The 288358-nt window shown below is 31.1% G+C and overlaps 26 protein-coding genes, 2 long non-coding RNA genes, 1 other non-coding gene and 1 pseudogene across 69 annotated transcripts; 14 read left to right on the top strand and 16 right to left on the bottom strand.

Moving 5' to 3' along the window:
* Positions 1–2004: 2004 nt before the first annotated feature.
* Positions 2005–4357, bottom strand: LOC114374151 (NAC transcription factor 56-like). The gene is made up of 3 exons (XM_028331760.1): positions 4001–4357; positions 3548–3858; positions 2005–3182 (listed from the first exon to the last, which is right to left on the bottom strand). The coding sequence occupies exons 1-3, from the start codon at positions 4182–4184 to the stop codon at positions 2550–2552; spliced, it is 1128 nt and encodes a 375-aa protein (XP_028187561.1). The 5' UTR covers positions 4185–4357; the 3' UTR covers positions 2005–2549.
* A 21931-nt stretch (positions 4358–26288) lies between these two features.
* Positions 26289–27958, bottom strand: LOC114377068 (NAC domain-containing protein 72-like). Its single transcript, XM_028335453.1, has 3 exons — positions 27671–27958; positions 27313–27581; positions 26289–27228 (listed from the first exon to the last, which is right to left on the bottom strand). The coding sequence occupies exons 1-3, from the start codon at positions 27849–27851 to the stop codon at positions 26647–26649; spliced, it is 1032 nt and encodes a 343-aa protein (XP_028191254.1). The 5' UTR covers positions 27852–27958; the 3' UTR covers positions 26289–26646.
* A 6126-nt stretch (positions 27959–34084) lies between these two features.
* LOC114375210 (ABC transporter G family member 9) lies at positions 34085–38127 on the bottom strand. The gene is made up of 4 exons (XM_028332980.1): positions 37778–38127; positions 36313–37102; positions 35472–35800; positions 34085–34992 (listed from the first exon to the last, which is right to left on the bottom strand). The coding sequence occupies exons 1-4, from the start codon at positions 37874–37876 to the stop codon at positions 34327–34329; spliced, it is 1884 nt and encodes a 627-aa protein (XP_028188781.1). The 5' UTR covers positions 37877–38127; the 3' UTR covers positions 34085–34326.
* Positions 38128–49730: 11603 nt separating this feature from the next.
* On the bottom strand, positions 49731–51298 carry LOC114374053 (probable disease resistance protein At4g19530). Its single transcript, XM_028331646.1, has 2 exons — positions 50686–51298; positions 49731–50166 (listed from the first exon to the last, which is right to left on the bottom strand). Exons 1-2 carry the CDS (start codon positions 51177–51179, stop codon positions 50058–50060), a joined length of 603 nt encoding a protein of 200 aa, XP_028187447.1. The 5' UTR covers positions 51180–51298; the 3' UTR covers positions 49731–50057.
* Positions 51299–59312: 8014 nt separating this feature from the next.
* Positions 59313–66858, top strand: LOC114374996 (COP1-interacting protein 7-like). The gene is made up of 9 exons (XM_028332727.1): positions 59313–59829; positions 59950–60126; positions 60350–60474; positions 61007–61059; positions 61137–61189; positions 61297–61449; positions 62285–62514; positions 62923–64652; positions 65353–66858. The coding sequence occupies exons 1-9, from the start codon at positions 59771–59773 to the stop codon at positions 66340–66342; spliced, it is 3570 nt and encodes a 1189-aa protein (XP_028188528.1). The 5' UTR covers positions 59313–59770; the 3' UTR covers positions 66343–66858.
* Positions 66859–70695: 3837 nt separating this feature from the next.
* On the top strand, positions 70696–73005 carry LOC114377395. Its single transcript, XM_028335879.1, has 3 exons — positions 70696–70917; positions 72066–72271; positions 72469–73005. The coding sequence occupies exons 1-3, from the start codon at positions 70828–70830 to the stop codon at positions 72728–72730; spliced, it is 558 nt and encodes a 185-aa protein (XP_028191680.1). The 5' UTR covers positions 70696–70827; the 3' UTR covers positions 72731–73005.
* Positions 73006–101317: 28312 nt separating this feature from the next.
* Positions 101318–106978, top strand: LOC114373441 (WD repeat-containing protein 44-like). Its single transcript, XM_028330905.1, has 7 exons — positions 101318–102990; positions 104365–104455; positions 104889–105046; positions 105130–105181; positions 105284–105366; positions 105556–105649; positions 105951–106978. Exons 1-7 carry the CDS (start codon positions 101695–101697, stop codon positions 106547–106549), a joined length of 2373 nt encoding a protein of 790 aa, XP_028186706.1. The 5' UTR covers positions 101318–101694; the 3' UTR covers positions 106550–106978.
* A 370-nt stretch (positions 106979–107348) lies between these two features.
* Positions 107349–110338, bottom strand: LOC114373442. Of its 2 annotated transcripts, XR_003658402.1 has the most exons (3): positions 110065–110334; positions 109694–109871; positions 107349–109032 (listed from the first exon to the last, which is right to left on the bottom strand). It is a non-coding gene; the product is annotated as an uncharacterized LOC114373442 (long non-coding RNA). The 2 variants fall into 2 exon arrangements; XR_003658401.1 differs by having other exon boundaries at positions 107392–109871; positions 110065–110338.
* A 1801-nt stretch (positions 110339–112139) lies between these two features.
* Positions 112140–114233, bottom strand: LOC114376885 (stem-specific protein TSJT1-like). The gene is made up of 4 exons (XM_028335196.1): positions 113852–114233; positions 113376–113616; positions 113168–113288; positions 112140–112679 (listed from the first exon to the last, which is right to left on the bottom strand). The coding sequence occupies exons 1-4, from the start codon at positions 114061–114063 to the stop codon at positions 112489–112491; spliced, it is 765 nt and encodes a 254-aa protein (XP_028190997.1). The 5' UTR covers positions 114064–114233; the 3' UTR covers positions 112140–112488.
* Positions 114234–135292: 21059 nt separating this feature from the next.
* LOC114377204 (CBS domain-containing protein CBSX5-like) lies at positions 135293–137608 on the top strand. Its single transcript, XM_028335622.1, has 2 exons — positions 135293–135727; positions 136383–137608. Exons 1-2 carry the CDS (start codon positions 135405–135407, stop codon positions 137227–137229), a joined length of 1170 nt encoding a protein of 389 aa, XP_028191423.1. The 5' UTR covers positions 135293–135404; the 3' UTR covers positions 137230–137608.
* Positions 137609–139154: 1546 nt separating this feature from the next.
* LOC114375955 (PH, RCC1 and FYVE domains-containing protein 1-like) lies at positions 139155–144441 on the bottom strand. The gene is made up of 6 exons (XM_028333832.1): positions 143166–144441; positions 142241–142450; positions 141015–141125; positions 140089–140448; positions 139871–139978; positions 139155–139687 (listed from the first exon to the last, which is right to left on the bottom strand). Exons 1-6 carry the CDS (start codon positions 143502–143504, stop codon positions 139358–139360), a joined length of 1458 nt encoding a protein of 485 aa, XP_028189633.1. The 5' UTR covers positions 143505–144441; the 3' UTR covers positions 139155–139357.
* Positions 144442–149832: 5391 nt separating this feature from the next.
* On the bottom strand, positions 149833–153400 carry LOC114377497 (general transcription factor 3C polypeptide 6-like). Of its 7 annotated transcripts, none has more exons than XM_028336038.1 (6): positions 152603–153398; positions 152408–152503; positions 151824–151944; positions 151372–151422; positions 150960–151011; positions 149833–150284 (listed from the first exon to the last, which is right to left on the bottom strand). In XM_028336038.1, the coding sequence occupies exons 3-6, from the start codon at positions 151938–151940 to the stop codon at positions 150100–150102; spliced, it is 405 nt and encodes a 134-aa protein (XP_028191839.1). In that variant the 5' UTR covers positions 151941–151944; positions 152408–152503; positions 152603–153398; the 3' UTR covers positions 149833–150099. The 7 variants fall into 7 exon arrangements, with proteins under 7 accessions (XP_028191839.1, XP_028191835.1, XP_028191837.1 ...); XM_028336034.1 differs by having other exon boundaries at positions 149833–150287; positions 152603–153388; XM_028336036.1 differs by having other exon boundaries at positions 149833–150287; positions 152653–153388.
* A 694-nt stretch (positions 153401–154094) lies between these two features.
* LOC114377317 (plant intracellular Ras-group-related LRR protein 6-like) lies at positions 154095–161871 on the bottom strand. Of its 3 annotated transcripts, none has more exons than XM_028335769.1 (21): positions 161556–161871; positions 161380–161443; positions 161087–161223; positions 160899–160985; positions 160701–160776; positions 159809–159883; positions 159620–159689; positions 159430–159507; positions 159273–159333; positions 159065–159143; positions 158686–158776; positions 158309–158369; positions 158161–158228; positions 158003–158070; positions 157729–157866; positions 157125–157229; positions 156320–156444; positions 156094–156190; positions 155389–155463; positions 154832–154887; positions 154095–154394 (listed from the first exon to the last, which is right to left on the bottom strand). In XM_028335769.1, exons 1-21 carry the CDS (start codon positions 161618–161620, stop codon positions 154319–154321), a joined length of 1752 nt encoding a protein of 583 aa, XP_028191570.1. In that variant the 5' UTR covers positions 161621–161871; the 3' UTR covers positions 154095–154318. The 3 variants fall into 3 exon arrangements, with proteins under 3 accessions (XP_028191570.1, XP_028191571.1, XP_028191572.1); XM_028335770.1 differs by having other exon boundaries at positions 155389–155436; XM_028335771.1 differs by lacking the exon at positions 155389–155463.
* A 2062-nt stretch (positions 161872–163933) lies between these two features.
* Positions 163934–169777, top strand: LOC114374944 (beta-glucosidase 18-like). Of its 5 annotated transcripts, none has more exons than XR_003658655.1 (14): positions 163935–164252; positions 164441–164507; positions 164626–164684; positions 164780–164855; positions 164936–165010; positions 165416–165503; positions 165686–165938; positions 166052–166167; positions 166418–166670; positions 166788–166890; positions 167352–167460; positions 167624–167843; positions 169512–169593; positions 169738–169777. XR_003658655.1 is itself a non-coding variant. In XM_028332672.1 (13 exons), exons 1-13 carry the CDS (start codon positions 164070–164072, stop codon positions 167957–167959), a joined length of 1614 nt encoding a protein of 537 aa, XP_028188473.1. In that variant the 5' UTR covers positions 163936–164069; the 3' UTR covers positions 167960–168396. The 5 variants fall into 5 exon arrangements, 3 of the variants coding, with proteins under 3 accessions (XP_028188474.1, XP_028188472.1, XP_028188473.1); XR_003658654.1 differs by having other exon boundaries at positions 167624–168093; XM_028332672.1 differs by lacking the exons at positions 169512–169593; positions 169738–169777 and adding an exon at positions 167948–168396 and having other exon boundaries at positions 163936–164252.
* On the top strand, positions 169744–172969 carry LOC114374947 (annotated as a pseudogene).
* Positions 172970–175665: 2696 nt separating this feature from the next.
* LOC114374945 (beta-glucosidase 18-like) lies at positions 175666–180628 on the top strand. Of its 3 annotated transcripts, none has more exons than XM_028332676.1 (12): positions 175666–175912; positions 176060–176126; positions 176245–176303; positions 177463–177538; positions 177621–177695; positions 178251–178338; positions 178520–178772; positions 178886–179001; positions 179164–179416; positions 179531–179636; positions 180028–180136; positions 180238–180628. In XM_028332676.1, exons 1-12 carry the CDS (start codon positions 175838–175840, stop codon positions 180482–180484), a joined length of 1524 nt encoding a protein of 507 aa, XP_028188477.1. In that variant the 5' UTR covers positions 175666–175837; the 3' UTR covers positions 180485–180628. The 3 variants fall into 3 exon arrangements, with proteins under 3 accessions (XP_028188477.1, XP_028188475.1, XP_028188476.1); XM_028332674.1 differs by having other exon boundaries at positions 175666–175929; XM_028332675.1 differs by having other exon boundaries at positions 175668–175929; positions 179534–179636.
* Positions 180629–182475: 1847 nt separating this feature from the next.
* TRNAN-GUU lies at positions 182476–182549 on the top strand. Its single transcript has one exon. It is a non-coding gene; the product is annotated as a tRNA-Asn (tRNA).
* Positions 182550–183471: 922 nt separating this feature from the next.
* Positions 183472–189052, top strand: LOC114376236 (nuclear/nucleolar GTPase 2-like). Its single transcript, XM_028334237.1, has 11 exons — positions 183472–183815; positions 183943–184076; positions 184180–184309; positions 185001–185161; positions 185473–185574; positions 185684–185788; positions 185961–186089; positions 186280–186420; positions 187141–187241; positions 187695–187752; positions 188216–189052. Exons 1-11 carry the CDS (start codon positions 183584–183586, stop codon positions 188570–188572), a joined length of 1650 nt encoding a protein of 549 aa, XP_028190038.1. The 5' UTR covers positions 183472–183583; the 3' UTR covers positions 188573–189052.
* Positions 189053–192644: 3592 nt separating this feature from the next.
* Positions 192645–200763, top strand: LOC114374245 (MLO-like protein 11). Its single transcript, XM_028331867.1, has 15 exons — positions 192645–193729; positions 194255–194312; positions 194462–194697; positions 194798–194914; positions 196093–196153; positions 196850–196944; positions 197588–197662; positions 197813–197898; positions 198273–198322; positions 198562–198602; positions 198838–199008; positions 199102–199137; positions 199395–199462; positions 199681–199741; positions 200017–200763. Exons 1-15 carry the CDS (start codon positions 193604–193606, stop codon positions 200371–200373), a joined length of 1638 nt encoding a protein of 545 aa, XP_028187668.1. The 5' UTR covers positions 192645–193603; the 3' UTR covers positions 200374–200763.
* Positions 200764–204850: 4087 nt separating this feature from the next.
* On the bottom strand, positions 204851–211508 carry LOC114374290 (choline transporter protein 1-like). The gene is made up of 10 exons (XM_028331916.1): positions 211151–211508; positions 210281–210639; positions 209864–210009; positions 208885–209068; positions 208154–208227; positions 207941–208054; positions 207069–207425; positions 206711–206971; positions 205748–205975; positions 204851–205369 (listed from the first exon to the last, which is right to left on the bottom strand). Exons 1-10 carry the CDS (start codon positions 211333–211335, stop codon positions 205178–205180), a joined length of 2100 nt encoding a protein of 699 aa, XP_028187717.1. The 5' UTR covers positions 211336–211508; the 3' UTR covers positions 204851–205177.
* A 3496-nt stretch (positions 211509–215004) lies between these two features.
* LOC114375553 (FBD-associated F-box protein At5g60610-like) lies at positions 215005–222110 on the top strand. 24 transcript variants are annotated; one of them, XM_028333372.1, is made up of 10 exons: positions 215006–215131; positions 215408–215648; positions 216133–216213; positions 216364–216425; positions 216570–216646; positions 217220–217261; positions 217348–220738; positions 220879–221022; positions 221399–221713; positions 221879–222110. In XM_028333372.1, the coding sequence occupies exons 7-9, from the start codon at positions 219782–219784 to the stop codon at positions 221693–221695; spliced, it is 1398 nt and encodes a 465-aa protein (XP_028189173.1). In that variant the 5' UTR covers positions 215006–215131; positions 215408–215648; positions 216133–216213; positions 216364–216425; positions 216570–216646; positions 217220–217261; positions 217348–219781; the 3' UTR covers positions 221696–221713; positions 221879–222110. The 24 variants fall into 24 exon arrangements, with proteins under 24 accessions (XP_028189177.1, XP_028189173.1, XP_028189163.1 ...); XM_028333362.1 differs by having other exon boundaries at positions 216359–216425; XM_028333367.1 differs by having other exon boundaries at positions 216133–216249; positions 216359–216425.
* Positions 222111–225136: 3026 nt separating this feature from the next.
* Positions 225137–230288, top strand: LOC114375927. The gene is made up of 2 exons (XR_003658870.1): positions 225137–225246; positions 230000–230288. It is a non-coding gene; the product is annotated as an uncharacterized LOC114375927 (long non-coding RNA).
* A 4009-nt stretch (positions 230289–234297) lies between these two features.
* Positions 234298–240584, bottom strand: LOC114377144 (DEAD-box ATP-dependent RNA helicase 42). Its single transcript, XM_028335550.1, has 8 exons — positions 239654–240584; positions 236575–236620; positions 236121–236170; positions 235764–235805; positions 235397–235510; positions 234977–235055; positions 234807–234878; positions 234298–234718 (listed from the first exon to the last, which is right to left on the bottom strand). Exons 1-8 carry the CDS (start codon positions 240343–240345, stop codon positions 234671–234673), a joined length of 1143 nt encoding a protein of 380 aa, XP_028191351.1. The 5' UTR covers positions 240346–240584; the 3' UTR covers positions 234298–234670.
* Positions 240585–244193: 3609 nt separating this feature from the next.
* Positions 244194–245263, bottom strand: LOC114374864 (defensin-like protein). The gene is made up of 2 exons (XM_028332580.1): positions 245128–245263; positions 244194–244633 (listed from the first exon to the last, which is right to left on the bottom strand). The coding sequence occupies exons 1-2, from the start codon at positions 245183–245185 to the stop codon at positions 244464–244466; spliced, it is 228 nt and encodes a 75-aa protein (XP_028188381.1). The 5' UTR covers positions 245186–245263; the 3' UTR covers positions 244194–244463.
* An 8588-nt stretch (positions 245264–253851) lies between these two features.
* Positions 253852–256575, bottom strand: LOC114377535 (thioredoxin-like). The gene is made up of 2 exons (XM_028336086.1): positions 256251–256575; positions 253852–254399 (listed from the first exon to the last, which is right to left on the bottom strand). The coding sequence occupies exons 1-2, from the start codon at positions 256483–256485 to the stop codon at positions 254086–254088; spliced, it is 549 nt and encodes a 182-aa protein (XP_028191887.1). The 5' UTR covers positions 256486–256575; the 3' UTR covers positions 253852–254085.
* A 1972-nt stretch (positions 256576–258547) lies between these two features.
* On the top strand, positions 258548–260429 carry LOC114375361 (dynein light chain, cytoplasmic-like). Its single transcript, XM_028333136.1, has 2 exons — positions 258548–258907; positions 259711–260429. The coding sequence occupies exons 1-2, from the start codon at positions 258596–258598 to the stop codon at positions 259876–259878; spliced, it is 480 nt and encodes a 159-aa protein (XP_028188937.1). The 5' UTR covers positions 258548–258595; the 3' UTR covers positions 259879–260429.
* Positions 260430–261556: 1127 nt separating this feature from the next.
* Positions 261557–267870, bottom strand: LOC114377026 (terminal nucleotidyltransferase 4A). 2 transcript variants are annotated; one of them, XR_003659032.1, is made up of 14 exons: positions 267406–267870; positions 266883–266995; positions 266739–266795; positions 266551–266646; positions 266373–266443; positions 265450–265492; positions 264557–264637; positions 264415–264474; positions 264136–264186; positions 263798–263895; positions 263647–263695; positions 263418–263462; positions 261841–262438; positions 261557–261703 (listed from the first exon to the last, which is right to left on the bottom strand). XR_003659032.1 is itself a non-coding variant. In XM_028335397.1 (13 exons), the coding sequence occupies exons 1-13, from the start codon at positions 267758–267760 to the stop codon at positions 261983–261985; spliced, it is 1575 nt and encodes a 524-aa protein (XP_028191198.1). In that variant the 5' UTR covers positions 267761–267870; the 3' UTR covers positions 261558–261982. The 2 variants fall into 2 exon arrangements, 1 of the variants encoding a protein (XP_028191198.1); XM_028335397.1 differs by having other exon boundaries at positions 261558–262438.
* Positions 267871–269280: 1410 nt separating this feature from the next.
* On the top strand, positions 269281–269841 carry LOC114373344 (putative RING-H2 finger protein ATL19). The gene has a single exon (XM_028330825.1). The coding sequence runs from the start codon at positions 269281–269283 to the stop codon at positions 269839–269841; it is 561 nt and encodes a 186-aa protein (XP_028186626.1).
* A 2794-nt stretch (positions 269842–272635) lies between these two features.
* LOC114373343 lies at positions 272636–275422 on the bottom strand. Its single transcript, XM_028330824.1, has one exon. The coding sequence runs from the start codon at positions 275420–275422 to the stop codon at positions 272636–272638; it is 2787 nt and encodes a 928-aa protein (XP_028186625.1).
* A 5004-nt stretch (positions 275423–280426) lies between these two features.
* On the bottom strand, positions 280427–286993 carry LOC114376343. Of its 2 annotated transcripts, none has more exons than XM_028334429.1 (8): positions 286850–286993; positions 286607–286697; positions 284096–284215; positions 282876–283991; positions 282727–282790; positions 282255–282394; positions 281842–282153; positions 280427–280943 (listed from the first exon to the last, which is right to left on the bottom strand). In XM_028334429.1, exons 1-8 carry the CDS (start codon positions 286879–286881, stop codon positions 280653–280655), a joined length of 2166 nt encoding a protein of 721 aa, XP_028190230.1. In that variant the 5' UTR covers positions 286882–286993; the 3' UTR covers positions 280427–280652. The 2 variants fall into 2 exon arrangements, with proteins under 2 accessions (XP_028190230.1, XP_028190229.1); XM_028334428.1 differs by having other exon boundaries at positions 284090–284215; positions 286850–286992.
* Positions 286994–288358: the final 1365 nt, after the last annotated feature.

Below are 288358 nucleotides of genomic sequence, written 5' to 3'. Positions count from 1 at the left end.
GTGTCTGTCATGAAAGAGATGTATCCAAGCAAGTGTTTAGTGATTGGTTTGCATGATGTGAAATTATTTGTTTTGCAGCTTGAATCTATCGTTATATAAAGTGATGATATTAGCCCGTGTATGTCGCAAAAAATTATCAGGTAATCTTAAAATATCAAATATTTAAATCTCAGCAGTTAATTTCGATAATATATATATATATGTATATGTATGTGTGTGTGTATTTTAAAAAATTACTTTTAAAAAATAATTAATAATATTTAGTTATGTGTTATATAAAAATTATTTGAATGATAATATTCTTTTACCACATAATAATTTCTCGTGTATATCCTATGATTTCTTCTTCTTGACGTGTATTACCATATATATCATTTTTCTCTTTTACAAGATCAATGGTAATTAATTATAGTTTAAACCTTTTATTATTCTCTTAATTTTTACCATCTGGTTGTTACTCTTGAATTAATCCTCGCAATTTATGTGTTATATAAAATATAAAAATTATTTAAATGATAATACTTTTTTATCACATAATAATTTCTCGCGTATATCCTATGACCTCTTTCTTCTTGACGTGTCCTATCATAGATATCACTTTTCTCTTATAGAGGATCAATCGTAATTACAGTTTAAAACTTTGATTATTTTCTTAATTTTTACGCTCTAGTTGTTACTCTTGAATTAATCTTCACAATTTATGTGTTATATAAAAAATAAAAATTATTTGAATGATAATACTCTTTTATCACATAATAATTTTTTGCGTATATCTTATAATCTCTTCTTCTTGAAGTGTATTATCATAGATATCACTTTTCTCTTCTACAAGATAAATCGTAATTACAATTTAAAACTTTCATTATTTTTTTAATTTTTACCCTCTGGTCGTTACTCTTGAATTAATCCTCGCAAATTAATTTGATATTTTCATACTATACACGTCATCTAGAACTTTGATGTGCGCATGTCGAATTGACCATGATTAGGTAGGGTGAAGTGTCAGAGTTTCTGCAGATGAGGGATACTTGAATTATCTGTGTGAATTTATTTGTACTGGATTTGTAGAAAGAAAAAAGAAAAAGAGTAACTTATCCTAAGATATGGGCTGTACGAGTCAATGACATTTTTAGAAGGGAGAAATTAGGGAAACAAAAATTGACAGCATGAAAAAATAGCCCCGGATAATCATGGAATCATGGCATCACAAGCCACAAATTCTTTAATAACATCAAGATTTAAGATAACGTGATAAGCTTAATTAATTAACTCGATCTTCTATAGGCAGTACATCAACATCCACTAGGACTTGTTAAGATCATAGCTCCTAAGATAGCATTTGCTCCAGTAATAACATCTTATATATTAAATAATATGTGAAGGGATATGATTAGCATGTTTATTGTCTTTATGTGTCAAAACATGAAAACAATGAATTATAATAATTAACTTATTGACAATTGATTTTTTTTGTTTATAATTACTATTTTTAATTAATAGTATAAAATAAGACAAATATCATCATATGTTATGGGAAAATTTTCGTTTTCAAATGTTGAGCACGAGAGATCAGTAGGAACAAAATTCATAAACTGAATTGGTGCGTATAAATCAGAAAAGTCCCTAGCTAATAATTAAGTTGCACATGTAGATCTTCCTACATCGCATAGGACGTACGTGGTGAAAATTATTTCATAACAAACAAATTACTATGGCATACCTTCTATGTGTTTATTTACTGATACAAATGTTCCAAACTCAATTAGATTCGTCAGGAATAATTCTGGGCAAGAGGATATAAACATGTGAGTGAGACTAATAACCTTCTGGTTAGGTTACATGCAGAGACGTGATCGAGAATTCGTTACCATATAGTATTATACTTAAACAAAAGAAAATCCGATCTCGTTACTTTTGTGCTAACTTATAACCTTCATAGCACAACAGATAAAACCAATGAAAATTATTCAATCATTATATCAAGCTCTTGAGAGAAGAAAATACACAGTACAGTGACAAACCATAGTCACCATTTGTCTTTAATTAAAATATATTAAATAGATCGTTGTTCTACAGTATATGATCTACACAAAGCTCATTTGTATCCTAATTGATCAAGGTATACATATAACAGCTGAGTTGAAATCTCTTTTCTCATTTGAATATTTGTATACATTAATTAAGAGCACACCACCATTTTTTTATTTACATACCAATAAAAAAAGCAAATATCTATATATACGTATAAAGCTATATTAAAGTTTAACTAAAAGTATCCCATGGCCTGACCTTTGGTGTTGTTATTGCTTGCAGCTAACTCCAATGGTTGAAGAACTTCATTGGATGATAATGAGGCCCATCTAAATGATCAAACTCTAACAACTGCTTCCAAATTCCTAACAACCAAAATCTCAATATCCCATTAAAATCATTACAATCTAATAGTGTAGGGTTTCCACCAGCTGATCGAGGATCATATCATATATCCTTCTTTATAGTAATTCAATATCTCCCTGTTCATCAATAATTAAAACAAACCTGAAATTGTTCTAAGCATACCAATTCATTCCTGGTATTTGGTATGTTGTTCTAAGAAGTCCATCACCTATTGACCCCAATATTGATTGTTGGTGCAATGAAGGGGTTTGAGGGAGTTGATTAAGCAGAGTGGCAATAGAGGAAGCAGTGCCATTCTCTTGATCATCCCTCACAACACTTCCATGGTTATTATTGTCCCCACTTAATTCCAAATTGAACCTTTTGTTCGAAGATGATGTACCCGCCACATCCTCATCGTTCCAATACAGTGATGAAAGTGTTCTCTTAGAAGTGTTTGAAGAGTGAGTCATGGTTGGAACAAAAGAAAGCTCTTCCTTGGATCCCCCTAAGTGAGATGACATGGGACCAGGTGTAGTAGTAGTAGTTGTGTTCATCCCTCCGTTGCTGTTACCTATCATCATCCCTTCCAACAAGTTGTGGTGATCATTTTCCAACAATGCACCGTTGTTGTAGGCTGTCGTCATCTTTGAAAGATGATGAAACCTCGCACTCATGTGGCCCACGTTGATGGATGGAGGAATCCCTCCAATCATGTCATCCATTGAATCTTCCCTGTCATGCTCCATGGGTGACCTATGCGTGTTGCTCTTCTTGTAGATTCGGCACAGCACCCAATCATCAAGCTATAGACACACAAAATCCAAAGCACCAAATTCAGAAATCACCCAAAGGGATATATAAAGCACAATATTTAATTCATGAACAAAACTTAGATAATAGAATTGGAGTTTCACATCGATAAATTTATACATTCTTCAATAAAAAAAATCTTTATTATCCAGATTATCAAATTAAAATTCCAATTCTAATAATCAGATAACAACAGAGACAACACATCTGAATCGTTACACAAACATTCAAAAGAAATTATTCATCATATCACCACATCGTATTATCATATATATTAACGAATAAGATGATGTGATAAAATGATCAAATTTCTAATGAACATTTGGCATGTATACAAAATAAAATTGTAATGAATTACCCTTAGAGTGTTTTTCTTGTTGCCCAAGTCACAACCAGGAGGAGGCCTATTGTTAGGCTTGTTATCAGTTAGCCTATACTCATGCATGATCCAATTGGTTTTGATCCCTCTTGGGGGCTTCCCTCCATAGAAAACCAAAGCCTTCTTCACCCCAACCTTTTGGGTCCCACCAGAGGTCAACACAGGCTTATCAGTCCCAGTAGCCTTCCAATACCCAGATGTCGCCGCCCTGTTTGGCCTCGCGCCGTTCGGATACTTCCTGTCCCTCGGAGTAAAGAAATACCACTCCTGCTCCCCAAACGCGGCCTTAGCTGCCAACCACACAAAAATAAAGAAAAATCATAATAAATACAAAAAGTAAATAATACAAAATAAAAAGTAAAACAAACCCATTTGAGTTTTGAACGTAAAGTTTGAATCTTTTGATTCGTTGGATGAAATTGAAGAACATACCGGGTAGCTCCCATGGATCGAACTTGTAGAGATCAACCTCGGCGATGATGGCTACCGGAAGAGGAGCAGAAGCTGCTTTTTTCTTGAGGTAGTGAACTACAAGCTCTTCATCAGTGGGGTGGAACCGAAACCCAGGTGGCAGGTTCGGTTGTTGTGAACCGCTTGATGAGTCGGTGCTTTCCATGGTCACCACCGAACAAAGCTTAATTTTTATCTAACCTTTTTTTTTTTTTAACTAAGGTGGTGGTGGGTTTTGTTTTCAAGTGGTAGTTATGTTATGGCTATGGCTTCTTCCACGGAAGAACATGTTATATTAGTTCAGACGAAATGTTTTGTTTTTGTTACCCCACAATATAAGAGTGACGCCCATGTTTTATACCGGTACGGGAGTGGGGAATGATCCTGTGTGGGTAGGGTTTATTTTGACATCCAATGGTCTCGCGACGTGTTAGAGAGTCAGGGGTATTTGGTCTTTTCGGATGGGAGGGATTTATCCTGTGGAGTGAGGTGGCGGCGGGTGTATGGAAGAAGGGGTGGGTATGTGATGATGACGTGAACTGGAATTCTGGCCGTTGAGAGGTTGACACGTGGGATTCCAAATTGGTGAGAGGGTGACACGTGGGTGGGAGCCAAGGGGGACTGTGCTAGTTTTCTTTATTTCATTATGAGGGTTTTTTTTCACTGATAGTGATTTTTAATTGTAGTATGTGTTGTGGAAGAAAAAGGATACAAAGGAATGATAAGTGTGAGGTGAAGATAAGATTTTAGTCTCCTGCTTTTGTTGGCTGGAGGATGGAGCCATCAATCCATGTGTAACAAGAAAATTACCATGCTAATCATGTGGGGTCCATGCCATAATCCCACTTTGGAGTTTCAACCATGGGAATGGTAAGTATACATCATTGTTAGTCATGGCATGGCTTATCATAAAGATACTGTCTTGTGTTCGTTGGAAAAATATATTTTTAAGCTTAAATTATAATATTCATAATATTATTCTTTAAAATGTAATAATATACCTTCAAATTAACGCCACTTAAATTTTTAAGCTCAAAATATAGTCAAATATGAGACTCCTTGTGGATATCTAAATCCATGAGCTGATCTGAAATATATACTTCTTTCTGAGATGGAACAACTAAATTAGAGCTATCCTACATATATTTTTTATTGTTAGAAACAAATTAAAATGTTTAGTGAGATTCAATTAATACATACCATCTTGGTTTCGACACAAAATTATTTGTTTTCTGTGATTTTCCTCTCTAATAGGTTATACTTTATATATTACTCTAAAAAGTATATATTCCACTTATACTAATTAAACACTCCTTACTATTAACACTAAAGTGGCTTTAACTAAAAAAGGAAATACTAATTTAATTTAGAGTTGAATGTTTATTTAGTGATGATATAAAATAATTTTTATATCGTCATCTAATTATAAAATATTATTTGAATTATTTGAAGATAATTATTTTAAAAATTAAAAAATTTATCATACATGATAAATTATAATTAAATGATTATGTAAAATTTTTTATAGTATCAATATATAATCTTGTTTTTCTTTAATTTATTATATTTAGTACTTTTCAATTTTTTTTTCATTTAAGATTGGAATTCTAATCATGTTGATCAATTGCACCAAAAAAAATCATATTGATCAAACTCCAGCACATTCTAAAAAAATGGGAAAAGTATGTATATTTACATAATAAAAAATGGGTGTTCTCTATTATTACTCAATAATTAATTTTCAAGAGGTTAGAGATGAACCATTTTACTTTGACTACAACATTTAATAAGGTGATACTGATTAATTGTAATCAAAAGAGATCACGGGTCTGAAATTCAATGTATGTAATTAGAAATACCATTTGCTTAATTAATTATTGGGGTTGTAAAAATTGAAAAAAATGTTTGGTAAAGAAGGATTCAAGAAAATCTTATTCACAAATATGTTTGAAGTTTTTTTTTTTTTCAATAAAAAAACTACTAACATTATGTTGGTTTAGGTGTATCAGAGTTGGAATCACATGAATAATATCTTGAATTCAACTCATAATAATAATAATAATAATAATAATAATAATAATAATAATTATTATTATTATTATTATTATTATTAATTATTATTATTATTATTATTATTATAATTTAAGGTGATTAAGAGAATCTATTAAAGTCTAGAAATGATCAACCAAATTTTTTTTTAGTAAAAATTAGTTATGAGCAAAAATTGATTGGTACTTTATAATATAACATGTAAAAAAATATACTTTCAAGTTAATAATACTATTATTAATTAAGGCTTAATTTTGTTTAAGATGTATAAATTATTGAGGATTTGAAGTAAATTGTACGTACTTATATTACTTTTGTTAAAATAATTTTCAAGTTCTGTCTCATTGTAATGATTTTACAATTATGTTGTCAAAATATGAGAGAAACACTACTTTAATATGTTAGAATTCGCAACAATTTGATATTAACACTTTTTTGGGGGGAGGGGGCACATTCTTGATATATTAACATTTGGATTTGAGATCCTATTATGCTTTTGACTAAGGCGGGTGAAGTTGATGATGTAGATAGCAAAAGATAGCATGAAGACAAAAAAAATGACCAAATGATCCAATCGACACCGATGGAGTCTTCTATGACGGGTGGGGTCCAAATGCTAATTCCATGACCGACCAGAGGGTCCCACTGAGAAGTAACTTGCTAAAGCCCATCACCTGACACCAGGTGCAGGTGAAAATACCCTAGCTAGCTACTTGTCCCCCAAATCACATGTCTCATAATTAACCTAAGCCACATACATGTTAGCGCGTTAACATTTTAACATGATGGGTGAGTTCATTACCATTACCATGATATATACCTCAACCCTTTTATTTCTAGACTATATAGTGTGTATGGGGATTGTTGTGGTAATTGTGTAACATGATCAACTCACCCATTGGTGTTTGTCTAATTAATATTATCCCATAGAATCCATGCCTATTCATCACAACAACCCTGATTAGACTATGATGTGAATCGAAAAAACAACCATGCATGCTGCACTCCTCTTTTCTCTTTAATATTGTTTTTTCTCTTTCAATTTTCAGGATTTAATTTTTTGGGAAAAAAATATAAATAAGAATATAGAAACTATATATTTCATGGACTGACATACTTTATGAAACACAATTAAACAAGACATGACATAAATCACTTCATTTCATTTTATAATAAGCTGAACAATGTTTTTAATATTTTCCAAGTTCCACCCCCGCAACTATTTTTATAAAAGACAATTTTACTCGAAATATGATTAAGGAATAAATATAGTTGTTTCTCCGATAAGAAATATTGAAAAACAGTGTTGTTTAATTTTTTTCACAAGAAAAAACAAGTAAATATTTTACTTAATTCTTCTTACTGGTAGATGAAAAATAGATATACACAGTATTCAAAAACCATCATAGTAATCATTTGTTTGGAGTAAAATTGAAGTAAAATATTTAATGTTTCATTAAAAACCTAAATCGATACTTAATATGATTTTTTTTGTGTGATTAAAATGTCATTTTGAAATGAAAGGATTATAATAGTTATCATTTTGTAAGAAATTAAGGTCTTATTTGATTACAGTTTTATAAATTTATTTTTAACTTATAAAACCAAAGCACCAGGAAAAAATATTTGGGTAATTTATTTATAAATGTGTTTTAAATATTATTGCAAAAATTATAATTACAGAAACAAGAAAACAAAAATAACTTTCATATTTTCTTTTTAAGCTTGATGGTATTCTCTCATAATGATAAAAACATTTTTTTATATAAAAAATGTAACTACAAATATAGATGTCTCATATACATTTTTTAAAAACAAAAACTGTTTTTGAAAACTTTTCAAGAAAAAAAGTTTTATTCCATTTTATTTTAAAAAAACATATATATATATATATATATATATATATATATATATATATATATATAAACTAAATAATTGTGTTGAAAACAAATTTGAAACCTAAAAAGCGATAGCCATTTCAAACAAATCCTAATTCTTTCTATTAGACTCAATCTTCATTGGTATACTCTTGAATCTAATTAATGTATATTTTATGCAAAAAGTATATTTTTTTTTGGGAAATTTTCTATAATTGTTGGAAAAGGAGAGCTTTTAATTTTTCAAAAGAAACATGTACATGCATGTGCGTTTGCTTGACAGATCCTTGTAACCGTAAGCCATCTAACCATTTTTTTTTCTGTTGTAAGCAGCATTCACATCTCAGTCTCAAAACAATAAGTTCAAGATCAGCAGGGACAGGCTCAACATGTATGAGTAAGAGTACTTTGAACTCTGTTTTTTCTCGGACCAAAAAGAAAAGAATCCTTATTTTTAATATAATTAATAATTAACTTTAAGAAACATAATTTATAGATTTTTCCAAAAGTAAAAGAAGCAAGTACTTTATTAATTCCACAATAAAAAGTTCCAAAAGGATGACGATGATTGACTTGATACCATTTTAAAGATGTACCTCACTAATATCTTCATCTATCCCAGATTCTCCAGCATGTATCAGATCTTATTTGTCACTTATTTGTTAATCCATGTAGGATATTTTCTACAGCCACAAAGCTTCCACTCTTTATTATGAAATAGGGTATCATATAAGTATATATTCTTACGAAAAAAGATGTTTACTTTTTCGCTTTTGTTTTTTGAAATATCCTCAGCCACTATAAAGCGGTATAAATAGTTAGCTACCATGCATAATCGCATAAAGATTAAAACAATGTTAGTCTGTAAACTAATTTTCAGATTTGTGTACAATTATTCGTAATCGTATATGTGATGATTATACCAATGTTTAATTGAGAAATGTCTAGAATATAATCTACTGCGCTTCCATAGAAGTTATGTGCGTAGTTAGACTTAAATTTGGATACGTGTAAACATTTTATTCTTAACTTTGAGTGCAAGATTAAAGACAATATTATATGCTCGTTAATTATATGCATTAATTTCCACTACTCGTTGCCTTCCATTGGGGTTAATTGACAATTCAAACACACACAGGCCACGTTCCTTGAATAATACACTATATAAGTTTTCTTTCACTTTTACAAATTGGTGAAAAGAATAGTAACGAAGAAAATAATTTGCCTTGTGATTTTGGAGGATTATCGATGTTTAGCCTTTATTGTCTCTTGGACCACATCTATGTCCATGTTATCCTGAAATGCAACTCCAAGTAGAAAGAAACCTTGACAGTACCCAAAACATAACACACAAGAATCCAGTTTTGCTGCCCTAGAGAGGTCCCATATATATATGATACATTGATACTTATCCATAGTACTTACATCATCATTTTATATTGATAGTTTCATAATTCTGTTCGAGTATTCAATTAGAAATGACCCTCTAACCTAATGACTCTCCTTCCCTCCCCTTTAACTTCTGAAAACATTAACTTCCGTAAATGTTATATATATCATAAATAAATTCATATACACTCACAAAAAAAAAATCAAATACTAAAAAAAAGTTAGGGTAATAGTAGTGTTTCTGGAAATTAAAATATAACTTACATTCAATAAAAAAAATTGCTACTATAGATATTATAAATTTATGTTACTGGTATGATGTATATTGATAGCACTTATATGTATATCAATTTTCTTTACCAGCAAAACTACTTTTTTTTTCAAAACAAAAGGAATTATTATTATATGCAGTTTGTAATTTGTCACAAGCTGTGAACAAATTAGCAAAGTAGACGATTAATTTACATCATAAACCCAACGTTAATTCCTTCACAAATACCAGCTGACTAAACATGAAAAGCACCCCAAGCTGCATACCTGCAAAACGAAGCAGGGATACATATATAAACACCACCAGAAAGCCACATACTACGGCGTCCCAGCAAGAACAAACAAAGTACCCCTCCCTGAATCCTAATTATATACATAAATTATCAATCCACAAACTTAATGTTTATATTGATATATAGTTTAACTTTTGTAAGTATAATACTATCTTACTGTTGGTATAAATTCAATGTTTATATTGATAGTTTAATTTTTATATATTAGACAAACTCTAAACCAATAGAGATAAACTCAATAACAAAAATGTTAGTACATAACCGATATTGGGAATGTGAACTTCGGGTGGGATAATTTGATGTTATAGTACTATGCTTTGGTAGATGAATGTTATGTACTAAACACTTGTAATACTCGTGTGGTGGCTGGCATTTCTTGTGGCATCATCGTGCTATCTATCTAATAAAATATTTTGTTGGCTGTTTCAAAAAAAAAAGTTAGTATATGTTTTGTTTATTTTATAATTAATAATTGAATTTCATTTGTTTAGAATATAGCTAGCTAGCATCATATATTAATCTAATTAAAAAAGAAGAAGAAATAGCTAGCTAGCATTTTAGAAGTAACCGTTTGAATTCAAAACCTAGCTGTTTGTGTCAAAAAATGATGCACCCTTATCACTATATATAGGTACTAAGATACATAATTAATTAATACACCAAAACAGTAAAGGAGAAAAATAATTTCAAATTAATTAAGACTTAAGAGTTGTTGAGGAATTTGACATGCAGATACATATCGTGGTAATTATGTAGTTGTTATGCGTGTGAATTACATAAGCATGCACCTAGGTCCATAGCGAGATATAAGCGAGATACCATGTTATTTTATCGCTTCGGAAAACAGAAAAAGGTTAACATAGTGCGTGTCAACCCTAGACGGGAACTGGGTTTTCTTCTTCTCATTTTATTTCCCACAATATTTATTTTATGTCCTAACTTTACTTGATTTTTCTCCTAGTTCACTTAGGTATTTAGGGTGCGCTTCATGGACTGAATAATAACAAGTATTAAATTCACCTAACACGTAGGAATTTATTAGAATAGATAGTATATTTAAGTCACTATGTACCATCCCATTTTTTCATAAATGTTGTGTTGACCATTTGGTAAGGGTACTAAGTGTCCAAGTAGTAAAAATTTGAAAGTTTGAGTGTCGATTTTTATAAGGACTTTATTCTGTACTTGTGTTGGATAAAATGTCTTTGTAAAGTTAAGAGAACTTTGTAAAGTATTGACCATTTTAATGCTTTTGTAAAGCGTTCTCATAGTGACAAGCTTATCTTACATATCTATCTCTTAAATGTCTTTGTAAAGACTCAATAGATAAAATGTATGAAGTTCTAATGCTAGATGTTTGCTTTGATGTATGGGCATAATGTAATCACTCTATGTCTAGCAATGATTTTATTAAGATACTCATTCCTTTTAATTCTATTAGAAATTATTCTTTACCGAGCGACTAATCCCTAAAACTGATGCATGTAAGACCTTCCTTATATTTCTATTAAGGATTATCCTCTGTCGAGTACCTAACCCCTAAAGATGATGCAATGATGAATAATATATGAAATTAAAATAAGAAAGGATAATAGGAAAAAAAACACCTTCTTGCATTAATAAATATGAAGCATACAATACATCTTTTGACTTTTTAAGTCTGCCAGGTCCTAATTAAGGGTTTAGCCTCTCATAGCTATAAGAGTTCTTACATTTGAAAAGGGGTATAAAAATTGATAGAGGAGAAGGGATGGAAAACATGAATAGAAAATAATGGAAGAGAAGAAAGAATTCCTTAAGGGAAAGTTCTCAGGCTTTAGGTGTGTATGAGAGTGCTCTCAGACTCGGTGTGTTTTTTTTTTCTTGACTTGACTCCCTTTTATAGTTGCTAGAGTGGACTTGGGTCTGCGTACTCGAGCTAAGTTTGTGTTGCTCGCTTAGCACGGGTGTCTGTTTTCACGCTTAGCGCGACCCTTCTCGCTTAGCGCCAATGCGTGTTTTTGCGGTTAGCGTGTCTCTTCTCGCTTAATGAGGGTGCTTGTATTTGCCCCTGAGTATGTGTTGTGCGCTGAGCGCGTCTTGGGCTGAGCCTTTTTCATATTTTTGTTATTTTCTGTATCTTTTTGGCTTTTAATTTCTCATTTCAATATCTGCAAGCCATAAATGAGAAAAATAACATTTCTTAACAATTAAACATAAATGATTGCTAAATAAACATTTTTAAAGATATTTTTATTATATTTTTATTATAAAAAATAACTCATATTTAGTTGTTATCATGTTGCATTAACATGATTAAATATTGGACTAAAGTATAATTTTGGTCTTTTTAATTTTTTAAATTTATGGTTTTGTTTTTCTTAGATTTTAATTATAACATTTAATTATTTTAGTTTTATAAATTGATGATTTTGATCCTTCTGATAGATTATTAACAAATAATTTCAATTAATTAAGTTATTATGTTAATTATAAATTAATTATTAAAAAATTATTAATAATCTTAATTCTTCACAAACATTGTGTTTCTCTTCTTCTCCGTAAACATCTCTTCCATTTTCGTTGTCGCATGGAATTTCACCAACAACAACACCACATTAGGGTTAATAGTTTTTTATTAAATTTTTTAATAATTAATAACTTTTATTTAATTTATAATTAATTTAATATCTCTAATAATCATAATTTTAATTAATAATCTATCAGGGGCCTAAAATCATCAATTAAAAAAATCAAATATTATAATTAAAAATTAAAAGAATCAAAAACATAAATTTAAAAATTAAAAAGTTCAAAATTACAATTTAACCTAAATTAAGAGATAACACATGGAAGTTTTCAATCATGTAGGGAGGAGCTAGGTAGTGCAGAAATTGTTGGGCAAATGCAACAACATGCATTAACAGGAAAAAAAAATAAAGTACAAAATAAAAATGTAATATTTAATTAGTAAATATAATTAAAAGGTGGGGTTGCCAATTTACATGTGGGAATGGAGGAGTTAATAGGACTTGCACAACCTTCTTGCGTTTTTTTCATGACCTTTTCCTCTCTTGCACAGAAAAATCTTAATAAGGTCACCCCTTAATTGCGAGGTACCTTCAGCACGTTACTTTACTATTTCTAATGACTTATTTACTGACTTTCGCTTACAAGACCTTTTTCTTTACGCCTTCTGTTTCCCCTTTTATCCGTGGACTGTTTTTTTTGTGTCAATAAGGAGTATAAGACGAGCCTCCTTGGAGAATGCCACCAAATAATGCCTAATTCCCTCCTTCGTTGTAACCGATTTCAAGAGAACCTCTATTGCATGACCCTTTCACACGTGATTGGGACCTTTTCATTCTGTTGGCTTGCGGTACTATCCATCCTTCTTAGGTAACCAATAAGTTTGGCATCTTACACATGATTCTATGGCATGCCTAAGTCCTTTCACAAACCCTCTATTTTCTTATAAAAAATTTACCTTTAACAAAAGGGAAATTAATGAAAAGATCTCTTAATTTATCAAATCCTATTTTATTTCGTAAACATAGTTACTTACTTTCACATAATAAGTTTTTTAGATTTGAGGTTACTTACTTAGAATAAGAGTATGTAATCTCTCTGTTTTCTAGTTTTGTCTAGTATAATTTATATAATAATATTATATTTGGGTCGGATCGTTCAACATTTGAGTCAAAAAAATTTAGGTAAGTCAATCCAATAGAATCGATGTTATTCTATTCTAACTTTGAGTAATGTGTCACGAAGAAATTAAATATGTACATATCTTAGCTTAAAGACTACCAAAGCATGTTGAAAGGTATCGTTATCAAGATGAATAAAATAATGATGAAATTTTACTGATTTTACATTTTGCTAGAGTAAAAATATTTAAAAACTAATAAATATAAATCACTATAATATTTTGTTCACCTAGGTTCCTATATACATATCTCAATCATATTCCAATGGCCTAAAACATGAGACTTGTGATGTTAATTCTAATAACCTAAATGACTTGATTGTTTTCATTTTTACCATGCAACTATTAGTTACATGTCCATTCGTGATGTGACCCATAATTATTAGAAATATGGTGTGTAAATGTATCATTCGTCTTTTTTTTTTATCATTATTAGAGAAGTGATATTAACATTCTTTCTAACATTCTCTTTTTTATACTCTTAAAATATTTTTACATAAGGAAAATATTAAAGTTTTTACAAAATACAAAGTGCATGACAAAAAAAAATCTAAAATACCTAAATATTTACAAATTACAATTATCTTTTATGGATTTTCATTCTTTGAAAATGTTGTTTGATTTTTTCATTGTTAGTACTAAAAAAAATATCTCTATTTATGTGACCAAAAAATCATTCAACATTCATTCAATACTGTGGTGCATTCCATTTTTTGAGATTTTGAGGAGTGAGAATGGTAAAAATTAAATAGAAGAATGAAGTCACAAAAATTAGTACCAATTTATTATCTCTCATACATTTTTAGTACAAAAGATTACTTTGTGGGAGAAATTGTCCCCACACTTCTCTATATGCATGTGTCCCTTAATGCTTATGATTAAGTGTGTGTTTAGTTAAGTATTGATGTTCAACGGAAAAAACATGTTTTCAAGACATAAAAGCAAAAGCAATGCGAGGGATTTTTTTTTAATGCCAGTTGCGTTCAATCAACACTACTGATTCGCAAAAATACACCCTAATTTATATTTAAAAGTATTCAATGACAAAAAACATAATGCTCTGATTTGCTTAAAAAAATAATAGTGAATGAAGAAATAAGAAAGAAAAGTAAGATCGAGCGAAATAAAGAAAAAATATATATTATTTTTGGATAACTATATTATTAGTGTGAAATATTCATTGATTTATTATGACTAATCTTTATTGGAGAAATTTTACTTAAAAAATATGAGTCTAATTTTACTCAAATTAATAATTTATTGGTAAAAGATAAATTATTTGAATATATATAATAAGATAATAAGTGAAAAATTAATTCTCACTACTTCTTTAGTTTGATAAAAAAAAAGTAGAAAAAAAATACGTATATAAGTACAAAGATCCTACATGCTTTATGAGAAATTTGTTGAAGAGGTATACAATAATTTATATTCACAATATTTTGTTTCTTTTATATTCATTATATATTTGATGCAGAGAAAAATCATATTATTAAATGAAAATTATCATTAATTTTTTTTATTTTAATGTCTTAAGAAATTACCTAAGAATATCTTTTTAACAATTTTTTAAAATTATAATAAATTCTTGTGCGTGTCACACGACATATTGTGAATTTATACTGAACTCTTGGTTGCCAAATAAAATAAGAGCATATAATTTCCAGTCCTTAGGCATGGTATATCTTTCTGCCAAATTGATCCCGTTTTGACTAAAAAAAAGAGGAACGAGAAAAGAAAAAAAAAAAAAAAGATAAATTGTACAAAAAGTCTCTAGTTAGGTGAAAGAAGAAATATTCTTTGTTTTTATGGATCTTTTCACTCCTTTTCTTTACTTTAATTTACTAAACAAATTTTTTTTCTATGAAATCAAACGTAGTAGTAGTGTCTGGACAAACAAAAAAACATCAAATCAAAGGCAATTCATCTTAAATATCAGATTTATCTCTAATAAAAAGTTGAGTTGAGTTTTCTTCTGCACGTGGATTTTAAGATAAAAAGGGCGCAAAGTGATGCTTAAGAGGGTAAAAGGATGTCCAAATATAAAATTTATAGAATGTAATCTAATTCCAAAATACGCTTACGAACAAAAACGCATGCTTATCCTCAGTGATATTTCCACATTTTCCTATTAGCTTTGTCAACTTTACCATCTCTCTACTAGTTCCACATATTTTTCTTTTCGTAATAAATGCGCTCGTGTACACTCTCCTTTCATGCATTATAGATTACCACTTCAAAAAGAGATCAAATTAGGAATTTACAAGCATCGCCTCACTTTTTTTTCTTTTCTTTTCTTGTGTATGATGATCAGTTCCTGATTTGGCCTAGTAGTAGTGATCGAGCTTGTATTGGTGACCAAGTAAAAGCCACACGTGGCCAAACCAAGTACCATGAAATAATTACCATACAATATTAGAAGGAATCTAATTTAAATACATTCTTTATTCATCTATCATATCTTTAATTTTTTGCTAATCCTTTTGACTCCACTTTAGTACGGTGTGATTTAGATAATTACATTTTTTCCTCTAGAAATTAAATATGGAATTACACTATTATTAATTTGCTACCGCATAATTAAATCCTTCTGGATCAAATTCCATCGAATTAATGTAATTTGTAAATTGCATTTCGCTTTCATATCCGAAACATACACTTGAACAGAACAAAGGGGTGATTTGGTGACTCATCAAGTAGAGCTTATGAAAGGCAATCTAGGTTGAATTAGAGCATGGTTCTGCCTAGCCTTATATGGAACGTGAGAGAAAATGCAAGTTTAAGGGTTGCTTTCACTAATAGCTGTTTTTAATTCAAATTTTGCTGACATTGTTTGCAAATGCCGATCAAATTTCCATTTGTTGGAACAAGACAAATTTATAAACAGGACACAAAAGCAAACACCACCGCAATTTAAGCCACCGTGTCTTAGACTCTTAGCCGTGAAAAAGATCCTATGAACTGCGGACAATGTCATCTTTTGTATATTCAAAGTTTTCCTTTTCTTCATCTATGTTTAGCATGATTAGGGTTTGTAGCTCCTTAAATATATTTAATATTATAATAATAATACGCCCTGGCTGGTTTTAAATCACCATGCACCATTATTGGGATATAGCTAGCCCTAGCTAGTGATTAGTCACACACTAGGTTAAGTTCCAGGTCATGCTTGCATCCATTTTTTTTGCTAAGTAAAGTCGTCATTTCTTCATGTATATGGCTATATATTTGGTGCTTTTTGACCAAATAATGTTCTGCGATATCTAATAATATATATGGCATGACGTAAGTTGCACTAACACATGCGTGCATGCTTTTACACATACTTTAGTACTAGGTTTTACAAAAGCTTTGTTTTACTAATTAATTAATATTATATTGTTAAATATTCGTCTGATCAGATCGATATTATTGGGAGTACATATTTTTCTTTTATAAATCTATCACCAAATAATAGAGATGTACATTTACCATGCTATTACACGAAGACCAAATTGGTGACCAATTCAAGATACGTATCACCAAATTAATAAGCAAATCTGCTATATATCACCAAAAACTAATAATTAAAAACAACATTTATTATTTTTTTAAGCAAATTTTATTCAAAAAGTGTATGTATTCAAATTAATTAACTCTTATATATATACAATATGGCATAAGGTCTTCGAGTGGAAAAACAACTTTTACAAGTGTTTAATTAAATACACTCCAAAGGACACCCAGTTTGCAAGGTAATTTTAGTAGTGTTTGCAATTAATGAACTATACATTCAACTTGAAGTTCTCATCTTAAATGCATCAAGTACACCTAAGAAATCTCTATCTCATTCAAAATCTGCCTCCTTCATGTAAGAGTCCATTATATACCCCACCAGCCTATATATATTAGACACGTTACTCCTAACTTTTCTCTACTGCTATCTGATGTAAAGGTTCTTTAATTTAACCTCAACCACAGAATCGACATTGAAGATCCTTTGCTGTGCGTGGATTCTTTAATTTTGCACCCGAATTTGAAGATCCTTAATTGGCTCTACATTGATGATGCCTCCTTCTAGAATTCTATCGTTGTTGTCTCAACGTACAAGAAATTAAAGAAAGAAGGCATTATTCTAATAATAATTTTAAAAAATATATCACTAAGTTCTTAGAAAGTAGTGCAGTGGATTTTAGAAATTCACTCTAAGGAGTTAGGAGGAGGAGTTTCAAATTACGTTTATAGTTAAAATATATATGCTTTGATGCCATACATTCAAAGATCAGATCAGTGCAGAGGTAGTTACTTTGTCTTGTGCATTTTATGATGGACTTCTTTTATCTATCTTGATGGCCTTGGATAAAGTAAACTTTTGGTTTGTACACATGCAGTAGATTTTTGTGTAGTGATTGTTTCTTTTTAAAAAATAGATTGGGATACTGTTTGATTTGTATTGACTGGGATACGTTTTGGTTACTTAATTTAGTGACGAGCATTCTCATGCGAGGATACATTTGGAGTCACAAGTATAAATATAAAGTGAATTGAATGCATGGTTAAAATAAATTATAGATTTAATTTTTTTATTAATAAAAATTATTGTTCTAATAAATTAATATTTATCAATAAAAAATAGGATATATTACATACCTCTAGTGTAGACATTTTGATTGCTTTTTATTTATTATTTTATATGTGATAAATATTGGGTAATTTTTTTTGAAAAAAAAGTTAAGCACTTTTGTAGGCAGGCTTAAGCTTCGATAAAAATAGTATAGATATTTTTCTATATGAGATTATATATTTAATGTAAAATTGTGTAAGTTGACCGTGGAGGCTTGATAAATAAATAAATAAATATATATATATATATATATATATATATATAGAAAATTTGTGGAAAATGTGTAGGAGGATAAAATTGCGAGGAATTGTTGATAAATTTTCTCTTGAATAAATTTAATTTCAAACGTGTTACAGTAAAAATCTCAAGAGTTGTAGTAACTTTTTGGAGGCTACTTTAAGAAGCAAATATACTATGTGTGACTCAGGCCATTTTTTTTAGATCTAAAATTACAGGTGTTTGGTGTATTTCAAACCATTGAATCAAAAATTAATTTCGCTCAAAATGTGTTGGTGTTGTTGGTTTAAAAAAGATTTATACGTAAATAAAATTAAATACAGATTCTCACATCAAATAAATCATCTTCATCATCCTCATAAGTGAAGATAATAATACCTTACACCACTACTCAATAGGTTTTAGGTCACTTCCTTTGTTATGCTTTTCAAGCTGTATTGCATATTTATTTTAATTTTATAAAATAAAAGCAATAACATTATAATAATTTTATTTTTGCTGTCTATATCAGATCCCTGCTATTTCAAAAGATCGGCCCATCTAATCAAAGTTTTGGAGCAGGACTGGGAAGCTATATAATGGGCTTTATAAGGGCCGAAATTCAAACTGTTGTGGGCTATCTCTAAGAATTGGATTTAACAGTGTTGGATTATTTTGAGGCTGAGATAATTAGTTCTATAGTAAAACTAAGGGGATTTCATTCGTATAGTTATTTTCTCTTCGCAACTCTATTTCATTTTCTTTTATTCTTCTTACAAAAATATCCTCCACAAAAGTTATTTTCGGAACGTATATTTTATTATATTTTAGAAATTAAATTCAGGAAGTTTTAATTTTAACTCTTAGAAATTAATGTTTGAAATTATTAAGATTTTAATATTTGTAAAGAGGAATGATAAACATCATATTTATAACTCATCCCTAAAAAACTTACAATAGTTACGGGATCTGAATAAATTTAACTAAAATGTTCACACATAATTAAACGCAAGAAAGGTTCAAATTTAATTAATTCATTTTAAATAGGATTGCTCAAAGGTGAATATGCCTTTTGAGCAACCAATGACCACAATATAAATTCTGTGAGTTGTGTGCCAATTGGAGAGAGTGGGGGATGACAGTGGAGGCAATTCTGACTCGTCTCATGCGTGAGAATCAAAAGCAAACTCTTTATTTTGGCACTCTGATTCAAAGATAAGTTCTGCCCGATCATGCTACTACGCTGTTTTCACAATTAGGTACACAAGAAATGCAACAAACACACAAGCAAATGATGCCAAAAGCTTAGTAACTCATTAAATATTGCCATCAGAATATGTTATTCTCCCAATCCAAAACACACGACACACGTTTTCTTTGTCACATACATATTGATACAAAGCATTCATTAGTTTTGTTAATAAATCATTTTTATCAAAAAATTTCATCAATAAACTTTTTTTAGTAGTCTTATTTTTTAATCATATTTTTTATGACATAACTCAAATATAATCAAAGTCAAAATTATTCAACTGACTTCTTGGTACACATTTAAAAGAATTACATATTTTATAGCTATTTGAATGATTTGCTTGTTTTCATCATTTACCATACCATTAAGCATTCAATAATTTGCATAATCAATCAACGGCAAACTGGGAAAGAAAAGTAAGTAAAGTCTCTCTTTATCTTCCTTTAATCCAAGATACAAGTAGAAGAATATAAAGAATATGAACGGCAATGAATATCATTTGCATGCTTCCTCTTGTCCGTCTTTGTTACACTTAATTAAAGATTATAAAAAATGCATGTCTTCTTTATTTTGCTAGTGATTAAAAAACAGAATGGAGGTTCTTTTAAGCTTTATCATGTACTTGCTACCTTCTAGAATGTCTTCCAGTGAGTATTTGAATAAAGCTTTTGCTAACCATCATAATATTTAATTACTTGTGAGTATCTAACAATACAATATTTAAATGACTTAGAGGATTACGTAGATTTCAGAAAATTATCATAGATAACTGCAGACATATTAAATACACGCATATAAAAAGAAGAGGGGGGCGAGGGGATCGGATTAATTATACACAAAAAAGTATATATGTACAAATACTGAACACATCTTAAATTCTTCCATTTTCCGATCCTTAGTAGAGAGAGAAGAAAATAACTTACACAGTAGCATTTATTATTTATAAATTAAATTAATTAAATATATTTTGGTAAAAAAATTAATGTAATGTACAAGTTGAAAAGAATCTTATAGAAAATGACAAAAATTTAAATTCATCTTATAAAAATAAACGGAATGAGTATTCTTTTATTAATTAATAACATTTTTTTAATGATAAATATAAATTGAGAAGTGTAAACAATACATTCTCAAAAACACTTTTAACACATTTTATTTTCTTGTTAAATTTTTTTGAAAACTAAAAAATTATGAACGGAGCTTATTAAATATATGAAGCTAGGCCGCCAAAAGAATGTACTTAAACCATGAGTTTGTCTCATTTAATAGACTAATCTTTTGGGTTAATTAATCTAATATCTGTTACGCTTAAGTCGCAACAATTTGTATTTTCTGAGAATTTAGTTAAGATATATATGTGAATATTCATAGGTAAGTGAAGTTGTCGATCAATATAAGAAAAAGGATTATCATCGGGTTAGTATTAATTGATGGACGTTAACTTTACAATAATGAATAGTAAGAAACTTAACCTGGTATTGAAGTTATAAGTCTCTCTTACCTAATTATAGTCTTTATATTTGACTTTCCTTTTGTACTTAAATTATAACTATAAATCATTCAGAAAAAAAATTACAACTCTAAATCTCAAAGAATACTGATTTACAAATCAACAAACATAATTGTTTTTTTTATAATTAAAAATCACATCGGTTCTTTGAAAATTATAACAAAAATATATTAATATGAATTTTTTAATAAAACTTTACACTTTTTTAATTTCTTAATTAACGCTTTTTTTAAAGCTAATTTATGCTTTATAAATTATTCGTTCGACGAATTCTCTTCAAATTTATATGACGACTCGTGGCTGGTTTCTTAACATGGAATTAAAATATGCTTAAAACGTGAACATTATTACAAATTAAAGCAATACAATTAAATAAAAAGATAAATTTGAGTTTTTCAGCATGAGACTGCATGACAGCATTCATGAACCAATATCAAATTGATGATTTTATTTTAATAATAGCTGAAAAGGATGCAAACTCACATATACGTGGTGCATGTTTCCACGAATTCAATGCTTCTAACGCATATAACTTGCACGTTTCAAATTTGTTTAGAATGGGCGGAAGCAAAAAGCAACCTCGAATGGGCATAGAAAAGTGAGAATAAAAGCAAGCTTTTGAGGACCGAGGAGGTTCTTAATTTTTAGTTTTTAAATATAATTTTTAATCAAAATGTGTTTAGCAAAACTAAAAGTGAAATAATTTTTAAACCAATTCCAAAAAGTAAATTACATTCATAAAAAAAAATCAATAAAAAATTGTAAATTCATTTTTTGTTTTTAAAAAAACACATTCTCCGTTACTTTAATGATAATTGTTGACATTATAATCTCCCACCCCAAAAACCACAACCAGCATTACTAATGTCTCCACCATAGTCACTCAGACAATCTATCAAAAAAAAAAATTAAAACTAAAATTAAGATAATAGGTTCAAATACGTAAAATTAGAAGTACAAAACATAAAATTTCAAAATAAATACATGTGATCACCTTATTAAAATGAAAGAATACATTTGTTCACCTTTGTATAAAAATGAGTCCAAAATTATCTCTACCCGATAGCTTTATTGTGGCAATCACCACTAATCATGGTTATTGTTATCATGTTGCCAGTTATTGTCACCACTAATATTGTTATTATCTTAATTAATACTAATATTGTGAGTATCTCACCTTCCACATCACTAGTATGGACGTTATCACTGCATTTATCGTTATCATCACTATTGTTGTTACTTTCAATGTCGTTACTACCAATATTATTATTATCTTCACTTACATTATTATCACCAAATAAATACCTTTAAATTGATTTTATTAGGATATAAAAATTTTAAATTAATTTATTTTGAAACTATAAATCACCCGAAACTAAAAACTAAAAACTAAATTTAAAAAATTAAAAACTAACAGTAATTTTTAAAATTTTAAACTGACAATTAATAATCACCCCAAACAATTCATCTTATCCTTAGAGCTACAAAATTTTATTTTAGTATCTATATTTTAAAATATATCATTTTAATCTTATACATTCGTGTTATTTTTAATCTTTTTTAGTCAATATTATACAAACTAAAAAGATTAAAACAATATATATATATATATATATATATATATAATGGTTAAAAAGGATTAAAATAGTATGCCTAAGAATTAAAAAGTGATGTTTTTAAATACAAAAAGTAAAAGAAAAGTTTGCGTAGATATAAAAATCATATAAATTGTTAAATCTTAAATCTAAAAGGAATAACAGGAAAAAACAAAATAACTTTTGGTAAAAGAAAAAAAACTATCACGCTTAAATCACGTGAAAGAAACGAGGGGAAGAATCAGAATTACCACCTAATTTCCCTCGGAAGTGATTGACAGCTTCACAGAAAGAAAAAGCAATTTCCAGTTCCACCAGCTTCTAAGATCCTATCATAGCTCTGTTAACTTTCGAAATAATAATTTTATAAATTATATAAAAAAATTCAATGACATCAACAACAAAAAAAACCACGATTCAAAATTTATGGAGAAACCTTCTTTAACGTCAAACTATTCTTCAAACAGAATTATCTTTCTTTTTTTTTAGGAAAGAAACATATGAGAGCATTACAAGAAAGAAGATGCCCACAAAAAAAATACAAGAAAAAAGATAACTCTAAACTTTGACCAGAAAGTAATTCAAAAGTAAATTTTGATTTCAAATCATTTTTTTTAAATAAGACATTAATTTTTTAAAATTTTATAATTATCTCTTAATATCTTCACTGATAAAATAAGAAAATACAGTAAAGAAATTGAAAACTTTTATAAATATGTGAAATATTTAATAATATTTTAAATTTACATATATATATATATATATATATATCAGTAAATTGATAATAACTTTGTAAAAAAAATACTAACGATAATCCCTGACAAAATAAAAAGAAACCAAAGAATGATCCTGTCTAATTCTATAGATCTGACTAGCAATGATGATCATGATAAAATCCATCACCAATTTGAAAGATTGATTTGAAACGTAGTCAAATTTCAAACATGGGTTTACTCACTGCCTAGAAACCCGAAACCTGGTACAATAATAGCAACGTCATACTTATCTTGTGCTGTTGTGTTAGTGGTTCTACGTTTGGTCATGGTGCTGCTGGCTGCTGTCAGTGAGATTCTACCTTACTATGGTAAAAAAATTGCAGACAGAAATAATCTATGCATTTTTTATTACATTTTTTTTTCTCTTTCTTTATAGAGAAAGAAGGTGGATTTTATCTCTGTTTTCCCCCTTTTTCTTTATAAAATATTTCCAGAAGAAAAATAAACAAATTTAAGTGTGAAAATAATGTTATTAGTAAATTACATATAACTGTTGTATATATTTATGGTTAGAAGGATAAGATGCTTATCTGTCCTCTTTTGTCGTATATGACAGTTGCACTTGGTTTTATCCCTTTCTAACCCGTGGGATGGGAGAACACTTGTTAATCATTAATTTTTCTTTAGTTTCCTTTTTTAATATTCTAGATTCTAGTTCTAGATAAAGAGTCGACACATCTTATGCTGTGACGTCTAAAAATTAATGTTTTATCTAAAGTGTGTATTTCTTCTAACTTATTTTAAAAAAGAGTTATTTTTAATTATTTTAAAAATTAAACTAAAAAAAAAGATATTTGAGAGTATAAAAGTTAACAAATTAACATGTATTAAGAGTATATCCGAGTAAATAATTTTACGAATTTAATGATCAGCACTTAATTTTAATCGTGTAAAAAAAATTATATTATCACCTAACCATAAATTAATATTAAAAAATTTAAAATAATTATTATAAAAATCAATAATTTTATGATAAAATATGATTGGATAATGGTATATTTTTTTAATTTTTATTAAATACTCCTCTAACAAGTGTTTATTAAATAAAAAATTATTTATAATTTTTAATTAGATATAAAGTTCGTTAAATTAAATTTATAATATTTTCATAACATTCTCTATCAAAAATATTTTATAAAAAAAGTTTTATCCCACTTTTATTAGTCTAATTAAACTATTTAAACGCTACCTAGTACCTGTATATATCAATATGCAAGTAGTTTATTCCATTGTCATGCTCATTTAAAAATATTTTTTTTATTGTTTTTTCCAAAAAAAAATTAGTGTATCTTTAATTTAGCATACTTAATTTTATTTTTTTCTAGAGAAGCTTTGAAAATGTTATCATATATTTTCTGAAAATATTTTGATATTAAACAGAAACTTTCGCCTATTTTATAACATATAAATGTATTTCTACCTATGTTGTTAGTTATTTCAACTTTGGATTGATTTAATTTTTTAGAGATTGTAATTTTTTAGAGCATCTTTTATGAAAGGCTCCTCAAAATTGATAGGAATCCTACGAGCAATAAAACTCTTTATTCGAAGAAAACTCAGGTTGTTGGCTTGGAGCTATAATCTGATTGTTGTAATAATTATGGTCGAGTATCACTTGTACTCTTCTTTTTAATCAATATAATCTGATAAAAAAATCTCTATTTGATTATTTAATCTAACCAATAACTAAATATCTAGACAAACAGTTTCAATATTAGATTCCTTTCAAAATTTGCTCTTTTTTATGTCAATAGAGAGAAAGTGAACCTTTAAAATGCTATCCCATTTCACTGTTGCTCGCCATACTTCCAGGCTAATCTTTTTCACTTTTATGCGAATTGATATTTGAAGATAATGTGTTTGCTCTTCCAAGTCCATCCATGCACTTCTAAAATATGTATTTTTCCAAGGTGCACCTGTCATTCAATTTATCAATTTGTTGTTGGTCCATCTCATTGTTGCATAAGTGGAATAAAATAAGAAAAATATTTGATGATACTATCTTATACCTAGAGAAAAAATTATAAATATAATAAATTTTATAATGTGATTATAGGAGATATAAAAAAAAAACGTTGTTTAAAATAGATAGGTATATGTGTATCATTATTCATAAAATAATGAGATGGCGAGTTCTATGTTGTATAGTTAAAACAAAGACTTTCTTTTACCCTTTTTATTTGAAAAAAGAAAACACCAGAACGAAAATTAACGCTGTTTAATTTCCACCTGTGAAAAAAACCTCGATTACATAACATTTTTAACTTACTATTAGAACAATACAACAACGTTCAACAATTTGGCTGTCAAATGTTCTTTTTGTTTTTCTTTCCAAAACGTCAATCTCCTGGTCCATGAACTTTTCTACAGTTAGATTGGTCTCTATTTGTTTCGTGGAGTACTTTTCCCTCTCTAAAAACCATTTTCTCTATTCCTCTGCTTGAAATCGTCAAAATACCGATAAGAAAAAAGAAAACGGCCACTTGACTTTCGAATTTTATTTGCGCACACAAGTTTAATATACGATCCTTATCACTTTCTTTCTCATATTGGCAATGTGCCTACCTTCTCAAATTGTGATCACACTATCAACGGTGATTCATTTTTACACGTGCAAAAAACACGTAACATATTAATAAAAATACCCTGTAGGTTTTTTCATTATAGCCATACATACTAGTGTTAATTGATATTGTATTAATGGGGTTGTGGGCTTGTGAATGGTGTGGTACGTTAGTTAGTTATAACAACATAATAACAAGATTGGAATTAATTAATTAACGAAACCTAGCATATAGCAAACAATTTTCTAGTTCTTCATTTTAAGTACAAATGTGATTCATGTGGCTAAGTAAGGGCTTGTATGGCCGAAAACTACGTCCTAACAAATTAAATGGTTCCATCATTGCTTTATCTCGTGGATTGATTCATTGAACGTTTGTAGTATACCCTCCATCTTTAGCCGAAAATGAGGACCAAAATTTGCACCTTCTTCTTCCCTTTTCTAAAAAGGAATCTAAAACCCCCACGAGTTAAGCCCAAAGAATCCCCACCTATTTACACCAAATAAACCCGATTTAAACATTACTATTATTAATCCATCAACCGGTTCAATTTCTGAACCCGAACCCGACCGGCTGAACCGGGTATTTAAACCCACACGTGTCAACCGAATTCTGAAACCCCTGTGTGAAATCATTCTGAAGAAACCACGAATTATTATTCCCGACCCGTTGGTTTCTCACGCCGCTTTGCACCTCTTCCTCCATCTTTAACGGAACCGATGAGTCCAAGTGGCATAACGTAGGGACATAAAGGTCATTGCAGTTGTAGTTCACCATCCCCTGAGTCTGGTCCTGCACCACTTGATTATTCCCCGAGGCGAAATCGGCGACCGAATTCAGAACCGAAGGGTTGGTCCAATCCATTAAACCCCCTGCACCCAAGTTCTGAACATTGACCTTCTCCTCGTGGTGCTGTTGTTGTTGCAGCGTGTTGACGCGTGGCATCGCGAAACACCTTTCATCAATCGATGGCAGAGATTCCAGAACGTCCTCCAGCTGGGACGAAGAAGAAGAAGAGGAACCGTTGCTGTATTGAGTGTGCTCGTTGCTCGGAACGACGCCGTTTTGCGCCGTCTTCTGTGCACTCGAGTTCTTCTTGTATATACGACACAGAACCCAATCATCAAGCTGCAATTAGACATTCTAATTAATTGAAGGTGTAAAACAATTAAGAAACAGAGTATGTGGATGTGTGTATGTGTAGCTGTATACCTTGGTGCCAGTGTTCTTTCGGGAAGAGTCGAGGAGGCGATACTCGTGCATGATCCAATTGGTTTTGGTGCCTTTGGGGGCTTTGCCAACGTAGAAAACGAGGGCTTTTTTTATGCCAACTTTTCTACCTTCGGTGGTGATGATCTTGTCGGTTCCGGTGGCTTTCCAATAACCCGACCCAGCTACTCTGTTGGGTCGAGACCCGTTCGGGTATTTCCTGTCTCTGGGGCTGAAAAAGTACCACTCTTTTTCACCGAAAATCGCTTTACCTGCAAAATTAATCAATCAAATCTATTCAATTTAGAACAAAGTAATTAACTTAAAAAAAATGGAGATGGGTGAGCGATTTGATAATTACTTGGAAGAACCCATGGGTCGAACTTGTACAAGTCAATTTCGGCAATGATTGGAAGAGAGAAATGGTGGCCAGCGACCTTGCGGCACAGATACTGAACGAGAAGCTCCTCGTCGGTGGGGTAAAACCGAAAACCAGGAGGCAAACTCAATTGGGAAAGAGGGTCTTTCTCTGGAACTCCCATTTTTGCAAAACACAATTCGATCTTCTCAGAAGGAAAAGAACCACTGGTGATGATTGATGAAAAAGAAGAAGAAGATGATGAAAATGTTTTTTTTTTTCTTCAGAAAACGGTAGACATGGGTGGTTATTTATAGCAACACAAGGGGTGAGATAAGTACGGTTATCTTTGTCTTACTGTTGGAGGGCGGGTCCCACTTGAGTTACTCGCCTCTTGGACTTCACCACGTGTCCTCAACGAAAAAAGCATCCAGACACTCGACCTTATCTGGTTCCGATACGGTCGTCGCGTTCGGTAGGTGCATTGCACTTAGCCGTAAACATAAAAGTAAAAGTAAAATGTAAATAAAACCACTTCGTACATCAAGCGTTAAAAGAAAAAGACAAAAAAAAGTCCAACTGAGTTGAGTGAGTCAGACGCCTGAAAGTTAAAAACCCAAACTAATTTTATGCTATCAAAATATTGTTTTATTGCATGTGTTTAACCGTTGCTAGTATATTGCCAATATATTTTTTGAATTAAAAATATTTGATGCATATTGTTTTGGAAAATACTAGTAGTAAAAGTATGATTAGATAAGAAGAAGATGATGAATTTAATTCTATTGATTAGAATGGACAAATTGGGATCAGTGATCTCAACATAAAACATTACTACTATTTAGAGGTAATTGTTTCTTCAATGTCAGAAATTTACTTTTAAAAAAACTCACTAAGCAATACTTTTTAAAGTAATTCCTATCCGTACGCATGAAACACGTGTGCTTTGCCACAAATCGACATTGGATCATTTGTGCAACTCACTTCAGCTATAAAATATATTTAGAAATTGTTATGAACAATTAAAATATGTTAAATATATCATGATGAAATAATCTTTAAATTAATTTAATAATAAATTAATAATCTTCATTAATGTTTAAATTAATGAATAAAAATATAAATTATCAAAGACTGTTATTATTATTATTATTATGTTTATATTATGCTTCAATGCATCTATAATAATAATAGTAAAAAGTAATATTTACCGCAGTCTCAATTATTTCTTACTGTTTATTCTTTTTATTATTTAAAAATAAAAAAAGAGAAGCCATCGAGTCATTTTTGACATGTGTTAATCATCGTGCATGTTCATTGTTCTAGAAGCCGATTGCTATCCAGTATGGCAGTATCCACTGTTACCCAGTTTCTGTCACACACACTTGTGTTTTGTGGATCACTTTTTTTTAAAAAAGAAAAAGTGGTATGTTGGGGGCGAAATCATTTTTCACGCGCGAGTTTAAACCACGTCGGCACAAGGGCCAAGCAGAGGTTGCGGGAAGGGTGTACACGTGCGGGCACGTGTCCACGTGAGAGATTAAGAGTTAGGCTGGAATTTTATCACAACCGGTAACATCGAAAAGGAAAGAAGCATAAAGAAAAGCTCGTGCGCTGGTTGCTTCCACCGTTCGACACGTGCCCCACCTTTCTATTTTCGTGCCTTCCTTTTTTCTCTTTTTAATCTGCTTATTATTTAGGTGTTTCTTTCACTCATCAACCTCCATCGTCACGCTTACAAGTATGAAATGTAATGTAATATGGGTATCTATAGGTGTGGCTTTCGAGGTTTTTGGTCGTTTTCCTAGAAAAGATAGGATGGTGACGTGGCTGGTCAAGGTCAAAATATTATCATGGAGTGGTGTGGATTATACCAACGAAATTAGATCTATCAGAAGCATCAGACTAGCCTTGTATAAGGTGATGAATGAATATTTAAATTTTTGAAGAGAAAGCTGTTGATATTTAATATTTAAATGTATCTCAAACATGATTGATTTCGAACAAGACATGAGAAAGAAAAAAAGTGGTGTGAATTGTAGATTTGTAATGCACTTGTGATTCTAGCTTCTTCCTTGATTGGTGACGTATTAGTGTTTTATGAACGTGGATTAGAGATAGGGAAGGGAACAAATTAGCGATCGGCATGTTTTGGTTGTGTTGTGTATTAATTTAGTCAAGACACAAATATAAAAGAAAAAGGTAAGAAGTAGAACACGGAGGGGTTCGGTGTAATGTCAATGGTGATGTATGATTGTGTTTGTGAACGACGGTGGCGGTATTTTGACAAGTATACTATAGCCTGAGAGATTAATTGTGTGGTTCACAAATGTTGAAAATTGCACCAGAGAGACACTACTTTTGTGCTGTGGTGGGAATTGACCTTGTGCCACGTTTTCATTCCAAGTAAGAGGTGGCTTCAGTTCAATGGTTAATGATGCTAAAGAGTGGGAAAATGGACCGCCAAGATGAAGAGGAAACAACTATTCTAGCACCTACCACTCTTTGTTGAGTAATTTCGTTTCTACGTACTACTAGCTAGGCATAAAGTATTTAATTAATGCCATTTTGTCTTAATTGCTTAAAAGTGTTAAAATTCAATTTTTGCTTCTCTTACAAGATATTTTGCTAATTAATCATCTTTTTCCCCTGCCCCCCCTTCTTGCATGCTTCCTTTATATAACTTGATATTAACTTGACTTGTATATGGAAGAAAAATTCCTACGGCCAATGATTTTGACGACTTTATTCAATTTCTACTTTTTACCAGAAGCTTATTCAATTATTCAATCGCATTTTCCCCTTTTTCTCGCATAAATTAAGTTTGTTTGTTTCTCTTCAGAAAAATAGTCTTTGGTATATACAATATTTATAGTCGCTCTGTTTATTATAAAGTAGACTTTTTAATTATTATTTTTTGTTTTATGATATACTTTACATATATAATTTAAAAAGACAATTTATATGGAAGACTACTAAGATTGGTTTGTGATAACACGGAAGTCGATTTTCTTTTTTCTTTTCTTCTTAGCCGTGACTTGAATCCATTCAGAATTCTAAAATGGGGTGATCATGTCAAACTTTACATTCATTAACATCACGTGCATAATGAAGGTCTTGGCCAAAGGCCAGAAAAGAGAAAGGAAAAACACGAGTGATAGATGTACTACTTCATTATCGTCAAATTTGTCTCGTTGATAAAAATAAAAAGTTAGACTTTTCTATCTTAATTGTCAAGAATAATATTCATAACTATCCAGCGATAAGCGATATTAAGTTAATTTTTTTTATAAGCATAGAATATAATTAAATGAGTACAAGGATGCTTCTTAATCCATAAACGAATACAGTCAAGAAGATTAAATATATCAATCGCAGAGAAGTCAAGTCCTTTTGCTGCATTGCCTACTCTTCTAGTCAAGGAAATTTTCTAGAGTTCATGAGTATGAAGATTAATGTCTACGACCAAATTCATTAAGTGTTTTCTGTGAGTCCCTTTGATCTAATTGAGAGGTATGTTTTCAAGCCGACAAATGATTACTTCATCATGCTTATAAGGTAGAGGTGTTTATGAATCGGATTAGGTTGAATTAAATTGGATTTATATAATTCTTTTAAATTCTTGACTAAATTCAAATTGATCATAAAATGGGTCAAGTCAGTTTGAGTTAATCAAATCTTAATATTTTAAAATTAATTTTATTTTATAAAAAATTAAATTTATTTAAAATAATAATTTATTTTTATTTAAAATTTTGTAAATATATAACGAATAAATGAACTAAAAAGAAATCAAATTATGATAATATTTTACTAATAAAATTAATGATTTAAATGTTAATATGATATTTTTATTTTAAATAGAAATAAATTATTCTATTAACATGAGAAAACATAAATAAATTAAATTAAGATAAGAATAAAAATAAAAACTTAAAAAAGAAAAAAATCATTGATAATTTAATTTAATAAAATATGTAAGTTAAAAGTTAATGTGTTTTGTATTTAAGAATTAATTTATTATATATATAATAAATTTAATTATATAATATGAGTTGGGTCAGATTAAAAAAATAAATTTATTACACAATTAGTATATGACCAAACCTTAATTGCGTTCAGTCAAATTCAATCTGAACACTTAAAAACTTAATATATTTGAGTTAAATTAAATTGAATCATGGATTGACCTGAATCTATAAACACTCCTAACATAAGTTCACTCTAAAGATCATTTATACCTATACATACTTCATTCTAATGCGTTTTATATCTGTCCCTCTTGCCTAATTGGGAGTTAAGTCTTCAATCTAAGGAGTGATTAATTACTTAATCATAATTTTGAGGTTGGGTCTAGTGTGATCGTGTCCTTTCCCTCGAGCCTAACTATTAAGTGGCATATTGTTTGATTTATAATTATTCCGTCATTAACCAATCTTGATATATAATTGAAGTTTGTATTTATTCAATAAACAAATTCAATATTAAACCGGAAGGATACACAACTCCCAATATATAACCTCCACCCTAGAAGGTAAACAAGACTAAAGTTAATTCATCAATTTCTAACATCAACCAAACTGGGAGTGCACACCTACTAAGAATAAAAAACCAAGATCAAGTGGTTGAATCGGACATGCGTGGAGAATTATATTGGAAAGTAATGAAGTTGCTATGACAAGTTATGGAAGGAAATAATCAAATATCGTCAGAATATATTTTTTTTAATCAATCAGTGGCTTCTAGGGATTATTTATTTATTATTAAAGGCTGAAAGTTGAAACTAACAGCAGCAGACCTTATAGAATATTACTATTGCAACGATCTATTATTTAAATCAACAAGAAAAGAAAAGAAAAAAACTACTCAAAAAGGAATAATGAACGAAAATATCTTGGTACCTTGAAAAATGAAACACTTAAAATTGATTTAAAAAATTCGAGAAGCGAAATAGAGTAACAGCAAAATCAACATATGTAACATGATGTTTCTTTTTTCTTTTCAGGCATGGAGGCTAAGAACAACAAACGAATACATGCAGAGTTGATGTCTGAATGCAGCTAGCATGCATGCAACAAGTAGCAGATTTGGTCAGGCTTGTTAGCGTAAAGCGTTGCATGACACGCATTGATTAACTGTACCCTATCTTGTGTTCTGTAGGCGCCAAACTAGCTAGATAAACGTCAACATGGTGGCTCGCCAAACCTCAGAGTTCAAGCATAAGTTTTTTGACTAAGGCCTAACCTAAAACTAAAACTAGTAATCAATCGGTTTCTTCACTTGCAACTTCGTGCAAATGGAAAGGCAAAGCCCGAAAGCTAGCACACAAACTATACTCTTTTTTAATACAACAACGTGCTTTGATAAGAATTGGGCGGCCAATACTCAGTGCATCAATTTGAAGAATATAGTGCTCAAAGAGCATAAAATCTCAACTGAAATCATGGCCAAATACAGAAAAAATAAGAAAATAAATGTGGGTATTTATAAAAATGATTAAGTATGATCAAGTGTATACTTTAAGTATTATGCTGACCAATATGCTATTTACTATACCAAATATTACGGATTTGAACTCCTGAATTTGATTCCGATAAAAAAAAAACATAAAAAAATAATAATCAATATTTAATACTCTTAATGGACTAATATATAAACAAAAAAATTATTTTATATATTAGATTTAAATATAAACAAATGTAACTGATTTTATATTATTTAATTCTAATTTTATTTAATTCTATATTAGATTTTATATATTGGATTTTATTCAATAAACAAATTCATGATATGACATTCAGTCTAACTTAGTGGTAACAAAGAAGTGACTATTGACGGCAAGTTCGACAGTGATGACCTAACGTAATTGTCACTAATTAGATTTTATGATATGACATTCAGTCTCTCATCTCATCACTTAACACAATAAAATTAACACCAAATATTAAATTAGAACAAAATTTTCTCAAATAATTATTTGAAATAAAATAAATATTAAGTAATAATCTAAAAATGACTTATTTTTTAAATATGAAAAATTTAATTAATCCAAAAAATTATAAACAACACAATTTTACACATTTCAATAAAAAAATCTTTCTACTTTAAATTTCTTAACTATTAACAATTGCCCCCAAAACAAAAAGCATTACGCGTGACCCACCAACCCACCAGCCTATTGTCCTTACTGTAATAGAAATGCTCTTAGCATTTAGTAATCATATTTCAACCCATTATCCTTACCGAAATTAAGTCTAAGAGCATTTAGTAATCTATTACAAGAATTTAATTTGATTGTAAGAATTTAATCTGGGTCACATATCGGACACATATGTAATAATAGAGAACCCACAAAAAAAGACTTAAACCCAAATTAAATTCTAGTAATAGAAATGCTCTTAGCATTTAGTAATCAAATTTCAATCAACAGATTCAATATATGAAATTGCTTAAATCAAACACACACTATTCTGCACCAGAAGTTTCACATTAACTAGCTAGTTCCCTTGCGCGTGAAGCAATGTTCCACACCACAGAATTAGAATAAAACATTTTCTATTGAAGAACATCAAAATCTTACTTAAGTACTATAAGTCTGTAACCTACTATTGAATAAAATCAAAATCTTATTTCCTTCTAATTTAAGAACACTAGTCTATCTATTTCTTTGTCACTCCAATCCTCATGAGAGCAACATAGGCTATAAGTCTGTAACCTATCATCATTATCACAAGAGCTGATGCAGCCATGACTTGCTCTTGCAGATTGAAATGAAACCCTGTTTGCTTTATAGAAGGAAATTCGGCAACTTGACACTGGCCAGTAGAACAAGGGTATGCCTCGCCATCGCTATATTGAGACGCGATAAAGAGCTGGTAGTTGTAGTAGTTGATGGAAATGTACTTCACCCATGAAATAAACACTGGAACATGCTGAACATAAAAACCACCAGCAAGCAAGAAACACAGCATGAGCACTGAGGCAAGTGTGGTTGCAGCTTTTTGGTCCATCACAGTAGCGCCGAGGGCGAGGCCAAGGCCTTGTGAGACTAAGACGTGGAGTAAGAGGGTGAGCAATGTGTATAAGAAGTTGAGCAGTTTGCCTTTCAACCCTGCCATCCAATAGGTTATGAGAATAAATATGGTGGGAAGACTAAGTTCCATGGGAAGGTCAGCTACCACCCTTGACATAAAGTATGATGAAAGCCGGTACATTCCAGAAGATCTTTCTTTCTCTAGCATCAATAGCTCTTGGGGAAAGGTGAAAATTGCTTGAAAGAGAGGGAAGAAACCCCAAAAGCCGGATATGAAGAATAGAAGCCCAATCTGCATGTGCAACATAGTTTACTTATGATTATCAGAGCTTACAGTCGATCAAAATAGTATATAAGTCATTCTTATTATACCTATAAATTCAGACAGAACAAAACTTAGATTCAGTTCTTCAGGTGTTTTATTTTATGTTATTTTATAATTAGAATTGAAATTACATTTCAGTAACTTATACTAACCTTCACTTCAAATTTTTATTACACATGTTACTTTGGTAAAACTCTAATCCTAATAGGTGAACAATATAAAAACACCTAAGAAACCACATCTGAGTTTTGTCCATTCAAAAAGTAATTTTGTAAATTTATAATTATATGGTTTCAGATTTGTTATTATTAACAAAAAAATCAAGTGCAATGAATGAGTACATGGTAAGTCCAATTTCTTACTAAAGATTGAGATAAATTTTAAATCTTAGAGGCACATTGTTTTTGTCAATCTGACATGAAAACCAGATATTTTGAAATGTTTACCTGATCCTGTAAGTGTGAGATATCAGACTTATACCACAGTAGTCCTGAAATAAGAGCAACCACAAAGACCTGAGCAACCCGCAAAGCAGAGAATGATTCATGCCTTCTCTCTTTGATGTCTCTTCTTAACAACACAGTGAATTGCTGAGACCAGCTGGTAGGCCATTTTTCGGAGCCCTTTTCTTGAAATCTATTCTGGCTTTTACTAGAGTCATTGATTCCTTCAAGTGCTGCTGGCTTCAATTGAGCAGCACAGTTTATCTTACACATCGAAACCAATTTTTGTTTATCTATGGCATGATCCGTATTAGATTCATCAGTGTAGATACCTGCAGTTATTCCACACTCGGAAAAGTGATTAGGTACAATACAAGATCAAGTGTTTACTTTTATGATAAAAATCAAAAACTTGTAGCCAAAACTCACTTTTAGCATACTGCTAGTAGCAATAGAATCTATTTCACTCTAACAGAATATTTATATATCAAACTTTGAATTGTATAAATGTTGAAAGATAGAATTGTAAATTCTTAGCAAATCTCATTTATAAAGTAAGAATCAATTGAAAGTCAAAATGCCTTTCCCTGCCTAAACATAAATATGATTATAATGGTCATACATTTGGGAGCAATTGAGCAAATGTACTAATCAAGGGTCAATTTTAAGAGTGAGTAGTATTTTACATTGTTAAAGATTCCAAATATATAAAACTGCAAACACAATATTTAATTCAGAATATAAAAGAAACTTCTATACAGCAATAATGTACACCCAATTTCAATAAAATATCACAGAATATCTCATATGTGCTAAAATATATAGGGAAATAAAAAAAGCATACCGTTTGCAAGATCCAAAAGGAAGTCTGCAGGGTTCATGGCCAAGGCTGGGGCATATCCAATGTTAGAGAAGTATTCAATGGCTTCAGATCCCTTTCCAAAATACAATGAGTTCCCTTCTGATAGCAACAACACCTTATGAAACAAGTAGTAAAGTCTACTTGAAGGTTGGTGTATAGTCATCACAATAGTTCTTCCTCCACATGCAAGCTCCCACAAAGTTGAGACAATTCTTTGTGCTGTGGTTGAGTCTAGGCCAGAGGTAGGTTCATCAAGAAACAACAAGCTTGGGTTTATGAGCATTTCTTGTCCAATGCTAACCCTCTTTCTCTCACCCCCAGAAACCCCCCTCAAGAAAGGGCTTCCAACTATGCTATCCTTGCACTTGGTTAAACCAAGTTGATCAATAACATCTTTTGCTTTCTTAACTTTCTCTTCTTTGGAGATAGTGTTGGGCAACCTGAGAAGTGCAGTGAAGACTAGGGTCTCAGTCACAGTCAAGTGAGGGTAGAGAACATCATCTTGTGTGACAAAGCCAGTGTTCCTCTTCATGGAATTTGAGAAGGCTTCACCATTGTAAGTTATGCTTCCATAAAGCTTCCCTCTAAGCCTTCCTCCCAATGCTGTGAGTAGAGTTGTTTTGCCACTCCCAGATGGACCTAACATGGCTAGCATTTCACCAGGCTCAACAACACCTTTCACTCCCTTCAGTATCTCTTTCTCTTCTGTCTCTTTGTTCTTCACAAATACTCCACCTTTCTTGGTCTTAATTTTATACACAACGTTATCAAACTGCACAGTGATTCTTGTTAGCATGTTCACTATAAAAAAAATACAGGGAAAAAAATTGGAAACATCCTAGAATGAGACCAAAATAATTATTTGTACAATCATTTTGACTTATTTTTCCATAAGAATAAAAGGAAACCCTGAAGAAAAAAGTGTGAATGTAGCTATTTAACTTTAATTATGGGAAACAAATATTTCTTTTTTTAGAAAGTACAATCAAGAACGAGAAGTTGTAAAAAAGAATAATTATCTACATACAGGATTGAACACATGCAAGAGGGTCTGACTCAGTTGGTTATATTCCAGGGTTCGATTTTTCCCTTTAAATCAGTTGGTTATATTCTAGAGTTCGACTTTCCCCTTTAAATAAAAAAATCTACAGGATTGTGAATGTATATGGGAGACTTTTGGTTTCCCAGACCTTTTTTCGGAAACAATTATGTTCGAGACAATCGAATACTAAATATGAACATTTTTTCCAATGAAAATTTGAATCTTGATTCACCATGTTGTGAAAACTAGCCCCTTCCTATTGGATCCAGCCCCCTTGATAATGTGTATGGGAGACTACTAAACAGAGTGAAAGAATTATATAGCTACTTAAAAGGTATACCTAGCTACCTTGCTAGAATTTTATTATAGGGGAAAATAGAGAAACATTTTAAAATGCATGCATACCTTAAGAATCACTTGACGTTTTCCTTTGTGGAGTATGTCAGGGATTTCCACGGTTTGTGACTCAATGTCTACCATCTCTTGATGTTGTAGATGATCCATGTCTACCTACCTTCAACTTTCAGAGACACAGCTTTGAAACCCTCTTTGATCTACGATTTCTCTGTGTCCCTTATAATCTCACGAGACACCAATGAAAACTTTTATAATGATCTCACCGAGTATTGTTGTTCGTGATTACAACTGTGAAATCCACCACCAACACTATTCTTTACTTTAAATCACAAAACCGTGAAGCGGTGCATCAATGCATATATGTGACTTCTATTAGTAAAAATGTGTGACCTACACTGAAAAGTTTGTTAATGCTGACAAAAGAAAAGAATGAGTGTCATGTTCATGCTAGGGATAGGAAGAGGCGTTTCTGTTTAATTTGAAGAAAGGTGATTTAATTGCAAACTTTGGTTTTGTTTTTTTTTTTTACGAGATTGATTTAAGTTCTGTTTCTGAACCGATTCATTTCTGCTACAAATACAAATACAGGTGGCTGAATAAGCACATTTTATGCCAACTTTAACTATATGGCGGACTTTCATTACACCTTTATATAGGTAGCTTTCGTACGTAGTTTAATTTACAATGCACCATGGCGTGCACAAATATAATAAGCTTGTAGACTTTATGCATACATCAATTAAAACATGTTAGGAAATACTACTATTCTATAAGAATTGCACTATATGGATTTACATTCTCTGCAGTTATTTTTTAAATGTATAGTTCTTTACCCTTAAATTATTAAGTTTGTATAATAAAAAAATGTAAATAATAACGGTAGGTTATTAATGCAAACCACCGAATCCAAACTGCACCGGATCGGATGCAGTTTATATTGGAAATCATATCCGAACTGTATGCATGAATTTTGAAAAAAGAGATAATAATATATCTCAAAAAATTAGAGATTATAAAATTTGAAAAAAAAATAATATTATATAGCAAATAAAAATAAATTTGAAAAAGAAGATAATCTATCCCCCAAGAAATATTAGAGACTATAAAATTAAAATTAAATATAAGAAAAGATGAATTAGCTATACAGAAAATAAAGGAGGACGAAGATAAAAGAAGAATGGCAAAAAAAAAATATATAATTAGTTTATGATATTTAGTTACATTTAAATCGTTCCGTCAATATTAAACATGTCATAAGAGATATTCAGTTACACGTTGTTAGCAGTCGTGGTGCTCATCGGATAATCACCATTCTAAGAGTTTTTTTTTTTTTTTCTTATGATCAAGGATTGATAGAGGGAGAAGATAATTTTATAATCTAACACAAGAAAAGTTAGGATGTGTTTATATAAACATTTTTTTTAAATAAGATAAACAATTTAATTAAGAACTTATTAAATAGGTGTTTATTTACAAATATTTATAAACAGTAAATATAGGTTGTCTCTTTAATTGAAGAAGAACTTATTAGTAAACTTGAGTACTACTAATAAATGTTTCTATTAAAATGCAAATAAAAATATATTTTAAATAAATGTTTGCATCCGGTTAGATTAAATCAAATTCATTGGCTCTAAAATTTTAAGATTTGAGATGAGAACCAACTCATAGCGTATGTGAATTAGATTTATGCCAAAAAATAATGAATTAAATTTTTGTGGTGAAGACAAAACAACAAATAGTTACTTTTACCTTTTAGGGTGGTACTGTGATTTTGTGGATTAAAATTGATTCTTGTGTGTTCCATCACTTAGAATTCTTAAAAATATAATATTTTGTGAACTCAATTTAATTAGGCTTTTTGTGTTTGTTTTTGGTTGATCCAAACTCTTAATCACCTCTTTTCAAACACTTTTTTTTTTTAAAAAAAAAAAAGTCTCGCTAACAAATGTCCTAATTAAAGGAACAGGATAGCATTTGCCTTTTAAAAATCATTTATAATAACAACTTATATTTATCTTATGAATTCTAATTTATATGTACGGTTTGTGGAGTATAATCTTTTTGACAGAAACATTTAAATAAAAATTGACCTTCTTGTTAGTGCATAATTACGACCCAGATTTCAGCTCAAAAAAAAAAAAAAAAAAACTGCGACCTAGATTAAACACCATGGAAAATTGCAAGCGACGCGCGGATGCACTGAAAACAAAATCATGATTTTCTCGAAGACTCAACACATGGTAATTCACATACGACTAAATATTATTTATGGGTTTGACTCCTTTTTGAAATGTCTCTAGTGCTGAGGTTATAAATGATATTGTTAGAGAAAAATCAGTGTTGTAATTGGATTCAAATTCATGCTCCCCACTACTTTAATAATCTTTATTTATTTAATTATTTGACAGAATAATCTTTATTAAACTACTACTACTAGACTATCGTCATTCTCATTAATTAATAGATATATGAAAGTTATCTTATATATTTTTTCCGGAATGAAAGTTATATTATACATAACTTAAAAATTGAACCAAAATTTATTATCATACTACCTTTTGATAAATTGAAATCAAAATTTACAATATTAATAACAAATAATAATAGTACATTTATTACACGTATATTTAATAGTACTATAGATTATAGTAATTATTAAATATATGTGTAATAAATGTAATATTATTTTGCGTGTGTAATAAATTTAATATTAATTTTTAAATTTTTAAAATATTAATAGACATAAAAAATATAGTAAATGTATTATTAAATCAACATAAATTATAAGTAATACACATAATAAAAAAATATTGCATATAATAATAGCAATATATTTAATAATACATGTATTTAGATCTTATATATTTATATTATTCCTAATTTATTAATAACTAAAAATAAAATACAACCCAATGATTTCAGGGGCGAACACAAACTCAAATGTCAGGAGCCAACAAAAGAAAATAATATTTATATATACCATAAATTTTCAAACAAAATATTTATAATTTGTCCCTATATTATTAATCTATTACGAATAGTATTACAAATACTATTACACACATATGAATAAAAAATTATATATTTAGTCAATTATATTTATAATATATAAATGTAAAAATACTAAAATATAGAAAATTGGACATACCTTTTTTTATGCGGTGTTGTGTCTTATAGTTTTTGTCTCCTGTTAATGTCATGGCTCTCTCTTGATTATAGCAAGTGTTGTTGTGTGTTTTTGAATTTGTGAATTATAAATATCTCTAGTGAGTCCAATAACACTTATTTATATGATATTTGAAAAAAATAAGAATTCTTTGAAAAATAAAAATAAAAATTTAACAAAGTCCCAAAAAATGATTGTAGAATAATTAAAATTTGATAAGATATTTAGATAAGATTTCTATAAAAAATAAATTACTATCAATTTTATAATTTAAAAAAGTCAAGAGATAAAGACTGATAGTATAATATTTAAAATTTGATGAATTATAAGATTACTATTGTTTTATAATTTAAAAAGAAAAATTAAGAAATAAAAACTAATTATATAATGGAAAATACTGTTTGTAGAGAAAGTGGATTTTATAATAGCCGCACGACGTTTAATTTTCGTAAATATCCTTTTACATGTTTTGTAATCTTTTAATCAATAACTAGTTTATAAAATCACAGCCGTCCATTTTATGTTTGGTACAGTTTATATGATTGTTTTTTTCGTAACAAATAGCGTCACTCTTATATAATAGCAAAAATTTAGTAAAGGATATAATATTCAAATCAAATTTCTTCAAAATAAATAAATAATAATCTTTAATTTAAAAAGAAAGTCAATATAATTGCGGGCCTTGCTTCAGGAGCGAAGTACGAAACTCAATCTCATCATTTAGTTGAATATTCCACCTGATGTTTGTTCTTTCCGAGAGTTGTACGTGGATATAAATAAGGCTTTTAGTTCAATCAATCTGTATCTAAATTTTACTTTGTAAATTTCAATCTAAACCTGCACTTTCAAACCAAGCCAAAACAACTAAAAACACACAACAAAAAAGAGACGCTAAGGAATTCTATATTGATACTTGTGAAGACGACCATCAGGACTCATGTGGGCAAAGAAGAAAATACAATACATTATTTTGTTATTTTTCCATTGTCTGGTAGCGAGTCCAAAGGTTTTTTTTAATTTATTTTTTCATTGTCTACTTTTTTTTCTTTCTTTTTTTAGATGAATCCATGTTAACTCGTTCTCAAGTGTATAATTTATCTTACAAGTAATAAAATATTGGAAGTCCGAGCGTCGAATCCACGTAGATTTCGTTTGAACTTAGATTAATGCAAAAGCCTTATTTGTTTAGGATGCATGAGTTTACGATTTTTCTTTATAAATTTAGGTGATTTTATTATACTCACATCTGTTGATTTACTTACTCATGATTCCTCACCATGACAAACTTATTTTATTTATTTATCTTCCAAATTCATTTGTAAAGACTCAACAAATAAAATGCATGAAGTATGAATTTCATATATTTGCAAGAATGCATGGACATAAAATAATCATTCTATGTCTAACAATGACTTTCTTATGAAATTCTTTTTTTTTGTTCTATTAGAAGTTATCTTATTCTAAGTGTCTAACTCCTAAAACTAATGCATACGTATTTTCTCTAAATCTTATTTAGAAGTTAGCCTCTTCCGAACGTCTAACCCCTAAAAGAATATAAAGACGAATAATGCAAGATAAAAGCAGAAAAGATAATAGAATAGAAAAATCTGAAAAATAATCTTGTTGCATTGATAAATATGAAGTACATCATACATCACTTTGGTTTTTTAGGCCTGCTAGGCCCTAACTAGGGGTTTAGCCCCTATATGTGGATTGTGTGTCTCCTTATTGGCTTGACTCCCTTCTTACCATTGTTGGAGTCGACTTGGCTTGATGCTGAAAATTTTTCTTATTCATATCTTTTATATTTTCTCGATTTTTCTCTCTTTTTATCCATCATTTTAATATCTGTAACCCATAAATAACAAAAATATCAATTCTTATCATTTAAGCCAAAGATAACTGCTAAATAAATATTTTTAAAAATATTTTTAATATATTTTTATTATCAAAATAACTCATATTTAACATTTATCAATCCATGATATAATTTTTATTAAATTAAAGTCTAATATCTTAAAATACTAAAATCTATTTAAGAAATAAATATTTATAATAAATGTTTTTCTACATACAGGAACCTGCAATTAAATCTCTGATCATACGCATACCTATTGTTTTTGGTTTGTGTGACAGCGTTAGAGATAAACTTCCAGACAATACCCTTGATCACACTCTGAATTTTTCTTTCTGATCTTATTAAGATTTCTTATATATCGTGAATATGAAATTGTCTTTTCTTCATTTTTTAGAATATTGATATCAGCTTTTCTAGCAAGTAATGTTTTGCCAAACTAAACTAAGTTCACATGTTCACCAAAACAAAAAACTCTTCACATTATAAAATATCTCCAACTACTACATTCAAATTTACTCATAATTTAGAACAAACCTTATAATTCCCTGGGCTTTAGTGTGCTAATTTCAAAAGTCAAGTTTTTGTTCTTGGTCCGTATCTTTTTGTGTCCCAGTTGAAAGTGAACTTGATTACAGAAAAAAAAAAAGATGTATGTCTGGGCCATTCACAGGTATGTATAGGACCCTTTTTTTCTTCTTCTTGTTTTCAATTTATAATTGGGCCCAGTTGTACCTGACGTCTAGGGTTCCACTTCATGTACAGTCATTTTTTGCCTTTTTACTAAAATGTTATATTTTACTTTTAAAATTACTATAGTAATATACTTTTTAAAAAAAATTAAATTCATGGCAATAATAAATTTTTTGAAAATCCACTTTGATTTTGTAAAAACAAATTTGGACGGTTTTCACCGAAAAAAATTGTGACGTTTTTTAATTGCCGAAATTGGTTTCACAAAACTAAAATTAACTCATACAAGAACTTTTTTTATTATATTATACTACATTTTTGGATTACCATATTATAGTTGCGAAATATTTATTGATTTTTTTATGATTAATCTCTACTTAAAAACTTACCTAATCATATTAATTTTTTATAAGATATATTCACTTTGTTTTATTCACAAAGTTTAAACTCAAGATTTAATTTAACAAATATAAATTCAATATCATTCAAACCAATAAAACCTTAGGTTAAAAGTATAGCAGTATACTACTCTGGTAATTTTAAAAAGCAAAATATACATTCTTAATAATAATAATAATAAACCAACATTTTCGAACCTACTTAATTTTGTCCTCTTTATCAATACCAATATTGGATATATGATTATATGTGACATAAAGCCAGTCCACCCAAATTTTCAGATTTGAGATATTGACAAAAGGACAAAGACTCACCCTCCTTTCATAGTTGAAGAGTGAAGACTGTTAGTTGTGTAGGCAGAGAGGAAAGCAACAGTGTCCTAAATCCACAAAAAAAAAAAAAAAAAACTGACTAGGCCTTCTTAATTACGTAAACCCACTTGCATATACATTAGGTAGAACAAATGATCATAGATTTCTCAGAAGCAAGGCAAAATCAACACAAAAGAAAAAGGCACATATTTTGATATTAGCCAGAGATCAAGCATGTGTTTAGTGGCAGAGATGGTGATGGTGGTGATAGGTTTGTGGGGAGTGTTTCTAAGGCCAATGATGTTCCAACATGCTGCAGAGATGGGAGTGGTGATTGGATGCACCATCTACGGGCTCATAAGAGAAAGGCCTTCTTGGATTCTCTCAAACTATTATTTTCCATCATAGGGCATTCTAGTCTCATGGAAAAAAGAGTGGAATCGGCTTTGAAATTTGATGTATGTGTTCATTAGCCTTTGGAAACTACTCTATAGTTTCTTCTTTTGAAATGTCTTGCCATGATACGTTTACATCTAAATTGCAGTTAATCAAATGTTTCTAATGTTTAATTTACATGCTAGTTGTAGCTTGAATTTCTAGGAACAAAAGCCTCATTGACATCAAATTTGATTAGAATAACTAGGAGTAATTTCGCTCAGGAGAGACTGATTTAAGCATATTTCTTTTTCATCATCGTGTTATGTTATTCAAATAACCAATAAAGACAATGAACCTTCATTTGTTTTTATGAAATTAGGTTCTGTTTCGTAAGTTGTTGTTGTTGTTTTTAAGAAAATAAACAAATGAATAAGTCAAGAATAGGGTCCAATTTCAAAGGATTATTTTTAAATAAATTCTTATTAAATTGATTTAACACTATTTTAATATTCACATAATTTGATTAAGTACAAATTTTATTCTGAATACAACAGGAGCATACATATTTTAAAATATATTAATTTAAATAAATATTCTAATATATGTAGATACAACTTATGATATTATATTCTATTAATTAATTATTAATTTTTTAGAAGTTATAAAAAGTAACTGCATAAAAAATTTATTTTAATATTTATATATATTAAATAAAAATTGAATTACTTTTAAGTACCCTTAAAATAAAGATCCTATGCAACTTATGTTTAGATTTTTGGTGGAAGGATTCAAAAATATATTTGAGAGTAAAATCAGTTTAAAATCAAAATTTGTTATCCCTCAAAGTATGCCTAAAAGGAACATTTTATTTATTATTCAATTTTGCAGAAACAAGACTTGTCATTCTTTTACAAACTTAAGTTTGACTCAAACTAAAGTTTGTAATATTTACTTCAAACATACACACAGTTGAATCTCAAACATACAGAAAATTAGTGCTGTCATTATTTGAGGTGTAAATCGTTTGATTTTTTATGTAGAATATTGAGGGTAGATAATTTTATTTAAGTTGAATATAATTATTATAAATCATAAAATTCTTTTGATTTTAATTCTTCGTGTAATTTTCCCATTTAACTTGTGCATTTAAACTCTATTGAGTGTTAGGATTTAGGTTATAAGATATGTTTTATTTTTCACAACGGTTATAATGGAGTTTGAAGCTAAACATTCCATACAAATTATCCAAACCTCCTATTATTTAGGCTTGATGTTCTTGATGCATGGGTTTATGGATCAACTCATTTACCTTATAAAAAATTGAAATTAAAATATTTAAGCTATTTTTAAAGTAAAAAAATAGCCATTTTGTTCTTGCTCTCAAACCATTTTGACAAAATAAAAATCCAAGTATTAAAAAATAAAAACTAGGCATATTGCAGCCAAACGGCCGAACCAATTAGCTCAATTGCAGGCTGTTAGGATAGAAATTCTGCGCGTAGTCCAACTAAATGCATGGCTATACAAGTTAGCCCACTTAAACGGCAAGCTATTTAGCATACCATTTGTTTTGCATGTTAACTATTGCATCAAATTATTTCAAGTAGTAAAATAATTAAAAGTTCAAGTATCGGATCCACATGAATTTTAATTATACTTAAGTATTACAATTCCAATAATTCCAATTATTAAGCGATCAGAAGAAAAAGAGAAGATACAAAATGCTAAGTGTAAAAATTGGAGTAAAGGAAAAAGGAAGAGATAACAAAAAAAATAAACAATGATTAAAATGCATAAAGATGAAATCAGGATGTGATAATGTTAGAGTCTAGCATGCTAAAACTACTTGTAATATAATGTTAATAATTTTCTCTATCTAATGGAATTTTTGTTTCCATCCACATCTATTAAAATATTTCATCTTTGATTTCCCGTATGAAGAACTTAATTTATTTATTCTTTTTTCTCAATTTTTTTTGCAAAGATACAAATAATAAACCACATTAGGGTTAGAGATGCAAAAATTGAGCAAAACAAATATCAATCTATTTTTAACAATAAATTTATTTAGATACCCCTACTCAGTTCTTTTAGAAAATAATCATTTTTAATACATTACTCTAGAAGAATAATAGAAACAAGATTACATTAGATAGATAATGAAAAAGAATTGCATTACAAGAGTTTGGCCTGCCAGGCTCCCAACAGAGGAGGGTTTATCCTCTCATAATCATGAGAGACTTTACACTTCAGGGGCTAAAATGGATGAAAGAAGGTGCTAGATAACTAGAAGAAAGAAAGGGGGGAATAACTAAGAAGGAGGATTTCTCCTAAGGGATAGACTCATGCTTAGGGTTTATCCTCTCGTAGTCATGAGAGACTTTACACTTCAGGGACTAAAATGGATGAAAGAAGGTGCTAGATAACTAGAAGAAAGAAAGGGGGAAATAGCTAAGAAGGAGGATTTCTCCTAAGGGATAGACTCAGGCTTTGAATTTTTTCATTAGAGAGCTTTGAGACTCGGTGTCTTTTACTTTTGCTTCCTACTCCTCTTATAGGTCGGTAGTTTATCTTTCACGTTGACTTCGCGCTTAGCGCGGGTTTTCAAGCTAAGCGCGTCTTTAGGCTTCCTCATGGATCTTCTTCGTGCTAAGCATGGATTGCATGCTGAGCGAGACTACGCGCTAAGCCTGAACTTGCATGCCAAAAAAAGGTGCGCGCTAAGCCTGAATTGCACGCTGAGTGAGCTGTTCAATTCTTCCAACTCCTTTTTCAATGTTTTTTCTTCAGTTTTTGCATCAATTTTCATCTAAAACACTTGAAATCTTCTTTTTTTGACTTCTGCTAATAAAAAATTACAAAGATATTAATTTCTTCGTTATTTCATTGAAAATAATAGCAAAGTGAAGAAATTATAATCATTATTAGCCAAAATTGACTATCAAATTAGCTTAGATTTTGTAGTTATTACATATCTAGATCAAAATCGATTTCATTTATTGAAATGAACGTTTTCAATTTTCAATTAAAGTAATGTTCTATCATTTTATAATGTGTTTTTATTTTAATACTTTAGGATAAATTATAATTTTGGTATTCAATTTTTTTTCAGGACTTGTACTCCTCACATCTTAAAAAATTCACAGTTTTAATTCAATATTTAATTTTGTATTTATTTTTTATATTTTAGCTTATCAAATTATTTCTTGATGGTATCATAAATGAATATGTTAAGTTTAGGATTCAATTGAATCAAAATTAAAAAAAATTAAAGATATGAAAAACTAAAGATTAAATTAAAATTACAACTTTTTTAAAATTTAGGGACTAAATTACAAAAAATAAGAACAACTAGAATCGTGGATTGAGAATTAAAAGGAGATCAAAATTATAATTTAGTTAGTATTTCATAAAAGGATTATTATATATAAAATAAATACATTTAATATCTTAAAAATAAAAAAATTACTTTACAAATTTTAATCATGACTTAATTGCATATTTTAATACAACTATTATTATTTCAGGGACAAAACAATCTCATTTTATTTTTTTATTTAATATTTTTAGTGACAAGTCAACATAGGTAAAATGAATAAAAATTTAAAATTTAGATGATAAAAATCATGGAAAAAAATTGGATGGTTAAAATTATGATAGGTAGATAGTAAAATATGCAATTAAGTTTTTATTCATTTAATGATAAAAAAATATATGTACAAAAAAATAGAGAATTCTTTGAATTGACAATTCTTAGAAATGTGGGTTATGGGCCAATAAAAACATAAAAAAAAAATGGATGTTTTCTTTATAATTTTTTTAAAATTCTTTCTCTTTTCTTGGGTTTGAATTTTTGTCTTTGCCAATTTCATAGCCTTTGTATTTGAGAATTTTTTATTGTATCTTGTGAGACTTATATGAGATATCACAGATAAATCTTTCAAAATGGTATACACATTTCAAGAAGCAATTGTTCATTATCTTAAGCGTTGTTTCTAACACAATAGAGTTTGAAAATTTTAATTGAGGAAGATATCGTTAAAAAATCAATCAAAATTTCTAAACATTATACTAATGTAAGAGATGAACGATCAAGAGATGCATTCAAAGGCGATGGATACAAGTGCTATATATTTTGATTCTTGACTCTGTCCGTCCAATAACAAGATGTCAAGAAATTATATATATTGGTTTACTTCCTCTTATTTAAACGACTAGTTTAATTTGGTTAATTTAATCAATTTAATATTCAGTAATCAACGCCAAAAAAATACTCCTTGTTTAATTAAAATGCATTCACCACCTCTTAGAATATACAGTACTCTTGATTTTTCATTTGATTACATTAATATTTGGAAATTTAGATTGATTATCCCAACATTAAGCTCTTGTTATGCTTAACTACCTTGTATATATCTCTATCCTAAGCTGACATATTATAAACAATATTAATGCGTAACAGCCAAACGAAGCCTTAATTATTACACAATACTTCCTCCCCCTTTATTAACAAAAGTAATCATGTGGAGAAAACATAAACATTTTGTATCCCCTACTATTAAATAAAATAAATTCCCCTAGTGTCTCTGGAGGGTTGACCTATTTCTGGTATATATAAAATAAACCTTAGTTTCATTCTGTTGGTATTGCATAACAGTTTAATTCATCATCACAACAGTACTATGAAATATGTACATATGTTATGGTTCCTTAGATTGAAATAACTTTTGCTAAAATGAAAGGTTCAAGCAAAACGTTTTTTATAAAGAGGTCATTAATTATCCTTTAAAGGGTTCATTAATTAATTATCTTTTCTAAAGGTTGTGACAAACTTTCTTTAAAGAAGAGAAATAATTGCAATCCCAAAAAGAGAGAGAAGTAAGAGAAAGATATATCTCAAACGATATGATTGAAAGATAACTTTATAATGTTATCCTATTGTAGAGTAAAAAGATTATGTTTATGCAGTATATATGTCTCGACTTTTCCTTTGATATTATGGAGTTTTCACGTTAAAATTATGCTGTATTAATTATGTTTTATTTTTTTATGTTTCATCTTTATTTATTACTGATTTTAGGTTACACAGATCTTCTGCCAAAAAAAAAGAAAGTTACACATACCGACTTCGGTTGTATTAACCTCAGATAATAGTAATACTCCCTTTTTTTTTGTACATATATATATACACCTGGGTTTTCCAACAAGCGAGATACACCTTTTTATTTACTTTTAACTAAAAGAATACAACAGCAGCAGTATAATTGCAAAAACAGAGGCACTTTACATTGCTTTTGCTGAATCATACATGGTACAAAAATGTTATTTATTATGAATTTATTGAAATAAGAATTAAATCAATGAAGTGAACAAACAATTATTAGGTATTTATGACCTTATTAACAGATAATTAATAGAAGGATATGGTGTAAAACATATTATACTGATGACAAGGAAAGGATTATTTCCAGATCAAGTATATATATGGTTAGAAATCTTCAACACTCTGAAGTCGTCGTGGTTCTAAAGAGGAATTGGCAAGTTTTTACGCTGCATCCGCTCTTCATTCTGGAGCTCTATCATGCTGCCAATGATGATGTCACAACTATTATTCACAATTTCGGAAAAGTTCCTGCATTTCACCACAAACAAATTGAATATGAGAATTTCTTCAACTTACAATCGAACAAGTTATGTGCAACTTAATTAACATATGTGGAAACTTTCAAATGCATCTGATTTGAGAATTCTCACTTTAATATACATATGTAATACTTTATTGCTAATAAATCATACTTATTTATTCCATTACCCTTATACAAAAGCAATGTCAGCATAGATCACATGTATATTTATAAAGATGAAAAGCCAAATAGATATATAATTAAATTAGTAAATACTACCAATAGGATAAAGAGCTTTTACAATATTATTCAATCATAAAATTATTATGTATGACAAATTTATTGATTTTTATAAGTAAATTTAGTGATTATATATTGTTAGTATAAAATTCTAAAACTGCTTTTTAATGTTAGTTCATACCTTCTTCTTCTTTTTTTATAATAACAAAGTTAAAAATTACATTAACAATGTTTTCCTGATTGACTAATCCATGTGTAAAATTTAGACTTGCATAAGAAAAAGTTACCCTTTTGAGGAGTTGAACGTGAGTCCAACGGTGAACTTAACCTCCTCAAGAGCCAATCTGAATCGTCGAACTTCATCTTCAGACCACTTAGGGTTGCTGAGAACGCGCAACTGCGAAGGCTTAACGTCGCAGAAGATGGGAATGACCTTCTTGTTGCAGCCCAGAAGAAGTGCAAGCTCATGTAGGCAAAAATAGGACTCGGTGTAGCGTGGCGAGAGAACCGCCACTCCAATCTTGCACTCCATAACAGCCCTATTGATTTTCTCAAACAGTTTGTCCCCTGGCTTCATGTTCTTGTTGTCCAAGAAAGGGTTGAAGCCGTGTCTCTTCAAATGGTCATAGAGCAAAGTAGCCACTGTTTTCTTTGTGTCCATGCACCTGTGGTTCAGGAACACATCACACGGCTCCACCACTCGCCTTGCCACCATTTGTGTTCGCCTTTGCTGGCTGAAAAACCTGCGTTGGAAGAAGCTCATTGCCATGTTACGTTGCATGGTGGATGCTTAAGAAAATATATAGCTAGGGATTTGTGTGTGTGTATTCTTGATGATTAAGCTGTTGTTTTTTTATTGCTTCTTTTGTGGGCTATGGCTTTTTATGACGATAATGAAATGGGTATCTATTGAATTGATGGGGGGGTCCCTTTTATAGGGGTGCATCGTGATTTTTTTAATAATAATTTAGATATGTAAAAAATATATAATTTTCTCTTTCATCGATCTATTTTGGTCTTGCTTGTTTAAAGTTCTTTGGGTGGGATATTCAATCTAGTTTTACGTTGGCTTGGCCACATTTGATTTTGAAAACATGGAAAAAGTTAAAGGATGAAACCTAAGTGAATTTGTTGTTTTTTTTTTAATTATGTAAGCTGGATTATGAGAGTTTTCTCAAATCAGAATAAATTTCAAGATTTATATATTTATCCACCAATAAAATTTTCACACCAATAATAAGAATCAAATTGACATCTTTGTAAGATATGAATTCATTAATTATCAACTAGAACAATTTTTGTTGATATGTGAGTTTATTATTCTCCAATTAAAATTAGAATTTCATTTTGATAATTTACATATTAAAAGTTTATATTAAATGTAAGCAGATATTACCAATATGTAAATCTAATTTTAATTAAAGAACAATACTAAAAATATGAAAGAATTCAATCAAAGTTTTGTTCAAAATTAAATTATTGAGATTCAAAAGTTTCTTAACGGTTTTGTAGATTTTGACTGATGAGAGAAGCAATAAATTAGACCCCCAACTCTAGGTTCTATACTGAAGAGAGTCTACCGGTTCAAACACGTTGGTCCTTTAGTTTGTGTTTCACTCACATGTGAACATTGACGTGATCCATATGAGACACGAATTAATCTATTGAACGATGGAACAAACGTACTTTCTCCGTATTTTGGGTGGACCATTGGAACAATATGAAAAAAATAAAAGGGCATTTAAACTACTGTGTGCCTTGTCCCCTAATTTTCTGTACATGTTCAAAGTAATTTCGTCTTGGCTGCGCCAAGAATTTCTTTTATTTGCTTTCTAGCTTTTGACCAACTTGTCTATCTGTGCATACAAAGCACACAACATATATTGAATGGCTTTCTTGAGTTCTTGATTAGTCAACCATATATTTGTGTCGATGGCTCAGCCTCAATAGATTAATTGCAAATTAAAAGAAGCAAACTCCAGGGTGCTTCTTCCTTTGACTGTTTGAATTAGACAATTTCAAGTCATGACTGATCACGACTTTTCTCATACCTAGTTGATTAAAAAATTCCATATCGAAATAAACCTAGAAACAAACCAATACTGTTTGAATTAACGAGAATTTTGGCATGATCACTAATTCTTATGTGTGTTCTACAAGTTGTTTGATAGGCAATTTCATCTGAATTATAGAGCATGTCACACAGTGCTATTCAAAACAGCATCTTATACTTGGATACTTGAATATTCTTTCGAAAAACTTGACTTCGTGAATTTAAAAATATAGTACATAAATTAGCATTTGTCTGTTTCTACATAATTATGTGAATTATGTAAAAAATACATATACTGATCTAAACATGCAAATAAATTTAAATAACATATTTAGATAAATAGCAGAAATTAAAAAGAATTACAAGCGTATCTCCAGCCATTGCAACTTGAACGGGAAGCGGCGCACTCTTCCAGACCCTTACTCACTCTGAATAGATGGTGTATTTTTTTCTGAATAGAGAAGTGGATTTGGTGATACAAAACTGAGAGCACCCCATCCGAGATAAATGATGGGTACGAGATAAAAATGATGGATACGCGATTTGTTTCTGACGGTGGTTGCAAATATATTTGGATGAATGTAGATAGAAAATGGACCAGATTCAAAATAACTAATTTTTTAAAAAATAATAAAATTAATTAATTAAAAGAACGTGGAGGTGAACGTGCGCTTCCAACAAATTAGACTTGTCAAACTTGTTAGACTGCATAATGGTTTTTTTCCTGTAATGTTACCTTCTCACTTCCTTGGTTTCCTAGCACAATTTGGTACTCAAATCAATCTCCATTTCTCACTAACTTAAAACGTATCTAATCATGAAATAAAAGATTAAGTTAAATATAATCTTAGTTTTTACCTGCCTAATATGTAATTATAGAATTAATTTATTGAAATCAAAGTATATTTCCCGGCAGTCATGACAGAAGTGTCTCTCGATCAGAGCAGAAAAATTTGGCCAAGCTGGGATAAGAAAAGTTGGAATTGGGTGTCGCATAATTAACTAACTACAGTAAAAAAAAAACTACAGTATTTTCTATTAAATTATCTAAATTAATGTTTCTAACCGATTCATATTTCTTTATTTATACAAAGAAGATCAACATGTTAGTTGACTAGTATACGTAAGTTGATACAAATTCTTGATATATATTTTTTTCTTTACTTAATATTTAGAATAGGTTCAAATATTCATATTTAGTATATAACTAATAAGATTGTCTTCAAAAAAGGAGAGATGAAAGATATTCTACAATAAATGGTAAAGGAGGTTAGAATAGAAAAGGAGAAGGAGGTTGAAGTATATCACAGACAATGTAAGATGGCATGGAGTACAAAGATGAAAGATCACGTGAAAGAAGGGTAAGGTCGAAGTTGATCTCTTGAAAAAGGGTTTTCTTCTATTTTGTACTGAATCTTGTACAGCTGCAATATTGCGTAGCGGCCGTAGCGGGTTTCTATTGAATTCTTGTTCCACCGCTAGAAAAAATCCCTTAAAATTTTGGCAAAATTTAATTCAATTTAAGAGTCATTGTTAATTGTTAAATAAAATAAAGTAACAGAAATAATTCATTCAGCAATCGTTTATTCAAATATGTAAACAAATAGTTTAGTCTATTTATTCAACATCGTTTTTTCTTATTGTTACTACTATCTATTTATTAAACCCCTGAAGTTCAAGTAGCACGTGCAGGGCATATTTTTCGAGGTTCTCCTGTAGATTATTAGCCCAAGTTGGAATTATCACTCAATATTTTAAGAGGTGTTTGATTTAGTTATTTTTTATTTTTATTTTCACTTAAACAGAAAAAAAATGGTAATAAAAATGTGTTTAGTCGGATTTTTATTTTCATCTTTAGTGGAAATATTTTTCTCAAACTAACCAAAAATTAAAAACAATAAAATCTTGTTTTCAGTTGAAATCATGAATCTCATTTTGAGTAAAATAAAAAAGCGATGACAAATAATGTAATTTTAAACAAATCTAAAAATACATTTTCTTTTGAAAATACATTTTCAGTATTTTTATTTCTTGAAAACAGAAAACAAAAAGTCAAACCAAATATGTTTTCAGAATTCTAATCTTTTGAAAATGAAAATAGTTTTCAGAAAATAAAACAGAAAATAAAAATGTAAACAAAACACACACTTAATTTAGCCGTAAAATTTCGGCTTTTCTTTAAATATGGATAAAGTAAATAATAAGAAAACTCATAAGACCAATTAAGACAACTTTTCTGGAGAAAAAAGTGATACATTTTTACATATGTGTGTTGTCTGCTCATGGACTTTATTGGAGTGTCGTGTGAGGCCAGTTAGTTCTTGGGCCCATGCTATTCTTTGTTAGTTTCCTACTACTTTGGACTTAATGTGATTACATTTAATTTTACAATGAAAATAACCTGTGCTTGCATTTTGGAATTGAAGATGGGATTCTCCATTTATTATTGTACTATGTTTTATAGTCAAGACTCAAGACACTTGCACTTTGGGTGATCCCTGATGGTGAGTTTCTTTTTTTTAATTCAATTTAATTTTCTTTCTGTGTTTCTTTGATAAAGTGAAAATAATCACGCAAATGTCTGTTCGTGGTTTTGTTTATTAACTTAACTTTAGTTGGGTCAATGGTAAAGATTATGGTTAGATACACTTTGCCTAGTTCCAGTGGGTGTGCCTGGTCGAACTTGACCCCAAGCATGGCCATCACACAGCTAATTGCATCATCACCGTTGTGTACTGGATAAGAACAGGTAGATGTTGGAGAGATGACACATCATTTAGAGGTGCCAACTATGCAAAGTATGGTATCTATAAGGATCTTGAGCTACAGTGAGAAGACGAAGGAAAGAATGGGGCTGCGAAGAAGATGAGTTAAAGGGGATGTAAAAAAGAGAAGAAGCAGAATAAGGAGGGGTGCTCAATGAGGAAAAGATGAAAGTGGGGGTGGGAAGAAAGAAGAAAGACTTCAAATTGAAGGGGAAAAGGGTGTGAAGGAGGGGTAAAATATGAGTGGGTGGTGTGAAGAGGAAAGTGGTGGTGTGTGGGGGTGGGGGTTGAGAATAATTGGGTCCTTGGCACCAAGTGAAGAAGTGAAGGCCCAACTCATCGTAAACTCACACACATAAGTATGGTTATTTAAGTAATATTTTAAAAATATTAGGAAGTAGTGGAATATAAATCTTTTTATTAAACATATTTGTTTTGGGCAAACAGACATATAAATTAGTTAAAACGGCTAAACAAGTACAATTAATAACTCTAGAATAAAGTGATTTTTTTTATGTATAAATGATTGAATCTTATTTATCTTTATTCCTAAGTTTTATTTTAGTTTCAACTTTTTGTACTTTCATGCTGTTTAAGTAATTAGGCTAGAATGTTTTCCTGCTGAAGTGGCATATGCCCCATCCTATAGCTATCTATACCAATTCAGCAGGGTCCTCCCAGAGTATGAAAGTATTAATGGGACATGTTATGTAAATATAAATACAAGAAATATAGTCAAATTCTACTCATGTTTATTAGCATACTGCAGAGAGATTATGGGGGCACATGCAGTAGCAGGTGTGATGAGAGTGTTTGGCCAGATTGTTTGTATTGTGGTGTTGGTTAAAACTTTGTGTCATGTGCCAATGTCAAACAAATCAAAAATAGCTTACATGGACCCAACCCTATGTTCAGTAAGACTGTGTATTGGCTATCTTCATCATGGACATTGGACATCATGTCACAATGTACACAGCTACTACTATATGTGGTAAATATTCATTGTTTCTTGGCAGACCTATGAGACCAAACAACATTTTCTTTTAATTTTCACTATTTATTAATTTTTATAAACAAAGTATATATGCAAACAAAAATAATATCGACCCAAAACAAAAGGGCATAAACACCATGTTGTGTATCATTTAAAACTTACTTTAGTGGGTCTAACTAACTATTGAAGTGAACAAATAGATAATATAAAATGCTTGGCCCCATTATAAGCAGGTGATGTTCTACACTTTATCTTAAATGATTGCTTTTGATTTAATCACAAGGAAACAAACATATCTTGAAGCAAGGCCAGCCAACGGTTGCAATGGCCAATGGTCATAGTTGGAAGAAAACACGATTTACACAATTTCACCCTGAAAGACATACAAAGAAAAAGGATAATGATCTCTAAATTTGTGTATTTAATATGAGATGCACCATATTAATAGCCATGTGTATTTAATATATAATATATTTTAAATAAATAAATGACATCAATAATATTGAACAAAGACAATGAGACAACTTTTTTATTCTCTGAGTGAAAGCCACACTGAAAAAAGAGGAAAAAATTATATATAGTTAACTAAGTGATAGAGTAAAAAGTGGGAGTTTTCCCTGTAACTTTTTTTTTTAAGATGAGTTTCCCTATAACTAATAACTAATTTATACTATTTGAGAGTAAAATTCCTTAACAAATTGAGACTTCATCTTGAAAGACTTTTAAATAATTAATGATTGCACCATCTACTAGTAGCTACCAATGGTGGTAGCTAAATTGGATGGCTCCTCTTATCCCCCTACATTAAAATACATTAAGTTAGAAGTTGGAACAATGTTTAGTCAATAATTGATAGTGCTAATAGCAATATCAATTATCAAATCAGGGGAAAGTCCAAAAACAATACTATTATATCAATCAAATAACAATAATTATGGCCTACTTACTGTTAACACATGGTGAAGCAATTAATCCGATAAGCATTTGATTTCTGTATTGGAAAGCTACATATAAACCGACATTAAGCTGAAAAGTCATGGATTATTAGCAAGGCTATGATCGCAAATTTATCTACCTTTTTTGCTTATATCAACGATCCAACCACCATTACATAGTCCCACGAGTGCTAATGTCCCTGTCCTTAACTAACTACAAAGTAGGTGGATTAATTCAATTATCCATGCATTCCCTAATATCATTTGCAAAATTTAGTCCTAGAGTGACTCTTCTATTCGGTGTTTTGAAAGATAGAAACGTAAAAATGTTCCTATCTATAACAATGATCTTATTCACACTTTCTTATAGAAAGAAAAATATAAATCTGTTATATAAAGAAAAACGTTTAGTGGTGAATTGTTCTTCCTCTAAAGTTTATAGATTGTCTTTTTGAAACATTTTTCTCCTGTCATCCTCTAATGGTAAGTTTGGATGAAAAAAAAAGTAATAAAGCATTTTTTATTTAGTTAAAAATAAAAAAAAATGATTTCTTAGAATAAAAATTCATTTTTTTTTCTATTTTTCTTCTTTTCAAGTTTAAAAATGTTTCCAGTTCTTGTTTTTATTCCTTTAAATCAAAGAAAGCATAGAGGACCAGTGAAACAAAGGAACAAGAGTTTTTTTTTAATCAGACAATATTGTTTATTTTTCATGAGAAATAGAAAAAAGCACAACTATTTATCCTCAGCTGAAAGTCCTTTTCTAAAAGTGCGAGAACACAACATTCTTTCCCATAACTTGTTTTGTCATAGCTATAGGTGAGCTTTGGTTATTATTTTACTCCTATTTGTCGGTTTCCTTTGTTTTGGAGATGTACATTTGTTTGTACCAAAAGCACAATATTAATCATAGACAGCTAGCTCCTTCCAATTTATTGACTCTAATCATAGTGGCAAACAACAGATAGCTACTCTTTACTTCCTAACATTAAGAATGACTAATTTCTATTAATTTCTTCATTTTTAATGTAATTTTAGATCGGTTTATTCAATGTAGTTCATACGTATTCAAACATTTGGGCATGAGTAGAGTAGTTTGTTTGTGGATAACCCTGCTGCTTAATAAAAAAGTTGTGTAGGCTCGTATTTCATAAGTACGTAACTAATTATAATAAGATATAATTATTTGTAAGCTTTATATTGAATGTGATTATATACTATTTTTTATGATATAACCCCGCATGTCATGGTAAGTAATCCCTTTATGAAATTTCCATTTTTCATAAAATAAAGATGGTTTAGCGATAGAGAAATACCAGTAACATAATCTCTATTATATATTCTTTTTAACACATATTTTATTGTTGGTTTAATTTTATTAATAACTATAAAATAATAAGAGAAAATCATTAAATTAGATGAGAGATTCACAACAATTTTTTTTTAATTTTTATTAAATTTTAACCAATAAAAACCTGTAAAAAAACCCAATAAAAAACAATTTATTCAAAAAAAGTGTGTTATTAATATTTTTTTTATTAATAATTTGATGAAATTGTTTTTCGTCCATCGAAAATAATTCTGTTTGAACCACACCTAACATATTTTGACTTCAATATGAACCTAACAAAAGAGCAATTAATTCAGTTACTACATTCCAAACTATAATAGCTCCAAAATAGGATAAGACTAAAAAAAATACAGGATTTTTTGTTTCGTTACACACAGTATTTGTAAATAATAACTAATTAAAAACTTAAAATAACATTAAAGTAATTTTAGTAGAAATTTTATTAATATTTTGAGACATCTCAAAATTGTAATTGATTAAAGTTCAGTTTGAATTAATTTTAAGCATACGAGAGTTTTTTAATCATAAAATTGTACTATTAAGATTATAAACAAGAATATTGATACTCAACAGTGAATTCATGAAGATACTCCAAGAAAAGGTAAAAAGGTTCGTCCACAGAAGAAGAAGAAGCTGAATTAATTATGACTGTTTGTTGGAGCATGGGATGCAGACAGATGGGGTTCATGCGATGCTGATGCCAAGAACAAGATACTTTTTTTATAATAATTATTTTTGTGGTTGGGCCTTGGCATTGACGAGCATGAAGTGATTACAACAACTGTAATTATTCTTTGCTGCTCGCTCACTCACTCTTCCTGTGAATGACACCGACAACATCTTAAAGCAAGACTGAGACTCTCTCTCTGCTCTCTGCTCTCTTGGATGACAAGTTAACACAGAAAGGAAAATGGACCTCTTAACCTCTCTCAAATCTATCTACTACTTTCATCATCTCCATTGCACTTGCAAGTTCTAACACTTGACCATTCTTTTACATAATTCTCTTTCTGAACAAAAATAAAAAACAAAACAAAACACAACGTGCGAGTGTGTGTGCACACGACAGCATAAGCATGTTCTGTTGGTCCCACGTTCCAAACTCAACAAAACCGAGCCTCTTGCATTCCCTCATTCTTCTCACTCACCCCATGTGCCACTGCTAGCCTTCCATCTTCTGCATTTCCATGTAAGAGGAGGGACTTAATAATTAAGGATCCAAAGCTTTCAACTTTGAACTTTGAACTCTGAATCTCGCTCTTTTTGGACCATCCATGGATCCATACTCTCGTCTTGATCATGCCCTCTTTCAGCTCACTCCAACCAGAACCAGGTTCTAATGATGATTCGCAATTCACACGCGCACACACACATGAAAATTGTGGCACCAAATGGTTTGTTTTGACTTTGTGTGTGTGTGTGTTTCTTTTCTTGGTTTTTTTGCATGTTGAAGGTGTGACCTTGTTGTTGTTGGTGGAGGTGTGAGTGAAAGACTTGCTTCTGGGCTGTTAGAACCGTTTCTTTCTCACCTCAAGAGTGCCAAGGATCAGATTTCTAAAGGTGGCTATTCCATCACTCTGCGTCCACCTGGTGAACATGCTCACTGGTTCACCAAAGCCACCCTCCAAAGGTTCTTTTATTTTGTTCTTGTGCTTTGGTTTGAAAAAAATTTGGGGTTTTGAATTTTTGATAAATTGGATTTGAATGTTCTGAATGCAGAAAAAATGTGAATTTTGGATCAGATCAAAGGAATAAGGATTAGCCTCCTTTAATTACTTGTGTGTAGGTTATCATCGTGTAAAATGATTTTGTAAGACCAATGTTGATTGTCTGTTTTGGTTCATTTTCTATAGGTTTGTTAGATTTATAAGCACTCCAGAAGTTCTAGAGAGGTTTGTGACAATAGAAAAGGAGATTGTGCAGATTGAAGGATCGATTCAATCAAGTGAGAGGAACAATTTGTTGGCAGAAGCAGAAGGTATGGATGGGAAATCTTAATCACGTTATTGATTTATTATTTTGTTGATTGTAATTGGATCCCTATTATTATTCTAAATTAAACTTTCTTGTGGTAAAAATTCTTATTTTTATTTTCGTTCTTCTACCCAAGTGCAACTATTCAAAATTATAGGGGGTCAATACGTTTTTTTCTTTGAGAGTTGTGAATTGAATAGTGAGAGATACTAATCTAACATGTATATATGCCTTTATCTATGGCTAATTTGATTGCAAGGGTGCCGAATTACTTGGATGTTTGGTATGACTTTTCAATAATTTGATGGTCCAATTTAGCTAATCATGTCAGCATGTTAATTGTGCAATAGATATCACTAAATGTTCCATTTGAGGGTAAAATTATCAAATAGTGTTTCCACAGGTTACGTTGGCTGGAATTTTGCACTGTTTCTAGTATTGTTATAATGAAAGTAAATAGCAAAAAAAAAAACAAAAACAAAATAAAATAAAATAACTTGTAGCTCCAACTTCATATTTTGACATGGGATTGACAGGAAGCATTTCATCTACTGATGGGCGTGTCAAAAGGTCAACAACTTCCTCTAAGGTATGTAAACATGACTCTTGCTAATGTTGCCTTGGTTTTAGTAAGATATTGAGCTCTTATCACCTGGTGTTTTTTAGATGAAAGATGAATCAGCTGGAATCAATGAAGATGGACATGAAGAAAACTCCAGGTATTGAATTTTTGGTGTTTTCCTTTTTGTCTTGTATGACATCTTTTTGTTCTTCAGGATGTATCTACATACCTTACAATAATATTTCATCAATTTTCAATGAACAGGGTTCGCCTTCAACGTGTTCTAGATAATCGTAAAGCTATGCTTTGCAAAGAACAAGCAATGGCCTATGCCCGTGCTTTAGTAGCAGGATATTACCCAGAATCTGTGGATGATCTTATATGTTTTGCTGATGCATTTGGAGCTTCACGTTTGAGGTCAGCAAGCATACCACAAAATGACATGGATCTATTGAAACAGTTCGCTTTGAATTGCAAAATAATAATGATAAATAAAACCTTTACCTCACTCGAGCGAAAGTTCATTTCTACTTTTACATTTGTGTTTGGTCATAGTGGTTCGCACCTTATTAACTATTCACTGCTTGTTTTTCATTTTACTCTTGTTTTATCACTGACATTATTTAGACAATGTTCCATTTGAGATATGACATGATCACATGAGCATCGTATATTGACATGAATGGCTCCTACCTCAAGCAATTGCATATACATATTACCTCCTTCGTGTTTGTCTGAAAGTCCTTTTCAAAAGTTTAATGAATTTTTAAAATAAAATAAAAAATCCATAATAACTTGTTTGTCTGTTACGCCAAAATTTATGAGAAACATTTGTTAAATAATTTGCAGATTTGTGTTTCTTGTTATGACCCTTGTTAGGCAGGAACGAAGAGTGGTACAACAAGGAAAAAAGGAAACAAAATTTAATATTTCCAAAAGGAGAATCCTCTCAGTTTCCATTTACAGTTTAGACTTTAGAAGTAATAAGGACTAGTTAAACTATAGATGCACCATCACCAGAACAAACAGTATTCTGTTGATATTTGAATACTTGTCTCAACACCTCCCCCTCTCTCTCAACTTTATTTGATTGATATTATTAATCTTTCTGTCCTTCAACATAATTTCTGAGTAGACTCATTCAATACAATAATATATTCACATGATTCCTTGATATAGGATTATGATATGAAAGATTAGCCACTGAAAACTTTCTCTGTTTTGTTATTTAATGTAATTTTGTCTCATGTAGGGAAGCATGCATTAATTTCTTAGAGCTGTGCAAACAAAAGAATGAAGACAAGCTATGGATAGATGAGATAGCAGCCATGCAGGCGGCTGCTCAGCCTGAACTGCCATACTTGAGGACATCTGGAATCATACTTGCTGGAGAAGATGATACAAGCAGTAAATTAAATGGCATAGTTGATGCCTCAATTTCTGAGTCAACACCAAGTCATGCAAGTTTGGACATAGGCCATGGTATCCTCCTTTACTGCTAAGTTGATTCAGTATCTCGGTCTTTGCCCCCTCCTTGTTACAAGGTTTCCAAAAACTAAGCAGAACAAATGGTTTTTTAGAAACCATTTGCCTTTTCCATAGTCGTCTTTGATAAATAAAAAAAATATTACTATGGTAGTCTCACCACTGTTTGTCTATTTTCTTCATTGTTAAACAAAAAGAATATATAGTTCTTTCTTTTGAGAAAATTTAGAATTAATACATGAATTGTGCTAGCCTCACGCTTGATTAGACTTGTACAAATTACGACTAGGAATTTCCAGCAAAATGTATGTGCGACTAATTTTTTGAAACAAAGTCTATCTAGCAACTTAAATCTTGTATAGGTAGATCCAAATTTTTTTATTTGTTGATTTTGAAAATTTGCAGATTATAGCTTGCCAACATCGGGTCAAACACCATCAACAGATGGAAGAGCTCAAATACCAATGTCCTGGCCAAACCATCTTCCACAGTACATGCACAACTTTCAGGGTCACCACCCATTTCAACAAATGTCCCCATACCAAGGGTACCTTTATCCTGGTATGCAGGTTCCTTCTTCATATTATCCGGGGAATATGCAATGGCCTTCAAATATGGAAGACCCTCATATTGTTCATGACCGAGACAAGGATTATCATAAATCATCGTATAAGAAGAAGAAAAAGAAACATTCTCAAACACTGCAGCAATCTGAAGAAGATAGCTCTACAGCATCCTCTGACTCTAGTTATGAGAGTGATTCAGATAACCATTCAAGGCAAGGTAAAAAGCACTCTTCAACAGAACATCACCACAAAAAGAAGCATGGAAAGAAGTCCTCAAGGAAAGTGGTTATACGCAATATAAACTACATAACTTCTAACGGAGATGGCGAAAAGGGTAGTGTCACTGAGGGAAGTTTGTCCAATGAGGAAGAATTTATCAATGGAGATTCCCTGAAACAGCAGGTAGAGGAAGTTGTAGGATCATTTGAAAGAAGAAACAAGTCAAGCTCCCGTCACCGTAAGAAACAGCATATTGCAAAGCACTCTGGCAAGCTAAATGGTTCAAATGATGCTGATTCCAATGGCATGAAAGGCAATAACAACTGGGATGCTTTCCAGAATCTTCTTTTGAGAGATGATGATTCTACTCCTGATACTGAAGAACAGCCTATGAAGTTCCAGGAGGAATATATTGGCAGTCAGAATTTTGAGAATGGAAGGTCAAATGAATTTAACCACGAACCAGACTTTAGTAAAACTCGAGCAGTTTCAAATGATTCCTTTGTTGTGACTGAGAGGGGATTCGATGGTGAGGTTCAAAACCGTGTTGATAACTTTAAGGATGGAAAGGATGCTCCTTCATTAATGAAGAAAAACATTAACACAGATGAGGCGATGTTGTTTTCTCAGAGAAATGACAAATCAGGTAGCTATTCTATGTCAAATCTGTCGGGCAATGGCCCAGAATCTTCCCTCACTAAATGCCAGACAGAAGAGGATTGGTTCATTATCAACCAGTCTGGTAAACCAGGAAATGTGGATCAAAACCGAGATTTCAGCATGTTTGATGGCATTTCCGTTTCATCATCAGCTACTGATTCGTTTCATGTAGAGAAAAACAGAAAAGACATTGTGACTGATGACTCTTTCATGATTCAAGCTCGATCATCAGAAGATCAATTCAATTCTCAGTCAGCAGCTGATCTTAGTTTGGTTTCAGACATTGTTGGGGCTACTGAATTCATGAATAGCACACAAGAAGGTTCACACAATAAGAATGAAACCTTAAATTCCCATGAGCCTGATGATCTCTTCATGGTTCTTGACCGTGATTCTACTTTAGAGCAAAGTCTGGCACCCTGGAGCATGGAAATGGATTATGATAATAACATTTCTTCAAATGAAGCTAATAGAAAGCTATCTGAAGTTGAAACAGATAAAAATCATTCATCTAATCTTGAGGGTACCGATACAAAAACTCCTGGAGTGAAAAATGGGAAAGTTTCCAGTAAAGAGGCAAAGCCTAAGGCTCTAAATGCATCTCTTGGGAAAAGCAAATCTAATATCACGTCAAGAAGCAAAGCATCCCCTGGAAGCAAAACTAGAGTTACTAAGAGCAAATCTGAGAAGGTAAACTGTCTTGGCTCTAGCAATTTCCTTGAAAGGTTAAGTGAAAGAAAAAGGAATATATTAAACATTGCTTCTTTTTTGGGATCCATAATAGCTTTTTTTAGATCCAGAACCAACCATATATGATAGGATTCTTTTTTGAGATGCATAATTGTCACCTTAAGTGAATTCATTTGGGCTCCCCCACATTCATAAATCAAACTGCAAGGGATTTTAATAACTGTAGATGTTTCATTTTGAATCAAACTGTAAGTTTTCAATCATTTTGAAGTTTAGTTTGGATTGGAATGTGTGCCCCCACTTACTAGAGGGCCATCAGTTGATAAATCCAACTGCAAGTGAGTTTTCAATTGTTGTGAAATTTCATTGAACATAACTGCTGCCTGTTTATTTTCACAAAGTAGAAATTTCTTGTTCAATTCTTTGATTATATCATTATATGGCTCAGAAAACAACACTTTAGGTTGCGCCAAATACACATGGATAGTTCTTTCATTGTATGGTTTAGAAAAAAGTATCAATTTCTATTGTTAATATATATTGGATGGGATGTCCAAAAATAAAATAAATGTGGGATGGGGATTTTACTTCTCTTAATATTTTCTAAAGATCTTAGTTGTAACATCATGAGTTATTGGAGTAGCTCATTCTTTTACTAATTTTTTATTTGTTCACTTTTATTGCCCTCTTTTATTTATAGGAAGAGGAAAATAGAAAGAAAAAGGAGGAATTGATGATTCAGCGGCAGAAAAGAATTGCTGAAAGAAGTGCCTCTAAGAAGACTGGAACTGGAACTAAGACTTCCTTGACTTCTGCAAAGAAAGAGAATCCTAAGATACATCCATCCAATGAGGAGACCAAGAAATTGCAAAAACCAGTCATCAGGAATTCCACCATTGAACGTCTTGCAACTGCCCGAGTAAGTCAGTCGAAGGTTTCACCAAGTCCAGCAAAATCAGGTCCAACCAAGAAACCAACCTTGAAGGCAAATGGTGTACCTTTGCAGAAGACTGCAAGCACAGAAAAGAAACAGGACCCAAAAGAAGTCAAATCTTCAAGTCTTAAAGAAGACGCGAAGAAAACAAATGGGGAGGTTCTAGGAGCCACTAATGGCCAGGCTAAGAATGAAATAGAAATCTCAGTAGCATTGCCAAGGAACTCTGGCGCCACACAGTCTGTTGAAACAAATAACAGTAATCTTGGTTTGAAAGACAATGGAGAGCTATCCAAGACGTCATCAGAGAAAGATGCGACATCTTTGATTTCAGAAAGAGAGCATGTGCACGCAAATGTTGGCCAGCTTCATGCCGATCCATCTTTGCCGAATCACAATCTTGCGTTGGGAGGAAATCAGCCCAGAGGTGAAGAAGTGTCAAACAAGTTATCTTCACTTCCTGGTGATAGCAAACCTCAACATATTACTGATGTGATCACAAATCCTACAGCTGCATTACCTAGCAAACCCCTCACAGTTTCTGCTGTGAACTCAAATGTTAATCAAGAAATACATGAGAATAATGCTATCTTGCCTCAAGTCACTGAGAAACAAATTTCTACTACCCCTCCACCCAATAACCAAGTGATGATGCCAGAATCAGTCCACTCCAGGAAGAAATGGAACACTGATGAGGACAATTCAAAACCAGCAAAAGGATTTCGTAAGCTTCTATTCTTTGGAAGAAAGAGCTGAAGCAAAGCACCCTGGTGGATTGATTTTGTGCAAATTGGTTCATAATAATCTTCTGAAGTGTTTTGATAAGCTATCAGTTCTCTTTTCCATGCTTTTGGTTTTTCAACATTTCAAAGAGTTTACTTCGTCCATTCTTTTGCTCAACAGAAAGTGTTTGGCACATTGAATTATTTCTTGTTTTGAACACACATATGGAAGTCATGTGGAAGATTGTAGATATTTTCCTGCTTGACACACGAAATAACAAAGCCATGAGATGGGGAGTTGCTTGTTATGTTAGAGATCCATGATGTAAATTATCTGAATATGGTGTATCCTAAGGAAGGCTTTCACAGGTAATAAATTTTCCATGTTGGAACTTTTTATACGAGGCTTAACTTGTTTAATGTCATATGATGCCAAAAAAAAAAACCTGTTTCCTTGTATTCATGAAAGTTGTAATGTTTGGTTGTGTATGACTTTCATATTATTTCATGCTGATATTCTATTGCAAATATTCGTTATACCAATGAGTTATTTTTTGTTCATTTTACCCCTTGGTGGCATCCAATGAATGTTAAATTGCTAATTGCTTTAGCATTGTTCTGAATTGATGAGAAAGAGAAATGTTTGTGACATGCAAAGGGATGACAGAACCAAAAAGGAGAAAAATAATCACTGTCCATACTATTACAACGACATAAATAGGGATGGAAGAACCAAAAGGTGAAAAATGGATGCTCCACCGACATAAATAAATAGCAATAAAAATATGACGATGATGTGCAAGTGTGAGACAAGATCACGAAAACGTTAGCTGAAAACCGAACAGTGCTTAGCTGTGCCTGGAGTGGGATAATTTTGTCACTATACACTATATCTTAAACACGAGTGCCTATCAAAAAGAAAAAAAAAACACCATACACGAGCACGTGTATGCATTACATTACATCTACATTAAAGAAATACGCATGATAAAACTAGCACCTTCACTTACCCCAGATTTATTATGCTTAAGGTAATAAGTAAAACAGGACGATCAAGCATTCATGCATACTTGGCTATGTGGTTCCTATATGTGTGTATGTGTGAGAGAGAAGCCTCCTAAGGACTCAGGAACACTAACACACTCGTTTTCTCTATACTCTCGTATCATTGGAATCTCTACAAATATAATTATGAGAGTCATCCATCGAGGATCACCTCAAATTGAAGAACATCTATAAGATTTTCTAATTTAGATGATCTTATTCATACAAATACATATTGATGTTATATAGGTGGAGCTAATTGATAAAAGGAATTGTTACTGAAACTAGATTGTATCTAGGGTTTAGCAGATATAGTTCAGAAGCATTCAGTTGAGACAAGCGTAATCTATCTTTTTAATCCTAGGGTATCCCTTCCTGCTTTGTAACAGTCGTCCCAGCCTTTAACTCTCCATTAATTGCTATTATGGGTATCTTGTAATGGCATTTCTTGGGTGATTATTACAACTCCATAGGAGCTGCGTGGGAGAAGTCATGAGATTGTCTGTATATAATCAGTGCTATATATACACAGTCTTCTAACTTGGAGTGTGTGTAAACACACAAGGTAAATGATAGAGGGATGAGCCATGCATTTCAATTGGACCTCAATTGTTACTTCTCTATACTATGTTATTTGATACTTCTCTGAAATTAATGCTCCAATTATGTTATATTTAAATAGTTATTGTTGCACTGAATCATTATCAATGAAAAATATGAATGTTCAATTTATCTCCTTTTAGTCATTTATGGTAGTTTTCTAGGTAATTACTTTGGATAATTGTTTTCTTCCTAACAGCAAATGACCGGAGAAAGGAAGCTAAATCTCTACTCTTGATTATATTTTCAAACCCTGTAAAATTAATAAAATATATAAGAAGCAAAACTAAAAGCATAATCTACCTTTAATTATGAGTGTAGAATCAATTGTTTGAATCTTGACTTTGCGAAAGATCCATTAGAGGGGAAGAGGCCGGGACAATCTAAAACAAATTTTCCAAAAAATGATATAAAAGTCTTCGTTTTCGAGAAAGGTTGTAATGGGGAGCACTATTATATTCACTTCGTAAACTTAAAAATTAACAAAAGTTCATCACAACTCCTAGCCATGTGTCTATGCAGCTTGTTTTTATAATGAGTTAAAAAATTGGATCATCATTTTAATTTTTGGTCTAGATAACACAATTTCTTTGTGAGATTCATGGCTGAATCAGGTAGATTAATATAAATAATAAAACTTTCTTTCTAAATATTTAAGGTAATTACATAAATCAGACTTAAATTTAAGATTTTTAATTAAATTAAAATAATCATATATTAGTTGATTTACGCATTTGGTTGGTTTTATTTTAACCATAAACTGATTTCGTTATCAGGTACAATTAATTAAAAAATAGTGGCGACGCTACAAATGCTCATAATTTTATTGTGCTTAAAATATAAAAAATATAAGAATTCAAGTATTTAACCAACAACAAAGGAAAAGACTGAAAATGCAAGAAAGGTTCTGCCATCTAATTCTAAGCTGTGTGGTCTGATAGCATCTATATAGAAATGGTTATTTTTAGGAAATAATGGCTTGTCAAGACATTGATAAAAATGAATAGTTATTTTTCTAAAATAAATTGAACAATGGTGATTTGTTTCTTTTTTTTTTTTTCTTTTCATCGATGGAATACAGACAGATTTTTTTTTTTTAAAAAAAAGCTGATTAAGTTTGTTTTGTGTCGTAGAATAGAATCATCTATTTCTGATCAATTGTCCTTCCATCCTTTCCTTTGTTCCTTTACTGTTACGTAATTTTCTTCCGATTATGCCCTCACCGACAACAATTCCATCACCCTCACGTGTCCGCTAAATTACCATACTACCCCTTCTTCAATTCTTCAACAACCGTCGGTTTCTCACCGACTCTCCCACCAAACCTGATTCAAGGGTACCAACATACAAATAGGCCATTCTGATGTTATTTATTACACTTTAATTATTCAATGACAATTAACAATTATAACAAGAACAACTTTGAAATATTTCTTAATAAATTTATTTTACTTTGACAATTCATTAATCGAAAATTCATTTGTCCTTGAAATGGGATCATCAAATTTATCATGTTCCTAAGATTTTTTATATATAATAAGTGAGGATAGAATTTAAATCCTTATACATATTATAAAAAAAATTCATCATTAGACCACCTGCTGAGTTTACATGTTTTCAAGTTTTACTTCCATATATAAATTAAAATAATAATAATAACATAAATTTTAATTTTATATATTATTATATAAATTTATATTGTCAATTAATTAAGGCATACTTTTGTAATTTATCATTATAAAAGTCAACATACCATATAATATGTTAATGTGACCGAATAAAAATATGAAAAAAAACATTTTAATTCATTATAATTATATATATATATATATATATATATATATATATTATATACTATCATTCTAAAAAGTTATATACATTCAACTAATTAAAAACCACATTTGTTATAAATTTTAATATAATTATTATAAAGATGAACAATTATATCATACGTTCTCAACGCTATGTTGGGAATGAGGAAAACAAAATCAAAAGAAAAAAAATTAAAATTTGAATTGGAAAAAGAAATATTTTTTTTCTTTTTATAATTCGATTTTTTCTTTGTTTCTCTTGATGCAAATAAAAAAATTATCATGATCTGTATTCTTTTTTCTTTATTTTCTTTAGTTCCTATCAAATATAAAAAAACTTCGTACCCCATTGCCTGGAGTCTCTTCGCTATGTGAAGGTATGGGGGAGGGATGTCGTACGCAGCCTTACCCTTGCATATGCAAAGAGGCTGTTTCCGGATTCGAACCCATGACCAACAAGTCACCAAGGCACAACTTTACCGCTGCACCAGGGTTCGCCCTCTTAACTTCGTATCCCATTGCCTTCGCTATGCGAAGGTATGAGGGAGGGATATTATACGCAGCCTTATAATAATTTATAATTAGATGATGATAGAAGAAATATATATTTACACTTTTAATATATTCTAATTAAATTTGGATTAGGTACGCATCAATTCATTCATTCTATTTTATCTTTTTAATTATGTAACACATTGTGATTATAACTACACATAAACAACTAGCTTATGTTACCACCTTACACTATCATTCTAGTTTGGTAAGTAATCTTTGTATTAGCAGGTAAAATACCAATTTTCATATATTAGTCAACCGATGCCACGTCCTTTTCTATTCCTATTCTATTATTTTCAACGCAATTCTTTAAAGTTTAAGCATCTTTCCTTTTTACATTTTTTTTTTTGGTGATTTATTGCTGCTTAACTTGCACAGTCAGGAATCCAGCTTGCTTTTATAGTTGCAAAGAGCAGTGAAGACACTACAGAACACAACACAAACACAGAGAAAGAGAGTGAATAAATCCAGCATTGTTCTGTTCTCTGCAACATTCTCCACTCTCAACCATGGCTTCAAAGCTTTTACTCATCACTGTCTTCGTTTTTGATTTGATTGCTTTTGGACTTGCCGTGGCTGCTGAGCAGAGAAGAAGCACCGTGAGTTTTCTCATTTCAATTCGCTCTTTCTTTCTCTCTAAATCCAAAAGAAAAATCTGGGTTTGACAAGAATCGTGTGATCAGTTGACCATTGCTGGATAAAAAATCTTCTTTTTTCTCTTTCTTGATTGTTGATGAAATGAGAAAATATGGGCAAAGCTTGAATCTTTAATCTTTTACGTTTCTTTTTATGAATTAAAGTTTGAAAATTTGATGTTGGGTGCCTTTTTTTTTTTTTGTTCATTTTATTGAGTTCCCAGTTTGTTCTGATGTGGGCATACCCAGATCTGTTTACTGTTGAAAATGTAGTCTTTCTTCAAACTCGTTGTGAATGTGATATTGGATGAAGTTTACAAAATTAAAATATCTGCAATCTTTTTGTGTTTCTGTGACTTTTTTCCTTGGTTGTTTGCATTCCAAGACATGACAGATCTTGAACTTTTTCTCACTTGGGTGAAGAAGTTCGGCATTGATGTCATAGGTTTGTGATTTCTTTGGTTATGTCTGTTAATATAACTCCAGATCTGTATATACATTTTACAGTCCTGTTTGTATACAAGAAGAAATGTTCTATTATGTGAAGCCTCAGATCTCTCCTTTTTCTCCTTCTTTTTAACCTTCTCATGTATCAAATTTATGCTAATAATTCTTTCATTGAAGTTCAACAACGAAAAATTGTCAATCTGGTTAATGTTTTCTTCAAAGGTGTCATGTGTGCCTCACCTGAGCTTTAGATTTTGTAGTTGCCGCTTGTGAATTTATGAGTTATGACTACTTAGCCAACGCAGGTGTTTCCCTAATGGATAGGCAACTTATGAGTTCTTATAGAACTAAGCAGTCAAGGTTCTTTTTCAAAAACAATCACCAAGTGCTTGTGAAAATGTAATGGTAATCCAGTTTTTAGAGTTAGGAAATGTATAATCATAATTCAAGGTCGAAGGAATAAAATGGTTTTTTACTCCTTGCTGCATTTTTGGCATTGAGGTTTGAACCTATAATCTCTTCTAAATTTTCAAAGCCCCTCACCAGTAGTTCACTCCTAATGACTTATAAGTAACCATTATATAAATATTATGCAATCAAATTTTTATGTTTTACCTTTTTACCTCCTCCTTAACAGAATATTTATCTTTGTTTAATTTTGGCAGGCTAGTGTTGTGACGGACAATGAAAAGAATTATAATTACTGTGTCTATAACTCTGATATAGCAACTGGCTATGGTGTTGGAGCATTTTTGTTTCTCTTGGTTAGTCAAGTCCTGATAATGGTGGCAAGCCGATGCTTCTGTTGCGGGAAGCCTCTTAACCCTGGAGGCTCAAGGGCCTGTGCAGTTGTTCTTTTCATAATCTGCTGGTATATTATCATTCTTCGCAGAATTACCTATAGTGATATCAAGTCTTAACACTTAACTAACTGTAGAATATTCAGACATTTTTATATCTTGCAAAGCTGATTAACTTCATTTAATTTCCATACATGATACACCATGATAAACTTTTGGTATCGAACATTTTAACTGATAAAATTTGTTTTGCAACTTTCTCCTTCAGGGTGTTTTTCATCATAGCTGAGGTGTGCTTGTTGGCTGGATCAGTGGAAAATGCCTATCACACCAAGTACAGGACCATCTTCGGGGAGAATCCTCCATCTTGCGAAACAGTTAGGAAGGGAGTCTTTGCTGCCGGTGCTGCTTTTGTTTTCTTCACTGCCATAATCTCTGAATTCTACTATATCAACTACTCAAGGGCAAGGGAAAGCTTCCAACCTTATGCCGGCGGCGAGACCGGTGTCGGTATGGGAACCTACAAATGAGCTTCTAGTTAAGAATTTTACAGCAAACATTTAGGTGTGACTATATCTGGAGTCTGGATTCTGCAGCACATTTCCTTGATTTTAGTGCATTTATTGTATTTACTGTCTAGCTACTTTACAAGAATGGTATACGTTGTATTTTAGTAATTTTTTGTTGTTGTTACCTATTGTCGTATGTTATGGGTGACTGATTCATTGCCTCTTTACATTTTTGAAGTTCTTTGTCATGTATACATTTATCAACAAGAGAAATAATTTCTTGCATTCTCTGAACACACTTGATTTTCTGCATACTTAAACTGTAGTCCTTTCATTTAGAATGTTGGTAACTTCACTGTAGGGTCAATTTCCTTAATATTTTTGGTCGTTTATGATAGGAGGAATTTCACTCATACCTTTGGTGCTTCAAAAGAACTTTGTCCATTTGCATTCCCATGTAATACATAAAGGTATACGGCAGCTGCAAATTTTAGTTTATATTAAGTGCTATTATTGCCCCGTATGAATTTGACATCTAAAATTTTGGTCTTATTTGTAGATTAATATAAAAAATGATTTTATACTTATTAAGAAATTAGTTAATTTCATTAAATTATGTTAATCTCAAAATTAAAATAAGCTTTTTTTTTAAATTATTCTTCATTGAAATTTGATATAATTTGATATTAACATAAGTTATAGTCCTGTTAAATGAAAGATATTTTATAGATAATCCTATTAAATAAAATAAAATTAGTTAACTTTTGTTTATAATAGAAACCAAAGGAAGTATACTCATATTTGTTTAAAACTTTCAAATGAGTAAAAGTCATGGGTTTGAGTTTTGAATTGTTCTTTTCGGCTACAACAGCTACAAAAATAACTTTTCCTCTCGATTGATAGAACTCTCAAAAGAACTTATTGACAAACAATCTTCAATTGAGTAAGAGCGTATTTATTTTATGTGGTGACACGAAGTCCAATATATTTTCATGGCAGAAGCAAACAAGATGATGCTTCTTGAAAACGGAGATTGAAACTGGAAATTCAAACACATACTAAATAGTTTAATTTTTTATTTTTAAAATTTTTACTAGCATTTAGTTTGTTTTTTTTTCAAAGTGTTGTAAAAAGAGTCATAATCACTCAAGTTGGCCTAGTGTGTATGAAGACATAGGTTTTAACCTCAATAGGATCATTTTACGACAAAAAATATCGTGCACCAAATTTGGAATTGTCTCCACCTTAATTTGAGGTTAAATAAAGGCCACTGTATTAAACTTGGGTTGGATTACAAATTCTTCTAGTTGTGGAAATATAGTCCCAGTCCTGGTGGAGCTAGTCACAATATAGTAAACGGGTCTTCAGCTCAAATGGAGCTTTTTGCTAGGGTTGTCAAATTCAAGCTAGCATGGGCCATTCGGCTTAGTTCCATGCGGGTGAATACATTTTTGGATCAGGCTGGATTAAGTTGATTGAATGGATTAGTCCACTTTTTTTAGGTTATATATTTACTTATGCAATCTTTTTAATGACCTCTATTGGACAAATTCAATTAATTTAATTCTTCATTATTATTTCTGACAACAACATCATTTCATTTTCTTCTATGGAGAAGGGAAGCCTACCATGGACATACTCGTTTCTTAAGATTTTATTACCAGTAAGAAATTTGCTGAATCAACCTAACCATATATTCAAGCTGGAGGCCAATCCATGGACCTACTCCTTTTTAAAGAAATGAATTTTTAAACTTTATAAAAACCATGTAACTTTTAAGTTTTCACATCCAAAAACTTTTGAAGTTTAAAGTATGTGCATTTAACAATATAAAATAATTTTACGTTATCATTCAATCACAGATCAATTATTAATATAATTTTAAATATAATTATTGTATAAACTTATCATATATTATAATTTGTAATTACACCAAAGTACAAAATTATTCAATACTTTTAGTGCATGGTTTTTTTCTTAAACTTATGTGTACTTGTCTATTCTGTTTTGTACTACTCTTTGTTTAGGTTTTTCGAGCTATTTCTTTTCCTTCATGATTTATTTGGACTTGGTGTAACTTTGTAGCCTTTTGTTTGACTCCATGAATTTTCTTTTGACCTTTGAATTTTATTCAGTTGTCAAACATGCGAACAACATTTCCTCCCCGAAGTCCAAGAAAAAAAAAAGATTAACAATTTCTATTCCGGTATAAACGGAGATAGTGGGGCACAAAGCATAGTTTTTTGTGTGTTTCATGTATGTTAGTAATTTTTTTTAACAAAAGCTCTTAACTTTCAATTTATTATCCATTATCATCAAAGCACTAGTTGGCTGATTTTTAAAACGAATGCACTAATTAGCTATGTGCACAGATACACACACATACATCGACCAAGTGCAGTAAAAAATAATGCAATGACTAAGTGGGTCCGTATTCTATTTTATAACTCAATAATAAAAAACAAGCCGCGAGGATAAATAAATAAATAATAAGCTCTCGTTTATTAATTCTACTATTCAAGTATGACCAAGGATGTAGACTTGCAGAGAACAAATCAGATTGAAGAAAACCCATTTCAAAACTCAGAAAAGTCATCTACACATTGATTACGTTCTTTTATTCTCTTCTCTTATTATTTTGACAAGGCATCACATTTTAACCACTTCTTTTTTCTCATATAGATTAGTTAGCATTGATACTTCAAAGGATCTTGCACCAGAATTAATGCAATTTTTTTATCAAAGAATTAATGCAAGTTTGGTAACCATCATTTTTGGAGGAAATTATTGTTATATTGTGTATTGAATTTAAAAAAAAAATTAATGATATTTTTAACAAAATAAATAAACTAACTAACTTCACACATAGGCCCATGGGATACGCCTGATTAATCTTGTTGGGTCAACGATACTTTCTGGACCTGGACATCGTTTTTGGGACTTGCTATATCCACTCCCCTTTCTTTCTTATCCACTCTCATTTTCAAAGTAAATAGGAGAGTGTATTTTTTGGAAAACAAATTGAAAAGGGATGTTCACCAAGTTTCTAAATTATTCCTAAACGCAATTTGTATTACTCTTGTTTGCTTTGGCCTTTGAAAATTAATTCTTATACTTTTCAATAAAAATACACATATTAATATAAATTATAGCTGAGATAATCTAAACATATATTTAATTACATCTAATGGTTCAAAATTAATTTTATCAAAATCAAATTTAGTTATTTTTAAAACATACAGACCCTTGTAACAAAAAAAAAAACAAGGATAAAATTCGTCTTAGTAATAATGCTATCTTCAAATTTGAAGTGCTCATAATTAATTTTCATATCCTTTCTTATGATCGGTTCATACGATAGAAGTATGTAAGAATTTTCTTTGCTGTAGTAGGGTTTCAAGTAGTTGGTCTTGTAACAAAAAAATACAGAATTCCATATAAGAAACTGATCATGAAAGTATAGAAGAAAACAAAAATAAAGGGGTAGTATTTTTAAAAAAGTTTTTGAGTCGTGACAAATATTTTATGGCGATTTTCCAAAACAAAACGAAAAGAGTTTTTTAGACAAATGCACCGACAAAAAAAATAGGTTTCTTGTGAACAAAAGCAGCCGAAAAGGTTAAAGATATGTATCGACATCAGCAATACTACTATAGTGCCGAAAAATAGTTTTTTTTTTTCGGTTCTGAAAAGATTCAAAAGAATAATTTTGATTGAACTGAAAAAAGAAAAATAGAAAATGTTTGGTTTATGTCCTTTGAGAAGACAACGAAATGTTTGGCCTAAGTAAATTTCGTACACCCACAGATACACATGATTTTTGTCAATGTTTTTCTTTAACGAGAAAATGGGCATAACGCTTAAAAGCACAACACAAAAATGTTTAACCCATAACCTGAAGGGTGGCAAAATGGGAGACAAGGAATGAATGACAGATGAGATATTTCCCTTTAAATAATTAAAGGAGACTAGCATGAATTACTTTTCATATAGTTTTAGGAACCTTTTTTATTTTTTCAAATCTTGTTACAATTTAATTTTTTAATTAAGATTTATTTGAAAAAAAAAGGTATTGATATACGTTGTCATTTCGTACATTTTGTGCTACTTTCTTTTGTAAAGTATAATACCGCTGAATAATTAAATGGGATTTATCTATTATACTTTTTTTACTAGTAAGACCTGGACGATTGAATTTGAATTTGAATTTAAAATTTTTAATAAAAAAGAGCCATTTATTTATCTACACTTAAAATTTAAAAATAATCTTTTTTACTTTAATTTATTTTATAATAACAAAAGAATTTTCATAGCACATAAGATTAATTTGACACAATATTATAAGATTTTGTTGTATTCACATATGATAAAATGATTTATTTAATAAAAAAATTCATGTTTAATTTTTTTGGTATGTAAAAAATTATTTTAGACCAACAAATGCAAAAATAATTAATCTCTAACTTGATGAGTATGGAGACACTTATGATATATGACAAGGAAAGGAAAAAAATAAAATATTTTTCATTATTTATGCTCAAAATTAAAGAGCTTAATTTCTATGTAATCCAATCTAAAAAAAAATACATTGTAATTAAAAAAGATAAATATGATTTTTAATATAATTATTATAAAAAAACAAATTTAATGTACATATTCAAAATTCTTTTGTTTTATGGTTGATTAGCCTGTAAAATTTTATTTATAAGGTGAATACATAAAATATTTTCTCTACTAAAACATGATATTTAGGAAAAATATACTTGTACATTCAAAATGTTCTTTAACTGCTAAAATTTATGCATACATAATTTTTGCAAATAATAATACCAAAAATGATATTTTGATATTTCAACATTTTATACATTTCACTAACATCCATCATTTATCTCACATCTCATCTTATTACGTCATATAAGTTATTATACAAGAAATTATTATGTGATCATAGATTATATGTTTAAAATTAGTCTCCACATGACACACATGTAAACAAGTGGTGATAATTTTTTTTCACAAATTAAAAAACCTAAATGCATGTCATAGAAGAGTTCTAAATTACCTAATAATATTTTTTATCATACCTATATTTTCCTTTTTTTTCTATGTCTTGCTCATAGGTGTCTAATTGATTCTAGTTGGGTATCCAACAATTATACGCGCACTTCAACAAATAAAATGAATTTTGTAGATAGTAATAAGAGAGGGGGGCTACCATTCTTCCCTTCTTTTTCCGAAGCTGTCAGGCCTTGGTTCACTCATAACTTCACATGTTCAAATTAAACAGTGAGGAGTTATTAAAAAAACTATCAAATGGGATCGGGTCCATTTTAGGACCTATGTAGTTAATAACTTAATATATAGTTACTAGGATCGAATCCCATAGGGTCAAATCCCTGACCCCCAAAAAAGAAAAGTGCCACATGCTAGGGCCAGTGCTTGGCATCTCAGAAACATAAGATACTATTTCAAGGGAACAATTCCTAACACAAACCCCAACAGAACACTCGAAGTAATCGTTTCATATGAATGAATGAATACTAAGAAAGTTTTTAGTTGCCAAATTCAAAGCATGCATGCAGCAGTAACTCAATTCTCTTATTGGACATATCATAATTTTAGTACTACTATTTCACATTTCAATGCCCAACATTGCGATAAAATTATCCATGATATTTTTAATTAATGATGTAATTTTTTTTATAGCACTTGCATTATTATAAACAATGCAATATCTCCAATATCCAAACTAACGTTGTCAATGTGATTTTAAGTCGTATAGGCCAAAATATCTTATCTAAGTAAGAAGCCAAAGTATACAAAGGATACTTCATTCAACTTGTTACATTATTATTGTCGATTTCAATAGCCCTTTACATCAATGGAATGCACCTAGATAAGGTTGATGACAGCTGGGGCAATTTAAGTCGTTTGAAATGTTTTCAACATTTGCAGGATTGATAAGATACAACAATAATTAGATGATTAAAAAGTTATAATCTCTCGTACGTATAATTTATTTTGTTTTTTTCCCTCAATAGTTGCATCAAAGTGACAGCAACGTGACTTGTACTTTATATGAAATGATTTTTTTGGCGTTACAAACAAAGTTTTCTCCTGTTTCAAATGAAAGGGGAGGTTCAATCTTATGCATCCCTTCAACCATGATTGCAAGAGATACCCCTAATACAAACCATCAATAGTCTTATTTTTTGGCCTCATACACAAACCATTGGCTATGAATCTAGTTTCGCATCGCCATCAATCGTTGTAGGAAACAACGGCCACAACTAATTTCGTTGACAAACTTTAATCCGGATTAAGCTTAAGTTTCTAATCACAACTTGCTCTTTGTCCTAACCCATATTACACATATCATCATCATCATAATGTACAATTTCAATCAAAATTCAATTCCGTATGTAAAAATCATAATATAAAAAAGAAAAATCCAAATGATCTAAATTGTAGCCATCCCTCTATCATGTGCGGAAACCAAACAGAGGTAGGTTAGTACCTTAGGGCGTGAAACTACCCTACTCGCTAAAAATCGTTAGATAATGGTCCATAATTGTACTATGCACATAAATTTAATTGGCTCAGTTTGTGAAAGTTTTGGAGCATCGCATGAAGTGATATCATATAATATAAAGCGGCACATTTCAGGGATGGGATAGGGGCCAAAATATCCTATTAGCTCTGGACTTATCAACACATTATCATGTCACAAAGATAACACTTTTTATCAATACAATCTAATATGATTAATAAATAATTTTATTTTTTTAAGTATATAATTAGAATTTTAATTTATAAATCATGGTCAATGTACATTTAAAAAATATTTGTTTAGAGAGATTAATTTTTTAAAACAAATATTAATATGTTAAAGAATTAGTACTTAATTCTCTGGCCGATGGTAACTTTTTTTTCGCTCATGCTGTGGTGATATTGACAGTTACAAGGGTTGTTACTGTTGAGAACAATGGTTGCAATGCAGTGAGGATCAAGGAGGAACAGGTTACCTCTTACGGAGAGACTGTTCAAAGAAAATCGTATGTAGGAATTAATAGAGTTAAAAGACAAAAGAAAAAACATTAAGTAACAAGCCAATTGTACGGAGCCATGACTAGAATAGGAGAATTAGGGAATTTAATTTGTGAAAACAAAGATGTCTCGAGAAGATCCAACAACGTGCGGCTAATTGGCCGAAAGTGGATACATAGTAAAAGTTGGGTAATTAATGAAAATTAGAATAGATCTAATCAAAATTGAGTCTAACGACAGATATTAGTCTTTATTACATAATTAATGAACAATTTTTTGTTGAAAAAAATAGTCATATTTAATATCCATTAATACATCAAATAAAATTAATTTTCTTTTAGAAAGAATGCATGTGAGAAAAAAAAATACAAGTGAACTCAAAATTTAAATTCTGCGAGTGGTTATTGAAAGGTTTTTCTTGACTTTTGACAGTTTAATTATTAGTTTGTGGATTTGTAAAAGTTGTTATTCGTATATAAGAATTATTGATCACTGTATTATTTTATTTTTAGTACAAATTAGTCTAAAGGAACGGAAGAATACTTCATTCCAAGTACACATGAATGGTTTGGACTTTTATTAACTAAATCATCTCCCGTCAATAATCCTTATATTATACTGTAATACACGAGAAGAGTGTAGCAATTATTCAAGTTGTGGAAACTTCTGGTTTACTGAATTATTTAATTTATTTTAGCATTTCATTAAAAAAAAATTAGGTCTACTATTAGTTCATTCTTGTCAGCAGAGACATTACAAGTCTCATCTTAAAGATTAGTTTTATGAAATTGATTTAAGCTTAAATTCAAATTTTAAAATGATATTATATTCTATAGTAATGTAAGTTCAACGGAGCTTTGGGATATTACATAAGTTTTCAAGTTGGCTAAGAAGATGAATCAACACAATCATGTTCTACTAGGTAGATAATTGAATTTCTTAATTGTGTCGATCATTTTTTAGTTGTATGTATAGATAAGATTTTATTAAAAGATAAATTATAAAATTAATTCAAGAGATGTTGATATTGAAAGAAGAAGGATGAGGAAGAAATATAGATTCACATCTCTCACTAATATTTTAATAAAACTAATTGCTAATATTTATTGATAAAAAAGACTTTATTAAAAAATATAAGATTTATTTTGATAATTTTTACAACTAATAGAAGTCAATAATTAAATTAAAACTCTTAAATGTTGTGAAAATTCCAACCAATGAGGTAGGTGGCTAGGCAGGTATATATATCTATATGGGGGCAACAAGGAATATTTATAGTACATGGAGTGCTCTCTAATAAAAAACTGTTTCTTGATTCATATGCCGAAAACCCTCTTCCTAACCACCTTCATATATCATGCCTTTTAAGAGTTTATCTTCACGTTTTGATAGAATATGTCCCTTTAATTAGTTAAAGACGGGAAGGACGTATAACTAATTAAATAATAAAAGCATAAAAAACTAGCTAGGGTGCATCGGTGGAGCTGTGGAGCAAAATTAGTTACAAGTTAGACCAAAATTGCACTAACCATATCCAACTCAATTTATAATGTACAAGTTTATTATCCCTCCCAGATTTAGTGTAATTAATACAACCAAGAAATCATGAAGATTGAATGGTTTAAATTTTATGTCGTATAAAACTAACTTAAAAAGCTAAATGTTTGTAAACTAGTTGATTTACATAATAAACTAACTTATAAATATTAAATGACTTATAAGAATATATTTAGTTATTTGATTATATATATGACAATGATACGTGCACAGTCATGTATCATAAATAACCTTTTTTACCTCTGTTAATTTATCAAATCATGGTCTATCATAATTTATATGTACATTTTTCTTTCTTTCTAATAATTTATCATCTTTAAAAGTAAAACATTTTTTATTTTGTAATATAAAAAACGTAAGGATTTAATTATTTTAATAATCTAATTAATTATCATAATTTTCCTTTATCATCATCTTCATTATTATTGTTATTTGCATGAAGAAAAACATAGAGGAAAAATTGGGCTTTTATTTATTAAAATGGAGCATTTTCTTTTAAATTTACTAAATAATAGAGCTATAAAAAAATATTTGTATAATTAAATCAATTTTGTGAAAGTAAATTTTGCTTTAATTTTATATTTTACAATTGTTAAAAAGGTTAGAAAATTTGTTAATGGTGAAAAATTATCAGAATTAATTTCACAAAATCAAAGTTGACTTTCTTATACAAAATGTATTTTGTATGTAAAATTTAATGTGTATAAATTATTGTAAAATAATTTTATATTATCATTCAATTATAAATTATAGTTTAAATTATTTTAAAATTTAATAAACTTATTATATATAATAAATATATAATCAATTATGATTATGTAAAAAATGAATCATATTATTTTAATATTTTAAAAAGTAAAATATACATTTCGGTAAAAGAAAGGAGCGAAATAATTGTCATGTGTTCATTTAAAAGTTTGATTTGATTTGACAGCAAGCTTCTGTCAAGTTAAGCTGTTGATGGACTGACGTGAACTGAAATTTATTGTACAAAGGATCTTATTTGATGTGATAAATAGAGACGCAAAAACTAGGGGTATGAATTCCGTGCAGAATAATCAAGAAAACTACGTGCATGAACCAGTAAATTATGAATTATATGATTGGTAAACTGAAAAGGAAATAAGAATAAAAAATTAAATTTATTATTTTGAAAATAATTTTGTTCTTTGTTTTGTACTATTTCATTAGTTGTATAAATAGTATTTTTATTTTTTTTCTCATATAAACATACCAGTAATTTATGGATAGCATCCCAAATTTTTTATTAAAGAGCTTCGTTTTTCTTGCCTTTTTCCAAGCGAACTTATGAGTTCAATGCGTATAGTTTTCATCTGGCTAGCTATTAAAATTAATTTTGCATACTGAGATACTGAGATATTTGCCACACTGAGTTCAATATTAATAAAAAAATAGATATTGGAATAAATGTTTTAAAATAAATTTACAATTTAAATTAATTTATATATAAATTAATTAATTTTTATAATTTAAAATAAATTATATCAAAATTATTCCTATAATTATCTAAAAACAAAACAATACTAAATAATTCAAATTTTACACATTCATTTTTAGAACTCAGAATATTTTAGTGAAAGCAGGTATTAATCCAGTGGCAGATGCAATTCATTTTTTATCTTCTTGAAAAAGTGTGTGTTGTTGGGGGCGGAGGGGGAGCATAAAATAAAAGAAAGTTAACAAAAATTAGATATTACAATCCAAAACAAAAACTAAAATAATTTGTATTCGTATTGGTGCAGTGTGATAGTATATTTTTAATTTATTTGATAAATATGTGAGATTTTTTTAAAAAAATTATTTATAAAGTTGTAATTTTTTAATTCCTCGTATATATAGGTAATTATCGTAATTAAGACTCTTAATTCTCGGATCCTATAATATTCTTACAAGTTTCAGGTTTTTATTAGTTGAAACAAATTCTCAATGCATATTAATCACACTTAAATTTTTTTTACTCCTCCCCAATATTCTATTTGTTGGAATCTAAATTACACTTATTCTATACTACACTCAGCTTGTTTTCGGGGATGAAAATACATTTATGGATATGAAAATATGTGTTGTGTGTTTGTTTTAATAGATATAGGAGAGAGTTGATTTTAAAAATGGGATGCTTACTTCTATTGTTTCTCATTTTTTTCTTCAATCACCTACCTTAATTTTTAATTTTTTTGTTTCCATCTATTCTACTCTATTTCTCTAATCTCTACAATACAGAGTATTAAGTAGTAATATACTACAATCTATCAATTATAAGAACAAATCTATAACTAAAAAGTTAAAAAAAATCTGAACCTAGCTAGGCGCCGTCAGAGTAGGTGCAACCTATGACTTAAAATTGTTGTTACCTGCACCTCTTTTCTCGTTGCGCTGTGTATATTCTAATTTTAGTAACTACATTTTGCACATAATTAACTTTAGTACCTGCAAATCCAACCTCTATAGAGACCTAATACTAACTTACCTGCTATAATTCCTACATACTATTTTTTATACTAATTAAATATTTCTTTTCAATTTATTTTCACTAATGTCTAATTGTATTGTTCCACCATATTTGCTCAAAAGAATAGGGTTTAGTATGCTAACACTGTTTAAAATTAAAGTCTCAGCATACTTAACACTGTTTTAGTAATTTTTTAAGAAAAATATTTTTTATTTTAACATATAATGTATTCTTTTAATGTAAATAAACATTGACTGTAAAATTAATTACATATAAATTCTTATTTGATCTAAAAATTGATGCTCATGATTATCAAAATATAATATTACATTGTTTAACCATTAAATTTGTTAAATTTCTATTCTATACATTATTAAAATATAAATGTGTTCAAAATCTAAAAAATAGAGTATATTATATTTTCTTTCTTTTAGAGATGCTTAAATTATAATTCCCTCACTTTCTTTTGTCTCAAGCAAGTGTATCACTTTTCTTTCTTTTGAATATTTAATATAATTGTATACTCTTGAACTCAAACTTAAAATCCCTTATTAAATTAGAATAATCTTGTGCTTTAGAGGATAAGGAGAAAATGTATCATTTTATTTTAATTAAAATTTGTGCTTTTCTTTCTTGAAAGATGAATATATATTGTACGAAATTTCCTCTTAATTAATGTAAATGGACATTTTAGATATTTTTTCCCCATGTAGTGTCTATGTGGTGGCATCACTATAGACACTGGATGCACATCATATTTAATAGCTAGGTAGTTTTAACTTTTAAACAGCTATCATCAATTTGGTAACATTGGAAGATGAAATAAAAAATTTAGATGAAAAAATATTACAACAAACAATAAAGATATTTAAAACTTTATCTCACCTTTTATAATATTAAAAATAGCAATAAATGTTTAAAAATAATTATTGGTGGCATTGAGAATTGTAAAAAAGATAAAATATTATCAGGAGACACTTTCATATTTATCCACTATTGTTAAGAAATATATTTATATTGAAATTCATTAAATTAAGTATAAATTGTTATTTTTAAGAGGAGGAGGAGGAGAGTGTAATTAATTAATTTTGTAGAATTGTGAAGAGGCCAGCCATGCATTTATGTTTATGCCTGGCTGTTTCTTCTCTTATCTTTTGAATTTAATGGGGAAATAGTACAAGGCACATGCATGCTTTAAAGAAGCTAGAAAAATAAGAGATCCTCACGATGATTTATCTAGCCAGCTTAGACAATAGCTGCCACTCACATGCCCTCAGCTTTCCACAGTAGTAATGACATCTTACTTTATTGCAACATTGCCACACATATATGCATCTATCTTTCTAGTTTCGTTTGTTAGGTCTCTTTCCTTTGCCAGCCCCATTCACTTTCTTGCGGCTATATCAACCCAGAATTCAATCTTGCCATATCCAATTTCTAACTATTTAATTCAACTGCATACCTACATCCCAAAAGGAAGAGCTAGGGCGCGGGAAAAGGTTAAGTGGAGTCAATTAAAATTTGTTTGCTATGCTGGAATCAATTACCAAGTTTATAACTAATTTTATACACTTCCTATTATTTTTTACAAATTACATATTTTTCTAATTTATATACCTTTTGGTTCCTCCTCTAGTCCTTCTCAGTTCTTCCAGGTTCTGGTAGTCACATCACTCACATGGTTCCTCCTTTTCGATCGTTTCCTTAATACCCATTTCGTTTTTTACATTCACCAACAATTTTTCAATTCAAAATTTTGATTTTTCACATCTGGTTAGCAGTTTCTTTTTTGCTTACACCAAGTCGAAGATGCTGCATAGTGTATAGCCTAACCTGGAATCGCCGAAAATAAAAGTGGAAAGTAGAAAGGGGGAGAATTTCTTGCCGGCATGGGTTTGGTAATAGGGAAATGGAAACAAAATTAAAATTGAGGGTTTAGTGAGTTAAATGAAAGTGTGTGTTTTGATGAATGGATAATTTGATACAATTGCAGGGAAAAAAAACTCAAATCTAAAAAGTGGACAAAAATTAAAATTAATAAAAAATAATAGAAAGAACATATAATTTTTCAAAATTGTGTATAAAAAAATTTAAACAAACATGTTTAACTTTTCATATAATTGTTTTAATTTTATTGAACTACTTAAGATAATAACAATGATGATGATCGATCATAACAGCAAAAGTGATAGTGATAGTTGATGATAGCGATGATTATAATAGTGATCATATTAGTGATAATTAAAATTTTTATAAATTTATTATTGTGTTTGGTTAATCTTTTAGAGATATAATAATTATTACTAGACATTCTCATATTCTCATGTGAGATAATGTTCTCATATGAGTTGTGCTCTTCTATTATTTATCTTTATTTTAATATTTCAAATATTAGATTTATCTCTCTTTTTAATTCTTTCATGTGATATTTTTTTAAATAATTAAATTAATAAAATAAATTTAAAAGACCAGAAACATGAAAAATTCAAAGAATCATATTCTTCATATAAATGAAAAATAATAATAAAATTAAATTAAAAAAATTTAAAAATATTTTTAAGGGTGATAGTTTTAATAGAAACCTTTATAGTAAATAAATAAATATCAATTAATATATTATAGTTGAAATTATAAAATAAAATTATAATTTATTTATACATCTCAGAGACACAAACCCATGACTATTAAACACAAATTATAAAGTAATGATGTTTTTAGGGGAATAGTAATGGTTTTAGATGCTCGATCTCTTCCTAAAGGGAAAATTAGACAAATACATATATACCCACCCACACAAGCTGAATTTTTTTATCACCCGTAAAAGGTCCATGCATGTCTGGTAATTAATTTTCTGGACAACTGGAACTCCCTTTATCTGTCGATAATTGCTGATAGTTTGGTGCCACTTCGAGCTCTTTTACAAATATACCTTCAAAGAGACAATAATATATATTGAACAACGAAGTTTTTTTAAAACAAAAAATAGTCTGGCTAACATTCTTTTTATTGAAAAAATATATTACTTTTGTTACAAATAAAATAGTATGTTTCCAAAAATAATGGATAGTTGGATACAATTGCTGGAAAAAAGAAGAAGAAAAAAACTCAAATCTAAAAAGTGGACAAAAATTAAAATTAGTAAAACTAATAGAAAGAGTATATAGTTACTAAAAAAAATTGTATAATTATTTTTTAAACAAGTGGATCTAATAGTATAATTGTTTCAATTTTACTTGACCACATAGGATGAGGTTGTTTAACCCCACTTTTAGTTAGGATTAGTTAGAGAAGACCTTATAATTTCGTTAACTATCCTGGGTTACAATTTATTTATGGGGTATTTTCATAAATAGTGTATTTTTTTTGGTCGGCAACAACATTCATAAATAGTGTAAAACCGTTGGTTGTTAGGATTCTTATACATTAATGTAATTTGGCATTTCTTATGCCTTTCATATACTATATATTCGTTTTTGCTGGAAAAAAAAAATTGTACCTCATTCTGAGCTGAGACACATTTATTTCACTTTAAAAGAATGAGAAATCAGATAAACAACTTTTCATTCTTAGCTAAAATAAATAAAAATGAACTTGATTGAATTTGAAACAAAATATTGTGAGATTAACATTAGTGGTGTCCGCGTTTACCACCATGAAACTCATGCTGAATATTTGAGTTGCACGAAAATAAAAATATCAACTAAGCAACATATTCTAATGTAAATGATGTAATTCTCGGTGTCATATTTTAATGAACCAGTTGCTTAAGCTTATATTTTAATAAAATAAACAGTTTTTATTTGTTTGTTTAAATTATTTTTCATTAAAAAATAATATTTTTCTATGAAACAAATTCTATCTATTTTTTAAAAATGTATTTTTAAAAAATTAGTTTTTAAAATCTTTTTTCAAATTTAAATAAACTGGTTCAATATCACTCACAAGTGCTTTTGTACAAAAGAGGAACAAGTTTATATTCGTTAAAGAATAAACTAAGAGTAAATTACATTCTACTAGCTTGAGGTTTATTTACTTGACACTATACTCCAAACTTATTAAAATACTACACTTCAGTACCTTAAAGATTACCTATATGATCACTAAACTCCAAATTATTTAAATAATACATTCCACCCTAGCTCCTTATAAACTTGGTAACAAATTTTTATATGCTAACAAAATATTTTAATTAACAAATTTAACAAATTAGTTAGTATTAAAAAAATAAATTAAATACTTTACACTATTTTCTTTTTTTACCTGATTTAATTTGTCAAAGAAGTGATCGAGGGTGTTTTCCCTATTAATAACATGTTAAAACCTCAAATTATGTAAAGAAATTATACAATAACGTCATTCATACATTTGTTTCTAATAGGCTAAAACAAAATCATGCATTGAGTTTTCCAACTCATTTCGAGGAAATAAAAATATATATATAAACATGCACATAGTATAAGATTATTTTCATATACCAATTATCACCTTAATTAACTATAAATTTAAGATGATTTGTGACATGTAGAAAGTTGTTTTTTGGTAGGACTTTGAGATATTCTGACAAAATGATAACTTATGAGACTAATCATGGATCTATAACTTAATCATACTTAAGTTAAAGATGCTCACCCCTACTAAGGATGTATTATACAATAATACTATAAAATTTAACTAAATCGATGGCAATGTACTTAATGACATATTGGTGTCCACTGGTGTTAAGTCAACTGCATGAGATTTTGTAGGATGCATTAATGTACCTCCTCAACTGAACACATTGAATTCTCCTTAGCCAAAAAATTGAAACACTGAAAAATGAGAGGAACTCTGTTTGAATATTGCATGCAGTCCGGGCCATGAATGGATTTGGTTATGCGAGGTTTGATGCTCTCTTGTCCATATGCTTTGAAAATGATGTTTCTGAATTAAGTGAATGGAAGATGGCCCCCCATAGCTCTGGCTAGTTAACAATGAAATTTAAGTAGGGTTGCTGCAAATGACTTGTCCATCAAAATCATTCTTCCTCCCATATTATTATCCTTATTATCTCTGATCTTCATGCCACGCCCTCACCTCTCTCTAACCAACCTATCAACCCAAAACAGGACTATAGCTAGCCTTTTATACTATGAATTGATTTCATATTATTCAAAACCAATTAATGTCTATTCATCTGTTTTTAGTACATATGACACTCTTTGGGCAATGTATAGTAGTGTAATTCGACTTTTTATTTCTTTAAAAGTTAAAAAAAAAACATTTCATGGAATTTTTATTTTGATCAGTTTCCTAATATTTGTGACATATCACTGTAACAAACTCATTGTAATAATTTTAAAAAAAAGTAATAATATACTTTTAAGATAATTATTATAAAAATTAATAAATTTATTATACACAATAATTTATGATTAATTAACAACATATTAAATTAATTTACACTATATATCAATGTACATATTATTAATTCTTTATATAACTCTTAAAGAATTCAATCACTATGCACTCAAAGTCTAAAAACTCACATAATCAAATCAACAAGAAATCATTATTAATGTGATTTTTAATATATATAATTATTATAAAAATTAATAATTTTTCCATTTTTATTGTCAAATAGCCGTGTCATGACAAGATGACATGCGGGTTTTTTTCCAATCATGATCATAGGCAATTGTTACATGACATGAGGTTGTGAATGGAGGCCCGCTATGGCGGCGCCATAAGCTGCAAGCCTGCAATATTATGTTTATGTAACAAAATTTTAGTCTCATGTGATATTCTGTCATTTGTCATTATTAATATTTTTTTATATATGATGATTTTGCATTACTACTATCAATGGATCATTTATTTTCTCATTCTTAAAATTTGCTTAAACTATTTACAATTAAAAAATTATTTGGAAAACATACTAACAAGTACGTAAACTAAGTTATTAATTCAGTGAATGAAACTAGAGAATTTGTATACAAAAATAAATATTTCATTTGGAAGGAAAAAATAATAACATGTTGACACGTGACAATTAGCTGACTACTTTATTTTTTAATAAATTAGCTTAACAAATTTATTATATATAAACTAAACTTCACGAATTTGCCCAGCAGGTTTGGGGCTATGTACAGAATTACAAACTCAAAATAAAACTGCAAGGCATGGTCTTACTTTACTTGACAAAATGCAAACACCTTTGGTCCTTTGTTCTTTTGGGGCATTTGTGTCGTTTGACAAATGTTGTTTTGTAATATTTAGTACTGTTATTCTTTGACACGTAAAAAACGGTACAAAACTGCATTATTTTTTTCCTTAAAATTCGCCATGCATCACCAGGTTCAACATCTTCAATAATTGTAGCTAGTTTAGGTTTTGGGGCTTAGGTGTGCAATAATGCAACTTCGATGTAATGGAGAAAAATGCTCACATTGTTATATTTTCCACTAAATAGTCATATTTGAGTTAAATAAAATTATTATAAATAATTTTTTTAAAAAAATTATTTAATACAATTACATATTAAAACTCAAATTCCAAATCACTTATTAAAAAATTAGAAAGATCACACAAAAATTAATTCACATATTTAGTGGTATGTAAATTAATTAATTTATGAGTACATCAAATTAAAAGTAAAAAACGATGAAGTTATCCAACTTTATGGGAAAAAGTATAAGTAAAGGTTATTCTTTTCATTTTTTTTATAATTATAAACTTGTAAATAATGATGATTTTTTAATTAATGTTCACAAAATAGTTTAGTTTGACATACAATACGAAAGTATACAAGTTGAACGATTTAACTCCACCAAAGTAAGGAATGCACTTATAGCCATTAATTTTTGTTATAAATATCTTGAAGTATAAGTTGGAATGATATATAAAATAAATATTATAAATAGTATAATAGTTGAGATAAATAATGTAATATGAAAATGATCAAATAATATTAATAATAGTAAAATAAAATAAAATTATTACCTATCATTATCAATATCTTATATAATAAAACAATAAAAATGAGAAACTCGGTCATATGTAAAAAAAGAAAATAAAAAAGAGGTAAAAAGAAGTAAACCAATCCTACCTTATGAATTGAAGAAGAGAAAAAATAATAATAAAATCTTAATCTGTTTAAAAAGATTAAAAAGAAAATTTAATAAACAATGAATGAGAAAAATAAAATAAAATTAGAAACTAACGTTTAAAAAAAATATTACTTGAAGTCATTTTCAAAAAACTCAAAAATTATTAAGAAAAATTTGTTCACCAAACAACTAAACAAATTTTCTAACTAGTAAATAAAAAAATTAGATGAAATATCTTATTAAACATAATCATCATTTATGTATTAATATATTCTCAAATAGATTGAATAATACTTCAGGAAAGGAAAGAATAAAGGGCAAACCACCAATTTAGTTATGGAAGTGTAAAATACTAGTATTACATCAGTACTTAAAAGTAAAAAAATTTAAAATAAGTTTCTATATTGTTATTTTAATTTTTAAACTTAACTACTTAATTAGTGTTATTTTAGTCTTTGAAAGTGTTAATATTATCATTTAAGTTATATAACTTTTTGAATTTTAATTTGGATTAAAATGAGTGACAAATTACACTTTTATGATTTTTTTATTAATTTTATTACGTTTAGAAATTAAAATGACAACGTTTCAAACTTTTGAGGAGAAAATTGATTATCTATCCAAAAATACATCCAGTAAATTTTTAGAAAATAGAAAACATAAAATAAAATTATAATAGGACACAATCAAATTGAGTTCTTCAAAATCCTAAAGGAAACTTAATCTAAGTCCATTTTTTTACTGCTAATCTAAGTCTAATTAAACCCTAGCTTTTAAAAGAACTTAGATCCAATATCTTTGAAATTTTAAATAAAAATTATTCACTATTTCATAAATATGTTAACAGAGCAGTAAGTAGCATATATACTTTTAAAGTGTACCATGCTTTAAATAATTTCATTGTCCTCCTCAATACATCCAAAGGAACTATTAATTTGTACCTTTTCCCCCTTATTCAAGATATGTTTTTCTCTTGTCACACTGAAGAATCAAATGATGCCCATGACTTCCATACCATTACTATTTTAAATCGTTACATAAGTGCCCACAAAATCTTTTTCAAAAGGACAGATATCCAACATTTGCAATAAAAAAAAAGTCCTTAGCTATATAATAATTATCAAAAGGTAAGATTATAGCTTATAAAATTTCTCACTCTACTAAATGACCTATTTATTTACCATGATGGACCAAAGGAAAATTGGAGCCTCCTCTCCCCCCCTCCCCCTTCCCCGATAAAAGAAGACCTAACACGGTGCTTTCGATTTCGTGCTTTTAAAAAAAATGGTTTAGAAAAATTGTGCTTTCAATTGTGTTTTAAATTCATGACCAACTTCGTGTACGACAATAATTATTTTTCCTCCCTTAGGCTATCTATGTTGGCACCTAGGAACTACTCCAAACTAGTTCAAAAATTCCAAATCCATGCTACATACTCTACTCAACACTCAACACGAACATATGGCCAATTGCTACGCACATGAGCAACTCTCTATATATAACTCAATACCCCCGTGCCATGTGCTTCAACCAAATGATGTCTAAATTAATAGCCAAGCCAAAAAAAACATGATTAATTCACCTGACAATCTGACTAAAACTGCCAAGCATCTTATAATTGCTTTAAATTTCATTATTCCAGCGCTACTTAGTGACTTTAAATTATAATAAAATATGTAATTTTGCCTATCTTAGTCTCTCATCATAAGCATAACATCCTTTTCCCCTTGTGATTGTAATGTGAATTGGTACATCTTTTGACCCCTCATGCTATGTATCTCACCGTCACCACCGTCCCTCTTCTTTCTTTGCTTCTTCGTAGCTCGATCTTCTCAAAGAACTATAAATTAATGTGCATGATGTTCGCAAAACTTCAATTGCAAGAATGAGTTGTAATGCTCCTTTTAGGCCAAAAATGTCATTTTGAGCCGGACAATGCATTTAACTATTCAGCCACTTTTACACAGTTCTATATGACCAAAAGGATAAGAGAAAATATATTGATAAATGACATGTTTGGATATAGGGCTCGCCCTTCAAGATATATATTTTAATGGCGGATATATAATTCTATATACCCTTTGGATGAGACTTTTGCGTATTTGATATATTCTTTTGGTGTTTTCCATCATTTGGTTGCGGTGAATATTTTCCTTAAATATACAAAAAGCTTTCAATTTCTATAATTAACATAAACTAGTTATTTCTTCATGTGGGTAAGGGTAAACCAATAGCACTGGCATGCAACTTGTGAATGTTTGACGAGTGAGTGGTATTGGTGTATAGTATTTATAAGCAATAACTGAAAATGGGAGTTGTGTCTCTGTTTGACTTTCTTCCCTTTAAATGCAAGTTGAAATTTTTGGTCTACACCCTAGTCACTACGCTCGGACAAGAGCAATTTAATTTCACCCCAAAATTTGACTCCATACCCCTAAGGTCTAAATGCTACCAAAACATAGGTTTTTTGTTCAGCAGCATTTGTTCATCTCTCTCTGATCACTTGTAAGTTGAAAAAAAAGAATGTCCTTTCAATGTAATTTTTTTATAAAAGATAATTATTGTGATACTAAAGTAAGTATATATGATTCGATATTGTATATTTTGATACATCATAAAACAGGTAGGCCAAAATTAGGATAGTAAAAAAAATCGAGATTGAATATTATAGTTCATTTCACGGGTTATGTATTCAAATTTAACTCTTATGATTAGATATATATAGTTCATAATAGTTAAAATTAACTAATTGAGTTTTTTTAATATTTTTTCCCTGATTTATGTGTGTTAACAAGCCATTAAAAAAGGATTTTGAAATTCATCCTGTTGTTCAGTGCCAGTACTCCGACGATTATAGTCTCTCGTATCTTCAAATAATCGTTTGTTGTATATTTGGTGTTTTTCTATTTTTGGCGAGGGTATGATCATCTATATATAAAATCTTTCACACTCAAAAAAATATTATTTGTTAGATTGAGTTGAGGGGTGATTTCAAATTAAAAGGAAATGCAAACTCACCCTAGCTATGCTCTCCTATCCCCATGGTTTTTTATCTTCATGGTAGTAATGTAGTATCATCCTCATGTGCGCCCGTGCATGAGTGATATGCATGTGCACCTAACTTTCACAATTCTCACATGTTCGTTGAGAGATATTTCTAGATTAATCTTTGATGCATGTTTTGTGCTTACATATATATGCTTCGGTGTATTGTTGGTTTATTTATTTTTATTTGTTTGTGCCATTGGGTTATTATCTTTTAGGTTGTTTTGTGATTTGAGTCTTAGCCATAATCCCTCCAAATCTATTAGTTATAAAATATTGAATAGAAAAATTAAAGAAAAAATAATTTTTACACCCATATCATCTTAGTGAGTTTAGATCTAACTCAACCCCAAAAGTTAATTCAAGAGATGAGAATTATCCCTCAGTTATATATTCTAACTTGATTTTATTTTTAGCTGATGTGAAACTTCAAATTTTTTTAAAAATGTTTACATGAGCATACATTAAATATATCAATGTTCTTCTAATGGGTTTTATTATAATTTTTACATAGTTTTATAAAATTGACATGATTTTTTTATAAAGACGTAATCTCTAGATGATAAATAAAGCGTAAATTTTTTTACTTTTATAATAATTACTTTAAAGATATACTTGTTATTATCTTTAGTGCATGGTTTATATCCATAGAAATATAACTAGCAATTAAATTAGGATTCGATCGAGTTGGTAAGAAATGTGTAATAGGACTAGTAGATGTTGGCCACTTATGCTTGTTGGGACCACAAGTCCACCAACCTATAAAATATATGCGCAGGGGAATTTTGTGATTTTAAGGGGAGAGAGAGATAAAAAGGAAAACTGGTGGGAGTGGGAGACATTAATAAGACGGTCCTGAAACTGAAAGGCACACACACAACCATTTTGAAAGAAGCAATTGAATTGGTGTCACCTTCATTAAACACAATGGGCTGGGTGATGGACACCATGTGGAAATGGGAGAAGAACAGTAACTTAAGTTGTAGGCCACACACACACCACTCTGCACCCTCTAGCTTTTTAATCTCTTCTTCTGCCACCTCTTTAATCTCTTACTTCTTTTAGAAAGGCTCAATTAATTCGGTTAGAAAATGAATAATGAACAAAACAGAAAGTCATTGTTGCGGCAAACGGGACATAAATGATTTTGTGTGCTTGGATTGGTTTTGTAGTTTAATAGCATGTTTGTTTAGCGTCCCATTCAACAGGATCCACTTAGAAGTTTATACATGTGGCTTTAGTGTAAATGTGATTAGGCTGGGATGGATCTAGAAGTGTATTAAAGGGATTATTTTTTTACACAATTATTTCAATATTTAGATTTTAATAACTAATAAATATTTTTTTTTATTCTTGATTTTATGTGAAAATTAGATATATAGTTTACTGTTAGAAAAAAATTAAGTATATATCAACTCAAAAATGTATTTTTCTCATAGATTTTTTTTATTAGTATTTTTAATTTTTGATTTTATCTTCTTATATACACAAAAGATTCCAATTGGTTACACCTGGAAAGAGACTATCGGATCGATGTTATTATTTTTTCTTTCAAACACACTGAAGTTCTTCAATTATGTTTGGATTAACTTTTAATTCTAGCAAGATCAATTCTAAAATCACAATAAATACTGAAACAATAAATAGTTGCTTTAATATTTTCAATTTTTCATCATGGTTTTGAGGTTAGAATTGATTTTAGGAGGTATCCAAATACACTAAAAACTACCCCTAATTAAAATAATTATGGTGATTTGAAACCCTCAACCTTTGTCCTCTAAACTCTCAACCCCCTTTGGCCCCCCCTTGACCCTTCCCCAGGAACCAGGAATGAGAGATTTCGTGTGCAACTTTTTCGTTTTTGGTCCCCTCAGTCAGATTAAGAGCTACTTTATATATATATATACATATATCATATAAGTTAATGTTGTTCAAACATTAATGTAAACATGCCAACCGCACATAATACAACACAATGGGTCTAACAGTCTCTTACAAAGAACCCAGGTTTGAATCTAATTCCCCTTGGAGTTCTAGAGGATAAAAATGTTAATGAGCTACTGACATAGTGATAGTTTAAAAAAAAAAGTACTATAATTTTAATATGGGTCTTCTTACTAACTTTTCATTTTTCAAGAATCCTAAGTTGTTTTGTTTTTTTAATATAGAATCCTAAGTTATGATATTATAATTCGAAGTCTTTTTTTTTCCTCCCTATTTCCACAACCAAATACGCTATGAAATTTATGGAAACATAAAGTTCCGGGTGGGTAAAAAGTGGAAGAGGCCGGCCGGCAAAGAGGTAAAAACTGTGATTTCCACTGCCAAACACAAAATGTAAAGTGTGATTTTGAAGATTTAAAGCCATATTTCTAGCTAGCTAATCATGCTCTGGATTTCATCCAAGTTGGACTTATTTTTACTTTTAACAAAAAAAGGAGCTACCTTCCCCTGCTGATGAAAAGGGAAAAAATAGATAAGAGATAAAATTAAATGATACAAATATGTACATAGCGTGTGAGTTATGCAAGGTTTAGTTTGACCGCAACCTACAAGATCAAGTCAATCATTGCGTAACACATGCAAGGAATGTTGCACGTAGTTTAACAGTTATATTATAATTTATATACTATGTTTTTTACAATACTTTTATAATATTATTTTTTTAAAATAATTTTTTATTGTATTGCTTATTTTATCTTAACTTTAATTTTGATATATTATTAGTGCAAATATTTTTAACTATCAATCAATTAAAATTCATTTTAAAAATAATTTTTAAAATAATTACTATATTAAAAAATAAACAATTTTATGATATATAAAAATTTATAACTGAATCACAACATAAAAAATATTTATACTATCAATGTATTTTTAAAAAAAATTTCTTTAACTTTTTTCCTCTTTCTCTTGACTTGTCAAAAAGAAAATGCACTACAATCATAATTTTCATACGATAATAATATTATATATCTTTCTTTTTCCCTTCTAACCATTTACCATAGACAAGGTGCTTTTTGGACAGCGCCTTCAATTCATATGCAAAGTGGAAACAAATAAAAACAAGACATGCTTTTCTCTCTCTTCAACATGTTTCCATCTGTTTTTGAGTTGTAATTTACTGTTATTATTACGTTTAATTAAAGGATTACGTGAAGTTTATCAACTCTTAGTACATTTTTCTATTGGTCATAATTTTCTATCCTTAATGATATGCTTCGCATTTTTCTCTTAAATTGATTTTTTATTCTTATAAACAACTAAAAATTGTTTACAAATTATATTTACTATGAAATATTAAATTGTTAAATTGTTAAAAACTGCCTATCCAATATAACATCTCTTGTATCCTGTGGGTATTTAAACATTTAGTTGAGTTCGATTTTATTCTGTTCTTTTTTCAGTTTTTGAACAAAGGAAGATTCTTCTTGACCAGTGAATTGCAAACTTATAAGAAACAAAAGAATCATTCATAGGGGGTGAAATAAAAGTATAGAATGTGACAAAGGGAAAAAGAAAAAAAGGAATGGAAGAAAGAAGAGAATAAATGTGAAGTCACCCCCGACCCTAAGAATATATCCCACATGTGTAGAAGTATTTTGCACTTGTTACGCCTTGATTGCTCATTATATGTTTCCATGTTATGATGATCTGTAAAGTATTTAATTGATAAATATTTTTGCAGTTTTTGTACTAGCCCAAGTCTTCACTTTGGGACAAATTAACTTGTAAGCGATATAATTGACCTTTAATATCTCAGAATTGTATATAGACCTGTTGTCTATGAAACGCGTCAGTTTATTAATTGGCTTAAAAACAAAAAATAATAATAGGTTGATGTTAACATTTAGCTATCATAATACTAAAAATCATGCTTGCCATAATATTGTATCATATGGCATTATGTCTTGATACGGATACTCCTATCATATTATTTACTACTTAGTAGAGAAAGAGCCTATTTGCTCTTATCATGTTAGAGTAAATACTGATATGCGTTAGTAAACAATAAAAAATAAAATAAAAATCAAATTTAAGACATCTCACATCTCTGTGAAAATCAAGCTTATTGATTGTGGGTGTGCTTTCTTGTGTACCAAGAAGAATATTTTTTATATTTATTTTTTTCTATATAATAAGAGGTGATTTTTAAAAATTAAAAGTTGAATCAAGATGTATAGTAAACTGCATGTAAAAAAAGGTTAAAGAAAGGAATGGCTAAGTTTTTAAGCTTAAAAACCATTTAGTACAATCTATATTTATTTAGTTCTTGAAAACTTGTGTATATACAATCTAATCTAAATTCATTTCACTTCTTTTGAAAATGGAATAACAATAACATAAATTTGAAATTAAACATCACCATCATTATGTACCAAAAGCTGAAAGCAAGAGTAAAGTTTATAGCTAGGAAAATAATCGATTATAAATCGCCAAGAGAATACCAATGTATATATGTATGTCATGAAATTCATGTTTGCAAATTTAATTGAAATACACTGAAGTAAAGATGTTTTACATTGTTATTAACTCCTGTAATGATATTTTAAATTTAATATTTAAGATGTTTTTGTAAATTTTTTGGCAATATAAAGATTTATAAGCCCTGATAAAAAAAATAAAAAATTATAAGTCGACAATGCATGCAAATTAATTATATTATATCTTTATTAGATAAAAAATGGAATGGCAGTTCTTGTTTTATAGTTTGTATTATGAATGGAATTTATTTAGTGCCATAGAATTATATCTTCATTTATTTGTTGTCAGCAATATTGGTTTATTTTCGATCGCACACATATATCAAATGCTTGACTAAAGTTTAGACTTAGGAAACCTCTATTAATTAATATCTAGGATATTAGTAATTTATCATGATATTAGAGTAAGAAGAATCTCCTTACTTCACCTTAAATTTCTGTAAAAAACAATTCACCTTAATTTTTTATTCATGAAATTAGAGAAAGCTACAAAAATTTCAATTAGTTAATATAAAGCTTACACGTACAAGTTTTTTAAAACAATTTCCTCACATGTTCTCGTTTAAGTCATTGAAAAAAAACCAGACTTGATCTTTTATTATGCCTCTAATAATTCTCACTTCTCAATGTTCTCGTGCAGCTGTCATTATATAAAAAAAAAAAAAACAAATCTATGCGGGAAAGAAACTTCACATAAGTGTAAAGCTAATTAGCAGACCTATTTTTTTATCCTCTTTGTTTGTTTTTGGGTACAAATCCCTTCCATGACCAATGCCTATTTGTCAAAGTGATAAAAACTTAATTTTTTCAAGTAATATATCTCAGGGTCAAATTATGTATATGAGAAAGAAAATGAGAGTTTGGGAGGGCTTTATACCCTTATTAATGGATCCCCTTAAAATCATGTGAATGAGAAAATGGACATATGGGAGGACTTTATCTCTTTAATTGGATCTCCCTTGCATAATTCAAATTAGTCATAATTAAGTTCAATGATCAGATTAACTAGAGACTCATGTAATTAACTTTGGATATTGAGTGTCTAAGAAAAAACAATTATTACTTTCCTTCCATTAGCCATTTCAAAAGCAACTAAAATAATCATAAGTGATCAGCAATTATAAATTGGGTTATTGCTCAAAGAAAAAAGATAACATGGGTTTGAGTTATAATCATATTCAACATACATGAATAATCAAAAAAGTTAAAAGGAAAAGATGGCATATATATTAATTAAAATAAACAATATAATACATCATCCTTAAATCTTAATTATACAAAAGAGGTTTAGTGATCCCTACCTATACATGATTCAGGTGAGCCTTGTAAGGAGGGTGGAAGTCATCACTTTTCAAAGTTACAGTGTTTATATCGCATAATGACACACCTTTACCTTTTAATTTGTCCCCAGTAAGCATAATCAAATGTCCCTAAAATTCCTCTCGTAAATGTCTTTGTTGTGATGGCAGCGTTGAAATGCCAAAAATAAAACAAATATGTTGTTGAGTGCTAATCCAAGACACAATTATAATGCCTCACTAAACTGCAACACGCTTTTTGAGAAACACAAACTATTTGAGGAACACAAAAACTTTTATTGGTTGGAGATCTACTACTATCTACAGCGCTGTTGCTTTGAACTTAATCGTGGAAAATCGTGCTTATATGTTCTTAAGGATATACTATATATAATATTCACATGACACCAAACAAATAAATCTGAGTCATAAGTGTATTATTTTTTTTTTCAAAGAAGCTGGAAAAGAAAAAAAGAAGCTTTTTCCCCCCATAGTTATTATATATAGAAAAGAGAAAGAAAATCTGACATTGAAATTAATAATTTGGAAAAGATGATGCAAATGGGATTGTTGGTGGGAATCAACATATATGCATGGAACATGTCTATGACAAAAATATAATAGAGGGCTTTTTTGTCTTTGCCGTCAGATTATACACTAACAGATTATGTATTAAAAGATTGATTTTTCCTTACTGAATGACAAAACATTTTAAGCAACAAAATAAAAATGTTTGTATTATTTCCCCTTTTGAAAGTACTTACAAATAACAATGATATCAGATCTATATTATATGACTTTTGTTTAGAGACCATGCATGTATTTTATTTTGGAGTCAATTTTATTCTAACAATGTAGAATTATTATTGATGGTAATTTTTTTCCTCTAAGTTATTTAACGCAGTTACGACTTAAACTTGAGATTGTTTATTAAGTTAAAATAATTCTATAATAATTACTCCATTAATTAGGTGGTGTTAGAAATATATTAAAATATTTCTCATAAGATTATATTATTTCCTTTTTATTATTTTTTTTAAAATGAGTTACGCATATACTTGATTTGTTTCTAACATCAATGCATAAAAAATACTAACAAAAATTTAAGTAAAAAACAATAATAATTAGTTCAAGTGAGACCTAGACTCCTTAAGCGTATAGTCATGTGTTTGATTCCTAAAAAAGTAAAAAAAAACATCCTTTATTTATTTTGGACAAAAAATTCCCAACGCCCAGAAAATAATAACATAATCTCATTTCTTTTTTACTGAAAAAATCATAATTTTGCAAGTCCCATTGAATTTCAACGAATAATAAATAACATATTTGAATTAATATAATTTATTAATTTTTACAACAACTATTATCATATAAAATAATTTCTAGTTAATTGAGAGAGTGAACTTTTTAAAAAAATTCTTAAACAATAATACTACTACTATACTAGCCAGAGTCACGTTACGTGCATAATATATAACACTCCACTTTAAATCCACTACTGGCATGACTCAATAATTAATTTTGTTTAAAGAATTGCGATTTTATATTAAAGAAAACGCGGTACATTGATTAATTTAGTATTAGAAATAAATAAGTAAAAAACAGCGTTGATTAAGTGACTGAGTCACCGATTCAGAAATTGTTATTTGTTAGCAGTTAGAAAAGCCCAAGGGAAGAAAGAGCCGCAGAAAACAGAGACACAAAGCAAACCAAAACGGAGAGAGGTAGATGGAGATTAGATTATATGATACATAGGCCCATAAAAAGAAAAAGATCGGATTCTGAGTTGTGACTTTGCATCTGTAAAACTCAAAAGAAATTTGTTTTCCATTTTTCTGTTAGCAAGCTCTCATTCGGGTCGAGTCGGGTAATCGGATCCGATCGGCGCTGTGATCGGATCATCGATTTGACGCTTGTTTGGGAGAGAGGCATTTTCATTGCCAATGGGAATGCCCAATCCCAACAACATTCTTCCCAGTCCTCCTCGTCACCTCGCACCATGAGCAAAGCCCTGGGAGGAACAACAGAAGACGAAGACGAAGAAGAACAACAACTACTAGAACAAGACCAAGATTGTTTCTACGACTCACACGACCGTTTACTCTCTCTCTCTTCTTCATGCTCCTGCTCCAACTCCAACTCCGACAACGAAAACGACGCCGAAGAACACCAAAACGACACCCTCCCCAATTTCACCAACTACGACATATGGATCTCCCAACCCTCCTCCGTTTCAGAACGCCGCACGCGCCTTTTACTTTCTCTTGGACTCTCTTCCCTCACGCGCCCAATCCCTCGCGATCGCGCGTCCCCTCTCCGTTTCATATCCGACACCACCACCACAAACCCTAACAAGCCACCAAATCCTAAACCCCCCCCACCGCCTCCGCCGCCGCCACCACCACCACCACCACCACCACCATCACCACCAATAGAAGAGCTCTGCACGATTCGAGATCTCGATAACGGGAAAGAGTTCGTCGTGAACGAATTGGAGAATCTGCGCGAGGTTGCTACGGGGCGGCAATTGACGATGGAAGAATTCGAAATGACGGTGGGGCATTCCCCCATCGTTCAGGAACTGATGCGGCGGCAGAATGTTGAAGAGGCGAACGTTGATTCCAATGCGGGTGGTTCCAAAGCGAAGAAGAAGGGGACCGGGTGGTTGAAGAGTATCAAGAGTGTAGCGAGTTCGGTGGCGGGGTATAGGGATCGCCGGAGTAGCGACGAGAGGGACACGTCGTCGGAGAAGGGCGGGAGGCGGTCGAGCTCCGCCACCGACGACAGCCAGGAGGGCAGTGGTGGCGCGTTTCACGGGTCGGAGAGGGTGAGAGTGAAGCAATATGGGAAGAGTTGTAAGGAGGTGACTGCTTTGTATAAGAGTCAGGAGATTCGGGGGCATAGTGGGAGCATTTGGAGCATTAAGTTTAGTTTGGATGGGAAGTATTTGGCGAGTGCCGGGGAGGATTGTGTGATTCATGTGTGGCAGGTGGTGGAGGGGGAGAGGAAGGGGGAGTTGTTGTTGTTGGATAGGGAGAAGGGTGAAGATGGGAATGTGAATATGTTTTTGGTGGTGAATGGGTCGCCGGAGCCAATGGCGGGGGCGGCGGGGTTGCTGTCGCCGCTGGGGGATGGGGAGAGGAAAAGGAAGGGGAGGTCGAGTGTGAGTAGGAAGTCCTTGAGCTTGGACCAGTTTGTGGTGCCACAGACCGTGTTTGCGCTTACTGACAAACCAGTTTGCTCCTTCCTGGGACATCTCCATGATGTGCTTGACCTCTCATGGTCTAAAACTCAGGTTAGCTTTCAATTTCAATGTGTCACTGTAATTTTAAAGGTTATTTTCTGCACTCTTATTTTGGACTTGCCTGATTTTTCGCTTAACTGAACAATTCGCTTTTACTTGACAGTTTTAGTTAGTTTTCTACTTTTTATCTGTATATCAGAAAGATTTGATTTTTTTGTATGATTGATTGGAGTAGGACGGTTTTCAAGTGGCTGAAAAGGTGGCAAGGGACAAATATGGATTTCAAATTGTGTTTTCTGTTATGTTTAATATATGCAGTTGAGGCAACAATGGCTTTCTTATTTAAGGGAGCTGCTGTTAGTGTTTTCTGATTTTTACATCATGGGAGATATTAACGTGCAGTGCACAAAAGCTACTAGACTATTTCTAGTTTGGGTTGAGTCATTGTAATATGAATTGTAGGATATCAAGTATATAAAGTTATGTCCCAGTGAAAAGATTTCTGGATCTTTTTCTTTTTTTCATACCCCCTTGCAGATTGAAATTTTTGGTTTATAAACTTTTGATTTTAATGTTTGTAAATCGGTTTCTTTTTCCTACGAAATTGCATTGTTGTTCTAGGCATTCCTTCAAAGGGAATTTAAAAACGATTTAGGGAGAGTTAACTTGTAAACTACAGGATGGCAGTTCGTGTTTAAGATGCCATATGATCTTAGGAGTGATTTTTATATGGGTTATTGATGCTATATGATCTTGTTTTAATCTTATCTACAGGTCAATTAATCATTATTACCAATGTAAGTTTTTAAGTCAAAACTCAAACTGGCCCTGAAGCATTTCTAAACTAAGTTGCTGTAATCATGCTTGTTTCTCCCTAATAAGAAATCTTTGTTTATCTCCCCTTCTTTCCTTATATTTTGTTTGAAAATTTAAAATTGATCTGCTTACACGTACCGAATAATATTTGTTTTTGGACTTAGTCAGTCCCACTGTTTAGACAAATTAATGGCATTTGAAACTGGTTCTAATTAATATTGTTTAATGAAACCATATTTAACTTTGAAACTTTTTATCAAAATTTTTATTTTGTATTTTTCATTTTAAATCTTAGCATCCCTGTTTGAGTCATATCTTATTGATAGAGTAACACTAGTGGGACTAGGATGAGCACCTTTTGGAGTGACTGAAATTGGAAGAATCAATTGAAACGATTGATATTTATTGCAGGCTCAAATGTGGTCTTTGAAAAGCTTACTTGTGGGGGGGGTATTTATTTTTGTTAAGAGATTTTTTTATTAATGTCTGTTGAAATGTTTAAAATTTGAATATTTGTCAAAAAGCAGTGCAATGTGTTCTAGAAATCTTAATCAAGATGCATTTATTTTTAGATCATCCTTTTAATATATTTTCCCCCATTTTGCTCAGCACTTGCTCTCATCTTCAATGGACAAAACTGTGCGGCTGTGGCATCTATCCAGCAAGTCTTGTTTGAAAATATTTTCACACAGTGACTATGGTGAGTAAATTCAGTGATTACATGTTGCAGTGCTCTTGTCCTTGCTCTCCCATAATCTGAGTAGAAGTCATATGGGATACTTATGATAAAATGGCAGAACACTCTTACACTTTTATTTGTTTTACTTTTTATCCATATTTCTTCTGCTTCTTCCCTACCAAAAATTGAATTAGATTCCGAGTTCATCCTATCCCTACTCAATATACTTCAATATACACCCCGTCTTTGAGGATTGGATAACCACATAGTGGCGCACAGGCATTTTATTTAAATATCATCTTTATCCTAGATAGGACTAATTGTACAAGAGTTGTTTAATGTTCACTTGGGTGGGTTAGATTTATTAGCAATGAAAACAGTTTCATTCCCTTCCTCCCCTGTCTTGTTCTTTGCTAATTAAGCCTTTTGCCTCAATCTTCTCTCTCTGGCACAGTAACTTGCATCCAGTTTAATCCTGTTGATGATAGATACTTCATTAGTGGATCTCTGGATGCTAAGGTTCGCATATGGAGCATTCCTGATCGACAAGTTGTTGATTGGACCGATCTACATGAGATGGTCACTGCTGCTTGTTATACACCTGATGGTCAGGTTGGTCCAAGGTTAATATGCACCTATTTGAACACTCTAAAATTCAACTTTTATGTTCAACTTGGTTAAATTTTCTGGTGCAGGGTGCACTGGTTGGTTCATACAAGGGTAGCTGCCATTTATATAATACATCTGGTACTGTCAGAGACTTTTTTATTTTTCAAGCTTTGTCTATTCATCTATTTTCTGTTGATTGTGGGGCCACTGATTATCTTCTTGTTTTTATTTTTCATTCAGAAAATAAGTTGCAACAGAAAAGTAAGATCAATCTGCAGAACAAGAAAAAGAAATCACATCACAAGAAAATTACTGGTTTCCAGGTAATGTTATGATCTACTGCTGTGCTTTATGAGAGAAGCTACTTTTTTGTGTAACCATCCAAAACTTTGAACAGGGAAAAAATAAAGTAAAATAAAACAGGAGGGTGTACAGCGATAGTTTGATTTGCTTTGACTAAGTCACAATGTTTATGCTCGTCTTCCCAAGTCCTAACTGAATTTTATGAACAGTTTGCCCCAGGAAGTTCATCAGAAGTACTTATCACATCTGCTGACTCACGAATTCGGGTGGTTGATGGGGTTGATCTAGTTCATAAGTTTAAAGGTATGTAATTAAATCAAGTGAAAATTTATTTGAAATATAATATAACTAGTGAAAAAAACCATTTGGTACACCGCTTTCATCTGCATCAAAATTTGTTTTTTTAATTCTAAACTTTTAACTTTTTTTAATATTGTCTGGAGTGGGCTGATATTTATCTCTTTCTTATCAGACGTGTATGGTATATTTATTTGGACAGATGAAGAAAGTAGCAGTCTTACTAACTTTTCAACTTTGTCAAAATGGCAACAAGTCTTCAGTATATTTGTTTCCTTGCTGATCAACTGATGCAAGTTTTGTGCAGGCTTTCGGAATGCCACTAGCCCAATTTCAGCATCCCTCACGGCAAATGGTAAATATGTTGTCGCGGCTAGTGAGGACTCCCATGTATACATCTGGAAAAACGAAGCTGATTGCAGGCCTAACAGAACTAAAGGTGTCACTGTCACACGATCATATGAACATTTTCACTGTAAAGATGTGTCAGTGGCCATTCCCTGGCCTGGTGTGGGTGATGCATGGGACATGCATGATACGCTATCCGGAGAACAACCCGAGCTTGATAACCATGCTGATGAAGTCGCATCAGCCAACCATCCTCCTACCCCTGTAGAGGAGAACTTTGTTACTGAGGGTTCAAGATCTGCATCAGGTTACAGCAACAGTCCACGCCATGCAACCATTGCAAGTGCAACAAATACTTACTTTTTTGATAGAATTTCTGCAACATGGCCAGAGGAAAAACTTCTTCTGGCTACTAGAAACCAAAGCCCTCGTGTCAGCATGGATTTCTCTAACGGGGTAAGTCAAAAAATGTCAGCCTGGGGTATGGTGATCGTAACTGCCGGCCTCCGAGGGGAAATAAGAACTTTCCAAAATTTTGGATTACCACTTCGGATATAGAGGTGTGATAGAATATGCATGCTTGTGAGCATGGCGGAGAATGAGTTGATGATATATCAGCTCAGAAGGCAGAGTTCACCTTCTCTATTAGTTTGGTGAAAACCTGTACAGAAAAGTGGGGTGAGATTTGTAATATTAGCGGGGTTCCATTTATTTTCTTGTTCTTGTGCGTTGGATGAAGATAAGTTGCCTTTCCATCCAGGCACTGGGGGGATAAAGGGGTAAACATTGTCAAACAAAAACCAAAAAAAGAAAAAAAAATTTACACCAGGAATTTAGAAACCGATGGATGTAATCAGCAATTGTAGAGTAACGCGAGCATGGGAAAATCTTATTGAAATTAGAAATGATGATTCTTTTACACTTATTTGTCTTTGAGATTTGTCATGGAATACAATTTATTGTCCAAAGTGAATCAAATTCAATAAACAGCATGGCTGCAAGTGTTTATAGTGGCATTGTTCAGTCTAGAAATTTATTTACACAAGAAAAATAAACTTGAAAAAAATTCATAAGAATTTTTTTTTCCTAATTGAAAGCAGCCAACTTGTTATTTGTCGGGATGATGATAATTGAATATTATGCTCAAGTGTGGGGTATGTCGATTATAAATTCCAAATTACTCAATGAAAACTCTGCAAGAGTTGATAGGGCAATGCTCCTGGAAACCTGATCTGATTACCTCACTTAGCCAAAGAATCAAAATGTTAGATTCATGCGTTCATTGGTGCAACAATTAAACTCATTTCAGTGAACGAATGTTAAATTCCTTTAAATAAAAAATTACTAGAAATGTAAAGAACTCCCGAAACATTGCTGTGCTGAGACAGGCATCTTACGGATTTGGCATACATGGTATGGTAGCATACCAAATCTTCTGTTAAAAGTTAAAACTATTGTATAAGGTTTGGGCCTTCTTTGTATTTTTATCTAGGATTCATCAACGCATCATTGTTTTTCTCCGATCAATATTTCATGATGATTTTTTTTTCTTCGAATATTTCCTAATGATTATATCATATCACTCTTTCCTAAAAGAAATGATCATATACACTCTTGAACAGTAGTACCACAGTTCTCGACTTCTAGCCTTCTAGGCTAGTTATTCGTAGTTTGATAGTGGTACCGCTACAGCTCGCTGGGCTTAGCCCACATTTAATTTTTTCTTCCTGCACACACAAAAAGATCTAAACGGACAAAGCATCTGGGGCATTTCCTCCTTGCGCGCCTGTTGCTTGAGGACTAGGAAAAATCTGATTACCCTTTAAAGCGCTTGATCATTGTTTTTTATTCCTCCATGCATCTTTCCTTCCTTCTGATATTAGTTTTTGTGCCCTATCAAGTAGGAAACAAGCAAATGCTTTGGCCCTATGCAAGTACCTCCTCATTTCCTGTCATTCTTTAAAGAGAAAGAAAGACATAGGTGTTCCCACCAATGTCATGACAGATCCCGACTCGCTTAAGCAGACCCCTCTTCCATACTACTTCCCCTGCATCAACAGTTGCTTGCAAAAATTCCTTCTCCCCAAAAACCTAATGGTTATGGCAAAGAATATAGTCATGAGATGTGAACATGTGTTTCATAATTAGGCTAAAAAATTATTGCATAATTTCTGGAATTTAAAACACAAGAAAACCAGAAGTAAAACTCAGTTTCATGTTTGTGCCCAGGCGTAAAAGGAATATATGACTTCTGCGGGAAATAAAGTTGTTTCAAAAACGAATTACTCAAGTACCAACTGAATTGCCTATAATATAACTTTTCCGTTGCCTTAACAAGGGTAAGAGTGAGTCCAGGAGCACCATGACAACAATGCACAAGACGGTCATTTTCACTTCCTTCACTGGAGGGATAATTGCCCCAAGGGAAACGATTGTTAATCACGTATCGTAGCATACCCTTGACATCCTCCACCTCATCTGGCTTGAGTTCCATGTCCTTCAAAACATGCATAATTCCTGCAAGTCCATGAGCAGCACCCCAGTATTTCTTCCCATGCCATTCATACATCAGAGGACATCTTCCTTTGCGACCTAATTGTCTGCCAGCCATAGTAACTTCATCCGCAACTGATCTCTATGGAACTTAAAAACTCATCTTGTCAAAATGAATTGCACAGTAAAAATGCCATGAGACACATCATGAAGCACATAGGCCTTATTACCATGTGGGTAGTATGTATTTTGTTGTTACCAATATGCTAGTTTAAGAATGAACAAGCCCATAAGTAACCTGCTCTGCCATACAATAGCTCATAGGGCAAATCATGAGGTATCCCAATCTGTTCTAAGCAAAGGCACAAATATGAAACGCGGTTAAACAACTGGATTTGATGTGTAAATTGGAATTATCACAAGGATACAAAATGAATAAAACAAGATGCCTCTGGTAATAGTCAAGTAGTCTTTCATCACCACTATGCCTAGCTATGACAGCACCAAGAGCACAAACACCAGCACGCCCACAGATAAATGTCACTTTGCTGCAACTCAATTAAACCAAAATAGTTTCATTTTCAAGTTTCAACACTGGGCCGGAACCAGTGTTATTAAACGGCAGATGGCAGATCATGTCAACAAGCCAAAGATCTTCCTTAAAAAAATATGGCTGAGGGTCTTGCAGATTATAGCAGAAACATGGTGGCTATAAAAAATTATACATAGAGACACACACCCAAAATGTATACTAGAAAACTGCAACTGTTTAGTTTAGGTTTTTCCAAATACTATTTTGTAGTTCTGATTCAATTAAACCCAAGACATAAACACTAGTGAAAATACCACCGAGTGCATAGATCAACTTGAATTTGAGGATGCAATTGCATTAAATATTTAAAAGGGGAGATTCGTCACCTACAGTAGCCTTACCCAACTCGAGCATAATTATCGTACCAAGAGAATACAAATGGTCTCATGCAAAAAATGAAAAACACGGGTGGAAATTTCCCGATTGCATGACCAGACAACATAAGATTTTAACTAATAAGTAAGCTGACATCCAAGCAACGCACACCATTGTGCTTCAATCCAACCATTTAACAACTAAAATCAAAATCCTATATTTTAAAGTTTAAACCAACCCTTTATAATGGCTAAGTCATAGTAACTTATAATAGCCTCTGATGCATGAAAGAGAGAGAGTACCGGGAATCCATTGAAGCAGAATCACAAGCCTTAACAATCTCTGAGCACAAATTATGATCATTCCCGTCCTTGGTTACTTGGTAGGCCTTGAAAAGCAGCTATGCGGTCCCAAGAGCTCCCGTGTAAAGGGAATAATCATTGCACGCTTCCCACGTGACCCCAATGTCTCCCTTACCACCTGAATAACAATTACAAAACACAAACACTTACACACCGACCCACCATAGCAAAATGGCGAAAGTTACAAACTTGAGTCTACCCAAAAGCGAAGAACGACAATTTAAAGAAATCCAGAAACTCGAAGACCCAAAAAACGAAGGGAAAGGAAAGAAAAAAAAAAGCGATTTTTTGTGAAGGTAGCTTATGTGTACCGATTGTTTGAGGTGAAAAGCAGATGCTTGGAACTTTGCAGAGAGAGTTTGGAAAGGGAGAGAGAGAAGGGTAGTGAGAGAGTCTGTTGGTGGAGTTTGGTCAGTGGTCTCTGCCACGAAGCGTAAAGTGCAGGGTAGAATTTGCTGGAAAATGGAATACTGTGTATCACAGTATGTTGGTTAAAAGTACCTCAAAAGGCTGAGTAAAAATTCAGAAAATGATAGGTTTAAGTGAAACATTAAAGGAGGCAAACTTGGGTTAGCCGGTTAAGTGAAACATTCTCGCTCCGATTAATACACGCATTATTGAGAATAATAGCTTTAAAAGGTTTTTTTTTTACTAAATAGCTTTAAAAAAAAGTTAAATTACTTATTTTATGTATAGTTTCATGATTTTTATTTTTTTTAGTTATATAATTTGAAAGTGATATTTTTAGTACTTATAATTTATATTTTAATTTTCTTTTAGTCTTTTGTAATTTTTTAAGTAGTCTTTTTATAATTTCAAGATTCTTACTTTTTTAATTTATATAATTTTTAAGATTACAGGAGTAATAAAAGAGAATTAAAATATAAATTATAGAGATTAAAAATAATACTTTTAAACTTCAAGAATTAAAAGAGAATTAAAATATAAATCACAGAAACTAAAAAGAATACTTTTAAATTATAAGAATTAAAAAGATAAAAATCATAAAATTATAACCAACAAATAATTTAATCTAAAAAGAATAAGGTTAACTATTTAACTTTGAAGTATAGATTCTCACACTAGGCGTCTTATCTGAAGTCATAGAAAAGTTTTCTATAATATTAACAAAATTAAATTAAATTATCATTCTATTAAATAAGTTAATCTAAATATATATATATACTTTATTTTAGTTAACCACCAAACAATTAATTAATATATATTAACATGAAATTTTCTTAATCTCTTTGAGTCTGTAAAAAAAATGCTTAGTTAATTTATCAACTCATTTAAGTTTTTTTATGAGTGAGAAATGAACTTATTTAAGTTAAAAGTATGTTTAATAATATATTTTTTTAACTGATTATTATTTTGTTAGTTGAAAAGTTTGTATTATGAAAGTTAATTTCGTTGAAAGTAAAAGGCTATTATACTAGGTTACTAAATTAAAAGTACTTAAAAGACATAAAAGATATACTTCTATACTTTTATATATATTTATTTTATATAAAAAAAATAAATTTATTTTTTAAATCAAATATTTTAATAAAATTAATATAAATAGTAGAAATAAAAAATAATTAGTATAATATTATGGGAGGTGGATTGTGGGGTTCTGCGGTTTCTTTGGGCTTTACTTCCATCTTACATGCAGAATTCTAGCTATATATCATGGGTTGGACTTGGACCTGGCTTGGAGCTATGGTTGTGATTCTGACGCATTTCAGACTCTCAGAATGCAACTCAACTGGTTTAATCCAGTCGATTAAAGATAAGTTACAGTTTCTTTGGCAGGTGTCCTTCCTTCACTCTTACAGGGAAGTTAATTTAGATAAACTATTTCGTAGAAGCTCTCATATTCTTCAAAATCTATTTTTTATCTTGTACATAAATTAATTTTAGTAAAATTTATTTTATTTTTCTCCTATTTTTGTGTCCTATAAATATTTATGGAGAAAATTGTCTTATATTCTGCCTTTCATTGCTGTCAGAATTTTTGAGTTAGTTTAGTATTGTACCTAAAGATTATGTTGTAATGTCTTAATAAAAAGGAAATAAGAGGAAATATTTGTTGTATGTACTGCTTCCATATTCTTGCTAGGATTCCAGTGCACCGGTGACAGTTTCCTTCTCATATAATATAACGACTTATGTTTCTTTTTTCTTTTTTCTTTCTCATGTACCCAATATTTCTGGGCAGACTGTAATTAATTATTTCAGTTCACGTGGGAATTTAGAATTAAGACAAATCCAGCTATCATAATATTTTTTTTTATTGAATGTTAATATTGCATTAAGCTAGCTAAAGCACTTCCAATTCAGAAAAAAAAAAAAAAAAAAAAAAAAAAAAAAAAGCTAAAGCACTTCCGTTTGACACATTGAATGCAGTAACTCAAGTTTGCCCTTGTTCATCCATTTATTTCCATTTTGTAGATTATGTCATCCATGTTACATTAAAATTCCTATGACCCACTCAGTGCATCGATCTTAACACTGTGATACAGAAGTTCCTGACTTGAACCGTGTTAATCTCTCTCACTCACAAGTACCATGATCAACAATTAACATGTATGAAAAAGTAATTCAATATGTACAATGCCGGAAAGGGAAACGGGAAAACAATTAACACAAGCAAGCAGAAAACAAAACAAATTCAGAATGGTAAGTTAGGAAAGGAACATACATAGATGGCACTTTTTTATTTTACATTATCCTAAGGTTTTATTTCTAAGCTAATGTTGGTCCCATTCCATCCAATTGGATTGACTTCCCACTCGAGGAATGCTGTTGACTCTGGCGAACTTATCAACTTTGAAGTTGGCCCCACACATGGCCCCTTCACTGTCCACCCTTGGCATTGCCTTCAACTTGTTCATTGGATGCTCAAAACTCATCAGACCTCCTTCACTGTGAAACATACACCCTGCATCATTCCACCACCAACATGTCATGGATCTCATAAGTAATACTATTAGTCCACTACCTTTCCTTCAATATGTATCAAAGGATTGTGCTTCTATCTTTATTGAAATTTCATACTAGCCTCTTAATTAAAGTAATGAAACTTCAAACAGTTGGCTGAATTTGGTCTGTCATTTATTTATTTTTTTTGGCAAATTTGATTTTTCAATATTTTAATTGTACAACTTTGATCAATCTTTTAATATTTTAATTGTCACGTCAACATTCATGTCACATTAACATTTTTGTTAAATATTGAATGTCAAATCAACGAATATACCAAAATTATATAATTAATATAGTGAGGGGAGCAAATTTGAAAAGAGAAGAAAAAAGTAGATAAACCAAATTCACAAAATGACGCTAATAAGAGACAAAAACTGGAATTAAGCCAAAATTATTTTTCAAGATAAGAAACCAATGAGTGGTGGTTGATGGTTCAAAAGGTACCTGTTGGAAAGGGAGCAAAGGATTTGGCACAACCCTCTTTTATGACTTCTAGATCATCAGAGATCACCACAGATCCATCAGCTGCAATACCCCAATACAACTTCACTCCTCCATCAGAACCCTGCAAAGCATGATCAACAATCTTTGTTAAATGCCCCTGAATAACTAAAATATGGTCAAAACAAACATGGTAGATTAGCATATATACCAGTGCTGCAAAGACACTGCCAACCTTGCTGTCATAGACAACAAAAGCAAAACTGCCATCAAGTTCCTTGACCACTTGATCTGCAGGGTATGGACCCCGGTCACGGAGAGTCTTATAAGCTTCAATCACAAACATGGCCTCGTCAGTACTCTTTGACAATCCATATTGCTTGTTGAGTAGGGACAAATTGTTCAAGCTCCCCAAGAAGAGACAGTATATGTTATCAATCCCACAAAACAACCTGCAATTATAAGAAAACCAAAATGAGTTTTCTTTCTATAATCTATACCTACCATGATTTAACACTTATCATACTTGCACCTTATTTATTTGTAAAATTACACTTACACCTAACTTTACTTGACCATATGCCAAAGTACCCTTAATAATAAAGCAAAAAAAAAAAAAATAGGTGTAGGTAACATTAAAATTAAGAGTAGAAATCATCGATCTATAGCAAGAGAATGTAACATAACCTTTGATGACGAGAGAAGGATTGATCAGGACGAACATAAGCTAGCACAGCAGCTTCACCAAAGCTCATGGAGCAAGTGTTGTGAGGATGGTGGGAAAGGAAATCTTTGAGAGTTTCCTCAGGAACCTTAGGCTTCTTGGAACCTTTGTAAGATGCAGGACTGTTCAGCTCTTCAGGTGGATGAGCAAAAGCTTTGTGGAATATGGCCAACATTTTGATTAATTATGCACCAACTCTTAGCCTCACTATAGTTGCATAAGAAGTATCTAAGTCAAAAAAGGAAAGCAGGGATTCTGAAGAAGGGATCATCTTCATTATTTATCTATAGTCTTATGTGCTACCTAGTATAGTTCCTACCCCAATGTTGGGAATGGTTAAAGTGTCCTTGTTCCAAGTTGTGGACGTGGGTCCTAGTTTGATGGATAAGTACCAAATTCCAAGATGTAGTCTCTTAATCTTATCCGGGAAGTATTTTTCTTTTAATTAATATATATCTATCACCTTAATAATTATAATACTAGCTACATAATTAAAACTAACCAAGCGAGCATGCAGATCACCTGATGTAAAATTATTTTAATTTAACCAAAAATCATGAGTTTAAATATGCAATATTAAGTACTGGATGATGAATTTTATTATAATTTTATTCAACTTGAATAGAATTGTGTCTAATAAAAAATACTTATATGTATGTATGACATAGTATTTAGTAAAAAATATCAATCTATTAAATAGAATTCAGTATAACGAGAAATTAATTTTTAACTTTTTCAAAAAAACATATTTCAAAAAGAAATATTATGTGAGAATATATGATAATGAAAAATAATTTTCTCTGAACACGTATAAGAATTTAACTCTTTTTTCTGTTTGTTTCTTAGGACAGTTTTGGCCCCATGTGGTCAGTCATCCATCCTTCCAAAAAGTCCACGTTATTTGCTATTACCATGGGAAATTGGAAGCAGTTTCCCTTGTTTGGACAGCAAAGTCACTTGTTGTAAGCGATATGACCAAGGTAATTATTCTTTAAGCCTTCAACTTGGAATTTTCTAGATTTTTTTTCCTGTTTCTTTTTGCCTTTCTGCTTTTACTTTAAAAGCAAAATGCAATTGCGTGTGGCAACTGGCTAATACGACCTTTCAAAATAGGATAAGATAGTTAGCGATATACGTGACAGGCTATTTAATAATTAAAAGGGTGTTAAGTTATCAGTTTGAACTAGTAAATTATGTTTTTTTTTAATCAGGTGCCCTCAGTTCAAAATTTAAAGAATTAAATTCTTTTAATAATTTTTTTTCATATTTATAAATCAGAATAAGATTATCTATCATGTCAATTCAATTAGTGAAAATGAAAAGCAAATGAATGATACACTTTGCAAGGTGACATAAATAAAAATATATTGGGATATATCTAGGCCATCACGAAGAGAGACAATTGTGACACAAAAGTCAGCAAAGCCACAGTATTTTTTATAACCTGTGGAGTTGTAAACTATATGTTACGTTCTTATCTTTTTCTTTATCTTCTGTGAGCTTTAAATTGTCACAGGGAAAATAGCTCAGCGGTACCTTTTTCTTTTCTCATCCGTGGACACCACACCTGATGATTAACTCTGGGTAAGGCCTAGCTAGCCTCCATTCAATGGTTCAATTGAATTAGATTTCCAGGCTTTCCCAAGGTTTTCTGATTGAAAAAGAGGAAAGGTTTTGAATTCATCCAATAATTTTCAGTTTCACCTAAATATAATATTTTATTCACTAAAATAATCACATAAGTATTCGTTATGTATTCATTTTATCCTTATATATTAAATTGTTTAAGATCACATTGAGGAATTAAATATAATATTGTGATTGATTATATTTTTATATAATTTTTATCCACAAGAATTTTTGTTATATTTGTGTAATCAATAAGGATAAAATATCAAATTATATTTTTTAATCTATTCACAAAAATTAAGAAAAGGAAAATAATTTGATACTTTTGTTATAAGATTAGTTTATGAATCTAATTGAGTAAGACTTTGGTCTACATGCAAGTTTTATGTTACTAGATTAGTAAATTAGGGACATGTTTTACATTGGTAAACATGACATTTGCTTTACATATTATGAAAACTTATATGGATTACCTGTTTAGGAGTAGTCATAGCATCCTATATAATATTATAAATGAACTATTACTTGGTCCCATAGAGAAGTAATAGTTTATCAAGTTATGGACTAAATGTCATGATAGAATATTTCTTTATTCATAGGCATGATCTATTTTATTATGATGTTTATCTTTCATATATAAAGTTTGTAAATTCTATACACATCTTGTACCAAAAGGTTTAAATTTACAAGTTAAGAATTATCATAGCATTGATATTATATTATCACGAAAGAGTTTATATTTTATTATCCTATACTCACATTCCAAAAGTTAGTGGGAGTGGAAATTCTTAATAATTGTAAGTGAATTTTGAGAAAATAAGTGAGAGTATGTGATACTCTTAAAGTTGTCAATTTCATTGAAGGTCAATAAATAATTTTACGCTAAATATTTTTTAAAGAATAATAAACGTGAAAGTCAAGACAAGTATATTGACATAAAGTAGACATCAAAGAAAAGTTAATCTCTATTGAGTATATAGACACATAATCAATGATCCAATAAAAGTTTGCTAGCTGTAGTATTTTATATGGTTCATATGGGACTCAAGGGTTTGCATTAAAGTTTATATCTTTTTCATTCTATGAAAGTGTGCACATTAAGTCAGTCGTGAAAGGATTAAAGTTTGTAAATTCTATACACATCTTGTACCAAAAGGTTTAAATTTACAAGTTAAGAATTATCATAGCATTGATATTATATTATCACGAAAGAGTTTATATTTTATTACCCTATACTCACATTCCAAAAGTTAGTGGGAGTGGAAATTCTTAATAAGTGGAAGTGAATTTTGAGAAAATAAGTGAGAGTATGTGATACTCTTAAGAACTATTTTAAGGAAAGAAATTATTGAATGCTATAAAATTATTGATAGGCATAAAGGTTTTTGTCTTAAAGTTGTGAATTTCATTGAAGGTCAATAAATAATTTTACACTAATTTTTTTTAAAGAATAATAAACGTGAAAGTCAAGACAAGTATATTGACATAAAGTAGATATCAAAGAAAAGTTAATCTCTATTGAGTATATAGGCACATAATCCATGTGGGACCCAAGTGTTTGCATTAAAGTTTACATCTTTTTCATTCTATGAGAGTGAGCACATTAAGTTAGTCGTGAAAGGATTAAAATTAAATCAATAAATTTAGGCCTCTATATTTCACTAGGAAAGGGTTACATATTGTTATTCATGAAAGGAAATGTTTAATCTAAAATATAATCGCCATGATTTATATGTAATTAATTTAGTGATGATATCAAGTTTAAGTTAACAAGTTATAGTCATCTTTGTTTGTCAAAATAAAGATTATATTAGTAGTACATGAGTTAAGTGGAAGAATGTTAGCATATATTTGTTATGTGACTCATAAACAAAATTTAAGTAGTTGTAGAAAGATTTTTATTTTTTATTTTTGGCTTTTGATGGAGAACCCAAATAATAAAGCAACAATTATATTTTAGATTTTAAGAAGGGGTCCTTTCCTTGCCTATAAAAAGTTTGTGATACTTCGTTGGTTCATACACAATCAAAAAAGGAAGATGTTAGAAGATCTCTTTCTATTTATAAACATTGATATATTTAGTATTTTTACTTGTAAGTAAACATATGATATAGGGTTTGATAGCAATAGCTACAAGAGATATGATTTTGTGTATGGTTTCGCTTACTGAATGATCTATTTATGTTTATGTCATGAACTGAGATTTTAAATTTGTTACAGAGTTTTAATAAAAATGATATACATTCTCTTAAGTTAAGATTATAAATTTGACATACTTTTTATTTGGAAACTTATGAATTTACAGGTATTTGAATGATGTGCTTAACTAATGCAAAAGGAGTTAACAGGAAAAAAGTAAAAACAAAAATATAAAAACAGAAATCGAACAGAGAATGTATAAATATATTTTTGGACCAGTGTCATAGTGCATTAATATTTTTGAAAATGGAAATGAAGTATTTTTTTTAAAAATATAATAAGGACATGGACTTCAGCATTTAAACAATAAGGACACACTTGGGCCTTCATACCGGCTTAGTGGCAATTGTTTCCAGCACCCTAATTATTTCCTGCACTTCCCATATGATCGATCATTCCAGATGCAATATGAAAAGTGCATGAAGCAATTCACCCCCACTTAGTTCCCCAAAGCTCATAGCCTTGTACTGGATTTTTCATTTGTTGTTTTAAGCTATAAAACGTAGATCCAAATGGTACACAGGCCGAGGCCTCATAAGTCCTAGTGAACATATTACAATCTAATACTCTAAAATAAAGCTGCACGAAATGGACCACAGATGTGTGGAAGGAAAAGATAAGGACTAAAACTACAAGGCTCGTGTTATTGACACCCTCTTTCGCTCTTCATACTTTTCTAATTTTTTTTTGGTTTTTTATATTCGTAAAATACCCCTTTCTCCCTATCACCTTCACATCCCTTAATTTAACTCCAACTATACAGTAACTAGTTTTTATAATATATATATATATATATATATATATATATATATATATATATATATAATAATGTTTTAATATATTATAGAAACTAGTTTTCATTTTATAGTATGGAAACTAGTTTTTGTAACGTATTTTTTTATTAAAAAAATTACAAAAAAAAGTGGGTGACATGAAGAGTAAAAAGTGACTGTGCGATTAGCATCACCCAAACTATAAAGGTTAACATATTATGAATGAGCCCAACGTAATACATAGAAGGCCTACAATCAATCACTCTATATGTGTGTTACTATCTTACTATGCTAACTTAATCCATTATGGCCAACCTAGCGCTGGAAGGGTTAGATAGCTTACACGGGTTCCAGATTCGAACTTCATTGTCATTACGCTAAAAGAAAAAAAACTATACTACCTTTGAAAATTAAAAAAAAATGGTTATCATGCAATGTAGAAGGCTCTAAAATTGTGAATTTTATAAAATTGGATGACTAAATATTTCTATTTTAAAATAGGAAGAACTAAAATTATGAAATTTAAAAATAGGAGGATCAAATATCTCTACTTTAACATAAAAAACTAAAATTTCATATTTTTGAAAATAGAGAAAACAAAATTTCATTTAAACAAAAAAATAATTATACATTATGCAATAAAATAGAAGACTCTCTCTATTGAATCCAGTTTAGATCTAACAAACTAGGCAGGCCGTATTTATTAGCCTTGTCGATCTCTATGTTTGGGCCTAATATTTATTAGCCTATCCAGTTTAATATGAGAATTTAGAAAAATATTTTTCAGAAAAATACTAAAATTAAATCTTTAATTTAAAACATTCACATTGATGAGAATTTATAAATTTAATCAACTTATGTAATAACGAAGTAGAGAAACTAGCCTATTAGTCACTTTGAGTTCAATTCTTCAATAAAAATGAATAAAATACTTTTGGACCATAGATTATATATATAAAAAAGCGCATATAGTATTATTAACCCAACCTATATACATTTCATGAGTGCGTGTGCGTATTATTAACCCAACTATATTTCACGGGTGTGTGTGAGTATATTATTAACCTAATCTATGCATTTTATGTGTGTGTATTATTAACCCAACCTACGTACACATTTCATGTGTTTGTGTGTGTTAGTAATCCATTATAGTATAGTATACTGATACAAAATCGCGTGTTAGATTAGAATAATGAGTCCAAATACTGATACGAATTATAAAATTGTCACAAGTCATCTCTTAAATGCATGGCATTTAAAAAAAGTTAAGTGAAGTCGTAGATGACACCTATGTTGAAACTGAAAAGTCACAGTGGACCCATTGCTCGTTGAGAAAACTGCCCCTAAAGTTGCTTCAGCCATCAGCTTCGATCCGTTAAAGAGGACCATAAATGTTATTATAGACTGATAAAAATGTCTGAAAAGATGGCAAGAGGAAAAGAGTTATGTGCATTGTGGCACCGTGATCTTGTGTTGATGTAAGTTCTTTTTTAGTAAAAACGAATAGTTAGATAATGACTGACATCAAAATAATTAAGATAAGAAGTATTAAGAGGAAGAAAAATACTATGATTAGAGTAAATATTTGAATATAAGAAGAATTAAGATAGCAAAAATTCTCATTGGTGGATGAGTGATGACTGTTGCGTGCAGATGATTAAGAGTAATTATTACAGTTGACTTATTAACAGAGAATAAAAGAATTACTTATTAATAGTTAAGGTCCTTTGTTTATAAACATGAACAGTAGGAAAATAAGTTCTTGATACATGATAAAAAGAAAAACTTAGTCCTTGAGTTTCACAATTGGTAATTAATTTATATACTTGAGGAAATTAATATTATTACCAATCAATTTAGCTTTAGATTTGACAATCATTAGTCAATTTAATCTCTAGTACTAGCCTAGTGTACTAAATTAAATGATGAACAACAAATGTTTCTACACCAAGCAGTGTCTTGGTTCACGTCTACAGAAAGTGCAGAGGTAGTAGGTATATGTAGGATTGCTTGTAACTGGATAAAATAATAGATAGTATTTGTGTTCCAACGAAGCATTTGTATGAATTTTTCAATCAATGTTGGCAAAAGTGCGAGATCGAAATGGTGGGTCTTGGATCGTGAGTTAACAATTGATGTGTGTGTTTCTAGAACTAATATTATTGACCAGTACACATAGAGATGTATATTGCTTTATAAATTTAATATGTCAATATCACGATATTACTTAAAATTGTAAATTAAGAGTGGATATATTTCATTTATTTGTTCATCTATTAAATAAAAATCAATTTAAAGGACTCCTACAGGCTACAGACTTTGCAATGATTTCAGTAATGCATGTAATAATTCTCATACAAGTCTCGTATAATAAGGCCACATATATACTCATTATTAAAAAAGAAATTGTACGTACAGTTGCAGTACATTTTTATATGATAAAGAAAGAAATACACGGATAGAAAAGGAAATATGAAATAAGATATTAATAGAAATAAATAAAATAATATTATAAAATATTAAATAAAGAATATAATTGTTATTAAATATATGGACAGAGTGTACCTACCAAGGACAGCTAGCCCTCTGGGACAAGTATAACTAAATTAATTATTGGATGAGTACATCGGAACCAACCATTTTAAGTGAATAAACAGAGAATAACTCACTCACAATTCACTCTACCTTGGTGTTAGATTATGAAGCCATATTCTTATGTACAATCTTTAGGTAAACATAAAGTTTAAACTTCAATTATTTTATCCTTTAAGTCAGTATGATAGTCTCTCTACAAAATAAATCTATCCAAGTATATATGAATCACGTGGCATTGGTTGAAGACGGGTTTTTCTTCTAAATGAAAGTAATGTGTTTTAATAAGCATCAGAGGTTGCAGATTATTTAGATTCACATTTCTTTATAAAAAAAAGAGTGAAAAGTCATCAATTAATTTGTGAAAAAGATTGCAAATGAATATAATATGTAAAACGTGTGTAGTTGAGGACATTTACGAAAGGTTATTTTAATGTCGATAGTTTTGGTGGTTATTCTTTTGAGTTTCATTTTCAAAACAACTGTCGGAAGAAATTCCCACTGATCACAGTTGGAAAATAGGAGTTTTTAATTTGAATAAAGTTACACCTAACTTTACCTATCATTGGTAAGGTGGGAAGTAAACAAGGGCGAGAGAAATTAATAATTTAAATTGAACAAATAAAAAAAACTGTTATGTGTATAAATAAACTATTCAATTTTGTTCTCATTTTTTTATATTTATTTTTTGAATCAAATAAAAAATATAGTTATTTATATTTTTCCATTATTTTATTTTCTCTCATGAATAAGATGTTTGGGTGGGTGTCTAATGACTTCAACACAAGTCACCTTGAAGTAAATATATTTTTTGTTTCTATGTCAATTTAAACATTTAGACGTGAATGTAGGTTGATGCAGATTCAAAAAAACAATAAAATATTCCTGTGATAGTAATTTTTATATATACAAACATAGAATTATTCTTCTACTTTTCCTACCCATATATACCAAGCAATTATTAAAGCATGTAACATAAAATTTAACTAGCGTATTTTGGTAACAAATTATGTTTAAGATGTAAAAACCCTAATTACTAACATTTTTTAAAGGACTAATTATTAATTAACTTCTTAATATACATGAAAAATCACATTTGGAATGTCAAATGAAATCAAACTATCTCTTTATATTTTGAGGGTTAATCTCAAGAGTTTTATCTCTTTATATTTTGAGGGTTAATCTCAAGACTTTTAACTATGAAGAAATTTTGTTTTCAGTAAAAAAAAAAAAAAATTAAAGTGAACATATTTGAATTAATTAATATAATTAATAAAAGTTCTTTCTCTTTCCTATTTTTTTTCCATGGGAAGATTATGTATGGATGTATCAGCATCAGAATACAGGCAGTTCAATGTACATACGTATCCTATGCGTGGTTGATTGCTGAGCATGTGAGAGATTCCACAGGATCAATGAGGACAACAAAATAATAGATATAGATAAGATAAGCCAAGTGTCCTTTCAGCATGCTTTCCAATTTCGTGCATTTTTCTTTCAAAAAATATAGCGGCAAATTAACCAAACCTTTAATTTTTTTTATTAAAACAATAAACATAAGTTATATTAAATTTTAAATACTAAAAAAAAGAATTATTTTCAAAATCAAGGTACCATATATTTATAATTGTGTTGAAAATTTATAATTTTAAAAATTAATTTACCTATCATCACTAAACTTTTTACAAAATTTTTACAAATTCTTGAAATTTGCTCTCTCTTGTTTCTTTCGTAGTCTGAGCATGCATTCATTTCAAACGAGTCTCTATCAAGCCGTGTCTGTGCCCATCAACATTAAACCAATATGCGGATCTGGTTTTATTTAATTGACTTATTTACACTATATGATTTATGTGTCGGTATAATAGCATATAACAGCAAGAACCAAGGTATATATCAAGGGACAAGGAAGGATCAGTGGAACTTTTTCCTCATTTGAGCCATAAGAGTTTATAAAATTATTTATATATCGTTGACCGATGATATTTCACATCAATTTTCATATTTCTAACAAGATTCGTAATGTGGGTCTCAATTTAACTAAGTTAACGTATATTATATCTTGATTTTATTTTTAATTAATATAAAATTTAAAATTTTCTTAATATATTTTCTCAAGTCCGACTTTCAGATTTAATACATGAATAATATGAGAATAATTCAAAGTCACATTTTTATATCATGAGGACAATTGTTCTCACAAAATAAATTTTTTATTTGAATGTATTGAATAAATATTTTTTTGTCTCCCATAAAAAAATAAATCTTGTTTTCACAAGATAATTTTTTAAATAAGATAAATATAAAAATAGAGAATAAGTTGATACTAATTTTATCTATTTAAATTTGACAATTTTTAATAAAATTTATACAGTTTTTTGTTTGAAAAAATAGTTTCCAAAAAGAAAAATTATGGATCCAGCAATGGAGTAACATTTTGGTAAGGAGCATTGTAGCAAAAGTAGCATTTAAGGGCCTGAGAGACGTGTTTGGATGAAAGACCTAGGCAGGGCACAGCAACAACATTATTAATAAATATATAAGTAGAAAATGTGGCAGTAATTTACAAAATTTGTTGCATGTGAAACGTACGGATAATGAATGACAGGTCATGTGGTATGCAGCAGCCAATGCATGTGCGCCTCAATAAGAACACCAAAGATTTGATGTCTCTGAATATCCATCCCTTAAATATTGAAACAAGTTTTGAGAGGTCCACGCGTTCGGTCTGTGTTTGTGCCAGCTTGTGATTGTACAGAATTCAATCATATCCATGCTGCCCTTGCCCCAACCACTGCTTATACTTTTATGTTTGCTTCAACACCACATTATTGATTTATAAGTAGCTGTAGATTTCACTTTATCTGAAAATTAGAAACATTCAAGTGTTTTATTTTTAAGCACCATAATTAGTATTTGCTTCTTTTATGTAATTCTAAAGTCTTCACATAAATTTTGATCTTTTTGGGATCAAATATGAAATAATCTTCCATCCAAAATTTAATTACTTACACTTTAAATTATTTATTTTTTCTCATAAATGTATTTCATGAGAATCAAATTTAAATTTTCTTTCACAAATTTAATGTATTTTTTATAAATTGAACTATTCTCATTAAGGACGTAAAAGTGTTTTTAATATATAATAATATATTATATCATCCTTATTTTACATAATTCATTAATTTATTTCTACTCTCTTTTCATTTTTCTAAACAAATGAAAAGAAACTCTCCAATTTTTTTTCTTCTTATTTATATTCATCCAAACAACATAGCTTTTATATTTTATTAATTTCTCTTCTATTTTGTCATTCCTATTTATTTTCTTTCTATTCACTTCTAATTCAAACAAAATATTAAAGAATAAAAAAATCATTTGTCAATAATATGTATTATATTTAACTCTTTATTTATCCTAATTTGAGTGAAACTGGATTTAGATTTCTTAAACAATATCTCTATAAGTTCAAGTATTATAGCAAAAAAACATGATTAAGATAATACATCTCATTAAGGTAATCAGTTGGAATATCGATAAAGCTATTAGATACTTTATATCTATAACATAGTTAAAAAAATTATTTTATTTGATAAATATAAACTTAATCTTAAATATGCAGTGTATTGTTAGGTATTTTAAAATATTATATATATATATATATATATATATATATATATATATAAATTAAGAGATACGATGTTTTAAAGTATGAAAATTATATTGGTAAAATATATTTTATATCCCTATAAAAAGTTTCAAATTCAGTTTTAGATTTTTCAAAAACTTTGTTTTCTTATTTTTGTCTCTTTAATTTGAAAATACTTTATTTTAGTCTTTAAATTAGTTATAATTAACATTTAATGTTAGTTATAAGTTGTCAGAAGCCAATATTTTACTTTGAGGATTAAAAGTGAAATATTTCAAAATTAGAGGAAATAATAGTATAACTTTTTTAGGACTAAATTTTGAAGAAAAAAATAGAAGGACAAAAGCATATTTTATGCAAGGTTAATTACAAGTAAAAAAATTAAAAATGCATAACATATAATTAATTTATAGAATTTGAATATAAAGTTAAAAATAAAATACATTTTTTCATATTTTAAAGTTAAATTATTTATAAAAAAAAACCTTTAATTTAATGTATAAAAACATATCAAACTTAACTATTTGTCGCGTACTAGCACTCATAAAAGAAAAAGTGGTCCACCCTTGCAGTCTTACTGGCACATGTAAGAAGAAATATTGCATTCCTCCAACGTTAAATCGAGGATCCCGAGTCACGACAAAGCATGCCATAGAAAAGGTGCGAAGAAAATTCAACACCTCGTTAATAGTTGTCATTTTTGTCAAACTTTTCGCTCAACAAATATAGACGTAAAATATTCAATTTTCTAAACCTCATTACAACAGAGAATCATGCATGGGTTCTAGCTAGCTGGTTAGCCATCAATGTCATCTAGATTGGGTCTATCTATTTTCCAACTTGTAGGTAAGATGTACCTTTATTTAAATTGCAATGAATTATATCTACACTTGCCTTTGGTTTTCCACACTATGAATATTTATTATAAGCAACTGTTCTTTTTAACTAAAATATAAACATCAAGATAAATATGTTGATTTTTAAATAATAATTAATATATATCATAAGGATCTTAATATGCTCTATTTTAAATTTTTAGAATCATAAAGTTTATAATTGAACATGTTTTTTGCCTATAACATGCTTGTCATCATGACCAGTAGCCACACATAACATATAAAACAGATTATTATAAATTAGGATTGAAAATTAACCAGAAACGTGGATCTTAGCTGGGATGTCGCTTAATTATTAACGCAACATAGCTTGGAATAATATTCCTCCTTGAACTATCTCGTTAATTCTTGAGATTTTTTTTACTAACTACAATCTAAACATTGTGCTATATCTTATTAATGACCGACGCACCCAATTGTGGAAAGATTTAAAATTTAAGTATAAGTATGACTGGCTGCAAACTCATAATTTTACTTGATTTGTACTAGTTAATTAGGGCACGTGAGAATATTCTTGATGAAAACATTATACAAATAGATGCTTTTGCATCGATCCTATATATGCGATCGATCAGCAGTTAAACAACGTAACGTCTTATCAAACAAAAAGTCAGATAAGTGCAACAAGAAAAACAAAACAAACAAATTTGGTAAATTAAGCAAAAAGTACTTTCGATTCTTTTTGTCTTTTCTATTTATTTATTTATTATTCCCCTTATATATATTTTTTGCCTTAGCCGCATAAAAATAATATTATTTTGACACAATTACTGTACGGTTGACTAAACAGTGATTTCAGTTATTAATAATTAGTGTTTCAAAGTTGTAAAATGATTTTTTAATCGAGAATCTTTTATAAGACTAACAACATTATACATTATTTTTTGTTAATTAACAACAACATTAAAAAAAATGTAACATTGTTAATTAGTTGTTTGTTATGGAATGGAAGCAGGTTTCCGACGTTGTTCCTACCAGTTGAGATTTGCAGCAGGGTATTCGTTATCACCTTGTTTGGTTTGTGCGAAGAGAAGCTAGTGTTGCTTATTATTGAAAAATCAAGGATAAAACTTAGAGCATGGCAATCAAAATCAGTGTTTCGTCTTTTTAATTGTATTGGTTTTGAAAAAGCTATACTGATTATTAATAAATAGTTCGGACAAGCTATATATAGTCAGAAAGTGTTTTTATTTAATGAAAAAGTATACTTATATTTGGTCTTTGAAATTTTCAAAAATTATTTTTTTTAAGTCTTTTATTTATTTCCTATGAAATGTAAGTTATTACCTGCTATTGTTGTAGACAGTTAATGTGGCTGAGACTCAAGCAGTTAGAGTCAATGCACTTGCTGATGTTTTATTCTCAGAATCAAGTTCCAGCAATAATATGAGTTTAATTGCATATACTTGTTTGGAAACAATAGATTTGTAATCTATTTTTTTTTCTATTCTTGTATAGGACACACAAGATGTTAATGTTAGAAATGAAAATATTAATGTTGGAATAGCTATTGCAATGAACTTTTGGAGGAACTAAATGCAACGAACTCTTATTTTGGAGGATTAAAATCAATAATGGTTAATATTTGGAGGATTAAAATCATATTTAAACGTACATTAATCATTATTTGATATAAAATACAAATAATTAAATTAATTTCATATATTTATAATATACTATAAAATATAATATTTTAGTTAACGTATATCACTTCTTAATTTATCTTCATAGAAATGTTAAATCCATAATATTTGTATATGTACTTTATTGTGCAAATTGAAAGAAAGTGCAGTGAGTGGAAATTAACTAGTTTTTATGGAGGATTGCAAATATACTTAATTTATAACAACTTGCAATGTTGTCGTTCAACTTGTACTTTGTTAAGCAAATCCGTAATATTTATATTTACTTTATTGTGCAAATTGCAAGAAAGTGTAGTAAGTGACAATCAATCAATTTTCGTATAGAAACCTTTAAAACAACTTGTTGATATAGCTAACCATTAAAAAAATGTTGCAGATCTTTTATTTTATTTACTGCAACATAATTGCCTTTGCAGATCTTGACTTAGTTAGGTATTGCTAGTATCCTTGTAGCAAAATAAGATTACTTAAATTGTATAAAAAAAAATAAGATTACTTAATCTGCATTATAATTGATCAAACTCTTAAACTTTAAGATTAAGTATGTGATTACTATTTACTAGCCGATTAAAGCTTATAGCCTGTCATCTTCTGATAAGTTGTAGTGTACTCATTCCCTAATAATACAAGTATATAACATAATAATTAAATTTACATTATATATCCAATCATAAGACATATAAATATATTTCCTTTATGTTTCATATGATCAAATAAATCTAAAAAATAAGATAAAATTATCAGGAACCTGAGAATGTCGTTGTATATGGATAAACAATAATAAATAAAATAAATAAATTACCCGTACCTGGCTTAACTTTTTTTTATAAAAAAGAGTACGTATTCAAATAGGTGGAGCCATCAATACAGGGCTTGACACCTTTTTTCTTCCCCTAGCCTGAAGTATATGTATGCAAACAACAAAAAATGTTCTGTGAACATAACATTATTTTTGCATCAGTAAATTTGATCAATATGATTTATTATATGTTTGGATCGAACTCTATTAATTTCCATATTTTCATCTCATTTTTTAAAAAAGATGCATAAAAAATTAACAAAAGTGGTAGTATTATAGTAGTAATCTAAAATTTGGTTTTGCCCTAAGACGAATTCAAGCGTATGAAAGGCCAGCACATTATCACCCTCGCGAGTCGCGAAGGGTCAGTTTCCAACAAATGGCCTCCAATTAAACAAGCATGACGACGGTGATGGGAACTGAAAAGCTGGAATATTCACCTAACACTGTAGTGATATTAATTAGCTGACAAAATTAACAAATTATTTAGCTGGAGTAATTTGTTTGTATCTTTTATTTTTCGTAGACATTTTTACGGAATTTAATTTTCATAAGTTTTTATATTAAAATGTTTTAAATATGAATTTTAAAATAATTATTACAATTAATAATATTTATTATATATGGTAATTTATAACTAATAACAATATAAAATTTACCCTATTAGTATTAGTATGCTTAAATTAAATTCTTTTTATATTTTCTTTATTTTTATCAAGTCATTTATTATATTATTTTTTTATTCAAATAATCTTTTGATCCTTATAAAATATATTGTTTTTTATTTTTAGTCATTTAATTTTTTTTTAGTTCTTTATAGATTTTTTTATAATAACACTAACGGATAATATAATAAAAATATTGATCATCCATTGACTTGTTACACTAAAACGTGTGACAAGATAATCACATAATTATTTTTTATAAATTATATTTTTAAATTTCTCATTAATTAGTCTAATTTCATCAACTATTTTAAATAAATAAAAATTTAAAACATAGTTTATAAAAAAAATATGAAATTTTATTTTTCATTTCTTACTTATCTAATCACTCTAATTTAAATATTTCATTTTTTACACTTTCTTTCATCTTTATATTAAAACACTTACATTTTCATTTTTTTTTCATTTCTCACACGTTTTTTTCCACACCTTTTTACCAAAACACAGTACTAGAATTGCAATCTCTCGTCTAGTTGTGTTATCTTTCATGATCAGTATCTTCATATTTCGTAATTTCTATCGCTTCAATAATCGGTTCACATCCAAGCAAACACACTTGTCTCCTTATTTACTGATGAATGAATGATATGATATAAACTTTTATTCTGTTAATAAAAATCTTATTTACGTAGAAAAAGAAAAGATCTTGATCATGTATGTGTTTGTTTGAAGAGAAAAAAAAAACAGAAAAGACTTTAAATAAATAACAAAATAATATGAAATTCATATTTTTACATTAATTATTTTAATTTAAAATTTTCATTTATTTTTTTATTTTCTTTCTATTCTATCGAACAAAGACTTAAGGTAATTTTTTTTTTTTTTGAGATTTTTTTTTCTACAACCATTAACTCGGAATATGAAGTACAATGTTTGGGGCTACGAATGAATGATTAAGGCTTAGACATAGTTGAAGACAAAGATAAACGTGTTGTTAAATAGGGTCAATTGAAATATATGAGCACATCAACTTACATTAATATCTTTGTTAAATATTCAATAACAAATTAAAAATTCATTATATGAATAGACCTTTCTTAAGACAATCACAGATTTTTCTTTAATATGTGATTCTTATTTCATTGTTGTTAACACTGGAAGAAAACGTAACTTTTGATTGAGATATTATATCAAATATCTAGCCATAAAAAATAAATATTTTAAAGAAAGAAGTTAAAAATATAAATGCAGGAACAAAATACTAAAATTTGAAGCAAAAGACTACATTTAATCAATAGGTATTGCTAGGAATACATCCAACAAAAATGGAGCAACCAAACAATCCAACATACAAAAAAATTGAACTAAAAAAAGAAGAAGAAGAAGAAGAAGGAAGGGTGTTAACACATGCGTATCAACAAAGTGAGTTCACGTCCAACAAAAAGTTGAATTCATATCCAATAAAAAAAAAAGAGTGTTAAAATATTTTCAAGTTAAAAATAATGTAAGTTTTTTATGGAGTTAAGAGAAAAGAAAATGATATTTTAAACATAAATTTTTATTAATAGTCATGTGATCATGTGTATATTTTCTGTTAAGTTACTAAATGATGTTTAAGAGGAAAGAGAGTTGGAAGTAATGTAAACTAAATAATTAAGATATTTTTTGTAGGATAAAAAAAATAATATCAAATGTAATTTGAAAAAAAACACAGATGCAAATTTAATTTACTCTTTTATCTAACATATGAAATAAAAATGAATAAAGTCATAAAAATAAATAATTAAATAAATATATCGTTTAAACGTTGTAAAAAAATATTATATAACTAATATTAATTATTTAATTTAACCTTAAAAAATATTAATTATTTAAATATTTGACATTGATATATATTTAATTTTAATCTTTATTGTTGACATTATTTGATAGTTTTTTTTTACTTAGGACGACTTTATTTTTTATTTTAATAAAATAATTTTTAAATTATTAAATGTAATATATATATATATATATATTAATAAAACCTTATAATTTTAAATTATAAGGTTTATTACGATAAGAGAAGTTGTTTTTAATAGTATTTTTTGAAATTGATAATACCAATTTAATAGACGACAAGTTCATCAATTCATAACCATAAAAAAAGGTTCATCAATTCATATATTTATTTTAAATTTAAGAGATATAAACATTGTTATATTGATAAATAATTTATTAACAATAATATTACAAAAATATTATAAGCGGGACTTATCAGTATATTATCTTGTGAAGAATGATAGGACGGAAACCCCATTTACTTTCAAATCATCAGAGTGATTATAACTCATTAGGTTGATTTAGTGGTGGTGAAAATTTTAAATAATTTGTATGTGACTTTAAATTCATACTTCATCGGGAAAAATGGGAGACATTGATCTTGACATCAATGCTCCGTGCCTAATCCTAATGTAGATGTCGTGCGACACAAATTGACTTCGTGTAATTTGGAATTATTAGTTCATTATAGGATTCATTGTGAAGAAGAATTTTGGCAAAACTTAATGCTTTCAGTGATAATCCGCATTTGTAACGTACTATTATATCACTGAATTTGATATAAATTAAAAGAAAAGTATATCACTGAATTAAATTCATAAAAGCAAATTGCACTGCAGAGATGCAATTGTTTAGCACTACTAAGAACTAAGAAGGTTTTTTTTTTTTTTACATTTTACACACCAATTTTCGAATGAATGATGTGCCTGCCACTGATCTCTGCGTTTCATCCAAGTTCCAATAACGTTAGAATTTGAGTGCAATGAGTAAAGCAAAAAGAGAAACCGAAAATAATAAATAAGTGAAAGTAAAATCAACAAGCACTTAGACAAGATCGAAATGGATTGGATTTATCTATTAGGATGTCTGAAGATAAGGTTAATTTTCCTAGCGGAAGATAAAATTAATATTCTATGTGCTTTATTTTTATTTTCCTTGTCAAAGTATGTCCCACTAAAAAAATGATGAGATTTGAAGGATGAAAGATGGATCTAGATAACCAAAAGTTGTCATAATAAGTGCAAATAAATACGTAACAGGAAATAAGAGCTCAACAACACATACCCGAAATTGATTTTGAATTAGCTACCACTGAGCTAATTAATTAGTATATGTACATAAAGACAGGAAAATTATGTGTCAAAAGTGAAAGGTAAAATAGACTGGTTGTTTTAATATGTTAAGCATACTCATGAGCCATGATAGCTTCTGCAAATTAAGGAAGTCTAAAATACCAGTGTATCAATCAACTCACGGAATTATTCCATAGCTAAATTAGAAATTTAAAATTTGAATCTTAATATGCCACTAAATTAAATATTCAAAAAGGAAGAGTGCTATCACTTACGATAATTTTATCGGATTCGAATAAAATTACATTTGATGGAAAATATATACATATGTGCTGTGTAAAATAAAATAAAAGTTAAATATTTCTTTCTATACAACTCTGCACAAGACATATTTAGATAAATAATTCAATTAAATATTTTGTTTAAGAATAAATTGTATTTTTGTTCCTAATTTGTTTGACATTTATGATTTTTTGTCCCTAAATTTTTTTGGATCGGTTAACGTCATCCTTTTTTCCATCTAGGTTTTAGACCCTCTGATTGTTAATAGAAAGAAAAAAAAGAGAGGGAAAAATCATAAATTCAAATCCTTTCTGCAAACAAAATTAACAATTAATATTTATCTTAAAAGAATTAAAGAAAAAAACATATTTTTTATCTTAATCCTCCCGTTCAGAGAAAAGAGATATTAACTAATTTGAAATTTATTTGAAAAATAAATAAAATCAGACCAAAATTCAAATTCATATTAGAATAATTTAATATTAATTTTAATCCATTAATCATGTCCAATCAGTTGCTAAAAAAATACATTATGTTAAAGTTAAACTAATAAATACAACCGTAAAACTTAAAGACCGGACTTTGAATGTTGATGGGCAACTTATCACACACAAATGTATGCCAAATTACACCTTATTATTTTTGTAATATCATGAAGCCAAATTCCATTAGAATTTTATATCTATAGTAAACGGTTAAAAAAAAAATAGATCTAAGGCACATTCCCTAGTCATATATTTTGTCTGTGCACCGAAAAAAAAAGTATATAATAATTTTATATTATTATTAATATAAATTTTAAGATAATTTTTTTATTTTTTTTTAACAAACGGCGTACATAACGATTTGTGATTAAAGTGTAAAATGCTCATATTATTAGTGAAATAATCAATTTCTCTTTACTTAAAAGTTCTCAAACTCATTTTACATATAGCAAAAAACTATGAATTGAACTTTTTTTTTTTTGTGTAGGTAGGAAAATGAATTAAACCAAATAAACTATTTAAAACCCTTTTTATTTAAAACTCACTAATTACTTTAAAATGTCATTTTTAATAGATGAAAAAATATTAAGTATTAGGGTTACTTCTATTAGTGTTATTTTTGTCTAACCAAAATCAAGCCGCTAATATAAACATTGTGGTTTTAATAGTGTACTTGATCAAACAATAGTGGGTCCTCTTGAAATAGAGTAACAATAATTGTAAATGAGTTATTTTTATCATATTCTTCATGTTCTAATTAATTATAAATGCTATTAGATTTTTAAAAATGTACTATATGTTAAAAAATTATTTTTTCTTCTAAATCTATACAATACTTGTAAAAGATTAATAATTATTTGGTCACTGTATCAATTATCTGTTCAAAGTTAAAATGATTTAAATCCCATTTAAAATAACTGCATTCATAATTGGTAGGAAGAAAAAGGAAAATTCTCAAGTTCCTTCTTGCAAGTGTGCTGTGAATAACACGTGGACAATTTTGGCATGTAGCCCCCAGCAGGTAAAGTAGTACCAAGCTCCATTTTCTGGGTCTTGGTCATACTCATACACTAAACTTCGATCAGGTTATCATAAACTTCAATCAGGTTCCACTTTCCAACAAAGAAAATACAAAAAGTCGTAGTGTAAGAAAAGAAAAAACACAGTCATATAAAATGTTCCTACAAGTGTTGATGGTTAAATTTTGCGTATATTAATCTTGTCAATAAACATAATCGTATAATTATTTTTAGAAGCATTTTATCCTTCTTAGTTTGAACCTTTGATGGGTTTATGGTTAAATTTTTTTATCAGCCTGGAAGATTTATTTTGAGAACAAATTAAAAATAAAAGAGTGCAGTAAAAAAATAAAGTGTGCAAATATAAATAATTAAAAAATTAAAAGCATAATGAGTTTCAAGAAGAAATGAGGATTAAAAGAAAATTAAGGGGTTAGAGAAAAGTACAATCAATGTAAAAAAAATGATAAATTTATTTTATGAATATGATAAAATATTAAAATTAAAATATTGAAAACATTATGATAACTTATTGATCGTTATAGTCCTCAGAACATAAAAAGATATGTAAATATTTATAAGTTTTAATCATTATTATATATTATAAGTTGGATAAGATTATTATGAATAATAAAATTTTTACTTCAAATATGTAACAATTGCGTATTGAAAACTTTAACAATCCCACGCCAATCAATTGATGTTCTTAATGATAAAATAATATGGATATTAACAACAAGAGAATTGGATTTCCAATTATGTATCATTTTCAATTGAGTCCCACAACTTGTATTTTTTTTTTCATTAGGCCCCTATTGGATCTCCATTGGATATTGAATCTAATTAAAAAATAAATACAAGTTTAGGGAGCCAATTAAAAGAGTTTTTTTTTTCCTTCAAAAACTTAATTAAAAATTTAGTAAAAGTTGAAGACTCACTGAATAATTAAAAAATAAACCAATTAAATACATTTTATTTCACATTAAAGCTCTTATTCTAAATTTGATTTCATTTTAATTTTTTTCCTTTCTTGAGTCCTTCTTTGACATAAAAAAGAATTTAAGCACCTTTTATTCCACTTTAAAACTCTCATTTTAAATTTGATTATCAATGAGACAATGATGCTACTCATTGTATCTATCAGCTTATTGAAATGGAAATGGAAAGGATCCGATTTTATTGATGTAAAAAAAATCATTTTAATTTTTTCTTTTAAATAATTTTAAAAAAATCAAACCCATTCTCAGCATTTTTTATTGTTAAGTATTAATAGCATGTTAAATGCTAACCCATCACTTATAACACTCATATGGAAAAGAATTTTATAAAGAGAAACCATTTACTCTTTTTGGTCATCAAATACTTTTTAATAAAATAATAACAATAAAAAATAGAAGAAAACAAGTATGAGTTCAAAATAAATTATTGTAAATGATTATCTTTAATTTTTACATATGAAAAAAGTTCAAAATAAATTAAACACGCTATGAGTCCAATGTGGAAAAAGTACATTAATTATGTCCATTTATTTGTTTTTTCTTTTTCTGAAAAGAAAACGACAAAGATGAAAGAACCCCACTTGTACTTTATTACCGTACCCCTCTGTTACACACTGTTCACACTTCTTAATCCAACATCCTTGTTTTCCTTTATAAATACCCACCCCTTCTTCTCTCTCATTTCCCCACAACAAACCACCACCCACCACCCACCGCCGCCACATTCACACCACGCGCCGCCGCTTCCAATTTCCCCGGAGACCCACCCTTTGCATGGCAGTGAGCTTTCTGGCGCGCGATGTATCGGACCTCTGCCTTGGGAAGCCGCCGCTGAGGTCGCTCTCCGCCGCCGCCACCGTCGCCGACGCCTTGGCCGCGCTCAAGAGCTCCGACCACGAGACCCACGTCAGCTTGTGGAGCTTCTGCGAGAACAAGAACGAGGTTCGTTGCGTTGGGAAACTGTGCATGGTCGATGTTATTTGCTACCTTTGCAGAGAGGACAATCTCTTGTCTCCTTCTAAAGCTCTCAAAGAACCACTTTCTTCAATTCTCCCTAAGGATCAATCTCTCGTTGTGCATCTTCAACCTTCTTCTAGGTGACCCCATGTTCTTCCTTTTAAAAGTCATATAATTTTCTTTTTATGAAACTGAGGTTTAAAATAATGAATGATTATGATATTTGATCATGTGGGTATTTTTACTGTTTTCCCCCCCAATCAAAAATAGAGTTTCATCTTCGTGATCAGCGCTGATTTTAAATATGTTTTTTTTATTGTGTGAGCCATCAAGGTGAAATTTTAAATTTTAATTTAGAAGCACGGAGATTACTTAATTGAGTAGTATTATATTTGAGAAATATGTAAGGTTAATTCATAAGGCGTGTTGGATTAAGTCAAAGTCAGAGTGAATGGGTTTTGGATCATGTGGTCTTAATTTGATGCTGACACTTATGTGTGTATAAAAATATCTAGATTTAGATTCTGAACATATCTCGAGAGATTAGTTGAAGTGAGAAGAAAAGAAACCTTGGAAAAACCAAAACAGAGAAAAAAAATAAGGCAAGGTGGAGTGATTCTTTTTTGCTTTAATTAATTTATTAATTATAATAATCTGTCTTCAATTTGTTGAATCCGATTTTTTTAGGGGGTGGAGTTAAATTTTGTTTCTTTCTGGTGTTTTAGTATGTAGTGCAGATGAAGAGTTAGGTGAATTAACCCTACTTCCTCTTTGTTATTTTGATGTTTTTTTCAGCTTGTTTGAAGCTATTGATCTTATCCTCCAAGGTGCACAGAATCTTGTGGTGCCAATATTGCCAACAAAGAGGAGTGGAGTTTCAAGAAGGAAACAGCAGCAGCATCAGAAGGCATCATCAACAATCAACAGCCATAGTAGTTGTGAATTCTGTTGGTTGACTCAAGAGGATGTGATTAGGTTCCTTCTTGGTTCCATTGGGGTCTTCACTCCACTCCCTGCTTTGTCTATCGACTCTCTTGGAATCATTAGCTCTGATGTGCTTGCCATTGACTACTACTCCCCTGCATCTTCTGCAGTTGGAGCCATCTCAAAGTCCCTCACCCAGCAAACTTCTGTTGCCATTGTGGACAGTGATGGCACTTTCATTGGGGAGATATCACCCTTCACCCTCGCTTGCTGCGATGAGACGGTCGCGGCCGCCATTGCCACCTTGTCCGCGGGGGACCTGATGGCCTACATTGATTGCGGAGGCCCTCCCGAGGATCTTGTGAGACTGGTCAAGGCGAGGCTGAAGGAGAAGAATTTGGAGAAGATGCTGCAGGAGTTTACAATTTTGTCCTCTTGCGAGAGTTCGCAATCAACATCCTCCGATGAGGAGTTGCCAACAAGGACACCGGCTAGGTCTGGAAGGTTGGCAAGGTCATCTAGCTACTCGGCTCGGATGGTGAGGAAGGCTGAGGCTATAGTGTGTCATCCCAAGAGCTCCCTTGTTGCTGTGATGATCCAGGCCATTGCTCATAGAGTGAACTACTTGTGGGTCATTGAGGATGATTGTAGCTTAGTTGGCATTGTCACTTTTTCTAATATGTTGAAGGTGTTCAGAGAACATTTAGAGACTATTTAGATTATTGGCTTTGGATGCTGCTGGTGAGAAGCAAGAACACCAAGGTCTATGAACATGGCCCTTCTTTTGTTATGAGTATTGCAATGTGGCCCGGGAGGTTTGGTTTTTGTTGTTCTTTATTTCTGTGTGCTTCCCTTCTAATAAGAGAACTCCCTTCAACGCAATTCTTTGTAGAGGACCAATTTTTCCTGCCTCAGTTTGTTTGAAAGAACTTAAAATGTTCCCATGTCCAATGAGACTGTTTTGTATTGCAACGAGATTTGTGCAACCATTTTGGCTTCAGATTTTTGTGGTTAAGGTTGAAACTTGAAAGAACTTAGTTTGTTTCAGCAGTTTATTTTGTAGCTATTGACTTCTATTAACAATGTTTTTTTCTAAAGATGCATAAATATCATGTACATTTTTAAGGTCCTTCAACAACGATTTGTTCATAAAATGCTATTTATTTTTAATTCTTCGTAAGTGTGACAACTCACAAAACATGAATGGATCACCGTTTTTCTTCCACACTTTCTTTAAGGAAGTACATTGGGAAAAGTGAGCATAAAAGACCTTCCAACTCAAATAAGTCTAATTTTAATTGAATGAAACTATTGAAGAACAAAGTTTGTACTAGAGGAGTAGAGGAGGCCCTAAAACAGATTATGAAAGTCTTTGTTCTCATGCTAACTTGTTGACAATATTAGATTCGGATAGTTGGACACCATCCGAATATCAGTGAAGTACTTGATTAAAGTGTCTGGCTAGGGGAAATTTCAAATCATTGCTATCATTTTAGTAACAATAAATGTGGTGGTTAACAGAGAACACAGGAGACACATATTCCTTGTACGATTTTAATTTTAGAAAATGTTGGACTGGTAGATATTTTTTGTTGTAACACTTTAAGATATTAGACAAGTTTACATTATATGATGCAAGAGTGTTCACGAGTCAGGCACGTGTCTAACACATCCCTTGCTTGCACATTTATCTGGCACGCATATGTATGGATCTTATCTTTTTTTGTTTTTATGAGCTCTGACATATTGGTGAGAAATGACGATAGTAAATCTAAACTATAATAATTTTTAATAATAAAAGAGAAATAAAGTCGGGTATTTGTATTTTTGTCATCCATGTTGATTTTTGGATAAATTACTAGTTTGGTTTGTCTATTTAATTAATTTATTTTGGTCTCTATTATTAAAAAGTCCAATTTATTTCCTTAATTTTCTAAATTGATTTAATAATTTATTTTCTGTTTAATTGTGAGAAATAACGTTAACTACTTGTATAGCAGCACAATAAATAAAAAAGGTAGTCGTCATATAAGACACATTCGTTGGGAATTTAAAGGATGCTAACAAGAAGGACATTCCATGAATTTTAAAAAATTAAAAAATCAAATTAAACATTTTAATAGAAGAATCAAATTCAACTAATTAAATAAATAAATAGACTAAACTAATAATTTAATCTTTGATTTTTTCAGGACTGTACAATACTTTTATATATAGCGAATTCTGCAAAGACAAGTTCGTTTAGGATATTATGCAAAGACAATACGTGTCCATTTGAAGGACTAATAACACAGTTCGTCATTCATTAATAAAATTAAAAGAATTTAATTATTTATTTAGTAGTTGTAGTTTTCAAATTTATCTCTTTTAATCTTTATAATTAATAAGTGAATTTTTTAGTCCTAAAATTTAATAAGTTAATTTTTTAATCCTAAAATTTATGTTTTAATTTTCAAAAGGTTATTACTGTTAAATTTTTTTTAATTCCGTTGGTTAAAAAAAAAATTTAACAGCTGGGACCTTTTGTAAACAGAAATGTAAGGACTAAAAAATCCGCCTATTAATTATATGGAGTAAAATAGATAAATTTGAAATATATAGGAACTAAATAGATAATTAAATCAAATTAAAAACTAACAAACCAGAAAAGGAGTTCCAAATCTTCTCAACAAAATAAAATCATACCCTATTGAAAAATGGTGACAATGTTGCATGTTATATTTATTATTCTTAATAACTATAATATGATTATAACGTACTATAAAATAGAACAGTAAACTTTAACAGTAGTGATCAATGCGGTATAGCAGAACCACAAATAAAAAGAGGTGATTGCTTTTGGAGCCTCAGATGCTTTCTACATCTTCAGATACATCTTTAATGAAAATTTCAGTGGGCTCAAGGCAGCTTCTTAATGTGTCATGACCAAGTTGTGCTCTTTCATTGTCTCCAAAGCCAAATATCTGTCCCCTGCTAGTGATCACCACAGTGTGGTACAAGCCAGTGCTAATTTGAGAAACATGATGAGTTCTCAAGGTATCTAAGATTCTAGGTTTCAATACTTTATCAGATACCCTTCTATCGAGGAATCCGAGGCTGCCGAATCCCATGGAGCCAAAGCCATAGACTGAACCAGAATCAACTAGAACAAATGTTTTCCTCTTCCTTGCACAGACCTACAAGTAACAAACGATAAGCGCTTACTTACACTATGAATATGATAGGACTATGCATGCAAGCTCATCACAACAAAGACTTGATCTAGAAAACCAAATTGCAATTAGTACATTTTCTTATTGTAAACTATTTCTTCTCAACACAGATTAACCAAGCTTATGGATATAAATATATAATAATACCTGAACAACCAATTGATTCTTGAGACTAGTCAACAACTCTGGAGTTGTCTTCTCAATCTCATCCCCATGGCCTAAAGCACCACAGTATCCCTTGCCCCATGTATATACCTGGATCATCAATAACAAAATCGTAATAGTAATTCCCACAATCCCTTAAATAATTCAAACCAATGATAGCAAATAAAATTGGAAATATATCTTATTCAATGAAAACTCACATATCCATTTGAATCAAGTGCCACTGCATGCTCATCCCCAGCAGATACACGGACAATATGAATACCTTTCCTTCTGAATTTCTGTATAGCACGTGGCTGCAACTCATCATGCTGCTCACCATGGCCAAGACAGAAATTAGCACCTGATCCAAAGGAATATACTGTCCCGTTTTCTGTTACGGATAAGATATAGCTTGGTCCCGCAGCAATCTGAACAACAGAGCTAAGGACTTCAATCATTTTGGGGGTTGGTCTGTCCTGAGTGTCGCCATGACCAAGTTGGCCATGTGTGTTGGTTCCACATGTATAAACATGACCTTTTCTGGTGAGGAAGACTGTGAAGTTAAGCCCCGCTGCAACCTGAGACACTTATGTACTTCAATATCTTTTAAAGGGGATCTTACTGAAACAAACTTCATGGAACAATAAAAAAATTGAGAATTGAAGAGTTAGCATTTCATGTTCATCCAATGAAATTGGAATAGTGTGACTAGAAAACAGCACATCTCAGCAAACTGGTCGAACATCTTATGCCTATATATCAGCATGGACAGTTGTTGGGACTCGACAAAAGATTTGCTGTTGTGTAACTTGATACAACTCATAATGTCTCAAATGTATTCAAATCATTTTTGTCAAAGAAATAAGAACCCTGATAAACTAGGTATGAAATTAAAATATAAAAAAATGCTTTACTGCAGACTTCAGGGAAAAACTAGATCATGTATCTTGAAATACATCAGACTAAGGTCAAATCATATTGCAAGGCAAAAAAGCTTATAGATAACAGAAGCAAAGTGAGTTTAGGATGAAGTATTCATTCTTTAGACAAGAGAGACACTAGTCATCCAATGAGATTAACATATAAAAGGTCAACTCAGCCAATAATTATCATCTGTAAATAATATTATTGATGATTTGCATACTTGTTTGCAGGGAATTCCCTTCAGGGATTCAACAAGGCGTGGCCTGAAAATTGGTCGGGTTGTATCTCTATGTCCACAGCAAGAAGATGAATTATCTCCACATGTGAATACCTGCATCAGTCAAAAGTGAATTATTAATTATTTTACAATCTCCAACCATAATTTTTTGTTCCAGTAAAACAAAGCAACAATGGATTCGAATTATCAGTCTGGAACATGCAGAAAAATCTATGGATTATATTTAGAGTTTTTATAAATCATAAAAAATTTGGGGTTAAGTTTTACTATTTAAGCAACAAAACTATACATGAACATTAATGAGTGTAAGTATTGCATACATCATTTCCAAATATTTGAATTATCTCTCCAGAAACTGAAAACCAGATGAACATCATTATTTGCTCTGAGAGATATTAGAAATAGTTAAACTACTTGTTGATACCCTTCTTTTAACAATTTTAATAACATTACAAAGTTCAATCTATTCCAGTTATAGGAACAAGATCCAAATGCATGTGATTTAGATTTTAGAGAGTAAAGTGGACAAACAGTTGTATGAAAAAAGGTCTACACCCTGAACTTTAGAGAGTGAAGTGGTTAACATTTAAATGAAAAAATCAACAGTGTAGAATTTTGAATAGTACAAGTAGTCTGACTTTCATGAATGTTACCCACTTATACTTTACTCTGTAAAGTTTTAGACAAGCCAAATCCCGGTTACATAGCTTATTCTTTGCATTATTAAAATAAATAGATGTGGCATATTGTTGGAACATATGATCTTAACAAAGATTCAACCTGCAGCCCAATCACTGTTTATTAGTAATAGAAGAAGCATTGCAGTTTATTTCAATTACTAACATTTTTTCCAGAAAAGTAACATTCAAGCATTTAACCATTACAGCGAAAAGGAAGTTCGGAAGCAAGCTTGATAGTCGTAATTAAATTATAATCTATTAAACCCAATTAACATAATGACCAAAATATCTTCCTGGCATTCCCTAAGCAAGTATAAGCAGTAACCTATGATGGTTCATCTCATTTGATTAGTAAAGTAGAAGAGAGTACACAGACTAGGAAATTCAATGAGCCTCTTCACACTTCTACCCAGGCTTAATCTAACTTCATCCGCTAATAATGTTTATCAATCAGTATAACGAAATTCAAAGGCCTAAGAAATTGCTCATATTCATAACTAACTGAATAAAAGTTTAGCTGCTACTAACCTCTCCAGATTGCATAACAAAAGCTGCATGGTTAAAGGAGGCTGAAACGTGAACCACTCGTGCCAAAGGTGGGAAATCAATCCGGGTAAACGCTACACACTGTGTTGTTTCAGACCCTTGACCAAGTACACCACACAAACCAGAACCACAAGAATAGACAGAAGAATTGCTGATCAACAAGGTGTGATACTTTCCAGTTGTTATTTGCATCTGCCAATAACATGTTTTTCATCATTATTTACAACTCCACAACTTTTCCTTCAAAAAGACAGTAAGAAGACTAAAAAAATGCAAGTAAAAAAAATAAAAAATATCCAAATTATAATATATGTTTTTTAAAAATCGTTATAATGTTTTTAATAAAAAGCTTCCACTTGTCAAAAAGCATTATAATGTTTGTCAGTGCAATGAAATTAAATTTATTTTCGTAACATTTAAAACTCCAACTTCATTCCCTTTTCTGTTTTTCTGTTCTAATTATTTACAAATGCATTATTACATTTTGTTAAAATAGTGACCATGACAGAAAAAGGGGGCCAAAGCATGCAATATATGATTCTGTTTAAACAACTTGGGATTCAAAAGCAAAATGAAAATATCCCCACCCTTGAGAAACATACTTCTTGTAAGATCAAAATAAAAATAAATAAATAATCCATGCACCGATAGTATAAAATTTTTTATACTGTATCCAATCATAAATCGTGGTGTACAGTACATTTGCTGAATTTTATAATAATAGCTATCTTAAAAATCATACAAAAAATTATTTCTTACTGATTGATAATGTAAAAACTTTTAGACGCTAACATTGCATGCCTAATGAACTCAATAAAAGAGGCAACTCATAATTCACGCAGGAAAATACTTTTTCTTTTTGACCAAAAGCAAACAAAAGTAATAATTTGATATAATGAAATAGTACATTGCCTGATGATGTCTCGACCATCTGAGAGGATTGTTCCACAGACTGCAAGAACCTCAAAACTCGCTTCCAATTTCCTCCACATCTATCATACAACTCCCTCTGAGAATTCAAACCCATTCTTGCATAGGTAACATGGGAGGCACACAATTGAAATGCAGCAAAGGCAACCAAGGACTTGAACTTGAAAGGGTGCAAACCATGACTACCACCAAATGTTTTGGAAGTCAATTCTAAACAAACAAGGTCCATTGCGCTGAGCCTGCCCGAGCACAGAATTTCTAAAACCAAATGTGATGGCAATTCCTCAATGGAAAAATGTCTACAACGCTCTCCCATCTTCAAAAATTCTCTCTTTCTCTTATTCTTACTTCTCACCAAAGAAAACTAGATGTGTGATTCAAAGAACCTGCAGAAAGATTCACAGTGAAAGCAACCAGCAACTCCCCCTTTGGATCACAGCATCAAATTTTGAGACGAAATCTCAGGCAATTGAAGCAGGATATGAAGAACACATCAGAGGGGAGAAAAACATGGGAAATTGAGTAGGAGAAAGGAGGTCTAGATGATAGATAATTAGCAGGTGATAATTGAAACCGTGATTGGAAATAAAACATCAGAAGAGAACTAATCACACACCCCACAAAAACACCGTGCAAATTCGAAGATCAAAAGAGGATCTTCTTATCCTTCAAATTTATACGACACAGAAAAACACACCCCCTTAGGTAAAAAAGAGTGAATTTGTGCAACCAAACAAACACTAATTAGATCAAAATTCAAAATCATCAAACAGTGAACACTGATCTGACGGATTGAGCACGAAACTGGTGGAAAACAATTTGAGAAACAAAAAAGGTGGGTGTTTGAGATCAGAACGGAAGAACGTGATTTGAACCAAAGAGGGAAAAGAAAGGAAGTGGTGGAGGTGTACCCAGAAGAGAAAAAAGGCGAAAGGAAGTAGCTTTAGGAGAAAAATCGAAAGAGATTGATGTTTGGGAGGGAATAAGTAAAGAGGGGAATTGAGGGTAGTGATTGGTTTGGTGGGTCTGAAAAAGGTTAGTTATTAGGGTTTTTGTGAATGGGGCATTTTCCTAGTTCCTAGTTCCTGGGCCTAGGGGGGATAGGTAGCATAAGCTTTTTGTGCACTGTGTCTTGAATGAATGTTTGAGTCTGACTCTGTGTGTATGAAAAGAAAACATTAGATTAGAGTGAGAGAGAGAGAGAGAGGAATCAGAAATTGTGGAATTTGATGTGAGTGTGTGAATGCATGAAAATCAAAAGTGGGGAAAAAGCAGAGCGGTGTTTTGGTGGTACCTGCTGCCTAGATTCCATCTATGTTTTGTCGTCGAGTTGATTACGCGTGGCAATTTTCCATGCCAACACGTCAGCAAACCCATTAATTGCATGTGAGTTAAAATAGACAAACTTTATTTTTGAAGTAATTTTGTAGAGGATTGAAGTTTGTAAATTTAAGATTTTTTTATATGTAAGAATTAGTATCCAAAAAATTAAATGAATTAGACTTCTTTAATTTATAGACTTAAGTTTATGTTAAGTTTTTTTTATACTCATTATAATAAGAAGCTTTGATACCTACTTGAACATGAAATAATCTCACAAGTTTTGATTTTTTTAATTAATTATGAAATTAGTTCTTTGATATTTAATTACACTTAGTCATCATAACATATTTTTAATCAAACATGTTTTTTTTTTCTTGTTCATGAATAACTTATTTAAGGAAATTTGTTAGTATAATAATATTAAATTTATCAACAATTATATTATTTTTTTCAAAACTAACAATTAGTGAAACTCATCATCTCATTCTTTTTATTTAATTTTTTTTTTACCTAGTTATAGTCACCTCTCTAATTCTGACAAGGGAGAGAATGTTTTTATCATATTAATTTATAGTATTATTGTGTATTAATTAACTAGAAAACTTGTAAAATAGTAAAAGATATTTGATTAAAAAACAATTAATGAAAAAAATAATTTAAGCAGAGTCTTATAAGAAGGAAGTGAAATTTTTTTTATATATAGACAGGATGTATTACAAAAATAAAGAATATGTTTAAAATTAATAAAAAAAATACATTTAAAATTTAGTTTTCGCGTCATTTATCTGGTGTAATTCTGGTTTTGTTATAGTCTACTAAGTATCCACTAATGAACCTGGCTTTTGGGTGATGAGAGAGTATGATAGGATATGTTCTTATTCAGCAAAAAAAATAAAATTGATAGGATATGATCATGAACACTTTCTTTTGCGCAAATAAAGCAAAAAGATCCCTGTATGGTGCATTCCATGTAAGATACTAAACTATGAATTAAAAAAAGGTTTTATTGAAAAAGTATAAATTAAAATGTTTATATTTATAATTTTAGAATCAACTTAGTTAATAGAATTTGCTTCTAAGATACTTTATAAATATTATATATGATATTTTTTTAGGCAGATAATTTATTATTAGATAATAGTTTAAAAAAATTATACTGTGTATTTAATTTTTTATATATAATAAAGCATTCTCTATACTTTTTTAATTTGTGACTTTTTTTTTTCAAACGTCTAATGATATAGTACTGGTCATAAGCAAATTAAATACTTACATTTAAATCCACATAGTAACATCAATTGGCAAGTGATTACTATTTGATTATTGTAAAATTAAAATTTTAACTTGTAACATGAATACATGATCCTCCCCCAACCACCCGCACGTTAAACTAATTAAAAAAAATGACATTTCTCAAACAAGATCACATGCATTTGATTAGTAATATGAACAACTACGAAGCTTCCGTAAAGGTTAAGAAATTATAAATGGAGAATAAATTGAAAATATAACTTTAGATCTTTGTATATGACCATAATCAAATTATTTATATTCATTCCAATTGTGGTTAGTTACACTTGAAATAGACCGTGATCTCAAGTGGATTTTATCTTCAATATTTGAATTTGAGTTTTTTTTTACTGATGGATTTTTGAGTTTGTATCCTAAAATTGCCAACTATAGTTAGAGAAGTTTTTTTTTTTTTAAACTAATAACTATATTTGGAAGATTAGAGTTAAATTGAGACATTTTTTGGTTCGATTAAAAAATAAGGACATTATTTATCTATTAAATTAAAATAGACAAATTGTAGTATTAGCGAATCATATACACTTATTACACAACTTTAAATATAAGTATTTTTTATTAAACAAAAAAAACACACTAAATTTTCATTTCTTTTCTCTTACATCTCAATGCCACTCTATTTTTTCTTTTCTTTTCTCTTACATCTCAATGTCACTCTATTTTTTCTTATCACTTTTGTTTTTCTATTATATGCATTACTAGTACTTTCTTTTTCTCTTCTATCTTTCTATTCACCTATTTTGAGGTGGATAAATATCGGTACTCAAAAATAAATATTAGTATTTTTAAATGCACTTTAATTACCAATGGTTAACTATAAATATAATTAGATGGCCAATTTCATTTGGATAGATAATAATAAGATCACAGATTCAGTAAATGATATAAGGAGAATGTTAGATTTATACATATCTATATTCATAAAACTAAACCATTGTGCTGAAAGTAGGTAGAACTACTCTAATGCTTGCAAAAGCTATTATTCCTTAAATTTCATGTGCAAAACAAACATATCAAATCAGTGCTTGTGTTAGATTGCTAGCCCCTGTGAATTTTTCTTGTGAATTGAAAATTAAAATTGCCATCTTTCAAAGGTCAACACCAGATATTGGGGTTGAACAGAACCTCAAATCCGGCTATTTTAAAAAATCTTTGCAGGAAAAGATAAACAAATCAAAGGATAGAAGATCAGAAAGTCATAAGCAACGTTTTGATGAATCAAACAATTTAATCATATGCATCAAAAAATAATTTAATCATAATTCAATGACAAATTCGAATGTGTTACGCATTTAATGTTTGGTTTGATTTTTAAAGCTTAAATTGCAAATTCAAACTTCAACTATTTTTCAATACCGACAAAGCCTGATCTGATACTGTCAGTAATAGTTGGGTCCTTAAGGAGTGAACTCTACGTATAGAAATATTTTGAGTGCAAAAAAATAAAATATTATTAGCCTATTCTTCTCCACTTTTATATTTTAATAATAGGTCTTTCAGAAATTCAAGTTAAATACATAATACTCATACATCGGTGCTACAAAAATGTTTTATAGGAATTCTATGAGTTTAATAAGAAAATTTTAAAAATAATGCAATTTAAAAGTCATATAATAACGTCATAAAGTAAATAGAAAATACTTTTGCATTATTATTATATATTTGTGTGAACCCACCAAAAACATTATATGTTTATGTGAAATTTTAAAATTTAATCTCAACAATGTAAACACTCTATTTCAAAAACCAACATCTAATAAATTTTAAAAGGAATTATATAATTAAAACAATAGATATAAAATATTTATCATAAATTAAAATACTATTTTTTTAATCAACAAGAAAAGTATCGAATACAGTCATCCATCCTCAATGTAATTTTCAAAATAATATTGGAAATGTTATTTTTTATAAGCTATTTGAAATATCATTCAAATTTGAAAATGGAGTTGTTGACATTAAAGGGTACAAAATAATAGAAGAAAGTCACAAAAAATAGTGAACACAAAGTCGTTAAAGGAAAAAAGAAAAGAAAAGAAACAGAGTCACATGCCCCATCTGCATGATATATAATGCTTAAATGTGACAATTATATAGGGGCATCACTCTTTTTCTAATACCACAGTTCAAAGCCACAAATTGTCCATATGCTACCAGCTAGATAGTCAATGCTACCTAACATCTTGATTCAAATTTGAATATAAGTATAGAACTATAGATGCCTTATTAATCAAAAAAGGAAGTATAGATGCCTTAGCAAGTAAGGATATTTAGTACAGGACACACAAGGCATGGAGGGGGCATTTGCCAATCACAATATAAATTCGAATTTCAAACCTTCCAGTCTTCCAATTGAATAATATTAAATACGAATTTAATTTTTATTTTCAATGTGAACGTATAGAAATATACTAGGTTAATTTCATCCTTCAGCAAACCTTGGTTAGCTCTATCAATATAGTGTAATATAGTCAATAGATACCTACCTTCTATAAGCATATGATTAAACTTCGATCTACAAATCTTTTAGCGTATTTGAAAATTCGTTGAAAATAGAAGAATCATATTTGAAATATGAAAGCTATATAACTATTAGCTTTTGAAAACTACATTTGAAATATAGAACCAAACAAGATATTAGTGTATGAAAATACATGTTGAGATAGGTTATTTCTTTAAATGAATTTTGATACCTTAAGAGGTTAATTAGTCTTTTTCATTTTAAATTGTATAAACAGGACAACCACCTATATCTATATTTTTATTCAAAAATTCCTAATTTAGTAATATTTTCATTATCATTACTCTTAAATATTTTTATTCTAACTCAATTTGTTGATATCAGAGTAAATTATTATAAATTTCTTTTCACACTGGCTTCAATTCTTACTAATAAATTTTTGTCTTAATCACAATGCATTTAAAAGCAAGCAAAATGCTAACAATTCACTTACCCTAGGCAAATATTATATGAATAATTTAATGATAACGCAGTTTACGCGTTTTTGTAATTAAATTTTCTCTATGAATAAAGTCATACATCACCAAAAAGACGGCAAGGGAATAAATTCGTCACATGGCTACACCTAGTCTTCTAGACTACTTGACTTGGGTGACATTTCTGGTAGATATGACAAGAAAATCCATACCCGTGGGTACCTGTCCGAATCTGTCCCGACTTTGACGGGTAATATCTGAATTGACCGGGTATGGGTTCGGGTTCGGATTTACCCGATAACCAAAAGTCAAGTACGAGTACGGATATGAGATTACTAGATCCGTCCCGAACTCGAACTCGCCCCGCCACTTAAAATCTTTAGAATTTTTGTATAATTTAATTAAAAGGCATATAATTTTTATTACTAGTTAATTTTATTTTAGAATTTTTACATAATTTAATATTATTTTCTTAACTATTTATGTAGACGCACGCGTTATAATAAATTTATTGATATATAAGTAGTTAAAAATAAATGTTTAACAATCAATTTATTTTTTTCTAAAATCAAATTTTTAATATTTTTTTACAAAAAAAAATATTTTTCTAAATGGAGACAATAAACTCAAACCTGTCGGGTTATGGGGTACACATATGGGGATATGTTGAGGAGTCGGGATAAGGGATTGGGGAGACAATATCCGTACCCGACCGTCCCATTGCCATGTCTACTTTCTGGCCTTTGTAATCTGTACAAACCCGTGACAAAAATCCAACCCTCCTTCAAAATCTTAAGAATGATTTTGAGACCACGTTACAAACAGAAGATATTGGGAATGATTTTGCAATTTCATTACAAATAGATTATAGATATTTTAATCATATCCAGATCTTTTATTCTTTTTCAAATTTTGGTAATAACATTGGTCCCCTAAATTATAATTGGAGGTTCATCGGGCAAACTTATCCACTAAAAACAAGTACAATTTAACCTTTGTCGGCTGGTTTCATAGGCTAGTTTAGTTTGCTTAGCATGTAAGGCATGATTTTTGGCAGGCACTTGGCAAATACTTAATACGATTGGCAAGTTGGAACTTTCATATATTCTAAAATATAATACTATATTGAATGCCACGTATTAGTTAAAAATGAAGGGGGATATACAGAAAAAGGCTCTCTGTACCTTAAACGTATACCTACCATAGAACAATGTAAGCTATATTGAAAAAGGCTCTCTGTACATATCTAAAAGAAAATCTAAGGGAATAAGTCATTGTTCACCAAGGTACACACAAATACACCCAAATTGACATCAATTCCCAGGATCTCATAAGTTTTAAATTCATTTGGCCTCCTTAGCTGTGACGTTCTGAATTTCAGAATCAGGTGATAGTTTAAACTTGAGAACCTTGTGAAGCTGACACACAGGTTTCACTTGCGTTGTTGGAGCTTGACTTGAATCAATTAGTCTTGTTCCGGAGAAAATGTTCACTTCAGATGGTCCAGTCTCTTCATGAACCACAGCGGCTTCTGCACAAAGGGGTGCTTTATCAAACAACTTATTTTAAGCAGTTCATGTAAGTGGGAAGGAAATGAAATTAAAAGTAGTTCCAAAAACGCATATCTTCCATATAACATGAATATCTTAACAATTTGAAAGGCATCATTATTGAGTGATTAAAGGTTAGCTATGGCAATTAGCAGCTAGGAAAAAACAAAGATTAGAGGATATTCCTCATTGGCTAAATCTTCTACAAGTTTATTTTAGAGTCTGTTTGAGACTCTTAACAGCATCATGAATGGAGAAGCAGCAATTCCAACTTTCATATAGACCACAGTTAAGTGAACTATTACAGGTATACTAATGGGTGCTACTAAACATGCCAACAGATAAAGAAGCTGCGAGAAATTAACTTTACCGGGATAAATATAGATAACAACATTTAGTAAAAAAAAAAATCAAGATTCTTCAATCTCAATGAAGACAGGAATATAGACATTGTAAATCTGTTACTTGGAGGAAATGCAGAAGAATCAGCTTTGGCAATCAGTTATCTCTTACAATGACACAAGCATAAAAGCATTGACTCTTCAACATTTAACAACAAAAAAGGTCGGAGTATCCTGACAAGTGAGACATAATTCTTGTTTCCAAGACCTACTTTCTTTAATCAGACTTATTCTGTATTAACTGTAACTCACCTTGTTCTGTAAAAGCAATGCATGTGCCAATTGTCTCCTCATATTCTCCAATCTGTAGACCACAACAAAGCATAACAATCCTCATATGATCATCATGTGTTCAGAGAAGACGGGGGGAGAGGGAGGCAACTTGAATTGCCATCTATAATTAAAATTATCAAACGAAAAAATAACCATAATTGATAGAAGCAACTTTAACCTGTTTGAACATCTAGCTGAAATACAAAATTAAAATTATCTGCCTAATCCAAGATATAGCATTGAAAAAACATAAATCTAAACAAATGAATAAAATTCATAAAATATATAGCTTCAACAGATTCACATGAGAGCACAAAAATATCATTTAACCCCAAAAATTTCCACTAATAAAAATCATAAAAGCACATGGAATGTTACAGTAGGCAATTACCAGCTTGAATTTGTCATCAATGATCAGTACTGGGTTTAATGTATCAAGGCCCTATCATTAACAATACATAATATAAGAATACTTTACTAAGGTAGGATAAAATAAGTCAATAAAAAGGTAACTTATGGATGAAGAATTGTCAGAATCAGAACAATGCTGGTGACGGAAAAGGAAAAAGAAAAGAGAGAACCCAATAGTGACATTAGAAGTTGAAGTGCTTGTCTAGCATTTATAGTATGATTAACGGAATGAAAAAAGTTCACCATTTCTAAATACACAGTTAAATCAGTCCAGAAGTCAAAACAGAATATAGAAAGCTTAGCAGTGTAAGCAGTATGGTAATAGCACATGAATCAAGATAAATAATCATTCTTATCAAAGAAGAAGAAGAATAATGGTCTGGTGTTGAAACTTTACATAGTTGATGAATTTGATAGGGTTGGGGAACTTACAGTAAGAACATACTTTGCATTTGGTGGAATGTCAATTAGGTCAGAAACACCATCCAAGTTAAGCAAAACATATTCATCTTGATCCTCATGATCGTGTGAAGCTGCATTTGCCTCCATATTCCTGCGCATACATCACAATTAAAAACTGACACCGTAGAAAATCTGAAATCAAGGAAGAATGATAGTTTATGCCCATGATTTTTTCTCTCAAATAATAATAAAGAAAATATTCCACAATGAAAGGGATATTCCAATACCATAAAAAAAAAGTTGTTTTCTAGTTAAAACAACATAAAAAACTTGCTCTATCATTATTATTATTATCCTCATTGTCAGTCTCTTCTGGTATAAGTGGCATTGTTTCATTTAAATCATCATCAATGTGTTCATTAACAGTTTCAGATTCCATTCTGTAAATATAATTCAGAATTTATATTAGAATTCAAAACTAAGTTACATGCTTACATTACACTTATTGCTACCACTCACAACACAACCAGAATTACCAAATCACTCTACTGTCACCACACAATCACACAACCAATCACTACCACCAAACAGTGAGACCATTGTGATGAAGTTACCTGTTAAATGCCCAAGTCTCAGCTACCAAATTCTTTTAATGACAACACCAAAAGCTCCAAAAATAGAGCTCAACAACCGTTCAGTCACAATAACACCTAGGCAAAGAAAAAAAATTAAAACAACAAAATCATAAAACTTAAAATTGAATAAACAGGCAGAAAATTATCATTCAAAATGCAAACACAAGAACATACACTTAGTGGAATTCCAGGGCAGAAAATCAAAATAGAGATGGGCTTCTAACCCCTTTCTCCCTAGCTTTTCGAGCATGCAGAAACAGAGATGGGAGAGAGATGATTACAATGGATGTATGAAGGAAGACTGAGGGTGGCGGTGTTCGACTTCGTGAGTTCGAGAATTGGCAAAAATTTGAGTGGGCCGTGTAGTGGGCTGGCTTCTCTTTACTAGGTTATTTTTTTAAAGGCTGTTACTATTGGGCCCTACAAACCAGGGAAAAGACCATCTTACCCCTTTGTTCTCCCTCCCTCTTCCCCTTCCCTGGGCCCAAGAAATCAGTGTCGCCCATGTCCTTCGCTCCAGACTCCAGATCTGCGTGCGCGACCCCTTTCTTCTCGAATAACGTCACGCGTCGCCGCCTTGGACCAGCCACCACCGCGCCGCCGTCACACCATCATTGCACCTCCATCTGTGTGCGCGAATCAATCTTTGAGGCTTCCTGCGCGCGCGCGACTTCTCCGTTGCGCGGTGGTGTTGTGGCGCATAGATCTGTTGGTGTGAGTGTTGCTTGGATCGCGCGATGATGTTGTTGGTACGGTGGTGATGGCGCCGCGATGATGTTGTTGGTATGGTGGTGCTGATGGTTGAGGTCTGAGGATGTGAAGCGCAGAGGAAGAAGAAGAGGAAGCAAACCGAAACTAACGGAAATAACAAATTACGATTCCATTGATTCGGTTCTACACTTGTTTTTTTTTTTACACTCCCTTTAGAAAATAATAAAAACACACTTTTGCTGGAAAATAGAATTGTGTTTTCATTTTCATAAAAATAGTATTTTTGAAAAAAAAATTTAATTCTTTCACAGGACAAAGAGCAATGGGAGAACTATTTTCAAATGGATTCAAGTTGACCAGCCAACTCACCCATGATGGAAAATATATTCTTCGTTATCATAAATATATACGAAAATATTTGAAGTTTATTTTTATAAAATTTTTAATATGATTTCCATCTTCATCCTCGTAAAATAAAAAAGATGATACTTTTTATGAAATAAGATTTAGACATCTAAACTTATGTACATTTTTTTATATCAATTATATGAATAATAATATAAAAAATATTATATTTACATCAATTATATACATAAATAATATAAAAAAATTATAATCATATATTTAGATTTACCTGAATCTTAATTACTTTACAACAAATATTATAAAGTAATAAGATAAATTCATTAAATTCATTCTCTCTTGTAAGGAGGAGAAAAAAACTAGTATACATAATCAAGTACATGTAATTAAGCGGAGAAAGTGAGCTTACGAATCCCAATAATTTTAAAGATGATTTTAGAAAAATAATACAAATTATTAATAAAATTAATGTTAAAAACTAAATTATTTTTTTAAGTGAGAGAATTAGTTAAAAAAAATCTTATATCAAGGAGCAAAGCTAGTAGTAGTATATAACTCAATAATAGATATGTATTCTACATACAAAACGAGGGGAAATCAAATCAAGCCATGCAAATTAGTTTGTAATGTTAAATATTCAAACCGTCAAAATTGTTACATGAAATAGCACACAAAAGCAGAGGTACCACGGGAAAATAATTGAACAAAATAAAGAGCAAACACAGAATGTGACACCTGAAAAAAAAATTGGACACTTTAAATATTGCTGTTCATGTCAAGCACAACACTTTCAAAGGAGGGAAAAAACTAAAAACACTATTGCTCTGGCAATTTGTCCTTCAAATATTGCAGAACAGCTTTAGTTCCTTTATCCAACACAGTTCTTCGAATGCTGAAACAAGTAAAGAAACGTTATCAGTTAGTTATTCTGTTTCTGCTTTGTTAGGAACTTAAGCTGCATAGCATTTTACTTTTTGTAGGAGTCCTGTTGGTAAAGTAAAATCTTAGCGAATACTAAGGGTAATTACCTTACCCTTTGCAGTTTAACACTTCTTCAATTTACTAAGTCTAAAACTCTAGTTAAATTAAGCGAAGCTGACAATATTTAACATTTTTCACTCAAATTTAAAAAATTCAGGAAGATTTAATGACACAAAATTTAGAGTAAGTTGAGAAAGTGCTAAACTATATGGGTATAACTACGTAATTTAACTCTAATACTAAACATGTGAACACCATTAATACTTATAAAATCCAGATTATTGTTGTCAAAAACTAGTTCTCCATTTTGAGAAAGCACAAGGAAAGGTCGGGGCAGGGGGAAGTTACCTTCTGAGAGGATTCCCATCAAGTCTCAGTGCCTGTAGGCTTGGTTCCAGCAAACCCTGATCAAATAAATTTCTTAAAATAAATGCAATGAATGGAAGTTATAGCACAAATGCAGATGATAAAAGTGACCGTGTGGAGACTGAGACATTAAATTCAATCAAATTTTCCTTGTTGATTTTTTTGCATGCCCAACATGGAGACCCATAGCACCCCATATTTACTTTTTTCTCAAAATACATTTGTATGAGAACTGGTCACAATAAAGAAATGACATCACTCCTATATTTTAAATTAGAATCCACTCTCACGTGTACTCTACTTTAAAGAATGACACATGTCATTTCCATTTTCTAACTTTTTTTCCCCTTAATTTTAAACTTGAATATTTTGAACTAACTATGCACATTTTTTTATAATGTTACTGTTAATTCTTTCTCCTTAATCTATACTGTTTGGATTCTACTCAAATAATTACTTATACATATCTGTTGGGACTTGCTAGTTAGGTCAACAAAATGAACACCCGCTCTCCTCTTGAGAGAGGGACTGTTTCTCACCAGCTCGGGCGGAAGGACTGCAATGTTGTTATTAGATAGGTCAAGTTCCTGGAGAGAAGTGAGAGCTTTTAGCCCCTGAAAACAAGTTCATAGGTAAACAAATGAAAAATAAATAAAAAGAAAAATTTTAGCATTTATTAAATAGTTCGTAGTGTAAGTGTCTATTTCTATTAGACAAGACAAGTTTTAGGAGCTGAGTTTGCAAGTGTGTCTGCATCTATATGACTCAACCTTTAGAGGCCAAATTATACATGTAAGTAAGCTGCTCTCTGATCACTAATAATTTACTGGAGTATGATAAGGAACTCAACGGAGGGAAAGATTGAACTATAACATTTCTCTTCAGTCATCAGTCTATAGTAGACAAAAATCCAATTTTATGAACTTGCTACTGTTAAACTACATTATCTATAATAGAAAATAAGAACAGCATTTTCACATGAAAAATACCCAAGAAAATGGCAAGCAGTTTTTCAAGGTTGAGAGGAAAATAAGTGGACACTAAAAAGTTACTTTCAAGCCATTATAAACTTCTATATGATCAGAATTCAAGAGGCATACATACAAATTGCTGGACCATAAGCTACAGTCATTATCTTAACAATATCAATTCAAGGATATTACCATAACTTTTGACGGTATATAAATAAACAAGCAGTTACACATGCTTAATCCCTGTTTTCAACCCAAAGAAATAAATGTTACCACTGGAATTGATTGAAGGGAATTCTGACTCAAGTCAAGGATCCGTAGCTGATGCAGCCCCACTATATCTGATGGGACTTCACTGAGCCTCATTCTCCTGTTAGTGTTGTGATGTGAAAGTTAAGCAAAAGCTCCCAAGAAGATAAAGGAGAATATGAAAGTTAAATCTCTGTGTATGTGTGTGAAGTTGTCTTCTTACACTTGCCATAGATTTCAGGTAACCAACCTTAGGTAAAGCTCTTGCAGGTATGGCAAACTAGAAAATGCAGGACCATCTAGTAATGAAGCTGCATTACCACTTAGATCCAGGATCTGAAGCTTAGGCACCATTTCAAAGCCATCTGAAGGTATCTATTGTTCAAATGACAGATATGGTCAGTCATATCATACATCTCGTTTGAATTTATAGCAGAGAATATAAGCATGTGAACTCAGAAATTTCATATTACAGTTAGGATTTCTGCCACTATCACCTCCGATAAATACTGAGGAAAAATAATATCCGGAAATGTTTCATTACATGGCAGCAGAGTACATCCCTATTATTAAAAAAATCTAACCACAAGAAATTTTGAGAAGTTCAAAAAACTAACCATTTTGGACATTGATTACCTTTTCATTTTCTCTGCTTTTTTTTTTTTTTTGGTTTTTGGGGGGGATGGTGGCAGATGTGAGTTGAGATTCACTGCCTTGTAGAAGAGTTATTTATGTTATTGGAAATTAAATAGTACTGTTGTTTAGTAAAAATAAAAAGAAAGACTTCAACTTGTCAATGATACAACCATGAAGGAATTAAAACATACATTGCCCTTTTTATTTATGTTAAGATAACTTTATAAATCATTCCAAAAGCAATGACCACCAATGAAAGAGAAAAACAATTATTTATATGAATTTTACAACTGCAAAAACCATATTAACTATTCATAAAGTATTATGCCCTGCAACAGTTCTGTATACATTTTGATACCATTATTCTTTTTATAAGAAAAATAACAGAGAGAAGCTCTCAAATCTTTATTAGTCTTTACCTGTCTGAGGGGATTGTTATCCAGCTTCAAACATGAAAGGCTCGAAAGTGATTTAAGAATTGAACCTGGCCAATCTTTAATTTGATTCTTAGATAAAATCAATGTCTGGAAAGAGCAAAATATACAATTAATTAATAGAGCATTTTCAAATCAGCAGCAAGTCAATTTATGACCAGAATATCTGAGTAATTTTCCCAATCCTCAAACATCAATCAATTAACAAATTTTCATTAAATCTGGAAACATATAACCATTAATAGATCCTTTGAGCATGAATTTTCATGAAATAATCACTCACTCAACAGAAAGAAAAGGGTTTACCTTATAAGAAACAAGCACAAAAAATGGCATAATTACAAAGAAAAAAAATGTAAATAATAATATTATAGTACTTATTTAGTACACAGAAAAATATGAATCAACACAAGAAAATGGTTGAAAAAAATTACAATCCTTGTACTTATGACTCCTAATATAATGACAATGTCACTCGTTCCTTCTCAGTCAACAAAGACAACGATAATGTCCATTTGTACCAGGCGATAATGGTTGCTAACTTATTACAGCTTCTTACAGGAAATAAAACCAGAAGATAAGGTTTAACCTGGAGGGAAACACAAGAAGAAAGCTCAACAGGCAACTCCTGGATGGAGTTTCTGGATAGATTAAGTTTTATGACCTCCCCTGATTCCCATACTTCTGATGGGACAGCACTCAACCCCAGCTCTTCCATCGAAAGTTCCTGGACACAATTATAAATAAAACCTTTGAATGTCTACCAAAAAAAATTAATAAAACCTTTAACATAGGTATATGAATTCATTTGTTAGTTTATAATGTGATCACACATCTCAGAACAATATAATAAGATGCAACACCTTTGAAGAGATAGACAATCGGGTAGCCATTGTGATCACCTCTTTTGTTGTGGTTACTGCTTCAGAATCTGCAGAAGGATTTTAAAATATTATATTTAACATCAGTAACAGAGTCAAATTTAAGTTATATGCATAATGCATCTAACATTGTAAGATACCTTCATCTTCAGAAAGTCTGCTTCGGAGAAATTTCAGTAATGCTGGTGTAGGTCCAGATACTAACGAGCTGGGCGAAAATATATCAGTGAGAAAAAAACATACAAATATAAACGCTGAGCTAAGAAAGGACCATACAATTTCCTGTACCTTCGAAGAGTTCTCATAGGATTTCCACTAAGCAAAAGTTTCCTCAATGTAGTCATCTTGCCTAAACAAGAAACAAAAGGTAGAGATTCAATGTCAGTGAAGAGAATTGTCTACATTGAGAAGAATAATAAATCATGCCCAGATCCAGCACCTGAAATTATTGTTTATTTAGAACTCTTTATCACAGGGAATGCTGAACTGTTTTTACAATTTTATCACTTGAAATCAGTATCAAGAGTTGAGGTAAAAAAGTTATATGCCTTTATATTTTCTTTACAAACTTGTATACCATTCTCATTAGTTACATACAATTGCTTTTTTTTTCCAAAAACAAAGAAAATTATACTTATCGTTATACCAAAACTTGCTGACCTTACCCATTTCAGGGGGTAACCCACTCAATGAATTATTAGAAAGATCCAAGACTAAAAGACTCAATTTGCATGCCTCTACTGGATAGTCCTTCAGCTGTTAATACATAAAATCAATAGGCAATTGAATTGATAATCAACTATTGAGGGAGAAGAGAAGAAAGCATCAGAAGAAGAAAATTGCAATATACTTATTATTGCCAACAGAATTATACAAACAAGAGCTCTTTCCAGACATATAATTTCAGTCTTTATTTTGTGTGTATCTCAATTAGCATGATTTGGAAAAATAATCAGGTTTTTTGTTAGCTTCTAAAGAGTAGAGAGAGCTTTAAAAATAGATTGTCCCCCCTAAAATAGTGTTTCTAAGCACACTATTACCTACCTGGTTAGAGTGAAGATCTAAAGTCCCAAGGCGAGAAAGGGCCCCTATTTCCACCGGTAATGTAGAAATATTGTTATTCCTAAATTCAGAGGAAAAAAAACAAGCACAATATCTATCAGAAGTGCAGATGTTTTACGTGGAAAGAAAAAACAATACATTATGCTTTTAATAATATGAAGACTTGCATCGGGATAGGTTAGAATTTGACCCCAAATAAAGCTCTGTAAGTGAATGACAACCGATGATTGATGAAGGGATTGCTGATATTCCTACAAAAATAGACACATACCATTTCTAAGTCAGAATGAAAAATGGAGAAACCAAAAAGACCAAAGAAAAAGTAGACCCTTGTTTAAAGAACTCACTGTTTTGATGAAGGTCAAGACGGATTAGACGTGAAAGACCTCCAATGCTGGTTGGAATCCCATTCAGCAAATTTTTTGCTGCAGCAAGGGTAACAATGGAAACAAGTTTACCAAATTAAAGGATTTACAGATAGGAATTATATAGTTAATTGATATTATACATGTGACCTTAGAGAACAAAGGACCTTACATGAATTGAATTCAGTAAGCATGGTCCATGATGAAATGAGATTTTCAGACATCACTGTTAGCCTGTTTCCCTGGCAAAGACAAAAAGATAATGTAGTGAGAACACTGGTTAATAAAACCATAATTTTTTTAAGGTTTAAGGAGATGTTTGCTGTCAATTAATATACTAAGTTTTGCTACTAATTACTACCTCCATATCTAGCTTAGACAATTTGGAACAATTTGCTAAATCTTCTGGCAAGTTTGTAATAAGATTGTTTGATCCCTGCAAAAAGAGTATCATAAACCTCATTTCATCAAATACCATGTACATATGAATAAAGAGTTACAGACCAACAAATATCAGTGCCAGTGACAGGAATTGAACAAATCCTTTTGAAACAAGGAAATAATTTAGCCAACAAATTGTGGTACATCACTGTTTTTATCACAAGGGAAACTCCTTCCTTAATCATGCATTCTAAAGAAAATTTACTCCATTATTTAAAATGCAGTTTTAACTTTGGATACTGATCTTAGAAGTATCTCAATTTTATAAATCAGTATGTGCATTCTAACATAGAACAAAGTGGGCCCATAAAGAAGCATGGTCACTTCAAAGAAGTAGTTGAGTCCCATTCTTTTCTCTTCTATATTTTACACTTATATTCCAATACAAATGAGAATATCACAATAATTACAGTAGTTATACTTATAGCATTTTATTATGCCTACAATGAATTATGCTCACTTTTAAACATTGATTCTCCCTTTCGATTTAAGGCTTGTGTTTGATGCTAATGTTATACTAATTTTGTATTTTCATGTTATAGATGTTTCATGTGCCATAATTCTTGAAATTTGTCAGAGCATATCAATGTTCCATGCTGTATCTAATATCTATACTTTCTAATGGGCTACCACAACCAAATTCCATTTATAGTCATCAAAATAAATTTGATAGCATTTCAAGGTTTAATTCATAATAATCACAAGCACAATTTGAACAAACCACTTTTGTCAGATAAGCAGCATAAGCCAATCACTCAACTAACATCTACACCAATAAGTTTCAGGCTTTCAGCAAGACAAGGCTATATTACCTTTAAGTCTGACAATTCTAAGCATCTGCCAAGCGAGCTAGGAAGTTCCGTGAGCCGATTATTTGAACAATCAAGCCTAAACAAATAAATTTAAAAGCCAAGTGGTTCGCAAGGCACACATGTAAACAGAGTAAGTACAAAAAGGAAAGTAAACTTTCTCATATCAGCCTATGAAAAACAACACAGAATTCAGCTTACTTCACAAGTGACACAGCCGATCCAATCTCTTCTGGTATCTTAACTATCGAATTGAACGAAACATCCAACATCTTCAACTGAGGCAGCCTGTGAACCCGAAACAATCAACAATGAAAATCAAGCATAAAATTTTCAAACTGAAAACCATACAGTTAAACAATCAAAACTCAAACGTTACAAAAACTCACTCTCCAATAGCAGCTGGAAGCTGAGAAAGAGAGTTGTGGCTAAGATTCAACACAGAAAGAAAAGGCAAATTCCTCAGATCTTCCTTCAACGATGCAATGCTATTGTGAGCCAGAATAAGCTTCTGAAGCTCCGCAGCCTGTAAATTCCATTTCAAATTTCATTCCATTTTCCTAATAAAAAGTTATTCAATGCTATTGTGAGCTAGAATAAGCTTCACAGCCCGTAAATTCCACTCCATTTCATTCCATTTTCCTAAACGACATATTTCAGCTTAATTTGAAAGGAACAGTACCTCCCACCACTTGTCGTCGCCGCCGAGCCCCTCCAGATTCCGGTAAACCTCGTCGGGAATTTCTCTGCAAATCGAAAGAAAAACGAAAATAATGCGCAAATGAATGGAAACAAAAGGAAGAAGAAAACGACGTCGTAGAAACAAATGGAACAGTGGAGAGAGTTGGTATGGCTTACGTGAGGGAGCGATTGGAGAGGTTGAGAGAACCAGAGGCTCTCGCCGCTTTCAGGATTCGATCCATGGCACCGTGCGAAGATCAGATCCAGAGGTGAGGAAGATGGAGTTAAAAATTTCAAATGATTTTCAAAAGGATAGTAATATTTCTTTTCTAGGAATCATAACTTCACACACAAGTGTGTTTATAGCATCAATGAACATGATAGTGTGTAAGTGTGCTGCCTTTTGTGGATTTGGTGCAATTTCAATTCAGTTTGGTGCTCACTGTTCAACCATAGCTATAAATAATGTTAAGAGTGAGTTTGGTCGAGTGGAAGAGAGGAGAATGAAAAACAATCGAAAACAAATATTTAAATTAAATTAGAGAGAAAAATATGTGGAATTTACATTATATTTTGAAAATTTACTCATAAATAATAATTTCTTCCATTCGATCAAAATAAGGCTAAAGGTAAGGCCTATATATTTCATTCAGTCTTAAGTAAAAAATATATATTTTATATTTATTAAAAAAATTAGTTAATTTTATTACGTGTGATTTAATTAAAAATAAATATCTTTTAAAATTGATTTTTATTAGAATTTCATATCAAACATAAAAAATTATTATTATTAAATAAAAATTATTTTAAATATAGTCTCATTAAATAAAACATAAATAATTAAAATTTGTTTATATTTAAAAAAAAATCTGTTACTTATATATTAAATACAGGAAGTAATAATTTTTAGTCCCTTATAATATCATTTTAAAGGTGAGTTGAAATTATTATTTATTCATTTTGATTGTGAAACATGATTGCAAACCTAGAAAATAGAACTTATAGAACCTAAAAAATTGTATTAAAAGTGAACGAACAATAAAAAATTATAATATCTAAGGAGATTCTCTTTTGATAGCTCATTAGACTCTCCCTTCACCGTGTTATAATCCCTCTTTAAAATAATAAGAGAGCAATTTGAATATAATTGAAATCATAGATAACTAAAAAATCATTTTATCCTAAAAGTAATGGTTAAACTAAAACCATCACAATAGGTATTCATTATGGCAGAATGAGTCATTTATTTGAATTTGGAAGAGTTTTAAACAAACTTCTACCATGTGGGAAGCAACATGTTGCTAGCTATAAGGTTACTTGTCAGGTCATGTGACTTAAAAGTTTGAATTCTGACTTTCATATTGTTGAAACTTGAAAGTATTCTAAGCCACTTATGATATTATGTGACAATGTTGTTGCTATACATTCTTCCCAAAACAACAAGAATTCTTCTCGTACAAAGAATTTTGATATTGAATACTTGTTTGATAGAGAGAAATTTTTGAGATTTTAGACTCAAACAGAGCATATTGTCATAGAGAATATGTTGGCAGATTCACTAGCTGAAAAGCTTAACTGTTGAAGCTTTTCAGAAACATGTAGCTCATGAGGTGACATAAATTAAATTATTTATATCAATATTATTGAAGATACACGTTTATGAGCATAAACAATCAATCTAAAAATTATAATAATTTTATTGAAAAATAAACTTATCTTATTTAAATGACTTTTTGCACAATTTTAATAAGTTATCAAGAATATCACAGTAAACCTTAAAATGTTCATTATATTATATAAATAAATTAGATTTTGTTTTTATCTCTATTTTGATATTAAAAAAATATCACAAGTTAAGTCTTTAATCTTAAAAAAAAACTTTTGATGAGTAAGACCTAAATTCGGTCTATTTCTCCTCCTATTCACATCTATAGAAGATAGTGGTTCAAAATAATCAGAAAGATGCTATTCAGCTTATTTTTACCTCTTTAGAGTATGTCTCTATCGTGTTAGTGTGAGTATGATATTATGTTTTTTTTAAATAACTAAATTGGTTCCCGAAACTATCATGTAATAATAAATTGATTTTAAAATATGAAAAATATAAATTTAATGACTAAATGCACAAAAATGTGATAAACTCGTTAAATTTGTAAGATAATTTTATAGTATTTAAGATTCAAATTGATAATAAATTATATTTTTTAGGACTAATTTAATATTAAATTATAAAGTTTATGAACTAATTTGTAATTAAATTATTTACAAAATTAATTTATTACATTTTTTGCATATTAAAAGACTAATTTTAAATTTTTTTATTTTTTATCAACTAATTTATCATTACCTCACTTTTACTTTCAGGAATAAATTTGACAATTTAGTCATGTATTCTTCATGGACTAATTTTTTATTTTTATATTTTAACGAAAGTTGCGAAACGTGTCAAGATGAATAGTGCAGTTGTGTCTATATAGTAAATATCTTCGACCCTACAGGGTCTACAGCAGAGTTGCATATTCTAGAACCAACATATAATAATTAAATAATTGAGCATGTGTCAAAGAGTCTAACTCAATGTGAATTATTGTAAATTTATTTTATATTGTTTTCAATTCTGGGACTCATAACCTGAATGAGATAGGACAAGTGCTCAGTTGATCAGCTTTGAAAACGTTTTTTGGTTGCATCATGTCTGCCATCACTAATCATTGGAACAAAATGAAAATGCTGCAGAGGCAGCTAAGAGCTGTATTGATACTGTTTTGCTGTGTTCAATTTCATGTCCAAAGTTGTGATGAAATTGAAGATGTAATCAGCAGATCTCAATTTCCAGAAGGGTTCCTTTTCGGAACAGGCACTTCCTCTTACCAGGCAGTACTTCTTTTTTACTTTTCCTTTCTCTGCTTTCAAATAGGTTCTGGTAATTTTATTTTTAACCTAAAAACTATATAATTTTTGTTGGAGATTGGAGTTAAGCAACCTCCCCACCACCTGAATTATTTAAAATGTTGTTTGACTTGTTTCTGTTAATGAGATTTTTCTGAAACAAACAACAACAGATTGAAGGAGCGTATTTTGAAGATGGAAAGGGTTTAAGCAATTGGGATGCTTTTAGTCATACACCAGGTGAGTGGTGACTAGTCATTTCATTTCAGTCTATCTTTGTGGTGTATACAAGTAATTATTATAGAATTATAATGATGGACATGAATAATCACTATAGGAATTTTGATAAATTTTTCAGGAAAGATAAAAAAGGATGAAAATGGTGACATTGCAGATGATCATTATCATCGCTATTTGGTAAATATCAGCTTCATATTTTAGCTGCCTTTAATATATACTCTGAATTACTAGTATCAATGACTCACTTATGACTTGTCCTTGACATTCAACAGGAAGACATTGAGTTGATGTCGTCTCTTGGGGTAAATGTATATCGATTTTCTATCTCATGGGCGAGGATTCTACCAAGTATTTAATTTTACTAACTTGTTCCCATAATCTTTTGTTTTAAACATTCTGCTTAATTTAATCTTCATGAGCTGCAACAGGAGGGATATATGGGGACATAAATCCAAGTGGGATAATGTTCTACAACAAGATTATAGACAATCTGCTGCTTAGAGGTGAAATGGCAATGTCAATGTCCACTTCATTCTTTATATTCCAAAGTGCTACTTTGTTTTTGACTTTAGATTGATAGTACTTCAGTGTTGGTATGTTTCAAGGCTCGAGACATAAGAAATAACTCTGCTAAAAGTAAAAATTAAAGCTGTTAATTGAAACCTCAAATGGTTTAACATTATATGGAGAGTGCTAGCAATACTTTCTTTACCACTCTCTTCACAACACACTTTCTACATTGGGTAAATTCATGTGTATCCTACTAGTTTGGGAATGAGACCTACGTATAGACTCACATGAATTTCACCTAATAGCAGAGAGTGTCTACAAACATTTCTCCTTTCATACTCATAAGAGTTTGACATTGTCCTAAGCTGCACCTAAATCGAACAGTGTACTTGATCCAGGGATTGAGCCATTTGTGACAATTCATCATTATGACTTGCCACAAGAACTGGAAGAAAGATATGGTGGTTGGATTAGTCCCCTGATACAGTAAATCTCCAGCTCTCATTTTTGTTTTACTCAAAATATATAATGCTAAGGAATTTGGAATTTTATTCATTCGTCAATGAATTGTCCTGCAAACTAATAAATTCTCCTGGATAATCATAGTCCAAAAGTTTAAATCAAGAGAACAGTGAAGCTTTTATAACTGTATACATTCTTTGTTGTAGGAGTGATTTTGTCCATTTTGCTGAAATTTGTTTTAAGAGCTTTGGAGACAGGGTAAAGTACTGGACTACCATCAATGAACCAAACCTGTTTGCAGATTTTGGCTATATGGAAGGAACATATGCCCCTGGTCACTGTTCCCCACCTTTTGGAAATTGTAATACCGGGAACTCTGATGTTGAGCCTCTCATTGTCATGCACAATATGTTACTGTCACATGCCAAGGCTGTTGAATTATACCGCAAGCACTTTCAGGTAACAAGAAAATGTCCTAAACTAGCATTTGTTGTCACATTTTCTAGGTTGGGGGAAAGAGGATTAAATTCCAAGATGGGAGTTTAATTAGTAAACTACTCATGCTAATCCAGGCAAAGCAAGGGGGAACCATTGGCATTGTTGCATTTTCCTTCATGTATGACCCACTTAGAGATGAAGAATGTGATAGGCAAGCAGTGAGTAGGGGCTTGGCTTTTGACATAGCCTGGTAAGTTGTTAAGAACCAAGAAGCAGCAGTTAACACCTGCAACAAAATCATTGGAAAAAAAATGTGAAGAGTTTTGCTTATGACAATCATGCCTACACAAACTATTTTTATTTTTGAACATGCGTGAAAACAAAAATGACCCATGCATGGCACGGGTATCTTACTAATTATTAATGAAAAGAATCACAGCACACGATCCTTGTATTTTTTATTTTTGAAAAACTGTTCCTGCTCTTTTTGTGACAAGAAGGGTCTTAGATCCCTTAGTTTTTGGTGAATACCCACCCGAGATGCGCTCTATCCTTGGGAGTAAGATGCCAGTGTTCTCTCCTGTGGAGAAGAGTCTCATAAAAGGAAGCCTAGACTTCATTGGCATCAATCACTATGGAACTCTCTATGCCAAGGACTGCTCCCTCTCTACTTGTTCTCTTGGAGCAGATCATCCAATAGCAGGTTTTCTAGAAAGAACTGCAACAAGAGATGGCATTCCAATTGGTGATCCGGTATCTTTATTCCTTCCACTTATCTTTTTCACTGTGTTCTGTTGTTTACTCAAAATGTTTGATAAAGGAATAGGTATTGAATATAATAAGTGATAGAATTTGCTTTGTTTTAAGCAGACAGGAGTACCAGATTTCTTTGTGGTTCCAAGGGGTATGGAGAAGCTTGTAGAGTACATTAAAATAAGATATCGTAATATGCCCATGTATATTACAGAAAATGGTGGGTGAACATTGATTACATAACTACAAAAAAATTTCTGTTTTCATTTCTGCTACGCACAATTTTTTTGAAAAATGTCATTGTCATTGTATTTCTATTTTTTTAATGAAATAAAATTAAACGGAAGCCACTCTATCATTTCTACTTTATTTCTGGTTTTCTAATGTTTGTATCGGAATGAAAACATCTTCGAAAACAGAAACAAAGAAAAGGGAGTTGTACTTTTATGATTGTTAATGAAAATATGAAATGAAAACAAGAAAGGTGTTTCCAAAATCTCATTTTCTCCCATTGTGTTTTAACCTTGCATTGTTGCTTGATCACTTAATATTGACCATTGTATCTTGAGCTAGGAGACCAATAACAGTGATCATGGAAGGTCACTTTTTGTTATGTATATTTGGGTTTTGAGGATTGAGTTAATTAACAAATTTTGGATTACTACATAAAATTTGTTTCAGGATATTCTCAACCGCCTAAGCCGGATGTGACAATACATGATTTACTACAAGATTTCAAACGAATAGATTATCATAAAGCCTACCTTGCAGCTCTGCTCAGATCCATAAGGTGAGTGATGATGAGGACTAATATATGAGCAACTTTGCATCTCTGCTTAGATCCATACCATTGCAAACAAATAGATTATCGTAAAGCCTACCTTGTAGTTCTGATTTAGGGTTATTTTCAATTACTTTTTTTTGTTGACAAAGGGTAACTTTGTTGTGTGCAGGAAAGGTGCGGATGTAAGAGGATATATGATATGGTCATTGTTGGACAACTTTGAATGGACAAGTGGCTATGACATAAGATTTGGGCTATATTATGTGGACAGAGGCACTCTTGAACGAATTCCTAAACTTTCTGTTCAATGGTTTTCTAGTTTCCTCAACAACAGTAGCCACCCCAACATAACAGAACACTTGAGCAAGCAACATATTGAAAGCAAAGATGTGAGAAATGTTGGTTTTGATTTTATTTGAACTATCCCGTCAAACACGGTTAACATTTTCTTACTCATATCAATTTATTGTTTTTGGACATTATTAATCTTCAGACATTTTTCTAAAACATCGAGAGGAAGACATGGAAGTTGAAGAAAGGCTCACAATGTAGATCTGAAAATATACAATCAAGTATCAAAAGAGTTACAACACTTTGTTGTTTAAACAAGATTTGTTGATTACTAATTACTAGCTAAATGTAAGTAACCAGTTGTGTAGATCCATGCTTTAGTGGAAAAATAATTTTTTTGAAATTATAAGATTGACTTAGTGGTTGAATGAACAATTGTGAATTCAAATCTCTCTCGTTAACAAAAAATAATAAGCTAACAATTAATATTGACCGATATAAAAAAAAAATAATTCTTCTTCATGTTAGAATGTGGTAAGCTCAGTTGCTTTAACCAACCCTAACACACTAGGAGGCTTAGGTGTGTGTGACACTAAGCAACCAATGTATCTTTCCTGGGGAAATTAATTTGTAATTTTTGGCATGCTTCTCATAAACTATGGGTGTAGGTATTGTCTGCTAAATATTTAGGTGATAAATGTAAATTGTCTACCACTACTGTGCCTGGTCCCTCCTATGGTTGGAGTTCTCAAACGTGCAGGATTTAAGAGTCTTAGACCACCCTTTGGTGCAGGAAACTCATCCTTTTTGGTTTTCTAATTTTTTTTTTTTTGTGGAATTTTTTTTGGTTATCTAATTGGCTGGGGTTAGGACAGCTTTGGGAACAAGTACTATAAGTTTAGATTCATGATTCCTCTCTTTCTGTATCTGGCTTGTGGGCTCATGGACAATGGAATTTGAATTCTTTGCACACTCCAATATTACTAATGCTATTTTCTCAATACACGGTCTCCACTGGCTATAGTTGGTTATTACGAGATCCATCTAATGCCCTTCCTATTTGGAAGGGAATATGGTGTGTCTAGGCTCCAGAAAAAAAAAAGTTCAGTTCTTTCTATGGAAAATTCCCAACAATGCACTGCCCAGGAAAAAAATATAAAAAATCATTTAATACTTTATTTTAAATATAAAAGTATTTATTATATATATATTTTAAAACTTTTTATACTTTTACATACTTATTTTTTATTTTCACTTTAGGGTCCATTTAATTTAGTAAAATACATGATATTATTTTTTATCTCTATCAATTAAGGTGTTTACATTCCAAGGATTCACCAAATATAATTTTTCAAACTTTTATTAATATGACCCTACCATATTGACTCCTAATCGTGCTCTATGTAGCGCTAGGTATCGGTAGGTAATAGCTCCCAATAACCACCTTTCTTCCTTTTTGTCCTCCCCAACAAATAATAAAAAATTAATAAACGAAAAAAAGCAACATTCATGATCACATAGAAATGATATAAAAAACACATGAGCACACCTTTTACAATGTGGACAGATTTGGATCGGAAGAGAGGAGAAAAGTTGATTTTATGCAAGTAGGGACTAAAATATCTTTATTTTTTTTTTATTAGAAATATGTGTGTGTGCATCAATGCCATCACATATGATATTCGTACCAACAAAATGAAAATGGTAGGGAGGCAGCTAAGTACTGTAATGATACTGCTTTGGTGTCTTCATTTTCATGTCCAAAGTTGTCTTGGATTTGAAGATGGAATCAGCAGATGTCAATTCCCAGAAGGGTTCCTCTTCGGAACAAGCACTTCCTCTTACCAGGTGCTTGTTTACTTTTCCTTTCTCTGCTTTCATATACGTTCAAAGTAATTCTATTTTATTTTTTCCCTCCAAAATATATAAATTTAGTTAAGAGTTTAAAATGTTGTTTCTGTTAATGGGAATTTTGTGAAACAACAAAAACAGATTGAAGGAGCACCTGGGATGTTTTTAGTAATACACCAGGTATGTGGTCACTACTCGTCTCATTTCACTCTATCTTGATTCCTTGTGGTGCATACAGTTATAGAATTATCATGATTAAGATGAATTATTAATCAGTATTAAATTTGATCAATTTTTAGGAAAAATAAACAATGATGAGAATGGTGTCATTGCAGATGATCATTATCATCGCTATTTGATAAGTATCAGCTTCATATTAACCTGCATTTATTATATACTCCGACTCATTTATGACTTAACCGCTGGCCTTGACATTCAACAGGAAGACACTGTGTTAATGTCGTCTCTTGGGGTAAATGTATATCGATTTTCTATTTCATAGACAAGGATTCTACCAAGTAAGTATTTCAAATTTAAATACTAGTTCCTACAATCTTCCAAATTTTCAGCTTAATTTGATCTTCATGAAACGAACAGGAGGGATATACGGGGACATAAATCCAAATGGGATAATGTTCTACAACAAGATTATAGACAATCTGCTGCTTAAAGGTGAAGTAATAATGAATGACATTGTCCACTTGGTTCTTTATACTCCATAGTTGCTAGTTTGTCTTGATTCTTTACCAAAGATTGATAGTATTCAGTCTTGGTATGTGTCAAGATTCAAGACATAAGAATAGCTCTCGTGAAAGTAAAAACTAAACCTGCTAAGGGGAACCTCATAAATGGTTTAATATTTATATTTATTACTGTATGGCATTGCCCTAACCTGTATCTAAATCCAGGGATTGAGCCATTTGTGACAATTCACCATCAGGACTTGCCACAAGAACTGGAAGAAAGATATGGTGGTTGGATTAGTCCCCTAATGCAGTAAATCCACAGCTCTCATTTTTGTTTACTTCTCATTTATAATGCTGAAGAATTCAAAGTTTATTAGTTCATCAATGGATTTTCCTGTAAGCTGATGAATTCTCCTGCATAATCATAGTCCAAAAGTTTGAGCCAGGTGAAGATAGAAACTTTTATAACTGTATACATTCTCTATTATATTGTAGGAGAGATTTTGTTCATTTAGCTGAAATTTGTTTCAAGAGCTTTGGAGACAGGGTTAAGTACTGGACAACCATCAATGAGCCAGCCCTGGTTGCAAACTTTGCCTATAGGAAATGAATATATGCCCCTGGTCACTGTTCTCCACCTTTTGGAAGCTGTTATACTGGTAACTCTGATGTTGAGCCTCTCATTGTCGTGCACAATATGTTACTAGCACAAGCCAAGGCTGTTGAATTATACCGCAAGCACTTTCAGGTAACAAAAAATTCCTAAATGTTGTTACATTTTCAAGATTAGGGGAAAGAGGATTAAAGTCCAAGATGGGAGTTTAATTAGTAAACCACTCATGCTAATCCAGGCAAAGCAAGGTGGAACCATTGGCATTGTTTCGCACTCCCTCATGTATGAACCACTTAGAGATGAAGAATGTGTAGACAAGCTGCGAGTAGGGCCTTGGCTTTTCAGATAGCATGGTAAGTTGAGAAGTACTATTTAATACATGCAACAAAATCAAAGGAAAAATGAGAAGAGTTTTGCTTATGACAATCATGCCTACATAAACTATATTATGAATATTATTAAAAGGAATTAGCAGCACACAATCCTTTTATTTGTTTAGTTTTTAAAACTTCTCTTGCTCTTTTGGTGATAAAGGTCTTAGATCCCCTGGTTTATGGTGAGTACCTGGCTGAGATGCGTTCTATCCTTGGGAGTCAGTTGCCAGTGTTCTCTCCTAAGGAGAAGAATCTCATAAAAGGCAGCATAGACTTCGTTGGCATGAGTCACTATGGAAGTCTCTATGCCAAGGATTGCTCCCTCTCCGCTTGTTCTCTTGGAGCAGATCATCCAATAACAGGTTTTGTTGATGCAGTTGCAACATGAGATGCGTTCCAATTGGTGATCCGGTACCTTTATGTCCTCCAGCTTCTCTTTTCATTATGTTATGTTGTTTACTCAAATTTATGATAAAGGAATAGGTATTGAACATACTCTGTGATATGATTTCTTTTGTTTTAAGCAGACAGGATTGTCATGGTTCTTTGTGGTTCCAAGGGGCATTGAGAAGCTTGCAGACTACATTAGGATTAGATACCATAATATACCCATGTATATTACAGAAAATGGTGCGTAAACATTGATTACATTATCACGGACGTTTTCTGTTTATTCAAATAATTATCACAGAGGTTTAATAGTTATGTATTAACAGTCTAACAGTGTAAAGTAAATTTTTATTGTCAACCAATCACAAATCACCTATTTCGCACAGTAATTGGTTGGCAGTATAAAACTACTTTACACTGTTAATACATAGCCTATTTTCTCAAATATGCATATTTTCAAATGTTTATATAGGAATGGAAACAACTTTCAAGATAGAAACAAAGAAAAGGGAGTGGTATTTTATGATTATTTGTAAAAATGTGAAATGAAACAAGAAAGTTGTTTCCAAAATCTCATTTTCTTTCTTTTGTTTTAAGTAGAAGGGACTAAGGAAGGTCACATTTTGTTATGTATGTTTAGTTAGGTTATACTTTTTTTAAGGAATGAGTTAGTTAACAAAATTTGGATTGCTACGTAAAACTTGTTTCAGGATATTGTTCACCGCACTAACCGTATGAGGCAATGCATGATTTATTACAAGATGTCAAATGAATAGATTATCACAAAGCCTACCTTGCAGCTCTGCTTAGAGCCATAAGGTCAGTGATGATGAGGACTAATATGTGAGCACAACCCTTGCTTTAGGGTTATTTTCACTTACAATGTTTGTTGACAAGGTGTAATTTTATCATGTGCAGGTAAGGTGTAGACGTAAGAGGATATATGATATGGTCATTGTTGGACAACTTTGAATGGTCAAATGGCTATGACATAAGATATGGGCTTTATCATGTGAATAGATGACAGACTCTTGAACGAATTCCCAAACTTTCTGTTCAATGGTTTTCTAGTTTCCTCAACAACACTATCTGCACCAACATAACAGAACACTTGAATGATCAACGTACTATGTTAGAAGCAAGGATGTGAGAAATGTTGATTTCGATTTTAATTAAACTATTCTGTTAATTCTGGTTAATATGTTCTTAATCATAATAAAATCGATCCATTTATTTCCTTCCGGAAAAAAATCGATCCATTTATTGTTTGCCGAAAATTATTAATCTCTGGAAAAAATTATGATTTTTTGTTTTAAATCACTTTTATAGATACTTTATGGTAACCTTTCTTTAATAGATGCAAGGTGTTAAGGATGTATGACTTGAATGAAGATTCATACATAAGGGACACGTCAAAGACCAACTTAGACTATTTTTATTTCATAGGAGGAAAATAATATATTAGAAAAATTTTGTATTATATCACATGTGACTTACATCTTTTACACTCTAGGTTAATTAAAAAAATTATCTTTTATTTTTTTTCTTTCTATTTCTCTCCTATAAACTAAACACATCATGAGGCCTGCAAAATAATTTCTTATATTATTTGTGTAATTATAAATTTTAAGCATTTCTCTTTGTTTTTCTGTCCAAAACAAAAAAAAATTAAGATGAAGATGAGATTCACCTAAGAGTAATTGCATGCATTGCCATGCTTAAGAAGCACGAGTTTCTCTAAAAAAAATAGCACACGAGCTTTGATAGGAATGATACTTTTAGTAATAAAATATTATTTAGAAAGTAAAAATAAGTAAAACTAAAATGTACTTATGAGATAAAATAAAACCTTAAATATATTTAAGGTTATGATAAATGATTAAATTTTATTTCGGATCAAAGGTTCAATATCAATATTTTAAATAATGAAAAAATTTATTAAGAACTTAAAATAAAATTTAAAATTAATTATGTGATACTTTAAATATATTTAAATTTAAAATAAATAAGTAATATGCAATGATGAGACCCATCTAAGATACTAAAGAGTTAAAAAAAAGTGCTAGATTGGAGAGATTGAATTGAAAAGAGTGAAAATGAGTGATGTGAAACTCATTTAAGCACTTAAAGAGAGTTGTTGGATTGTGAATGCTTTAGGCTCCATCTGATTCACTCTGTGGCATAGGATAAGAAGAACTAGATAAGATATTTTTTTTTGTTTGATGAAGCATGTACAACATAAATATAATAATATTATATTTTTAAAAAAATATCCTTTTAAATATATCATAATTTGTTAATAATTTGTAACATTGTGCTCGTGTGTCATGTCACTTGCTTTCTTTCCTTCAAAGAAGAGAAATGTTAAAACGTGCGAATTCTGTAGGCTGAACAATTTTACTAATCCACTTAAAAAAAGACATCTGACAATTACTTAATTTTAAAATATTAAATAACATCTGACAACTATTTAGTAATTACCTTCCCTCATGCTCAGAGTTCCTTACCATGCATCATGGCAACCACATATTTCATCCTATAATTTATTGATATCTTCTACCCAAATAATGCTACTGATTGGCAAATTTCTCCATCTGGGGTAGTTTTAGAAACTATTTCCACAGATGGGATTGTTTTTAAATTATTTTCAAGAGGGGGTAGTTTTTTACGTGAAAAACATGCATGCAGAACCCAAATCGCCAGAACCAGTGGCGAGTTTGGTGTCCTTGAACAAATCGCCAACGTTAATGGCGATATCAGTGACCAAATCGCCACTTGAAATGACGACATGCGCAGCTTTTGGGAACCGCCAGTCACACTGGCGAGTTCCATGAATATGAATTGGAACCTGATATAGGCTACGAGAGTGGAATATTCAATGATATGTGTCAGGTTGTGAAGCAGTAAAAAAGAGTATATTGAAATGCATGAATAGTTGCAGAGGAAAGAATATTAAAAGTGTCTAATTGATAGAATGAGAAGAATGAAAACATTACTCTCCAAGTGGTATAATCGAATTTATAATATAGGAATTGGTTTTCAATTACATCTAAATTAATCTTAATTCTTTTAACATTTGTTGTTAATTAAATATTTTAATTTCCAAAATTAAGTTAATTTGATTCATCCTACTAAAAAAAAGTTAATTTGATTCTTTTGTCAATTTTTCATATTTTATCATTTTATCTAAATATTCTGGAGAGTTATGAAGATATAAAATAATTTTAAAAGCTTATAAATATTAAATATAAAATGTACCAACATGATGATATTTAAAATATTTTACAACAAATTATTTGAGGATAGGAAATTTTAATCTTTATTATTTTGAGTGAAATTTATTTTTTAGTTAGTAAATTCGAAACAAAAATAAATAAAAATTTATTTGTTCAATTTTTGTAAAGTTTGTAGGTAGAAAATGAAAATAACGTTTAGATCAAATTTCTTTTATTTTAAAATAAAAACTAATTAATTTAAAGTAGAAAACAACTAAAAAAATTAAAATACGATTAAGTTTTATTTATTTTTTTCTAAAAGATATTGCCGTGTCCGCCGCATGGAATTATGAATTATTTGTGCTACCTAATTTTGCCCACTCTCGTAGCCTATATAGCAAGGTCAGGTTCCAATTCATGCTTCATCCTTCAGCAAAAGAAAACAAAACCAAAGCGGTGCCAAAAAGCTTACTCCATGGAACTCGCCAATCAAACTGCCGGTTCCCAAAAGCTATGCATGTCTCATTGGTATCGCCATTGACACTGGCGATTTGCTCAAGGACACCAAACTCGCCACCGATTCTGGCGGTTTGGGTCCTGCATGCATGCTTTTCACGTATAAAAACTGTCCCCTCTTGGAAATAATTTAAAAACAACCCCATCTGGGAAAATAGTTTCTAAAACTACCCCAGATGGGGAAATTTGCCGCTACTTATTTTTTTCTTAATTATTAAATCTTTCACTTTTCCAGACAAATAGACAGCAACGTTGCAGAATTTACAACCAATTAACCTAAAATCTAGCACTCATGACATGAGACAGGTCTCATGTTGATAAGCTTTGAAACGTACGTTTTTGTTGCATAATGAGTGTCATCACTAATCCATAATCATACCAACAAAATGAAAATGCTGCTGAGGCAGCCAAGTGTTGTGATGGCACTGCTTTGTTGTGTTCATTTTCATGTCCAATGTTGTGATGAAGTTGAAGAAGGAATCATCAGATCTCACTTCCCTCAAGGATTCCTCTTCGGAACGAGTACTTCCTCTTACCAAGTACTTGTTTACTTTTCCCTTCTCTGCTTTCAAATACGTTCAAGTAATTTTATTTTCTCCCTAAAATACTTAAAAAAATGTTGTTTGACTTGTTTCTGTTAATGGGAATTTTCTGAAACAACAAAAACAGATTGAAGGAGCACCATTTGAAGATGGTAGCGGTACAAGCAACTGGGATGTTTTTAGTCATACACCAGGTAAATGGTCACTAGTCATCTCATTTCACTCTATCTTGAAAATTTCTTATGGTGTTTACAGTTATAGAATTATCATAATGAACATGAATAATCTCTATGAAATTTGATCAATTTACAGGAAAGATAAACAATGATGAGAATGGTGACATTGCAGATGATCATTATCATCGCTATTTGGTAAATACTGGCTTTATACTTTATCTTTGTCCTTTATTATATACTCTCACTTTGGCTGGGTTTGGATTAAAGTTTAGAAAATACTTTCGGGAATTCCAATGCACAATACCAAATTCCAATGAAAATTTTCTCACAAACATACAACAAATATATAATATATACATAAACATTATTATTAATAGAAATATACGTGTTCACGTCAAATTTACACGGTAATTTTTTCAAAAAAATTTCAAAACCAAGTTACTAATTCGGGACTCCCCACAGCCCAAATTCTGATTTTTTTTTTGTTTCTTTTAATAAGAAAAAAACATAATTTTTAAAAGATAATAAAATAATATAAATAAAGGAAATTAATTCAAAATAATAAAATTAGAAAATTTAAATAAGGAAAAATTAATTCTAAGCTAGTAGGTTAACTAAAACGCTCAACCTGCATGTTGATAGACCATTCAAAAGATAGTTGTCTTTACTGTCTTGAAAGTTTTAGTCAAACAATTTAATTTTTTTATTTATTATTTATGTTATTAATGTATTTAATTTCATTGCAAAGTTATATACTTTAATTAAATAAATCACTATATATATATATGTGTATATATATATATATATATATAAATTAAAAAAAATCATCTCACACTAGAGGATTTTTAGAAAGAATTCTTCAACAAAGTGTTTTTAGCTATTTTTTCTTTAACTAGAGTGCTTTTATGTTTAAATACATATATTAAAATACTACTTAAAACTAATTTATTCTTATTTATATTCTCTAATTTTATTATTTTAAATTAATTCCCTATATTTATATTATTTTATTGTCTTTTAAAAAAAACACAAAAAAATAGTTAAGAATTGTAGTTGGTGGATTGAATTCTTAACTTGGTTTTGAAAATTTTAAAAAAATCACAATGTAAATTTGGATTCCCTAACCCCAATTTACACCAGCAACAATAAACATATATGCTTCTGTTAATAATAAATGCACATGTATATTTTTGTATATATTATATATTTGTTGTATGTTGGTGTGGAAATTTCAATTCCAATGCATAAAACGAAGAAAGGAAAATTTGTTGCTTTATTAAGAGAAAAAATAGTTTTGAACTCTTTCAACTGAAATTCAAAGATGCACTTAACCACTATCCTTGACATTCGACAGGAAGACATTGAGTTGATGTCGTCTCTTGGGGTAAATGTATATCGGTTCTCTATCTCATGGACGAGGATTCTACCAAGTATTTAAAGTTTACATATTAGTTTCCCATAATCTTATCTTTCAAAATTTCTGCTTAATTTGATCTTCATGAGCTGTAACAGGAGGGATATACGGGAACATCAATCCAAGTGGGATAATGTTCTACAACAAGATTATAGACAATCTGCTGCTTAGAGGTAAAGTAGCAATGTCAATGATCACTTGGGTCATTATATTACATAGTGCTACTTTGTTTGACTTCTTTCATGGCTAAAGACATGAAATAACTTAAGAAGTAATAACTAAAGCTGTTAAGTGAAATCTCATAAATGGTTTAACATTATATGAAGAGTCTCACCAATATTTTCTTTAATATTCTCTTCGAAACTAAAAATTATTTAGTGGTCCTAGATCATTATAGTCTCCGTAAATATTCACAGGACACATAATCAAATGTTTTATTTCTTTTTTTGTATATTGTAAAATTTAAATGTTATGTAAACATAGGTGTGGATCATTGACAAGTGATGGTCCAAAGTCACCTAATAATTTTTCATTCTCAACATACTTTTTACTATTGGTTACATTTATGTGGTCGTACTAATTTCTGAATGAAACCCACATATAGTCTCACTCTCACATGTATTTCACCTAACAGAAGAGAGTGTGTCGTTAACATTTGTCATCTTATATTTAAACAGCTTGACATTGTCCTAAGATGTACCTAAATCTTAACAGTGTACTTAATCCAGGGATTGAGCCATTTGTGACAATTCATCATCATGACATGCCACAAGAACTAGAAGAAATATATGGTGGTTGGATTAGTCCCCTAATACAGTAAATCTTCTGCTCAAATTTTTGTTTCCTCAAAGTATATGAAGCTAAAAAATTTGGAAATTTATCAATTCTTCAATGAATTGTCCTGTAAACTGATAAATTCTCCTGCATAGTCATAGTCCAAAAGTTTAAGCCAAGATAACAGTGAAACTTTAATAACAATACACGTTCTTTGTTGTAGGAGAGATTTTGTTCATTTTGCTGAAATTTGTTTTAAGAGCTTCGGAGACAGGGTTAAGTATTGGACTACCATCAATGAGCCAAACCAATTTTCAGACTTTGCTTATATGAGAGGAATATATCCCCCTGGTCGCTGTTCCCCACCTTTTGGAAATTGTAAAACTGGTAACTCTGATGTTGAGCCTCTCATTGCCTTGCACAATATGTTACTGTCACATGCCAAGGCTGTTGACTTATACCGCAAGCACTTTCAGGTAACAATAAAATGTCCTAAACTAGCATTTGTTGTCACATTTTCTAGGTTAGGGGAAACAGGACTAAAGGCCAATATTGGAGTTTAAATAGTAAACCATTCATGCTAATCCAGGCAAAGCAAGGTGGAACCATTGGCATTGTTGCAGACTCCCTCATGTTTGAACCACTTAGAGATGAAGAATGTGATAGACAAGCTGCGAGTAGGGCCTTGACTTTTGAGCTAGCCCGGTAAGTTGATACAAAATCAATGGAAAAATGTCAAGTTTTGCACATGACAATCATATCTATACAAACTATTATAAACATTATTATTATTGAAGAGAATTAGCACACATGATCCTTTGTTTTTATTTCTTAAAAAACTTTTACTTCTCTGTTGGTGACAAAAAGGGTCTTAGATCCCCTGGTTTTCGGTGAGTACCCAGCTGAAATGCGCTCAATCCTTGGTAGTAAGTTGCCAGTGTTCTCTCCTAAGGAGAAGAGTCTCATAAAAGGCAGCCTAGACTTCATTGGCATCAATCACTATGGAACTCTCTATGCCAAAGACTGCACCCTCTCTACTTGTTCTCTTGGAGCAGATCATCCAATAAGAGGTTTTGTAGAAACAACTGCAACAAGAAATGGTGTTCCAATTGGTGAACCGGTACCTTTATGTCCTCCCGCTTCTGTTTTCATTATGTTATGTTGTTTACTCAAATATTTGATAAAGAAATTGGTATTCAACAAAATCTGTGATATAATTTCTTTTTGTTTTAAGCAGACAGGAATAGCACAGTTTTTTGTTGTTCCAAGGGGCGTGGAGAAGCTTGCAGACTACATTAAAATGAGATACCATAATATACCCATGTATATTACAGAAAATGGTGTGTAAATATTGATTAGACGAGGACAAACATTTTTTTTATTCATCTCTAATACTCACAAATAATTATTTAAACATCGTTTTATTTTTACCTTATTTCTCATTTTCAAATACTTGTATAGGATTGAAAACAACTTTCAGAATAGAAACAAAGAAAGGGGAGTAGTATTTTTTATGAAATGAAAACAAGAAAGGCATTTCCAAAATCTCACTTTTTTTCCCATTTGTTTTAACTTGGTGTTGTTTCTTGATCACTTAATATTGACCATTGTATTTTGAACTAGGAGACCAATAACAGTGACCATGGAAGGTCACTTTTTGTTATGTATATTTGGGTTTTGAGGATTGAGTTAATTAACAAATTTTGGATTACTACATAAAATTTGTTTCAGGATACTCTCCACCGCCGAAGCCGGATGTGACAATACATGATTCACTACAGGATTTCAAACGAATAGATTATCATAAAGCCTACCTTGCAGCTTTGCTTAGATCCATAAGGTGAGTGATGAATGATGATGAGGACTAATATATGAGTAGCATTATGTTTATGGAGTATTTTCAGTTACTTTATTGACAAGGGGTGTTTTTATTATGTGCAGAAAAGGTGCTGATGTAAGGGGATATATGATATGGTCATTGATGGATAACTTTGAATGGGCAAGTGGCTATGACATAAGATTTGGGCTTTATTATGTGGATAGACAGACTCTTGAACGGATTCCCAAACTTTCTGTTCAATGGTTTTCTAGTTTCCTCAACAACACTAGCCACACCAACAAACAAGACCTGAGTGAGCAATATGTTAGAAGCAAAGATGTGATGACTGCTGGTTTCGAAGTTATTTGAACAACCTGAAATGCATGGATACTAGTGTATGTGTGTTTGTTCCACTTCTAAACTAAGATTTTTTGTTTGAAAAATATTGGAAACATACTCGCTAAATATGCAATTATTTGTTATAATTTATTGAAATTTACAAAATTCTGTAGACCTTGCTTATTATTTAATAAGTCCCAATCATGATTTTATAATTTTCAATAAGTTTTAATCAATAATAGAAAGTATGTTAGAAGATCGTGTATTGCTAGCACTGAGCTTTTGTTTAGAGTATGTTTTGTTAAAAAACAGTAAGCAAAAAGGCTTCTTGTGAACCACCATATTGTAAATGTTTGAATTCAAAGTTAGGGAGGCTTCTTCTAACATCATCCTTGAACTTCATCATGATCCAAATGAATGCATTGGTCTTATACCAGCCCCCAGGACTTGTGTGACATTTCCTCAAATTTCAAACCTTATGAACAATATTGGTATTATATTTATTCTTCTATTCCCTATCTGAAGTGCAAATTAGTGAGTAAATTGAATTATATACCTTCCTTCTTTTAGAGGTCTACTTTAATTTCAAATGGTTGAATTGTTTCCTTTGACATGGCATACTTAGACCTCCAAACTATAGTGTCTTGAGTCTAAGTAGGATAGAATCCTCTATGGAGAAAAGAACCTAATTAATAGAGTTGTGAGGGTGAGTAAAAAGACCTGACATTTTCACTCAGGACTCGGTTAAAAACCCTTTCTCCCAGCATTAAACTTCCTTTGCATCTTTGCCCAATCCACTTTTTCTTGGCCCTTCTTGAGTGATAAAATCTTCCAAGGCTACCCCTTAAGGAATGGCAACGTTCAAGATAAATCCTCCAAGTTCAATATGTCATAGTTATTATAATAATACTAAGCAACGATTCAGCAATCCAGCATTCAGACATAAGATCCCTATGTGATGGCAAATTTGTTGTTTCTATAATGGGCTTTTTTTTTTTTTTGCTCAAAATAAAGATTGAGGGAGCACCTCTTGAAGATGGCAAATTTTAAGCAACTGGGATGGTTTTAGTCATATACCATGTAAATGGACACTGTTGATATCATTTCCATCTTGGTTCCTTGTTGTCCATGCATGTATAAAGTTATCATAGAATTATAATGATGGACATGAATGAACACTATGCAATTTGATAAATTTTCATGAAATATAAACAATGATGAGAATGTTGACATTGCAGATGATCACTATCATCGCTATTTGGTAAATATCAGCTTCGTATTTTACCTGCCTTTGTTATAATCTGACTAGTATTGTTGACTTTCTTAAACATTGTCCTTCGTACTTGACAGCAAGACATTGAGTTGATGTCCTCTCTTGGGATAAATGTGTATCGATTTTCTATTTCATGGACAAGGATTTAACCTAGTAAGTAATTAAAAATACAAATAAATAGTTGCCATATATAATTTATCTTTCAAATTTTTGATGAAGGATCATTGCTGCAATCTGTAATTAGATTGCAGATTAGAGGATAATAGGAGGATGAGGGAGTTAGTAGCAATGGCAGTAAATAGTTAATTCTGTTAGGATTTCTAAGTGAGAAGTTCGTTAAGAGGTAGTTAGTAACAACTTACTATATATAGCAAGCTGTTGTGTATGTTCATTTAGTTGAAAAATTTTATTATTCTTGTAATCTTCTGCATTCATCATTCTATATCAATAATATCAGAATCTCTTCTACATTTTTGGTCTTCATAAGCTGTAACAGGAGGGATATATGGGGACATATATCCAAGCGGGGTTATGTTCTACAACAAGATCATAGACAATCTGCTTCTTAGATCATAAGTGAAGGTGCCATTAACTTTAAGCACTTTTTGGGGACACGTGTTAAAGCATGAATCCTTTCCAAATTCCAATAGAGATAATGTACAGTCAAGCTCTCCAAGAATTAAAATATTATCGAAGATTACATAATTTATAAGATATTTTATAAACAAAATAGCAAGTAATTACAAAAGCTGGAATAGCTCAGTTGGTTAGAGCGTGTGGCTGTTAACCACAAGGTCGGAGGTTCAAGCCCTCCTTCTAGCGGTTTTCTTCATTTATTTTAATAATTGAGCCCATTAAGTATCCAATCCCACTTTTGTCTATAAGGACTAAGGAGTTTAATTTTTTCAAAATTTAGACACACTTTTATTTCAATTTCAAAATTTATACACTATTTTCTTTGCTAAATTTCAGTACACATTTACTCTCTTTTTTATACTAAAAAATATAATAATTAAGAAAACGTAGGTAAAAGTCTTTTCCCTTTAATGTAGGATAAAACTCTTTTGGTAAATGATTTTTTTTTAAAAAATAATTTAAATGTACTAATATCACAAAAAATTTATATTGTTATATAATAATCTATTATTGATTATTATATACGATAAATTTATTACTTTAAAATAACAACCTTAAGACTGATTTTTATCGGACATTACAAATAAATCCGAATCTAAACAAAATCATCGCTCATCAATATCTATTAGCTTAGATTTTAAATATTTTATTCCCATCTCTATTACATCAAATTTTGACGATCCTATCTTTTTGAGAGAACAGGCAAGAAATAGCTAAATTTATCTTAAACTATTATGCCTTCATTGTCATTCTTATCATTTTAGTTTTTATTTGTTGAGGGTAAAAAAAAAAGATAAATTCATCTTAATAAAACATTTAGATGATACTTTAAATTATATATGTTAAATCTAGATTAGATCAAATAAAAAAATAAAACATATGCAAATTTAAAAATTGTGAATTTTCTAAAAGGTAAAAACTACTAAATTATTTTTAAAAAAAATAAGAGATCAAAATTCCAAATCAATAATAAAACTGCAATTCGGCTTATCTTAAATCTTTGTATTTTCCTTAATTGGGTTTTCACCTCTCAGGCCCATTAACTAACTTAACATTGGGCCTGCCTATGCTTCAACCGTTGTAAAAAAAATGAATAACAAAAAACACGTTCCCACCGCTTCTCAGCGGAACAAAAACCCTAATCCAAACTGTGCTTCCCGGTTTCGCTCTTTTCAGCTGTAACAAACCAGCTCGAACCTCTCACTCTCTCTGTTTCTGCAATGGCGAAGAAGAAGGAGAAGAAGGTGAACGTCTCCGGAAAACCTAAGCACTCTCTCGACGTAAACCGCAGCAATGACGCGAAGAAGGAGTCGCGCTCCGCTGCCACTGTGCGCCGCCTCAAGATGTATAACACCAGACCCGTCCGCGATCGCAAGGGAAAAGTCTTATCCCACGAGCTTCAGTCCAAGGAGCTTCCCAGCACAAGAATCCAACCCGACCGTCGATGGTTCGGTAAGTCCAATTCACAAAAAACATTTTTTTAGTTCTTATTAATCACTTAATTACTTAATTGAACACATAATTAAATAATATCAATCGTGTTTCTTCCACTTGAACTTACAAATTTTATGATTCGCAGGGAACACGCGTGTTGTGAATCAGAAGGAGCTTGAGTTTTTCCGAGAAGAGTTGCAGAGCCGCATGTCGAGTAATTACAATGTGATTCTGAAGGAGAAGAAACTGCCGCTGTCGCTGCTCAACGATCACCAGAAGGTTTGTTTGCTTGTTAAGATGCGTAATTGGTGAATGAGTTGTGTGTTTTTTATAATAAAAATGAAAGTGAATTTGATAATGGTTTGTGGATTTTTTAATTTAGCAAGCTAGGGTTCACCTGCTTGATAGAGAGCCTTTTCAAGATGCGTTTGGACCGAAGACTAAGAGGAAGCGCCCCAGCCTCATGGCGGCTGACTATGAGTCCTTGCTGAAGAAAGCTGATGGTTCTCAAGGTAAAAAGGATTTTTTCTCTGTAAATTCGTAGGTTGGATATGCGTTGATGGGGTTTTGTTGTTATCCTTAAGAGCTCAGGGCCTATTTGCATGGTGTGTTTTTGTTTTAAGAAAGGTTTTATTTCTTATTTGGTTACTGTAGTTACAAAAACTTATCTTGTTTTAAGTCTTTGTACTTAAAAACAGTTTTCTATTTTCTAAAAATGGTTTTTTCCTTGAGCACATATGAAACTTTGTCCCCTGTACACATCTCTATTTGGTTACTGTAGTTACAAAAACTTATCCTGTTTTAAGTCTTTGTACTTAAAAACAGTTTTCTATTTTCTAAAAATGGTTTTTTCCTTGAGCACATATGAAACTTTGTCCCCTGTGCACATTTCTATTTTCAAAAGTTTGTCCCCTGATCAGTTGAAGAAAACAGAAAGAGATGAGAAATGTTTTTTTCCTTCTAAAAGTTAGAAATAACAGCTTGAAAAGTTATATTACAAAATTGATTTTGTGTTTCTTATCTAAAGGCACCCCTTAGTTTGTTACTTGTTTTTCGTCAGTGTACTATTTAATTGAAACTGACTGGTAATTTTTTGTTTCTTTTCTGGGAGTGCTTGTTTTGTGTGATTTGTCGTTTCTCTCTTCAACCTGATAATGTTTTACTTAATCTGATTACTGTAATTACTTGTTTCCTACATTGCAGATGCTTTTGAACAGAAGTATGGTTCCAGTGTATCTGCAGAAGCTAATGATGAAGATGGATTTAGAGATTTAGTGCGACATACCATGTTTGAAAAGGGTCAGAGTAAACGCATATGGGGTGAGCTTTACAAAGTGATAGATTCTTCAGACGTGGTTGTTCAGGTAGTGTCTCCTTTTATTTTCCTGGGATTTTTCACATGTGTATGTTTTTGAAGTAGTATGCATGTGTGTGTTTCTATAGATATGATTTTGTGCAAGAAATTGAAAAAAAAAAGAGCATTATGATGGGCATTTCTGCTGCTATGTTGCTCTGTTTTGAATTTTAGAAGAAATTTGTCTTGGTTAATGTGTTCCTCCTTTTAAGCAATTTTGTTTTTATGGTAGGTCAGATTTATTTTGACACGACTCCTTGGAGTTTTCACTAAGATCCTTCTCTTCCTCAAAGTTTGAATACTTTATGTATCCTAATGCAGGTTTTAGATGCAAGGGATCCACAAGGTACAAGATGTTATCATTTAGAGAAGCATTTGAAGGAAAATTGTAAGCACAAACACATGGTGCTTTTATTGAACAAGGTTAGTAACATCATTATTTGTTCTTGCCATTGCTCTAAAATGTTGCTAAATGCCCTAAATTGCTATTATGTGAGACAAAACAATCTTAATTTTATTTTTCTCCTTTCAGTGTGATCTAGTTCCTGCTTGGGCAACAAAAGGATGGCTCAGAGTTTTGTCAAAAGAATTTCCAACTCTAGCATTCCATGCTAACATTAACAAGTCTTTCGGAAAAGTATTTCTGATACATTTCATCTTTATGCATTTTGTTTACTTTATCTGCCAATTTTGTTACATTATGAAATAATTTAACTGAAATTTTAGATAACACATCTTTCTTTCCTCTCCTTAACTATTCTGCATTAGCTGCTATTTGCTATTCTCTTATTGGTCATTATTGTGTTTAGGGTTCACTTCTATCAGTTCTAAGACAATTTGCTCGATTGAAACGTGATAAGCAAGCAATATCTGTTGGATTTGTTGGATACCCAAATGTTGGGAAGTCATCAGTAATCAACACATTGCGTACTAAGAATGTAATAGTTCTTTCCCTTTACTACTTCTGAATTTTTGCTTAATCTGTTGTTTGAGTTTGTGAGGACATTAATGCAAGCATAAAAGCACAAGTCTTTTCCCAAATCCTCTATGGCATCAACATTTTAAATTGTTGTTGTGGAAGAATCATTTTAGCATACTGATTGACATGTGTCTAATTATATGTCAAAGGTCTGCAAGGTTGCTCCAATTCCAGGGGAAACGAAAGTCTGGCAGTATATAACCCTAACAAAGAGGATCTTTCTGATTGATTGTCCAGGTGTTGTCTACCACAACAATGATACTGAAACAGATGTTGTGTTGAAGGGTGTGGTAGGTTACCTCCTGTTTTCTCTGATTTTGTTTGTCATGTGTTTTCATAAAGAATGCTTTGTTCAGACTTTTTTCAATTTAATGACACAGTGGCATCATTTAATCCGTGCAAGCAACTTCACCTAGTGGGGAAAGGATTTCATTGTTGTAATTTGCTAGTAGTGTTTTGTTTGTGCTCTGCAAAGTAAAAAGAATAATCACCTACTTAGGGATATGGTGTAATCCAATCCACCTACTTACATATCTATTTTGTTTTGTTCTATATTATTCATTGTAATTTGTTTGACTCATGTCCAAAAAGAACTATTCTTATATTTTATGAAAGGCTGAATGACTATACCTATTTGGGTATTATATCCAGGTATAGACACACAAGTGATACTAGTCATAGCTATCATGCCATCAAAATATGATTGTGATCAATGTTGCTTCCTCCTTGTGCTGTTTTATAAAATGGTGACTATCTATTATTGATGTGATAGTTTGACTGACTGTTATAATTTTAGTATCAACCTGGCACTCCTGAACAATCATAGCTTTTATTTGGTTGTTACAATATATATTGTGATTGTCAGGAGTCATGCTTATTTTGCTTGCCCAATGGATAATTTATTCCTTGTTTGTGCTTATAGAAGTCCATGTGGAATTAATTTTGCATTTTAGTTGGTAATATATTTGTATTATTTCATACAGTCAGGCTAATACTTGTTTTACTTTCAGGTGCGTGTAACTAATTTGAAAGATGCTGCAGATCATATAGGTGAGGTTTTGAAACGTGTGAAGAAAGAGCATTTGGAGAGAGCGTATAAAATAAAAGAGTGGTATGGTTCTGTCTCCTGAACTTAATGGTGTAGATATGTGTTAACTGTAAAGTGTGTCCTCCTTTTGTATTCTTGTGTTTGCTGAAAACATAAGTTTGCCGATCAATCTTAATCTCTGATAAGATGCTGTTAGTTGATAAAGAACAACACTTCCGTGCCATGTTATACAATCAACCCACATGCAAGCTTTAGACTTCAGAAAATATAGACAAAGACTGGCACTAATATATATCAGGCAGCAACTTTTCTCCCAGTTGTCTTTCTGTGCAAACATTTTTTAAGATTTTTCCTATATTATCTTCTGGTGATAGATTGTACACACTAAGGCAGTGGTGATATGATCTGTGTGACCATTACATGCTGTTAATACCTATTCACCTTGATTTGCTTGTATGTGTTAGTATAGCTTATGTACAAAACATAGGTTTTCATCAATATTTTTCTTGTCACCAGGGATGACGAAAATGACTTCTTACTGCAGCTTTGCAAATCATCTGGCAAACTTCTGAAGGTATTCTTCTTGAGTTGCTCTGAATCCTTAGTTTTATATTTGGTAGTCATTTCACGATAGGTTCATTGTTGAGGCTGATGATCAGCTCCACTAATTTATTCTGGCTCTCCTCTATTCGGCCAAGACTTGATATGCTTCCTGTAAGCATATCTTCCATGTATGGGATGACTATCGGTAGTCAAAACCAATATTGAACTAAATCAACACCTGTGGGTGGACACTGGACCCAAACAAGATAGGTTGTACTTATAGCACCTATTGTAAAAAGCTGGTAGTATCTTGGCATTAGGTGGTCTGGGCATGTGGGGAAGACTTGTAGAAGTCCCATTAAGGAGAGCAAATCAGATGGAGGGTTGTTCAATAATTTTTGCTCTGGTATCACTTTTGTTGTTGTTGAAGCTTTTTGCTCTGGTAAGACAGGGTAGTGGACTTCTGTGTGACTTACTTATAATGGTTGTTTCAGGGTGGTGAGCCTGACCTGATGACTGCGGCAAAGATGATACTTCATGACTGGCAGAGGGGCCGAATTCCCTTTTTTGTTTCCCCTCCTAGGGTTGAGGACTTGTCCGAGGAACCTAATGTTAATGGTGTTGACTTAGATGATTCAGTTGATGGCAATGAGGCTTCTGCTGCTATGAAGGCTATCGCAGATGTTCTTTCATCACAGCAGCAAACAAGTGTACCTGTTCAAAATGATTTATATAGTGAGAATGAGTTGAAGGGGGAAGCTGCTGACCAATATCCAAACACTAATGCAAACGAAGATATTCTGGCCCCTGATAGTAACACATCTGAAGAGGATACAACCAACGTGTCATAACTTTTGGTTGCTGTTATCAGTCGGGAAATTGTATATTTCAAGTTGGTTTTGTTTCCATCCTCTAAAAAGCTTTGAAGAGAACAAGCTCATTTTCCCTCAACCCATTTATGCACGAGTTTCATGCTGGAATTTCATCTGTCTCAAAAATATGCTCTTCTCAAATGCATCATTTTTGCTCTTGGGAATGTTGTTTTTGGTCACCTAAATGAAGTTTCGGGGAAGGTCATAACTGTTCTTTGGATTCATGAGATGGGGGAAAGATACTGCTATGGAGATCATAAAAACATGCAGGAGCTTTTGGTTTGTTGAACATTAGGTTTTTTTTTTTTAATTTAAGTAAAGCATAAGTTTGAGCGATATAGCTTAATGTTGGAAATTTTGTTTTATTTGCCAATATACCATTCTATGATTCCTAGTTGTGAACGTTGATACCTGCGATATTTTCTTATTTAATGTCATTATTTTTATCGTTCATGTTAATGAGAGTTTGGAGAAGCCTGGATTGATTTTATTGTGTTAATGTATACGTGGGAAAAGAACAGAACGAAAACTAGTGATAGTATTGTCACCCCATCCACGTTGTTTTGCCATTGGCTTCGTGTATGGATCTATAGTCATGAAATTTGTTGTCTTTGTCCCAAATAAATACGTTGTCCCTGCATGCTAAATTATGCATCTAAAATTGCCCAAATCCCATGTTCTGTGCCCAAAAGTTGGCATGATGTTATACTTCGTTCAAAATTGGCGGTCTAATGACTTGACATCTGGTAGCAACCTTTTGATGTGATTTATGCATATATTTAGAAGCTAAAAAGCGTAGCTGCAGGTAAGATTCAACAGGGTTGCAATTATTTAGAAGGTAGGCCGAAGCTTTAAACAGCCTGGCCATGACCATAGTCATAGATGGATATTGTTAGATTCCAAGTTTGACATTTTTGGCAGTTTGGATTGATGTTGAAAAGGGAGAAAGATGTATGAACACTATGCTATTTGATACTTTGAGATAGAAATGTAACTTGAGGTGCACCAAAGTAAGTCGTGTTAAGTAATTCTGACCCATTTATTTTGTGGACAAGTCCAGTTTTGCCTGTTTATTTGTTGGTTTATGCAGATCGAATTAACTTGAATACTCAATTATAGATGTGTTAAGAAAAGAGATAATAATAATAATAATAATAATAATAATAATAATAATAATAATAATAATAATAATAAATGGGTTTTTTTCACATTAAAATGAGTGTTTATGGTATATGGGTCTGCACATATCATTATCATACCAAAATCGAAAGAAATTCTTAAAAGTACATATACTATGTTAGACCGAGTCTCTCTTAATAAGTAAATTTAGTACACTTTTATTATTTTGGGCCCCGACTTTCCAAGCGAAGCTTTTACTACCACACTTTAGAGGTAAGTATGTGAACTCACTCCATTTAATATTTTTTTGTATGAATGTTGATATTGATGTTAAATTAATAATTTTAATTCAGTAGAATAAGTTCATAAAATTTATGTAATTTAAAAATTAATTAATATTACATCATTTTAACGTCTAATAAATTTTTAAAATATAAAAAAGTCACTATCAAATGATATATTTGTGAATATTTAATTTATCTCAAAGGACAGAAGCAGAGTTAAACTAGGACAAAATTTTCCACTTCTTTTTTCTTTTTTGGGTTTGTCATCCCTTCTGCGCTTTTTAGCCTTTACTGTGGTCGGCGCTTTGTGATGAGTTTGAATTTTGATGCAAAAAGGTTTTTTGGGCTCCGGCACTTCACTTTTGCCTTTAACATTGAAGTCCAGAGTTGCAGTGATTATTTTCTTCACAATAGCAGCAATACTAATCACAAATGTTAACTTTAAGACTTTGATATAGTTGATTTAGGTGGGTAGTTGAGATAAGAGGATGGAAACAGAAGATATATATATATATATATATATATATATATATATATTCGAAATTGATGTTGTTTGATTGAGATATATATGTGAGGAGAGAAAATAAAAGTAGGTAGGTTTTACATGAAAATATTTTTCTAGTTTAGTGAAATAGTGTGTAGATGAGTATCAACAGTGATTTTGTGTGTAAAAATTAGTCATTGATTCAATAATTTGGAGAAACATGCTTGACAGGAACGAATGTAGGTTAGAGACTATAAGAGTAATTGTCCCATCAAGATATATTTTTTTCTTCTATGTATTTGATAAACAAAATAGAGATTTTTTTCCTATAAGAAAATAGGTGTTGCCTCCATAGATAATCTTTGTTTTAGATAAATGTAAAAATTTATAATTAAGAGATAAAAATAAATTGATACTAATTTTATTGTTTTATCTTTCTAATTTTTATTATTTTATTCTTATAATACTAAACACATCGCATAAAATTGGTGAGACTTATACACTGGATAGTAATTTGTAAAAACTTATAAGTAATTTGAATTTTTATCATAAAATTATATATTTCATAAATATATAATATTTTCTTCTTCTAAAGATTATATATATATATATATATATATATATATATATATATATATATATATATATATATATATGTGTGTGTGTGTGTGTGTGTTGGGGGGGTGGGGGTTATCTAGTGCGTTGTGTGATTTTCTCTTTCACTATGTTTGATAATTGATTTTGTAAAAAAAAGGTTTGATAATTGATTATGAAATGTTTGATAACGGATTATGCATTGTTTGCTAAATATTTTTTTATTTCCAATCCAATTTCTATCATCTCCTTCCATCTAAAAAAAAATAACTTCACAATATTATTTTTCAATTTTCCTTCTATTTATTTTTTAAATCAAACAACCCAAAATTTTACCTTATTTCTGATTAGATGAGTGTAAAATTCTTTGCAGGCTCAATATATTTTAATTAATTATTTTATATATAGTTAAATTAAACATTAATTCACATTATGTGGCATATGTCAATAAATATTCACGCTGAAGTTTTTAAGCCATTAAATAAATAAATCGTATATATAGCTAGATACACTTCGTAAAAGAAAAGAAAATCCTAATTAATTCAGCTTTCAAAGTGATTTGTGGCACCGACATGTTTGAATATGAATTTAGATTTGGACGAAACCTAACACTCTTAACATCACCAACTTGTGTGGCCTTGTGAGACGTTATCACTGACTTGACATCTCTAACAAATCGCAAACATCTAGAACTTCATTCATGTGTATTGTCTTAACAGTGTTTATATCCGAAAATGCTACATAATCGAAATTTTTATTAAAGTTTTTTAAAAAATAGTATTATTATTTTCTTTTAAATGAACAATAATTTCTATCACATTTATTTATTACTGAATTCTTTCCAAGTTTGTACTCTCTAACATTAGCAAATAACTTCTCAGAGTATATAATAAAATATTTGAAGAACTGCCAACCGTTACTCACCATTTATAGATTAGAAAATAAAATTCATTTTGACCCAAACAAGTTATTATAAAATAATCACAATAACAATAATAATAAAGTGTAAAAAATGTTTCGTTGATGCAGCAACGACAAGTGCGGTAGACATATAATGCAGCGCGAAAAAAGATAGTAAGGGAAACACGTGCATGCTGCATGAACATTACATTGCTAGCTTATCATCATTATGGGATAATAGTACTTTATGTTTTTTAATCATATATTATTAATATATTATAGGGAAAAGTATATACCGACTTCATCAAGTTTAATTGATTATCTTTTAGAGAGATATTTTCTTTTAATTATATTTTTTTTATCTATAACAATCAACTCAAGACTATAGTCAAAAGATTCACATCCAATTTTACTCGAAGAAATAACGACTAACATAAAGTAACATAATTGAAAGTTAATCTTTCTGTTATATAATTCAATATCTCATTATATGAAAAGCATATAATAAGAGAGGTTTGACCCAAAAAAATACTTTATTATATAATCTGTGAGTAAGAGTTGGCAAGCACCTGTGGCCCAGTGAAGAGATACCGAACAGTGTGCATTGCATTGGCATTGACATAATAATATTGCAGCTGGAAAAGACGCGCTTTGCCCCTCGCAGTTTATATGGGAATCATAAAAATGCATGTAGTTTTTGGTGAACTCATTCAATGTATTAGGAACAAACAAAACAACTAGTACTAGTTTGTTAGTTACAGCTTGTGACTGAGAGAGAAAGAGAGAAAGAGAGGGATCTTCAGATTTAACTTTTCTGGGTTCACTTGTTACAGCGTGACAAGTTCCATTCTGAGTTTCCTAGATTCCTGACAGGGTTTTAAGGTTGTGGGTACTTGATGTTGGGAAAAAAGGTGTGGCCTTTACTCTCATTGGAGAATGTCTGAATCTGCTTGGCACTGTCGTTGAAGTTGAACCATGAAAAAATTAGCTTCTATAAGAGGCAGTAATGTGCCTTTGGGAATGTGAGCATGATTTGCAAATGGGGTTGCTCTGAATAGTTTCACAAGAGCTCTCAGCCTCTCAGGAAGGAAAAAAAAGGCCTTGTTTTTTTTTTTTTGGAGAAAGTGAGAGTGAAAAAAGGTCAAGGAAATTTCTTTTCACCATCTTTTTTTATACGGGAAATAGTTTTTTTTTTTCCTTTTCTTCTGGAAGAGTCTTTGATAGTTATGGAAGATTTTGATATGCTGTGAAGAGTTTGCCAAAGTTCTCTTTGTTAGCAAGTGATATTGGTTTGTGCCTTATGCTCAAACCTGGAAGTCAATGGTGGAGAGATTAGAAATTAGTGCTTTCATTTGGATCCTAATCCTTTGTTTTGTTGTAACTTTGTATGTCAATTAGGAATAAAGATTATTAACTGTTATTGTTTGTTGATTGGTGACACTGCCATTAGGATTTCTATTTGTAGGATTCAGTATTATCTCACTGATTTATAGGCTGATTAAGCGGTGTTCTATGAGTTTTGTTTGTATAATTTTTGAAGTAGATCTTCAATGAGACCATATATTAAGTCCTTGGATTTTTAGGGCATAGCCATATTTAAGGTTTGGTCTGTGATTTGGGTATTTCAAAATGGAAGAAAATTCACAAGAAACACGGTCTCTGGCTTTGACTCCTACATGGTCTGTTGCCACTGTGTTGACTGTCTTTGTTGCTGTCTCTCTGCTTGTGGAGCGTTCCATTCACCGTTTAAGCAATGTAAGTATTGCCACACTAAAATCTTTATTGAGCTTTGTTGGTTCTTGATGTTAATCTCTGTAGTGTAGCAAACCATTGCATGTAGGAATTGGAATGTTGTTCAATTTTTAAGGTATTTTGGAAACTTGTGATTAAGACTTCAGCTGCTATCAGACTTGTTAATGAATTGAGTAATAGAAAGGCAGCGATGAAAAAATAAAAAGAGAAAAAATTAGTATTTTCCCTAACTACTGCTTAGATGTGGTTAGAACCTTCATTTGTGGTTTTAATGTATCTCTAACAAACTTTATTTGAATATGCATTATTTCCAATAAAAAAATAATTACACTGGCATGTATAGATTTAAAATTTTCCTTTTTTGTTTAAACTTTAAGGCTTGATTCTGTCTTAATTAATCATATATTTGTTTTACTTGGTGTAGAGTAGAACAATCCATTTATTAGCAAGTGTTAGTGAATAAGACGTTCTTTGTGGTTGCCTTTGGCATGAATTCTGATGTGTGATTCTATTTTTCTGTGCCTGCAGTGGCTGCGTAAAACTAATCGAAAGCCATTGCTTGCAGCTCTAGAGAAGATGAAAGAAGGTGTTATGCATTAAATTATAATAGAAATCCTTTTACATATACACAAGGATTCTTTTTTATTTATTGATCTTTACTGATTTTACTATGTTGTAAAGTAACATGTCTCATTTTTCTGATCAATTCTCTTTATTTTGCAATTTTATCTTCAGAGTTGATGTTACTCGGATTTATATCACTCTTATTAACAGCTACCTCACGCATGATAGCCAATATTTGCATTCCATCAAAGTTCTACAACAGTGCTTTTGCTCCATGCACTAGATCTGAGATTGACGAAGAAATGGAAGATAATGGCTCTGAAGAGCGTAAATTATTGATGGCTTCTTCTTATCCACACTTAGTTAGAAGGATGTTGAATGGAATAAATAGCAGCACCTGCAAAGAGGTATGGGCAATATACCTTACCTGTATAAAATTTGACTATCACTAGCTTTTACTGCTTTTAATTAATGTAGGTTAATTTGCATTTGGTTTATCTTGCTTAGGGTTATGAACCATTTGTTTCGTATGAAGGCCTAGAGCAGTTGCATCGATTCATTTTTGTCATGGCGGTAACGCATATATCTTACAGTTGCCTAACTATGTTGTTGGCCATTGTGAAGGTGAGTTATTGTTTTTTATTCATAGATGAGGCCTGCAGTCTGCCACACATTTATCATTGTTGCAAAAAAATGAGCCAAGTATTAGTTTTCTGTTTCAAAATGTGCTTGGGTTTTCACATTGGATTTGATACTATATTAGTATATTTCCTTGTGAATAATACAATATATCAAACACAACAATACATCAATACATTATAATACATCCCAGTTAATATCATTCAGCGTTTCATTATCTTTTATATCCCTTCCTCGCTATCTACTTTAAACCCAAAAATTTGAACATACTCCATCAGTGTCATGCAGCTTATTGTAACTTTTTCTTATGAAAAAGGGTTCAACAATCAAACTATCACTTTGATACTTAACCATATGAGCAGAGTGTCTGATAGGTACCTGCAAAAAATATAGTCAAGAAGCAGAGAGAGAGAGAGAGAGAGAGAGAGAGAGAAGGAAAGAAAAAGTAATCTGTATTGAAATTCAAGTATCAAGCCCGAAGCAAAGGAATTCAGGTTCCGATTATAGTTTTTGTGTACAAATGCAGAAAGAAAATGTAAGGGTCTCTAGACAATTCAAGAGGTGCATAGTCTCTCCCAAATCCAAACCAAATTCCTGTTCCCCCAATCACAGTCCTTGGGATTATTCTCTCCTCCTCCAACAAACTCACACACACCCCTCTTCTCACTACTGCTAACCGGGCAGTTATTTATTCTTTTATCTACCCTGGCCAGGATCAAGTGCATTACACTGTATCGAACTGAGCAAAATTAGGGAGAAATATGGGACCGGAATTGTCATCGAAAAGAGTATATAGGTAATGTATTAGAAAGGTATATGCAATACCAAAAAAGAAGTATAGAGAATATATTATTCAAAGTAAAAGTGCGGAGATTACACCTATGAAAAGTACGTAATCTATGAAAATTATTCATGCATGCTTTTTATAAATAAATAATAAATCTGTTTTTCAGTTATATTTTAATTTTAGAATGAGTCAATGAGTGAATTCCTTTCTGTTCAATATTTTAAATTAATTTAAATTTATATTGCATCAAGAATAATAGTATGAAACATTATCATTAAAATATTTTTAAGTTTTATTTAGTTGGCTCTGTGGTAAAGCATTCAGGTGTTATCATTTTGGATTTTGTTTGAATAATAACACTAGTAGTTTAAACCAGATTCACAGTTGGAGAGTGTGGGAGGATGAGGCTCATATGGATCGGCATAATTCATTAACTGGTAAGCACAATACTTCTCAATGTGCCTTTGAACGAAAACTATTTTCTATTTGTTTTGTATTATTCTGTTTAGTCCTTTGAAATGTTGTTTCCTCTTCTATGATTGACTATACAAACTTATGAATCATCTCAATCAGGTTTGTGTAGGTAATATAATCCATGTTATATAATTAACATGCAAAAGCAATTTCTGTGTTTCATCTCTCTCTCTTTCCCCCTCCCCTAAATCATTTTAATGATCCGGTTGAGCAATTATGTTGATTTTTGGCTTGGTAGCCACTCAAGTTCAGACAAATAAACAAGCATTTTGGATGACCAAAATCTCCCAGATTGAATCATTCAGTGATTTATGATAGATGGAAATTCTAATATATAAATGTATCTTTACCTGTCAGCTCAAGCTTTTATGGTAGTTGGTCCTTGATGTCGTATTACATTTATGATCAATTGATCATGTGGTCAGGAGTTTGATCCTTGCCTTAATATTTAATTTAAATTTAGTTCTTAATTATTGTCCACGCTCTATGCTCAAGAGCTTGTATAAGGGAGCATGTTATTGTTAGACATGCTCATTTACCTCTGTGCCTAACAGTTTAGGCCTTTAGGAGAGTTGGTCATTGACAAAAAAAATACGGTCATGTAGTGCATATTTAAAACATATTTAGTAGTTGATTTGTCAATTCTTTTGTTGCAACAGAAATTACAAAAGAGTTGACCATGCGAAGGCAATCAACCTTTGTCAAGTCTCATGCATCAAATCCATTGATCAAAAACAGTTCCCTCATTTGGGTGGTAATTACATATCTCCACTTGTTTTCTTGTTTCCATTTGGTTTCATTTCATTTATGTTTTTTTCCTTTTAATATGCCTGTCTTCATTAGTTTCTTAAATTTATTTGATGAAAGAAGATATAAATAATGTTTGCAATCAGAATATACACAAAAGATTTTACCATCTTTGCATGATTAACTTGGCTAGACTTCTTACCTTTTGATCAATTTGCTTTCTCAAACAAGTTGTGCAAGAGGAGTTTGTTGCAATGGTCAATTAAGTTAGCTAAATCAATACAAAGTTCTTCTCTCAAGGAAGCAAGTTTATGGAGTAAAATAAAATCAAAATTTTAATGATTATTTTTTTGAAGTGGTAAAAGTAAAACATATGAGAATTCAATTTGTGGTTCTCTAAATACTAAATGCTAATAGTTCATGGGGGCTAATCGCATGAATTTTTTATAACTATCAGCATCTTTTTGAGAACAAACTTTATATGAATCTTAATTGTTACCTTGTACTCCCTACTCAATTTATATCATTTTAACCATCTAGTTCAATGTTATGTGTAAAAAATCCTGATTTTACAAATCCAGGTTTCATTTTGAACCATTTACTCAGTATAATTGTATATCTATCTAATTTTAATTTTGATTAAGTTGTAGACATGCTTTTTCCGTCAATTTGGGCGTTCTGTGGTTCGTGCGGATTATCTTACGCTTCGCAAAGGCTTCATCATGGTATGCAATATTGTTATAATATTTGTCTTAGGTATAGATGGTCTTTATTTTTATTTTTTTGGTCTAGACCACAAGTAACCTCCATTGGAGGTGATCCTGTTCGAGCCTAATGTGGTTCTTATATCAGTTTGTTTTCATTTTTCATGGCAGAATCACAACCTTTCATTAAAATACGATTTTCACAGCTACATGGTTCGATCTATGGAAGAGGAATTCCAAAGGATAGTTGGTGTGAGGTTAGTAATAGTTGAGATTCAGCAGTCAGTTTCATGATTTTCTCTTTTAGTACCAGTTTCAGTTCATCCTGTATTATAAGATCTCTAGTGCAATTTTATGCATTGTGCATGCCATGATCTTAAATTTCCAAGGTGACCTGTTTTACTAAATTGTTGGAAAAAAATTCCATTCATTTATATTTAGTGTTTTAAGAGGTAGTTTAAATTTCCCATTCCACATTCATTTGAAATAATCAATAAAAGGAGAAAAGAATATAATGTCTTCATTTAAACATCTTGGACTTGTTCTTGTTACATTTTGTTGCTTTAGTTTTTCACAAACTGATTCTCATGGAGAAGTTGAAAGCTGATTATGTCTTTTAAATCTCTTGCAGTGGTCCACTCTGGGGATTTGTTGTTGCCTTCATGCTTTTCAACATTAAAGGTACCCTATTATAAACAGTCTAGGTGAAAAACAGTTTACCATCTTTTCTCTTGATTTTAACATTATACTTGATCTCTGTCCCTTCTCTCAAAAAATCTCCTTGTTATTGATCTTTCTTTTGGAAATCGCTTCTACTTTCAGTTGCTTTTCTCTTAAGATTACTCGAAACATTATGAACAGATCATACTTAGTTTTACATGCTGTTGAAACTTACATTTTTTTTTTTGGGTTTATCGCAGGATCTAATCTATATTTCTGGATAGCTATCATTCCTGTATCTGTAAGTTACCTTGCAAATTCCTTCATTTCTTTTTTAACTTTTGTTCCAGAACCATTTAGATGTTGTGAATGGCTCTTTGCGAAGTAATTGGTGAATGAAACAGAATGCTTGTGGTGAACATGCATAAAAAATGGCCTTATTTACTGAAATGTTATATGATTTTTATACGCTAAATAAATTAGTTGCATAAATTATTGATGTCATTCAACAATACAATCATGTGTTTCATGAACAGCTTGTGCTCTTGGTGGGAACAAAACTGCAGCATGTTATTGCAACCTTGGCACTGGAGAATGCTGGAATTACAGGGTTCTTCACAGAAGCAAAGTTGAGGCCTCGTGATGAACTTTTCTGGTTTAATAAACCTGAACTATTGCTATCGTTGATCCATTTCATTCTCTTCCAGGTTGGCCATGGTTTGTCTACATCTTATGCGATAATTTCTTACTGAAACTTGTTATTTTCTTATTAATTTCTGATTCCTTGCTCTTTTTGGCAGAATGCATTTGAGCTGGCTTCATTCTTTTGGTTCTGGGTATTTCCTTATCCATTTTACATCCTAGAATTAGACCATGGACATGGAGTAAAAGAAATCATATCGTTTAAGTTTCAACTGAATTTTGATTGCTTGGAAATGAATTATCCAAAAATGAGAGTAAGATTCAGTTTTAGGGAGTTAAAATAAAATAAAATAAGATAAACTTTATATTTGTGTTAATGAATCATAATACACACTGCAACTTTGAATTTTTGCATTTGACTAAACTAGTAAAATGTCTTTTTTGACTACAGTGGCAGTTCGGATATTATTCCTGCTTTATTAGGAATCACCTTCTCCTTTATATAAGGCTAATATTGGGGTATGCAAAAATCGTCACTACTTATTTTTTTTTCCTTATTCAGGATTTTATGCCATGTTATACTTGTGTAAACTAAGTCCGTAAATAATTGCCCTGTCATTATTTTAAATATAAAATAACTATTTAATGTAAAATGTTAGTGTTGGATATTTATTGGCTTAGTTTACACAAATTGATAAACCAACCATGCGCCTTATATCTTGTATTCAACTGTGTAGGTTTGCAGGACAGTTTCTTTGCAGCTACAGCACCTTGCCACTCTATGCACTTGTTACACAGGTAAGAAACCCTGGATGTAGAAAAAGGAAATATAAGTTTAAGTCTGACACTAAATGACGTGTTTGTAGTTTTGGAGGTATCAAATTATGTAAATGGCATGCTATACCTGAGTTTCATTTAGACAATACTTCTAATAAGTAGTTCACTGCACAAGATTGCTATCATAATTGGCTTTGATTAAGAAATAATGAATAATCTGTCTTGTGTTACTTTATGTTACTATGACAAATGCAACATTAATGTTCCATGCAACATCTTTCCAATGTTTATTTCAGATGGGAACAAACTATAAGGCAGCATTAATCCCACAGAGAATAAGAGAAACAATTCATGGATGGGGTAAGGCAGCTAGGAGGAAGAGAAGACATGGCATGTTCACCGATGACTCCACCATTCACACAGACACAAGCACTGTCTTGTCCATTGAAGAAGATGATCAATTAATTGATACTCCTGAAGTAGAATTACAACAAGTAAAAGCTGTTACAGCTACCCCTTCTCCCATTGCTAATGAAACTTCAAGTAGGGCTGTTACACCCCTCCTAAGACCCTCTGCCTCAATATCTTCAGTGCAATGCAGTTCCAAAGCTGAAGCAATTCCAAGATGCTCCTCTATGCCAAGTGGAAGATAAAATGTGAACAATGGTTGGAGACCAATGAAACTAGTCAAATGGTACATTGATAAAGATGGCTTTTGTATGATTATCAAAGATGTATAAAATGACTACTTATAGTTCCCTTTAAAAAAGCTTTACAAGGTAATAGTGCTTTTGGACATTACTAATTTATGTGGGACAACTATCAACGGGGTGACTATTGTATCTTGATGGCAAGAAGTAGACCAAGTATATTGTAACTTTCTTTTTTCCTTTTTGGATTTGAAATAGTGTAAATTAAAGTTGATTATACATCAAAGAAAATGGATGTCAACGCAGCCTGTAGAACTCCTGTTGTCAATGCAATTTTGTTGCAGTACTCAACCGGAGCAGTGATGGCATAATCTTTTGATTAGAATCTTATAATTTTCTGTGCAGATTGCTTAATTTGATTAGTATCATGTCCATGCATGAATTGATTTAATTCTGTCATTAGTATGAATCTTTTTTTGAAGGACTGTCATTAATATGAACTACATCATTCAAGAATTTTTTTTTCTTCTTTTTCTCCATCTCCTCTTCGCCTTTCCTTGATACAGATCATATTGATGATAGCATAGCAGACATAGGGGTGCAACTAGCAGATGCAAAACAAACAGAAACAGAGGTGCAAATAGCAAGCATAATTAAGAGGAAGATTGCAAGGCTTGCTTACCTCAAGGATTATGTTTGAAATTAGCTAATTACCTCAAGAATAACTAATTTTGATATTCTATAGCACAAAATGACAAATTCTGTTATGTAGAATTTCAGTATATAAACACTACTATGTAATAACAACAGGAACAGGAATGAAATTAGCAATTACCTTTCATTCTCTTCTCTTTTCTTCCCTATGGAGACACTAGTTCCTCGAAAATCAGATTATCTTGGCACTCTGCATCTAACAATTCACTGCTTTCATTGAGAGTCCATGGCTGCCATACCAGTTTCAACTACCGCAACCCACACCATCCGCCAAACAAAGTTTCCATGACTGTCATACTAGCTTCAACTAACACAATCCACACCACTCGTCAAACAGAGCTCTCATTGCTGTCATACCAGCTTCAACTACCACAACCCACACTACCTGCCAAACCACCTCTCCTCATTGCTTCCTCTCCACACTACCTTCCATTAGCAACCACCTTCCCTTTCATTTCAGCACACACTTCGAATGGCGGACGCCAAACTTTCTTGCCACTTGCGAGGATCGCCTCAAGGCTACCATGGCCAAATTTGCTGCAGCTCAACTCTGCCTCGAATCCACCCTGGATGCCCTTCTTCTAAAATCGCCTCCGAGAACCAGCCACCACCACCCATCTTCTTCCTCCGTGCAGTCACCATCATTGCCTTCGCCTTCTAGGCTGACTGTGCCTCCATGCCTCGTATCGATGCAACACAACCAATCACTCTTGCTGACTCCGTTGCCCGCGCCAACTTCGTCAACCATGCCAACTCCGCCGCCCATGCCACCTCCGCCGTCCATGCCGACTCCACCTCCACCCCCCGCACTCATACAGCCATATCCCACACCCTTGCCGGCTCCGCTTCCCATTGCGATCGTTCCCCTCCTTGCTAATAACAACCCCCACCCGTCTTCCAACCGCCGCTGGATCACCATTTTCCAAGTTCGCAAGGAGTACCCCAGCCGCTGCAAGGAGCTTGACCACTCCTTCTTCTTTTACGCCACTATCGACACCGCAAAATGGCTTGACTTTCACAACACTAATCTTCATTCGCTCATTCCTTCACCCATTTTAATTTGGGATCCCGGTTTGAATTTGAAGCCATAGTTTGAAGCCCAACACCTTGAGGACAATGTGTTTTTGATGGGCCAAGGAATGATACAGTTGATATTGATGATAGCACAACAGACACAGGGGTGCAACTAGCAGATGCAAAGCAAGCAAAAACAGATGTGCAGATAGCAAGCAATTGCAAGGTCTACTTACCTCAAGGATTACGCTTGATTGAAGGAATGATGCTGAGGAATGAGGAAACAAAAATAACTAATTCTGATATTCTATAGCACAAAAGGACAAATTCTGTTATGTAGAATTTCACTATATAAACACTACTATGTAATAATAGCAGGAATAGGAATGAAATTAGTAATTATCTCTCCTTTTCTCTTTTCTTCCTTCCCTCTGGAGGCACTGGTTTCTCAAAAACCAGATTATCTTGGCATTCTGCATCTAACACTCCCATTCTACCATTTCTCATTAAATAAATGAAAATGAGTTTAAATGTTAAATAAAAAGAAATTGAGGGAGCAACACATCATACTTTTACTACTGGTATTGAATTTAAGAAAAAATATTTTATGTATATTAGTCTAAAATATAATTTTTTTAAAATCAACTTCAATGAAACTATCTCTAAAATATCTTTTTATTTAATTAAGATTTTGTTTTCATGATGTTCTTGGTAAATTCTTGCACCTCTTTGAAGAGTTAAGTGTTTATGAAATTGTAATTGCTAGTAGGCCTGTAGTGATTGTCAATGTTTTAAATTACAGTTGCTGTTTCGTCGTGACCCTTGATGTTACTATGACAAATGCGGCTGATGCGGCTGCAATTGGGGTCACGGTGACTCTTAGAACCCTGACGTTACAGCCGAAATTGCACCCCAAACCATTTTTTAGAACCTCGTGATTGTATTAGAAAATGGGTAGATGAAAGGCATGGAATTTGTTCTTTTATTATTCTGATTTATTTATTGATTTTTGCTTAATAATGAGTTGTTTCTGGTTGTTGAGGGGCAAGTTACATGCTGATTGTCCTGTATTATCATCTCATCTATGTATCTTTGTGTTTTCCTATCGTATTTCTTCCACATGGCACTTGTATATAGTGTGTCAAAAGTATACTGTTTATAATACTATCCTATCGTAACATGTGCATGTGCAATAATATCTCAGTACTTTATTTTAAGAGGTGGCATGTCTTTTTACTTAGGATGGATGACATCATAATTTTGCAGTAACATGTTAACTGAGCCATTTCTGATTTTCAGTGTCAAGTTGCATTTCTTAATGCTTCGTGTGTGAGCTATGATGCTAATTTTCAGAATCCCGTGTTCTGTTATGCATTATACTAATACTAATGGTTATACTGTTTCGTTTTTTTATATTTGAGGGGGAAATTTGCTCTTCATGTTTACCACATTAATGCATTGCTTATATTTTGTTTGACAATGTGCTTAATAAGACGATCCTTTGTATTTGCAGGCCTTTGCGGATATTATGTACGGATACTTTTATTAATGGCAATTTCTCATGTGCCATTTAGGATTACGTTGAATTTTTGCGCTTTAAGGAAGAAAACTAATGATATTGATCATCCAGAAAATAGAATAAATGTGATATATAATTGAACAGTAAATTTTAAGAAAATATTATCCAATTGAAAATTGTTGAATGGTGTAATAATTGATTTAGATTATACTGATATAATTTGATTAAATATATATTTTTGGAGAACAAAAATGTATTTTCAATTTAAAAAGGAGAAAAAACATAAGAGTTTAACCACTGTCTACCGTTAACCAGTTGGCAACCTATCATACAATTAACAACATGCCATTGATTCTCAACAACTTTTTTTTATTTAGCAATCTTACCAATAACTTGAGAGTCAAGCTGTGCCAAGCAATAGGCTTATAGCATTATTGGTTTAATTTTTGGAATCCTAAAATCATAATTCTGACAAGACATAATAGTAGTTCTGAAACAAAAAATCAGAGTAGTGTTTATACAACTCATGATTTTAGAGTTTACAAAAGTTAAAAGCTGCAAAATCGAATGATATTAATGTTAAAATTTAAAAAAATATTAAAAATATATTCTTTAACATACTTTTTTTAACACAAAATTAACTGTTAAATTTGTTGGAAAGCATAAATATTTATGGGTTTTATTTTTTATATTATAATTTTTCTTTTAGTTTTGTAGTTTTTAATACTAATAATAGAGCATGCATTAGAAAGAATCTGCTAGTCTTGTTAACGCTCTTTTAAAATTTATTTATTTTCTGAATCTTTTTAAGAAATACTTACCATCTGTTTGTTTTATCGTTACCGCGATACGAATTTATGATGGATCATGAGCAACACTTGAGTGACAGTAGCAAATTTTTGCTGTGATGACAAAAATCAGCTGTTACAATCCTCAAAATAGTTGGAAAATCAATCAATAAATAAAGAGCGTAGCATTACAATCCCTTATTTCTTTTAAGATTTCGTGTTATCTTAAGTCTTCTGAAATAATGCTATGTATGATATATCAATCAGATATTAAATTTTAAAGACAAGTATGGGATTTTCTATGTCTATTCTTACTATTATAAAAGAGAAATTTTGCAGTTTGTTATCTTCTTTTCTACTAACTACTATTTTCTTGTCTATAAACTTATTTCTTGTAAATATTGTGTTGCAAGATATGAAAAGCAAACGTAAAAAACTCTAGAACTGACCATCAATAAGCTCTACACGAAGATCTTATAATTCATCACAAGATGCAGCAGGTTTGAGAAAGATTATAATTACACGAACAAAAATTGAATTTGTTTTGTTTGTGCACAAATGTTATCCTAGCATAACCCATTTCCATTTGTGAAAAAATAAAACTACTTAGAAAGCTACCTTAATCATGGGGAACCTTTGTTGAACATTGTGTATGACATATATACAAGGGGAAGAACAGAACTCAGGTGGAAAAATTAAGCACCTTAACAAAATTCTAAATCTTGAAGCTCTGTTAAAATTCATCAGAGACAAAATAATATGAGGAGATATTTCATTGGGGTCCTTGTGTAAGTCTCTGCATATCATTTTGGTCTCCCAGAGTTTCAATGAGAAGCGGTGGAGCATAATGTGCTGTTCCATGCTCTTCAGAGTCTTGGCAGAATGAGAGAATGATGGTGTCAATTGACATCTCTACAACTGCAAAGAAAAGAGTTGCAACAATATATCCAAGAGCCCAGCAAACCTGCATTACACAAAATCCATTATGAGATTCTGAATTCTGATAAATGTTTACAATTCAGCATTAAAGGGAGAATTAGCATAGATATATTTTTTGCAACTATTTTGCAGCCCTTCATCCTTTTAGGCTTTTAGCTAGCATGTTATCCATTATTGTCATGTTGACTGTATAAAGTCAATCTTTTACTCTTCATGATGAACAAAAAACAACATTTTGGAACTGAAACCTATGGACATACTGAAATATTTTCACCAACTATACATCTAATTGAGAGTCTATACATTTTATCAATTAAAAACTGAAGTACCATCTTTCATGGTTTGGTTAAACCAAAATTGATCTTTAAACTCTTCTCTTTTAATTAGAGTATGTAAAACATACCACAACAGGTAATAGTGGAGATGAGATCTTGTTATGTGCAGAACTGTAGTTGTGTGTGTCTAACATGAGGAAAGCAAAAACAGCACTTGAGAGGCTGACACATAGTTTTCCAAGGAACAAAATAACATCTCCAATCACGTTAACATGCCCAATCCGTAGGATGTTATTCATGATCAATTCTGTTGCAATAGCAGAAGCTCTAAAGAAACTTTTACCCGTTATAGCAATCTGCAAGTGTCAGGCAGAAACTTGAGAAGTTAAATACTGAAGGATAAATTGAATTAACTAACGCATTGAATAAATAAAAAAAGTATGTGAAAATAATATACTAAGTTAAATATAGAATGACTTATTAGAAAAAAGAAACAAAATTCTAACATAATACTTCTCCCTCAAAATTTTAAAGGAAAACCATTGTTCTAGGGAAGGGGGGACATCGACTGTAAACATTTTAATGCCACAAGTATAAAAGTTGATAGAAGTTAATACTTAGTAGACAATTTTTTTACCAAGCCTGAACTCTATCCATTATCATGCAACCTGTGCTAGAATACACCTCTGGAACTGGATAACAAGTAATCAGGAAAGAACTTTATCTGAGGTTCAAGTGCCAAAAAGGACATTACTGGAGGAATCCCGAGAAATAACAGAAAAATTGAGTTTAGGTCAATAAATCATGCAAGTCTATATACTATTTAACATGTAAACATTAAAAATAAAATAAATTTTGCCCCTTATTTTTTATTATACTCAACCTAAATACATCAAAGATCCATATGCAATTCAGCAGCTCCCACACTTGCTGATTACTATTATAAGGCAAAAAGTACATTAAAATTGGCTTTTCCCTTTATTGGTCCTTAATATATCCTTATTTGTTAAATAATAACTGCACATTAGCATGCAGATATTTATCAACATGATGCATACAAATTTGGCTTGTGGAAGATTAATAAAAATTACCATGATGTAAGCATTTCGGTTCACTGATTTGATGGTCCACTCAATACACCTTCGAAAGCATTGAGAAGATTGGTAAGCAGCCTTGTCAATCCAGCTATCAGGCATGTGACTAGAGCCTTTTAGTTTCCGGCGAATAGATTCAAGCAGAAAGCGGATTGACTCTACAAATGATACAGTCAGAGAGCCAAGAGCCACAGAACCAAGACTGTAACGCATAAGCCTCTTCATGGAGGAAAAGACTGAAAGAAAAGGAATTTCAGGCTGCATTGAGAAAGATGAATTACATTTAGTAACATAGTACTTTGACTCTGAATTGCATTATTTTCATTTCATTTATGAACATGGTATTTTGACTTACAGATGCTTCACCATGGGCCCAATAGTAAGAAGCAACAGATCCAGCAATCACTGTTGATGAGCAAGCTATGAAAAATTGTGTAGCCCAATAACAGCCAAATAAGTGAAAAAGGATGGCAACTCCAATATGCGGTGTGTAACGAATGCTATATCCACAACACTGATCACAGATCACCCTTTTTTCCAAGAGGTCATATGTGCAGCAGTTAGAGTTGCAGTTATTCTGAACAACCCGACCAGAGCTAAACAAATGAAGAGCAGCAGAAATCCATAACATGTAGAACACTGCAAGAATACCATATGGTATGATTGGAAAAATAATAAGTGCTCGAACTTCTCCTATCACTTTTGCAGCAACCTGTGAGCAATATTTGCATTAAAATCAATTTAATTGATTGACTGTCATAAGGGAAAGAATGCAGTATCATCATTCCACAATTACTTATAATTCTAGGATTGCTATGTTGTACCATATTGTGTGCCTATGAACTAGGTATGTCTAACAATTTTGTGAAAGAGAAGTTATGCATAACTTTGTGCGATGTAAAAACTGATGTATTACATGGCAGGTTTTATACTTATAGGTCATAGAAGTTAGGAAATAAATGTTCCATACGCAAAACATATATCACATATTAACAATGAAAATGTTATGGTAAACAACAAATGGCATTTTCAGAGTGAAGGATGAAAGGTTAAGCATCCATTGATTGAATAGTAAACAAGAACAATTGTGACCCTGATCAGAAGTTCAGCCTTAGAAATATATTTTAGGTTAAAAATACAGATAATTGCCATCAGATATCAATCAACGAAGAAAAACAACAAACTCAATCATATTTTCATAATTGCATATAATAAAGTTATGCTTGCCTTAAGGACAGAAGTTGCCATAAGGATGCGCCGAACAACAGCAATTGATGTAAGAATGGCAACAAGCATGATAAAGGTCATAAGGACAGTGACAACTCGTAGATGAGTAAGCTCCTGAAAATGAATTTAAATGATAAATCAATAAATCATCAAAGTAGTGAGTGAGAGAGAGAGAGAATAAATATTTAAGGTCTCAATCACAATGATACTTACCCTCACAAATACATGAATGTAAGGATCATGCTCACCTATGATGGGGGAAATAGCATCATTTCCTATCCAGCCAACTGAAAGCCAGGAAGTCAACATTAGGCATTATTGTTTGATTGGTGCTTGTTCAAAATCTAGAGAAAGAGAAATACAAATTTTTGGCTAGATAATTCAAAAGTTATAGATGCAAGTACAATAGACTTCAAATTTAATCACCTATTACAACAAGTGTATCAGTTATACACATTCTTTTATCTGATATTTGAATATTTCATGACTCATGAGTTGTATACCACACAAATAAAATAAAATAAATCATTGTTTCCAATGCCCAAAATGCACAGAAGACCAAGGACAAGATCTGGATCATCATTTCCCAAGTCCTGATAAATGACTAGGCTATCAAAATACAAACTCAAAAAGTTTAAGTCATATCATCTAATATTTTGACATTCCAAATTCTAATATGCAATAAAAGAAAATACATTACAATTAATTTGTTCTGTTCTTTTCAAATGGCCCCTGCCTCTGCCTCATACCATAAGTCATATATTTTACCAAAATTATGTCAGGAAAACATCCAGTTTGTGTCTGGCTCAAAAATTATTTTTCAACTTCTGGTCTAAGTTGTTGCGCAAGCAAATCTGTGGTAAGTGTCTAAAAATAAGTTAGCAATATTTGTCCTTAAAAGAACAGGCATATGCAACTCGAAGTAGCCCAGCATAGATCCTAACCTTTGAGGTAGAAAAACATTGTAACTGATATTATTAGAACATCAAACAAAACCACTGTCACCCAAGGCATGGCAGCAACAAAATGCCGAATCATCAGCAGCCAAATCACAGACACAAACAGAGGTAAAATCCCTCCACAAACAATCAGCACAAGCCATGCCTTTCCTATGTCAGCCATGTATCTCTGCATATAAAAGTATTTGTGAAACTTCAAATCTCTGCAACACAAGCAAAATGACATACTACTCTGGGCCTAAATATAAGCAACAAAAAATAATAATTTTGGACCTAAATATAAGCAAATACTAACTAACTTTTATCTCATTTAATGATAGTATTCCTATTATGTCCTTCATTTAATAAAATCTTGTTTCCCATGAATCATTTATTCCTATTTTACAAGAACTACTATGAAGGGTATTTTAGGAAGATTTTTTGAATTAAATGTTATTAACTGAATTCCTTAATCTATGTGCCTAGTAGTTAAATTTGCTTATATTTAGGTCCGGAGGGAGTAATGCTTACAGGAAGGTCGAATGAAAGAGAAAAACAAAGTTTCAAACAAGTGTACTTAGTAGAGTGAAAATGTCACAATATTCGCAGCACAATGCATATCGACAAGCATCCATAATTTTTTCTTTTTTACCTTCTGTTCATTGGATTGTTAACCGTTACCAAGAACACTCAACAAATTATATATTAAACTTTATCAGCAGAGAGCACTGGGTGTGATATGAAAGGTGGTAAAACCAAGGAAATAAAACTTAATATGAGTGTGTTCTTCGCTATCCCACCAACATATCTTATCAGCAGAATGCTCATATCTCTTTTATACTTCCTTGCTCCCACAAACTTCTTTTAATTTCTTGTGTTACAATTTAAAACTAAGATGCTGATAAAGTGTTATGCTTTCCCTGGGAAAAATCACAGTCACAACATCAATTAAAAAAACGAAGGTAGAAAGTTGAAAAAAGCTAACCTTTAAGACAGCTGAATGAGAATTGATATACTTGTGAATGGACTTGTCAATAACAATGTTTTCATTGATGGTAACTCCACCCATCTGCTGCCAATGCTTTAAAGATACATTTGATGCTTTAGCAGTGAATTGGCAACTCCAGTAAACTAGACAAAAAAATATGCAGTAAAATCAGGTATTTTATAAAACTCATCATATGTAGGATACAGTTCCCTAACACACTATCCACTCCCCCTGCTCCCAAAGAAAGAGAAAAAAGAAAACCTAAAAATGATTCCCTTCCTACAAGGAGCACAATTTGCAACCAGGGTAAAACCTAAAATGTCAAAGTAATGTATCCACACAACACAACTATTAGCAGGCATACAACAAAACATGACATTTATGAATACATTAGAAATACAGAAGTTTTCTCACCATTTACACTAGGAAATATGACAGGATAACAAGGGCCCTGAAGTTGAAGAGAGGAGTTTCTCATTTCTGGCGTAAGGAACTCAAAATAATCGTAGTTCATATCAATCCAATCATTCAATGAAACGCGAATATCTCCTTCAGGATAATCACACACCCAAGTAAGTGAATCTTCAGAAGGTATGGGGCAGTCGAGCAAGCATATACTGCGGGCATTGACCAGTTTGAATTGGCTATCCTTCAATCCACTTTGATAAACCTGATTAGGACTTAGCCAGTATCTGAGCTCCAATTCTCGAAGATCTTGAACTGCATGCTTTTGCCCACACACATTTCCTTTGTAGTCCAACCCATAAGTAAGCCTAGTAAGCCATAAAATCAGTGACCACAACTTAACCATAACAACAAAAGAAAGAAAAAAAAAATTAAGGTTTCATATTACTATGCAATCAAGTCTCAATCTTACTTTCAGTTCCTCAGGAACCAACAAAAGACAAGATTAGTACACCAGAGGAAAACATATAATAGCAAAAGACCTAATAAACATAGGATAATTGTGGTTGATTAGTTGAACAACTACATAGATTAAAGAGCCAGAAAATTGAAAGAAGAAGGAAAGTAAAAATGTAGGACCCCCCCCCCCCCCCCCCTCCATCAAACACACACACAAGGAAATGAACAAAATGTGAAAGTTTAACATCCAAGGCAAAATTTCAAAAAAAAAAAAAAAAGAAACTATAAAAGTATTATTCCCATTGAGAAATAGCATTTAAAGCCTTAAATTTGCACTTAAAAACTACAACTTGCCATTTACAGCAACTCCATTAGCACAATGCACAATCAGAAAAAAGCTGCAAACTTTAAGATCCTCACCTCAATGGGTTTCCTCTGTTGAAAGCAAAGCTGGAGTTGACAATCATGGCAATCCAAAATGCTACAAAGATAACAAGAAAGGCTATGTCTCTGCATTTTCTGTTGTGCCTTATGATGCCACCCAAATGAGTGGTTCCATCACTTGAAGGGTACCTTCCTATGACTGCACCCAAAGGGCCCCTCATTTTGAAGCCCTTGTATGTATGTATCTATCTCTGTTGCCACTTGCAAAGTAACAAGCCTGGCTGGCTCAGTTCAACATTCCATAGAGAGAGATGCAAAAAAAGCAGAATAAGGAGGGACAAAACAGAAGTGAAGTAGAAGGTAGGACACTGTTGAAGCTTCTGTAGTGAGCAAAGGGTTTTATTTAGATGTGGAGTATTGATAACGATTATTAATGATTAAATTTTTCATTATTTATTCCATCATAAGACAAAGATATTCTCTAAAGTCTAAAGTGAAAAAATAAAATAAAAGACAAGGGTCCTTGTCTTCTTGTGGCTCACTTCATGAACCTATCCGAGCTGTGAAGCAGATAGTGACATAACTGAAAATTAGATTCAATTGCTGAATAGTAATATTAATATTTTTAATATCAAAAACATGTATGAGTGGTTTATAAAAAATTATAATCTTACGAAATAAAATATTGTTCTACCATTATTTTCTAAACTAAGTACTTCTATTTAATTTGAGTGACATTATCTGCAGTCAATAGTACTGCTATTTTTATGTAAAATTGATAGTAGTGTTTATCTTAATATTATATATTAATTAATTCAAACATCTAACATATATTAACATAATTTATAATATTTTAATTAATTGGTATACTTTAATATTTTAAAATAAATAACAACACTAAACTTTCACTTAACAAACAATATTTTAAAGAGATTCCTTAGGATTATCTGATACTTCCAAAAATTACTTAGAGTTTAATGTTTAAATTTATTTAATAATCTTTTAAGTGGTTTTCTTTTAAAGAGTTGAAAATGATATAAAAAAAATTATAACACTTATACATTTTATTTAATCAATTGAATTTTGAGTGAGTCTTTGTCAATGTCTCCACATATCATTAACATTCTAGTCAACAGTGTTGAGGGTGCCTTTCAATCATGTTTTTATATAAAAGAAATTGAATGCTATATTTAATAATTTAAATAACATTAACTTATTTAATATTACAATTAAACAATTAATTAATATATTTGAAATGATTAACTACATTTATTATCCGAGTATAAAATATAATTAAATTGCATACGAATGAGCCGAGAGCCGAACGCAAAATACAGTCAGTATGGGAAGTACTTAAAAGACAAAGAAATTATTAGATTTGGATATTGCAATCAAGGGATTGCAATATTGCATCAACAATTTTTTTTATTTATTTTTTACAAGATAGACCGCAATTTAAGCTAGAATTAATATTAATAAAAAAATAATTGTGGTCCCCCCCTAGACCCTAGTTGTCTGAGTCCATAACATGATCACTGTTAAATATTAAAAACATTTTTCATGGAATGCTTGCTGGTGGCCCTGCTCAACCTTTCAATCTTGTCTCTTCCTTCAAAGCTAGTCACAAGGAAAATAATAGTTTCTTTGCAACTTTTTTTTTTTTATAAATATAAAATATGCTTTCAATACAAGAGAAAAAAAATTGATATATATCACATAGAGTTGTCTAATTATAATTTATTAGATATGATAAATTTGTTAATTTTTAAAATAATTATTTTAAAATAATTTAAACGATAATTTGATATTGATATAAAATTATTTTTATATTGTTATTAAATAGACATTAAATTTTTAATAAAAATAATTGAATTTCTTTTTAAGAGAGAGATGAGACATGATGAAAGGAAAGAAATACATGTTTATTATTTATATAAGTTTGGATGGAAAAAAGAGAAAGATGGATTATATAACAATAATATATATATTTTTTATTTTTCTTACTAAACAATTTACTAAACCATCTTATTTTTCCTATTTTTTTCACTTTCTTTCTAAAACCAAATATATCTTAAATAGTGGTGTTAAGATGAAAATTAAAAGTTGTTTTTACTGTCACTCTGTGACAGTGTTTTTGATTAGACGCGCATTGTAGATTCACATAAATCAAGATTTTTACGTACGCTAAAATTCAGGAAAAATCTGGAGTTTAGCATAGGCTATTTACAGTAAAATTAATTAAAAAATTAATTGAAAATTAGAAGATAAAAAATTAATTTATTAAATTATAAATATTTGATAAAATTAACTGTTAAAATAATTTAAAAAAATTAAATGACTAAAAATAATGAAATTATAATTTATTTAAAAAGAGTAATTAGAAAATTAAATAAATATATTGAGAATAAAATAAAATAAAATATAAAAAATTAAAAGTTAATGTTTAAAAAATTACTATTTCAAGTAATATTTTAAAAAACATGATTATTAAAAAAATTAATTATCAAATAATTAAATAAATTTTTTAATTAAAAAAATAAAAATTAATTAAAATATTTTGCCCAACATAATCATAATAATATTTGGACGCAGATCAAGTGCATTAAAACGCAAATTCAAACAGGTGATAAATATTTTGAGTCAATTTGAAATGGTTAATGAATTAGAAATAATTTTGCACTAATTGATTATGAGCTAAGTGGTATGTTTATTTTATAGTTTTTTTTGTCAGAGTATCTACCAACTAAAATCTACTACAAATTTTGTTAATCATTTTTAATGATTTTTTTTTTCAATTATGTTCCGAGATCTTGCTTTAAGGTACAAAGTTTAGCTCCATCTTGATCAATAACTTGTTGGTTATGTTTATTTTATAGTTACCAACGAGACTTTGCATCAATCTTTATCAAACATATTATTTCATGCATCACAACCATATAGCGGAGACAAGTCTTGCGTGTTTCAATAACCCCTTTACGCGCAAACAGAACGACGAAACTTGCGCATGTTGGAACATAAAGCAGTATCCGTGTGGATTTGTTCTTCTCAAAAAAATAAAACATTGAGTTGAGGTTGGAGTTGGAGGGTCCTATGTATTACTCTTTCCACGTTCCTTGACCTGTTTATTTGTCTTCGATCAACAAGGTGCCCTTTCATCCAAGTTAAAGGTGCTTTTGTGCTTGTCCCTGAAGACCTCCACGTGCATCAAGGTATGGCTTTGTTCAAAAATGCAATGCCCCATCACTTAGTACTTCAAGGGGTGTGCTAGCTTTGTGGAGACAATTATACTATCTTGGAAGATTGGAAATTAAGGTTGTTGATGCATGCATACATATGTAATATGTTCTTGCCCCTCCAGCATGTGTTGACTGCAGTTTGACAAGGATAACTTTCTTAATGCAAACTGGATCATTATCAATGACTTATATGTCAAATCAAGATACGTAGCTACAATAGTGTGTTTCTATGTGATCTAGTGATAAGTGTAGGTGAAATTTCAAAGGACTTCTACCTGTAATTGTTTTTGTGTGTGTAGGTAAAACCTTTGTAATATTCTAAATATAATTTACAGATTTAAAAATATTTATTTGTTTTAAATTTTAATTACAATATAATTTATAAATTTAAAATATTTATTTATTAAAAATAAAAAATTATAGTCGTCTAAAATTAATATTTATCCCTTGTAATAGACAACCAATATTTAATAGAAAAACAAGAAAATATAATAATTAAAATATTTGTAGAGGATAACTGAATTATGTAGATCAGACATTATTATTATTATTATAGTGATAATTTTGTAATAAATTAAAAACCTACTTTTTTTATAAAAAAAATTACTGCTTCTTTTTTATTTTATTTTTTTAAAATGCTAAACTCCGTCGACAATGCAAATTTACTTGAGAATTGTTGATTGGAAGCAAAACCGAGGCACATCAAGCATGAGAGCTTGATTTTTGTTTCTTTCTCTTCTTCGAAATCGCATCACATTTGCTTATTTGATTGTCATCATCGGTAAGCTCTGATAGTCTTTCTCTTCTTCTTCGCTTTTTCCTAATTTTCTAGGGATTTGTAGGTAGCTGCATTAGAATAGATTCTAATCGCCTAAACTCAATTGTTTTGATAGAAATTTGTTTATGTTTTGAGTATTCTTTTTGCTCTCAAAGTCTCATTTGTCTGTTTGTTTTAGTTTTGTACACTATCCATAACTTGATTGAAGTAATTAGCACGATAACTTAAGTAATTTGATTTTGAGTAATCATCTTTTTGTACACTGTGACTTGGTTGAAGAAATTAGCACTCCTGTACACAAGCGCCGGCAGAGTGTTATGACAACGATGGCGAAAAAGCACGGTGCTTTCGTTTCCGAACTAACGCCGTTAGAAGAGTTTTGTTTTCGTTTTCGAACATCCTCCTACTCCGGCGATTGGAAACCGAATGTCAGCAAGGCGGCATGGGTGTTGAATCTCCAGCGCACGGAGCGTGTCAATCCCATTGTTGAATTATGAACTAACTGTGTTTACAAAACATGGTAGGAAGAGTTTGATTGAGTTTGTTTTTTTGTAGCTTTCTTTTTTAATGTTGGATATTGTATATGAGTTGTCTTGTTTTATGCATTTCAAGTGTTTGATAAATTTCCTGAGTGGCCATTCTTTAATGGTTTAGTTTCAGTTAAGCTGCTCCTGTTGTTTATCTGTCAGTTCTTTCTCTCTCTAGATCTCAACCACTCTCATACCAAGGATTCTGTATATGTATTGTCTTGTTTTGTGCATTTCAAATGTAATATAAAATTCCTGATTGACCTTTCTTTATCTGCCTCTTGGTTAGGTTTCAGTTAAGTTTTTGTTTTTTTTTAAGTGAATCAGTTAAGATGATATGCTCCATTGTTTATCTGTTAACTAAGACCATAAAATTCACAAGTGTATCTAGTACCTAATAATTCAATTGCATATAAACTTATTTTTTTCATTGTACATGTTCATACAAATTGGTGTAAGCTTTGAATAGTCTTGTAGTGAAGAATGGATGTAAGCACCGCATATGATGGTTAGGGAAGTCTGCAACATGCACTCAGTCAATGGAAAGTGCAATCAAAGGTTAGGGTGGAAGACCTTTGATAAATTGTTTTGAAGGTTGTTTTACTTGTTAGTTAAAATATTCACTTCTCATGTGGTTATTTTTAATTTGATCTTAAACTTTTGATGATGTGTTCTTTCCGTTTTTGTTCCTGTTCTTTTGAAGGGAAGTAGTGTATTTACATTGGCAAAGATATATCAATTTATAAGAGAATGATATATCCAAACCCAAGGTACGTTATTTTCCGCAGCAGATGTTCTTAATAACTTCTATAGAATCTATGCACATGTAGCTAATAGAATATACTATAAATATATAATATTTGCTTTCATGTTTCTGTGATTGCATGCTTCCTTTTGGGTTCCCGATGCTCTAGAGCAACCATTTCCTAATGGCCAATTTGATCTAGTGTAGTCCATGGAGATTGGAGAGCATATGCCTGATGAAGCTAAGGTTTTAATCTATACTCTTGCATTATTATATACTTGTGATTGGACTTATTTTTTAAATTTCAAAGTTTAATTCTAGCACCTGATTAACTATTGCCTTTGCATGATACGCTTGAATGTCTCTTTCTACTCTGGATGCTCTCAGTTTGCCATTTCACTTACAACACATGCAACTGACTGTGAAATTTGAAGTGAAATTGATGATATTAGTCATCATAGATGTTCCAAGAGATATCAAGCAGTTGTGAGAAGCAAGAATTGTAGAATTTGTAAAATAAATCATGAAAGTAAAGTTTTCTTGGGTTGATTTTTTGAACTTTTAGAGTTTGGAAAATAGCTAATTGATTTTGATTATGGAAGAATGCTTATTGCTTTTATGGAATTTGATAAAATGGAGCATTATTTTATCATCTAACACTATCGTGATGAAAATTAGCATCATTTGATTTTGAATTATGGAATCAGACCCTACTTTGCCATTTTTTTAATGAGATTCAGTGGAGTTTGTCTAGTTTTGTTGTGTGTTTTGCATCAAATGTTTGATATCAATAGCTTTATTTGTGAATTTTTATGTCAGGGTTTTCTCCCACCATCAGGTCTATAACATGCTTACCTTCAGGTTATTAATTTTAACTTAATCACTAGGTCTTGGAATATCTGATATTTGTTTTCCCCAAACCAATTCATCATTTTTTTCTTTTGCAGATTGTGATTACAGGACTTAGAGCAGCCTTCACGAGGTGGGTGTTGCAGTGGTCCTGGCACTTGGCGTAACATGCATTCTGGTATGGCAATTATTATTTCTTGATGTTGTTTTCTTGGATGTATATCAAGTATGAACTTATGATCTCCATGAGATATTAATCTTTCTTTTGATGATATTAAGTTTAAATAGGATTATTTTCAATAGGAATGGGAGCAATTCCTATCTGAGGTACTTACCTCCCCTCCTTTCTCTTCTTTCAAGTTTTAATTTCACTATGATGCTGTTTTCTTGGATGTGTATCAAATTTTGTCTATAGCTAGAAGTCAATTTTCTTGTAGTGACTTCAGAACAATTTGATTTCTTTTGCACCAGCGGAATCAAATCTGAACCATACTTGTATAGTTTGTGAATAGCTCCAGTGGTCCTCTCAATCTTTCGACCAAAGACTACTGTGTTTGCGCATATACTACCTAAAGTTAATCTAATCAAGTTTATTAAAAGCAAATTAGACAAGCAAAATCAATTAAAAATAAAGATAAGTAAAGGATAATTATATTAAAAAACCAAGTAAAATACTTAGTCTAGTATCTCAACATTCCAATGATGTCAAATCTAGTCCCTGACAACAATGCTAGAAACTTACTCAATCAATGTCGTATGCTTAATAAATGTCATGTTGTGATGATGAAAAAGTGTGTAGTTAATGGTGTTGCACTTATCAATGTGTGTGGAAAATGAATTATCACAACCTTATTTCGGCAAGTGTATCAGTCAGTAAGTAATAAAATGATGTGTTAAATATGTTTTTGGTCCCTAAACTTTTTGTGAAATTCAGTACTTTTAGTTTCTAAACAAGTTTTTGATCAGTCTTAAATCCCTCAACCTTTAGTCCTTGCTGTCAACCCAGCGTGCACCGCACAAATGGACCAGATCGAATCCCTCACTGACTTTGATTGCACCTCCGACGACCGCTACAACTTTCCTCCGATGTGCATCACTGACCCTTGGGCTCACAAGTCTTCTTATTCTTCAAATCCATAACCCCTATTTGTTTCATTAGAAAAAGATTCAATCTTGCATTGCTCAACACCACCGCATCACCCACTTCCCCCACACAAAACTAAAACCCAAAAACAGATTCAAAATCACATCTTTGCTTCCACGCACACAATTATCAATTGCAAAGAGATAAGAGATAATGCTCAATTGCTTTTTTTAAAGAGAGAGACAGAATTGTGTTGGGGTTGTGTTAGCAATGTGTGCACTTAGATTTCTTCAGAAGGTGGCCACCGTTGGCTGGTCCAAATCTACGCCAATGTTTTATAGAGATAAAGTACTGAGAACACAAACAAGATATAGAGAGTGTGAGTGTGAGTGGAGATGAAGACACGTATGAGAGAAGAAGAAACAGAGAGGGACGGTCATGGAGGCTGTAGACCCTCTGCGGCTGGTGGTAGAGGTAGTGGAGGAGTTTCAAAGGAGGAGAGGGAACTGCTCCTTTCACGGGGTTGGTGTCGCTGTTCGACGACATCTAGATTTGGTGCGGTGGGGGCATTGTGATTGTTGAGGGTGGAGATGCAGTGGTCCTCAACATGTTTTCTTCCGTGGCGGGGCTGCCACAAGAAAGACGAGAAAAAAACAAATGCTGCCGCTGAAAATTGCTTCCAGTGGCGGCAAATGGTGGCCAGAGGAATTGGATAAGGGAGTTGCTGGGAGGGTGCATGGATCTAGTGTGGACTATACTATGGTAACAAGATACATCCTATGGTTAGAAATAATGGTCCACTGGGAACCACTTAATATGTGGTTCACCGTAGCCTTCGCCTATAGATCACATAAGTTTGTAAAACCATCAGCGGTCATATAATTTTTTTTGAAAAGCAGTGGCCATTTAATTGATGTTGACTTTGATCACAACGCGTTAAAAAAACATTATGTAATGCAATAAATATTTTAATAAAAGGTCTTGTCATTAATGAGAAATATATTTCATTCATGCCATATTAATGATATTTAATAAATTTAGATTCCATATGTACTTTTCTTTTATTTCTTTGTTTTTATGTATTTATTATTTTTTTCTAGAAAAAGATATTTCAGAAGCTGTTTCTCAAGAGCTGATGGTTTTTTATTTATTTAAATTAAATTAGTTTCACTTTTGTAACCTTTTATGCAAACCTTTAGTTAAGACAGTTAGTTAGGGGGTTATTAAGTTGAATAAATAGGAGGATGAAGCTGGAGAGGAGGGATTCAGATCAATCTGTATCTTTAGTAAATTGAGTGTTATCTCTTATCTCTTTGCTAAAGGTTCTTTTGTGAAGGTTTCCCCTTAGAGATCGTCTTTCCATTCACTGTTTTTCTGCAATCAAGACATACAATATTCTTACCTTTCTTTCTTATTTTTGTTTTTTGGTTCCTAATTAACAGTTCACAATGCCAAATAGAGGTTCTGTTTTACGTTCTTTGTGTTTATTCCCCCTCATTGTATCCCAAAAGGCCAAAGTACGCAGAAACAATGGCCAAAAGTCTCCAACAAAACCAAAGGCAGCACAACTTGATAGGATTAGCATTCTGCCTGATGAAATAATTTGCCATATCCTTTCATTCCTCCCAACCACAGAGGCTGTTACTACTAGTGTTTTGTCCACCAGGTGGAGATCACTTTGGACTTTGGTCCTTACTCTTGATTTTGATGACAATTGGCCTTGCTTCTTCAACACAACCTTTGCTTCCATTTTTGGCAGTATCTTAGCTCAACACAAAGCAAAATGCATCAAAAGGCTTTGTCTATATAACTATAGCAAACCCTTCAGCTTAGACTTGATTGGCTCATTGGTTTCCACTGCCGTGGCCCAAAACCTTGAGGAGATGGACCTCATTTGCAACTATTATTTTGAGGTTACTTTGCCCAACACACTTTTCACTTGCAAAACCATTTCAGTTCTGAAGTTATCACTTGGGTTGACAATCAATCTAAATAACATTTCATCAATTCATCTTCCTTCACTCAAGGTTTTGCATCTCGATGTGCTTTACCTTGTAGATGATGAATCCATAATGAGGCTTTTTTCTGGGTGTCCTGTTCTTGAAGAACTTTGTTATGAGGAAGTGAAGTCTAATAATTCAACCTCGTTTAAAATATGCGTGCCTTCACTGAAGAAGTTACATCTTAAGTGTCATGATAAAAGAGTGCAGGTAGTCACCCCTTCTCTCGAGTACCTTCAAGTGCAAGAAACTAAAGTCCATGACTCTTTGGTTGGTAACTTGCCTAACCTGTTACAAGCACATGCTGATATCTATTTTGACCAGCATGAAAAAGAGTATGTGTTTAACTTTTTCAATGCAATTCGTCAAACTAAATTTTTGGGGCTGTCTACTTATACAATAGAGGTGAGGTTCTTTCTGCAAATCATTTTTTTTACCCCATCACACTAGCAAACTTATTTATTTTCATTGTTTTATATGCTATTCTTTTAAAAGGAAATGGGTGATATTATAATCGATTCTTAGTTATTCTCATCCTCATGTAGGCTCTAACTGATGCTAGCTTTGGATTTCCAGAATTTCACAATTTGGTTCATCTACAGCTTTGTTTAAGTACAATTGACTCTTGTTCTCTAATACAATTGTTACTTGCTAGATGCCCCAAGCTTGAAATTCTTGACATTGATAAGGTTTGTTGACTTTTGAGGTTCAGTTTTATTGTTTTCTTGATATTTAGGCCATGTTTGCTTACTGTTTTTAAATGAGTTTTCTATACTTTTTAAAATTTCTTTCTGTTGAGCACTTTTGAAAATGCTTGTATCTTTTCAAAAAGTTTAACTATAACATCAGTGCATGTGAATGAACACTTGAATTTTCTGTTTTCTTAAAACACTTGTTATGAAAACATTTTTTTATTAATTTGATATTTTAGTAATGCTAAATTCTTTTAGAAAACAACTTGTAAAACCAAAAAGTTAGAAGGGAATCAAACATGCCCTTACCCCCCCGCCCTCTGTCTCCTATTTGAAAAATAAAAAACATAATAGTTGTATCTTTATTCAACAGGTTTATGAGGAAAGTGAAAGAAAGTGGACACAGCCAACTGCACCAGTTCCTAGTTGTATTAGCTCACATCTTACTGCGTTTAAATTTAGAGAGTATGGTGGCTCCAAATACGAGTTGGAACTTACAAAGTATATTCTAAAGAATGCAAAGGTCCTCAAGACAGTGACAGTAAAGATGGCGAAGTGGTTGGAGCCAAATAAAACAAGTCATGCTATGACAAAATTGGATTCGTTACTATCATCCTCAAAGTATTGTCGTTTGGCAAATTATCAAATTCTGTGCCAAGATTTTCCTTGATGTATGCAATTCGTTCAGGTATATATGAATTCTAACGTTTTGGTATTAATGAGAAACTGGTGTGTCAAATTAAGCTTGTATTAAGAAAAATGCCTTTCCCTATAACATAGACAATTATTATATTTGATATTGTACATAAATTGTTAAAACATAAATATTGCTTTTGATTTTGTTGTGAAGCAGGTTGGTGACAAGCGATGATCACTATGCGGTGACAATTTGAATGGTAAAAGAGTGTTTGACATCAATGATGTTAGTAGTAGTTTCTGTCTAATGTTTAGTTTATAACTATATTTACTATTCATGTCATTGTAATAAAGACAAATCAAATGCACCCCTGTAGCAATGTTATCTCTAAATTGGTTGATTTTTTTTTAAAAGAGAATGGTTAATAAATAGTAGATTGAAATTTCGATATCTCTTTCATGAATGCTATTCAGGAACCAGGACAAATACCACCGCACAAAACGCAAAAATAACGTAGGTACGTGGCTCCCGATAGTAAAGTTAATGTAGTGATAAAAGTTAAACTACATCACGCGTTTACCACTACAAAGAAACCATTTTCCTGGTTCAATACCATTTTTTAAATATATGAATTTAGGGATCTAATGCGAATGCTTTTCGCAGTAAACAACAATTGCAACTTGAAAGAGATATCCCTGCATGTTCAACTTGATTTGGGAGAAAGGTTTCATATAGGAAATCCCTACTTGGAAACTCTATTGCCGCTTCGAATAAATGTTTTGTGTTCATCGCGACTTTCTAATGTGAGCCCAATTTTTATCCTTTTGGAAATGGTGTTCGACTGTTAAAAAGAAAATATTACTGGGGTCAAATCTATCTATCAATATTTACATTCTAATAAATAAATTATTTTTTTAAGTATACACTATTTACATTCTAATAAATGTCACACTAATTAATAAAATATATTAATTAACAAAAATATTAGACAACTTAAATGGAAATGTCTAAAGTTTTCCTAATTTGGGTCTAAAAAATTGTATCAAATCTTCATTTCTTTATTACTACTACTGTTGCATTATAAAAGGTCTTGACATAATTTACTTAGTGATTAAATTTTAAAACATACTATTGGCCTTAACCTATTAGACATTAATGACTTTTGCATGACCTAAAGCACAATCTTTTAATTAGTTAAATGAACTTTATAAAAGACTTGACTTAATTTATTTAGTAAAATGACCTAGGCTAGACCTTAGAGCTTTAATAGTGGTGGAAAAATTATCCAATTATACGTGGACCATCAAGTTCATCCTTGTAAAATCCAATCCAGTATTTTATTATTTTTATGGTGAAAATAACAACGGTCATTCAAAATCTACCAAATGTGGTTTTTAGTGTATGTGGACCTATTGACTTTATTAAACGTTGGAAAAGACATTGGTGGCGATTTTAGCCTCCGGATTACATTTTTAGCCGCCAAAAATCTTAGTTTGCCTCAACTTGTGTAGACTGAAGTAACAACCTCTTTGGTTGGGTGGAAGGAAAGGATATGATAAATTATATCATCAAATAGGTGGCTAATCCTATCAACTTGTTCTGGCTTTGTTTTAATTGAAGCGGACTTTTGGGATTTGCTTCTACCTCCTTTGACCATTTGGGATATAGGGAGGGAGAATGAAAACTAAAAACATAAAAATAATACTGAAGCATAACTTCTATTTGTCATTACTAATATTGACTGTTTTGTATAGAATTACATAGCCTAGAATCTTATGAAATTTGTTTCATACCAAAACATACAATTTATACGAGCCAAGAGACAGAAAAAAAATGCAAAATACTAATTTATTTAATATGATGATTAATATCACATGAAAGGAAATATATTTATTTTTATAAGATTTAATTACATTGTTTACCTCTAACTTTTCAATTTTTGGTGAATTTTATTCCCAAAAAATTAATTTGATGCATTTTAACTCTAACTTTAAGAAACTTGCAAATTTTATCCTCTATCAATTTACTCCTATCATAGTTTCACTTTTTACCCCCATTTTTTTTTTACAAATTTTACCCTTAACTTGTAGCAAATTTTACCTCCACCTTTTGTGTTAACTAATGGATAAATAACAGAGGGTAAAATTTATAAGTTTCTTAAAAGTAAAAGGTAAAATATCTTAAGTTAATTTGCTAAAAAAATAAAAGTTGAGGTAAAAAATAAAATCAAACCAATTAATATTATTTAAAACATTTAACGCTTACTCGTTACTTTTTGACTATTTGTGAAAATATTCATTACTTTTTTACTATTGTAAATAGCATGTTCTGGTGGTTATCCGCCACTAGTAATTGTGTATTATATTTTGTTTTGGCAAAAATATCACTGATTATTTGGAATCTTACTGAGAATAATGTTAATAACATACTTTTTTTCTTTTGAATATATTCTTTATAATTGATTAAAATTTATTAGAAATTATATTTTATTTATAGGTCTCACTTGTTATTTAATACTTTTTTCTGATTTTAGAATTTTCAGTAAATTTTAATCAATAATAAAATATATGTTAAAAGAAATGTATTAGAAAATACATGGTATTCCTTCTCATATGATTTTTATTAATCGGGATTAGATTTCATATTTGATTATTTGAAAACTTATCAAATCCAAACCATACTTAGGATTTCCTACTGAACTTAAAAACACTTAGACATTTCCTTTTTAATTAATTTTTTATTTACTCCATCCCACTGTTTATGTATATAAGATTCAATTATTTAATTGATGAAGATTAATAAAAGTGATTAATTTAGTTTATAGTAATAAATTTGTCTTAAATTTATATATTTTTTAAAATTATCTTTTTTATTAATATTTCTCTCTTTTTTAATTGTTTGTTAATACATTTTTCCTCTTCTTTTAATGAAATGTATTTCTACTATAAAAATAATTAATACAAGAATTAGTGTAACATTTATTAAAGAGTGAGTTTTTCTGCACAATTTATAATATTATTTAACGTATAGACATTTAAAACATTTCCTTTTTGGTTAATTTTTTATTTAATAAATCGTATTAATTATTGCAACATTTATTAGAGAATGAGTTTTTCTGCACAGTTTATAATATTATTTAACGTAGAGATATTTAAAACATTTTCTTTTTGGTTAGTTTTTTATTCAATAAATCGTATTAATTAGTGCAACATTTATTAGAGAGTGATTTTTTACGCACAATTTATAATATTATTTAACATAGAGATATTTAAAACATTTCCTTTTTAGTCAACTTTTTATTTAATAAATTGTATATATTAATTAGTGTAACATTTATTAGAGAGTGGGTTTTTAATGCACAATTTATAATATTATTTATTTTACATTTTTTATTATTAGAGATTGGGGAAGGATAATAAATTTTAATAGTGTCATTATTCAATGTTTTTTTGGTAGAGTCATTATTGAGTGGTTGTTCTTTTTTATCCTTCCCATCCCAAGCATTCAACAACTTCTCAATTTTATAAGCTCTCATTCAACAACATCATTTTGAAGGTTCTAGATCTAACTCGGGGAAATCAGAGGTGAGTCTCCACTGTTTCAATTTTCTCCTTGGATGACTAAATCAAAATAAATTTTTCCTCATTTTTATTAAGGAGTTGGTGATGAGTTTTGTAGTATTGGGTTGTTAAAGTTTTGAGCGTGTGTTTTTATTTAGGCTTTATGTTTTGAATTGGATTTATGTACTTCACTGAGTTCCATTTTTAGAAGGAAATATGAGTGGAATCCATACTAGAGCTACTTCGTCAGAATTTATTAGATTGGTCGCACAAATCGTTTTGCGCTTAAGATTGCTCAAAAGAATATGCTAACAAAGCCAATGCACTAGAGGTACTTATTGCTGGGTTAAGCTGATGTTTGCATTTGAGAAGCTATATATATTGACAAAGCCAATTTATTTATTTTTATATTTGGCTGTTGGAACAAAGTGCTTCCAAAAGTAGATGTCCTTAGGTATGATAATTAGCCTATGCATCAGTACCAAAAATTCTTACAACATTAACTTTGGCTGAAACATTAATAATATGTAGGATAATAATGAGTGTGATTTTCAATTTCTTGAGTCAGAAATCTAATTACATGCATGTTTTGTGTATAGGCTCTTCAAACTGTTGGAGAATACCTATGACTTTAATCCAAGCAAGGTGTGAGCTCCATCTTTTTTTTTAGTGATACCATATATAATTAGTTTAGTTTTCATTAAAAAAAATATATGTCAAAGTAATTTTAAATAATTTTGATCCTTATTTATTATGTGTTTGTCTATTAAAATTTTGTTTTGTCCCAAAGTTCATTATCTCAATCCTAAAATTTTGATTATTATTGGAAATTGAGTGACAAGGAAATTTATGCATGCCAAACAAATCCAAAAAAGAGACACAAACAAGATACATAGAGAGTGTGAGTGGAGATGAAGAGGGCACTAGAGTTGCTTGGAGGGTGCATGGATCTAGTGTGGACTCTACTATGGTAACAAGATTCATCCTCTGACTAGAAATAATGGTCCACCGTATGATTCACCATATCCTTCGCCTATAGATGACGTATAAGTCTGTAAAATTGCAAGTGGTCATTTTTTTTAAAGCAGCGGTCATTTAATTGACATTGACATTTGATCGCAGCACGTTAAAAAAGCATTACATATTGTAATAAATATTTTTAATAAAAATAATCTTGTTATTAATGAAAAATATATTTTTATTCATGTCATATTAATATTTAATAAATTTATATTGTGTATGTATTTTTCTTTTATATACACAATAAAATAAAAGAAAGTACATACGCAATTTAAATTTATTAAATATCATTAATATAACATGAATAACAATATATTTTTCATTAATGATGAGATTATTTTTATTAAAAATATTTATTGCATTACGCAATGCTTTTTTAATGCGTTGCGATTAAAGTCAACATCAATTAAATGACCGCTGATGGTTTTACAAACTTATATGTGTCATCTATAGACGAAGGTTATGGTGAACCACATATTAAGTGATTCACAGTGAACTGTTTATTTCTAATCTAATCATAGGATGAATTTTGTTATACCATAATATAGTCCACACTAGATCCGTGCCCAATTCCTACTCACAGTTAATTCTACTTAAACAAAGCTCTAGATGAACCAAATTGTGAAATTCTGGAAATCAAAAGCTAGCATCAGCTAGAGCCTGCATGTGGATGAGAATAACAAAGAATTATGAATAATATCACCCATTTCCTTTTAAAAGAATAACATATGTAACAATGAAAATAAACAAGTTTGTCTGTGTTACGGGAAAAAGAAGATTTGCAGAAAGAACCTCACCTCTGTTGTATAAGTAGGCAGCCCCAAAAATTTAGTTCGAAGAATCGCATTGAAAAATTCAGATGCATGCTTTTTTTTGCACTTGAAGGAGGTACTCAAGAGAATGGGTGACTATCTGCATGCACCCTTTTATCATGACACTTGAGATGTAACTTCTTCAGTGATTTTAAATTAGGTTGAATTATTAGACTTCACTTCCTCATAACAAAGTTATTCAAGAATTGGACACCCAGAGAAAAGCCTCATCATGGGTTCATCGCCTACTTAAGGTAAAGTAGATCGAGATGCAAAACCTTGATGAGTAGATGAGATGTTTGTGATTTAGACTGATTCAGCCCAATGATAACTTCAGAACTAAGATGGTTTTTCAGGTGAAAAGTGTGTTGGGCAAAGAAAGCTCTGAAAATTAGTAGCATAAGTGGTCCATCTCCTCAAGGTTTGGGGCCACACATCAGTGGAAACCATGTGCCAATCAACTCTAAGCTGAAGGATTTGTTGTAGTTTGAGAGAGAAATCATTTTGATTCATTTTCCTTTAAACAACGAAAGCAATAGTTGGGTAGATGTTATTTACAGCTATGCTACATTTGGGAGATATGACTGCAAGTTTTTTTTTTTTTTGTCTTAGGTATGAGATGACGGGTATCCATTAACTAACTGGGTTAGAGACTATAATCTGGTTTGCGGTGTATGACCGCCCCGTGATCTTATCTTACACTACTGCGTAAACCCTATGGGTTGTTGAAAGCAAGCAAGTTAAGGCTTGGAGAAAGTGACGAGATTACCAGTCAAAAAAATTGCTTCTCTAATTTCTCTATTGTTATGTGATATATATGTTAGTAAATCCAATATTATGTTGCATTCTTTATAATGATGAAGTTTCGTTAGCGAATATACGAACAAACCTTTGTTTGAGTGTTAATCACAAAAAAGAAGGGTGGCAGAAATTGTATAAATCTAGAGAGTGGTAAATTAAGTTCCTTCATGAAAAGGAAAAATGATACAACATCAAGGAGCTACGTCATCCAAGAGAGGGAAAAGTTACAGAATGGTTCCGTGTGTGTTCAGGGATATGTTAATTTTGATATGGGAAAGGTGATCTCCAAGATATCAACTTCTTTACCTGGTTTTGATGTGGGCTCGTATGCACAATGGCAATGTTAATTACTTAATGAGTAAGTTGGTCTTGTTGGGTGGAATAAAGAGTGATTGAGGGAAGCAAAATTGTAAGAGAGAGAGAGGTAGAGTATAATGTATGCGTACAAGGTTGGTGCGGTTACAGAAGGAGGACATATGGTTCATGAATGGTATCTGATATGGAATGTTGATGTTGTGCAGCAATTAATAGTGTTGGTTTTGGAGCAGATTATTTGGTGGCTGCATACGTTATTTTTGTGCAGGAGTATTTAAGATGTATTAAATGAATTTAGCTCATTAGTTATTGTTGAATGCTGGAAAGAGAAAAAACACAAGAGCAGGAGAAGACTATCTGTTGGTGTCTCACGTGAATTGTTTTGGGGTGAGCATTCATTCAAAGTCTTATTTTATAATGGGGACTAGCGGGAAATTGTATGGGCTTTTCGCTGGGAGGGAATCACTCATTCACTTTGGTCAAGTAATATTTACAAGACTTATGTTAATATTCGATAATTAAGGAATTAATAAATTTATCATATTGATTGTATACTTTTTTTTACAATATCAGTGCATAATTTTTTTTCTTTTTTTTCTTGCCGATTAAAAAATATTCTACTGAAAAATGATAAAATAATTAATTATTAACCATAAATAAAACTATTCAACAAAAACAAAAGAAAGATTAAAGCTTGTTTTAATAACATAGTTGAGTTGATTAGATAGTTTTTTTTATAATGAAACTAAAATTATGTTATTTTTTATTGTTATAAATTTAAACCAATATATATATATATATATATATATATATATATATTATTAATAGATTTGAAATAAAATGTATTTGCATTATCAATTTGAATGTTAAAATTATGAAAATCAAATTGATTACAATTACATTAATAATATATAATTATGCATTTTTATATAAAAAAAAAGTGGAGGAAATAGTCTAATGGACTAAAATAATCCCCTAAATTTGAGGGAAAAAAATACATTTAAATCAAAATTATAAATTGAAAGATAGTAACATGGATCATAAGATTTTCACAAAAAAGTACAAATTATACGTAAGGATAATGGTAACATAGATAAAAATTATCTTATAAGTTATAAATGATAACTAAATCTAAATAGTGAATTGTGCGATATTGGATGAAAAAGATAGTGATCCACAAGGATATTTAACAATTACAAAATAGGATCGATCTTTTCCATAGGTCAATCTTGCACCGATTTTCACAGCCTTTGCCACCACGTAAGAGCCCTATATTCTCCCTAAATGGCCGAAGGATGCAGAAGCAAAGCACATCCAACCATCTCAGTTCTCAATCTAAATCTATCTCACTTTTCATGTGTTCATCTTCCTTCACTCAAGGTTTTATGTCTTTGTGGTTGCACGCTACTTGGCCTTGAAGAATTTTATTATTACCAGACCAGACCTAATAATTCAACCTCATCACTTTAATTCTGTGTTCCTTCTCTTGAGTACCTCTTTGATTGGTAACTTGCCAAACTTGGTCCAAGCACATGTTAATAACTACGATATTGATAAGGATAAAATACAATAAGTATATATCTAAGTTTTTCAATGCGATTCGTCAAACTAAATTTTTGTGTCTGTCTAGTGATACAACAAATATAAGGTCCTTCTGCGGATCTAGCTAGAGAGAGGTAAAGTTCCTTCATGAAAAGGAAAATGATAAAACAATCTCTCTACAGGGAGATTTCTTTCCGTATATAAGATACAGCAATTATCTTTGAAATTGAAACCTAAGTTCTTATTACACCTAAAAAGTATATCCTTTTGATTTTGTTGTGAAGCAGGTTGGTGGCAAGCAATGATCGCAGTGTGGTTTACATCAATGATAGTTAGTACGTAGTGGTATCTATATAATGTGTAGATAACAAATTTATATCTACAATCTAGGTCATATTGGAAAAAAGACAAATAAAATGCATTCTTGTAGCAATGTAATCCCTAAGTTGATGAAATTTCAATAATTCCCCCTCTCCCCTCTTAAAATTAAAAGTATGGTTGTAAATTGGCTTCTATAAGTTGCAATAGTGCGCATTGGGAAAAAAATAATCCTAAATTAAGTTTTTATTTAATCCACCTTCACCTTGCTTCTACTAACACCTACCATCTTCCTATATACCAGAATATTGTGGCATGATGTCATTAATTAGCAAACTCAATTGGTGTGCTCTCGAACATTCTTATTACATTAGAAAACTCAATTCGTGTGTGTTCTTCACATTTCCTCAACATTGATGTCCCTCTCTCCACCTCCCTGCCTCAGCTTATCAACCCCACCCTTTCACCTTCAGCATGCTCCTTCAACGTATCACAATTGGACCTGATCAATATAAGCTTCAAGGCTAGTATTTTTATATTGCTTGATAAGGACAATCAATTGAATAATTATGCAATATATCTCAAATATAATTTTCACTGATAATGCCTCTGTTCCCAATCCTGTATCACTCCTCCATTTCAAGAATTCCTTCCTCTCTATTTTCACTCAAGCTTTTGGTAAAAAAAATTATAGTTTCAGATGAAAGATCATTTGAGAAAATTAAGATGAATGCTCAAACGAATTTTTCATTAACAATACTGTTTTCGTGCAATAGTTAATTTCATGATCAGTACGTATGTCCGAGTGATAAGTGATGAACAATTTTAAAGCCATGCATGTAGCTAAACATTTAACTCTACAGTTTTGAAATATTAACTTGGTCAACCACAATGCCAAATGTTAGCATTCTTCGATTCGCAATAGTATAAGTAACAGACAGAGGAGCCCCTAACAATAGTTTTAATTTTAAAATAAAACAAAATCTCTTAAGATTCTAGGATACATTAAAAAAGTTTAAAAATAAATTCAAATTGTTGCATAAAGATATGGTAGGATATGATAAGGATAAATTTAAAATATAATTTATATATTCAAAAATACTCATTTATTATAAATTTTAATTATAATATAATTTATATATTTACGAGTATTTATTAAGTGTAAATTTTAGTTGTATAAAATATTTTTTTTTCTTCTGCAAATCCTTTTTTCCCCATCACACAAAGCACAATCTGTTTCCCTGGTTTTCATTGCTATATAATTCTGTTATTCTCATCCACATGCTGGTTCTTTCTGACATTGGCTTTGGATTATTTCCAGAACTTCTCAATTTGGTTCATCTAGAACTTTATTTAAGTATCATTGACTCTTATTTTCTTATACAATTGCTGGCAAAATGCCCCATGCTTAAAATTACTTCACAAGGTTTGTTGACATTTTGAGGTTCAGTTTTCATGTTTTCTTGGTATTTACTCTCTTTGTTCTCTCTCTCTCTCCTATTTGATTTTTTTTTTAGAAAAAAGTGAACAGATTTATTTTACCTGTGGTGGGCTAAGTGAAAGAAAGTGGACAAAGCCAATAACACCAGTTCATAACTGTCTTAGCTCGCACCTTACTATGTTTAAATTCAGAGAATATGGTGGCTCCAAAAACAAGTTGGAGCTTACAGTATATTCTAAAGAATGCAAAGGTCTTGAAGACAGTGGAAATTAAGATGGCGGGGTGTTTTGAGCAAGAGAATGAAAGTCGCGCGAGGTCAAAATTATATGCATTACAATCAGCCTCAAAAGACTGTAGTTTGACAAATTATCAAATTAGTTGTGAAGCAGGTTGGTGATAAGCAATGATCACAGTGTGGTTGCAATTTGAATTGGCAAAAGAGTGTTTTGTTTTACATCAATGATAGTTAGTAGTGGTATCTATGTAATATTAGGTAAAAACTTTAATTTATAATTGGTATTTAGGTCATATTAGAATTTTTCTGGTGTTGAGGTCATATTGGAATATAGACATAAAATAAAATGCATCCATGTGCCAATAGTATGATTGTAAACTTATAGATGATCATTGGAAAAAAAAATCCCGAGTTATAGCATGATGACATTAGCCAGCAAATTTTCAAATTGTAAAAAACCCTAAAGACTAAAATTCATAATCAGGAGAGTAAAGTTAATTTTCCATCAATGCAATGAAAGACAAAAAGTTAACAATAACCATTTCCTTTTCCAAAGATTGATATTTTCATGATATATTTAAGATTGCACTCTGAATGATAGTGTATTAAGTTGTGAAGTTAAATAAGACTGTTTTAAGTTTACTTGTAAGTGAATGCAATGGAAAGATATAGAATTTTTTTTGGAGCATGCAGATTAACGAGGAATTGTTTCCTTCCTTTTCAGTTAAATAGACTTGACATAATTTATTTAGTCAGATGACCTGGACCATACCATAGGTATTTCATAACCATCTCATTCTGATGTACAATCTACATATTTCTAACCCTTAACTTTAAACCCCTGACTGGTAGGAGAGAAATAAGAGGAAATTAGAAGATGGAATTATAAGATATATACTAGAATCTTTTAGTTAATCTGAGAAAATATTTTATTTTTCATTTTTTGTTGGCTTAATTTATTACTTTTAAAAGTTTAACATAAAAACTCAAATAAAAAATATAAACAGAAAACATTAAAAAAAGATATCTTCATATGCCCTATATTTTAAAACAAGAAATAAAAGAAAAATAAAAAATGGAAATAGAAAACGTTATCTCAAACCAAACAGTCTCTTACAATTTCATCTTATACAACAGTATAATTACATTCTCAATAAAATAACAGAGGCATATGTCACGTAATACGCTATGAAAAATTATAAATGAACTTCTTACTTTCTTCGCCTCTTGGCTTATATATATATATATATATATATATATATATATATATATATATATATATATATATATTGAACAATGGTTTTGAAATGAAACAAAATGAATAAGATTCTAGGATATAAAAATCTTAACAACAACCAAATGAATAATTATGCAATATATCTCAAGAAATTGTGTGTGAATTCTTAACTCAGGCAACCAGTAGAAACTAGCGGAAAGCTCTGTTAGATCGTCATTCTTTCATGTAAATATTCAAATATAATTTTCACTGATGATGCCTGTGTTGCGCTGATGCCAATTTCTCGTGTAGCAATTTTAATATTTTACACTGGGAAGTTGGTAACTAACATCTCTTAAAACTAAGTATAAAAAACATGACTTAAAAATTGGTATCCCAGTGGAATCCAAAGAATGTGTGGACGTAACACTGAGAAAAGATATTGCAATGGCCGATGTATTATCGACGGGAAGGGAGAAAGAAATTAAAGAGGTGAAGTAAGGAACTTTTTGACCATTCGGAATAATTTTTTTTCAAAAATTATCAAATTGGCTCATTTTTTAAATTAATTCTGATTTAAAGATAAGTCATAAAAGTAATTATAACTTTGTAAACAAAAATCATAAATCTTTATACGACTACTGGTTACAAGGTCTTTTAAGAGTAAAGTGGTATAAAAATTTATTACTTCTATTTATAAAATACATAATTTCGAGAAAAAAATTACTCCAAAAGGTAGAAAAAGCCAAGGTGAGGATTGCCGTGACATAAGATTTCAAAGTAATAAACCAAATTAGAGGGTGTAATCTCTACTCTACAACATTTTTTCCTTAATACCAATCTTAAACCTATATATCAACTAAGAAACAGAGGTAAAAATATGGTGAAGGGTTGGGGGGAATGTAAACGAAATAACAGCATTGAGACTTAAAGAATTGAACACAACATTAAATCCAAGGTGAAGTTGGATCCCAAAAACAGTTATAGCAATCAAATTTTTAATATTTTCTATTTTGAAAATAAAAGCAGGAATAAGCAAATACATTTTTTAAATCTTGAAAATTTGAAAATAAAAACTATTTTCAGAAAATAAAAACAGGAAACAAAAGTAGAAAATATTTTCTCATACCCAACAGCCACTTAGCTTCTTTATTTTCATGCTTATTGGTGCAAACCTCCAATTAAATTTCATTCAAACTTAACGATGACAATTATCTTCCATGGAAGCAGTAAGCCCTAACAACTATCAGTGGGTACAGAATGCAACTGCACATTCATATTGCAGCTTCTGTCCTTCACTCCTCCATTTCAATATTTCCTCCCTCTCTATTTTCACTCAAACATGGGGTAAAAAATAGTTTCAGAAGAACAATCATTTGAAAAGATGAACGGTCGAACAAATTTTTCACTTAAAAGACTGTTCACATGCAATAGTCAATTTCAGTGTGGGAGTGATGGACAATTTTGAAGCCATGCATGTAGCTTAAACTCTTAGTTTTGAAATGGTTACTTAGTCAACTACAATGCCAAAATCTCCATGTTAAAAAGCAACACTCTTCAATTAGCAATGGTGGACATAACAGGAGCCAGTAACCGTGAAAATTTATTCATCCATCAGAAAATAACCCATCCACGGCATGCTAATACTAAGCCAAAAGACACATAGTTGGCATAAAATTAATCCTCATGGTGACGGGAACATTGTTACCCTATCACCCAACTCTTCAATTTACAGTAAGTATGTCCAACTATATGGCAGCATCAGGATCCAACCTTCTCTGGATAGCAGCAGCAGCCTATAGTGATAAAATAGACGCTAGTTTTAGGTGAGGCTCAAAAGCTAAAATCCAATCTCAAAAAAGGAGTTTAGTATGTAACTCTCACCTCAAAGTTTCCAAGCTTGTACTGGTAAGCCATCTCCTCCCTAAGTTGAGCTTGCTCTTTCATTGCCTGTGCCTGTAAATTATTACATGCCAACGTCACAAAAGAACCTTGCCATCAACAAAATGACTAGAAATCAAATTTCCGTAAAAGAAATCCAGTAAAAAACCAACCATTCCAGTTTGCATAGAGTGCTTCAACGCCATCACTTGCTCTTCCTTATGCTTTTCACGAGCTTGCAACAATTCTTGCCTAAAATGCAATAAAAAATTATGGCAGAGTGAAGCAATTCAGGTCAACACTATGCATGGGTAATGTTTTAGAGGTCATATTCTGACCCAATCGTAAAGACAGCTTCAAGTAATTTACTATAGGTATGATTTTGCAAATGAAAAACTGTTAACAAAGAGTGAAAAGAAACAAGTAGTTATTGAAAATCTAGCATATCAATGACAGAAACTAGAAGATAGTCAACATTGTTGTTTTTTAAGAAAATAAATCAAATAACAGTAGATGTAGGGTAATTTTAAAAGATAAAGGTTGCCAAACCAATTTAAGATTAAATAGTAAAAGCAGCATGTACAAAATTATACCTGCGCTGTTCTTCATCATTGAAAATAGTGCGCTCTGTTGCCTGGACCTTCTTAAAACCTTTTTTCATCTCCTTTTCCATTTCACGCCTGTAGTAAGCATCAAGATTGTAGTACCTGCCACATTAAACCATTTGTAAAACCTTATAGATACACAAAAATGATTCATTCATGATCTTAGATCCATGCCATCATTGCAAAAACAATGAGTTTGTATTCATGAGCACGGCACGGATAAATCAAAAGACAAAAATATTCCCAGATGACAAATAACAGGTATGTGGGCATAAATTATTTCTTATTTACAAAAATGAGCACAAAGGTCTGTACAGACTTAAATAAGCTAAACTAAAACCCTGCAAGATCTTACTTTTTGGAAGGAAAGGTAGCTGTGTTGTGATCCTCCATGAATCTGCATATCAGAAATTAGACACAAGATTACATTTAAACCAACACAGTATATGTACCCAAGAAAAGAAAATCAACACAGTATTAAATGTAACTATTAACATGTGAATAATCAATCAGTTAGTCAACAAGTCCACTAAGGGGAGAGTGAGAGAAATCAATAAGAACATATTGGGATCTTTTGCACCTACAGTACTACATTAAAAGTAAACTTAACAGTTAACAAACAGCAACTTTATATACTATCCTCCCTCCATTCTTCTTTTCTTAATTTTTTTTAACATTTCCCCCCACCTGAGAAGCAAGTTTAGGTGCTTACTCTTTGAACATCTGTTTTTCTTCCCAATTGGACATATTCTCCAGATTCACCTGTTAAAATGCCACAACAATTACAATATAGGATATATTTTATGTAATCATGACAATCATATAAGTTAGGACTCCAATATATGAATGAAAAAAGGTTTTTCTGCAGTTTTTTTTAAGGACAAAAATATCATCAAACTGACCAAGTCCAACAGGCTTTCAAGCAAGAAATAAATGTTACCTAATTATTATGAAAATTTGGTTTCTTGATGAAACAAGATAAATAGTTTGTGTGAAGAATACAGAGAAAATATTCCCCCAGATAATGTAAAGAAACCACAAACTTAATTTTTACAAGAACGGACAGATGACCACCAAGGAAGAAGAAACATCATACATTTTTTTTTGACAGAAAACATCATACATGTTTAGACTGCATAATATAGAAAGTAGAACAAAATAATCACCTGCTTTACTTCTGCCAACCATGCAGTGAACTCTGGTCGTTTGGTCCTGTAATATTCATAAGGTCACTCATAGAGGGATGACAAGACCCTTAGTTCATAAGATATAAAAGCTAAATTAGCTAGTTATTAAATTCAGACACACCAAAAATGCAGGATGTTTTTTACTTAAACACAAGACCTTTCTAGCTTTACTACTTAATGATAAGCTTTGGTAAATTGATACCACAAACGTTAGAGTTGAGAGTCTTATGATAAATTGAAGTTTCTAAAATAAAAATAAAAGTATGATCATAATATCCAGTAAACATATTACCAATTTTTCAACTTTTTTCAGTTACTTTATCTACTAAAGTCTAAACAGAGAAGTACATGCTTTCCTGGACGTAAAGTGTAGCTAAAGTGCCCATCACGAAACAACAGATGGAACAAACCATAAGTATCAAGTACAAATTGCTATGCTTAAACCCTTTCAACAATAACCCCAGTTAAGAAATCTCTGATGCTGTTCCCCCTACATTAACACCTTGCTTGGTAGAGAGAAAGGAAATAGAGGGAGTGGAAATGGGTAGGAGGGGAATGAAGAAGAGAGAAATAGATGGAAAAAAAAATAGAGTAGAAGTATGAGTTATTTGGTTTAAGAGAAATAGAAGAGAATAGAGTGGAAATAAAAAATTATGAGATTGTCTGGTGTGAATTTTGAAAGAAAGGAAAGGAAAGAAATTAGAGTATTAAGAAACACACTGTTTTACCCTATTATATTTGTTCATTATTTTTACCCGTATCCCCTACACCGCCCATGTAATCGATATACAATCAGTATAATCAATTACATGGATGCCATGTAATTGATGATACTGTATAATCAATTATACCATAATAATTTGTCAAACATCCCACTTACAAAACTGTGAACACTGAACTGAATTCATAATAATTTTATAACAGTACAAAACATCTTTCTTGCTATGCATTGCATGGCTTCTTGATTAATTAAATGGTAAAATATCAAGACCAGTAAACTGATAATACTTTCTGCTAGAGTCTTAGGTGACACAACAATAAGCACGATTTTATGTATAGTTAACCCATTCAAATGTGCAAACCAATGAGATCAAATACTTTGGATAAATTAAGCAATAGACTTATTAAAACTTTTAATTAGAAAATGTCCAAGGGCCAATGGCACTGCCTGAACATATGGCAAAACATAATCAATGATATGAGAATTATAATTGATTATGCCATGGTCAGATGCATGTGTTTTCAAATTACAATTCGTGGTATACTTATATTTTTTATATTTTGATTATTTTCATGTGTTGCTCGTGCAAGTCATGCCACACCCTCACCAGTGGGAAAACTGACCAACACAGCAGCAGCGGAGACACTGTAGAGTGAAGAAGGCAGGGTTCTCCAGCAAGAGTGAAAGAGACAGGGTTATTTTAGTAAAGTGAAGAATGAAGCTTCACTCCCTCACTATTTCATCACATCTGACTCCTGAGAGCGGAATGTTTCAGTGTGGGGCCCACAGAATTTTTTTTAAAGAAATCTCCCTCTATTTAAGGGGTATCAAACGAGGGAACTTCCTTACCTCAAGCCCATTTCTTCACCCTCCCTCCCATTTCTCACGTATTTCACCATTATCAAACACAACATAAGTAAAATAAAAGAAAAAACGGTCACCTTTGCTTATGCCAACAACTAGCATCTTCCTATATACCAGAAGTTGACGCATGATGGCATTAGCCAACAAATTTCAAAAATTGTAAACCTGAAAAACTAGTAATCATAATCAGAAGAGTAAAGTATAGCCTACTGTCCATGCAATGAAATGACTTGTGAAGTTCTGTTAAAATAGGACAGTTTTTGAGTTTTAATTATCTTGTAAGCAAATGCAATGGAAGATAGATTTTTTTGAGCATACAGGACCTACTGTCCAAGCAATGAAATGGCTTGTAAAGTTCTGTTAAAATAGGACAGTTTTTGAGTTTTAATTCTCTTGTAAGCAAATGCAATGGAAGATAGATTTTTTGGAGCATACAGGACCTACTGTCCAAGCAATGAAATGGCTTGTAAAGTTCTGTTAAAATAGGACAGTTTTTGAGTTTTAATTATCTTGTAAGCAAATGCAATGGAAGATAGATTTTTTGGAGCATACAGGACCTACTGTCCATGCAATGAAATGGCTTGTAAAGTTCTGTTAAAATAGGACAGTTTTTGAGTTTTAATTATCTTGTAAGCAAATGCAATGGAAGATAGATTTTTTGGAGCATACAGGACCTACTGTCCATGCAATGAAATGGCTTGTAAAGTTCTGTTAAAATAGGACAGTTTTTGAGTTTTAATTATCTTGTAAGCAAATGCAATGGAAGATAGATTTTTTGGAGCATACAGGACCTACTGTCCATGCAATGAAATGGCTTGTAAAGTTCTGTTAAAATAGGACAGTTTTTGAGTTTTAATTATCTTGTAAGCAAATGCAATGGAAGATAGATTTTTTGGAGCATACAGGACCTACTGTCCATGCAATGAAATGGCTTGTAAAGTTCTGTTAAAATAGGACAGTTTTTGAGTTTTAATTTTCTTGTAAGCAAATGCAATGGAAGATAGATTTTTTGGAGCATACAGGAATTTTTATTGAGTTGTTTTTTTCTTTTCGTTCCTCTTTCTGTGTTTCTTGTCATGAGAAAACATCAAATCCTGTTATTAGGCATTGCCCTTCACCAATCTTACCAAGGATCAATTTGAAAACCTATAATTCTCAATCCCGTCATCATTCAGTCAAATTCTACAACATTGTCCAATCGCAAGTCTACTAACCACATTCAGTCTCATCCTCAAGCAACCACTGACAACAACTCATGCAAAACCAAAGTAACAAAACACACTGCCAGAGAATTTCAAAACCTACAACACTCTACAACTTTGTAGTTTGTCACAATTCACAAACAATCAATCAGCCTCTATGACCACACCATTCAATCATCAATCACAACAAACAATCCTCTCTCACATTTCATTTCAATCAATAATCGAACATAACAATTAATAAAATAATAGAAATGCATTAATCTCTTACCACATATCAGTTTCTCTAATAACACCATACTTCCCCCAAGAATTCGTCACCGCTCCCTTCCCTCTCTCCTCCTTCTCCTTCTTCTTTTTCTTCTTCTTCAGCTTCTCCTTCTTCCTCCTCTCCTCCTCCTCCTTCTCTCTCCTCCGCCTCTTCTTCTCTTTCTCTCTCCTCCTCCGCTTCCTCTCTCTCTCATCCTCTTTCTCTCTCCTCCTCCTCTTCTCCCTCCGCTTCCGCTCCTCCTCACTCTCCGATTCCGAACCGGACCGTTCCGACTCGGACTCCTCCGAGCCGGAGTCGGAATCCGACTCGCTGCTGTAGCGCCGCCGCGATTTCCTCTTCCTCCGGTGCGCTCTATCTCCTTCGTCGGAATCCGAACTTCCTCCCCGCGATTTTCTCCTCGAATTGCTGTGCTTTCTATCGGTTTCAGAATGTTCTCGTGCTTTCCCGGAGTCGGAACCAGATTCCGACTCGCTGCAGTAGCGACGCCTCGATTTCCTATTCCTCCGGCGCCGCCTATCGCCGTCTTCGGAATCGGAGCTTCCTCTCCGCGAATTGTTGTGCTTTCTGTCGAATTCTGAGTCTACGTCCGAATTTTCTCGCGACTTCCTGGAATCTCTCCGTGACGGAGCTTCGTCTTCGTCGTTTTCAGCGTTTTTCGACATAGCACCGTTTCTGTTTGCATCTCTGGACATTTTTTATTTACGTTTGGCTGAGCTTTGGGTTTTGCAGTGAGTTAAGTAGCGGAAACAGGTGAAGTCGTTAACCGAATGAAAAACTCTGAAGACGAAGATCTATTTGGTAGATTCTGATCAAATGGACTTCGATGAGAGCCCAATAGGTGTATGGGCCCTGATTATATTTTAGGGGTGGCCCATGTGCGAGGTGACGCTTTGGGGAAGAAAAACTGAGGTTGAGACATGTGACAGTGGAGTATTCCATGCCACCCCAAAAATTAAGGTTCAGACATTACGTAATTTATTTTGTCCAATAAATGTTTGTAGGTTACTCTTTTTTTAACATGGGGTTCTTAGTAAAAAGTCAAAAATTAATTCTTTGATATACATAAAATTCATTTAAAGGATTCACATCTCTCAACATGTATTATTCTATACACAAATTTAGAAATCAAATTCCTGAAGGCATGCTCAATTAGTTATTTGCAATCATATTAATCACATTTATTATTTGTCACTTATTTTGTTACCATGGGCTTGTTGATTTGATTATACCAACAACGTAGTTCATTTCAAAGGTTTAAATATCTAAGTTGGGAATTATGGTAAACTCTGATAAGGTTTTTGAAAAAGGTGAGGCTAGTAGGGTTGTCTCTAGCCGGGAGGAGGACCTATTACACATAAGTAATAAGAAAATTAAAGAGATTGAGAGAGATTTGCCTATGGAGGTGGAGGTCAATAGAAGAAGGTTTGGGTAATTATAATTTACAAAGAAAATTAAAGCTTTTGAAGCCAACAAGAGGTTTAGGAGGTTTGGGGATTACAATGGTGGTTTTGGAAGATGACTTGCTAGAGGGTGTGCCAAAGGAGAGTGAAGGAAAGGTTATGAAAAAGAATGATGGACCTGTAGTCCCTCTCTCTGGTGAGGAGACCTTATGTTGGTAAGAGCAATGGAGAAATATTTTGGTTGTTGATGTGCTGGAAAAAATAGTCATATCTTGGAAGCAAAATTATAGAAAAGTTTGGACAAGGAATGGGAAGATCCAAACTATTGATCTACTTGATGATTTTTACCATGTGGTTTTCAGTGGCGAGGAGGATTACAAATTTGTCATGTTTGAGGTCCCTCGATGGTGATAGACCATCACCTTATTGTTCAACATTGGAAGCCGTTTATATATATATATATATATGCATGTGGAAGTCTCATGAAAAGTTATTGTTTGTGTTCGCATTCAACATCTATACATTATGGGGGCAAGTTTGCGCAAATATAGATTGAACCGGACCTAGAGAAATCCATTCGAAGCTCATATCTTCATTAGATGTTTCTCTCTCATTAATCTTTGAATAAGAAGGATTACATGCAATATGTTTTAAATATTGGCCATAAAAAAATACGGTAATGTGGAGTTTACGGGAGACAATTAGAGTGCATGTGCAGGCATAGGAGCCATTAGAGAACGTCATTATGGTGGAGTTTTAGAATTCTTACCATTTACCAAGAAGGATAGGACTGATATGCCCTAATTTCAATAAGACTTCACTTTTTATGCAAAATGATCGGGCCAATCAATACGAGGCTTGGATGATTGTGCGGTGGAATGGGAGGAAAAAATCAACACTGTTAGCCATGTTAGTAGATTTTTTTTTTTTACAACTCAATTTTTAGGACTAAAATGAGTTATTTTAAATTAAAGGGATTAAAAAATCATTTTTAAACTTGGGAGACTATAAAATTATTTTAAATTCACACTAAAAAATCACTTTTTTTAAAATTTAAGGGACGAAACAAATTACTTTTTGAATTTAGAAGATCCAAAGGAAATTTGACTCAAATTTGAGAAGAAAAAAAAATCACTTTAATTTATTTAATAAATTCACACTGCATAAGGTAATGTGTCCTCCGTTATAGTAACGTAAGCAATATAACTAATGTCGTTTAAAGATATATAGGGACTAAAAAAGAATTTTTTTGAAATTATAGATACAAAATTTATTTATTTTTTAAAATTTGGGGAACCAAAACCAAATTTATTGCAAATTAAAAAAAATTAAAATCATACTTAAGAGGAAAAAAACTATACATAATGTATATATACTTTTTTTTACTAAATTTAAATTAATAATTGAGATATTATATATATCCGATTGGCGTTTAGTTGTTTTTAGTTTAATTATCATATTTCAATTATGGACAATTTTATCTTATAATAATAATAATAATAATAAATCCTTGCTCTTTATAAGATCATGTAAATCAATTAGTGTATATGGTTGATTTAATTAACTTAACTAATAATTTTGTATTTGAATTTTAACTAGGTATTAAATATTAAAAAGAAAAAATTATCATTCATATTCTACATGGCTGAAATAAAATTCTCTCCCATAAAAATGTTTGTGATTTCTAAAAGAAAATAATATCTACTTATATATTTTTAGTAAGAATTTCAAAACCATCATAAAATATGTTTTTCTTCTTTAAATAACTAGCTAGACTTCTTCCAAATTTAAGAAAGGCGTAAAAAAAGTCAATGAATATATTTAAGATGATTATAAAAAATTAAAAACTCAAAGTCTTAATGCCTTAAATTTTATATTTCTTAAATAATAACTTTTATTTAATTATTATTTATAAATCACAAATAGAATACATATCACTATCGTTAGCTAGAGACGGAGAAGAAAACGATAGATTAGTGTCAAAGAGTGAAAGCGAAGTTGAATAAGATTCGACACAGCGCATAGATTAGAGAAGCACGTATTAAAACATAAGCCCTGAAGGCAACAACAACTGTCAAATCATGCCACAGTTTCTTCTGTCTTTTACAATACCGTCAAGCGTAATGCATACACGACTTTGGCTAGCTTATGCATGCAGTGATGCAGATACTATCATAGACGACTTGTATCAAATTATTTAAACTAAATTTTTAAGAATATGATTAAATTTACATTTAAGTAAGAAAATATATATACTTATAAATACTCTGATTTATACTACAGTATACAATATGTATTATCTTAATATTTTATGCTTTGATGATATAAATAAATTAATTTTCTTTGCTAATTAATATGATTATTTTTTAATAAGATATAATAATTTAATTTTTATTAAACAAAGCTCATATCAATAATTTCATTTTCATGTTCAAAAAACATGATTTGGAGGTAAGTGCTTATTGTTTCTTGTCATTGCGATCTATTCTAATACTTTGTATCAGATTATTTGCGAGTCTGATATTAATTTCAACTCGCAAAATCCATTTAATAAGGAAAGAGAAAACTTAGGAAAATGCATTTGTTGTCTTGGGAAAGAATATGCAAGGCTAAAGATGTAGTAGGCTTGGGAATCCGGCTCTCTGGAGCTGTAAATGAAGCCTATGTGGTGAAACTTGTCTTTTCCATGCTCTTCACGATTTCATATTTTGCATGTACTATCAAGAAAACTGCAGACTTCATGCATGTTAATTATTTTAATTTTAATTAATATAATTAATTTCCTTATTTGTAAACTATTTATCTTTGACTACTTTTTTTTGTTATTATCCTTGATCACTTTTTTTATCGGTAAAAATTAAATATGATATTAAAAAATTTATAATAGAGCTAATTCTCTTGATTATCCTTAGCCACTTTGAAATTAAGTTTTACACATAAAAACATTAATTATTTTTTGTAAAGTAATTAAACTGAAATCAAGTACTATAACTCAATTATGATTTATGAATTATTTATCAATTTGCTTTTCTGTATTAATTAATTAAGTGAGTGACATTAGCATCATTATATTGTTAATTGTGCATCTGATATATTCAAGTTAAGAACAATTAAACATGAATATATCTGAAGAGATGAGATGAAGATTAATTAAAAAGATCGTACTAAGAACAATACAATACGACCATGCTTTGCAACAACAGCACTTTATTTTATTCTTAACATAAGTACATAACTCAGCCGTTATGCACAGTACATGCATCTATAGTTCTGACATCGGTAATAATATATACTATAATACATAGGTCATTGATGCAGCGCCAGTCTTATTATATATAGTATATAGTAGTTTTATTTTTTATAAAATAGCGCTGCATGCATCTTCTTCACGTTGGAGTGAATGGATCCATTTAACAGTTTTTGGTGCACCAACAGCGAAAATCGTCCCTGCATCTGCCTCTGAGCAAGTGCTCTTTGTTCTTGCAGTGATCATCGCAGCTGCCAGTGGTGAAGCATGGACCCCTGTATGTATCAGCCAGGTTCTCGCAAGTCTTTGCCTCAGTTTGCACCACAACTTCTTCTACACATTAATGCAATAATTGAATGATATATAAGAGATATTGAAAATTAAAACAAAATCAAAGACTATATGCATGCAAATAAAACGCATAAAGTAATATTTTCTCTAAAATGTTATAATATTTTCAATAATCATTTGATTATCAACTACGTGATCTTTAAAAAAGAGAGTATTATCATTCATGCCCATAAAATTAAAGGTTTTAATTCATGAATAATTAATTAGCGTGAAGGGTTTTCTTTAGAAAATGAAGTTAACTATTATTTTTTTTAAAAAAAAGAGATTCATAATATTAAAAAGTTAGTTACATTTTTAATCAGCATGGTTTGTTTTTTTTTTTGTTTGTTTATATTCAACTACGTATGCATCCTAAACATTAGATGATTACATAAATATATAGCTAGAGACATGCACAGTAATACGTAGAATGTAACATTATATATGCATACTAAGAAAGACATGGAGTAGAACTAACATTAAAAGTAGTAGCTTACGAGCAACAAAGAGAACAAGGAAGAGGAAGCACAACCCAGCTATTGATTTCTTCTCCATGGCTTAATTAGTGATTCACGTGTATGTAATATCTGCTAGCTGTGTGTGTGTATATCAGGGTACATTAAGTGGTTTGTGTTAGACACATATATATAGCCCTCTGCGACTTGACCATATACAATGATCGAAGTTGCGGATCAGAAACGTAAGTAGAAATTAGAAACTAGAAGAAACGAATGTAAGAAGGTTTCGGTCGCGATTTGTTTTTTCATGGTGAAAAGTCATAGACAGTGTGCGGTGTACGTGTGTGACGACTGAAGATCGAACTTATCAAGATAATTAAATGCTAGCTAGAATTTTTTGTGATATACATTAGCTAGAATATGAGTGACACAACGGAGATGATGATATACTTTAATATTTTTTCTCCCGTTCATGTTTAATTTATACCTTCTTATTGTTGGAAAAGGAAAAGAGCTAGAGTAGCTAGATTTTCTCTCGTCTTATGAAAAGGAAGTACGTAAAAGTTAAAATAATTAAAGAAGAAAAATTATGAACATCCACCCCACAAGAGATAGACGACACCTACACATGCTAGCTAGAATATTTGACTCAACGGTGATACTTTAGTCAGTGGCTGCTTTATTTTTTATATTAACATCAACAAATATTATCATATATTCATTTTCAATTCTCTTCCATTTTTTTTTCGTTTGTGAATTTTCTCCCGTACTAAAAATTTCCCATATAGAGGACACATACAAAGAGGAGATGGTTGTATAATTTTTTTTTAAAACCATATACAATCTGTTTGTGCATGGGTATCTATCTCCCACTTTTAAAAAAAAAAAAATCAGTGCTGGATACATACTCCTCTTTTTTTCATATTTTTTTTCTTTTTACATCACATCATTTATTACATTTTTCTCATGCTTTTCTTTTCTAATTCGTCTTTCATAAGTTATTTCCTTTGATGGGTTTTGGATTTTAATTTCTGGTCGGGGTTTCCTATAATAATCTGAAGCTGGACTGGAGCTGATGGTAACTAAATTGCTGATTTACTTTTTTCAAACATGTTGAGCTTGGGGTTGGATATATATGATTAAGGCTGACACTAAGATTGGATTTTTAGGTGACTTTTTATTTTATCTAGAAACAATATTTCATAGAAGGGTTAATTTGCATAAATGAAAACATTGAAGGATCAAAACATAATAAGTTATTGTAATTTTAGGGATTAAATTTTAGAAACCAATAATTCTTCTAAACCTTTTATGATAAAAAAGTTTATGAATTAATTTATACACTAATTATTTTATAAAAAAGTACAAATGATTGAAACTTTTATTTTTAAAAGTTTTTGAGCCTGTTTATTAACGTTTTAGTAAATTATTACTATCATTAAAGTGTACAGTACCGTTACATTAGTTCAATTCAGAAGGAAAAAAAACCGTTACATTAGTTCTTGGAATCAGCAAATTTTAAAATAAATTTAAGAAAGTGCATGGAATTCGTTAATCGTATATTAGTCCAAATTAAAATATATAAAAAATATGTAATTTAAGTGATAATATTAACATATGTTTAAGAATCAAAATAATAATAAATAGCTAAATTTATAAATTTAGATAAAATAAGTAAAATTTCAGAATTTTCTTAATTTCAAGACGTCATTATATACTTTTAGAAATCAAAGTAATGAGCTACTCTTAACGTTTTCCATTTCGCGAGTCCTACTACGAAAGTTTCTTTTCGAATTTTGCATTTTTCTTACTTAGTATTAATATTCATTAATTACGTCACTTCTCTGTTATTTACTATTACTTGCAAAGCATTTAAAAATGACGGATTCAACGTACGTAAAAAAAATGTTTTTTTTCACAGTCATATTATTTATTATATTTATATTTTTCTCTTCCTTCTTTCTATTACTCTCTAGATGTCTTTTCACATTGGATGTACATTTATTTTTATCTGACAATATAATAAAGTGTACGATGCCAACACAGTTTCATAATATTATTCCCTAACATTTATAGTGCACATAACTCATCCGTTATGCACACAATGATACATATATAATACAGACATATGCATATGATAGGAAAACATATAGATAGAATGCTAGAGGCTTATTAATTTAATTATATATATAGTAGTTAGACAAATATATATAGCCCTCCTGGAGTTGAAAAGTACACAATGATCCATCTAAGTTGCGGCTGAGAGACGTAAGTAGAAACTACAAGAAACGAACGAGTAAGAGGTTTTTTTTTGTCGATTTGTGTATATTTTCATGGTGAAAAGTCATCAGTGTGCAGCGTGAGTGACTGAAGAACTTACCCAACATAATTAAATGCTAGCTAGAATATGTGACACGACAGTGATACTTTAATTAATTACTAGTATTTTTTTTCGTTCATGTTTTATACCTTCTTAATTACTATCTTCTTGTTGGAAAAGGAGAGTAGATTTTCTCTCTTGCTTATGAAAAGGATAAAAGTTAAAATAAAGAAGAAAAATTATAAACATCAACCCCACAAGAGACGACACCTACACATACTAGCTAGAATATACAACTCAACTGTGAGACTTTAGTCCGTGGCTGCTTGATTTTCCATATTGAAATTTGTAAACTTTTATAGATAAAGATTAGTGTTATGAAATATGTTATGAGATAAAATATCCAATAAGTGTGATAATATTAAATTTAGATCGTATAATTATATATGAATGATTGATATTTAATATAAAAAAGTTGTATGATATTAAATTTTAACCATTCATATTTAGTTATATAATACAAATTTAATTATTTTATTTTTATATAAGATATATTTCACTCTCATATAATATGTCATATATATATATAATATGATTTTTATGAGAATATTTTCTTATATGAGAATAATTAATAATAATAATTAGATCATAATTAAAAATAATAGATAATTAAAATTAAAATATAAATTATTAAAGATTCACCAAATAAACAACATTATCTCAATTATCATAACTAATCACTATTATCAAGATTGTCACCACCTTTGTTATTATTATTATTGTCGTCTTCGTTACCATTATTATGATCATCATCACAAACTTAAATTAGTTAAAAAAATCTTATAATTAAGAATATAGAAGATAAGAAATAGTCTAAATAAATAAAAATTAATTGATGTTATATTAAAAAATTAAAATAACAATTAATGTTATTCTCTTCTAATAGTTTATCAATATGTTTTTATTTTAATTATTAGGGATATTTTTAATCTAAAATTAATTAATATAAGTAACATTATAAATTAAATCTTATAAAAAAAACAAATACTATTATAAATCTGAATCTGAAAAATAAAAACAGATGAATGCAAAAGTAAAACTCATATGGAAGCCCAATTAGAAGTTATAGAGGAGCGTATTTTTATGAAACCTAATAAAAATATTTATGTTTTTACTTTCTTAACTTATATTCTTAATTAGAAAACTAATTAACATTTTCCTATAATTATTAATGTTCATTGATTATGTCCATTCTCAGTTAGTCAAACGATGAGGTGACTATTAATTAAAGTGTATGATACAAGTGAACATGACGTGTTGTGGGACGCCGACACAGTTCATATATTCCATAACATAGTACTGTACGTAACTCATCCGTTATAAATGTAACATTATGTATAAATGTATATATGTTTCCTAAACATTGATAAGTAAATACAGCAAGATGCATGCAGGTTTTTTATTTTTTTGAAAGCATGCAGCAGAATTAACATCAAGAATTTGAGACTAATGGCTTAATTAATGGCTTAATTTGAGACTACTGGTTTCTTCTCCATGGCTTATATTAGTGATGTAGAGTATCTGCTATACTAAATGTGTATGTGTGTGGTGGTGAATCATATTATCTTAGTGGTGTGTACGTTAGACATACGTATATACCCCCTTAGGCCCTTTAGGGACTTGAAAAATAAGAGAAATCATGGTTAATTTCCGATAACGAAATTGCATAAGAAACACGTAATTAGAAACTAGAACATGACATGTATTTTCTTGGCGAAAAGTCAACAACGTACCCACGCTGTGCGACTGAAGAGCTTGTCATAATCAATTCCTAGAATGCTTGAAACAATAGCGTTACGTTCATATTCCACTTTTTTCCATAAGAAAGGAGAGTGGGATTTTCTTTCTTTAATTTTATCATAAAAAATGAATTATGATGTAGGTACTTATTTATTATTCATTAGCTGCTTAATTAATCTTTTACTATTCATAGTTTGCATCCTTCAAAACATTTTATCCCTAAACTTTTTTTTAGTGTCTAAATAAAATTTTTAGCATTTTGATTTTTATATTTTTTTCATTAATAATTTTAATTTCTGCTAACAAATAACAATATTAGTTGACAATATAATAATTACATTAATAGTTTAATAACTTGTCATATCATTTAGATATTAACAAAATAATCATATGTAATTTTTTATACATTATTTTTTCAATCATTTATGAAATAGTATGGTTTCAACATATGGGATTAAAAACATTGTTTTAAAAAAAAGTTACATGTAATCATTAGGAGAGACTCTTAATATTTTAGTAAGTCATTTAATTGTTAAAGAGTATAACAGTAAACAAAAGAAAAAGTATACAAAAGTACAAACAATTATATTTAGATTAAATTATAATTAATCTTAAAAAAAATTGTCGGTCTCTTGTTATCTGCCAAAAAAAAGAGTATAAAACTTAATTAAAATAAAACTCTTGTTATCTTGCATATCTTAGACTTCTTGTCAACTTATTATTTCAGTTTAATTTCTTTATTCTAAAACCATCACTGAACATTTTTTAAAAAGGGACTGATTCTTGATTAAATAGCATGTCAACTTCATATCTATAAATGAATTATAAATTAATTAATGAATACTATTACATTGTTATCTAATAAATTTATATATTATATGATTTTATCAATATTAAATATTTCAATTGTGTGTTAAATCTGGAACAATATTGATAACATAAATTTATCATTCTTATGTATTTATTTTTTATTTTTAATCCATAAAAATTAAAAACAGTGTCAAAAAATTTACACACTTTATTAATCAACTGAGGACCTCTTTAACAAAATTTTAATTTATAAATGTGAGATAATTTTAAAACATATTAATGAAGCACTAAATTGTATTAATATTTTAAAATAATATAAGGTCTTATAAACTAATTTGAAATATAATTTTTAATTATTAATTAATTTTATGATAAAATTATGTAGGTGCTTATCTATTATTCAGTAGCTGCTTAATTAATCTTTTTAATCGATAATCGTTACTTATTTTTTAATTTTATGTTTATTTGACCTATTTGTCTTATGTAGAACCTATACAATGTTAAAGAACTCCAACTTCAAATGGAGCACGTTTTGAGGATCATTTTAGGCTTAGAAGGTAGAGGTCTCTCACTTGGATTTTGGACTACGAATTTTAGGTCTTTGTATTGTGTAATTAGCTTAATTAGAGAGATTAGTTGGATTTAATCAAGGCTTATCCATTTCTTCTTATTAGTTAAAGTATATATGTTAGTCTACTTAGTGCATTAAGTTAGTTAGTTAATTAGAATCATTTTTGTACAAAACAGATTTTTAGAAACTTTTAGTAGAAGCTTTAAATCAAACTTTTTTCTCTCTTTTACTCTCAATTGTTCTTTATGTTTCTTTATCTTTTCAACTCCTTTCTTCTCTTTTCTTGCTCAATTTTCATTATTCTTCCATTAGTGATGACTATGAAAGGCTAAACAATTAATCAATCTAATGATCCAATTCAAGCAATGAGAAATTTAAGTTTCGGTTAAGTATTCTGAATTCTATTGTGAATATTCATCCTCTTCTCCAATTCTATTTTCGTATTCATGATTCTAAATGTGTTTAGGATTGGAAATGAATTGGATTATTGATTAATTTCCTAATTCGAATCTTATTGCAGATTAATTGAATGATATTTCAGTTGATCTGTGATCTCAATAAATTTAGATATTAGTTCGATTGAATTACTTCTAATGACATTAACTGAACTTTCATGATATGATCATCATTTATAGAAAACTTTGATAATTTGAATTGCTTTGATTTGATTAATTAGATTAATGCTCTAAAATCTGTTTCATAATTTTGTCAAAATCTACATCATTTTTCAATTGTTTGCAAACCGTTTGTTGAAATCCCTCATGCTGTTTATAAGTAAATTTAAGTTGAAACCAAATTAGATTGTAATTCTGAGTTGACCTAAGTTATTTATGTATTGCAGAATTAATTCTAATTTATTTTGAAATGATTCAACAATCATTATCACTCACCATCATGAATAAAAAAGTTTCACACAAATTATTGGAATGTTAGATGAGAAACACCGCCTCATTTTGAGGCAGACTGGTAAAAGAAGCAGAGAAATAAAAATGAAAAGGTAAGAAAAAAAATAGATGTATATGTTTATAATAATTCAACAAGTATTAAGTTGAATAACATAAATAAAAAGACTCACATATCAACTTAAGAATTTAAGTATCGCCTGAGGTGACCTTTAGTAGAGTTTTGAAAATTTAAAAATAACATTTAGTTTTTAGTTTTGATTTATTCTCTAATTTTTAGTTTTAAAATAATTTGTATTGAAAAAATTTCTATATATCTTTTTAAAATTATTTTAAGAGTCTTTTTGAGTGATGCTAAGGATACATAATGATAACAGTAGTGGTGGTAGTTGACAATGGGGCATTGGTAGTGTCAATGACAATACCGGTTATAGTGATAGTAGTACAAATAGTGATGGTGACAATGTTAATGGTAATTGTAGTGATGACAAAGGTGTGTGTGTATGTGTATGTGGTGATGATATACATTTATAAATATTTTTTTGTCCTTGTAATTTAATGTTTTTTTCATTTTCGTTTTTGTAAAATGTGTTTATTTTATTTTTCGTCATAAAATGTTTTAAACAACGTTTTGAACAGTAAAAAAATACTTTAAATAGTGAACAAATGCTATCTATATAAAGAATTTCAAGGAGAAAAAACAAAATAAACACATTTTGCAAGGGCTAAAATGAGAAAAAAAAATTACAAGGATCTAATGGAATGATACATAGACAAGTAAATCTCTTATGAATTTTGGGATACTCTTTTATTTAATTAATTGATTTAGTTAATTAATCAATTTTTGAAGATTCTGCATTCGAAGGGGAGTAGACTACTAACGGAAATGGAAAAAAATGCTAAATTGCATCGATAAAAAAGTATTTAAACCAATATTTTTTCTTGATTTTAAAAATGAATGTAAAAATATTTTAAAAATAAATTAAAAACCGTTTGAGTTTCATTTTTACCAAATGTATTTTGTTTTAAAAATTACATTTAAAAACCAAATACCATAAACTCACAACTCCAATTGAACTCTAAGGTTTTGAGTTAAATATAGTCATATTTATTTTTTTGTCAAATGACATATTAGGTCCTTTTATTTATTTTTTGTATATTTTGGTTCTTTCTGTTTAAAAAAATGATCAAAATGATCTTTCTGTCAATGTAAACTTAATGGCGTTAATAAAATAAAGGCATTGAAAATTAAAATCAACACAAAATATAAGCTTTTTTTTCTTCATCTTCCTCCTCTTCTTCATACAATTTTGTTTCAGTTCACATGGAGTGCAGGTAGCAATTTATTAGGTGCAGGAAGCAATTGTCCACACTTGTTTACAATTGTCATCATCCTTTAGCCCTGTGTTTAGTTTAAAGGAATGAAAGTATGAAAGTGAAAAAGATAAAAAAAAAAAGAAATATTTAAATTAGAGTGCAAAGGTGTGAACCCACACTAATTATTAAAATTTTCATTTCAAATTCATCCAAATTTTTTTGAACCAAATACTACCTTAATACTTGTTCGGAAGGACTTAGAAAGTATTTATTGGGATAGCCAAACTATAGTAACAATATAAGTTTAAAAAATGAGTAGATATTAAAATTTTAAAGTAACTAACCTTTAAAAATCTTTTGATAGCCATGACTACCCCTTAACTATAATAGGTATATGTGAATTGGAAAACTGAGAGGATGTTTATTTCAAGGCATATCATTACATTTCCAAAAATCACATGCGAATTGGGAAACTAAGAGGACGTTTATTTCAAAGTATATCATTACATTCCCAAAAATCACATTTCTAAGAATGACATGCCAAAGAATATTATTTCCATGAGCATGTTTGATTGACATTAGTGATTACAGAAAAAAAAAACTTATTTAATTAAAAAATTAAAAAATGAACATGAAAAAAGAAATATAAAATAACTTTCATTCTCATGGAAATCAAGAAACTACCTTTTATCATGAGAATGTGAGGCAAGGTATATATGAAAATTTTTGTATTCCTGAAAATCAAAGTATTTCAAAATGTTTTTTTAAAACTTGTATCAAACATAAAATATGATATTCCTAAACTCACATTCTTAGGAATCTTTTATGATACCTTGAAACAAACGTCCCCTAAATATTTAAAGATTTTGAAGGTCATTCTTAAAACCCCCAAATTGACAATATTGAGCATATTACAAAACCTAACACCATTTTTTTTACATCCGTAAGACCCCAAAAGTTTTTAGTGGAGTAATCTAATCCAATTGTTTTATACCCATATGCCCATATAATGTTCAGGGAAAGGTGACGGAACAGGAGCCAAAGATGCAAACGGATTTTTAAATCGTGCTATAATAAATGCCAAATTTACGCAACATATTGTTAACTATAATAAGTGTACAAAGAGAACAGAAAATATGGTTGCATCCATAACTATACAGGACCATAAATGGTTATTTAAGAAACAAATAACCCAAACTTGAGATATTTGGCTTAGATGAGAGGGAAGCTAACGAGAAAAATAGCTTTACTTCCAGCTGAAGCCTTTGCTTACCACCTCACAAGAATTTTTCAATGCTTGAGGTCAATGTTGTCTTGGGCACAGCTCCTATAACTGTATCTTTCTTCTCACCATTCTTGAAAATAATGACAGTTGGGATACTTCGAATCCCGTACTTAGTAGCAGTTGAAGGGCTCTCATCAGTATTGAGTTTGTAGCACTTTAGCTTACCAGTATATTCTTTTGCCAGCTCGTCAATTATCGGGTGGATCATACGGCAGGGACCACACCATGGAGCCCAGAATTCAACCAGTACAGGAGACTCGGATTCAATCACAAGTGATTGCCAATTTGCATCAGTAACGGGAGCAACTGCAATATCCAATAATACAAAATGTTTCATTTCAGCAAGTATTTCTCTCAGACATGCAAAAATTTTATGAAAATGTAAAGCTACGGGTAATTAAATTTAGGTTCTGTATGCTTCAGTGCTTCACATGATGAGTAATGCTAAACTGTAAAACATGCATATACCAGACAAATGAAGCACAAACAAACAAAATGAAAAATACTACTAAAATTTTTTAAAAAATGCTTAGGTTTGGATAATATGTAGACAGAAAAAAGAAAGTGTAATATTTTCTTTCTTTTTCTTCCGATGGCCGTCTGGTTTTGATGCTTTGGCAGAAACAAAACCATCTTAGTTCATTGAAACAAAGCAAAGCAAAAACACAAAAAAGGTAGCAGTCAAAGGCCTGTAAAATGTCACCGCAGTTGCATCATACCAACAAAAAACTATTGTATTGGTGTTCTATCTGTCCATTATTAATCCTGAATGCTTAAAAAATTATTAGACTAATTTAGAGTAGTACAGGTTATCGCTTTATTGACTAAAAATTTCTTTCCATTACAATTGTCTCAACGATGGTCAAACCTAACACCATAATCATTGCTATAACAAGCAGAATATCAAAGGCAAAAAGGAACCTAATAGATAGCTAAAATCTTCTCTCTGATAAGACATGAAGAAGAACTCCTCTGAAGATTGGAATTAGACCACCTATCTGATATTTGATTTCTCCTCCATTTCTAAGAGTTCTAACCCTAACATTCTAAAACAGCTTCTTTGTTTCTCTCTTCCAATGAGGTCAGGATACATCCATGCAGTTGCAGTCTACATAAACTTCTTCACTATTCCTCTATCTCTCTTCATAGACCAATATACTATAAAAACCAATTGAAATGGCTTCATCATATACTTAAATACACAGGAAACTAATCATACATAGTATGCAAGGTAGAAATCTTTATCATGGCTTCTGCTCAAGATACATCAGCAAGGTGCAGAGGAAAGAAAGCCAAAACTACACAAGAGATAGAAAGCAGGAATTGATCTGGAATTTGCAGATCTAGAATGCACATGAGCAACTTTAAAATTCATGCAGATATTTAAAACATGTACTTTGCTCCCACATTACAGGTTATGTAACGAAGGGACAGATGCCAGAAGAAAATGAAACAGACTACAAGAGTGATTTTAAATGATTATGTAGTTTTACTAGTTTCTGATTGTTAGGTAAACTTATGACTACAAGCATGATACACTAACACTGCAAAATTAGTCATGTTGCAAAAGAGATATAATTAGGTTATAAGACACAGATTTATATATACAGTCAAAACATGAAAAATTCTTCAAATAATTTCAGCTATTCCATTCTTTTTACCACAAAACAGATCATTATTGGAGAAATGTCTCAAGCAATGCACAGTTGTAAGAAACAACCAAACCACTAGAAGTCTAGATCTACAAAGTAATAGGTGTCAAACAAAAACCAGATTACAAAAAGTGTGTTTGGATAACACAAGAATCAATTTTATCTTACTAAATCATGGTGATACCATGAAAAAGTGGAAGCAACTAATCTGTTGCTCTACCTTCCCCATGAATAATTAATTGATTATTTCTCACCACGAAGCTAATCCAAACACACTAGAATAACATGAAGCTGTTTTCTTAGCTTCACTCATCAAAATGCTCAATGACTAACAATTATCATCATCACAACAACATCTACACATGACTAATGCAATCATTCTAGCATCTCCACATAAGAACAGTGCACAAAAAATTTCACAGAACTCACACAGGACCGAAACAACAAATCAATCCTAACAGTAACAAAAACTAAACGACTTTCCGCAACGAAATCGAAACCTAACCTTCAACAGCGGTGTCTCCTGCCTCGCACTTGACACCTCCGCCGCGAGAAGCGGTTCTCGAGCTGGCGTGAGTCGGGAAACTGGTCTCAGCGGCGGGTCGGAGCCGGAGGCCGGAGTAGCGCGGCAGCGCGGCGGAGTTGCGGCGGCCGGAGACGGCGATCGGAGGGGAGAAGGTGGCGGAAGGAAGTGCTGAGGAGCGAACAAGGGTTAGGGATTGGAGTTGCACGGTGGCCATCGAAGCAGAGGATCGCAGCTCCAAAGGAAGAAGAAGAATTGTGGAAGTGAAAGAAAGTGTTGTGTTGCGTTGAACTAACCATCGGCAAAAATTCTATTTAATTTTTTATATTTTGTTTAATTTTGGAAGGATATTGCTATTATTATTGTGTGGATGAGGTGATGCTACACTAGCAGACTAGTTTTCTTTCGATAAATCATTTATGTTTGTGTGATTATTTTTAGTAAGATTTGTTTATCAAAGATTTGAATAAGAAAATCAAGTTAACTATCATTCGAAATTATTGGTATTTTAATTGATATTTAAATTAATACTAAAATTATGTCAACAAAAAAAAGAAATTAATAAAATTATTTAATTATTTTTCAAAGTATCGAATCCCCTAAAAAAAAGGATCAAAGTATTGAATACTTATCTATTTAGTATTGATGTATTTTAATAAATTTTAAGAACTAAAATAAAGAATTTTTTATATTTTAAAATTTATTCAGCTTAATATTTTTTTCTTCAAATAAACTATCATTTTTTTCTCAATTATATCTAAACTAATTATTTTTAAGTACTAAACATTCAATCACTTTAGCAATGTTATATTTCAATAAATTTAAATACTATTTTGAAAGAGCTTTTAGTATTCATGAGGCTGGTTAATATGATTTTAATATTTTTAAATTAATTAAGTAATTTTTAAAAAAGTTTTAAACTGTTAGTAATTTTTTACACAACTAGTTTTTAACTCTTAATTACTAACCCTTGATTTGTGAAGGATCGAATTGGGTTTCCCAGCAGGTGTTTGCAAACTAGGAAGTTGTAGACAGTAGGATCCAGAAAATTATTATAACCAAACTGATGGAAATATTTTATATTTATGGTTTAGAAACATTAACATATGTATCACCGGATGAGTTTATTATAAGCATGCTTTTATAGTAGGTTTGAGACCTGAGATTAGATGGTCAAATATATTTTTGAGGTACAAGCTTTGGTTGCAAGGTCAGAAATGTGTAATGGCCCACACTTAAAGAGGCTGACCCGTTAAATTAAATAGAATGTTTTCTGGAATGATCTAGTGAAATTATAAATACAACTAAAAAACTCAAAAATTATAAACAAATTTGATAAACTGAAAAATGTTTAAGATTATAAAAAAATATAACAAATATGAATAAATTATTCAAATAATAATAATAAAAATTATATTTTAAAAAATAATTAGTTCGTGGACATAGTAACATGTGAACCTGAACCTAATCTATACACCTCAGTGAGTTAAATAGATCCGGCAAATAGATCTATATTTAAATAAAGTTGCACATTACTTAATCTTAACCTATTTAGTTGATGTTTATATATACTTATAATTATTTATGTTTTTGGTATATTTAGACTGGTCCTTTTTTATATTTTTAATTGAGTCAAAATGTTGAATTCAAAATAATGATTATTTTTAATTTTAAGACACGATTTTGAATATATTTATTTTATTGAAAATTATAAAACTCAATTGAAAGAGCCATAAATATGTTAAAAAAATAATATGAAAAATGAATTTAAGGATTAAATTTAACTTAAAAACCTATATATCCAACTACACTCATGAATGATGTTCATATTTGTGTTTCAAAATAAATAACTTAAAAAAAATGATAATTTTGTCATATTAAGTGATTTTATTATACTCCAACATTTTTTGAGGGAGACAAGGCAACTCAGTCGTATCATATGGTCACTTACCTAACCCTTCCTTGCTCCTGTCCTGTGTCAGTATTCCAAACCTAAACCCCAACAATCCTTCAAAATTTACTCTGCCCATAATAACATAATAATATTCCTTTCCTTTTCATAACTAAAAAAATAACACCTTGATAAAAGAAAAAATAATTCAAAAGAGACAGGTGATTTAGAATGTCTTTCAATTAATGTTTGTTCATTTTCTTGTGGTACCAAAAATGCATGAAATTCTCATTTCCATGTCCTACACAGTAGTCATCTAGTCAAAGTTCAAAGTTGAAATCTATTAGTACACCAACACCATATATCAAACGCAACCCACTTGTTCTCATTCTTGTCTTTGACTTGCTCTACCTACCCAGTACCAACCTCAAATTTAATGCAAAAAGTATCTTTCCTTCTCTCTCAAATGCTTTCCATAACCATGGAAGAAGAAGAAGAACAAGAACCAAAGCTGATCCATGGCTCCAAGGCCATGCGCATGCACACTCCTACTCCCAATCCTAACCCTTCCCAAACAATCATGAGATTGGCCTCACTTGCGATCAGCTTCAACGTGCGGTTGAAATCATCCCACATGCCTCTTCACATGCAGGAACATGCTCTGCGCCACACTAGATCACTTTTCCTCCTTCACCACCCTCCTTCTCCAAAGCCATCCAACACTCTCATTGCTAGAGCTCTCAAAAAGGTGTAGTGAATTTAAACTTTTAAAAAAAAAAAAGGTTAAATTACTCATTTGATCCCTAAAATTTTATGATTCTTACTTTTTTAGTCATATAGTTTAAAAGTGATTTTTTTAGTCTTTATAATTTACATTTTAATTCTCTTTTAGTCTTTATAGTTTAAAAGTGTTCTTTTTATTCCTATAATTTACATTTTAATTTTCTTTTAGTTCCTATAATTTAAAAACTATAAGGACTAAAAAAGTAAAAATTATGAAATTATAGGGATTAAAAAGACAACTATCAAAATTACATGGATTAAAAGAAAATTAAAATGTAAATTATAGAGAATAAAAAAACACTTTTAAACTATAGGGACTAAAAAAGTAAAAATCATGAAACTATAGGAGATTAAAAGAGTAATTTAACAAAAAAAAATTCTTATTTTGCAACTTTTTTTTTCTTTGGCTCCTTAACATGTATCTTCCTTCAAAAGACAATTCTGATTGAGGCATTATCGGAATGTGAATACCTCTTCCAGACAGAATTCAAACCTTAGTTGGAACCTTATTTTTTGTTTTGATTACTATGTTACTAGTATCAACTGTTTCTTTTTTATGAGTGATCTTCATAGGAACTTGTTGACCATCTTGGGTTGAATCTCTTCTTCCTATTTCATTTTTTTCATTTAAAAGTTGAACCTTATTTTACACTTATATATAACCTTTTTGATCAAAATTTTGTACACATAAGAATAAACATTCATAAAAGTTTATTGAATAAACCTTTACATAATTAAGGTGTGTGCTATTATGTTATCAATTTTCAGGAGTTTGACTCGAAGTATGGATTGGCGTGGCACTGCGTGATAGGGAATAGTTTCGGGTCGTTTGTGAGTCACACAGGTGGAGGCTTCATCTACTTCTCAATTGACTCACTTTCTGTTCTTCTCTTCAAAACCGAGGTTCACTTGGTCACGCAACCACCTCCTACTTAAATTTTATTTTTTCTTAATTTTAATTAATGTTCCTTAAAACGTATATATACATAATCTAGTACTCTTGATTTTGATTCCAATGACAACTTTTGTTGTGTCCTTGGTTGTCTTCCCACGTGTGAACTCAATGGTTAACTCTTTGACTACTTACCCGGTTTTGAAGATTCCTTGTAAATTTTGGCACTAACAAATGGCAATAGGTCATTGATAGCATGTTCTTCTAAAGGTTGACGAGTTCATTGTGAAACATGAGATAATGTGAAACTTCTGGCCTTTAATTATATATGTGCATGTGAAGAAGTTGGGCTCAAATTGGATTATGTAATTCAGTTGATGGGTAATGAAGGGTCTGATTATAGAGATTTGTCATATTAATTTGGTTTGGTTTGATTGAAAATTTGATGATGCCTACAAATGAACAGTGTTTTTGTCGAGGTAAAACACCGACCACGAGAAAACCATTTTGTCGTCGGAGGAATATTAATTGGTTCACTTATTGAATTTGCAATTTATTTACCCTGGTTAAATAAAATATTGTTCAACGATAGCCAGATTTGGTTTCATTCATTTCACTTGCCCCCTCCTCTACTTTTTCCATTTTTCACCCCTTGTTATGAATTCAGAAGGCTGTGTTTTGGTTCAGGGTCCAGCATTTCTGACTTTTGTTTACCTTTTATTCTGCTTGTTTCCCGATAAAGGAACTCTTGTACTACACCACGCATGTTAGATAAAAGTAGTTGAATACCATTTCCCATATCTTTTTAAATTTTAAATAAATAAATTTATTCCCGTTGTTGATAAAAACGGAAATACTAAGTCTACGTTTGATAGAGCGGAAAAAAAATTGAATTAAGATAAATAACAAAAGTATAGATCCTACGAAATTTTATTGTTTATTTCACTCAATTTTTATCTTCTTTCTCTACCAATCAGGACATAAAAGAGTTGTATGGTTAATTATCACATTTTTAGAAAATAATACACATGGTTCACAAATACTATAAAAGTCGACTTCCAGACTAAGAACTAAATAAGTTGTGTTGTTTATTAACACATTTCTGGAAAATAATGCACATGGTTCACAAATACTATATTGATTTCCTATTATGTCAAGATTCATTATTGATTGAATAATTTCCAACCTTTTTTACTTGACTTATACTTTGGTGTTTGCATTCACATTTTATATAACATTATGACAAAATTATTTTTATATATAAACTTTTTTCTATTAAGAAACTTGCATTAATTTTTATCAGATTCGAATTGCATAAATAGAATTTTATTTAGGTTATAATCAATCTAATAGAAAATGATGCATTCCTAAATAATTAGACCCTTAAATTATGTAGAATTAATCTAAAGGGTTAACAAAGTGATGTAAGACACATTTATGTTCACATGAGTAAAAATAATTTAACTAGAAAATTCATGTTTGAATTGCATAAATAAAACTTCTTAGGTTACAATCATCATCACGAGAGAAATTAATCTGTAACTCAATAGATTAAAAGAGACACTTGTGATCTTTGACATGAGACAAAAAATTATGTAAAATTAATTTTAAACAAAATTAACGATAGAATTTGGATTAAAATATTCCTTGAGATGTTTATTTTGAACGTACACCAAACAAGCACTAAGACAAATCTTACACATGGAATAGAGAAAACAGGAAAGCATCAAAATCAACTAAATTATTGCATTCATGATGGGGGAAAATAATATGGCATAAGCATACCCTCGTTTACTCATTTTCTTTCGTAATCTCATCAATTCCTCTTTACATTGGTTTTTGGTCACCAGAGTTGGTATCTTCACTTCTCTAACAAAATCGGACAGACGACAACATATAAATTTAATAACGGATTAATAGTGTTTTAAGAGACTAAAGTCACCATTAACCCTTTAAAAAAATATTGTATATGATTCCTAATCTAAGAAACACTAAAGGCACGTTACCTTGGGTCGTGTGACAACATTGGACTCAAATTTTGCTTTTACGCTTATGCTGCCCTGTTCCTTCAGTTTCAAACCACTGATCAAATTGCAATCCCAAAGCATTCCATTTTGTAGAAAACCTTTCAGCAACTTGGCCCATGGCCTAATAACCGCTGTCACCTTGGTGTGTTTTTTTCTTTCTTCTCTTCTTTTTACTGTTTTCTTTTCTAGAGTCATTCTCTTCGTTCCTGACCATCTGTAAATCCCCATTTTCCTTTAGCTTCTTACTGGACTTCTTTGACGAAGATTTTCTCTTCTTTGTTGAAGAACGCGTGCTAGGCTCTGCACTGGTGTTGACTCCGCGCGGTAGTGGTTCTTCTTCATAATCTAACTGCCAATTGCATAACATATCCTCATCTCCATATTGTTGTTGTAACGGCTCACCAGCACCAGGAAGCAACTTATCAAAAGTCACATCCCCGTTCAACCCGCCTTTACGCTCCAGCAAGACAGGATCTGGTCTAATTATAGTGCCGAGAATGCTCCTGTTAGGTCCCAGGCTCGTGATGATCTTGGCATCTGTCAAATTTTTTAAAGCCATTGAAAAAGCTGACCTAACCTGGGGAAAACAGTAAGAAATTACTTTTAGTCAGTGACAGGTGAACACCTATTGATAGACTTAATTGTACTTTTGATCCTTTATTTATAATCTATTTGCGATTTTTGTCTCTCCCATAATCTTTTACTTTAATTACCCCCAAATTTGTTGGTTAAATATTTTTAAATTTTTTCTTAACTTAATTTTTCAGAAAATAATTGCTTTATTTCAGAAGTTCGCTAAGGAAAAGACAAAATGGCTGTTATATATAAGCTGAACCAAATACAAGTCCTAATTACTATCATCTAATGCAACCAGAAAAAAAAAAAAAAACAAACTAATGTGGCACACAATATTCACGTGATATCATATGTCGGTAAGTTAGTCATGTAAAAACACTTGGTCACTGTGCCGTGAAAGATTAAAAAAGATCAAGAAATTTAACAAAAAGAATTCAATGAATCATACATTTTGATCTTATACCACAATGGGTCATTTTAGAGGACCACCTAAATAACATGTTATGCAACACCTGAAAATGGCGCATGTCAGCTATTTTCATTAGTAGTTGGATGATATAGCGACAAAAGGACTTGATTTTCTTAAATAGAAAATTTTGGCAGATTTGACTGGAGTAAAAATTATTAGGGGACCAACATTACAAAGACCATAGTAGAGGGTTCAAAAGAACAATTAAGTGTCATGAATAAAAAGAAAAAAGCATACATGTTTTCTGGTGTCATTTTCCTTTGTGGAATTTGAAAAAAATTAAAACAATGCTCAATGCATAGGCTACACAAATACATTTTAAAGACAATATGGGGTTATTTGCAATTTTAAAGACAGAACGTTTTCTGGTGTCTTACATATTTGTCGTTCGTGGAATTTGAAAAACGTTTTTAAAACAATGCTCTTGCATTGGTTTCTCAACACTTTTAAGACAGAACATTTTTCTAAAACTATTATCATAAATATCATTTACTAGAAAAAATAAACAAACCTGGAAATAATTAAAGGAGTTCTTCCCAATGTCATTCTCTGGTGCCTGATTCAACCAGAAAAATAATAAAACTTTAGTCAATCAACTACATCTACGATAATAATTTGTCTAATATGTACAAAATAATTAGTGTACAAAATAAATTACAGTCCACTTTCTTGCTTTATTTATTTTGACAGAAAGAAAATATTCATTTTATAAAAACAAAAGGCAGTTCTTCCAACAAGACCTGTGGATCCTCAATGGCAATAAGACTTGGTCGTCCTCTGTTTAAAAACCTGAGAGATGACGATGGGAAAAGTTTAATAACCTATAGGGGATAAACTATACAGCATAATTAAAAAAGCATTATTTCACAAATATATCCAATTCTTTATTACCCTTTACTACTCTTCACGAAAAAGGTGCCTGTCCCATTACACGACACACCAACATCTGAGGTGTTCAATTTGCGTCCATAGAAATCAAAAAAATGAACCTAATACTCAAAAAGGAACACTATCAGAATGGTGAATAGATATATTTCTTACTTTACATACCAGAAAGGAATCATTTATCCAAACAAAGGTAAGCAGCATACAATTATTGCACGTTTCTGTTTTTTAAAATATTAGAAATTGGACAAATAACTTGCCAATCATGGAAGAGAGCCCATATAACAGCCTGGAACCAATAGAAACAGATGCAAAACTGTATTTCAGATTCACAAGATACGCACCAAAAGAACTCCCAGGTTGTGCTCAGCAGAAGCTTGGCTCAGGCGAAGATTCTGAAATATATAAAGATCACAAACTTAGACCATGTTATTGGCAAAAAGTTCTTTGAGTTTTAACTTTTAAGCAGTGCCAAAACATTATAAGGCATTAAAATGAAAAGGGTGAATTTATTGGTTTATTTCTCTTGATGAAGAGGTGGACCATATGCTTAATAGGAAAGCCTTATGGTGAAGACCAGTGAAATACACTAAACTTAGAAAACAGATTCAAGAACCACTAACCCGCAACATTGCCATCAGCATGGTAAGGAGGGCATAAGAACCAATCCCACCAGAATATACCTGCATATGTTACAAGAATCTCAATTAGGCAGACTGGAATCAGAACATTACTAGAAAGATACATATTTAAGAAAACTCATACCTCATTTAGTTCTCTTTGCTGCAAAAATACTTTCAAAATCAAACACAAGGGCCTTAGTGGTGGCCACTTAACCACTGCTTCCTACAAATTCAACAGTACAACCATGAACAAGAATGCACATAATGTTCCATTCCATCTAAAACAGGACACTTAGTAGAGTATTTCTGTTTTGTATTTTGAAATGTGTATTTTGGGGTCTCCTTTTGCAAAGCTTCTCATTGGAATTTTACTTTCCAAGGTACTATGGACATTTTAAAAGTGAATAGATATATTAAGAACAACAGATCACATACTATACTTCAATACCAAAAAAATACAATATTGAATCCAAAGGATTCAAAACTAGAATGCTCTAATCAAGCAAAGCAACTACAATATATAACATCAGTGTTATTAAAATGAAAGCAGAAGAATTGCAAGCCAAGTAACACATACAAGTTATTAATTTGATCCTGCACCACTTGATATTATTTAACTTTTAGGCATAGCATTCATCAATTTCCATGAAATACCTCCATAAACAGGAGAATGATCTAGTAGTGGTTTTATTATTTGCTTCTTAGATGTTATATTTTATTATTTATCAAAGACTACCTCATTATCAGTTTGGTTAATATAATAAAGTTCATAATATAGCTTAAACCACATATCCATATAAGAATTTAAAAAAATCATTTCCATCCATGTCATACCGATAGGGAAATTTTACAAGAGCCTAATTATATTCAAATTTCCACTAATGTTCAACATTTGTAATGATTCCATTTGTGTACTGGTCAAATTATGTATGGTGCACTTTACATCAGTTATAAATTTAAATACAACACCAAATCTCAAATCAAAATTAGAAAATGCATTGTGAAACCAAGTGGTGGGAAATAATAAAAGCATACCTGGATATACTCAGCTGCTTTGGGTCCATTGTCTATATCAAAACTGAAACAAAGCATATTACTTGGTGGATTAGTTTTATTCACAAAACCTTAATACTGAAATAGGTTTTAGTTCCTCTGCACACAACATTAAGCAACATGACTCTTAGAATGAGAGTTTGGGCATAACTCAATTCCAAAAGCTAGCTCATGGGGAGAGGACTGCCTTATCTCTAACCGATGTGGGACTTGAGTTTTTTCTCAACACACCCCTTCACACCCAACACTATTGGGCTTGGTGCATGGATGACATGGTGGGTGACCTGTTTAATGGATCTAGGATAGGCATAGCATTCGCCAATCGTATCAGAATGATATGTTAACATGGTTGTGTGCTATACCTGTGTCCTATACGCATTTAGCTACATCTTATTAAGAAAAATGGAAAAGGATGCATGAAGAAAAACCTAAAAGGGTCTCCTCATGGAAATGCAAATAATACAGTGAATTAAGCAGAACCTTGATACATGAGACAGATTAGCACGAAATGACTTCATGTGGTGAGCAGATATTATATCAAAGAAAATTTTCCATGATAGATATATGGCATACAAAATAAAAAAAATACTCCCAATACACAGACAATGGTAACCATCGTATGTTTTGATTCTTTTCCAGTAGTTTTAATAGATAATTGATTCAATCAAGTATTCAACAATGGAAAATCATAAAAATTTGAAAAACACAAAGATGTGCAAGTCAAACAACTCATCCAACCTCATATACAATAAAGTAGAACTAGTAAACTAAACACACATGCAAACACAAGAAAATTATTAAATCAAGTGTAAGCACATAAAAACCAAGAAAGAGAAAACAGGGAAATCTATTAGCCCAAAAAAACAAAATTTAGGATCCAAATTTCAAGGGGAAAAAGTGGAAACCTTATATCAAATGCAATACCACTCCTCTTTTCAACAAATTTAATAATTGGCACACGAGCCTTTCCAATGACCTGCAGAAGATTCACAAGCAAAACACCAGACACTCAAAATTTTGGCAACACTGATTATTTTCTCCTGGAAACAAAAATACACAGATATTTAAGTACCCTGAGCAGACCTGAATCTTTTTTGCCATGCCCCTTTGTGACAATGCTTTAGAAATTGCATTCAAGCCAATTTGCGGATTTTGCAAGCCTGATTTCAAAATGACAACCTGCATTCAAAGGATTTGCCCAAAATGCATCAACCAGCCAGATGCACTAGTTCACAGGAAAAAATTACAATCAGCACATCAACTGTACTTACATCAACATCACTTGTCGGAAGATACAGCCCTGTCCTGAAAGACCCGAACACCTCCACCTAAGAGCAACAAAAAACCAAACCCTCATTGGAACATAAAACTCTACAAGAAAAGGGTGTAATGCAATAACTAAACAACATCTATACCTGGCAGTGAGGCCATATATGTTTTACAACTCCAAACACAGACTCTATAGCCAAGTCTCGTGCAGCTTTCTCTTCTGCAGTTGGCGACAAAAACGCACAAAAGTCCACTATCTCTGCACAACAAACATCACTATTCACTAAACAAATTACAAAAACCATCTATATCACAATAAAACCTCGCTCTATTTTGGCCTAACTGATTTCTTCAAAATGGACAAAACTTAAATACAGTTCCTTATCTGCTGTTTGTATTGTTCTCCAACTAAAATTGAAACTCTAATTCTAATTGGAGAATGGTACCAAATCACCTAGGAAACTGTATCTAATTTGTGTTCCGTATGTGCTATGTGTGTTATTCTCCAACAAAAGTAGCGAAAATTTAGCTTGATAATCTGCGTAATAAGGATGCGCATTAAAGCATTACATAGATTATCGAGATAAAACTCTAATTTTAATTGGAGAACAGAACCTAAGAAACTATAACTATGTTTTCTCCAAAAAACACTGCAATCAGTTTGGATACCCTTATGCAGTTGAAGCATGGGACTCTTGAATTTGCAATTCCCGTGGAACCAGCCACTCTCGAGCTTTGGCTCGGGCGCGGGAGCTGGCGTCATCGGTTCGGGGGCAGCGGCGAGCAACTTGGGGAAGGGGTCGCGGGCGGAGGAGTCGGCGGCGACATCAAGGGAGAAGAAATCGACGGCGGCGGAGGCGGGCGAGGCGCGTTGGGGCGTTTCGAGGGAAATCTCGTTGCGGAAAACGGCGATGGGTTCGAGGTGGTCGGAAAGTGGAGAATCGTCGACGGCTGAGAGAGCGAGGGGACCGATAGTGTCGTAGATGATGGTTTCGGGGATCTTAAGCTCCTGCTCTTCCTCCATTGAAACACGAGAAGGTGGAACAGTGAAGAAGAATGGTAGTACGATGATAGAATTGAGGATTCCAATTAGGGTTTTGTTTAGGGTTTACATGTGACGCAATTTGCCGATTCTATACTTTAATATACTTTGGCGGGGGTTTAGTTTAATAGATTATTTAATGTTTTATGGATTATTGAAAAATAGAATTTATAAAATTAATTTTTATTTAAGTTTTAAAATTAGTTTTATATGTTGGCAATTTAAAATTATAAAAACTAATATTTTAGCATGCAGAATACAGAAGATATCATTTTACACATTAAAAAATTATTAATATTCAATTTAAAAATAAATATGTCAAATAATAGATTATAAAAGATAAGATATTAAAAAAATATCAAATAACTCCATTTAAAAAATAATCCATTAAAATATTCTTATTTAAAATAGTTATTCTAAAAAAATGTATATATAATATTGTGAGACGAGAAATATAAATACAAAGAAGATTTACACGAGTGAATCATAAGTGGTCTCACTGTATTTGAGTATTTTATTTACTTATGCTATTTTCACATAGAGTATTCATGATGATCATTAGACCCACATGATGTAAATACTTTCATTGTGATCCCATCCACAAAGATTGACTACCACATGATGTAAATACTTTCATTGTGATCCCATCTACAAAGATTGACTACCGTCATCTTACTTGCTCACCAAGTCAAACAATTGGTTCTGATGTTGATTTTTGTGAAATTATGAGGATGAACGTCGGGGAGATTTGGATAATTAGCAATCACATAAGTGAACTTAACATCACACTTTAACCTAAAATCTTTAACACTTAAGTTTACAAAAATTTTCTTTACTTATATGATACTCTTCATACTTGTACTCCAAATATATATATATATAGAGAGAGGAAAGTATTTTAGTTCCTAATAAGAGACTAAAAATCTATTTCTTTATAAAGTATAAAATAGTATAATTTAAATAAAAATATTTTAAACTTAAAAAATGCCATTTAAAAACCTAGATAACAATGTAATAATAGATTATTTTACTTATATTTACACAAATAATTTTAAATTTTAAATAAACCATACGAAACGAATACACGGTATTATTTTAGTATTTTAGACATGCTAAATATATTTATAATATTCTCAGAAATATACTTTTTAGAACTTTAAAAAAGATTAAAAGATTCCGTACCGGTAAAGATTACAATACCTGAATCAAAAAAAATAAAATTACAATACCTGTCTTGCCAAACCAAACCTACGAGCCTTTAGTTGTTTCTAGTTATCTTGTTTTGTTTCTTAATTTCTTCCTGATGCCAGCCTTTTTTCCCTCACTAAACGGTTAACGGATATTTATGCATTCTGTCATCGGGGACTATTAAGGTCAGACCTCACATTCTAGATCCCTAACAATTTCTTGGCACCTATAAAAACATTACACCAATTGTCATTGTCATTTTCACACACTAAGTTTTCATCAATTCACCGTTAAAACATACACAAAAACACATCATGGCCGAGTTCACAGAATTGTTTCCATTGGGCGAACAATTTGATGGTTTGATGCACGTGTATGTGTATGTCATCACATTTGATCTTCCAACTCTATTCATTGTTCTATTCATACTCACAGCGTTGTTCTTCATCTTGTATCGAATTCTCAACGGTTTGTTCTTCTGGTTATTGGAAATGAGGCCAATTGAACATGATATTGAAGAGGGTAATACTAATACCCATTTAGCCAATTATGGGGAAACTGAGCCATCTCACCATTTTACAATATTTCATGCCCTTGTGCATCCTTGGGCATTGGTGGCTGCATTTGAAGGAGCTTTTAATGAGAAAAGAGGACAAAGACTTAGAGCTTCCAAGAAATTGCCCCCTTTGGTGAATTATGGAAAGCATGGTGTCACAAGAAGTTGTGGTGAGGAATGTGCCATTTGCATGGAAGAATTCAAAGTTAGTCAATTGTGTCAAGTTTTTCCCGAGTGCAAGCACATTTTTCATTCTGATTGCATAGACCACTGGTTGCAGAAGAAACTAACTTGCCCAATATGTCGTAGTTGTATATAGATAATTTGTAATTGTGAAAAGTGTACATAGAATTGTATATAGCTATAAATTAATTTGAACAAATTTAATTGTAGATTAAATTGTGCCATGATGTTGAAGAGGGTATTACTCATTTAGCAAATTCAGAGACAACAGTTTCAAATTTACAAATTAAAGAAATATGATGAAAATGTTGTACAACTCTTATGCCACTACTATTTTATTTTTTTAATTTTAACTATGACCATCGAATTTAATGGTTCTACTTCTATAAGACTGATATATAAACTCGTAAGCTCCTTTGAAAAATGGTCCTAGCTTCCACAGTAAAATCGGCATGAATTATTGGTTTCCTTGTAAAAAAAAGAAAAAAAAGGATTGATGTCTTTCATAAAACGGGACCAGAAAGGGTAGTTAAAGAAAACGCAATTTTGAAATAATCATCGCCAAATTCAGGTCAATGCGTACAACTTTCACCAAATTCATTTCCTGCAAATCAGCATTTTCTTTTCCATAATTATATTCTGCCACTGAGATTTAAATTTAAGCAATTTAACTGGAAAAAAATGTTCTCCATATTTTACTCACCATGTTAAGCTTTGTCAAATTTGCCACTTTTATTTATTTATTTATTCTTTTTTTATTTTGCGACTATATTACCATCACAAAGACTCTGGTTCTGGCTTTCCTGCCCCTCTTGTGTACCAACAAAATACAAAATGAAGAAAGAAAAAGAGAGGAATCTGTTTCCACTTCCAACGGTTAAATGATTTTTAGGAAACATTATTACCTAATCCTAGATTACCTCATATACATAGTCCCCACATTTTTTCCAGGACATTTAATTGAGACTTTTAATTTATGAAAAAAAGTTATTAAAGCTTAATTACGATCACATAAAGATTAATTGAGAACATGCATAAGATTCTTGCATCATGTAATACTTTCTTGTTTTTAGAACATGAGGTTTCCTGTGAGCTTTTGCGAATTGGGCTTCCTCACTTACAACTACTACAGTAAATATTATGTCAAAGATTCCATTTGCAAAGTTGTCAATTCAAGGGTATGACAAAAGTCTATTATTAAAAACCCTGCCATCTTTACCGGATTATATTTTTTTTCTAAAGATAAAGACTATGCAAACCAAGGCATCTATATTTGGTATTTGCAACAAACGTAATTATGTCATGTTCAAATTATTCAGTCTCTTTCCTCAACAAAATCCAAGAGACTTGACATTAATGTAACCCGTAAGCTACAATTCCCTAACGAAAAAAACCAAAAAAAAAAAAAAAAAAAGTTAGCCAAGGTAACCAAAATTTGTTTCTCAAATCATTAAACATGGCTGCTGCTGCTTCTCAATCATTTCCCCCGGACCCTCTTACATTTTCATATTTTATTGCCAATGCTTCTAATGTGATTCTAATATTGTTCGTATGTCTTTGTATAGCTACCATATTTTCAACAATAGTTCTTCTTCTTCTATTAAAAATCTTTGAAACTATATCTAATATTCTTCTTGAAAGACTTGGGGATGATGTTGAAGAGGGAAGAATAAGTGATAATAGGGAAAGATTACAAACATATATACAAGCTTCTGAGATGAGATCAATTCATAAAGGGCCATCAATCAAACTGCCACAACTCGTAATTTATGGACAAGATCAAGATTATGAGTTGAGATCATTTTGAAGTAGAGATTGTGTCATATGTTTGGAGAGCTTCATCACCGGGGAATCTTGCCAAATTCTTCCACCTTGTAATCACTTATTTCATTCTTACTGCATAGAGCATTGGTTGAAGGACAATTCCACTTGCCCGGTTTGTCGAAATTGTTTATTAAAAACATGATGAGTTACAAAGTGGGTGATGTAAGTTTTGAAGAAAATGTGACCATACAAAACAAAGTAACAGAATAAGAGGAAAATTCTGTTAATAGACTAATAGCCTAATACTAGTGAAGTGTTGTTAGCAAAAACTAACAGCTCTTGCAAACTGTTTTCAACAATTATTTAGATATACTCTAATGATAGCTAAACATAAGAGCATTTTGTCTTTAAGTTTGAGGAATCTTTATACGAATTTTTCTTTCCTACCCTTGGCTGTAAAGCGTCGTATTTCATATTGATGTGTTTCATTAACTTGTGAGAAGCTTGGCTTTTTGATATGTTCAAAAGATTTTAACTTTTGTTACGTAGTGGGCTTCAAAAAGTTATTTTTGGTTCTTTGGTAGAAAAATAATTTCAAGAGAATACCAGATATGTTATGCAGTGTACCAATTAAATTTTTATCGTTGTACTCTATAAATAAAGCCTCAAAGTGTAACGGAATATTCAAATTTTAACAACATTCTAAACTTAAAAAAAATGATAGCATCCTTAATTCCAAATTATAAAAATAAGATCCCTGTCTTTATTTCAGTAACATCCTTAAGATAAGAAATATAATTAAAAAATTCATATTTTTATCAATTTACTTTTTTTTAATGAAAATCACTCAAATACTTCGATAAAGTTTTAGGAACCAAACTTTCCGTAATTTGAAAAACATTATCTAGAGAATCTATATGATCCAAGTCTCTCACCTACCAAAGTACTGATACTGAGCCTGTATTTTGAATTAAAATTTTCTTAGCAGACAATGCTTCGCTTAATCAGCCACATGAACAGTTCTTTACTGCAACAAAATTTATTTTGCTTACACTACATATATTGCAACAACACAACTTTATAGCTAGAATGCATGAGATTAGAAATGGCCTAATTTTGATTCACCATGATTATACCATTTGAACTTAGGTATCAAAAAGTGAATTTTACAAGTTGGCGGTCTCTACTTCAGCTTCTGATTCAGCAACCACAGGAACCTTTTCATATACCTTAGACCCTTTGAATCTTTGAGGAAGAATACAATGAGCGCCAAAACGTTGCTGCAAGTAGATAATGATAGCAAGCAGGACACCTCCCAATGGAATCACAATATCCCAAGCAGTGGAGTAAAAATCTGCACTTGGATCTGCATAGAAGTATGATCCACTATCTACGCGAGCATAATTATGAGTCCTGTAAAGATCATAAGCATGTGGCAACAGTCTCACAAAAGTGGTTCCAAAGTAAAAAGAACATGAAAGAACGTTGCCCCTCATGTTCGAGAACAGGTTTAGAATGATTTGTGGCAAGAGAAAACCATCCAATACCAAACCGCCATAAGATTTTATGTTCTCCCAAGATGAATGGTGTTGGTTCAATGGAGTAATGACAGGAACCGCATCTCCATCTTTCTTCAACTTCAACAGCAATGCAATCAATAAACCAGCAGCGTACAAGGCTAAAGTGACACAAGTAGCCTTTCTCTCAGCAATCCAAAGGCCTTTATTGCTTTCATCACTCTTTCTTGATGACCAAGTTAGCTGAAGGAGTCGGAATTGCAACAAGAAAGCCACCATGGTGATTAGCCTCACAGCTATTTCATTCACTTCAAGCCACACAACATTTCCAAACACAAAGTTTTTGTTGTTAGGATTTTGAGCAATAAGTGCCTCAAAGTTCAGAACAAGGGGTATCATGTATCCCAAAGTAAGCATTGCCATCATAACAAGTGAGAGCAAGGGGAGCACATTGGGGTGTCTCTTCACATGGTAAAGCTGCAATCCCACAAAAACAGATGCTAGAGTGGTAGATATCAGAACCATGATGGTCTCCATATCCATTCTCCAAACTAATTTTTCTGCTGCTTCAGTGTAAAATGCAGCTGAAGATAACTCCAAAGGTTTGAAGTATAGAGAATCTGACTTTTTGCGTGTGCTTTCGATGCTTCCCTTGATGTAGATTCCACTTCTTTCATCTAATGGTGGTAGCTGAAACTTCACCACAATCTCACAATCCACAGAATGAGCTGTTGGTGTGAGAGAGTTCAAGTGAAGATCGCGGCAGCCTATCATACACAAGCTTCCTTCTCCAGAATCATAAATTCCTTCAGCAGAAATCCTCACTGACCCAGAGGAATGATTAAGCAGGGAATTCTTATCATTTGAGGTTGAATTAGGCCACAGTGAGATTTTGTAGCTGATGTTAAACAAGCCACCACTGTGGAGTACTACCTCAGGAGATTCTACAATGGAGCTTGAGACATTCTGATCAAAGGTAGAGTCCACTGTAATGGAGCTTGAGATCTGATCTATGGTAGAGATCTCACCACCAACAGCCAAGGGAGATGAATAACCCCATGCTACTCTTTTGTTGGACTCTCTAACTGCCATGTCAAATCTCATGTCATAAGAATTGGCATCTGGATATCTTTTCTCCTTGTTCTTCACAGGCTTGGGTGCTGGGCATGACTTCTTAGCTCTGTCTAGTAGGCTATACTCATACTTTGTAGCTTGAATTCCCACACTACCATCATCTTCATTTCTAAATGTTATCTTCTTGAAGTAGCCTGAATCATTAGTACTCTTGTTGCTCCAAATTTGGCCAACTATGCTACTAGTGCTGTTGATTGACCAAGTTGAGGGGAATCTCAATCTTAGTCTTATTGAGCAATCACCCACATGCGTGCCAGCCAAGGATGATTCTATGATATGACAAGCCACTACACACAACATGTTTTTCTTCTCATCCCACCATCCCTCTCCTACCAACATAGTTTTAGGATTGAAACTCTGGCTAATCCAATAGTTACTAGTATTCAAAAACCTCACCAGAATCCGCAACCTATGCTTGTTGTTAGAAATGGAACACTCAATGCCTTTCAAAGACACTAGAAATGGCAGTGGACCAGAATTCTCACTAAAAGGAGTGCAGTTCTTTGAAGAATTGCACTCAGGAGAGAACTCTAATGGGAGCCTTCTAATAGCCCTTGAGAGGGGACGAGAACAAAAACTCAATGAACTCAATGACAAACCACCCTTCATAGCATCACTCCCAGAAGAGAACTCATTGGTAACTTCGGTGGAATTCAAGGTATATTTGTAATTTGCTTTTGGAAACATCACCACAGAAATGGGTTTGAAGTAGCTCTCATCCTTTGGAGAACTCAAGCTCTCCAAGCTTCCACTAACCAAGCTAGTGATATTGCTTGCACTGAAAACCTTATCAAGCTTAAACACAGCATCCAAATTAAGATGCTTACCTGTCTTAGAATAACCATTTCCTTTCCCTACCATGCAAGCCTTCCCTGAAGACTCAGACCAGAACCCTTCAAGCTTGAAGTACACATGGTTTCTACGGTAGCGGCGTTTCCGTTCATATCTTAAGCTGTCACCATGGCTTGAGTTCCCCACAGGGTAGTAGTAAGATATGCTGGATGTGAGTGAAACAGTGGCTTCAACATTGAACAAGTCAGAGAACTTGGTTGCACGTATGTACATTGGTTGGAGGTCAAAGTATTGGTTTAAGGAAGTTCCACCATCGATGATGCTATCACCACCTGTGAAGTAACCTCTTTGATGATCATCAAAAGGGGTAGAATTGTGAGTGTTTTCATTGGGAGTTGACTCTGGAACTATGGAGCCACAGTGGTCTTGGTAAGAGGGTTGTGAAGCAAAGGAAGGGTTGAGAGAAGATAGAGTGAGAAGAAAGAAGAGGATGGAGAGAAGAGAATCCATGATCATGATCAAAGGTAGAGAAACAAAGCAAGAATTCAATTCGGTGTTATATATAATATGGTATGGTATATCTCTATGCTTCTGCTATGTTCCACTGAATGTGAATGGCAAATGAGACTAGTATAGTATGCCAAAGTCATACAAGTTTTTTTTCTTTGACAAAAATTCTAGGAAGTTTTGATGAATTTTCTAATTTTAGTCTTGGAAAATAACCTAAATGTTCATTATGGCTTATGGACCCATTTTACTAGTCTTGTGTATGACTTGGTGGATATAGTAACGTTCATGATCAATGGATATTAGATTATTCACTTTCATTCAAGAGGGTAGATTCCCACTTGGCTCTAAGTATTATTAAAAGAGAGTTGACAAGGAATAGTTTGTTTGTGAGTATATTTTGTTGCTTAAGCTCTTGTTATAAGATCAAGTTCAAAGTGATTTGTAGAAGAAACTCTTAAATAAATAAGTTTCTTAGAATCATTAGTTTTTTTTCTCGGTGCCGCACCATTCCATTACGTCTCTCTCACAATCACAAGTGCCTTTTTGCATGCTCAAGCACTGACATTTCTAAGGCCCTCTTAAACGATTATTAATTGATATTTACCCTTTGCAAACGGTCACTTATTTTTCTCTCCGCCATCGTACGTATTTATCTTTATGAGGAAAAAAATATATATCGATTTTTTTTACAGTGCCTTGCTGAATCGGAAATCATTAATCCAGATTAAGTACGAAATTGATGGGTGAGGAATTTTTGAGTGGATATAAATCCAACACCTCATTTTTACACACAACAAATAAAAATTTACAATTGGTAAAATATATTTAATTTGATTTCTTCTGATAAAGATATGATATAATTAATTTTCTTTAATAAGGATTTATTATGCATATTAAAAACAAATCAGTTTCCAAATAAGTTGATAAGGCTTGATTTGATAATTATGAGTGAATGGCATGGAGTGAACAAATGGATATAGAAACTTCAAACTTGGGAACGTTTTCTTCGATGTTTTTTGACTTATTGTTGAGTAAGAGAACAAAGGTGTGGCCGGCAATTTCTGTAGGTGCCATCCATAATAATGAAATCGACATATTGTAATGTTGAGTATTTTATATCGATGTATATATATAATATAAGGGGGTGCTCTTGTTCAACCCCCCACAAAGACTTGGAACAAGTCATGCTCCCATATTAATTGCGATAACTGTTTTTAGTCAAGGCCCAAGAAGACGTCAAAATTCGAATAGTTGTTTATTTGATTTAATCCAAAAACCAGGCTCAAATCCGGCAGCTTTAGCCTATAACGTCTTTTCTATTAATATAAAAATATTATAGTACAAATTTTAGATTTTTATGGTTAAATTGAATTTATTGTTATCGTTATAATTAAAAATATATTTTATATAATTTACTTTTTTCTTTTATAATATCTTTTTCATTCATTCAAATAAGAAGAAAGAACTTTTACAACTTTTTTCTCTCATATGTTTTTCCATTAAAACAATACATTGTTTTCATCTTATTTCTACTCTATATTTTTCCTTTTTATTTCTTTTTCCCATGTTTCTTTCTTCTATGTTTTATCCCTCATGCAAATAGTGTTAAGGGAAAAAATATATATATACTACAGAAGGAGTGAAAAAATTACACAATAGGTGTGTATTTAACCAAGCTTATATAAAATTTATATTTAACCAAGCTTATATAAAATTTATAAATAATCCACTCTTCATCCCCAAATACAATCTAACAAGTCGTCTTGAAGAAGAGGCCAAAGAACGCGTGAAAGCAATGAAGCTTTTGTGCAGCTTCTAAATTGGGATAGAAGTTGAGGGAGCCCTATAAAATGAAACTTTTTAGCATGCGAACCAGAAAAAATAAATATTAATAGTTGGATTTTATTATTATAAATAATTTAAATTAAAATATAAAAATGAGTATTTTAAAAGTTAAATAATTTTTAAGGTATTTCTAATTTTGACTGTTTATATATAATTTTGTGACTTAGATTTTCTTTTCTTATTTGATCAAGACTTCATAATATATAGAATAATTTATAAATACAATATATCAATCTCAATATTATATTATGTATTGTAAATTTATAAAATTAAATAAATACAAAACTACAATTAAAGTATACTAATACATAATAATTAAAAATATATAAATTTTTAAAAAAATACAAAATACCAAATTAGGTTTAAATGATTTAAAATATAATTCATATATATCAAAATACACCAAATTTAAATGAAAAAATGTAATTAAAAAGAGAAGTCCAACTAAAAATAATCAAATATGGTTCTTCAACATAGATTAGTAATCCTCAAAATTAATAAGGACTCATTTGGAGTGGTTGCGAGTTTTAGTTTTTGAGTTTTAGATGTAATCTTTAAAATAAAACTTGTTTGGTAAAAATGGAGTTGAAATAATTTTTATATTATTTTCCAAACAACTTTACATTCATTTTTAAAACAAAAAAAAAGAGTTGTGTATTTGAATTTTAGTGTCAAAAAATACACATTTCTTACATTTGATAATGATATTTTTTATTGTTGTCACCACCATCAATGTCACATTTGTCCCTGTCACCACCACACCATAGTCAGCATCACCATCACTATCATCGCCACTAACATCACTATGTCACTGCCACCACACTCACTAACAACGTTGTCACAACCACTACCACCACTTGGTGTCACCACCAACACCATTGTCATTGTCTACTAATGATGACATCATCACTATTATCATTATCATCACCATCACACATAAACACTTTTAAACTAATTTTAATACGATATGAAACTTTCAAAATTAATTTATTTGAAACCGATCATATTTTAAAAATTGGTTTATAAATTTTTTGAAACTAAAATTAAAAATTAGTTGTTGATTTTAAAATTTTTGAAAACACTACATACCACCCCAAACGGACCCTAATTAATTTAAACCAATATGAAAGAAAAAAACACCAAATCTCAATATTAGATCATCATTCTCTAGTTCAGTAAAATTTTATATATATATATCATTGTCCACTAGTATGAGTTGTGAAACAACAACACGACGTTAAAAGAAAATGGGCCTAAATGTAGCCCAAGGCTCCATTCCATTTTAGAAAGTTTAATCCGAAATACTTCAGGGTGTTGCTAGGTGCACCCAGTATTATTACTGGTGTACCCAGCACTTAAGAAAAAATGATGAAAATACCCTTGATCCGTAAGCCATTTAAGTTGATCCGTAAAAATCTTACGGATCAACTTAATCCGTAGAAACCTTACGGATCAACTTGATCCGTAAGCCTTTTACAGAACAATACGGATCAACATGATCCGTAAGCTTTTTACGGATCAACTTGATCCGTAAGACTTTTACGGATCATGTTGATCCATATTGTTCCGTAAAAGGCTTACGGATCAAGTTGATCCGTATCAATCTTACGGATCAACTTGATTCGTACAATTTATGGATCATCCTCACATACACCCATCACAAATGCGAAAAAAGCGTAGGGACAGTTTTAATATTTTAATTAAATACTGGGTGCACCTAACAACACTCAATACTTCATTGCATTTAGCATTTTGGATTGGAAGCAATAGTGGAAATACAGGAACTAACATCCCATGAAGCAGCGACGAGTCTTGTGAGCCTACAGTATTGACCGGTAGAACTGGGATAGGATTAAAAATTAAAAATTATTGTAGCAAAAAGTGTGTATTGTTGATTTGCTGTCACATTAATTTCTGAAACTAAAAATAAATAAATAAGTACTTGAAAATGAAATTTGTTAGTTAATCACTTTAATCAAAGTTTCAAGAAAAAATATAACTTAAATGATAATATTGACATATATTTAGAAATCAAAATGATAGTAAATAATTAGCTTAAACTGACAATTTTGGACACCTTAAAAAAACCAAATTCCTTTGACTCAATCAAAGTTACAGAAACGTGTTAAATAACAAAAATAATTTTTAAAATTATCGTTAGAAAAATGTAAAACAAGAATATTATTTTTCAAATATAAGTTGAACTAATATCATTCTTTCTTTGTCTCATCTCACTTGCAGTAGGGTAAATGGAGCTAAGGTATTAGTCTCAAATTTCTCGAGCCTACGCTTTGAAAGATATTCCATAGCAATAGTAATCTCAAGATTGCAATGAATGGTGGAGACAAAAAGTTCCATACCATTGACTCTAACTTTAGAGAAATGGTTAATGACACCCATGTGCTTATAGATACCCAAAGAGAAAAAGAAGTAGAAGAAAAATATCCAGACTAAAAAAAAAAGAGAAATGTAGATGTGATACGTATTTTTAATTTAATAATTATAAAAAATAAAATGTGAATGTGTGGAGCAAGAGATTCATATCCCATTTTGATTTTTTAAAAATCTTCAATTAAAACGTTAAAAGAATTTAAATGTACTTTTTTAAATAAAAAAAGTTTTTCATGGAAAGTTAAACCAAACGGATTCCTAGATCAAATCAAATTTTAAATCCAAATTTTGATAAGTGATCAAAACCAAAAGAAAATTTATGAAATCTAAACGAATCTGATACTAAATTTTCAAAACCGGTACAACTCATGAATTGTAGGCTTATATGCTATGGGAACCGATTTTGCATAAACCAAAAATGATTCTTAGACACCTTATGTGTTATTTGACATCAAATAAGATAAAGAAATAGTTATATAGAAGAAAAAAAATATAGGTATAATATAACCGGCTATAGAGAGAAATGATAGTTATTAATGGGGTATTCATATATATCATTATTCTTAATAAAACCGGCTATTTAACCTTTTTTTCAGTTGTTTTGTTTTTTAATGGAGGTTTATTAGATCAAATTAAAGCAGCACCAATTTACAAAAAAAGAGCTCATGTTATAAATTTGCTTACCTTTTTTTTTTTGCTAAATATGAGAGAAGACAACAAAACATAATAAGCAAACACACATAGGGCAGAATACTATGATCAGTGATCTTATGTCAAACTAACAAGGTGTTATATTTTTATTTGCAACTATATACAATTATGGGCAGGCAATTGTTCTATATGTTCATGAAAATAAGAGAGCAGATATCAAGAGTCAACTATTGAAAAACAAAACATAAATATGGCAGTAAGAAAAACATAAATGTGTCATTTGGTGTATCAAGCCTCAAAATTTGGTTTATCCAAGAGAAATGTTAGGTTCGGGTTTGTAGCCTCAGGCAATACTTACACCTGATGGTTTGATCGCTACTGGAGTTGTTGCTGGAGGCAGCAATTTATCAATGTCCTTTGCTCCAACTTTAGCAAATTCTTTGACAAGCATGTTCATATATCCGGATAAAGAATCCTTGAACTGCTGTGAGCAGCTTCTGTCTCCCTCATCAACGTCCTGAACCCCTCCTTTGACCAAACACCCAACTTGAGCACCTTCCATGTATGCCTTACATGCCACCAGAATATCGCTAGCTCGGTTGCAGAAATGCCCCTTAACAAGGTCCTCGAAATTCTGAAACCAAAAATAGAATTGAAAGGTTAATTTTGAACCCACAAAAAGAAAATAGAAACAAGTTTGAGGCAACAATCATTTAAAATATGCATGTGTGTGTGTGTTTGTGTATTACAGCACTTATTCTTCATTCACATGATCCCCATTTTCCATAGATCAATGAAGTAGGCATATGTTGATAAGACTAAGGATCCGTTATTAGTGATGACTTACAATGAATAGTTAAAGTCAAGAAACTACAAAAGCACAAAGATGTTGAAAAGCTAACTAAATCGAACAAGGTAAGGAGATACAAGCAGTTCCTCATAGGGATAGGCAAATTCTCCACCCCTCGGGATCTGCCGCATTTGAGCCCCTAGGTTTAGGAACTTTTAATCTAGAGGGATGGGGCAAAAACCATCCCAAAGAACCTTATTTTAACTTAGGGTATCCCATAGCCGAGAGATAGAAACTAATCTTCCAAAGTACTAAGATCCATTTACGGTACTGAACTCTCTCAGAGTACATTTTGGTACAGGGCCTTATGTGGAAAAATGGCCAAGACAAGAGATCTCAATTACTGACGAATGAAAACCTGTGTATAACTTATCCTTTCAACAAAGTAAAGAAGACACTAATTCGCTAAAAGAAGACATCGAGCATTTTCTTATATGTAATATGCTAAGTTTATTCTAAAATTTTACATTTGATTCCTAGATTATCTAACACTGTATATTTCTTTTTCTTATCTTCCACTGAAAGGCAAAAGCATGCCTTGGCATTGCTTCTTTAATTGCCCCCCACCCCTTCCTTCCTCCCTCCCCCAAAAAAATAAAAAATAAACAAGGAACTACCAAGTGAACAATGCAAAAAACCTTGCTAGAGATATAAAAAATCGAACCAGGACTAGAAATCAAACCTTTGGAGGCTTTCGTATCATATACATCATTGTCCTCAATGATAGAATGAATGTATCCTCATTATACTGAAAAGACATCTTTTCACCATTTGCTGAACCACTCATGTGTGCATATCCAGGTTCATTAAAGTAAGGCTTAGTATTCAGGATTAGACCTTGTATAGATACCAGAACCTGGAGAATTGTTGACATGCCTGGAACCCACTTCTCATTTTTGCTGCCGGACCAGGTGTTAAGTAGACTAAGGCATACTTTGCCACAAGCATACAAATTTGGGTTGAGCCGAAGACCTCCAGAGTGGTAGTGGACTTTCTGCCATGAAAAGATACCCCTTGTGTCAGACTTCGTTTTAAAAGAGTGAAGTGTGAACAATAAAATAATGCGAGTCAGAAACAGTATCCCCAACCACATACCGGCGGTACATTGGGATAGGCACTGGGAAAGAAAACATCAAAAAAGAAAAGGCCATCATGATAAGGAGTCCCTTCTGCTCCAATAATCACAGCCCTTAAAAGATCCATCCTTGATTCATAAACTCTGACAAATATTGAAGCTGAAGGGGGCAAAAGAAAGAGTCAGAAACAGTGAGAGATTGAGCAAGATGCCAGTGGCAGGTTGCACTTTATGGTATTCAGAAAAAAATGTATAGTTATTTCTATGTGTAACTTCCAATATCAGAACAAGTATCGGAACTCTTCTGAATAAAAAGTCAATAACCATTATTCTATAGGATAAATCATAAAATCAGCCAAGACAATGATTGGAGTTCTTTCAACAAAGCTCTATCAAAAAAATAATAATGCTTGAAAGTATTTAAAGACTAAATTGGATATGGCAAGAAAAATAGTACAGCTATTTGTAACAGGAATACTGAAACAAACTCACCTGGCAAATCCTTCTCCAAAATCCTCCACTCTTCCTGGATTTTTTTAGCCCAATTCTTGGGAGGCTGTTCAAGAAATAGGTTCATGGTAAACCCAAATAATTAAGCTCAGAACTGAATCAAAGAGTGAAATAGCATTTGAAAAATTTACCTGATGCATTGAAGAATTACTGCAAAAAAAGTGATGGTCTGAAGTGTCTTCAACAGTGTCAAATTGTTTAAAACTTTGGAGTTTCCTCAGAATTTCCTCTTTGGCTTCATCCGATATTGTCACAATAGGGCCATCCACAGTTTTTCCATCAAATCCATCTCTGGCAGAATCGTTAACCCAGTTGTTATCAAACACATGCTCCGGATGGGCAACAAGAGGATCAAATGGATAATAAATATGATTAGGAATATTATTAAGATGAGTAGAAAATGGTTTAGTATTATGAGAAATCTTCCACCAAGTTTTTCCTGATTCTATTCCTGGAGGATACAATGATCCATGATGTCCAATGAAAGTTGAATGGGATGAAATGCTACTGCCAGCTTCCTTCTTAGCAGTTTTAAATTGCCCCCAATATGGCAGCTCACCTGCATGTGGCAGCTTCGTGGCCTCTGGATGGTAGTTAAAACCATGGTATGTTGAAGCAGGCTTCTTTTTACTATGGAAAGGCCTCGAAAACCACTGAGACTTAGATGACTCCACTCCTAATGAAGCATTTGAAGTACACCCTCTGAGTTTTGAAGTAGCTGATTTCATCTTAGAAGGGGCAGGTTCAGAAAAAAATTGAGAAGACAACTCTGCTCCGGAAGAGTGATCAACATTACCCATTTTGATTGGAATGTTAATAGCACTCCCTAAAGATGCTTGAATTTTAGAGTTAGTTGGCTCTAATGACAAAGAGGGCTGAGAAGAGGGTGTCATGGGACTTTTATTAGCATTAGATTGCATATGATGCCAAGGATACAATGTACTATTTTCAGTCTTCTTTGAACCTACAACATAGTCTGGTGGCAACCAAGTAAAAGGTGCTTCAATTCCAGGAGGTATATCCACATTATCAAAGTGTTTCTGTAATAAAGCATACTCATCTACATCCATATAATCTTCCGACAAAATATCAATGTAGTCATCATCGTCATATGATAGATCAGACCCATGACCATCAATGTTGATCATATTATTTGACACTGAAGGAAAATTGTTAGAAGATGCAATCCCACTAACTGATCCAAAATTTTCCACACCAGGCAGAGAGTAAGTATAATCAGCCGTTTTCTGAAAATGATTTCAAGCAAAATGTCAGTTATTTTCATGTTGGAAAAGATACTGTACATCTGACGCAAGAAACAACAAAAAATAAATCTTATACAAACCACAACTTGATGATCATCATGAACGGCGTCAATTGTCTTCCCTTTGTTACTATTATTAACTTTTTCACCAATTATCACTACATCCTCAGAGTCGTCATCAATGTCAATCACATCATGCAAAATGACCTAGAAAAGTAAAATTCAATTATTACATGTGAATAAAGACAATGTAGACTCATAGAAAGATTCATAAAATAGACAAAAATAAGAGGAAAATATATAAAAGAAAACAGCAATGCTTATGAGGTTTTCAAACTGAACAAAAGCAAATACAAACCATAGTAAAACAATCTTCCCTTGTATTTTCAATTTTAATTTAATTATACTAGAGAGTTGTTCAATGGTATTCTTCTGTTTTGTGAGAGCACTAGTACCCCTTAATAATTAGTGGTTAATATTTGCCCATGTGTCCCACTTACTTGAAATATAAATACAGCAAGTTATTTGTGTATTTGTAATTCAATTAAATGGGCTCAATGTTAAATATTGGCCCCTAATTTCTGAAAGTACTGGTAGCTTCATAAAAACAAAGAGTACGCATGGAATCTCCAAGAAAAAATCTCCCCCATATTCTGAAAATCAATACAAACCTCCCCAAACTGAAATCATACCTTTGTAAACCTAGTAACCTACACAAACCTCCCTTGATTTTTCTTTCTTTGTTAAAAACTTCCTCTTTAGTAAAAAGATTTTTCTAGGTTTCCAAAATAAAGGGGACAACTAAGTAGTAAGGAAAAAAATCCAAGGCAAGTGAGGGTGATTTAATAAAAAAAAAAATATAATTACACTGGAGAAGATATCAAAAAAATGATCAAGTTAAAAACCTCACATACAGTAGAGAAAAAAACAAAAAGAAATATATGTTATTACAGAAAGGGATTCCTCACTTTCCTTTTTACTTTTCCTACAAACACAATGTTTTGCTTGTACCTACTATAACTACAACAAGAGTAGAAACTGTATTACAATTTACAGGTTAACCACACAGGCCCAACAACTACAACGTTCATACCTTGAATGAAAGAACAGAATCACATACAGTTGTTTACACATAGGAAACAGGCAGCATAATAGAAAAATGAAGAAAGCTAAAGTTCCAAGGAAAAAAACAAATGAATGAAACACAAGACTGATACCCAACCCACAAACTGTTTCATTTTACAATTTCCTAAGAGCAGTGGCTAGAAACATTTTCATCTGCAACGGACTTGCACATAAATGACACAAAAGTAGGCCTTGACTAGTTCATTGTAATGCCCTTTCACAATCAGATGATGAAAAACAGTTTATGCATGACAAGAAAAATAGTACAGAAGTATCCAATTTGCCATTCCAGGGCTAACTACAGGTGAGACAAACAGTACAACTATTGTGATGATAACAAAACCTTATTACACATGCATATATAAGCTCTACTGTCTTGATTTTAACTTTTTACAGCAAGATATTACTGTTTTATTCAAAAGTCCTTAACCAATCAAGAGAGGCAATGTAACTCACTCAATCAAATTGACCTTTCTGATGGCCCAGGTGCCTATTAGACTAAGAAGCACGAAGAGAAATAAACTAATAGCCAGCACAAATTAGTATAGTCTATCGGACCTAGCCATGAGTGAACAAAAAAAAATACATTTTAATTTTTCCTTGGTTTGAGACAATAATTCATGGAAATGCATTAGACACAAACCCAATTTGCAATGGCATACAAATTATCCTTGAAGGCCGTAGGAAATAGATCCAATCATAAAAACCAACCCACTGCCAAGTTTCCCTCATAACACAGCTCGCTTAACCTTATTATCCTCTAAATCATACCAAGAAAATATCACCAGCAATTCACATGCATAGCACGCATATATCGCCACAATAGAACAACCTGAGAAGAAATAACCATGTGATTTGGAAGTTTCTCAATCACATGAGACATCAATTATCAATTATTAGGTACACTGACAACACCAGGGAGAAAAAAAGATATGATCAGACTAAAGTTGCAAAAAATAAATAAATAAACAGAAATTTTAACCAATGTATCGTCCAAAGACTATTTATAGCATAGTAGTTCCTTTTCCATTCCAAGGAATACAACAAAAGCCCCAAAACTCCAATCCCTTGGTAATAACAACGTGATCATGACCATAATCCACAACATGGTAAAAAATTTACAATGTCAGAACGCACACGTCACACTAAACCCATTCCATTTCCAATAACAAAACTCACATGCAGCAACAAACACGAAAAGGTTGTCTCAACGACAGCAAAAACAGTTACTTTAAACCAGAAAAGGGGAAAAAATTGTAACAACTGAAAACAACACACAACACAAACACAAACACAAACCAAAACAACACACGATCATGGCTGAAAAGCGAAAACCCAGATTTAGAATCTTCAGAAAGATCAGAACTTTGAACGAATCGGAGACACCCATCAGAGAAAAAACGATCAAACAAACCCCCCCATGAATTCCCAAAGAAACAAAAACGAAACTTTGAATCGGTGGAAAGAGCTTGCCTTGTTCTGCTCGCGGAATCTTGGAGGGTGGTGAATTGGGGGAGGAATCTCGATGACGTCAGGGTCCATGGTGCTCTTCGAAGGTTCAATCCTTTGGTTATTTGTTCCACAACAAGAACGAAGAAAGAAAAAAATAAAAAGAGTGAACGTTCACGCGGGTGTTATATGGTTATGCAGAACATGAGAAAGAAAGAGAGAGAGAAAGTGTGTGAAAGTTAAGTTAAAAATTGAGGAGAGAGAGACCTTAGTGTTGCTGAGTGGGGGCGCGGCTTCATTAATCGATTGGCTTCTGAAAAGAAAATTCAAAGGACTTGAGCACTTCTACTGTCGTACAAGTGTGGAAATGTTTGGATAGTATAGCAGTATATTTTAGAAGACAATGTGTGTCAACAACCTTTTGCATTGTTGGGTTTGGTTACAAAGAAAAGTGATGGATGTAAGAAAAGTTTTAAATTTAGATTGATGAAAGAAAAAAAAAAAAGAAGGAAAAAAACAAAATTTTGAATTTATTATTTTTTAAATTTTTATTTTATTTTTTTCTATTGAATAGAAGAAAAAGTTTTTGTTATTTGTATATTTTCTTCTCTATTTTTTTTATCATGCATATTAGTCAAGGTTATGATGACACTGATAAAGATGTAAAAAAGATGAATAATTAAATTTTTGTATGTAAATGCAATGATAAATTGATGTTTGAAAAATTAAAAATATAAATGTATAAAAAATTTGACAAATTAATATATTATAATATTCAAAAATTAATTTGTCATGCTTTTTACATATTTATAAATAAATTTATATTTTTTTATTTTTTATGAATCAATTTATCATCATGGATTAATTTAATTATCACCCTAAAATAAATTATAAAAATTTATTAAAATATCAAGAGCTCATCTTTTATGTACCTTTTTGTCTGTTCGGTTCAAAGAAAAAAAAGAGAGAAGACAAAACTAAAAATTTAAATTGAGAAGAACATTGAAAAGGAAATAAGATTTTGAATTTTTATTTTTAGAAGTCATTTTTTCACTTTCTCTCCAACTAAACAAGATAAAATATATTTTTAATTTTTTTTCTTCCCAACCAAAAATGTAAAGATTTTTATAATCATAACTCATAACCAATTAAAAAGTATTTGAAATATGATCTTTAAATTATTTTTCATAATTATAATAGTTAATAAATTTATGATATGTAATAATATGTAATTAAATAGTAGTATAATTAAATTTTTATTTTTAATAATTAATATTGTGCTATATTTTATTTTTTAAAATATATTGAAGACTAAGATTTAACATTGACTAGTAATTTGGCCTGTGTAATTTACTCGACAATTGATTTATTATATAATTAATTAAAATTTATTATTAATAATTTTATATGATTTGGAGAAATTAAAATTTAATTTAAAATATCACTATGTTTGCTTTTTATGAAAACTAAAGCCATGTTATTATAGCATTTTGATGCATGGACAAAATAAAATGATTGTTTGATATATTTATTATTTTATTTTATTTTCTGCTGCAGTTAAAATTTGTTATTTTTCTCACAGTACTTCTTTTTTTAAAGAATTCTGACAGTAGTTCTAGTAAATGTTTGAATATACTTTGATTATTCGAAAAGAGAATTTGTTGATAGTATAAAAAAATTATATTTTATTAAATAAGTTTTTTTACTGAACTAAATAAAAAAATTATATTATTATCTAATTTTACATTATCTAATAGTTAGAGATATTAAGTTTTA

This window comes from Glycine soja, chromosome 11, assembly GCF_004193775.1.
Source record: "Glycine soja cultivar W05 chromosome 11, ASM419377v2, whole genome shotgun sequence".
Classification (NCBI taxonomy): Eukaryota; Viridiplantae; Streptophyta; class Magnoliopsida; order Fabales; family Fabaceae; genus Glycine; species Glycine soja.
This window is presented reverse-complemented; position numbering and strand designations above follow the sequence as displayed.

Excerpts from the sequence above, each read along its gene's own strand:
- LOC114374151 (XM_028331760.1), bottom strand. The coding sequence starts at position 4,184 with ATGGAAAGCACCGACTCATCAAGCGGTTCACAACAACCGAACCTGCCA. Across the intron at positions 3,859-4,000 it reads CGATCCATGGGAGCTACCCG|CTAAGGCCGCGTTTGGGGAG; the intron begins GTATGTTCTTCA and ends TGTGGTTGGCAG. Across the intron at positions 3,183-3,547 it reads ACAAGAAAAACACTCTAAGG|CTTGATGATTGGGTGCTGTG; the intron begins GTAATTCATTAC and ends GTGTGTCTATAG.
- LOC114377068 (XM_028335453.1), bottom strand. The coding sequence starts at position 27,851 with ATGGGAGTTCCAGAGAAAGACCCTCTTTCCCAATTGAGTTTGCCTCCT. Across the intron at positions 27,582-27,670 it reads CGACCCATGGGTTCTTCCAA|GTAAAGCGATTTTCGGTGAA; the intron begins GTAATTATCAAA and ends TTAATTTTGCAG. Across the intron at positions 27,229-27,312 it reads GAAAGAACACTGGCACCAAG|CTTGATGATTGGGTTCTGTG; the intron begins GTATACAGCTAC and ends GTCTAATTGCAG.
- LOC114375210 (XM_028332980.1), bottom strand. The coding sequence starts at position 37,876 with ATGGATCATCTACAACATCAAGAGATGGTAGACATTGAGTCACAAACC. Across the intron at positions 35,801-36,312 it reads CCTTTTGGATCTTGCAAACG|GTATCTACACTGATGAATCT; the intron begins GTATGCTTTTTT and ends GAATAACTGCAG. Across the intron at positions 34,993-35,471 it reads TCTCACACTTACAGGATCAG|ATTGGGCTTCTATTCTTCAT; the intron begins GTAAACATTTCA and ends TTGCACATGCAG.
- LOC114374053 (XM_028331646.1), bottom strand. The coding sequence starts at position 51,179 with ATGCAACGTAACATGGCAATGAGCTTCTTCCAACGCAGGTTTTTCAGC. Across the intron at positions 50,167-50,685 it reads ACGTTCAACTCCTCAAAAGG|GAACTTTTCCGAAATTGTGA; the intron begins GTAACTTTTTCT and ends GGTGAAATGCAG.
- LOC114374996 (XM_028332727.1), top strand. The coding sequence starts at position 59,771 with ATGGATCCATACTCTCGTCTTGATCATGCCCTCTTTCAGCTCACTCCA. Across the intron at positions 60,127-60,349 it reads ACCAAAGCCACCCTCCAAAG|GTTTGTTAGATTTATAAGCA; the intron begins GTTCTTTTATTT and ends CATTTTCTATAG. Across the intron at positions 62,515-62,922 it reads AAGTTTGGACATAGGCCATG|ATTATAGCTTGCCAACATCG; the intron begins GTATCCTCCTTT and ends GAAAATTTGCAG.
- LOC114377395 (XM_028335879.1), top strand. The coding sequence starts at position 70,828 with ATGGCTTCAAAGCTTTTACTCATCACTGTCTTCGTTTTTGATTTGATT. Across the intron at positions 70,918-72,065 it reads CTGAGCAGAGAAGAAGCACC|GCTAGTGTTGTGACGGACAA; the intron begins GTGAGTTTTCTC and ends TAATTTTGGCAG. Across the intron at positions 72,272-72,468 it reads GTTCTTTTCATAATCTGCTG|GGTGTTTTTCATCATAGCTG; the intron begins GTATATTATCAT and ends TTTCTCCTTCAG.
- LOC114373441 (XM_028330905.1), top strand. The coding sequence starts at position 101,695 with ATGAGCAAAGCCCTGGGAGGAACAACAGAAGACGAAGACGAAGAAGAA. Across the intron at positions 105,047-105,129 it reads GTTATACACCTGATGGTCAG|GGTGCACTGGTTGGTTCATA; the intron begins GTTGGTCCAAGG and ends TTTCTGGTGCAG. Across the intron at positions 105,182-105,283 it reads CCATTTATATAATACATCTG|AAAATAAGTTGCAACAGAAA; the intron begins GTACTGTCAGAG and ends TTTTTCATTCAG.
- LOC114376885 (XM_028335196.1), bottom strand. The coding sequence starts at position 114,063 with ATGTTGGCCATATTCCACAAAGCTTTTGCTCATCCACCTGAAGAGCTG. Across the intron at positions 113,617-113,851 it reads TCCTTCTCTCGTCATCAAAG|GTTGTTTTGTGGGATTGATA; the intron begins GTTATGTTACAT and ends TTATAATTGCAG. Across the intron at positions 112,680-113,167 it reads CTTTGCTCCCTTTCCAACAG|GGTGTATGTTTCACAGTGAA; the intron begins GTACCTTTTGAA and ends GGAATGATGCAG.
- LOC114377204 (XM_028335622.1), top strand. The coding sequence starts at position 135,405 with ATGGCAGTGAGCTTTCTGGCGCGCGATGTATCGGACCTCTGCCTTGGG. Across the intron at positions 135,728-136,382 it reads CATCTTCAACCTTCTTCTAG|CTTGTTTGAAGCTATTGATC; the intron begins GTGACCCCATGT and ends TGTTTTTTTCAG.
- LOC114375955 (XM_028333832.1), bottom strand. The coding sequence starts at position 143,504 with ATGGGAGAGCGTTGTAGACATTTTTCCATTGAGGAATTGCCATCACAT. Across the intron at positions 142,451-143,165 it reads TCGAGACATCATCAGGCAAT|ATGCAAATAACAACTGGAAA; the intron begins GTACTATTTCAT and ends TGTTATTGGCAG. Across the intron at positions 139,688-139,870 it reads AGAATCAATTGGTTGTTCAG|GTCTGTGCAAGGAAGAGGAA; the intron begins GTATTATTATAT and ends TGTTACTTGTAG.
- LOC114377497 (XM_028336034.1), bottom strand. The coding sequence starts at position 151,940 with ATGGAGGCAAATGCAGCTTCACACGATCATGAGGATCAAGATGAATAT. Across the intron at positions 151,423-151,823 it reads ATGCAAAGTATGTTCTTACT|GGCCTTGATACATTAAACCC; the intron begins GTAAGTTCCCCA and ends TGTTAATGATAG. Across the intron at positions 150,288-150,959 it reads CATTGCTTTTACAGAACAAG|AAGCCGCTGTGGTTCATGAA; the intron begins GTGAGTTACAGT and ends CCCTTTGTGCAG.
- LOC114377317 (XM_028335769.1), bottom strand. The coding sequence starts at position 161,620 with ATGGATCGAATCCTGAAAGCGGCGAGAGCCTCTGGTTCTCTCAACCTC. Across the intron at positions 161,224-161,379 it reads GCGACGACAAGTGGTGGGAG|GCTGCGGAGCTTCAGAAGCT; the intron begins GTACTGTTCCTT and ends TGGAATTTACAG. Across the intron at positions 160,986-161,086 it reads CTTCCAGCTGCTATTGGAGA|GCTGCCTCAGTTGAAGATGT; the intron begins GTGAGTTTTTGT and ends TCGGGTTCACAG.
- LOC114374944 (XM_028332671.1), top strand. The coding sequence starts at position 164,070 with ATGTCTGCCATCACTAATCATTGGAACAAAATGAAAATGCTGCAGAGG. Across the intron at positions 165,939-166,051 it reads TATACCGCAAGCACTTTCAG|GCAAAGCAAGGGGGAACCAT; the intron begins GTAACAAGAAAA and ends ATGCTAATCCAG. Across the intron at positions 166,891-167,351 it reads CATGTATATTACAGAAAATG|GATATTCTCAACCGCCTAAG; the intron begins GTGGGTGAACAT and ends AATTTGTTTCAG.
- LOC114374945 (XM_028332674.1), top strand. The coding sequence starts at position 175,777 with ATGAAAATGCTGCTGAGGCAGCCAAGTGTTGTGATGGCACTGCTTTGT. Across the intron at positions 179,417-179,530 it reads GTGTTCCAATTGGTGAACCG|CAGACAGGAATAGCACAGTT; the intron begins GTACCTTTATGT and ends TTTTGTTTTAAG. Across the intron at positions 180,137-180,237 it reads GCTTTGCTTAGATCCATAAG|AAAAGGTGCTGATGTAAGGG; the intron begins GTGAGTGATGAA and ends TATTATGTGCAG.
- LOC114376236 (XM_028334237.1), top strand. The coding sequence starts at position 183,584 with ATGGCGAAGAAGAAGGAGAAGAAGGTGAACGTCTCCGGAAAACCTAAG. Across the intron at positions 185,789-185,960 it reads TTAACAAGTCTTTCGGAAAA|GGTTCACTTCTATCAGTTCT; the intron begins GTATTTCTGATA and ends TATTGTGTTTAG. Across the intron at positions 187,242-187,694 it reads GCGTATAAAATAAAAGAGTG|GGATGACGAAAATGACTTCT; the intron begins GTATGGTTCTGT and ends TCTTGTCACCAG.
- LOC114374245 (XM_028331867.1), top strand. The coding sequence starts at position 193,604 with ATGGAAGAAAATTCACAAGAAACACGGTCTCTGGCTTTGACTCCTACA. Across the intron at positions 194,698-194,797 it reads ATAGCAGCACCTGCAAAGAG|GGTTATGAACCATTTGTTTC; the intron begins GTATGGGCAATA and ends TATCTTGCTTAG. Across the intron at positions 199,463-199,680 it reads TATATAAGGCTAATATTGGG|GTTTGCAGGACAGTTTCTTT; the intron begins GTATGCAAAAAT and ends TCAACTGTGTAG.
- LOC114374290 (XM_028331916.1), bottom strand. The coding sequence starts at position 211,335 with ATGAGGGGCCCTTTGGGTGCAGTCATAGGAAGGTACCCTTCAAGTGAT. Across the intron at positions 209,069-209,863 it reads CTCATTCAGCTGTCTTAAAG|AGATACATGGCTGACATAGG; the intron begins GTTAGCTTTTTT and ends TTTTATATGCAG. Across the intron at positions 206,972-207,068 it reads GGGCCCATGGTGAAGCATCT|CCTGAAATTCCTTTTCTTTC; the intron begins GTAAGTCAAAAT and ends TTCTCAATGCAG.
- LOC114375553 (XM_028333376.1), top strand. The coding sequence starts at position 219,782 with ATGCCAAATAGAGGTTCTGTTTTACGTTCTTTGTGTTTATTCCCCCTC. Across the intron at positions 220,739-220,878 it reads TGTCTACTTATACAATAGAG|GCTCTAACTGATGCTAGCTT; the intron begins GTGAGGTTCTTT and ends ATCCTCATGTAG. Across the intron at positions 221,023-221,398 it reads AAATTCTTGACATTGATAAG|GTTTATGAGGAAAGTGAAAG; the intron begins GTTTGTTGACTT and ends TTTATTCAACAG.
- LOC114377144 (XM_028335550.1), bottom strand. The coding sequence starts at position 240,345 with ATGTCCAGAGATGCAAACAGAAACGGTGCTATGTCGAAAAACGCTGAA. Across the intron at positions 235,806-236,120 it reads GAAAAACAGATGTTCAAAGA|ATTCATGGAGGATCACAACA; the intron begins GTAAGCACCTAA and ends TCTGATATGCAG. Across the intron at positions 234,879-234,976 it reads ACTCTATGCAAACTGGAATG|GCACAGGCAATGAAAGAGCA; the intron begins GTTGGTTTTTTA and ends AATAATTTACAG.
- LOC114374864 (XM_028332580.1), bottom strand. The coding sequence starts at position 245,185 with ATGGAGAAGAAATCAATAGCTGGGTTGTGCTTCCTCTTCCTTGTTCTC. Across the intron at positions 244,634-245,127 it reads CCTTGTTCTCTTTGTTGCTC|AAGAAGTTGTGGTGCAAACT; the intron begins GTAAGCTACTAC and ends ATTAATGTGTAG.
- LOC114377535 (XM_028336086.1), bottom strand. The coding sequence starts at position 256,485 with ATGGCCACCGTGCAACTCCAATCCCTAACCCTTGTTCGCTCCTCAGCA. Across the intron at positions 254,400-256,250 it reads AGGAGACACCGCTGTTGAAG|TTGCTCCCGTTACTGATGCA; the intron begins GTTAGGTTTCGA and ends TGGATATTGCAG.
- LOC114375361 (XM_028333136.1), top strand. The coding sequence starts at position 258,596 with ATGCAAAAAGTATCTTTCCTTCTCTCTCAAATGCTTTCCATAACCATG. Across the intron at positions 258,908-259,710 it reads TTGCTAGAGCTCTCAAAAAG|GAGTTTGACTCGAAGTATGG; the intron begins GTGTAGTGAATT and ends ATCAATTTTCAG.
- LOC114377026 (XM_028335397.1), bottom strand. The coding sequence starts at position 267,760 with ATGGAGGAAGAGCAGGAGCTTAAGATCCCCGAAACCATCATCTACGAC. Across the intron at positions 263,896-264,135 it reads ACAACCTGGGAGTTCTTTTG|GTTCATTTTTTTGATTTCTA; the intron begins GTGCGTATCTTG and ends TTTGAGTATTAG. Across the intron at positions 263,696-263,797 it reads TTCGTGAAGAGTAGTAAAGG|GTTTTTAAACAGAGGACGAC; the intron begins GTAATAAAGAAT and ends GTCATCTCTCAG.
- LOC114373344 (XM_028330825.1), top strand. The coding sequence starts at position 269,281 with ATGGCCGAGTTCACAGAATTGTTTCCATTGGGCGAACAATTTGATGGT.
- LOC114373343 (XM_028330824.1), bottom strand. The coding sequence starts at position 275,422 with ATGGATTCTCTTCTCTCCATCCTCTTCTTTCTTCTCACTCTATCTTCT.
- LOC114376343 (XM_028334428.1), bottom strand. The coding sequence starts at position 286,881 with ATGAAGCCGCGCCCCCACTCAGCAACACTAAG. Across the intron at positions 283,992-284,089 it reads ATGATGATCATCAAGTTGTG|AAAACGGCTGATTATACTTA; the intron begins GTTTGTATAAGA and ends AATCATTTTCAG. Across the intron at positions 282,791-282,875 it reads GTAATTCTTCAATGCATCAG|CCTCCCAAGAATTGGGCTAA; the intron begins GTAAATTTTTCA and ends TTTCTTGAACAG.